This window comes from Triturus cristatus, chromosome 5_2 (genome assembly GCF_964204655.1).
Source record: "Triturus cristatus chromosome 5_2, aTriCri1.1, whole genome shotgun sequence".
Taxonomy (NCBI): domain Eukaryota; kingdom Metazoa; phylum Chordata; class Amphibia; order Caudata; family Salamandridae; genus Triturus; species Triturus cristatus.
Genome location: NC_140588.1, coordinates 999,661,745 through 999,950,102, shown reverse-complemented (window position 1 = coordinate 999,950,102; position 288,358 = coordinate 999,661,745). Strand labels below are relative to the sequence as shown.

Below are 288,358 nucleotides of genomic sequence, written 5' to 3'. Positions count from 1 at the left end.
AAACACTTGCAAACACGCGTACGCAACTTAGTGATCCGAATCATTCCGGGTCAATGCGGATTCACCTACTTAACTTTTAACAAAGGTGAAAAAGTACCAATTGCATACAAATTACACTTGTATACACAAGCAGAAATGAAATTCACTTCTACAGAAAAGATTCTGACAGCAGTTCAAACCGCTGTAGCAAAAGAAAGAGCCCTAGCACAGGGGAAACTAATAATGGTCGTGACTCCTGTACCAGCCTTAGAGGTAGTTACTAAAGCGAGCATTCCGAATGCAAAAGCTTTACATCCAAGATGGATACAATAGGTTAATTCTCTTGCTGCAACTGATGTTGAATATGTTTTTAATCCTTATTTAAAAACACAAGCATTCCTGCAATACAAACACGAATGTCCTCTACCTACTGAAATTCTCCCTCTTGATCAGTACGAATTCATAATTTACACTGACGGATCTGCACAACCCGCTACGGAGAGTAAACAAGCTTACAGTGCAGCATGCGCGATCCTTAAAGGGCGTATGAGCGATGGCAAATTCAGCCAAGTTCACAAAAACGCAATCTCTAGGAGATTGTACAGCTCAGCTAGCTGAACTACAAGCATTCAAGATGGCACTTGAAAACACGGATCGCGAATTCCCCACACTCATAGTGTGCGATTCCTTTTACTGGGTTCAATCTTACAATTAATATTTACAAAGTGGCTTCAAAATGGTTTCAAAGATGCGAAAGGTGGCACAATCAACCATAAGATGCTTTGGGAACAGGTAGTTCAGTTGCGAAACGGACTACAAAACACTAACGTCATCAACATGATGGCGTTCACATTGAAGGGAATTCATTGGCTGATGAAGCCGCGAAAGGGGCTGTGCAAACTGCTTCCGTAGCTGTAATCACTCGTTCAAAAACGAAAATAGACAGTGAAATAATGCTGGCTATGAATGCTTCAAGCAAAGGCAGCGGTGCAGCGTTACCTAAAAACTTTCCACTCAATACTCATATATAATTGATGCGAACAATGTTCCGTTTGCTCGAATCCCTGGAGTGGGGGATAGGCTAATGCCAAACATGGAACACAGATTAGGACTAATCCTAGCAGCACATGAAGGGATCGCCTCTACCCATGCATGTGTTTCCGCCACAGTGTCGTTATTAAAACATAGATTCTGGTGGCCAGGAATTAGGAAACAGACCAGGAATTAAGTTTTGGTATGTGAAATATGCCAGAAGATGAAATCCTCTGTGGAAAAGTAGGTCTGTTATCTTGCCATTCACTCCGCCATTTTGTGCTATACCCTTCATGACTGACCTCTCTCTTTCACAATCACTCTGGAGCTCCACTTTTGACCTCCCACATTCCTGCACGGACGCTCATACCCTGTTCGTGCTTTGACCTGCCACAAACGGACCAGCCCATGCTCAACCAGTCGGACAGGGAGTTTCCCAGATGTTTATCGTCCTCACCCTGCACACTATGCCCTGGAGGCGTCCAACAGCTACCATCTGCAGGCCTATCAGATTGACCTCTGCTTGCTGTGTAATCATTCCTCTCGCCTGTGCCCTGCAGGGGTCCAACAACTACCATCTGCGGACTTATCTGATCGAACTTTACTTGTCGTATAAACATGCTTTTCGCCCACACCCTGCAGGGGCCTCACCGCTACCATCTGTGGACTTATCAGATTAACCTTTGTTTGACATATAATCATGCCGTTTTCACCTATGCCCTGCAGGGGCCAAACAGCCACCACCTGCTGATTGTATCATAACTGACCATTGCTTGTCTGTAAATTATTGGTGTTTGTTATTGTTCACCTAGCACGCACAGGGTGGGGGTGAAGGGTATATAAGGTGCAGAAGCAAAGCAATCAGGAGATTGGCTCCTCAGACAAGCTGCGGGTGTCTGTTGCCGATGCTCTCTCTTCATCTCATGAGATTGTAATAAATATTCTTTCTCTAGGCGCTCCAGTGTTGTTCTCAGTTTGTTTCCCGGACCCGTGGACGAAGGGTGGACCCTGTACCTTTGGGTGGTCCCCCAAATCAACAATTGGCGCCCAAACGTGAGGCCCGATCAGCGACGCGGCTGCCTGGTCGAGGGGTCCCGACAAGGAAGTTGAATGGACGGTGGTGGGGCATGCCTACGCGAAAAAGACCCTCGTCCTCGTAGCGACCACCCGACCTTCACTACATCCAAAAAGACCCCCCCAAATGGCTCCGGTCCTGACTCGGGCCCCCGATAGACTTGGACGATCTTTGAAGTAAAGAGACCGCCTGGAGAACGAGACAAAGGATTCTGGTAGGGTCGCTGGTTTGCGACACCTTTTGGTTATTTGTTTGGTTAGCTGGTTTTCTTCGGTAAGAAGTCACTCTTTCCAAAGAGTGATACTGGACGAGTAATGTGGTGAGGGTGTTGGTAGATAGTCATCCGGCTCCCCCGGAAGGTACCTCAAGTAAGGTTATGTACATAAAATACGGTATTTCTCCCATAATGTATAATTCATTATGGCATAAATACACATCCAAGGATAAAGAGACTCAGTGGCCCATATATGGTTCTTTTGAATCTCACAAAATTGAGGCTGTAGAAATACAGCTCTTTAGACGAAGGTCGCGACAAGCTATGTTTGACGCCCTGGGCCAATGGAAAAAATAGGGAGCCGAAAGAGAGAGAAGGGCTCAGGCGAGGCTACAGAAAGAGGCTCGAAAGAGCGATAAACAGACATTAATAGAATTACAGCAGGAAAAAGTTGCATCCAATCTTGCGTGCACAGACAGAGAACACAGGTTGAATGTGTCTGGTCAGTATCCTGTGCGTCATACACCACTAGCGCATGCAGACCCCCATGAAGAGGAGCTTCTCCTCCATCCATTGCCACCACCGTACCATGTCCCTCCCCATCCTATCCCACAGCCGGCCGATGGAAATGTACCCTCCGAAAATGCACAACCTCTGCCTCCCGATCCCACTGCCCCTCCCGCTCAATCTGACCCCGAGACCACATCTTCTGCTCGATCCCACACACCCCGCATTACATCCGCACAGAAACAGGCCTTGGATGGTCTAATTCGCACCTGCCTGGAGGATCTATTCACCTCTAGCCAAGTCCGTGCTATCTATGAGGCCCATGCACCACCTCAAAAGGGCTACTTCCTACCACAATTTGCTTATGAAGTATTCTCTCTTTATGAGAAACGCCACGAAGTGACACCAGCAGACCATGTTAGAGGATTGTATCGTAAGTTGACAGAGGGGGGAGGAAGTGCTGAGGAAAGCAACAGTTTGTTAGCACTCACGCTACAAATGATGGAGGGTCTAAGGAGAGACCAGGAGGAAGAGGAAAAGCCACTAGTAATGGAGGGTGCGACTGGAGGTCGTATGGCACCAATAAGGGAAGCAGCTCCAGTCTTTGTCCCCGCTCGAGGGGCAGGTACTGCTGAGGGACTGGATAGTCCAGATGCCAAAAGTAGGACGTTATATAATTGGGTGTACACTCCGTGGCTTTGAGCTGACATCTTACCTTTCAAAAAGGACTTGCCTGACCCCCGGAAGAATCCTACGGGATTCTACGAAGGGCTGGACACGGTTATTACCACTTATACGATGACACTGACTAACATAGATCAGTTCTTTGGGTTAATTCTGCCCCCAGATATTTGGAGACCCATAAGGAAAGTTGACGATGAGGCCTTGTTCAAACATAAGTGGGAGGATTTGACGACAATGGATAGGGACAGAAAACCAGGTGAAAGGCCTGCAGAAGCTATTTTAGAGCTGCCAGGTAACATAGTAAAAAAATTGAAGGCCACAATTCCAGCTAGGAAAGTAGATTGGACAGCCATCACTGCTTGTAAACAAAAATCTGAGGAAACTACATCTGACTACTTCTCCCGCCTCAGCCAGGTGTTTATTGACTATAGTGGACAGGACTCGACGACTGAGACAGGTCGACACTTACTAGTTCAGACTTTTGTTAAAGGATTGTCGCCACCCATCTCCACAAAGTTACAGAGTAGCGAAACCACGTGGCCTGCTGCAACACCCACACAGATCTTGACTATGGCCCAATATTATGAACATCTGCAGAATAACATAGAGGAGGAAAAAGATAAAAAAAGAAAAGAACTTAAAGAAAAAGTAATGCTTTCCCAAATAAGCATCAGCGGGGAAGGAAACGGTAGAGGTCCACAGTATAATTATATGCCCGCAACTGCTGGAACACACCCACCCCCACGTCAACTGTCCCAAGACCAATGCGCATATTGTAAGGAAACAGGCCACTAGCGCGTAGATTGTCCTCTTTTACAGCGAAATACAATGGGTCGGGGAAGGGGACTGAGTAGAGGTAGAGGAAGAGTCCCACCCTCCAACGGACAACGCCCCAATGTCTTCGATAACAATAGACAGGCTTTTGCACACAATTTTTCTGGTGACCACTTCCCCGACAATGAATTTGCATGAGACAGCCAGGGACAGGGAAAGGAACCAGTGGAACTTCCAGTTGATCAATCAGGGCCCTATGTCACAGCTTCAGTGGTTGGAACTCAGGGCACACAGGGGCCTCTAGAAGTGCCCTCTCATATAAGCTGATTCCTAGGGCGCCCCTGTCTGGCTTATCGGTCACATCTGTAGGATTTGACGGCACGCCCTCCACCAACCCCCTTTCTACTGAGGTGCCCCTGGACATACAGGGGAACGCAGTGATGGCCTCTTTTCTGCTCTCCCCAAACTGCCCAGACAATTTGATGGGCATTGATCTCTTAAAGCATTTCAGAGCCACCATTTGCTGCTCTCCTCAGAATGTCAGTCATACTGTTTGACAATGATTGCCCCCTTGGTTATGAATCCCGCCTTTATTGTCTCACTGATTCCGAACAGCAGGATTTGTCCCAGTTACCGGACACCCTGTGGGCCATCATGGACACCGACATGGGGGAGATTGTGATGGATCCTGTCCACATAACAGTAAAACAGAATGCACCTCTTCCTCGCCTCCCTCAGTATAAAAGTTCTGCAAACAGCGAAAAGGCTCTCATGACTATGGTACAGGATATGATTGCAGCTGGGGTAGTTGAGGAAGTTCAGTCTAACATTTGCAATAGCCCCATCCTTCCAGTTTTGAAACGTACATCCACTTCTGAGAAAATATACTGTTTTGTCATTGACCTCTGCGCAATTAACAAAATAGTGGTCCCACAATATCCTGTCGTCTCTGACATAACAACTATATTGACAATGATCCCCTCAACTGCTACTACCTTCACAGTAATAGATCTCAAAAATGCCTTTTTCTCCATACCAATACATCCTGAGTCACGCTATCTTTTTGGTTTCACCATAAAAAAACAGATCGTACAGATTCTGTCGGGCTCCTCAAGGGTATACCGAAAGCCCTAGCATCTACAGACAGGCCCTTAAACAACAGCTCGACCAAATACAGTTACCACCCGGTGCTGTTCTCATCCAATATGTCGATGACATTCTGTTGGCTGCAGACACTCCGGCCCTGGCTCGCACTGCCTCTCTTACTACACTGCGCTTTTTGGCATCACAGGGCCATAAGGTATCCAAGAATAAGCTACAGTATTGTAGACAGCAGGTGACCTACCTCGGCCATCTGCTGTCTAAGGAGGGACGTACTCTCACACCTGAACGCATCCAAACAATACTACACCTTTCCTCTCCCACCACCCAAAGAGATGTTCGTGCATTAATTGGTCTCACTTCCTTTTGTCGCCAATGGATACCGAATTTTTCCCTCATAGTTAAGCCACTCCTTGCTTTGCTTACAAAAGACACACCCACACCTCTTCCTTGGACACATGAACACGACCAAGCCTTTCAAGACTTACGCCACGCTCTTTGCTCTGCACCAGTATTGGGCACACCTCATTACTCTAAACCATTCTGCCTCTACACCCATGAGCGCTCAGGATGTGCTCTCTCAGTCCTGACCCCAATTCACGGCACCAAACAATGCCCATGCGCTTACTTTTCGGCCACCCTAGACCCTGTGGCCCGAGGTCTGCCCTCTTGCCTTAGAGCGGTTGCAGCAGCGGCCGTCTCTATCCGACAAAGTGAAGGGATTGTGTTGGGAACTAGATTGACGTTATTAGTTCCACACGCAGTTGACATAATACTGAATCAGACAAAGACACAACACCTCACTAGTGCACGACTAACAGGATACGAACTTACGCTGTTAGCACCCCATATCACGCTAAAGAGATGTGCGACCTTGAATCCTGCCACACTCCTGCCCACACCAGATCCTGACATCCCAGACATTCCACATGACTGCCTCTTTCGAACAGAAGAACAGACTAAGGGACGGGTAGACTTAAAAGACACATCTCTCACAAAACAGGATGGGCAATTGTGGGTGGACGGATCTTGTATTAAACTATCAAACGGTACCACATCTGCTGCCTATGCCGTCACCACTACCAATACCATTGTTGAGACTGCACGCATACCTCAGAAATCGGCCCAGGCCGCAGAACTTATAGCTCTCACCCGCGCTTGTATCCTTAGCCAGGATCTCGCTGTCACCATCTATACCGACAGCCAGTACGCCTTTGGTGTGGCCCACAGTTTTGGTATCCTTTGGAAGGAGAGAGGGTTCTTAACGTCACATGGTACACCCATTCAGCATGGTGACTTAGTCACTGCATTGCTCCAAGCATTGACACTACCCAGAACATTAGCTATTGTTAAATGCAACGCACACAAGAAGGTCACAGACGAAATAGGATTAGGAAATGCCTTTGCTGATGAGACAGCCCGGGCTACAGCACAGGAAAGAATACATACCCCTATGCACATAGTAAAATCCCAAGCAGAGAAGTGGCATGATGTTAGACAACAGATCTGGGACATCCAGTCCACTGCCACCTCTGAAGAACTTCAAAATTGGGAGAAGGAGGGCATGCTTGATGAAGAAATCTGTTGGCGATCCAAAGATGCAAAACTTTGGAAATTGCCAAATACTTATCTCCTCCCATTGTTGAACATGACTCATTTCCCAGCACACACCAATGCTGCCACCATGACTAAAATATTACAGGAAGTGTGGCATAACCACCAACTCCGGTCTACAGCCTCCAGGCTGGTCCAACAGTGTTCGGTTTGTCTCCGCTACAATGTAGGTAAAGGGACTCGGGTACCTCGGGCAGGATATGCCATCCCCACATCACCTTTTGAAGTGCTGCAAATGGATTATATCCAAATGGAACAAGGCAACAACCTTAAATATGTTTTGGTGGTTGTTTGCGCGTTCAGCAAATGGGTGGAGGCTTACCCGGTTAGAGACAACACTGCCCTAACCACCGCCAAGATATTGCTGAAGGAATTCTTTCCCCACTACGGCCTTTGCCGAGTCCTATGGAGTGACAGTGGGAGTCATTTCATTGGAGAAATAGTCAAGCATATACTATCAGGATTAGGGGTTCAACAAAAATTTCATGCAATCTTCCACCCCCAATCAGCAGGCCTAGTGGAAAGATACAATGCCACGATCAAATCCAAACTAGCCAAAATAGTAGAAACTACGGGGCTAAAATGACCAGATGCGCTACCACTGGCCCTTCTATCAATAAGATCTGTCCCGCATTCCCGCACCTCATTGACTCCGTATGAGGTGGTCTTTGGACGCCCAATGAACATCTGGGGCGCACCCCCTGCTACCACATTGTCTGATTCACCTTGTGAATTGTTGAGTGATTATTTGTCCGTACTTACACAAACTTTGTCTTCCATTCATCAGCAGGTCCAGGATGCATTGCCTGATCGATCCACCGGGCCGGGACATGCCATCCGACCGGGCCACTTTGCTATGGTAAAAAACTTTGCTCGAAAGAAGACGCTGCAACCCCGGTGGAAAGGGCCCCTGCTAGTCCTTCTGACCACTAGAACGGCCCTGCGAGTGGAAGGCAAGAAATCCTGGATCCATATTGTGCACTGCCGGAAGACCCACAGCATCACCCAAACTGATCCTACCTTGTCCACCTACAAGGAAGTTCTAACGTGCAACCCCCCTGTGTGTGGTCTCCCAGAACCAGAACTGGAATTATTCAAAGATAACACCGTCACAACTAAAGAAAGATACAACCTACGCCCACACACGGCCTCTGGAGCTCCAGCGACCGGACAGGGGAGGTGAGCCAAAAGTTGCAGGGCGGTAGTATTATTTGGAAGGGTGGATTGGTACTCCAGGTAGCGGGGTACTGAGAAGCCTAGCCAGGAGAAGCAACCACCAGCTACCAGCAACGCGTAGGGCTCACCTTTTCTCTCCAACAGCTGTACAGCCCAAAAGAAGACTGATTATGACAAACAAAGAAACCATGGAACTTTCCAACAAGAAGATAGCACTATGTAACAAACTGCATAATAACAGGTAAATAGCTTTGAGGACAGTTCTCCTCCTCACTATTATCTTTGGCATCCTCTTCTGGATCCTAGAGGAAGGGGCACCAGCCAAGGATACCATATTGCCCACTGAGGCCACGCCTCCTGAACATTCCCATGTCTCCTTGTTCCCTTATCTCCAAAATAGGCGACAAGAGTTTTGGAACAACAACTTCATCCAAATGTTGAATCAACATAATGAGGTATTGAATAAAACAAACTGTTGGGTCTGTGGTCTCCTGCCTCACTCCACGGAGAATAACATTCCCTACCTCCCTTACTCTTACTTGTGCTGCCTGGATGTCGATCATCATGGGAGCCCATCGGTCCAGCGGCCTTGCCGACATCACTCTCCAACAATTGCAAGATGAGTTCTGGCAGAACAAAATGGGCAATGCTGTTTGTCCAAAGAACAATTCTACACGCATGTCTGAGGATGAGAAGGAGGAAATGCTGGTATTCGACTCTACCAGTAGAATACGCTTCTCCAGCTTCAAAGCAACGACACCCGCCAAGCGGACCCCACCGCTAGCTGTTGTTCGCATTCCTGGACTAATGTGTATCAGAGGCTTAGTTATTGAGTACGTTGGGGACAGCTCTTGTGTCGTGACAACAACTCTGAATACGACATCTCCACCGCCCCTTGTTGCCTCCCCAAACACCCACTTCGTGTGTGGAACAAAAACCTACACTTGGCTTCACGAGAACTGGGGAGGCACATGTTACATAGCTTTCCTCCTTCCCCCTGTCTACATTGCTTCTCCTCTTCATCATTGCGCCCGCCGCAGCAACGATATGGGTGAACAAACAGACACAACCTCTCAACAATTCCTGGATGCCATGAAGGGCATCCTTCCCTTCTGGGGACCAATGCCAAACAGCGGAGCCATTCGCCACCTCACCACAGTCATGGAAGCCACCGTCAACATCACAGCTGGTATTTTGGCCAAAAACACTGCGGAGATCCAAGCGGTACGCCTCGTCACTCTACAAAATCGCATGGTCCTTGACGTCATCCTAGCTGACCGCGGAGGAGCATGTCGCATCATCGGCACCAGCTGTTGCGTGTAGGTTCCGGATCATTCATCATCTGTCTACGAGGCTATTTCCGCACTCCATCGAATAGCCTCAGACCTCCATCAAGATACAGACCCATGGTCCCTTGGTTCTTGTATATGGCAACTTCTGCTGACATGGGGATGGAAGGTTCTAATGATCATCCTGATACCTCTTGCCCTGGTTCTCTTTTGTTGTCTTTGCCTTCAATGTGGTCCTCCACTCTGTGGCCTCTGCGCAAATGCTATCAAGTCAGTCCCCGTAAATGCACAGGTCAAGAACGATAAAATAACGACTGAACCTGAGACACAGCTATTGATGAACATTGTAATTGACAAAAAAAAGAAATGGTTTCGCTTATGGCAAAAGGAGGGACTGTGGAAAAGTAGGTCTTTTATCTTGCCATTCACTCCGCCATTTTGTGCTATACTCTTCATGACTGACCTTCTCTCTCTTTCACAATCACTCTGGAGCTCCACTTTTGACCTCCCACATTCCTGCACGGACGCTCACACCCTGTTCGTGCTTTAACCTGCCACAAACTGACCAGCCCGTGCTCAACCAGTCGGCAGTGAGTTTCCCAGATGTTCATCGTCCTCACCCTGCACACTATGCCCTGCAGGCGTCCAACAGCTGCCATCTGCAGGCCAATCAGATTGACCTCTGCTTGCTGTGTAATCATTCCTCACGCCTGTGCCCTGCAGGGGTCCAACAACTACCATCTGCGGACTTATCTGATCGAACTTTACTTGTTGTATAAACATGCTTTTCGCCTACAACCTGCAGGGGCCTCACCGCTACCATCTGTGAACTTATCAGATTAACCTTTGTTTGACATATAATCATGCCTTTTTCACCTATGCCCTGCAGGGGCCGAACAGCCACCACCTGCTGATTGTATCATATCTGACCATTGCTTGTCTGTAAATTATTGGTGTTTGTTATTGTTCATCTAGCACGCACAGGGTGGGGATGAAGGGTATATAAGGTGCAGAAGCAAAGCACTCGGGAGATTGGCTCCTCAGACAAGCTGCGGGTGTCTGTTGCCAATGCTCTCTCTCCATCTCATGAGATTGTAATAAATATAATTTCTCTAGGCGCTCCAGTGTTGGTCTCAGTTTGTTTCCCGGACCCGTGGACGAAGGGTGGACCCTGCACCTTTGGGTGGTCCCCTAAAAGACCCCCAAATCCACAATTGGCGCCCAAACGTGAGGCCCGATCAGCGACGCGGCTGCCCGGTCGAGGGGTCCCGACGAGGAAGTTGAATGGACGGTGGTGAGGCATGCCTACGCGAAAAAGACCCTCGTCCTCGTAGCCACCACCCGACCTTCACTACATCCAAAAAGACCCCCGCAAGTGGCTCCGGTCCTGACTCGGGCCCCCGATAGACTTGGACGATCTTTGCAGTAAAGAGACCGCCTGGAGAACGAGACAAAGGATTCTGGTAGGGTCGCTGGTTTGTGACACCTTTTTGTTATTTGTTTGGTTAGCTGGTTTTCTTCGGTAAGAAGTCACTCTTTCCAAAGAGTGATACTGGACTGGTAATGTGGACTTTTTGTCTGAACTAGAAATTTGTAGAGACGTTTTTTAACATAGAAAAACATGCCCGTGTTTAGTAAATTTGCACGATGGTTTGGTTGTTGTATATCTCGATCGAGGGTGTTGGTAGATAGTCATCCAGCTCCCCCGGAAGGTACCTCAAGTAAGGATATGTACATAAAATACGGTATTTCTCCCATAATGTATAATTCATTATGGCATAAATACACGTCCAAGGACTCAGTGGCCCATATATGGTTCTTTTGAATCTCACAAAATTGAGGCTGTAGAAATACAGCTCTTTAGACGAAGGTCGAGACAAGCTATGTTTGACGTCCTGGGCCAATGGAAAAAAGAGGGAGCCGAAAGAGAGAGAAGGGCTCAGGCGAGGCTACAGAAAGAGGCTCGAAAGAGCGATAAACAGACATTAATAGAATTACAGCAGGAAAAAGTTGCATCCAATCTTGCGTGCACAGACAGAGAACACAGGTTGAATGTGTCTGGTCAGTATCCTGTGCGTCATACACCACTAGCGCATGCAGACCCCCATGAAGAGGAGCTTCTCCTCCATCCATTGCCACCACCGTACCATGTCCCTCCCCATCCTATCCCACGGCCGGCCGATGGAAATGTACCCTCCGAAAATGCACAACCCCTGCCTCCCGATCCCACTGCCCCTCCTCTCAATCTGACCCCGAGACCACATCTTCTGCTCGATCCCACACACCCCGCATTACATCCGCACAGAAACAGGCCTTGGATGGTCTAGTTCGCACCTGCCTGGAGGATCTTTTCACCTCTAGCCAAGTCCGTGCTATCTATGAGGCATATGCACCACCTCAAAAGGGCTACTTCCTACCACAATTTGCTTATGAAGTATTCTCTCTTTATGAGAAACGCCACGAAGTGACACCATCAGACCATGTTAGAGGATTGTATCGTAAGTTGACAGAGGGGGGAGGAAGTGCTGAGGAAAGCAACAGTTGTTTAGCACTCACGCTACAAATGATGGAGGGTCTAAGGAAAGACCAGGAGGAAGAGGAAAAGCCACTAGTAATGGAGGGTGCGACTGGAGGTCGTATGGCACCAATAAGGGAAGCAGCTCCAGTCTTTGTCCCCGCTCGAGGGGCAGGTACTGCTGAGGGACTGGATAGTCCAGATGCCAAAAGTAGGACGTTATATAATTGGGTGTACACTCCGTGGCTTCGAGCTGACATCTTACCTTTCAAAAAGGATTTGCCTGACCCCCGGAAGAATCCTACGGGATTCTACGAAGGGCTGGACACGGTTATTACCACTTATACGATGACACTGACTGACATAGATCAGTTCTTTGGCTTAATACTGCCCCAGATATTTGGAGACCCATAAGGAAATTTGACGATGAGGCCTTGTTCAAACATAAGTGGGAGGATTTGACGACAATGGATAGGGACAGAAAACCAGGTGAAAGGCCTGCAGAAGCTATTTTAGAGCTGCCAGGTAACATAGTAAAAGAATTGAAGGCCACAATTCCAGCTAGGAAAGTAGATTGGACAGCCATCACTGCTTGTAAACAAAAATCTGAGGAAACTACATCTGACTACTTCTCCCGCCTCAGCCAGGTGTTTATTGACTATAGTGGACAGGACTCGACGACTGAGACAGGTCGACACTTACTAGTTCAGACTTTTGTGAAAGGATTGTCGCCACCCATCTCCACAAAGTTACAGAGTAGCGAAAGCATGTGGCCTGCTGCAACACCCACACAGATCTTGACTATGGCCCAATATTATGAACATCTGCAGAATAAGATAGAGGAGGAAAAAGATAAGAAAAGAAAAGAGCTTAAAGAAAAAGTAATGCTTTCCCAAATAAGCATCAGCGGGGGAGGAAACGGTAGAGGTCCACAGTATAATTATATGCCCGCAACTGCTGGAACACACCCACCCCCACGTCAACTGTCCCAGGACCAATGCGCATATTGTAAGGAAACAGGCCACTAGCGCGTAGATTGTCCTCTTTTACAGCGAAATACAATGGGTCGGGGAAGGGGACTGAGTAGAGGTAGAGGAAGAGTCCCACCCTCCAACGGACAACGCCCCAATGTCTTCGATAACAATAGACAGGCTTTTGCACACGATTTTTCTGGTGACCACTTCCCCGACAATAAATTTGCATGAGACAGCCAGGGACAGGGAAAGGAACCAGTGGAACTTCCAAGTTGATCAATCAGGGCCCTATGTCACAGCTTCAGTGGTTGGAACTCAGGGCAAATTCTTGGTCGACACAGGGGCCTCTAGAAGTGTCCTCTCACATAAGCTGATTCCTAGGGCGCCCCTGTCTGGCTTATCGGTCACATCTGTAGGATTTGACGGCACGCCCTCCACCAACCCCCTTTCTACTGAGGTGCCCCTGGACATACAGGGGAACGCAGTGATGGCCTCTTTTCTGCTCTCCCCAAACTGCCCAGACAATTTGATGGGCATTGATCTCTTAAAGCATTTCAGAGCCACCATTTGCTGTTCTCCTCAGAATGTCAGTCATACTGTTTGACAATGATTGCCCCCTTGGTTATGAATCCCGCCTTTATTGTCTCACTGATTCCGAACAGCAGGATTTGTCCCAGTTACCGGACACCCTGTGGGCCATCATGGACACCGACGTGGGGGAGATTGTGATGGTTCCTGTCCACATAACAGTAAAACAGAATGCACCTATTCCTCGCCTCCCTCAGTATAAAAGTTCTGCAGACAGCGAAAAGGCTCTCATGACTATAGTACAGGATATGATTGCAGCTGGGGTAGTTGAGGAAGTTCAGTCTAACATTTGCAATAGCCCCATCCTTCCAGTTTTGAAACGTACATCCACTTCTGAGAAAATATACCGTTTTGTCATTGACCTCCGCGCAATTAACAAAATAGCGGTCCCACAATATCCTGTGGTCTCTGACATAACAACTATATTGACAATGATCCCCTCAACTGCTACTACCTTCACAGTAATAGATCTCAAAAATGCCTTTTTCTCCATACCAATACATCCTGAGTCACGCTATCTTTTTGGTTTCACCATAAAAAACAGATCGTATAGATTCTGTCGGGCTCCTCAAGGGTATACCGAAAGCCCTAGCATCTACAGCCAGGCCCTTAAACAACAGCTCAACCAAATACAGTTACCACCCGGCGCTGTTCTCATCCAATATGTCGATGACATTCTGTTGGCTGCAGACACTCCGGCCCTGGCTCGCACTGCCTCTCTTACTACACTGCGCTTTTTGGCATCACAGGGCCATAAGGTATCCAAGAATAGGCTACAGTATTGTAGACAGCAGGTGACCTACCTCGGCCATCTGCTGTCTAAGGAGGGACGTACTCTCACACCTGAACACATCCAAACAATACTACACCTTTCCTCTCCCACCACCCAAAGAGATGTTCGTGCATTAATTGGTCTCACTTCCTTTTGTCGCCAATGGATACCGAATTTTTCCCTCATAGTTAAGCCACTCCTTGCTTTGCTTACAAAAGACACACCCACACCTCTTCCTTGGACACATGAACACGACCAAGCCTTTCAAGACTTACGCCACGCTCTTTGCTCTGCACCAGTATTGGGCACACCTCATTACTCTAAACCATTCTGCCTCTACACCCATGAGCGCTCAGGATGTGCTCTCTCAGTCCTGACCCAAATTCACGGCACCAAACAATGCCCATGCGCTTACTTTTCGGCCACCCTAGACCCTGTGGCCCGAGGTCTGCCCTCTTGCCTTAGAGCGGTTGCAGCAGCGGCCGTCTCTATCCGACAAAGTGAAGGGATTGTGTTGGGAACTAGATTGACGTTATTAGTTCCACACGCAGTTGACATATTACTGAATCAGACAAAGACACAACACCTCACTAGTGCACGACTAACAGGATACGAACTTACGCTGTTAGCACCCCATATCACGCAAAAGAGATGTGCGACCTTGAATCCTGCCACACTCCTGCCCACACCAGATCCTGACATCCCAGACATTCCACATGACTGCCTCTTTCGAACAGAAGAACAGACTAACGGACGGGTAGACTTAAAAGACACATCTCTCACAAAACAGGATGGGCAATTGTGGGTGGACGGATCTTGTATTAAACTATCAAACGGTACCACATCTCCTGCCTATGCCGTCACCACTACCAATACCATTGTTGAGACTGCACGCATACCTCAGAAATCGGCCCAAGCCGCAGAACTTATAGCTCTCACCCGTGCTTGTATCCTTAGCCAGGATCTCGCTGTCACCATCTATACCGACAGCCAGTACGCCTTTGGTGTGGCCCACAGTTTTGGTATCCTTTGGAAGGAGAGAGGGTTCTTAACGTCACATGGTACACCCATTCAGCATGGTGACTTAGTCACTGCATTGCTCCAAGCATTGACACTACCCAGAACATTAGCTATTGTTAAATGCGACGCACACAAGAAGGTCACAGACGAAATAGGATTAGGAAATGCCTTTGCTGATGAGACGGAAAGAACAGTTCTGGGTTTTGACTTGATGGCAGCAAGGCCAAGTCGACTAATAATAAGTACCAAACAAAGTGCCAATGCTGCACAAGGCTTTTGCCTAAACTTTTTCGTGTGTATTGACTGAAACAATCACATTTTTGACTGCTTTTTCGGTCAGATTTAATCAAACAAAGGTAAATCAATTACATTACATTTTCATTTTTCACAACATCTGATATTTCATAGTCCTAAACTGCACCGTGATTTCCACAATACCCTTTTTTTAATTTATATACAACAGTTATATAAGTCTTTGACACCTTATAAAAATACAAAACTTGGCAAAAAAACATTCAACTCTTTACAGCATTCATACCCACTCACACCCATTCATAGTAATCATTATATACAAAACAAACTAAGTGAAAACGTGTCAATGACACGTGTAGGCCATCCAGAAAAAATTGTACTCTCGTTGTTTAAACTCTTTTTTTCTTTGAAACAAGTCTTTTTTTGAATATTGGTTGGCCTTAACTAGTAAGGTCTACGCGTTTCGGAACCCTTTTCTTGCTGGGATCCTCGTCAGGACCAATGTGTACTGCAATTTAAATGCAGTCTGTACCTCGCAGGGGAAAAGATGAACTAAACGTCTACCTCTGTCTGCCAAGCCAAAAGATTTTGCTTTTAGGTGTGCGTCGAGGTGCAGGGTATCTGAAGTCTCGGTTCCAATTACATCCGGCTCCTCGATGTCAATAATACTGACACAGCCCGTGTGTTGAAATGGCTTCAAAGTTGCCAGTTGTATTCGGCACACTCAATGGAACGAAATTCCCGCGTCTCAGACCCACTGAGACGCGGGAATTTCGTTCCATTGAGTGTGCCGAATACAACTGGCAACTTTGAAGCCATTTCAACACACGGGCTGTGTCAGTATTATTGACGTCGAGGAGCCGGATGTAATTGGAACCGAGACTTCAGATACTCTGCACCTCGACGCACACCTAAAAGCAAAATCTTTTGGCTTGGCAGACAGAGGTAGACGTTTAGTTCATCTTTTCCCCTGCGAGGTACAGACTGCATTTAAATTGCAGTACACATTGGTCCTGACGAGGATCCCAGCAAGAAAAGGGTTCCGAAACGCGTAGACCTTACTAGTTAAGGCCAACCAATATTCAAAAAAAGACTTGTTTCAAAGAAAAAAAGAGTTTAAACAACGAGAGTACAATTTTTTCTGGATGGCCTACACGTGTCATTGACACGTTTTCACTTAGTTTGTTTTGTATATAATGATTAATATGAATGGGTGTGAGTGGGTATGAATGCTGTAAAGAGTTGAATGTTTTTTTGCCAAGTTTTGTATTTTTATAAGGTGTCAAAGACTTATATAACTGTTGTATATAAATTAAAAAAAGGGTATTGTGGAAATCACGGTGCAGTTTAGGACTATGAAATATCAGATGTTGTGAAAAATGAAAATGTAATGTAATTGATTTACCTTTGTTTGATTAAATCTGACCGAAAAAGCAGTCAAAAATGTGATTGTTTCAGTCAATACACACGAAAAAGTTTAGGCAAAAGCCTTGTGCAGCATTTGCTGATGAGACAGCCCGGGCTACAGCACAGGAAAGAATACATACCCCTATGCACATAGTAAAATCCCAAGCAGAGAAGTGGCATGATGTTAGACAACAGATCCGGGACATCCAGACCACTGCCACCTCTGAAGAACTTCAAAATTGGGAGAAGGAGGGCATGCTTGATGAAGAAAATTGTTGGCGATCCAAAGATGCAAAACTTTGGAAATTGCCAAATGCTTATCTCCTCCCATTGTTGAACAGGACTCATTTCCCAGCACACACCAATGCTGCCACCATGACTAAAATATTACAGGAAGTGTGGGATAACCACCAACTCCGGTCTACCACCTCCAGGCTGGTCCAACAGTGTTTGGTTTGTCTCCGCTACAATGTAGGTAAAGGGACTCGGGTACCTCGGGCAGGATATGCCATCCCTACATCACCTTTTGAAGTGCTGCAAATGGATTATATCCAAATGGAACGATGCAACAACCTTAAATATGTTTTGGTGGTTGTTTGCGCGTTCAGCAAATGGGTGGAGGCTTACCCGGTTAGAGACAACACTTCCCTAACCACCGCCAAGATATTGCTGAAGGAATTCTTTCCCCGCTACGGCCTTTGCCGAGTCCTATGGAGTGACAGTGGGAGTCATTTCATTGGAGAAATAGTCAAGCATATACTATCAGGATTAGGGGTTCAACAAAAATTTCATGCAATCTTCCACCCCCAATCAGCAGGCCTAGTGGAAAGATACAATGCCACGATCAAATCCAAACTAGCCAAAATAGTAGAAACTACGGGGCTAAAATGACCAGATGCGCTACCACTGGCCCTTCTATCAATAAGATCTGTCCCGCATTCCCGCACCTCATTGACTCCGTATGAGGTGGTCTTTGGACGCCCAATGAACATCTGGGGCGCACCCCCTGCTACCACATTGTCTGATTCACCTTGTGAATTTTTGAGTGATTATTTGTCCGTACTTACACAAACTTTGTCTTCCATTCATCAGCAGGTCCAGGAAGCATGGCCTGATCGATCCACTGGGCCGGGACATGCCATCCGACCGGGCCACTTTGCTATGGTAAAAAACTTTGCTCGAAAGAAGACGCTGCAACCCCGGTGGAAAGGGCCTCTGCTAGTCCTTCTGACCACTGGAACGGCCCTGCGAGTGGAAAGCAAGAAATCCTGGATCCATGCTGTGCACTGCCGGAAGACCCCCAGCATCACTCAAACTGATCCTACCTTGTCCACCTACAAGGAAGTTCTAACGTGTAACCCCCCTGTGTGTGGTCTCCCAGAACCGGAATTATTCAAAGATAACACCGTGCCAACTAAAGAAAGATACAACCTACGCCCACACACGGCCTCTGGAGCTCTAGCGACCGGACAGGGGAGGTGAGCCAAAAGTCGCAGGGTGGTAGTATTATCTGGAAGGGTGGATTGGTACTCCAGGTAGCGGGGTACTGAGAAGCCTAGCCAGGAGAAGCAACCACCAGCTACCGGCGACGCGTAGGGCTCACCTTTTCTCTCCAACAGCTGTACAGCCCAAAAGAAGACTGATTATGACAAACAAAGAAACCATGGAACTTTCCAACAAGAAGATAGCACTATGTAACAAACTGCATAATAACAGGTAAATAGCTTTGTGGACAGTTCTCCTCCTCACTATTATCTTTGGCATCCTCTTCTGGATCCTAGAGGAAGGGGCACCAGCCAAGAATACCATATTGCCCACTGATGCCACGCCTCCTGAACATTCCCATGTCTCCTTGTCCGCTTATCTCCAAAATAGGCGACAAGAGTTTTGGAACAACACCTTAATCCAAATGTTGAATCAACATAATGAGGTATTGAATAAAACGAACTGTTGGGTCTGTGGTCTCCTGCCTCACTCCACGGAGAATAACATTCCCTTCCTCCTTTACTCTTACTTGTGCTGCCTGGATGTCGCTCATCATGGGCGCCCATCGGTCCAGCGGCCTTGCCGACATCACTCTCCAACAATTGCAAGATGAGTTCTGGCAGAACAAAACGGGCAATGCTGTTTGTCCAAAGAACAATTCTACACGCATGTCTGAGGATGAGAAGGAGGAAATGCTGGTATTCGACTCTACCAGTAGAATACGCTTCTCCAGCTTCAAAGCAAGGACACCCGCCAAGCGGACCCCACCGCTAGCTGTTGTTCGCATTCCTGGACTAATGTGTATCAGAGGCTTAGGTATTGAGTACGTTGGGGACAGCTCTTGTGTCGTGACAACAACTCTGAATACGACATCTCCACCGCCCCTTGTTGCCTCCCCAAACACCCACTTTGTGTGTGGAACAAAGGCCTACACTTGGCTTCACGAGAACTGGGGAGGCACATGTTACATAGCTTTCCTTCTTCCCCCTGTCTACATTGCTTCTCCTCTTCATCATTGCGCCCGCCGCAGCAACGATGTGGGTGAACAAACAGACACAACCTCTCAACAATTCCTGGATGCCATGAAGGGCATCCTTCCTTTCTGGGGACCAATGGCAAACAGCGGAGCCATTCGCCACCTCACCAGAGTCATGGAAGCCACCGTCAACATCACAGCTGGTATTTTGGCCAACAACACTGAGGAGATCCAAGCGGTACACCTTGTCACTCTACAAAATCGCATGGTCCTTGATGTCATCCTAGCTGACCGCGGAGGAGTATGTCGCATCATCGGCACCAGCTGTTGCGTGTATGTTCCGGATCATTCATCATCTGTCTACGAGGCTATTTCCGCACTCCATCGAATAGCCTCTGACCTCCATCAAGATACAGACCCATGGTCCCTTGGTTCTTGGATATGGCAACTTCTGCTGACATGGGGATGGAAGGTTCTAATGATCATCCTGATACCACTTGCCCTGGTTCTCTTTTGTTGTCTTTGCCTTCAATGTGGCCCTCCACTCTGTGGCCTCTGCGCAAATGCTATCAAGTCAGTCCACGTAAATGCACAGGTCAAGAACGATAAAATAAGGACTGAACGTGAGACACAGCTATTGATGAACATTGTAATTGACAAAAAAAAAAAATGGTTTCGCTTATGGCAAAAGGAGGGACTCTGGAAAAGTAGGTGTGTTATCTTGCCATTCACTCCGCCATTTTGTGCTATACCCTTCATGACTGACCTTCTCTCTCTTTCACAATCACTCTGGAGCTCCACTTTTGACCTCCCACATTCCTGCACGGACGCTCACACCCTGTTCGTGCTTTGACCTGCCACAAACTGACCAGCCCATGCTCAACCAGTTGGACAGGGAGTTTCCCAGATGTTTATCGTCCTCACCCTGCACACTATGCCCTGCAGGCGTCCAACAGCTGCCATCTGCAGGCCTATCAGATTGACCTCTGCTTGCTGTGTAATCATTCCTCTCGCCTGTGCCGTGCAGGGGTCCAACAACTACCATCTGCGGACTTATCTGATCGAACTTTACTTGTCGTATAAACATGCTTTTCGCCTACACCCTGCAGGGGCCTCACCGCTACCATCTGTGGACTTATCAGATTAACCTTTGTTTGACATATAATCATGCCTTTTTCACCTGTGCCCTGCAGGGGCCAAACAGCCACCACCTGCTGATTATATCATAACTGACCATTGCTTGTCTGTAAATTATTGGTGTTTGTTATTGTTCACCTAGCACGCACAGGGTGGGGATGAAGGGTATATAAGGTGCAGAAGCAAAGCACTCAGGAGATTGCTTCCTCAGACAAGCTGCGGGTGTCTGTTGCCGATGCTCTCTCTCCATTTCATGAGATTGTAATAAATATCCTTTCTCTCGGCGCTCCAGTGTTGGTCTCAGTTTGTATCCCGGACCCGTGGACGAAGGGTGGACCCTGCACCTTTGGGTGGTCCCCCAAAAGACCCCCAAATCCACACTTCTACTGTGAAACATCCTGCGCAGACACCCCTGTTAATTTCAGATAAACCATTCCCTTTGTAAGGGACCACTGCGGTCCCTTACAAAGGGATGCTAACTATAAATATATCATGGTCGCAGTGGATTCTTGTTCTAGGTTCCTATTGATGTGGCCTCAGCGCTCGGCTGACGCTCGAACTGTTATAAAAGATTTGCAAGTCTTTATCGGCACATACGCAATTGGCACACTACACTCTGACCAGGGCCCTGCGTTTAGTTCTTGAGCTTACAAAGAAGCCATGGCCAGTTTGGGCGTAGCATTGCGGTATTCTTCTCCATTCCATCCTGAGGGAAATTCTGTTGTGGAAATAAAAAACCGGGACATAAAGCAGTCTATAACAGCTAGGGTATTAGGTTCGGGAGATGGGTGGGTCAAACACCTTTATGGGATCCAACGTGCACTTAACAACTTGCCAAAAAGTTCTCTAGGGGGAGTCACTCCATTCAAAGTTCTATTTGGAACTAGAATGTTGGTACCGGACCCTGATATGCAAGGCACAGTGATGGAAAATAAGAAATTTGATATCAAAGATCGTTTGGCTGTTTTACAGGACTTAAATGAACTGAGAACAAAACAGAGAAACGTGCTCCTGAAGCCAACCATCACAGAGGAAAAACCGGCCGTCCCAGCAAGGCCTGTCTGGATCCCAATTGTTGGTGATCTAGTCAGAGAACAGATCGCGGACAAGAAGGAATTTGGGCCTTCTTTCAGACAACCAGTACCTGTCCTAGCAATCCACGGACAAGAACAGTACTCTTGCCGCCCCTTGCTGGTAAAAAGGAGAAAAGATTTGTGTCCATCGACCTGATCAAACCACACTATGTGGCCGATACTAAGCAGTAGGCCAAGTGGACTCCGCCAATGTAGCAGACGCACTCCTCTAGTTACAATCCAAGAGGTTCAAACTGAGAGACTCATCGCCTTTGAAGATTCTACAGTGGGAAATAAAGGACTAAGCAGCAATGCCATGGAACTTATACCTCTTGAAACCCAGATATCAGTTTGTCCTGATACACCTATCTACAACGAAGTAACAAGTGATCAACTTTTTCCTGCAGATTCAACAAATCCTGATGCAATTCCAACCATTGACAGAACTGCCTCTGGCTATTTCATGAACTTTGATACGTTTTCTGAGGATCCCAGCAAACCTGAAACGACGCCAGCACAAAGAACTTTCAAAGACAAGCTACAGACTTTTTTTTTCTTGAAAAAGACTTATCTGGTTTCACCATGGATTGAACGATGGATTGTTTTGGGAATATTCTTCTTTCTACTTTGGTTAGCTCTGGTATTAACTCTGGGTATGCTGATAAATGGAAGATATATTCAAATGGACACAGCAAGTAAAATAGTGAACTTACTTCTCCAGCCACACAAATCATCCCATCGTGAAGCAAGAGACTTGTCAGCAGTGAATATCACAGCCGTTCCTATATTTAAGATTTCATTAAGTGACTTTATTACCTCTCGTACCTTTACTGATGATTGGGACTTCGAGACTGTTAATAACACGATGTCTGATCTAGAGATGTCTACTGTATTCACGAATCATGAATATTTAGAGGGTTCATCGGACGATGAACAAATGAATTGCTATAACCACTATGGTCGTCATTTCCTGCATAAATCTGCAACGCCTAGAGATGTATTTACGTATAACCAATGGGAACATTGTCCTACACCTCCAAAGGGTAGCCCAAAACCTTTTGCAATTAAGTTTCCATATTTTTCAGGCTACAATTTGTCTAATCCGACCACGTTTTACTTTAAAAATGTAAACAAGACAGGAACAAAAAATATGTTAACCAATACAAAACAGATTTATTCTGCAGCCTTTATTGCCCAACTGTCTAGGCAAGGTTTCGAATTTTGGGGGGGCGCTAGGTGGCGCTACACCAAGATGGCCGCACTATAGTGAGGCTCCTGCCCGACCGGGCACTTCATCATCCTTCACTCCATCCTGCCCTCACTATCCTGAAAACAGACCTCACCGGAGTATCCAGGGGAGCCTGCTGGTCACAGCGGTGTGCTTCTCGGCGTGCTCCCGTGCTGGTGGACGGTGCGGTCGGCTGCGTTTTGTCCGGCGGAGGCTGCTCCCTGCGTGCCGCCCGGTGCCTCGCGGCGACGCGGACTGCTGGGTCCCGCGGCTTTGGGGCCTGCCCTGGCCTGGTGACGCGGCGGATGCCTGGGGACTCCAGAGCTCAGGGGTGAGTGGCTCTGCCTTGCGGGCTGTCGGAGGACTGCGGAGGAGGCCTGCCCTGGAGACCCCGACCGATCGCGGCCTGCTGCCTGGTGCTGTCCTGGACTGCGGGCGCTGGGCGAGGTGAGGAGCGCTGCCATCACCGCCGCTCGCTCCCTGTCTGCCACGTGACACCCTTCCGCGCCGGACCGCCCCTGGGCTGTGGGGGGTCCGGTTGCCTGCCCGTTCTGCCGGGATTCAGCTGCTGTACCCTGCCACGTTACGGGGCCCTGAGCTAGGAGGTGCCTGGGGCCCCGGCTGATCACCGCGTGGGGGCTGCCCTCTGGAGCCCTGCTGAAAACTTGTTCTTCCCTGCGCCGCCCTCCACGCCACGAGGTGGCGGGCGCCTGCTTCGGCCCTGAGGGGCGCACGCTGATTCTCCCGGTGGCGAGCTGCGAATGTACCGTAGCCTGAACTCGCTCCTGCTGTGGAGACACCCTGGGGTTGCTCCGCGACGGAGGCCCCCTTGCGCCTGACAACTGGCAGGCCCTCTGGCCTAGACCCTTCTGCCGACTGCGGTCTCCTGCCATCTCCCCCCACCGCTCTTGCTGCCTGCCTTGCTGGGTGCTGCCCCGCTTGCCCTCGCGCCCCCTTCGGGGCCCTGGATACCTTTCCTCCTGCCGGTGGGCTCTCTCTTGCGCTGGTCACTGCTGCCGGAGGCTGTGGCCCGCCTGCTCCCGGGGGGTCCACACTGCTAGTGCCCCCCTCTGGGCTGCGGACCGTTGCCCGTCTCCGGTTGGACTCCTACCGTGTGGTGTTTTGGGACGGCGTTCCCCCCATACCTTAGCCGGTCTTCCCTTCAGGTGCGGGTGCGAGTGGCGGGGAAGGTCCCCCCCCTATCGGGGCGCGCCATGGGACGCACTGCCACCCGCCAGTCCCGGCTGCCTTTTGAGACCAAGAAAGCCCCCCCTCCGCCGGCGCCCGGGGCAGGTGGCGAGCCTTCGTCCGCCGAGGCCCCTGATGAGGACTGGAAGTCTCTACTGCTTGGCATGAAGCAGAGCCTCTCGACTATTGACTCCAAGATTGACACCATCACTACCCGACTGGACGGGGTCGTGGCCAAACTTGATCAACATGACGCCCGCCTTCAGGAGACCGAGGAGCGGATCTCTTCCTTGGAGTATGGCGCCACCTCCGCAGGCAAACAGATATCTCAAATGGACCGTCTTCTTAAACTAATTGCGGACAAGAATGAGGACTTGGAGGCCAGGTCCCGTCGAAATAACGTCCGCCTTTTAGGCCTTGCGGAGACCACCAACACGGGGAAAATGGAGGCCTACATTGAGAACCTCGTGATTGAGTTATTTGGGAAAGACTCCTTCTCCCCACACTTGATCGTTGAGAGAGCGCACAGGTCTCTGGCGGCCCGCCCTCCCCCTGGGGCCCCTCCGCGACCCATTATCGCACGATTCCTGAACTACAGGGATAGAGATGCAGTGCTCCGCCGAGCACGGGAGATAGGTACAGTGCGACACGGCAATGCGACATTATCATTCTTCCCTGACTTCACTGCATCAGTACAAGAATCTCGACGCAAGTTTGCTACCGTCAAAAAGGAATTACAAGCCCGTGAGATCCCCTATGCTATGCTCTACCCTGCGAAATTGAAAATAACTCATCAAGGCAAACAACTCTTTTTTCAGCAGCCACAGCAGGTTGAGGACTTCCTTAAGCGGCATGGGAGAGCAGAGACTCAAGAGAATGAGGCGCCGCACCGCTCCAGGTCGCCCTCACCAATGGGACAGCAGGACTGACCGCACTCGCGGTGGTATCAGGGTAATGTACACATGCAGCTCCAGGACTCTCCTGATCCAACTACCAAACGTACCGGGTGAGGTAACCCTTTATTAATATGCATGTCTGAATGGGTGATTGCTTACTTCAGTGCTCGGTCACCCACCTCCGTCCCACGCTAAGAGCCCTGACTAGCCGTCTGGATTCTTGTGGGTGAAAGTAAGGAGCTGGGTGGCATGTTGGTCGCCCCTAGACACTACCCCCCCTACGGGCGAGCCCCTCTACACCCTCCCCCCTAGCGGGGTAGGGGTTGATGCTTTACTATTTCCTTTTCCTGGGTTGGTTTTTTGGGGGATGGGGAGGGATGGGTGGGACCAAGATTCCCGGCCAGTTGGGGTTGCCGGTGTGGGAGGCACTCAGTTTGGATGTTACTGTTCTCGAGCCACTGAAACACGAGTGATGACTGTGCGGAACGGGGAAAAAGGGAAGGTACCTAGAAGGGTCCTTTTTGATTGTCGTGCTTATTTCATTGTGTTGTACCATGCTGTGAACAACTATAGCACATTACGGGGCCGGGTGCGATGGAGGATGTAGGGGACACGGGGCCTATGCAACAGTTTAAGCTGATCTCCTGGAATGTTCGAGGACTAAATGACCCGAGAAAGAGACGCCAGGTCCTGGGGTACCTAGATAGGCAAGGAGCGTCCATTGCCATGCTTCAGGAGACGCACTTACGGCCCGGGGGGGACCCCTCATTTGCGTCACGCTGGGCTGCATGCAGGGTGTTCTCGTCCTACTCAACTTATGCTAGAGGCGTGACGGTGTTGGTGCGGCGCGGGCTGGCTTTCATACCGGCGGGAACCGAGGTAGGACCCTGTGGCAGATATTGCATGATTTGGGGGAGGCTCCACTCACACTATACTGTTCGCTTGCTATTACGGCCCCAATGTTGACGACCCGGCGACACTTCTGAATATGTGGGGGAAGATACAGACACTAGGCATATCCCATGTAATCCTGGGTGGAGATTTCAATGCCGCACTTCGGCCCGCCATGGACCGCTCACACCCCCAGCCGTCCCACTACTCGCATACCCAGCGCACCCTGGCTAATTTAACTGACGAACATCGGCTGATTGATGCCTGGCGACACCTCCACCCCTCACTTCGGCAGGGCACGCACTACTCTGCTGTACATTCCACTTGGGCCCGCATCGACTATATATTTCTATCTCCCGGCCTTACCCCGTGGTTGGTCAAGGCGAGTCACCTAGCGCGCACATTCTCCAATCACTCCCCGGTGTTGGTCTCCCTGCGCGTTCCCCTTGATGTGTCCCCATACCTCAGCTGGCGCCTCAACCCTGCGCACCTCACAGACTCAGTGTTCCTGGCAGAAATGGAAGATGACATCACAGACTTCTTCACCCGCAACACTGGCTCAGTCACCGAGTTCACTACTGTATGGGAGGCTTTTAAGGTTACTGTGAGGGGGTGGTGCATAGCGAAAGGTGGGGGGATCCTCAAGTGCCTGCGCGGGGATGTGCATAGACTGGAGGCTGAACTGCTGCTACTAGAGCGCGAGCAGGCGCTGAACACACAGGACCAGGGGATCGCAGCGCGCCTCAGAGAAAAACTGAATGAGTATACAGACGCGGCTGCTAAGGAATGCAAATTTCTGGGGAAGCCTTACGTTGCGAGGGTGTACGGAGAGGGCGACCGACCCGGCAGAGCACTGTCTTCGGCGGTGCGGCAGCCCCGCTACCAAAATTACGTGTCCTCTCTGCTGGATAAACATGGGGTCCCGCAGAGGGACACTTCTGCCCAGCTCCGCGTCCTTACGGATCATTACATTGGACTGTACACCTCCGGTAGACAGACCCCGGTTGCACTCCCTGAGTACCTCGATGATACCGCAATAGCCTGGTTAGGTCCATCCCAGCAGAAATTTCTGCACCACGAACTGGAGCTAGACGAGATCAAGGACGCGATAATGTCCATGAAGTCAGGCAGGGCGCCGGGCTCGGACGGCTTGCCGATAGATTTTTACAAAGCCTTTATCCATGTCCTTGCCCCTATTCTAAAGCAACTGTTTTATTCTGCCCTTGAGGCGGGTATCCTACCGGGGACGATGCGGGAGGCCCTCATCACTTCTCTGCTGAAGCCGGGCAAACCCCCGGAGTACTGTGACTCGTATAGACCCCTCTCTTTGTTGAACACAGATAGTAAGATACTCGCGAAGGTCCTCGCAACACGGCTCAATTTGCTGATGGAGCGCCTCGTTCTTCCCGACCAAGCCGGGTTTGTCCCGAATCGGTCGACCTCCCACAATCTTCGTACCCTGTAGGCGGTGATGCAAGACATTGACCCCCACTGCGAGGCGGCGGCGGACTTCCTGGACGCCACCAAGGCGTTCGACTCCCTCGAGTGGGATTACTTACTGGCCTTGTTGGAGCGGATGGGAATTCCCTTCAGCTTCCTGGACTGGATCCGGTTGTTGTACCGCCGCCCTAAGGCGGCGGTCCTGCTCAATGGATCCCGATCTGCCCCATTCCTTATTCACAGAGGAACTCGTCAGGGTTGCCCTCTCTCGCCGGTCCTCTTCGCCCTCGCTATTGAGCCGCTTGCGGCCAAACTTCGCCAGCACCATAAACACCGCTCTCTTATGTACCCGGAGCGACAATTGCTCATTGCATTATATGCGGACGACACGACGCTATACGTACATAAGCCGCGAGACAATCTCAACCCATTGCTGCGGGAGGTGACTAAATTCGGGGCCATATCGGGCATACAAATAAATTGGGCGAAGTCTGCATTATTCCCCCTGACAGACAATACCACGAGTTCCCGCTAGATTACCCCTTGCTGTGGGAGTCGGACGAAATAACTTACTTGGGGGTTAAGGTGACCAGGAACCGGGACGCCCTTCTTAGAGCAAACTATGGTACGGTCATGGACAAACTCTCCGACAAAATCTCGCAATGGATCCATCTTCCGCTGTCCATGGCGGGACGCATCTCCCTGATCAAGATGGTAATACTTCCCAAATTGTTGTACCTTTTCACCAATATACCATATAGCCCAGGGCCAAACTTCTTTCGGACCCTCAATTCCCAGCTGTCCCGCCTGGTTTGGGGCGGGAAACAGGCCAGGATCGGGCTGCGCACACTCATGTTGCCCTACCATCAGCGTGGGCTCGACGTTCCGAACTTCCAACGTTACTATGATTGCGCCCAGGGCCACTTTGCGGTGTACTGGTTTCACCCCCCCCCTTCATGGCACACCTGGCAGTGGAAGACGGGTATATGAGACCCGAGAAACCTGCCGGGTATCTGTACACGGAGACCAGAATAGGGACTCGTGACCCCACCACGGTAGATTGCACCGTACAAGCCTGGAAGCGCATGGCAGATTGTATGGAGGTTAAATTTCTGTACTCTCCACGTATGACTTTGGCCCATGATCCCAGACTCAGTATTACCCGCGAGGAGCTTGGACGTCGGTTGCTCACGCGGCTGACGATCCATACATGGGGCGACCTATACCACCAGGGGACCTTTCGTGCTGCGTCCCACTTCTTCGGAGACAACACCCCGTCGGTGATGGATACATTCCTATACACTCGTCTCCGGCAAAATATTCGGGCGGTCACTCCTAATTTCCCGGATGAGCCGGACGTCGTGGCGCCTTTGCACACCCTGCTCCAGGCGACCACCCCGACACACGTGGTCTCGATGCTATATAAACATGTAAAGGTGGCACCTTCTCTCCCCCCTCTTAGGGCTCGGGCGGACTGGGACAGCGATCTGGGTGCACCAATGACAGACGCCCAGTGGGAGGAAAGCTGCTGTCACACCAACGCTGTGACGGGCAATGCCCGCCTCCGCTTGATACATTTTAAGTACTTACACCGTCTTTACTTCACTCCGGCTAAATTGCACCGCTTCGGACTCCGGGATGATGATCGCTGCCTTCGGTGCCGTCAGCCTGGAGCGGACTTCATACACCTGGCATGGTCATGTCGGCCCGTGGCTGAGTATTGGATCGCGATCTTCGCGGCCCTGTCTATAATGGTTGGGATGGACATATCCCTGTGCCCAATGATTGCCCTTCTGGGCCGCTCCTGCCCCTCGTTAAAGGCACACCGGAAATTTTTCTCGTTGGGACTATTACTGGCTAAGCGTCATGTGGCATGCAGATGGGGACGGGGGCGTGCGCCCAAGTTCAAGACCTGGCTGGCCACAATGTCGACCTGGCAGGAACACCTACACAGCTATGCTGACCTCCTGCCACACCGATCCCGTCCCAAAGACCTATGGGGACCACTCACGACATATCTTCTGCGCTCTCAAGCCTCGACTGACGGAGGGGGGGAGCTTCGGGAGGATTCGGAGGGAGACGTGCCGCCTACCCCGCGCGGGCCAGGGTCTCCCCCCCCGGATGGTCAGGGCTGATGCATCACCTTGCCCCCACTTGCGCCCTCCCCTTGCACCACACTCCGCGCGCAGCGCCCCCGCCCTGCCCTGCCTTGCTGCACGCTTTCGGTTGTGTCTGCACGCTCCGAGTCGGATGCTCGGGATGGATGACCGGAGGCCTTCTTGCTTCCCCTGACACCTAAACAGTGAGATCCTGTTTCTTTAATGGATCGTGCGGCATGGTGTTCTAGATGGCGACACTATTCTCTGGCTCCCCGACTCGCTCATATTACCCCCCCCAGCGCGATTGACCTGGCTATACGGGGCGGCGCTGTGCCGCTATGTGCGCCTACTCCATCCTCCAGTGCGCCTTGCCGTGCAGCGGCCCTGCGCCGCTCAGTCCTTTCCGCCACATGTTGTGTATGGTGGACACACCCTGGGAGGGAATTGAAGTTTGATGTTTTAGTGGCTCCTAAGTTGGTTATTATAGATAAACGAAACCTCAACTACTCACTGTCGACTTTGCACCGCTTTGTCACTACACGTCCTTGCATTTCTGTGCGGTAAATGTTTTAATTCACTGCCGGCCCTTCAGGGTTGTAGGCGTTCAAGCTGTGTTAAATTATTGATCATCGTCATACAATGTTCACTGCTCATTATACTGCACTACCGCTACCGGCCTGCTCATTCAGGTTGTAGGTGACAAGCTGTGTAAGATTTGATTGCGCCCAATAAAGGTTTTTAAAAAAAAAAAAAATGGTTTCGAATTTTTGAAAGACAACATTGAGCCAAAGACTGTCTGGGGTACAAAAGATTGGCAAGAACAGGGGGTAGAAGCTTTATTTAGGGCCTGTATCATCCCTGAGCAAATTATGTTTTTGATTGACACTGTCCAGCAAACGTCTTGCCTTGGATTAGCCAAGATCAAAGGCATGAGCACACCGACCATACCTATACCTGCAAGCAATAGTATAGGGGGGGGGGGGTGGGGGGAGGCCGACGTACATAATATTTTGCATCACAACCGATCAGATCCAGAATGGAAAAAATGGTTGCTCTGGCCCACAAACAACTGTTAAGATCGATTCCTGAATAAAACACAGGGTTTCACTATCAATAGACCAGACCCACGCTATGTTCAAAGACAGCATCCAGGGGTAGTAACAACATACAGTACAGGAAAACTCTGCCTTGACTGGCTACAGAAAGCTACACTGAAGGATGTTAAACAACACTTAACTTTACTTCAAGAAGGCGCAGACCTTAGGGAGTTCTTACTAGGACCAAGAAAACTGTGTCACAAACGTTTCATATATGCCAGTATCTACGCTGCTTATAATGAAGCATGGAAGGTTACCCAAGACTGCAGAACGAATACAAGAAATCGATCGTATTAATTTAGAGAAAACTCTCTCTGTAGTAGACAATGGGTTAATGACTCTGACGTCCAGAATATATTCATTGGACAGCATTGTGTCTTCTGTCATAGACATCATGGAACAAGACTTGGTCATGTTGCAACATGGTCAGTCTCAACCACGTTCTATCATGCTATTAGTCTGGACGCTACGAAACTTGCGTGCAGGCTATGTGCCTTGTCGTTTAATCAACACTACGTCACTGTTTTCAGAATTCAATCACACTGATAAACAGATCAGACTGGCACAAAGGGGAGCAGACTACACTATGCTGAGCATTGAAAAACTGGAAAAGTTACCATTCACAGTGGCAGAAAAACCAGCTACTGAGTGGATCATACATGGTAAAATAACTCTGCCTGTTACAACTCACCATTTTCAATATTGCCTAAAATTTATACCAGTTGGCAAATATGAAAGGTTGGGTAAAGGATACATCAAGACATCCTGGGATTCACCTTACACACATAGATGTTGGAGTGGGGAACGTGAAGTGTTTCTTAGCGGTGAAAACTGTGAAGACACACTAAGCGGTTCTCTCCTTTGTCAGGGTATTAACTTACACGGGCCTGTGATGGTTCCACTACAAACTTATCCTGTCACCTGCAAGGTTCACCGGCTGCAGTGATGAATCCAATTTTTGGCCAACTTTCTAATGGGAGTTACATTATGTTGAATGATCACAGCTGCTGTGGCATGTTGCCAGGTATTCCATATCTAGTTACGGTTACATCCAGGATCACTTGCTGTATTCTTGTATGCCTGTTTCCACAAATAGATACAGTCAGGGAGTCGCCTTTATGGCCTTCACTGAAGATCTCTTCTATACGAATTGATACTCTAAGCAGAATGAAAGCCATTCTTTTACAGAAAACAGTACCACTGACCTCAGCCAGAGAAACCTATGATCTCCAAGTCGCAAGGACTTCTGTGGAGATACATGCCCTTTTGTATACAAACTGCCCTGTACATTTCTCAGAAATGTTAGGTCGTATCTTAAACATGTCTGATACGAGCAGTATTGTACATGTATTTAAGAATGTGTGTGCAGGACTGTTAGCACCTTTTCAAGCAGTCCTCGGAATTTTTCCAAACTTCGTGCACTCTGTGTTTGGCGGACTGCCACTCCTTTTAGCACTCGTAGCAGGGATCCTATTTTTGCTCCTACTGCTACGATATGGCAAGCCAAATCACCAGCATCACTCCCAGCACCATAGAGAGAGCTCTCTTGGAGATGAAGTGTCGTGAGCGCATCGTCCAAATTTTGGGTTTACCTCGTCTACGAGAATTAAATACCACATGGTTTCTGTCATTCAGACCAATCTGGCAAGATTGCATCTTACCTGTTCTACGCTGCCTGCTTTGCGGTGAAGAATGCATGCTAGACATCTGTCTAACACTCCCACCAGTCATGCCTACGGATATCGATACTCTGCTGGACCCAGTAACGGCCCATTCTCTGTGTTGTCCCCAGCGGCTACCAATCCTGATGACGGCATTCATTGAGATCTCACAGACGCAAATTGCTGCTGCTGAGGTACGTGAGGAAACATCAGGCACGCAGGTAACATCCAATTCGAACATTGCTGATGCGACCAATGCTGAAGGCGATAGTTCACATCTATGTGCGGTTAATCTTCTAAACGAGGTATTCCAACTTTCACCTACAACGGTAGATGACTTTTTGTCTACAGGATTAGAAGATTTTATGTTTTCTCCAGGCCCACACAGTGACTTTTGATTCAGGCACACAGTGTTCCGATGAGAATCTGAATTTGGCCTTCGTTCTTTTTTAAACAAGGGACTAACTTTGGAACTTTTTTCCTATGATTAATTTTTTTTCTCCAAATTTGTATTTTTTCATTTTTGGGCGCAAGTAATCTGCTTATACTAGAACTATTTATAGAGAACAGAATTCTTTTAAAAACTTCCAGGGACATTATGCCACCTTGTCATAAACAACAATTGATTTAAGTAACCTGATATGAAATGGTTTCGGCCCTTTTTCTTCTGTATTAACGAGCCATTTCATCAAATGTGTAATTTATGATTAATTCTTGTTGGCGTTTTTCAAATACACACATATGCTTGGAATGAAACATTGCTTTTAATATGTACAGCACCTTATGCATAGCAATGGTTTTGTAATGCATTTTTAGGACATATGTTTTTAGATATGTTTTAGCGTGTTTTCTATAATCATGCGATACTCTCTTTTAGACAGGTTTAGTATGTTTAGGATTTAGTAATGTCGTTCATACGAAACTGGAGTGGGTGTTGTGTGTAGATTTAGATTCCGTATATAGGTTTCCCGATTTAAGCCCTTATATAGGTACAATTCATATTGCCCTTATTTAGGCATAGAAAATCCAGCCCTTATTTAGGCATTGTCCATGCTAACCAAATACAGGCATGGTCTCCTGCATCCGACAATCCACGTCACAACGAGTTCTTGGAAAACCAGACTCTTAAGCCTTTAAGAATTTCCCTTGCTTGGATATTGATTTCTCCAAGAACATCTATTCCTTAGGGGTTCATTCATGACGTTCTGATGCCCGACTTTTACGTCAATACAGGCAGTCCTAAACACCTTCAAGGTATAAATATACCTGCACTTGCCCTGGCCAACCACGGTTACGGCACGATCCAGCTCGACTGCCTACTTGCGGTTCGCCACGGCAAGTTCGGAAGGAAATCGAGTTCCAGCCTGACGCACTGACCAGACGCTGTCATCCTCTTCACAGAGAATCCAGCTCCAGTGTTTCTGACTCCCCTTTCGGGGTGTTAGATATCGAGTCCCGGAAAAGAGATTCCAACCTCGCACATTCTAAGGTATGGAGCAGACTAGAACTTAGAGAAACTTTTGGCAACTCTTGGCAAAACTAAAACAATAGCTATAGCTAGCTACACTTTAGAAAACAGCACCTACTTCCTACCTCGTACTACACTTAGGTTAGGTACACTGGGGTAGAACTATTTCAAAGCATCAGATGAGTATTCACCTTTTTAGCCTGTGTTATTTATGTATGTATTTTAATTAATATATGTCATAGCTACAAACCATGCTATTGCAGTAATATTTTATCTTACTGCTAACTGTACATATTGTACTTTGCAGCCTGTCTTACGATTGTAGCAGTTCATATCTCTTGCATGAGAAATAAGACTGTTCAATAAACCCTTTTTATTGAAACGCCCGTCTCTCTATTTCTGTGCAACTCTGTAGAAACGAAGCATGCACGATTGACTGAGTGAAACTGTTATCTATTGTTTCCACGGTTCTGAGATTGTTCCGACTCCAAGGGAAACAAAGTTGTCATGTTTATGCGGTTGTCAGAAACTAATCCCTTCTTGTGTATTCGAGAAGTTTCTAGTGACCTCTGAGTTAGCTGGCACACACAAGTAATTAAGTTTAATGTACTCGACTCAGTCCTATGTCAAATCTATGGTGTATATTATTCCAATGTACAGAGCCTATCAGGGAAATAGGAACTACACTACAATGGGATGATACTTGCGTAGCATGGGAGTTTTACGATATGTTACACTAATTTGTCTGCTGTTTGGGTTGTCAATGTTGGGAGCTTTTGTGATCCTTCACTGTTAGGCCACTCTGCGGACGAACTGTCTTTGCTGAGGGATCTTTCAGATGAGGCATCAGTGTCCCTGTTGGTCTGGCGCCTCTGCATAGTAGCCGCCACTTGCAAGGCATCTTGCCGTTTCTGTTTGACTTGCTCCAAATTGGGTGCTGCCTTAAGCTGCCCCGGGGCCCTTCCAGGTCATAGTCGGTTTCTTAAACAATTTCTGCGAGTGCCTGAGTCTGCGCAGGTACTGTTGTGTCTCTTGTTAGGTGAGGTATGGTGACCTACAGTTTTGAGCCAGTCCCAAGCTTCCTCCGCTTTGTTGAAAAAATGAGTGGACCCATCCAGGACCAGCCGTAAGCGAGCCGGGAATAGGAGGGAATATTTTATGCTTAACTCCCGCATTCGCTTCTTTACCGCTAGGAATGTGCTCCGCTGTTTTGGTACTCTCAGGGCATAGTCCGGGAAAACGACGACCAGGGAATTGTCCACTCTGACCTCCTTCATCTTCCTTACTTCTCGAAGTACTGCATCTCAATCCTTAAAAGTTCAGTAGGCGGAGCAGTAAGGGCCAGGGCCCGGCAGCGTGTGGCCCAACGGCACCCTGTGCGTTCTTTCCACTGCGAAGAAAGCAGAGTGTGTGTCTACTGGCATCAGGGATTTCAGCCATTTCTCTGTGTATGCCACTGCATCGCGGCCCTCAGTTCCTATAGGCAATCCGACCACTCGGATATTATTTAAGCGGGAGCACACTTCAGCATTGTCCATCCTGCGCTCTAACGAATGCAGCCGCATCGTGAGATCCCGTATTTCATTAGTCGCAGTCTTTGCGGCTGGGATGACTTCAAGTTCCACCTTTAACTCATTGACTGTCCCCACTAATTTACGGTGGTCCACATGTAGCAGTGTAAAATCTGATGTAATCTTATCTATGCGGCCTTCCAGAGACATGTGAGTTTGTTAATGAAACTCCGATTTGCATCACCGCTTGAAGCACTGGATCTATTTTTGATTCCAACGTGGCATCCCTGGGGGTGCCTGGTACTTCAGGAGCTGGGTCAGGTTGCCTCAAGGCTCTCTCAGTGTTGGGCTGCCGCACACACACGTTGTCTGCCCATCTTAGAGATCAGCGGTGCTCAAGCTATACGTGCCTCTGGTGTTAGGGCAGGCAATAGTGCTGCCTTAACTCACTGTCTCTCGAGGCGTCTACCCCTACTGCTCCAACGGACGGGTCTGTGCAGTGTTAGGTACTTCTGCACGCGGCTACTAGATTCAGTGGCCCCGGCAAGGAGTTCCAGTGGAGGTGGTTATCGCATCGCAGATCCTTCCTTCGGTACATACATAAGGCATCTGTGTTTAGGGCCAAGCCCAGTACAGCCCTCAAGTCGACTAGCACAGGGTTCCCGCAGTTTTCAGCCTTCAATGTAATCTCACATTCTACATGTTGTTGTTTAACCTTTCTTTGGGCCTTACCTTGTCTGAACCAGTCGCCAAATCTAGGCTCGGGGGTGAGCCGGACAGTGCTTCTGGATCGGAGTTATCCATCCGGTGCAAAACAGTGCATTGACGATCTATCGGTTTTGACGCCTGTCTGCAGTTATATGTCTGACAATGTCCACTATGGGCGGGTACACGCTCCACATGCAGCCTCTGTACCGCTGTGGTGCGCATCACCAGCTTCTTTCTTCCCCACAATGATGCCGTACTTACCAGATGCAGGTGTCAACAGTATCAAATGACTCGCCGCAGGGAGGGGACCAGTCACCAGTCGGCTGGCTGTTACTTACACCCTCCTTCTCTTCGCCCATTATTAGATTGGGAGGTGGGTGCCTGCGCAAACCTCCTGTGATTATACCTATGAGATCAGCCGCATTAAGGCCTGGACTCCATATATCCCCCGGGTCTAGTTCTATTGGGACCTCATGCGCTACAACTTTCAGTATGCGCCCATGCATTGTGTTCAATGGTGTGGTCTCACCGTGGGACTCACTACCTCTGGGCTTGCTCCCACCTCCGGAATCATGTAGGGTGGGCTAGATGGCGCCTCTGCGCCGGGCCCACCATGCAGAGTTCAGCAACATGGCAGCGGCCCGTGGTGCCCAGTCGTCTGTTTATTACTGCGTAATCACTAGCCCAGGCGGGCCTAGGCTTGACACATAGCCCCTTGGCCCCTACGGTGCGTGCCATTGGTGCTCTTTGGAAGCTTGGCTCACGCAAGGCAGAGAGGTGCAGCCATCGCAGCGTTGGGTGTCTCAGCTTCTAGGGTGGTCCAGGCGCCGATTGGGTGGCCGCACCCAGTTTCATCCCCACTCTTCTCACTGCGTTGATTCCACCGGTCGGCACCCACGTGGTCTGCCCTCGACTGAGCCTAGGCTCGATATAGGCACCAGGCATCCCCACTCCAGAGCGTCTCCGGCTGCGGCCCTGAATGTGTCTCCCAGTCGGTCTTGAGCATATGGCCCTCGCTGCTGTAGGCGCCTTTTACCCCTTCCACCGGAATCCATGCGGCTGGTCCGTTGCTGCACCACCTTCAGGGACGAAGGGCTCTCACTGGGGAGTCCGCACTTCCTCGCCCAAGATGGCTGCGGCTCACCGAATGCGCCGCTGCAAGGCAGAGCCTCCCACGCTGGCCTGCCCGCCCCCTGGTGCTCTGAGATTCTCTACACCGGGGCTCAACGGCGTGTATTATATGGTGAGTCAGGTCAGGTGGCTCAATGTCAATGGCTACATCAGCTGCAGTATATTTACGGATAATCGGGCCATGGCGTTGAGCCTCCTCAGAGTGCGACCGCCATCTTGGCTGGCCGGCCACGCCCCCCACTTTCAAACCACGAAATAAAGAGGTTTGCGCAAGAGGGGGCAGACGTGGAACCCATTCGTTTTCCCCTTCGTCTGTTGATACCAGTCTCTATCACACAAAAAGTAATTTGTCAGAAATCAAGTCTGCCATTTCTAATATCATTCTTGAGTGGTCATACAAACTGGCACTCGTTGACGCAACATATTGATCCATAGCATTTAATTTAAATTATTTGTGTATACAAGTATATAGGCTTACAACATCCAAAGACACAAATAACATGGAATCATCCCACACCACCGCTTCCAGCTTGTTAAGTACATCCATTACATAAGAAGGAAAATTCATCACAAACACTTTCTAATATTGGCCCATGTATTCAAACAGCAGTTCAGTAATAATTCCTATCCCTGAAATGATAAGTCGGCTTTGAGGGAATTTCCCTGGTTTGTGTAGTTTAGGTAATACATAAATTAAAGGAAATCAGGGTTTTGCAATCTAACCTTTTTATATCCTGTCACTAAAGAGCCCTATTTCCCTCCATAAATTCAAATTTACAAATGTCAAAGATTTCACATTAGCCATCAAATTAATCATCACTCATACGACAGTTTGTCAACAAGCTTTCTCCAAATTTCCTTTGAATAGCCTGATCTCTGAATGACGACCAAATTCCCCCCTTTATCAGCCTAATGTATGACGATGGAGGCATCCGAACCAAGATCTTCTGGTGCCCTATACTCACTAGGGGTAAGGTTTCCTTTCCTCCTATACTATAATATATTTTTTTGTACTCAAGTCTTTTATCCTCCATTCTATTATGCTGCGACTTCTAAGCAATTGCTTCACAAACTCCAGATTGTCGAACACTCAGCAGCCAGACAGGAGCTTAAACGTCCCAAACATAGTTCTGCCTGTAAAGAATTCCAATATCTACACAGACTACCAATCCATAAGAGTATTATTTAGGATTCTGCATTCGGTTTTAAGAGCTTTTCACACCACAGATGCTAAATATGTACCCAATTGGTTCTGCCCCTACAAGACTCAGAGGACACTTAGATCGTCCAATGCTAAGCTGTTTCAGACCCCCCTAGTTTAGGCTTAAAACCCGAGAAGGCAAATCATTTATGGCCTTGGGAGTCAAAGCCTTGGGGGGAGGGGGTGGATGCAGATCAGACTCTGCAGCTTGATCTCCCCCTACGCCTGTGATGTGTGCCCTAGGACTGAGACGGCTGGCAGCTGGAGGAGGCTACTTGCAGAGGTGCCCGACATCAAGAAGCCCTGCGGCGGTGAGGAGGAGCACCCTCTTTTACATACCAGGGGCCTCACCCCCCAATTCCATTTCTCTTCAAGGGCACACTTTGCTCGGGGCTGTGCTGCGGCAGCGAGATTGATAAGAAGGAAAAAAAAAACATTAGGCTACCACCCCCTAGGCCCCACTGCGGGACCACCTGCATGCAGGCCCAGTGGAGGCGTATGCAGCCCACGCCCACCCGCAGCCTGGGGGGAGCACCGCAGTTCCTGCACGACAGAGCACAGGTACCGGCACAGTTACAGGGCCCACGCTGGGAGGCGGACGGTGGTCTGTTAGGCGAGTACTGGAACTTGTGGCATTGCATTGACGGACAAACCCACCTAACCGCCCCACCCACTTGAGGTCTGAGCTGAGGGGGCCACCGAGTGTCACTAGCAAGAATCCTTCGGCCAGACGACCGGGGCAGGGCCTAATTTGCTCAGTCAGCGACACTGAATGGTGGAGACCAAACAGCTTTTGGGGCGTCGTGCACGACCTACCTTGGGCCAGGATGACAGATGGAAGGTCCTGGGCCTCAGGGGAGATCTTGCTACAAACCCTCTGAGGTGAGGTCTCCCTGGTGTTGTCCTGCCCAGTCACCTACTTTGTGTGGAGCGCTGGCCCAACCAAACAATCCTTTCCCACTGGCTCAGTGAGCCTCCAACTGGCAGGGAAAGTTACAGCGTGAGTGGATGTGCCCTGAGTGCTGCCTGGCCCCTCAGCTGGGATCGTAGGTGGACCTCCTTGCTCCCCATGCTGGCCGCTGGCTCAGTGGACCTTCAGGGGTAAGGGGCAAGGGAAGGTGCCACCACAGACCAAGATAGACCAGTACATGGTTCCACCACCTGGCCCCAAGTAAGATGCAGAGGAGCAGGCAGCGTGCATCCGGGCCGCCGCTGCAAGGGTCGACAGACCTGGGGGTGATCCTCCAAGCCATTCAGGACTCGAGTGAGGCCACTGAAACTAAGGTCTACGGTCTGCGGGTGAATTTTTCCCTGCTGCACCAAGATCTGCGCAACTTAGTGGACAGATGGCTGCATCCCTATCAGCGCTCACTGACTGTGCAGAGGATGCTGAGAATAGATCACGGCGCAACAATCTCAGACTTGTTGGCCTTCCAGAGCAGTAAGGCAACAGGGGCTAGCCGGGATCCTGGAGGACTAGTTTAAATCAAGGGTCCCCGCAGACAAGTTGCCCGCCTTTTTTGTGACAGAAAGAGCGCATCAGTCCCTGGTGCTCAGGCCCCTCTTGGTCCTTCTATGACCTGTTATCCTACGGCTCTTGAACTTAAGGACATCATCCTACAGGAAGCTTGTGTTCACTCGAATCTACAGTTCTCCAACTCCAGAGTCCCCTTTTTCCCGGATTACACCAAGTGCACAAACGCCGAAAATCATTTGCCGAAGTAAAGAAAAAACTCTGGGCGCTTAATCTACGTTACACGCTTCTCTTCCCGGCACGCCTCTGCGTCTTTTTTCATTCAGCTACCCTTTCTTTGACACACCAGATCAGGCCTGGGAGTGGGCGACGGAGGGCGGCTGCTACGGCGGGCCTCCCACAGACGACTTATCTCTGGTGATCCAGCGGAACACGCCCCGGCTCATCCTCATTGTCGGCGTAAGGGGAATCAGTCCCGCTCCCGAAGGACCCGGGCCGATCGGAACATGGCCCGGGGCAGGGGTTGAGCTGGCTTTGGGGGAGGCCCCCCACTCTCACCATCAACCAGCAGCTTGTAGGACACTCCTGCGATCTTCCAGTCCACAGACACTGGCTTGGATATACCCTCCCAGCAGGGTACGCCATCTTAACTGAGAGATGTTTCTTTCTCCAATTGTATCTATCCCTTTGCTTTAAGGGTTGTCTGGTGGAGACCAAGTGGGGTTGTTGATAGTTCTATGTTCCCAAGGTGGGCCTCAGGCGGTTGAACCTCTCAGATGGACCCAGCTGGGGCCCCTCCACATACCCTCGTGCCTGGGCTTTGACAAACACCTACAATGTTCAATGTTGTCATGCTTGACATCCTTCTGTAGGGGCCCATCTTGGCTACAGATGCTCTCTTGAGTTAACTTGTTGTGGGTAGTTTTTCAAGGGCAACAGATGCTTCCTGGGAAGAAGTGTGGGGTGGGTGGTTAAGACTATTTCCATTGTGTTTTTCTTTCATTACAGGTTGTCCACGAAAAACACAACTACCATTAGTTTCAATTTAGCTTGACTTTGAGTTGCTGGTCCCTGGGTTGGGTTATTGTAATCAGCCCTCACCCCCCCACCGGCAAGATTCACCCACAGTCCCCCGCGCAGGTTATGGCCCGCTAGAGTAACGGTTCTCTCATGGAACGGTAATGGTCTGCTGGACCGGATCAAGCGCTCTGCAGTCCTGCGCTATATTAGACACCATAGACCAGCGGTCATTCCCCTCTAGGAAACTCACCTATTGGGCACATGCTGCGCTTTCCTAGGCCACTTCGGTTACGACATAGTGTACCATTCTGGCTTCACTCGAGGCTTGAGAGGATCACCATTCTGATTCACAAGTCCCTTCCCTTGGCGGTCACTGGACAGCATATGGACTCTCAGGGGTGCTACGTGGGTGTTGAGGGGCGAATGGACACCAGGCATTATAATTTTGTGTCATGCTACAGCCCCTCTCCCCTCTTACAACCCTCTCTCAGGTGATGTGGTCCTTTCTGCTGACCCTTGCTCAGGGGGTGACAGTGGTTGAAGGCATCTCATACTCCAGCAGGCACACCCGATCGGCTTGTCTCGCTTCTGGAGCGTGAGCTGGATCAGGACCTGCAGCTTGAGGCGGTACAGGCGGTAGTGACAGCGCTACAATCCAGTAAGACAGCCAGTCCGGACGGGTATCCTGTTGAGTATTATAAGTATTTCCAAGACACCCCATGTCCACATTTCCTGAATTTCTATCCTGCAGCAGTAGGGTGTGGGTCCTTTCCTCCCAAGTTGAACTGTGCCACAATTGTAGTCCTTCCCAAGGAAGTCCTTCCCTGGGATCAGTGTTTGGCCTACCGATCGATCTCCCTCATGAACATAACCATCAAGATCTACACAAAACATTTGGCTGTGCGGCTAGTACACACCATACCACATCTAATCCACTCAGATCAATGCGGATTCATATTGAACTGCAGCACACGCCACTGTATTAGAAGAGTGCACGCAGTGCTTTCCCAGTTACAGGATGCCGAAGGTTCTCAGGCGCTCCTGCTGTTTGACTTTACTAAGGCCTTTGATACAGTATCAAGGGACTTTCAGGATAGGGTCCTCCTGCAGGCTGGACTTGGGAAGGGGTTTTGCCACATGGTGCGTCTTCTTTACAGCAACTCGACTGCCCGGATCCGGGTAAACGGGGTCCTCTCTTCCCATTGAACGCAGATCACGCCAGGGGTGTCCGCTTTCCCCATTGCTATTTGCACTGGCGATAGAACACTTGGCACAGCTCATCCGCTATGACACCCAGATCTGGGGCTGGCAGTGGGGGAGCGGATTTGAGGACCACATGCGGATGACATTCTTGTATTCTTCCAGAAACCGCTATGCTCTGGGGCCCGTTGCCTGACCCTTTTGCGGCTGTATGGTGAGGCATCTGGCCGTCAGATTAAGGGCAAATCCTGCCTGGTAGAGGTGAAGGGAGATGATCAATGGCAGGACTGGTGCCCCAACATCCCTATCCTACGCAAATCCTTTGAATATCTAGAGATTCACATTTCCCCCTTCCCAGACCTGGCGTGGAAACTTACTTTCCAGGGGATGACCCGAACACTGGACCGTGACCTTGGCCTTTGGGCGAATCTTTCACTGAACCGAATGGGGGTACCATGCTACTTAATTATCCCCACCCTATCCCATGCAAATCGTTTGACTCACTAAACGCCAAAATTACAAATTTTGTGTGGGCATGCACAAAGTGGCGTTTACACTGCACAATTCTCCTTTTGATTAAGGCCTTGGCTTATGGGACATCTATCTTTATAATCCCGCAGCCCACTTTGTACCGATAAATGAGTGATTCACCGGGGGTGGGACGACACGGCCTACTGCCTAGAGATTTATTTCCTGAGTTTGAATGGTCTAATGGACCTTCTGTTCGGGGGGCCTACCCGCTACACTACCTGCATGTACAAGAGTGTCCCTTACCTACTGGAGGTAGCTCTTAGACTTATTACCTGGGACCGTCACCTCACCGAGCCAACTTCCTTGTGGAAGGGCATGTGGCTGGGCCAGCTATCTGCACTGAATGGCTTTGCCTCCTAGCACAAGACTGGCATCTTGTACTTGGGAGACGTCTTTAGAGTGGGCCGCCTCGAGACGTTCCAGGATTTGAGGTCCCGATATTCCCTTACCAACACTCAGTTCTTTCGATATCTCCAATTACGCCATGCTCTACATGTACACATTCTCCTAGACGAGGCGCTCCCCGAAAATAGTCCACAGGAGGCAAAGATTTTCTTTGGGCAAAGGACCTATCTCTAGGATCTATTGCTCACTGGTCATTCATGCTCCAGATGGTCTTGAATGCACCACGCGACGATGGGAGGTGTGGGTTGGGGATCTGGAAGAAGACTAATGGAGGAAGGCTTGCATGATGCCCCCGAAGTTGGCAACCCCAGTGTGTATACGAATGGTCCAATTCAACTATCTACACGCCACGTATCTCACCCCCGACGCCTGCAGCACCTCGCCCGATGCCTCAACATGAGCATGGTGCGCATAGCCAGCAGCTGACTTTTTCCATATAGCATGGGGTTGCCCAGCGCTGAGGTCCTATTGGGAGGGAGTGGGGAGTAGGCTCGCCTCTGTTCTAGATCACCCAGTGGATCCCCCACCCCCCGTAACGTACCACAGGCGCTGGTGGAGGGCGCCACCGACCATGAGATGTTGGTGTAAAGGCGCAGATTGGTGTGCACAGCAGGAAAAACTGGCCGCATTTGGGGGAAATGGTGCAATTATTATGGACTGTCTCTCTATAACTCTATGGATCTTGGTTATATGAATGTCAACCCATGCAACCGTTACTATATGTATGTGATTTTTGTCTTTGAATGCTATGTGTCTTGCCGTACAATTTCAATAAAAATGGTTATCAATAAAAAAACTCATATCGTGTTCATCTTTACTGAGAGGACGGAGTGAGTATCTTGTGCATCAACTATTGTCAACTTTTCAATTTTAGTTTTCTGGCAAATTTAAATACAGTAATCTTTAATTCTATACAGTTACGTATAGCAAATAGACAAAATCCCAATCCCCTTTGGCGTACACCATTTTCAATTTCATTCAACATTCTTTGGGAAAGATTAATGCTTTGAGGTGCACTTAGGCTCTCATCCTGCCCTTCTATATCAATTCCTCTAACATTTCCTAACTCCGATTCTCCAACTGATTTTGAGCCTGGACCCCTATTTATTTTCCTTTTCCCCTCTCCATCTACTTGTTTCGCCTCTTTGCATACGCATCTTAAATCTGTTTACCTCCTCAGACAAAGAAAAGCTATATGGGTTAGATATATAAAGGGACTAATAATACTGCTCAGCACCAGACACTTCCAATTTTGTATGCTGGGTCATTTCTTTTGAGAAATTAATAAATTTGAATTCTTGAGTGCTTCCCTTTTGTGAGATTTTTCTATATGTGAATAATGGGGTTGTAAGGAAGTTAATCCCTGGGGTTAAAGCCCTGAGTTGATTGAACACAGATTATATACCAGTAAAGTGGAAATTCAGCCATTTCTGCCAGGTAATATTGGGGTTTTCATTTGCCTAGTACTTACCATGAGATTATGAATTGTTCTAATAGTGAAATAGATCTATATGTGCGCATCTACCAACTTTTATATGGTTTCACAAGCAGCATCCTTTGTCATTTCGGTTATCATTTTCTATTTATTTTAGCATAATAATGAATCAGGACTTTTGGTTTTTAGAAGAATATGAAGTAGAGCATGTTTCTATAGATAATATGCCTTGAATTGTATGATTAGATTCCTCTTTTAAAAATCATAGTTCCATTACGTTTTATAATTCAAATACTAACGGATCGTATGAGAAGAATGTATGTAAGCCAATTTCATTAGATTATAATGGAGAAAAAAAAGAGTACAATTTAGTGAGTGGCATTGAAGGAATGGAATTTCATTTAAAAGATGGGACTAAGAATTTGCAGATAATTCCTAGATTTAGGATTTCGAAAGAAAAGAAAGGAGTTCTGTGTATCATGCAAACTAGGCGTGATATATAGGCTACAGCTTTGATTGGAATAAGCATGTATAGTTATAATTATATAGTTGATATAAATGTTATGTATGGTCTAGATCCTATATTGAGAGGTATTTATCACATCCATAATAAAACAGTTTATTTTAAAATTCCAAGTAATCGGGTAGGTTTTGTTATTTAGCTTTGGTATTCCCTAACATATACTATGTATATGGGTTGAATGGAATCAGTGAAAAAAGTGTGAAACATTGATTGTGTAAGGTTATTTTGGATGAGTTTTTGTTATTGATTCCCCCGTTGGGTTGGCTTAGAATTATGTCAACATCAGAAAATCGTCTACTTTGGTAGAATATTTGGCTACTAATACTGCAGGACCATTTGCAAGTCGTGCAATGAGGATTCACAATATACTTGCTTTAGATATGCTTTTGGCAAAAGAAGGTGCTGTGCGTCATGTAATTAAGGTTAAGTAATATCGTTTGTGCCAGCAACAGCATGAGCATTAAAAGGTATATTGAAAATATAACTACAATTTCTAATCAAGTTCATTTTTTGGGAGGAGCCATAATGTTTGGGAAACAATTGGTGAATGGTTTAGTGAAATTAGTAAAGGATTTAGTAAGATGGGTGAATGAATTAGTGAGGCTGGTGGTGGTTTAACAAAAACGAGGCCAACCCTACTAATTCGAATACCTATCACCTTAATGGGCACAGAATTAATATTCAAGTTTTTAGAAGGTATTCGCTTTAAAGGAAGTTTCATATGCGGCTATGACATGAAGAAAATAACCAGCAGAAGGTGATCATCCTTAACAAGCACAAATCCAAAGTGTACAATTATTTGAAGGTCTTACAGAAGAAGAAAACGGAGAAGCTAACAATGATGAACAAGGTACTGTAGTGTGATAGTTTCAGGAATTAGCAGAGAAAGAACGGAACAGTGGTTTTATGAATTAGAAAATAATGCTGAATTCAGATAAACTTAAATTAGCATCACTAGGCCAAAGCCAGCTTAAACTCACATATGTTCCAGTTTGTAGAAAGCAATGTGCACTTTTATTTTAGGTAAGCAAACCTTTCCACGTGCATGTTTTCTTTGTGTGCTTTGTCATTTTCAGAAAATCGGCAAAACAAACTCTAGTCCATCGTCTGTTAATAAATTGTATTAACTTGTGTTTCTTTTCATGAAACCCTGTTCAGGATCTTTCTGTCTTTGTAACTTTAAAGGTCTGTTGATTGAGTCTTTCCAAGAGACTATTCATTAATTGAACTGTCCATTGTCTTTATGTAGTCTATAAATGTCACGTCATATCCTGCATTCACCTCACTCATTACTATGCAGTAGAAGTAGGTGTTTCTAGATGCATCTTGTAAGACATTGGGTTACTGGTTGATGGGGAGTGAAACCCTATTCAAGAAGCAACCACAATTTCTGTCAAGGGGAAGTCACATGCCAAACCCCAAATCAACCTGTGCTTAGCCCTCGGATACCCTGGCACAAAACAGTCAGGTCTAACTCAGAGACAATATATAGCACTTCAAACAGCAATAAAGTGAAAACACCAACTTAGAAAAATCCCACACCAACTTAGAAAAATAGAGTAAATGTAATATATTATTGAAGACCAAAATGTCAAATATCCAATCAGTAGAAACCGAAATATACAATTTAAAAGTTTTCAGTGAAAACAATGCCCAGAAACACAAAGCGCCAACTGTGATTATCTGTATGCGCCAGGTCAAGGTCACACGTTCAGGCTGACCGTGATGGAGCAAGGAACGGATACAGGGACAAAGTTAGGACCGCTTAACAAAGTACTTGTTTTGTGTAATGTGGTTACAATGTCTGCTTTGTTTTCTATGTACGCGCAATAAATATTTTTTTTTTAAAAGGATGTGTCACGCAGCTGCAGTTGCTGAGTCCTGCGTCATCTTCGAGGATGCTGTCAATAATGACCTTGCGATGCGAAGTCCAGCGTCAAGGATGAGTTGCGCAGCGGCGGCTCTGAAGAAGCTGCAGGGCTGCGATGCAAAGTCCTGCATCGTTGTTTAGGATGCGGATCGACGAGGGGCTTGCAATGCAAAAGACTGTGAAAGGAAGTACTGTGCAGGTGCGGTTCCAAGGAGACTTCAGGCTGAGATGTGAGGTTTGCTGTTGGGGATGCGTCGTGCTGTAGGGATTCCGAAGCAAAGCTGCGAGATGTGTCGCACTGCGTTGGTAGTGCCCATCAGACCATGGCTGGGCTGGCAGAGCACCTTCAGTCCCACTTACAAGGGACCAGGACTTCGGCGGTTACTACTTGGAGGATAGGCTCACAGCAGAGTCCAGGTGCTCGGTTCAAGATTGTTGGAGCCTTTTCTGTCCCTGAGACTCTGATCAGGAGGACAGCCAACTAGCCCTTGAAGTACCTTTGGTGGTCTTGGGTTCAAGATACAGGTGCAGTCCTTCGCACTCGGGCAGCAGGGCCACGCAGTAGCAGTCCTTAGAGAGTAGCACAGCAGTCCTTCTGTGTCTTCCACAAGTTTAAAGGTGTACTGAAGAGTTGGGTCTGAAGTCACCTGTTTATACCTGATGTTCACTTTAAAGTTGAAGTAGGTTCTGGAATCTTCCTCCCTCAGAGTTGGTTGGAATTTCCTGCCCTGGCACAAGCTTGTCGGGTGACACGAAAGACGAGCATCAAACCCCTTTGTGAGTGTGCTGGGCAGAGCCTTTGTAATGAGCAAGTGTGGGAGGTGACAGCTCCTCCTCATCAAGTCAGAGATGGCCCAACCTGTCAATACCTATTTCATCTTTGTCTCACTGTTTCAAAGTAATACAGACAAGCCAACTGCTAAATACACCTAGTCATGTACCCTAGGATACATGCTGCAAGCACCAAATGGTGAGGACAAGAAAACCATTAAAGAGGGTTTTAAACTACAATTCTTTAGACACTAAACTTATTAACATTTCTATCTTTCTCCCGCCTGAAAGTTATCACTTATTAATTGTAATAAATTTACTCAATGTTATCCAATAAGAGGTGTAGGCCTTGCAGTAGTGAAAAAAGAATTTAAGAGTTTTTCCACTACCGGGACATGTAAAAGTACATGTCCAACTTTGTAAATACACTGCACTCTGAACTATGGGCTATTTAGGGCTTACCCTACAGGTGACAAAGTTTTAAAACTGCACACATAGACTGCAATTGCAGGCCTAGGTCATGTTTAAAAGTTACTTAAATAGGTGGCAAAGAGTGCTGCAGGCCCAGTGGAAGCATTGAATTTACAGACCCTGGACATAGTACCACTTTATTAGAGACTTCTAACTCAATTAAATATGCCAGTTGGGTGTAAGATGAAACAGCACAAGCACTTTAGCAGGGGTTATGTGTGTAGCGTCCTAAGGCCAACAAAAATTAGATCAGCAAACAGTGGGGAAATAAGGCTAAAGGTTTGGGGGAAGGCCACTCTAAAGCTGGCTGATCTAACATGCATCCCCCCCAGCAAAAGGTGGGGAGGACCACACAAATTCCTGGGAGTTTTCATCACTAAAGCGGTTGACCAGCATTGGCGTGATCTGACCCAGGAAGTTGTCCCACCATAAAATTCATTCTCTGTAGGGAGATTGATCACCTCAACAGTTTGAAATTCTCACCCCTCATTTGCATGAGCCATCTATGGGGCCTGTGGTCTGTCCAGACACCAAGTGAGTTCCAAACAGGTATGGTGTCAGCTTTTTCAGGGTCCAGACAATAGTAAAGGTCTCCCTTTCAATAGCACTCCACCTCTCTTCCTGGAGAAGCAACCTCCTACTAGTGAAGGCTACAAGTTGGACTTGATCCTCCTTATTCAACTGCGCTAAGACAGCCCCTACACCATGCAGGTGCGTCTGCATGCACAATTAACTCCTTAGAGAAGTCAGATGCCTTGAGTACAGGTGCTGTGCACATGGCTTACTTGAGGAAGCAAAGGCTGTCTGACAGGTCTCTGTCCAGATCATCTTTTCGGGCTGCTTCTTTGAAGTCAGCTCAGTTAAGGAGGCAACAATGGTGACTTAACCCTTACCAAACCTCCTGAAAGATCTAGTGAGACCCGGCAAGGCACTCACCTTAGTCTGCGTTTTAGGTGGTTGCCAATCCAGGATAGTCTCTTTCTTGGCCTGGAGAGGCTGCACCTTGCCCCACCCACCATGTGGCCCAGCTACATCACTGTACCCTGGCCTATCTGGCACTTAACGGCCTCGATAGTCAGGCCCACGTGCTGCAGGGCCTGAAGCACCTACTGGAGGTGGTACAGGTATCCTCTCAGCTAGAGCTGAAGACCGCTATGCCATCCAGATAGGCAGCACAAAATTACTCCTTCCCAGCCAGGACCCTGTTCACCAATCACTGAAAGATGGCAGGGACATTATTTAAGCCAAATGGCATTACCCTGAGCTGGCCCTTTGGGGTCGTAACTGTAGACCTGTACCGAACCCCCCCGCCCCCCCCCCCCCATTTAGACAAATCCATCAGCACCCTGATGCGAGATCAAAGGTCACAAGGAACTTGGCAGCACCAAAAATGTTAATGAGCTCATCAGCTCGGGGATGTGGCAAGCACCAGTCTTGGAGACTGAAATGAGTTCCCTGTAATCCACGCAGAACCTAAGTTCAAACAAGATAAAATAACTTAGAGGGAAGTTTTGTTGTGAGTCAACGTTTCGGTCTAAGTCGTTGCATATCGGTGAGACCATCTTCGGAGTCAGATTCACGCTGAACGCTCAGACACTCGGACAGTGATTAACCCGGGTAGAAGACAACTTTGCCCTCTGAATTCGGTGTTTTTTTCCACCAAATGGTCTCCTTTTTTATGAAACCACTCAACAATGCACAATGGATCAGCTTTAAGATTATTGAAATCAAGAGTTTATGTTGTGTCAAACAATGCATTTTTGTTGCACGTATTTACAGTGCCAGTAAACTTTTGAACATCAGGCCTTTGAGTGGTCCTTTATCATCTTAAAATATTCACAGTCCTTAAGATGGTCTCACCGATACACAACAACCAAGACCGAAACGTTGATGCACAATCAAACTTACCTCTTAGTTATTATTGTTAAACAGATTGTCTAGAGCCTATTATCTTTTGCTTGACTGACCTAACTTGTACTTAGAGGAAGTGAATTTGGGATTCATTACCATATGGCATTTGAATCTGTATATAACCAAGCAATGACCGTGGTCAATGAATCATGAGATTTACTAATAAGAACACCAGGTACTGTACAGGTGAAGATTTGTTTTTCTCAATATATAAAGATTATGAATATACACACACCTGTTCAGAATAATTTCTCTTAATTTTTCTTTTTTTCACTTAGATAGAAATCTTTAATTGAGTTGCAGTGTCTATCAAAAACACACTAAATGATTTATGAACTTATAAATAAATATATACATTTAAATAAATACCTTGCTAGCATTCTTACCTGTCAGATCATATTTACCCAAGCTTTCAAGGGAATATTTAGTTGCCCTTTTTGTGTATAAAATCTAGAAGTGGTATTTTAAAAATTATGATTTAAAAATTAAAATCCAACTTTACCATTAAAAGTTTTTAAATTACAATTCTTTAGACACCAAACTCAACATTTCTACTTTTCCCAATCGAAAGTTAACGTGTTGAATGTAACACAATAACCACAAATTTTAGTTTCCCACTACCAGGACAAGTACACGCCTAACTTTTTAAATACACAGCACCCTGCACAATGTGCTGGTTAGGGCCTATCCGATGTATTAAAAAGGAAGGTTTAGGTCTGGAAAAAAGGTTACCTGGTGAGGTCTAAATGGCTTTTTAAAATAGCACACACAGGCTGCAATGGCAGCCTCAGAACATATTTAAAAGACTACTTAAGGGGGTGGCACAATGAGTGCTTCAGGCCCACTAGTAGTATTTCATTTACAGGCCCACGGCACAGGTAGTACCAGTTTACTGGGGACTTGCAAGTAATTTAAATATGCCACTTGGATGTAAGCCAATTCTACCATGTTTAAAGACGACAAGCAGTATAGCATTGGTTTGCAGTGGTAACTGTGCAGTCCTAAGGCCCAAAAAAACGAGATCAGAAAAAAAATTGAGGCGTAAGGTAAAAGGTTTGGGGGAAGACCACCCCTAAGGCAGACGGGTCTGACACATTATTAAATGTATATTATGTATTAGAATATTCATTGGTCCACATCTTGTAATATTGCTAGCCCAACCCTTTCAGACTATTAGACGTACCAAAATGTTTGTGGTCTGTAGCCTGAAACCTTATAAAAACTGCCGTATTTTAGACATAAGCCAGACTTTCCTTGGGCTTTTAAACTGAGCAGATTCTGCATTAGTCTGTTTATTCACTTTCTGGCACATGCATCAAAAATGTAATTTGCGATTCCTTATTAGCGAAAAATAAGGATTCGCTAATAAGGAATCACAAATGCCTATGTATGTAGGAATCCCTACTAAAATAGCGATTCCTAAACATTCCTTAATTGCAACTCGCAAATTGCAAGTCGCAATTAAGGAATTTCTACCTATTCGATACGATACGATACGATATTGAACTTTATTCGATATGTATAAAAACAGTATCAGAAAAGTGCATACATATAAAAAACCAATAAAAACAATAAAAATTACATTCATTTTGTAACATGATTTAAAATCACGGAAAACAGAAAGGCAAATACGATCAAGAGTCAAGGGGTTAGGACGTTTAGGTCTGCATAGATGTCCTAAACCTCATCGTCAGCTTCAGATAGGTTGAAATTGCTGCCAGGGCTAAGGGAGTTTCCAGGGATTTTAATTTTTGATAAGCCAATTTACAAGAACGTAATCCCCATGATTTAAGCAAAGGTTTCAAAAAGAGGGTCCTTGGCAAGTGATAAAATCTACAAAATAAAATGCAATGGATGTTGGATTGAATCGACAGGCCATCGCAAGGGCATTTCTGTAGGTCATTGGACCAGCAGTTTGGATCGGGAAAAGTTAGGAGTCTAAAAAAAGTGTTAGTACGAAAGCGGGTCAGGAGCATACGAATAAACGGTGATGGTTCTAAAAGTAAGTATTGCTGTATACTACCTGCCGTAATCGTATTTTGGTAATCTACAATTGTGCTCTTCTGTTTTTCTAAAGACCATCGTTTGGAGCACAGGTGATTTAACACAAGTCGCTTTAACTCGGGTTTGGCTGTGTTAGATAGGGTTGAAGGGTCAGCAAAAAATTCAGGGTGCCCCATTTCAGTGCACAATTTTTTTATGTAATTCAACCATTTAATGTTCCTGACCTCTTTCAGTTTTAGACAATCTCTAATAATTTCCCTATTAAATGGAGTTTCTTCGTTGGTCCAGACTTTATGCCATAAAAGAAGAGGGGAGGAATTAATCGTGTCCGCAATGTAAGTGAGAGCCAGTTCAGTGTGCACCATATAGGTAGAAGTACCTGGAGGGACCGCCAAAAGGTAGCGTAGGAAGGCGTTCTCATGTCGCTGGATTTGTTCTACGGGGTCAATCCCCCATATCCCAGATCCATAGGTACCAGTTGAAATGCACTTCGCCCGATAGATCTGAACTAATGGGCCTATTGGGCGACCCCCTAATTTTTTAGAGAAGTTGGTCAGTGCACCTATAGCTTTGGACAGTGCTAGGCCTCTAGCTTGGGCGGCTGTTCGCCAAGTGCCTCTCTTGTTGAAAGTAATGCCCAAATAAGGAAAACTATCAATATTGGTTAGTTTTTTGCCGTTCAGGAAAATGGTACATGGTTTTTTTCCAATCCCGAGGCCACAGGACATGGTGTATGTTTTAGAGGTATTAACTTTTAAGCCTCTCTTTGACATGAAGTCAGTAAATTCAGTAACTGCCCTTTGTAGGCCAATGCGAGTCTGGGACATAATTGCCGCATCGTCTGCGTAGAGCAAAATGGGAATAGGCTTACCATTGATCGTAGGGTAGTCGTGGAAAGTTCTAGTCAGATGGTGGCTGACAGAGTTGATATAAAGAGTAAAAAGTAAAGGAGCTAAAATACAACCCTGTCTGACACCTCGTCTGATAAAGAACCTGTCAGAACATTCTCCATTTTTGCCGTATCTCACGCGGGCCGATGCATCCCTGTATAGCTCTTTAATAAATGATAGAATGAAAGGGTCTAAGCCAATCTCTGTGAGGGATTCCCATAACTGCCAGTGATCAACGCAGTCAAATGCGGAGCTAAGGTCTACAAAGGTTATAAAGAGGTTACCTTTTTTTGCCTGAGTGTATTTGGCTATTATTAAAGTCAAATTAAGGCCCTGTTCAATGGTACCCTTGCCTTTTCTGAAGCCGTATTGCATGTCAGAAATAATATCCTGAGTGCTTAGCCAATCATGTATTCTGTTTAAAATGATTCGCCCGGCTACCTTCATAAGGGAATCTAAAAGTGAGATTGGGCGATAATTGGCGGGATTATCTCTTGCGCCTTTTTTAAAAATCGGGACAACAATTGCCTCTGGCCAGGTGGAGATAAAGCCAGTGGTGTTCAAGGAATTCAACACATTGGTTAGCAGTGGGGCCCATAGGTCAAGCTGAGACTTAAAAACATCTATTGGGACGCAATCTGGGCCTGGGGCCTTCCCGGAGGGGCTGTCTTTTAAGGCCATCAGTACTTCAGTGTGATCAAAACAGATGTTTAGGGGAAAAGAAGTAGAAATAGATTGGTCAGTAGAGGAGTTAGAATCTGCTTCCCGCTCCAGTGGGCGATTGTCCATATCAGTAAGGTTATACAAGGTACTGAAATGTTTGACCCATGTTTCAGGGGTGATAGCTGAATCCAAAATCGGGGGCTGGGGAGATCGAAAGAAGGGGGCATTAACTGCCCTCCAAAAGGCAGTATTATCCCGCTTCTCAGAGGCTTCCACCAGGGCTGACCATGCCAGCAACTTCAGCTGGTTTTTCCTTGCTTTACGCTTGACACGGTAATTATGCCTGGCTTGCTGGACCTCTAAGCGATTTCTAGGGTTAGACTTCAAAGCTAGTTTCAGAAGTCGCAGGGCTTTGGAACAATCCTTGTCAAACCAGCCGTGAGCTAGTGGGGCTGGTTTCTTTGGGGCTCGAGCAAGGAGAGATTTGATTTCCAATAGGATAGCCGAGAAGGAGTTAGTAATTACCTGCGGGTTTTCTGTAGGTGACAGACAGGTTTGGATATGATCGTAAGCGTTGGTTACCAGAGTTTTAAGGAAAGTAGAGGGGACCACTTTGTCCCATTTAAGAAAAAGGCCCATGGTGGTTCCCAGCTGCAGGGGGGGGGAGTGAGGGGAATTCTGCCTGACCATATCAATAGAATGCGAGGTTAACTTTAGAGTTACCTCGATGGGATAGTGGTCACTAATAACAGTGTCAAGGGTCTCCCAGTTAAGTATCACCCCTGAGTACCTAGAAGATATAAGTGAGTAATCAATCGTGGTATGGCAGCCTCTCCCATTGTAAGTGGGTTTGAAGCACTTAGGTGGAAGGCATAGGTCATTGACATAGGATAAGTTAAAATGGGATATTAATCCATTAAAGAGATCTCCCAATTTTGTGTGGCAAAAGTGGTTGGGAGAATCGTCCATATCAGTTGTCAGGCCACAAATGCCCTTAAGGCTCTGAGGACATAAAGGACAATTAAAGTCGCCTACCAGGATGATTAAGGTGTCAGAATTGTTTTGGGATACTTTTTTAGTTAGATCGGATTTTAATCCATTGAGCACCGAGACAACATGTGAATTTGGAATGTTATTATAAAAATTGACCAGGACAACGTTTTTAACGAAACCACCAGTCAAACTGATTAACTGATAGTATGAAAACCCTGTGATATAAGTTGGTTTTGGTTGAAATTCTACGGAGATATAGGTCGTAAGACCTCCCTTGTTTCTGCCGTGAACACTGGGAGAAGCTGGAGTATGAAAAGTCTGGTACCCTAAAAGATGAAGCTCTGTAGTGGTCCAGGTTTCCTGCAGGCATATGATACTGTGTCGTGAAACGGTTTGGATCCAAGCGGCATCAGACAATTTGTCGCGGAGACCTGCCACGTTCCAAGACAAAAGGCTATCGCCCTGGGGGGACTCATCCGTGCCAGTAATTCCAGTTATGGAATCTAATGCAGGCTCAGCAGTTTCAGAAAGACGCGGGGAGTTTTTAGGGGGAGGAATATCTGTGTGCGCCGAATGGGTGAGAGAAAGATTAGTAATCGGGCCAACGGACAAAGGCACTGACTCAAAAAGTGAAAAGTAGGGAGCAATGACAGGGGTTAGCGACCGCCCCATGTTGTTGATGTGCAAGGTGTTATTCAGAGGCCCATAGGAATCAATGTAAATTGCATGGGCAATTTGCGAGTACCAAATAGGTACTCGCAAATTGCGCATGCAATTTCAAGGGTGCCAAAAAGACACCCTGTTGCACCCCTGAAATTGATATGTGAACACATGCTGCGCACATACATGCCCCAAGGGCATGTGTGTGTGTGTAACCTGGAACTTTGAGAAATGCACTTTAGTGCATTTTTCAAAGTTTTCGCTAATTTCCATCAGGTATAATTTTCCCGTAATTAGCTGACCCTAATAGCGAAATCACTATTTAAATGGCATCTTGGGAGGAGCTTAGCGCGCATCCAAGATGGTCGCGTGAGCACAGGGCTCCCCGGACCCTCACCGCTCCTCGCAGCTTATCCTGAAGATATCCTGATTTCTTGGACAGACTTTTGAAGGCGAACCTCGACTGAGTCCATAACTCTTTCCAGAATTTGAATCTGACTTGGGCGACCGAAATTACGGCACTTTGAACTTTTGAGGCCCACCTTGAGGCCGTGCCGGGGACTTGGTGATCTGTGGAGCCGGGGCGTAGTTGAACAACAACGGCATTGGGACCTCCTCAGTGGCAGTGTTCCCGCTTTCGGATTCTGGCGTGGTCTGATCGAGGGCCTGTTTCGCTCGGCCGGGGACCAATCCAGCCTCCTTCTGTTGTCATCGCTGCCGTCTCATCACAGCGTACTGGGTCAAGTTGCGCCTCTCTCCGGACCCCACGAGCCAGCTCCTTGGCCGGCTGGTGCCCGACCTGCCGGCAGCCATTTTCACTCTGTCTTGTGGGCCCCTCCGGGGTGCATCTTCCACCATGGCGGGCAGGGGTGAACCCGAAAAGCGGAAGGCCACGACGTCTCTTCGTGGGGGACAGTTCCAGACAAATGTTATGGACCACTATACTCAAGCCAAAGGATCCCCCGGGCCTTCCAGCAGTACCCCGGAAGACGCCAGAGAAGACCTATCTGCCCCTGTTGACTTGTCCCTGCAGGATATTATGGGCGCCATCACCGGCATGAAGGAGACCATCGGCCAGCAGTATGAGGCCCTGGCTCGTAAAATTGACACGGTCGCCATTGACGTCACTCTAATCAGGGCTGACCTGTCCAAAACTAATGAGAAGGTGAAGTCATTGGATTTGAAGACCTCCAGCCTCACGGCCGATGTGTCGGGACTTTTAACAGACCTTGGCGCTCTGAAATCGGCCAACGACTTGATGTCTCATCGGCTGGAGGATTTTGAGAACCGGGCAAGACGCAACAACATCCGTGTCATAGGTGTTCCGGAGAATCCAGAGACTCGTTCTGTTGACCTCCTGGTAGAGGATCTTATCCTCACTCATCTTGCCCCTTCTGGACTCAGCAAGTTCTTCGCTGTGGAGCGTGAACATCGTGTTCCGGGCGGCAAGCCCAAGCCTGGCGCTCCCCCGAGGCCTATCATTGCTAAACTCTTTCATTTCAGGGACCGTGATGCGATCTTGCAGGCCTCGAGGGTGAACGGCCCGGTGAAATTTGAAAACTCCTCTGTCAATTTTTTCCCGGACTTCACTCAACTTGTGCAGAGACAGAGGATGGGCTTTCAGGGGGTTAAGCGACGTCTTCGGGACCTGGGCTTGAAGTATGCTATGCTTTTCCCTACCAGGCTTCGAGTGGAACATGAGGAACGGACCTTCTTTTTTGAACGACCGGACAATGTGAGTGACTGGTTGGATTCCCTGCCTGGCCGGGGCGATCGAGCGGGGCATCCTGGCGGTGCCGAAGGTGGTGAGCCTCCACAGAAGTGATCTTTCGGTCCCTAACCTTGATAATCGGACATTGCTCAGTCGGGGTTCAAACCTTTTTTGTATATTTTGTCTTATAGTAGTTCGTGTCTGGGTGGCGGGTGGAGACGGGCCTCTCTCCTCCTCCGGGGTCTTTTTGTAGAATGGGATTGTTAGGGCGACAGGCACACTGCATTTTGGGGTGGTTTTGTTGTTTGCAGGGGTGCAGGGAGGGGGGAGTTGTCATGGGTTTTGGTTGGGGGGTTTGTGTTTTTCTTTCTCAAGGCGGCATATTGGCTCTTTCTTTGCTTCTGGTGTCCTGCTCTCTGTGGGGAGACTCCTGCTACTTTTGTGGGGATGGGGGGTAGTGGGTTGAGGTTGATATCTTGGAACGTCAATGGATTGGGGGATCGTATTAAACGGGGGGTTGTATTGCAATATTTGCGTCGTTTGACTCCTGATGTCGTACTCCTGCAGGAGACGCATTTGGTTGGCAATGTGTGTCATGCTATGAACAGGTGGGGATACCGATTGGTTGCACACTCTGGGTTCACCACTGGTTCCAGAGGAGTTGGTATTCTTGTCCGGTCTTCCCTCCCACTAGAGATTGATAAGGTCATCCTTGACGACAGAGGGCGTTATGCTGCCCTAACTGGGAGGTGGGAGGGCAAGACCCTTTCCTTGGTCACGATATATGTTCCCCCAGGCTTCCAGACCTCTACTTTTTCGGATGTTGGCCGGCTGTTGTTGGAACTCCCCGATAGTCTTCTCCTCATGGGTGGGGACTTTAACTCAGTGCTATCTGGCGATCTGGATCGTCACCCCACCAGGGCCCTTCCCGTTTCCCAATCGTAGCTCGGTGGGTTCTTGGACACCTTCGGTCTGGGGGATTGCTGAAGGTTAATGCACCCGACGCAATGTCAATACACCTTCCACTCCGGGGCTCATGGGAGCCTCTCTAGGCTTGATTACTTCCTCATGCCCGCGGCCCAGTCCACCCATGTGGGGGAGGTTCGACACTTGGCCCGGGGCATTTCAGACCACTCCCCTGTGTGGCTGCTTTTTGCACGGGGACGCAAGCCGCGGGGCGGATCGCCCCTATTAACCCTTGGCATCTGCGCAACCCCAGGACTCGCGACAGCCTCATTAAGTCGCTCGACCACTACTTCCTGGAGAACGAGGGGGTCCTGTCCTCCGTGTCCCTGTGGGAAGCTTTCAAAACTGTTATTCGTGGACAGGCCCTCTCTTTAATAGCGGAGACCAAGAAAGCTAGGAATGGGGAGGTTGTGAGGCTGGAGGCTGAAATACTTGAGTTGGAGGCTGAGCTAGACTCGGGTGTCACCCAGGATGGGCTCCACGCCCTTGGCTTGAAGCAGTTCGAATACAAATACCTTGTTACTGACGCGGCCAAGACATTGTACAGGGAACAGCAAGGTAGACTGTATGATGTTGGGGATAAGGCGGGTAAAATGATTGCGTGGCTCGATAAGAAGGAGAGAGTGAACCGCGTGGTCCCTGTGCTTCAGGATTCCGGTGGTGTGTGTGTGACTGACCCTGGCGAGATTGTGGAGTGTTTTGCTGATTATTTTCGTGTGGTTTACTCCCCGGTGTCCGACAGAGATGAGGTTGACTCTCGTTCCTTGTTGAGGGACATTGCGCTGCCTTGCCTGTCTGAAGAGGATTGAGAGTGCATGGAGGCATCGTTGTCAGCCGACGAGATTGCTATCGCGATTCGTTCCCTTCGTACTGGTACAAATTGTGTCCGGATAAAGTCACGCCTTTTCTCCGTGATATGTTTTTGGAGTCGCGTGAGCTTGGTTCCCTCCCTGGTGACCAGCGGCTGGCCACCATAGTTGTTATTCCCAAGGAGGGCAAGCCTCGTGATCGGTGTGCCTCATACAGGCCCATTTCCCTACTGAATGCTGAACCAAAGATCCTCGCCAAGGTCCTCGCTAATCGCCTACTCGCTGTTATCTGTGACCTGATTCATCCGGATCAATCTGGTTTCATCCCGCACCGGAACACCGCTCTCAACCTGCGGCGTTTGCATGGCGTTCTCGCCAGGGCAGAGTTTCTTTCCGAGCCGGCCATCTTGGCTTCCTTGGACGCCACGATGGCCTTTGATACGATAGAATGGTCATACCTTTGGGCCACTCTGGCGAAGTTCGGCTTCGGGCCGGGATTTATTAGTTGGGTCAGACTTTTATATACGGATCCGCTGGCTCAGGTTGTTGTCAATGGGAGGGTACTAGGCAGGGGTGTCCGCTGTCCCCCCTGCTCTTTGCTCTTGCTCTAGAACCGCTCGCAGCCTGGCTCCGATGGGAACCGTCGATAAAGGGCATTCAGTGGGCCCCTGGCTTTGAGGATCGAGTCTCGTTGTACGCCGACGATATTCTTTTGTACCTCACCTCCCCGCGTGAATCCCTTAATGTCCTTTTTGACGTCCTCACTTCTTTCGGGAAAAACTCCGGGCTGATCATCAACTGGTCCAAATCCTGTGTGTATGTTATTTCCGGTGACCTTCCCCCCTTGCCGAATAGGTTTCCCATTCAAATTTCCCAATCCGGTTTCAAGTACTTGGGGATCTACGTATCGCTGGACCCGGCGGTCCGCCATGAGCATAATCTCCTTCCTCCTCTCCGGCGACTAAAGTTGGACGTGGCTCGTTGGCGTAGGTTGCCGTTGTCGCCACTCGGTCGAGCGGCACTTTTTAAAATGATGTCCCTGCCCCGAATTCTTTACGCACTCCAGAACTCCTTTGATATTATTCCGGCGGCCTACTTCCGGGGGGTGGAGGGTCTACAGAGGAGACTTATTTGGGACGGTCGCGCTCGTATCGCTCTTGCAAAACTGACTCTGCCCTGGTATGACGGGGGCATTGCGCTCCCGGACATCAGGAGGTACTATTGGGCCTCCCAGCTGTCCGCTGTCAACCATGCTACATATGCCCCCGGCCCAAATCCGGCTTTCGAGATGGATAAATATCAGTTGCCTGGTGGCAACTTCAATAGAGCTCTCTATTCTCGGACGGCGGGGAGGAACCTAACGGGACCCACTAAGACTGCAGTGCGTGCGTGGAGGGATGCCAATGTGGCCATGTGTTGGAATGATCGCCTGACACGAGCGACCCCTCTGTTTGCGTCGGATGGATTGGGTTGTCTCTGGACGACTAAAGGTTTTGAGAACTGGGATATGATTGGCATTAGTAGAGTGGGTGATCTCTGGGTGAAAGGTTCTGTCAAGTCCTTTTCGGCGCTTCAGAGTGAGTATGAGCTGAGTGAGAGGGAGTTCTTCAGGTACGCACAGGTTCGCCACGCTTTGCTGTCGGTTTTCAAGGCCGGTACCACGATCCCCGTAGCTTCACCACTCGAGGACCGTATACTTGATGGTCATCTGCCCGATAGTACGGTTTCTTTGATTTATAAGAAGTTAATCAACAGTCGGGCGGACCTCCTGGGGCATCTTCGGGAGGCCTGGACCGGAGACGGGTTGGAGTTGGATGACGAGGACTGGCAGTCTGCATTGTCTTCCCCGAGGGAGGTCGCCATTCCTGCCCGTCTCCGTCTTGTCCAGCTTACAATTCTTCACCGTGTGTATGTGACGGGTCCTCGTTTGGTTGCGATGGGTTTTTCTTTGGATGGGTTGTGTAAGCGCGGCTGTGGTATGAGTGCCACCTTCCTTCATATCCTTTGGGAGTGTCGCGAGGTTGCGGCTTATTGGCGCCGTGTGCATGCGGTAATGGATTGTGTTACCGGGGTAGCTCTGTTGCCTGAGGCTCGTCGATGTTTGCTGAATGTATGGGAGCCGAATGATTATAACTTTGCCCAGGCCCGGTGGGCGGCACTTGGGAACATGATTGCCAAGAGGGATATCGCGCAGCTTTGGGGTTCCCGACGGCCTCCCACCGTGTCAGTGTGGAAGGAGAACATGGACTGGTGTATGTTCAAGGAGAGGACGGTATATCTGGTGCGGGGCAAGCCTGGGGCGTGGGGTAGAATTTGGGGTCAGTGGAACGCCTACCGAGGTAACATTTGTACGCCCCCTTTCGAAGATACTTCTGATATTTCCCTGTCCCCCTGATCCTGGGGTTCCCTGAGTACTGTACTCTTTACGCTGATTATTCTGGCCTCCCCGCTGCCTCCCCCCCCCCCCGGTCATCTTTATTGACCTCCTGATTCTTTACCTGGTAGGGTGGGGTCCCCCCGTCGGCGCTTGACACTGTCTAGACTGCTTCTCGCCTTGAGTTTTGTTTTTCTTCTTTGTTCGTTTTCTCTCTTCAAAATTTTAAATGTCAGTATTCTGCCTAACTTCTGCGTTGCCGAGCATAACTTTGTAATCCTGCTGCGCCTCTGGGGATCAGTCGCTGCTTTGTGACGTCTCGTAATTGGCATGCAGGTGCTAGCGGCCGGCCCTGGTGGTTGTAGGCCCACGTTTGTACTATTGCTTTCTGCACAATAAAGTTTTTCACAACAAAAAAAAAATGGCATCTTGCATTGCATTCAAGGCATCGCAATTTGCGATGCCTTAAATGCAATTTGCGATTTTTGCATTTGGGATGATGGATCCCAAATGGAAAAATACCAGTCACCAAGGGGCAGATTCTGAGAATCTGCCCCTTTGTGTGTGACCGTTTTTTTCCTTGATGCATGTGGCCCTTTATACTTAACCCCTTCAGTGCCACGCCCTTTCCCCCTCCTGTGCCGTGCGTTACATTAGTGGGTGGGGTTCATGACGAGATAGTCTCGTCATGGGCACAGCGCAACCGTGCTCCATGACGAGACTATCTCGTCATGGGCACAGAAGAGGTTAAGACTTTCTAAGCCTTTCTTTCTGAGCAGACTGTATCAGTTTGAATATGTGCTTTACATTAGTTTCTGGCTATTGGGCTTGCTTCAGAGAACAACCTTATGCAAGTCCTCTCATAGATTAAGATTTTGACGATTTTATTTGCACTAAGTCAAATTTGGCAGGCTAATAATTTTTTACATATTGTAATCATCTTGAATAAACATACGGTTTGACTTGGAATTCTGTTTTGTGTACATTTATTTTAAATGAGTTGTACAAGTATTATGAAGTCTTGTTCCTAACCCTATACATCAATCCTCTCAACTATTTTATTTACAGCATCGCCAATACAAATTGCTAATTCTGTAACTCCAAAAACTCAGCCTCTTTTTGGGTAACAAAAAGTTAGTAAATACATAACGGTCCAGTTTCCCATGTGTGAAGTGCTGCTCCAGTTCGAGTGTTTTTCTTTTGAATTTGTAAAATCCAAAAATGAAACCAACAGGTGTATCTTGAGTGAAAATGTATTTCCTTGCAGCACAGTACCATGGTACAGCACCAACCACCTAGGTAGAAATGAATCCTAGCATTCCCACATTCCATAAGTGAATTACATTACATCACACAATAAATGACATAGGTCATGACGCACGAAGCTGTAGCTCTAACACACCTATTCTCTATAAAGAAAAACAAATAAAAGATATATAAAAACAATGTACAAAGGTGTATTAGACCCACAGCTTTGTGCTGTCATGACCTATGCCCTTGCAATAATTAGCTTCTACGTTATTGTTTAGCTAATAAAAAACTTTTTTTTAAGTTGACACTGCTCTCAGAATGACTGAGACAACATTGGCGACAGCATGTAACCCAAAACTGATGGAAAAATATAATTCCTACAATATATTACACATAACAAAGTTCTAGCTGACCAACAGTGAGGCACTTGTCTCTCCAGACGGAGTAGGAGGCAGAGTCTATCTTTAGGAATCTTACCCCTCATTTCAAGTTCGTGCCTGTTAGCTACTGGGTGGACCCAGCGCACTACTCTCCTCACACACACTGAGCACGCGCCTTCCCCTCCCAAGGAGCTCTAATCGCCGCCCTCGCCAGCTCGTCATAACGCCTCGCGCATACACGACGCCTCGCGGTGGCAGCCGACGTCATGAGCGTCCTGCTGCCCAACATGGCGGACTTCGACACCATCTACGAGCTGGATGAGGACGAAGAGGAGACGGCTGCGACGGGAGAGAGGGGAAATCGAGTGGTTAGCGACGAGCATCTACTAAGATACGCACCGGATCCCGTTATCGTCAGGGGCGCTGGACATATCACGGTGTAAGAACGAGAACGGGAGACTGAGGGGGTGGGGAGTAATGGACAGAAAGGAAAGACTGCCATAGCAGTTGCCTCGTCTAAACCGTTATGTACAGCTGTCGGCCATCTTGAAGAGGGGCATTTGATTGTGTAGTCCAACGAAATGCCCATAGAAATCTTTGCACATTTATTATGACTTTTTTTAAAATCTTCGGTAAGCTCATATTTAAAACGGATACAGGACAAGTATGAACACACAGTACTCGAACTGTTGTGTGCCAGTAAGTACTATACGTATTTGAAATTTGTGGAATGTAGATAATTTTATCCATCCAATTTTTCCGCCACTGTAAGTTAATTTGAGACTCCCTTTGGTTTGTTTAGCAAAAGTGCGCGGTACAACATGACCGCCTGGTTTGTCGGACAACTCCCGCGTGGGCTGTAGTTCTATAGTCCCCCTTTTGTGTCAATGATACCTAAGCTCCCTTCTGTGTGTGCATTGCTGCTAAGGGGCTGGTGTAGTCTAGCGAATTTGTTTGTAGTGAGAGCAGTTGGTTGTGTTTACAGTTGGTCACTGCTGCTAAGCACCAGTCCTGTAGGGCGTGTGATAATTTGGTTGTATGAAGAGTGGTATGTTGCAGCCACTCTTCCATATGTTAAACTTCTTCTCACTATAACTTCACTTAGCATTATCCCCGCGTTTTATCTTTGGGCTTCTCTTTGTAAATACACGAATCATAGGTTAAAAAGTGCCACGCCCTTTTTTGGTTATTTGGGGTAGTGCGTGCTGAGGCCCCTGTAACTTTTTGACCACATAAGGTATCCACGCCAAATTTGCGTCCCTTTCTTCCAACATCATGGGTATTCTGAAGGTACTCAGGGTTTGTGGATTCCCCTGGAGGGAAAAACGGGCTGCAAATGAAAGCATCTTCCCTGCAAATGTAATCAAAAAACGGTTTGTGGGGCTGAAATCACCATTTCCCCAGCTTTTAGGGGATACCAGACTTTTGTCAGAAACCCAACATTTTTTTACACAGTTTTGGCCTTTTTTCTGGGACATAGCCTATTTTTGCTATTTTTTTGTGCTTTCAACCTCCTTCCAGTTAATGGTAGAAATGGGTACAAAAGCAATAATGGATCCTGGAAAGCTATACATTTTAGAGAAGTAGACAAAATTCTGAATTCAGCAAGGGGTCATTTGTGTAGATCCATCAAGGTTTCTTTATAGAAACTAACAGTTAAATATAGGATAAATTGAAAATTTGTTGAGAAAAAAGCCTTTTGTGTCAACGTTTTCACCTGTAACTTCTTCTAATTATGACAGCTCTTTGAAAGCAATATACAGTTACATCCGCTGGACATTACTGGTTGTGGGGATATATAGGACTTGTAGGTTCACCAAGAACCCACCGAACCCAGAGCCAAAAACTGAGCAGCAACTTGCAATGGTTTTTTATTATGTACCGGGTATATAGTAATTATGCTGTAAAAATGTGTACATGGAAAAATCGGTATGAAAGACACCTATGTATTTCTGAAATGGGAACAAAATATAGAGTTTAGAAACAGTAGATATTTGCACATTTCCGAAATTGGGAATACTCGTACTAGCATGAGAATTATCAGTCATTTTTTAGAATGACTTATTTTTTACACAATGTCTTTCATTTGGAAGGCAGAAATGCATCGAAAGTCAAAAGGTAATAACAGTTCCTTTACAAATCTGAATTACCCTAAGTCTCCCGATAAAAATGGTACCTCACTTGTAGGGGTAGGCATAGTGCCCACGACAGGAAATGGCTCAAAACCCAACGTGAACACACCACATTTTCACAATGCAAAATTACCCTTTCACAATGCAAAATTACCCTTTTTTAGCAAAGTGCCTAGCTGTAGTTTTTTTAACCCTAGCTCTGCCGGCACCTAGGGAAACCTAGCAAACCTATACATTTTTGAAAACTAGACACCCAGGGGAATCCAGGATGGGGTGACTTGACTGCCTCCCACCAGGTTCTGTTACCCAGAATCCCTTGCAAACCTAAAAAATTGCCAAAAAAAACACATTTTCCCCACATTTCTGTGGTGGAACGGTCTTGAATCTGTGTGGATCCACAAATTTCCACCCACCCCGTGTTCCCCAAAGTTTTCCGAAAAAAATGGTACCTCACTTGTGTGGGTCGGCCTAGTGCCCGCGACAGGAAACGGCGCAAAACGCATCGTGGACACACCTCAATTTCGCAGTGAAAAATGAACCTTTATTGTCAAAGTGCCTAGCTGTAGTTTTTGAACCCTAGCTCTGCCGGCACCTAGGGAAACCTACCAAACCCACACATTTCTGGTGGCGGGTGGGTGGGGGCATTGGCGTGCCCGTTTCGGGCAGCCCCCACCCTAAATAAAAAAACTGAAAACAAATCACTGGTGTATAGTGGGCTTTCTGCTCCCCCGAAGGGGCAGATTAGGGGCCAATGCCCCATCTGCCCCCCGGGGGGGCAGAAATACTGTGATAATTGGGGGGTGGGGGCATGGGCCTGCCCGTTTTGGGCAGCCCCCACCCCTATTTTTATTTGTAAAAAAATTCCCTGGTGTCTAGTGGGTTTTTTGCCCCCCCGGGGGGGCAGATTGGGGGCTACTGCCCCCCAGGGGGGACAACAAGACTCCATGGTGCCAACATAATTAGGGGGGAGCAAAGGCCCTTGCCCAAGGGGCCGCTCCCCCCCCCCTCCCTGGTGTCTAGTGGGTAGATCCCTGCTTGGGGATCGCCCTCCTGTGGCGATCCCCAAGCAGGGATCCACTGGGGAGGGGTACCATTGGAAAGGGGAGATTCTCCCCTTTCCAACGATACCTCTCCCGTCTTTCTACGTGCTCAGGGAGCTGAGATAGCCCCTGAGCACGTAGAAAGTGAAACTGAAATGAGCCTCTTGGCTCATTTCAGTTTCAGTCTAATGACATTGGCGCGACGTGCGCGCCGATCGTCATTACACTGAAAGCAGGGGGGGGGGGGAGGGCCTCTGGAGCTGGGGAAGCTCTTCCCAAGCTCCCGAGGCTATTTTGAGTGAAAGGGAATCCCTCTGGTGCCCGCACCAGAGGGATTCCCCAGGGAATGCCTCATGACGAGCTGGACTCGTCATGGGCACAGCGCGACTGTCCTCCATGACGAGTCCAGCTCGTCATGGGCACAGAAGGGGTTAAAATCTCTACTCGTGTGTTTTTACAACGCAGAGGAACGTTCCATGAATTGTTTTCTAGAGGCACACCACCCATTCTCCAATTTGTGCTTTCAAATGTTTATACCTATTTACCAGGTTCTGAAAAAATTGCAATATAGTCCCGTGAAAAGTATGTAGTTTTGTGAAATATCTTTTCACGGTTGACATTATTTATGTTATGTTATGTTAATTTGGATTTGTTAAGCGCTTAATACCAAAAGGTCTCCAAGCGCTGTAAGAAGAGTAGCGTTGAGTCTCTGCAGTGCACTGACGATTAGGCCCAGGCTTCTATGAACAAGATGGTTTTTAATTGTTTTCTGAAAGGGAGAAGGCGGTTTTCCGCACGGAGTTGGCTAGGTAGCTTGTTCCAAAGAGTGGGGATGTGGGAGGAGAAGGCCCTCCCTCCTTTGGAGACGTAGTTGAAGCTTGGGCAGTGTAGCAGACTCCCAGTGGAGGACCTGAGTAAGCGCCTTGGCACGTATTTTGTGAGTCTTTGTTTGATGTATGTGGGGGCTTGGCCATAAATGGCTTTATGGGCGATACACAGGCCCTTAAATTTAGCCCTTTGGTTTACAGGAAGCCAGTGAAGGCGTTGGAGAAGAGCCGAGGGTCGCGTATGTCTTGGTAATTTAAAAATGAGCCTAGCAGCGTCATTCATAACTATCTGGAGTCTTCTAACTAAGAAGTCAGGAAGTCCAATGTACAGGGAGTTGGCATAGTCAAGACGAGCCAAGATGATGGCAGATACGATAATTCTCATGGTGGAGAATGGAGGTTAGACTATATTGAATAGTGTCAATGATGAGTGCTGTAGAGCACGGTAGTCGTGGATCTAAGAAGCCGCCAATTAAAGAGATTTGTATAATTCACCAGACAATATCTAAATTTGTCTCCATGTTATAGCAGGTTTAGCTTTCTAACCACTCAGAATAACCCATTGAATCAGTTCGAGTGTTGGAGCTATTCAGGACACCATTGCACTATTACTCTTCCCAGTCTTACTAAAAATTGTATATTGATCAAATTTACCTTAATCATTTTGATTTGCACCTACAAGCTCTGTGCTCTCAAAATGAGCAAACTACAAAACGGTTGCCTTAACCATTATTCTCTTTGAAATATATTTGAATGGCAAGGCTGGTGGAGGTGTGAAAAGCAGGAATATGACAGATCTAACATGAGTGGACAAGAGAGGAAATCTGAAAGATTTTTAATCATGGTTCATCTTTTTACTTTGAACAATAATGGACTAAATAAAGGTCTAAAAGATGTCTGGTGGCACGCTGTGCTTCATGTCTTACACTGGGCAAAATTTCCTTCCATTAGATTATATTTGGGGTAGCTTCTTCTGTTTTACTCAGCAGTTGCATCTTATTCTGCCTGTATAAGAAGGGTCACTGTACATGGCCGGTCTGGGAACCAAAAGCAGCCCTAATAAAAATGTTTATACCAGCTTGTCCCCTTCCTCCTCTCTCATCAGTCCCTCACCACCTTCATCAGTCCCTCACCACCTTTCTCCTCTCTGTTTTTACTCTTTCCTCTCTCTCCCTCCCCTAAAGTTCCCGCTGTGCCTGATGTAATTAATCTGGGAAAGCGGGAGTGAGTAGCAAAGGCGCCAGCATTGACCCTGGACCTTCAAAAACTAGCATCCATTGACTCCCGCCTACCAGGGAAATGCCCAATGCAATAAATGGGCAGTCTGGTCCTGTCACTATACCCTTTTCTACTTTACAATGGCTCGAGCACCACAGTAGTCCAGAAACTAGGGAGTGCTGAGTCATTACCCCAAGTTTGTTTGTTTTATGGTCCCAACGTGGACAACTTAAACTATTTAAGGTGTTCTTGTTGTGTGTGGCTAGGGTGAAGAGTTCTTTCATTTGTGGCAATTTTAATATACTTCCTGGACACCGAATTATTGGTACCAATAGGCACCCCACATTACAAAAGGTTGTCGCAGAAAATAGCCAATCACTTATTGGGGCTTTTTGGGTTGGCTGATTCTTGGAGGCATCTTCATTGTCAAATGATGGGATCACTCTATTTTCCATCAGTCTGTTTTATCATATTTAAGGGCATGGTTTCTGGTTGTTCTTTCCAAGTACACCCCATGGTTATATCCGACCATATACGATCGGCACAGGATTTTAGTTCTGCATGGATATTTTCAAATACAAATCTCTTCACCAACTGAAAACGCAGCTACAGGGACTTATAATGGACAGAACCAGGGTACACAGCTATAGCTTTCTGGCTAAGAGGTATGATACTATTGAACAGATTACCCATTTGCACTTCCTTCTGTCTTCAAGATTTGTGACGTTCATGGTTTGATCCAATCCCAATAACATTGAAAGTATTTTTTTCTCTTTTACTTATAGCTACACAAGGCCCAGCTTCAAACTATCCAGTTAAATATTCCGAATGATTGGGACCTTAAAGGCTACAAAGTGTCCCAAAAGCTTTGGCACAGGAAATTATTAACATGTTTGCTTTCATGGAGTTCCTCAATATTCTTAAGAACCTGTCGAATGGTAAAGTAGCTGGTTAGGGATGCAGTTGCAGAACACTTTTTAGGACCATTGCCAAGACACTTAAACCAGTAGTGTTGGACCACTTCATAGGTATCCTTTCTGGCTACCCCACTCCCCTCCCACCCCAATAACGGAGATAAGCCTAGTCTTGCTAAAAGGGAAGACTGTTCCTCCTATCACCCCATTTAATTATTTAATATTGACACAAAGATTTTGTTTATCTCTTAGTCAGCTAGCTCAATTAGTATGATTAATTCCTTCTGGCAGCGCAGGTGTGTCCTGGGCAGGTGTCCTGGGCAGGTGCCCTACTTTTCTGGTCAGTGCTGCTGTGGCTGCACTGGGGTGAGCAGAGTTTAAAAGTAAGCCATTTTCTGTGATATTCTTTGATGCTTTGAAGGCATCTAATTGGGTGGCATGGCCAATATTTAGATCAGGTTGAGTAAACCAGCAGTTTTTATTCAGTCGATGCAAACTCCTCATCTGTCATTTTTCTGCTTAATGTGTTCTACACTCCTCTCATTCTATTAAACATGACAGATGACAGGGCCTCTTCCACCAACCCTTGATGCCACCATTGAGGAAGAATGTTGATATGAAAGTTGTCCAAATGAGAATATTAAATTAACATGCAGTTTGCCCCTGTTGCAGCCATCCTGATGTTGATATTTTGCATATGTTATGGTCATGTCCTTCATTACGGCAATATTGGGAGGGGATCACAAACCATTTGTTTGCCTGCACTGAACGACACCATCTGTGCACATGGGAAGTTTGTATATTGGGTATAATCCAGAGAGATAAAAAGCCCAGGGCCACTACGTGTTTTCTGGACCTCAGCTTTATAGTAGCCAAACGTCTCCTTACGAAGTACTAGAAATCACGTGAACCACCATTTATAACGGCCTGGTTATATTCCATCCTCAACTGGGCTAGAGCGGAAAGAGTATCTCTCCGGAGGGAGGACACACTAGGACTGAGTAAATACCCCATTTCATCCAACTGGGATGTGATCTTGAATACCCTCCAAACTGCATTATATCCTGAGATGGACCCTAGTGACACTACTGAACTAAAAACCATGCATGACCTTGCATGCCTTCTCAAGTCACATTATTCGTATCTGTACTATTCAATTGTGTCTATATTGAGATGTGTACTAAATGACGCTTGATATTAATTGTGAAGATGGTAACTCGCCCAAGGTGAAATGTAATGGTATTGAAAGAAGCAAACCCTCCTTGTTTCCCCCTTACGCTCACCCCACATTGTCCTACCCCATCCCATAATGTTTACTCTTGTTCCCTCTGAGCTACCTGGTTGCTCATAGTAAATTAGCTTATACATGTTTGATGTCACTGCCATGAAGTGTTAGGTCATTACAGATGTACACTGACTGTTATACCTATTGTGTTTCGGGAGCTTTGGAATTTTGCTAAATGGAGAAAGCTGAATATTGTTTTCTAGAAGCATTTGCTCAAGATAAGTAATTGCAGAGATTCTGTGGTGCTACTGCCCAAAAAGTCCAGTCTAGAAATGCAGCCTGGTAGTATTTCTTAAAGTGAGGCGGAGCAAGACCCCCATCTTAAATAAGCAATTGCGAGGTTTCTTATTGCACCACACAAATTGTCGCAGCATCTGGTCAATTTCACCCCCAAAATTTTTGGGGAACCTTAATAATTATGTTGGAAAATAAAAAAGTAATGCTATTCCCCCTTAAATGAAATGGGAAAGGACTCCCATTGACATAGTAAGTTCTGAGCTTTAAAAAGAGTTGGCAAATAGATTAGTTTATATAGTTGCACAAAGTCATGAGATGCATAAACACCCAGATATCTGATGGAGCCTAAATTACGTAATTGTGGTCCCATATTGATGGATAGTAAAAGGTCAGAGCACTTGAACAAGAGGGCTTCGGATTTCGTATGGTTAATTCTATAACCCCCTAGATCCGAGAATGTTTTAATTTTAGTGAATGTTCTCGCAACATGTTGCTTTTCCGTGTCCAGACACAAAATCAAGCCATCAGAAAACAACTTAAGTTTAGGTGCTCCCTGCAAAGGTGCCCGAATTTGAGAATCTTGCCGCAAGACTGAGGCCAAAGGTTCAATAAAAAGTGCAAACAGCACCGGGAACATGGGACAACCCTGACGAGTGCTGCAACTAATTACCAGTGGCCCTGCCGTGTTAGAGTTTACAATGACTTTTGCTTCTGCCTTGTGGTATAGATTTTGCAGAAGTCTTACCAGCTTAGGGGGAATATTAAACCAATGTAAATTGGCAAATAGAATCTCCAATTGAACTAAATCGAACGCTTTGTCTGCGTCTATGATGATAATAGCCGCTTTAACTTTAATATTCACAAAATAATCAATAGATTGTAGTAGGAAGTTAGTGTTGTTCGAAATTGATCTCCCTGGTAGACAGCCACACTGATCGCTATGGGCGATCTCTTGCGCAAAAGGGATTATTCGTGGAGCAATGATCTTTGTATGTGACTTTAGAATCATTGTTCAACAGTCTAATGGGGCGGTATGAATCTGGCTTATTGGACGGTTTATCCTTTTTCAAAAAGCTAAAAATTACGGGCTCTGTGAAGGAACTAGGCACCTGGCAACCCTTGAGTATTTAGTTGAACAGTTTGACCAAGATTTCCGCAATCTGGGCCATGAAAGTTTTATACATCTTAGCAAGCAATCCATCGCTTCCACAGGCTTTCCCATTGGGAGAGGTCTTAATAGCCCCCTGAACTTCAGTAAGCGTTATAGGAGCCACCGCCTGAGTCTGCAGTTCTTTAATGAGAATAGGCAAATTAATTGCCCCAAGATGTTCTCTAATTATTTCTGGGTGGACAGTGGATGAAGAAGCGTATAGCTTAGTAGGAAGACCCTATCTATACCCTCAGCCTAGTCTACCGTCTGCCTCCTGGCCACGTCATATATCAATTTAGCGGATGCTTTGTGTCTTTCTGTCACTGACCAAGCCAAAAACCCTACAGCATGCTCGCTCTCCTTATATTATTTTTGAAAGCATGTATTCTGGTTAACTGTTTCCTGGGACACATAATGTTCCTTTAAACGCCGCCGGGCTTCACTTAGTCACCTGGGAAACACATGCCAAGTGTGCCCGTGTTGCTTTATCTAGAACTTGTTGCAGTGCAAGTGATATTTTTCCTTCTTTAGCTTAGATATGTTAGCTTTATAAGAGATTGCTTCTCCCCTGATGAAGGCTTTACATGCCTCCCAGACGGAAAATGACGATGCAGAGCCTATATTCCTCTCTAAGAAATCAGCAAGATTGAATTGCATGACTGCTACCCACCCGTTCTTAGTTAGCAATGGTTTATCTAGCACTCACTGTGGTCTATCAGCTTATGTAATATTCACACTTCTGTTTGCACAGGGACTTAATGGTCTGAAAAGGGATTTGTGAGTATGTGGAAATTGCCTCTTGCCCATTAATGTGAAATTAAGAAAAAAAATCGATCCTTGAGTCTGAATTAAACCTTTTGGAGAAGCAACTGAATTCCTGAGTTAGTGAATACTGTAATAGCCAGGAGTCAACCAGGGCCAGATTCCTACCCGTTTTGACTGGAAACCTGGAAGCTTTAGGTTAATTCTGCGATTTTGTTTTTACAGAATGAATCCAGCCTTAGGTCTTGTGGGATATTCCCTTCCATCACCAAAAGACCTGAAAGTGGAAGAAGAGTGCAATATATAGTTCTTTAAGAGCGGTTATATAGTTCTCCGTTGGGCCATAAAAGCTAACTAAATGAAAGGTAGGGCTTTCTATTTTCATACTCACTATAATCCACCTTGCTTTGGGGTTCCTAATAACATGGTGCACTTCCCCTGTACAATTCCATGTAATCAGGACTGCCAGCCCACTAACTGCTGCACTAGCAGATGGAGAAAAAGCTTGAGAAATGAAACTCAGCATTTTAGGGTGTTTGGATTGCGTCTTAAGGTGGGTTTCTAGGAATAAAATTATTTGCACTTGAGCTGTTGTGAGCCACTCAAGTGTGGATTTAAGCTTAACTTGGTAACTGAGCACTTTAATAATGCACTAAGCTATTCTTATAGATTTCCTATTTGCCATAAAAGATTTGTAGTGATTTGGCCCAATTGATTGCCCTGTTTCTAGTAGCTTGTCTGCCTATCCCCTTTATTGGGCTCTGCCTACTAAGATTCTTCATATTAGTGGACCTGCGTAATCGAAGTACTGCCTCATCCCGTCTGTTCTACCTGAATTCCCCCACCCCCTCCCACGCCCCAAGTGAACCACCTCCTCCTCCTGGAACCCTACCCGTCAAGGGTCCCCTCCGAGTGATAGCTCATCCCTCCTTCCTCCCCACCCTTTCGCCTCCCCCTATATTAGTGCCTTGACATGGCACTTGCTACCTGTGGGAGAGCAACACGAGCCTACTCATGAGAGTTACCAAATGCTTTTTCCATTCTAAAGCCTAGCTCTGTGAAACACACTAGGAGAAATACAGACTAAAGCATTAAAAGCGTTTGCAATGCAATCGGTCTCGCCAATGGGACCTTATATGTATTTAGCTATGCAGCACATTAGCCTCGGTGCTGTAACATCTACTGTTCTTTAACATGGAGCGCAAGTATGCACCAAACTGCGTGACACGCCAGGTATGGGAACACATGGAGAGGAATATTGCCTTTTAGTGGGAAATTATATATTCCAAAGCTCTGTTTTTAATACAAAATCAGGGACTTCGGTGGTCATATCACTGAAAATACAAGATTTGAAAAAAATATTATTGTCTACGGGTGCTCATGGAAGACCATTTCTATGTACTGGAATCTAGAGAATGCTACAGTGATTCTGGTACTTTATTGACTTCTGCAGGTCGTTTTCTATCAAGAAAGTTAAATAGAGGAAGTTGCCGGAAAAATAAAAATAAAAGTCCCTCAGCAGTAAGCAATTCTGGTATTTTACTGACCTCTACTGGTCGTTTTCTATCAAGACAGTTAAATAGAGGCAGTTGAACAGAAAAAAAGTCCCTAAGCGGAAGCAGACAAGTCCTAGGGCTGATCTCCAGAGCCCACAAAGTACATACACATATAAGTATATGCTTAAGTATATACAAGAGGTCTCGAATGCTCAACCTAAAAAACAATCTCATGTCACAGACAGTCCATAATCCTTCAGAGGGTGATGCTTCTACATCCTCCTTTTCCTCCTTCGTCTTTGATCGAATGCAGAATGTTCTTTGCCTGGTCGACAGAATGGAATATGTATACCTGACTCTTCACGAGAACTTTGAGTTTAGATTACTGAATAATACCATCCAGAACTCGTTCGTGCTTGACAATCCCACACCATATGTGCAAATCTTACATTCAGTGTTCCACATCTTGGGCACTGTGATTTTCTCAGATATTTGTTTTGTCTCACAACACAATAAGACATTCATAATGTCTAACCACAATGCATAAACAGACCTAAACCAGTCTTTCCACTAGAACAAATGTTTACTTCAGACAAGACCGATATAATTCCTGAGCCCCATTTGTGGTCTAACCTATCTTATTCTTTTGAAATCCCTGATCTCACATTCAAACCAATCGCCTGGATATCACGAGCTTAAGAAATAAAAATCTGCCTGGTAACACAAGAAGGCAAATGATCACTTCCAAGTTTAAATCAATATTCTGTTATGTTATCAACATCTGTTATAGAGCACACAACTCACTCCAACAGCAGTCTCTGGCGCTATAACCCAATACAGAGAAAGGCAAGTAGTAGGCAAATAAAAAAAAAAAAACAGGACAGATGGCAGATGTAGGCAAGTTTTTAGCAACTTTCAAAGTGTAAATGCTGAGGGAAAAAAACGTTCCTAGAGACAAATGTACAATTCTATTTGGGTTATCTTTGCTCCAAAATAAGGTATGATGTGCATCAGCATTTGCTAGAAATGGTGATTTAAAAGCCTAAATTTTAAAACCTACATGCATAATCTAAAATAATACCCAAGCGTGTTTTGTGGAGGAGTAGTCAATGAATATGCTGGGATCCCCCAGTAATATTTTTCTGCTTCTATTTCATCATTCAATATCGGCATTTAAGGATACGTTTAAATGCCAGTGGCTATTGGCCCAAAGATGTCAGTTACACGCTTGTGGATAAATTTACAGACAGCACACCTCTTGGTTTAAGAGCTAGTGTTAAAATATTTATGAATTACAAATAACAGGGATGAAGAATTCCAGTCACCTGATGCACAGGAGAAATGGTTTGCGTTAAGGGCAACACGTTTTAGTCTTTATTTCATCTTCTGGACAAGTATACCTACCCCTCTTCAGCACAAACCCTTTGGCTGGCTGCCAGTCTATAGTACCAGAGAGGGGATTTTCTGCCATCAAGGTATCATTTGTATTCATATGTTTGTTGTACGAACGTATACCTGTGATTAGTTATTACAAATACCTTACTGTTAGAGCAAGTGCTCTTAGGAATTGTGGTGAGCTGTGATCTTAGCTTGCATTACTAATTGTGGTTCCAGTACAGAAATGCATACATATGTTTGCAAAATATAACTGTTCGACGCTACTTCTAATGCTTTCAGCATGCTCTCTGATTATTTGCAAATGCAACCAATTGCCTGAAAGTAAGATTGGTGACGGTTTGCACACACAAAAAATGCACACAAACAATTTGCAGCATGGAAAAATGTGTTTTGCTAACCCATCTTTCAACTTTAGCTTTCATTTCTCGGAAGCATCATTTTGCTAAATGTGCTTGATACTTGCCAATATTTAGAAAAGATTAATAATGGAGACTCAGTGTAAAACCAATATGGACAACATGAAAATAAATTAATGGACCAATTCATAAAGAAAGTCACAAAAGTGCAACCACAGCTATTTAACTTTATATTACTGCAAGTTTACGACTTTTGGGAATTCACAAGAATGGCCCTAGAAACAGTACTCTGGTTTTCATGGGGCAAACATATATACACACACATATTTTCTCATGTGAGAGCTGTTGCAAATTCACTTCGCACTACAATTTTTTGGCATTTAAAGTTATGGAAGTGAATAGACTCACAAAACCCTGAATCTATTGCTTCCCACCTTCTTCCAGTTCTGTCATGTATATTTATAGAACGGTGGCAAAATCGGAGCCTAGAATTCAAAACCGGATATATTAGCAATGGTGTAAGTTACTATCGGTACCCCCACCCTTGATTCACCCTTCCCCCATTACCGAGGTTAATTTTTGTCAGCTATGGCGATAGTATTAGCTAATGTTTGTAAAAACTCCCACCTGCATATCTATGTTTAACGGGGCCAACTTAATGTGCTGCCTATGGACTTAAAGGTGAAATATACATTTTAGATAACCAAGGCCATTAAACGTATCTTCAATTCGGGATGCGAGTTTTAAATTACCTTTTATAGGATCAGAATTTGACTTTCAGATCATTAACCACTTCTGCTCTCATGGCGTAGCCAATAAGCCTCCTCGAATGGGTTCAGATTTAACTTTGTTGATGCCCACTACAATTTTTTTGTGCCTGCGGCACTGTCGGGGAGGGTTGAGAGTTTAACAGTCCTTAATTAACCTTGTGCATGAGGCAGTGCTAGCTGGATATTAAAAGCAGTTATACACCGGACTACTGGCACTTGCGGCTTAGCTATAAATGTCCGGGTCTGCATATAAGGAATTCATTTTTTTGATTTTTTTTTTTCCCAGTTTGCCTAAGTGACTTGACTTTGATCTAATACCAGCACACATTAGTAAATGTATATTATAACAAGCATTTGCAATGCAATAGGTCTCGCATTATTAAAGTTTGAGCTATTGGTTTTGCATTATTTAGCAATGTCAATAGCTCAAACTTTAATAATGTGAGACCTATTGCATTGCAAATGCTTGTTTCTGTTGGTGTTGTAGGCCGACTTGGCAGTCCAATGCAGTGCTGTGGTTGCCCAACTTTTAGATGTGGTTGGCTCTATTGTTTGCCTGTAGCTGGGTACAGAGGTGTGTACTTGACAAATGTTTCCTATTCTCACGGACTTCTCTTCAGTGTAAGATTTATTAACAAGTCTTTAGAAGTACCGCTCTCACTCAAGGACACCAACGGCCTACAGTACAAATCTACCCTGCAGCCAACACCGCTCAATACAACCCATATACACCCAGAGTCCCAAACGTGACTCATTTGCATATAAAATGAAACACAGCCAAACCAGGATTTCTACTGCAATGAAGATGCCGGTGTGACCTTTGAAAATTACAAAAACAAGGTCATCGCATACATAAATGTGCCACATTCGGTTCTGGAGAGCAGGGGATTCAATTGGATGCCCCTTACCCAGCTTCCACTCGCTGCAATTGGGGAGCCCTATCAGAGTTTCTAGGTACTACTACTAGACAATAAATTCAAGGGTGCATGTTAAGACAATACCAGCTAAAAGATTTTTCATTAAAACAAAAAACGGGGCTTGATTAACACAAACCTTTTCAGTGAGTAGTTGTGCCTCTGTCCTGTCTAAGATGCGAGTTACAGTCTGATTCACAAAGCTTTTTCTGACTAGTTGCATCTTACTCCATACCCAGGTCTGACTAACTCGTGAATTTACAAGGGTAAGGCGTAGTTATTCACAGAAAAACGTTTTGTGAATCACAGTTTTTATCTGGGATTCAGCATGTCCTACCCCTAGAAAATCATAAATAAACCACACCTAAGCCCGGAGTAAGGCACAACTACTCACAGAGTATGTTTCCTAAAATAGGTGCAAACATTCAGAAGTAATTTACACTGAAGAACAGGTTTAGGACAAAACTACCCACAGAAAAATATTTGTCGATTCCATCCACGCCATGAACAGTGTCAACAATGTATGACTTGAATTAAAGCACTAATAGTGCTATTTCACTAACGGAAATAATAAAGCAGTCGTATTGTCTTCTGACACGCGCCCCAAGTCATCAAGCAGATCTTAATCTAGCGACGTACCTCGCTCTAACCACGCTTCCAACTGCCCCTCCCCCCAAGCACTGCTGACCAAATTTGGATAACACTAATTCATGGCTCTGGGTGCCGTGCAATCCTGCAAAGTACAATGAAGGCATTTTAATGCTCGAGCCTGGCAAAGCGATTTACGGCTGCAGAGGGCTCCAGGCCACGGGCAGTGGAAAAGTCCCTGGCAGCGTGCTCCCTTCTCCCCCTCTGAGGAGAGTGCTCCAGACACGCACTTCCGGAGAGTGGCGTACTGTTGACTAAATAAACGAGACATCGGGTATCAGATCGCTTTACGTGAGCACCAATAAGCATTAAAAACATTAACTCACGTTTGTGAATAAATACGGTGTGGGAGGTTATTGTCCTTTAAAGAGGAAATGAGGTATGTCATCGAAGTTCTTGGCCGCAGTGCGTATTACAACATATTAGTCAGCTGCGCAGCACTATTCACATTGTTAAAGGTGTTCTCTCCGATTTATAGGCTCGCCCCAGCAGAGAAGTGCTTATAGTAAGGGAGATAGTATTTACCGACCAGTGTAGCCGAAGCCAGAAGCCTATCAAGCTATTAGAATATCTCAACCAGACAGGGTGCGGAACACCAGGCACTGGACTGAGAGCACAACGGAACCAGGAAGGTTCGTAAGAGATGGCAGGGTTTCGGGACACCAATGCGATTTCCCAATCGCTATTGTAAAAAAAAAAAAAGACGCCCGCGAGTGGTGCGCACGCCACAGTGAACATGTGGTTTCAATTATCGCGCCCGTGTCTGGGCACGATAATTGAAACCACATGGCCTTTGGTGCGTGTAATAGACACCAATAGGCCATGGCCGGAGCAATGTGTCCGCCTTTGGCCTATTTCGTGCCGGTTCGGAAAAACATGGATGCAAAGGCCAATCGCGGAAGCCAAAAGGAAAAGCACAGGCACGAGCGTGTGCGATTCAAGGCTCTGTTTTCAAACCCCGGACAAAAGGGCTCTCGCCTGCGTGAGCAGTGCTGCGCACTGCAACGCTAGGGCGTGAGCCCTAAAAAGTATCAAACGGGGCTCTAAGCCTAGCAAGTCTGTTCAATCGCAGGATCTCCGCTCCCAGCCTGACAGCCAAATGGATGGCAAGAAGACTGTGCACAGCTTGTGCAGTCGCACCACTCCAGCATAGGCTGTGTTTTTTGCAGCCCGGGACACCAATCAGACTGCTGCTGGTACCTTGGCACCTCCTTTTTTTGTGATTCTTTACCACCACACTGGTATAGAGCGGAGCCAGGTGACGCACTTGCAAAGGATGGGAGAGCTAAACTAAAAGATTAAAAGGCCCACTTGTGAAAAACTGCAGAAAACCAAAGTGCACACTGCTCACTCTAATTGGCATAGAGTTTGTGATTTTGTAGTCCTGACTACCAATTACAGGGTTGACTCTGAATTGACTCCTTTCTTTCACTGATCTTCACTGTCCTGCTGAAACATGGTGGAGTAGGGTGACGGACCCCCTTGAGGTGGATAGAGCTAAATTGAAAGATTAAAATGCCTATGGGTAAAAAAATTGCAGGAAACATTTTCAAAGTACTCAGTGCTTTACTACAGCTGTCCAAATAAGACATGACCGGGCTATTTCAAAGTATGATGCCTTTTGTTTTCGCCCTACCAACAACCATTTCATATGTAAAAGAATCACAGAGTATCTTTCCAATCTGAAATGCAGTTTGCCGACTGAGTATTGTAGTTTGTCATTCTCTTGCATGATTTTTTAACTTCTTTTGATAGATTCATGGGAATAAGTCGGTTGCTTTTATTTATTCCCTGTTCATAGATTTGGCTTGAGCAACAAGTTCGATGCAGAATTTCCATCAGTGTTGACTGGAAAGGTAAGGATATTTTAATTGCGTTGTAAGTCATTTATTGAAGGCTTGTAGTACTGGTCAAATATTTTATATCTTCTTAGGATGTGATATCAATTCCAAATACTCATATTCAAAGCTAAGAGACAATCCTGGCAGAAACTGCCATTTTATATCAAGTTCAGATACACCAGAAAATATTTTAAGGAAATATTTTAGACCATCTTGTCTGGTAAGTTTTATAATGGAGAATCGGGTCCCGCTGCAGACATTTGGAGGAGCCTTTGGGTGGTGTCTGTCTTTTTAGTCAGTGTGCAGTAAAAACTCTGATGCATCTGGTTTCAACCAAGCTTTATTGGAACTTGCCCTTTCTCCTTGCATATAGGCCGCCTCTGGTGGCGCTTTTCGCTAAGCATGTTTTTCCGTGGGCTTTCTGGTGGGATCCTCATCCTCCTCACTCATCCTCGTATTCTTTCTACTCGCTGTTGATTTGTTGACTGACAGGAACTCTTAGATAAGGCATAACTACCAGAATTACAGCCAGGTTTAAAGGAAGACAAAGGTGGGCCTCAGAATCAAAGGAGTTTGCAGACGAAGAAGCCAAATTATCATTTATTTATACAGGGAATAACAATATGGGTGCAAAAACAGGCTCACGCTCTAGGGCCACCAAGTACAAATGATTGGGAAAAAACAATAATATTCAAAGGTATGTTAGCCAGTGTCTCCTGAGTACAACACTGGGAAAATATCTGCTTGAGTTTGATTTTACTGCCGTTCTGAATTTATTTAGTTATAAAAGTGGGAAAGCAAATTTCATGAATTGCACTAGAAATAGCCGGCATGCTCCATGTCAAAGTTTTTTGTTGGCAAGATTGTTGAAATGCATAAATGAAACCTTTATAAAAAAAAAACAGCTATGTGTTTCGTCCTTTAGACTTTCTCAGGGCTGTAAACCGAGTACAGAGTTTAAGAGACTTGTTTAGAAGCAGTATATCGTAACTGTAATTGGTACCTTACATCATATGCATATACACATATATACACTGTTTACACATATATCTGGCATAATAATGGCCAGTATGAGGACCTAATAGTACTATCCCTGTTGGGAAGACCTAGCACAGAAAGAACAAGAGGTGACATTTTTATGAACAATCTCCCAGTTTTTATAAAGTTATAGCCCATAGACCATAGAAGTAAAAAACCTTATGTGACCCATTGAAAAGTAGAACTTCCAAAGCCACCTAAAAGTAATTCAAGTGGGTAAGTGTGGAACAGCTTAGAAGTGAAACAAAGAATAATGAAAATTCTTGAGAAATTGCTTCTACAGTGGGTTCTCTCTGTAATAAAAGTAGAAGACAAGTAGCAGCTAAGAAATATGGGGTATTGTCTGCATTCACAACAATGTACCTTGGGGCATTTCTGCTTCTTTCTAGTGGTTTAGTTGCCAACTAGTTATGCAGCTGGTAAAAGATGCCAGAGATGTAACCATGGTCTGTCTTGCAAGTGCATTTACACATTTCCAGAAAGGGTAATTTGTTAGAATAAAATGACTAGACATCGGTTTGTGTGGCATTGATGACCAATACTATCTGGTAAGGTGTTTTTAATTCTTGAGTGCCATTTTCTATAGCATGTTAGTTTTTGTTTATTACTCATTCAAAACATTGATCCACAGCCCTGTAAGGCACATCTTATTGTTTAATGCTCAGTTCTTGGGCCAGGTTATTGGGTGTTCTTAATTTTAGCTTTTTTGTAACCTGTAGTGTGACCAAAAATATGTTCCCATGAGTATTAAACTATAAAGATATTCCTTCGTACACAATGGGGGGGGGGGTGGGGGGGGCGGGCGGGTGTCCTTTAGGCATAGCTCCAGGGAGGCCAGACTCGAGCCTTGTGATATATGGCCCCAGAGGACTCCCTGCTCCAGGTGACAAGAAAATGACAGGCTTGTGTGAAGCCAGCACGACTTCCTGCTCTGTGCTGGTACAACCAGGAGCGTAATGGAGAGAGGGAAGCGCGGCCATAAAATGGATCCGAGGAGTTGTGCCCAGCAGGGCAGGTGATCGGAATGATTGATGGGGGCTGTGGCAGCCAGCCGGGTCTGCCCGGGTCACCTCTAATGTTTGCTGCACTCTGGCGTCCGGTTGTAAAATCTTATTGCCCTCCTTAGCGATGCCGAGGGGGAGAGCAGGGCGCGCAGACCCATTGACTGGGCAGACAAACACTCCCCCAGTATCCTTGCAGCTCCTTTCAAAGCCTCTAGTCAATGAGTAGACATGCTCTGTGTCCTCCTATAAGCCCGAGATACTGCAGGCTTACAGGCCAACCAGTCAACAGTGCGTGTCTGCCTGAACAAGCACACAGAGCGTGTGGGGCTGCCTGCAGGGAAACAAAGCTGGTACAGCAGGCAAACCCGTCCAGAAGCACGTAGCAGTTTCTAATGTATGCATGTAAAGGAATAGATGGGAAACAGAGGCGAGGAACCGCACCTTCACCTGCCCTGCTTTCTTTAAATTGCATTAATATAGCGATTCCTACCCCTGACGAGGCGCCGAGCAGTGAAGGTTGGCTCTTGAGAAGGTTGGCTCTTGAACAAGGGGCTCTGGGCAGCAGTCCTACTTCTCCCTCCCATTCTTCCATTGCTATACCCTGTCACACATCAGAGGGCGGTATTTTAAAGAACTTGTGCTGAATTATTTGGTATTGACACAGAGGGAGTGCAGCAATGTGCTACACATCAACAGGTGGCTGAATGCATACATAAGTGGGCATGTAGGTATTTGCGTTACATATTTATTTATTTTTATTTATTTATTTAAAAAGTTTTCATAGCGCTAGCTTGACCCGTAGGTATCAGAGCGCTGTACATACATACTGTAAAGAAAAACAGACGGAAATTGCATTACATAGTAGGCAGGCAGTAAGGAAGCAAAACCAGGGATACAAAAAATACAGCATGGAAGAAAAGGTGGTCCGGTCGCCAACTATCCTTGAATGTCAAGAGAGAGGAGTAAACTCGGATATTAAAGTCTAGGTTAGTTGACGTTGGTCAGGAAAGTATTTGTTAAGGAGATGGATTTTCAGGTCCCTTTTGAAACGGGAGAAGGAGGGGTTGCATCTGAGGACTCTAGGGAGAGCATTCCACATCCTGGGAGCGTTGCCAGAGAGCGATCGGTATTGTGTGGTTTTCTTTTTCAGTTTCGGAGGAATAAGAAGGAGTGAGTTGGAGCTTCTCAGCGATCTGGATTGACCTGCTCTTACCAGTTTGTTGTTCAGGTAGTTAGGGGCCGGAGAGTGAAGGGTTTTGTGTGTGATGCAGGCCAGTTTGTAAATACACCTCCCTTCCATGGGAAGCCAGTTGATGGAGTTGAGAGCTGGAGTGATGTGATCAAATCTTTTTACTCCAGATACGAGTCGAGCGGCCATGTTCAACACTGCCTTTAGAGGGGCTAGGTGAGCTTTTGGAGTCCCTGTTAGGATGGCGTTCCCGTAGTCGATTTTAGAGAGAACTAGGGATTGGGCTACTGTCTTGAGGTCATCATGGGGAAGAAAAGGTTTCAATTTCTTGAGGTGTTTTAGAGAGAAAAGAGCACTTTTTGCAGAGTTTTTGATGTGGGCCTCCAAAGATAAGTTCTTGTCAAGGGTGATGCGTTGAGTCGGATAGGACGATGGGGCAGTTTAGGGCGACCAGATTCTTGAGCCACTCTTGGATTGGACGATCGTTGCTTTTTGGAGAGAATAGGATTAGTTCTGTTTTATCTGGATTGAGTTTTAAGTGGTTAGCGTTGAACCAAGTTTGGATCTCGGTTAGAGTGGCATTGAGGTGTTGGATGTCGCTGGGAGACTTGATTTTGAAATAGATTTGGGTGTCATCAGCGTAAAGGTGGTAATTCACTCCAGCTTTTTTCAAGATGATTGTGAGGGGCTCCATGAAAAGATTGAAGAGGGCCGGGGAGAGGAACGAGCCTTGCGGGCCCCAAGTGTGACTTTTGTTGGCTTCGAGAGACAGGAGTTGATTTTAATTTGTTGCGAGCGGTGTTGAAGGCAGGAGGTGAACCATTTTAGTACTGTGCCATTGATGCCGGAGCGCTTCGACATGGTCTCCAGAAGCGCTGGATGATTTACTGTGTTGAATGCCGCAGATAGGTCAATAAGGATGAGTAGGCAGGCATCGCCTTCATCTAAAGCCTTGTGAATATCGTCAGAGACGTTGAGCATAGCTGTTTCCGTGCTACAACCATTCCTGAATCCTGATGGAAAGGTGTCAAGGAGATTGAACTCATCAATGTGTTTGTTGAGTTGGTGGAGAACGCATTTTTCCAATGTTTTTGCAAGGAATGGGAGGTTGGAGATAGGTCTGAGGTTGTTAAGATCATTAGGGTCGGCCCCTGGTTTTTTGAGAATGGGTGTGATTTGTCCAAGTTGAAGGGAGTCTGGGACACAGCCTGAGGTGAGAGAGGCGTTGATGATTTTTGTCCAGAAAGGGGAAATAGGGTGGTTAAGTTCTTTTATGATTGTGGATGGGATGGGGTCCATAGTGTGGGAGGAAGGTTTTAGGTTAGAAATTATACTGAAAAACCTCATTATCCGACATTAGCTCAAAATCGGTCCAATGCGCTTTGTTTTTTAGCTGGAGGCAGACCTGATTGTCCTTGGTAAGAACTCTTTAAGAATGATCAGGGGTGGTTAGAGTGGGGCAGGTTAAGAGGGAAGGAGGGTTAGAGGTTTGGATGAAGGATTGATCAATTTTCGATTAGTGAAGAAGGTGGCAATTTCTTCACAACGCTCATTGGTGGCTTTGATTTCTTGAGAGGGAGTGTAGTTAGTTTGGCTTTTTACAATGTTGAAGAGTTCTCTCGGTCTGTTTTTTGCCAGATCTAGTTGGCTGCGGAAGAAAGACGCCTTTTCACTGAAAATGTGTTTTGTGTATGCTTGCCGAGCAGATCTAAGTTGCGCTAGGTGTAAGGTCGAGGGGTTTAGTCTCCAAGATCTTTCCGTTTGTCTGAGTTGACGCCTTTCCTCATTCAGAACCACGTTAAACCAGCGTTTATATTTGGTTCGCCTCAATTGTTTGAGTTTGAGAGGAGCTACTTGGTCTAGAACCTCTGTCATTTTTGAGTTGAAGTGTGTAGTGAGGTCATCGGCCGTCGATGATGAGGGTTGGAGTTGAAGATGGGCATGAATCTTGGATTCAAATTCGGATAAAGGGATTGCTTTGATATTTCTGGTCCAGTGTTTAGGTTTGTCATCACGAATAGGTTGGTTGAAGACAAGTGCATCAATCTTGAACAGAATGAGGTGGTGGTCGTACCAGTCAATGGGAGAAATCGCTGTCAGAGAGACCAGATCGTTGTTGGTAATGATCGCATCCAGTGTTGCACCTTTGATGTGAGTTGGTTTATTGCAGAGTTGTTTGAGGTTATATATTTCAAGCAGGTTGGATAGGTTCTGGGCAGTGGAGTCTTCTGGGTCGTTCCAGTGGATATTGAGGACACCCAGGAACACGTCTTTAGTGTCTGTCCTGGAGAACCGTGACATTAGGTCTGTTAGTTCTTCGGGGAAAAGGGTACGCTCTCCATGAGGATGGTAGATGGTGTGGAATTTGATGGGTGAGGTGCCCTTGGCACTGAGTTCGACACCCAGGTATTCAAACGATAGGTATTCTGCAGGTTTAAGTTTGGTAATCTGTATTCCTGCCTTGTGGATGATGGCTAGTACCCCCCTGTTTTGATCGGTCTGTCTTGTCTGATGATGGTGTACCCTGGAGGGGTGAGAATGTCAAGAATGGGTGTGGAGTGGACATTGAGCCAGGATTCAGTGAGGAAAGCGATGTCACTTTCTTCAGCGAGTAGAGCTTCAGCAATGTCTGTGGCGTGTTGTACTGCTGATCTGCAGTTGAGGAGCATGCAAGAGAGAGGACGGGGAGCCTCAATGATGGGGGGAGTAAGGTGGATAGGAGTATTGAGCAGGAGGTCTAGGCGTGTGGACATTTTTAGGGATTCTGTTAGTGCCGATAATAACAGGGAGGGGGAAAGGGGCTGACTTCTAGCTCAAAGTGAGGTAAAAGTCGTTGATCTCATCAGGTTTCGGTATCGAAAAGGGTTGGCGATCCCGGTTGGGTCGAAGTGCCTGACTCGCTGACGGACTGGAGGGACGAGGGGTTCACTGAGGGGCCAAGGGAGCGGTATTGAGTGGGGTGGGAGGAAATCTACCCGGGGAGAGGGAGCACGGCGGCTTGGTCCTGTTGAGAAGATCTTGTTGTAAGTATAGGAAATCAGCAACAAGGGAGTTAATTTTCAGCTCCATTCTGTTCAGTTGCTGTGCTATTGAGCTGAAAAAGTTTAAGGTTTTAGGCAGGGGCCGAGAATGACTTGGGTCTTTGGAGGTAGAGTGAACAGGGGTCGGGGATTGGACAGAGTCAGTGGGGTTAGGAGAGGGGAGAGGGGAGAGGTTGGACACGGGGAGCCGGATTAGTAATGCTCCCATTCAAGGGGTTCAAAGGAGGAGTAGAGGGTCTACTGTCCAAGTGAGGAGGGAGAGAAATTCTAGGTAAGAAGTCAGATTTCCGGGGAATGTCAATGAGATTATATTTCTTACGGTAGCCGTTTAAAGCTTGAAGCACGTACGGAGTAAGCGGATTTCCAAGAATTACTCGTATCTGGTCAAGGGCTAACACCAAAAGCAGAAACCAGGACCACAGATTCCAAGGTCACCCAGTCCGGCATGACACAGCAGTTTCTCCCCACAACACTGGTCCAGGTCGGAGCTGCTCCCCGTGCAGCAATATCTTCCTCACTTCCTGGCTTAGATTTCTTTAACATCTTCTTATGCACATGGCAGGCCATCCATACTGTTTACTGGTAATGAGGCCCCAGCATAAGCTGGTCGCATCATTCTTGGGATCTGTACTTGGCATTCAAGTACCAGTGAGAGGAAGGACATTAGTGTGCTTCAGTGCAGCGGTGTCCTAATAGTGGACCTGTTTCAAAGCCTGCTAGACATGAGTCGAGCCTATAGAGTGCACACTGTACGATTGTATCTAAATAGTTTATAGTGGGTACTTTTATGCCCTGCAGAGACTGTACGATTGTGCTTAAATAGTTTATAGTGGGTAGTTTTATACGATGCAGACTGTATCTAAATAGTTTATAGTAAGTTGTTGTTTGTAATGCACACGGTGTTCTTGTATCTAAATAGTTTATAGTGGGTAGAATTAGGCGCTGCAGACCGTATGCCTGTACCTAAATTGTTTATAATGGGTAGTTTCATGCACTGCAGACTGTATGACTGTAACTAAATAGTTTATAGTGGGTAGTTTAATGCACTGCAGACCGTATGACTGTACCTAAATAGTTTATAGTGGGTAGTTTTATGCACTGCAGACCGTATGCCTGTACCTAAATTGTTTATAATGGGTAGTTTCATGCACTGCAGACTGTATGACTGTACCTAAATAGTTTATAGTGGGTAGTTTAATGCACTGCAGACCGTATGACTGAACCTAAATAGTTTATAGTGGGTAGTTTTATGCACTGCAGACTGTATGACTGTACCTAAATAGTTTAAGTGGGTAGTTTTATACGATGCAGACAGTATGACTGTACTTAAATAGTTTATATTTGGTCGTTTTCTATACTGCAGACTGTATCCTCCTCCAATGCCCTGGCTCGAGCTGTCCGTACTACAGTGTACAGAAATGGCCTGGAGCTGGAGCAGTGTTTTTGGAGCTATTCCATCATCCCTACCTTTGATGTTTGTTTATGATCAGATTATGGTTTTCTATAGATGTATATATGTACGTAATGATCTTTCTTTAGCTTGAAGCTAGCTCGCGAGCAGCAGAACCCTGAACATGGAGATTCAAACCAGTGTTACGGTTCTTGATTATTTACAGTGGGTCCTTTTGGTGAAGGCAACTTTCTTTAGGAATGTGCATAATTGCGTATTCATTACACAATTAGAACTTTTACGCTTTAAGAGCAAAATGTGATTTGCTGACTTATTTCTTTGTGTTTTTCATGCAAGCAAACACTTCTTTAAGACTTTTTTTATTAAAAAAAAAAAAAGACACCTGCAGGAGAGTGTTTCGACCAAACCATATCTCTTGGCAAGACATTTTCTGTATGATTGCCTCTGCGGCGTGAAAAAATTACTTGTAACTCAAAATTCGGGAACTTCACCAGAATAATGCAGGCCTAGTTTTATTTGAAAGCGGAGTATCACCGCTCTTTTTTTCTTTTCAACACCAACCCCGTTTAGCTGTTTAAAAGTAACAAATAACAGTCCGAGCAGTGGGATACCACAAGTAAAGAGATACTGCCGTTTGTCTTCAGAGTTTAAAGCCAGTAGCAGCTTTCAGAGCTGGCACCAGTTTGCATGAAAGCACCTGAACAATGCTGGAATAGATAGATCAGGAGAGTATGTGGCTTAATGGTTGGAGCGGCCGGCTTTGAAGCTGGGGAGCCAGGTTCGAGTCTGTTGGGAGGCTCAAACATCCTGTGATTCTGAGCAAATCACTTCATCACCCCGTACGTAATGGTGCTCATGTAAAGCACTCTGATACCTTCGGGTCGAGCACGCGCTATATAAAACTGCAACAAAAAAAAGTACAACTCTTGAGGTATCGCATTTGCACACATGCGCCTGTGCCACACCAGCCCAACCAATGAATGGGACAAGCATCCATTTTAAAATCATATAATTGCTTTGTACAATGACTGAGATCAAAGGCCAGGTGTCCGCTCATGGTGCCTTATAATGTGAATGTTTTATAAAGGCACTGCTACTGCTGGCACAACCATGTGCCAGTCTTTCTTTAGTCGTGCTGTCGAAATAGCCTGCTCACACATCGAAAGCACCTTACACATTGTCATACCAACTCCACTTGGACAGCGTCCAAGCTTTGATATTAGAGCTAAGCTTTAAGACCTGGCTACTAGATGACAGAATAGTGCACAGCATGTGATTGTAAAACAGTTTCAAGCAGTAAAAGTATTGTTACAGATAAGTAACTCATGTAATTTCCATGTGTACAGTGACTGCCCTCCAATTGCGCATAAGGATTGTCGGCTTAGTGAACCAATCTCTGGACTACGTATAAACTTGAATCTTTACATTTAAGGTGGTTTATTTTTTCTTCTTTTTTTTTTAACTCCACATGAAAACTATTTTAATACAGAGAAATCACTTGCCTCACACCTTATGAAAATACCGGAGTGTTAAGGGTTTTTTCCACACTCAAACTGCACAATTCAATATTTTTCCCACTTACTGGAGGTGTGCGAGTTGGGTATGAAACCCAGTGAAAGGGGTGAGGCACAGCGACCAGGGCGGCTGATTCTGGAGCGCGGGGGCTCGCGGTTTGATCCCCAGCGCAGAGGCAGGTCAGTTCAGCATTATGTGACTCTGGGGAATAGCTCACTTTATCTCCCCGACAGCCCTCAGCGCCATGAGACCCTTACGGGTGATTGGTTTGCGCTTTACACATGCTTGTTCATGTTCAGTGGGATGCTGGCGAGTATTACCAGTTCTGCTTGTTGTCGCCTCCACTACCACTCCCGTTGAGCAGTAGACGCAAACGCACACAGAACCTGATTCCGTGTCATTTGCACCCACAGTTGACACTTTATGCGCACCTCAGTAAGGTGTAAAACCAGTCCTTACATTATCTACTTATGTAGAGATGTTACAGATAAGAAACACAGAAACAAACAGTTGTAATACTGAATGGACTACAGTGGCCTGTAGACAAAAGGTCCTGGAGTGAAGTAGTCATGGTAACTCTACATCATGTCTCACAAGTTGGGTCCCTTCTCCTCACGCATATAATTAGATTTCATTATCATATGTAAACAGTTTGCACCTTCACATATAGCAATAGTTGACTCGGATAAACTGTACAGGATGTTGATATACTTGCGTGCTGAAGCCCCGAACAGATCAGATCCTGTTCATGAGTGGCTCAGTGATCCCACCATGTACGTCACGCAACCATGGACTCTAATGATTAACTCGGGCTATTGTGCTATTACAATCCTCCAAAAACGTGACATGCTGGTGTAAGAACGATCCACACCTATATCAATTAATGTAGGCACATGTCTTAAAATTATATTACCCATAATATCAATATAATATGATTAGGGCTCCCTGTTTTTCGTTTTTATAGATTTTTACAGATCAATACAGACAGAAAGCATTGTCTTTCCTGTCTACTTATTTTTAGAAGCAGAAAAATACAGCTAATTTGGCTTCTTTTGAGTGACTCACCATGCTCAGATTAATCACTTTCAGACCAATAACAGTACATATTGGCTGCATGGGGAGTTACAAATCTCAACAAGATGTGCTTAAATTACTGCTTAGCTCAACACGTATATGCACTATTGTACTATTTCTTTTAACGTGGTTTTATTATTTTAATATTGTTGGCTGTGTAATGTGCTAAAACCTGACAGGCCTCAAAGTATGAGTCCACGTTTAGCCATTAAATAAATGTAGAAATATACAAGTTATCACCTCATCTGTTCACAAAACACGAAATAAATATGGATAAATACAGACGGAAAATTTGAACAACAAAAAAAATACTATAATCCCAGTAGCCCTAAACATGATGCATACGTTAAAAGAACAAAATAAACAAGCATTTGCAATGCAATAGGTCTCGCATTTACGCGAGTTTGAGCTATTGACATTGCAAATGACTGCCTTTTATTTAAGTTTTAAAAACAGATAAATGCATTGTCATTTGCAATGTCAATAGCTCAAACTCGTGTAAATGCGAGACCTATTGCATTGCAAATGCTTGTTTGGTAATAGTGCTTATGTTAAAATTATCCCAGATAACACCTAAATGAAACCTGATAAAAGGCCAAAAAGTTATGATGAGCCACTAACACGGTATTTACACAGATCATGAATGTTCACTCTGTTGGTTGCTGATAGCTAGAATAATAACAATCTGCAATGAGTGTTAAACAGTCTTTAACAATCAATTACAGATAAATTATAAGTAAAAAAGTATGCGTGTTTTGACAGGTTTCAAAAATCTGTTTGAAGCGACACTATAACTGCTGCAGAAAAACACTTTACACGTATGCTCTTGCATTCTTGGCTTGCTTAAGAATTTAAATTTAAAGATATATGGGTTACCTTGAAATGCTATTTGTTTGTTGGTGAGGACGAACCAAGAGGCAAAGTCAGAGGAGTAAGCAACTATACAAAGCAAAGCTTTAGTTTACGTAGCCTATACTGCATGACGCCGCATTTCTCCACCAGAACACAAACACCGGGAAATGCAGTTACATTAGCATTTGTATAGCTACCTGGCAGCAGCTTCCATCCCCCAAAGACCCTCACACCCTCGGAGCGTCGACGCATCTCAGACAGGAAAGCAGACAGTTTAGGAGCAGCTATAAGTTTCTTTGAAATGCTTGTTCATGTTACATTCTCACACACTTCTTACTCATGTTCTTTTCAGCGTGGATCTCACATTTACTAGATAGATTGCCTCCTTAATAAGGACGTGGTGAACAAAGTAGGGGAAGGGGTGGTCTGTTGGTAGGTTTTTCTATTTTTAAGGGTGTCAGGTTTCCAGGGTTTAGTCTTCATTCGTTTTTAAGGCGACAATCCCCTCTGCGGACGTTGAAATCAGTAAACTGTCTTGAAAGGTGTACTTCGGGCTGCTGAACTTCATCGCCCATGTCATTAATTGTAAAGCACACGTTAAACTCCCGGGTCTTTTGGGACTCTTCAGCGTGTTTTTTGGTTGCCGAAGCAAATGGTACTGATTAGTCGACCTTGCAAGGATGAAACTTAGAGTGGGCCCGTTGGGATTGAACCTGCGGTCGTGCAGGCAGGCACGGATCCCCGATGTATGGCACTGGCGCCGAAAGGCCCTGCCGTAATTCAGCCATCTCTGCATTACTTCTGTTGCTAACTCAGACCCCGGGGCAGACACAGCAGTATTTGACCAACGGCCAAAGGGCACATATAGCCTGCCTTGTCAACAGAGGGGAGGAGACGCCGTGGCGGAACGACTGGACAGTACTCGCTGGTCAGGACAAGCAGTATCATGTGGACAGGGCAGTCGATGCACTTTCACTTTCCAGTCTGTGGTCAAGTGCTCTTGTGACCTGAACAACAAGACAAGCCCGGCGGAGCGTGGCGCGCGCGCTGGGGGAGGGGGAAGGGGGGGGGGGTGGCCGCGGACCCTTTGAAGTGCGATTATTATAGCATTAAGCATTATACAGCTCAAAATGGTAGAAGACGTAAATACCCATGAGGTACTTGGACGGCAACTGAAGGAAACGCCAGAAGAAGAAGTGTCATAAAATAATAAAACAGAAACAATGGCATGTCCCTGAAAGTCACAGGAGGGAATTAGAGTAACATGAGGTAAAGTGGACAACAACAGTTCAATTGACGGGAGAACTAGGAAAATAAATGTTTAATATTATAAACGAGGACAAAGATGTCCGGAAAAGCACAAGTGTTTTACAGCATTATACAGCTCAAAATGGTAGAAGACGTAATTACCCATGAGGCGCTTGGAGGCGATGAACGCAGCGCGTCTGCAATTATAAAATAAACAATACTCGGAAGATGCACTTAGGAGAAGAAAACCCATGACCCAAGGCTAATGGAAACAAGAGCACATTTCAACAAGCCCGGCGGAGGTGGCTCGCGCGCGCTTGGGGGCGGGGGAGCGCATTCCCGGCGGGGAGCGAACCCTTTGAAGTGCTCCCATAAAGCGGTGTGCATGGCGGCACCAAGTGCGTGATTGTGCGCGTGCTAGCAATGCAATCCGCTTTTTGGGAGCACTTTGAAATGCCCTTTTACAATAGTCTCGCTTTGCGATCGCTTACGCGATAGCAAGGTCGAGACCTAAAAATACTGGAATCACCCTGACCAGCATGTACTGGAGAGAACATCAATCTATAAAGCCCCAGTGGGCGTGTTTCCGGCAGGCACCTGGTAACATCTTAAACATAGTGTAATCATGGTATACAGTAATACATATAACATGAGTAACAGGATCTATAAATGCTCAGTCCTGTCAAACAATAAAACAAATTCAGAAAAAAAGAAACCTCTTATCTGTGACTTGCTGTGCAAACACTCGGATGCAAGTCAGAAGAAAAAGGTAGGGGGATTCTTGTCTCAGCGATCCATGATGAGATTTTGAGACCCCCTTCCTTTCCTCTCAAAATAAAATCAGACATAAATGCACATAAAACAAAATGTTAAAGAAACTGTTATGTTATATTCTGTCTTTTACTTGTGTCATGCATACTGGTATTGTATGTTGTGCATTCTGATTCCACTCAGAATCCTTGCTTAGAACTGCTGGTATCTGAAAGGTCAGTTGCACTGAGCCTTAATGATGATCTGACTGCTCTATGTTGCTGTGCTGCAATTGATAATAAAACTTTAAATATTTATCCTGGATTGTATGCTTTCTACAATTGGCGACAAGCTGAGGAACACTTCACGCACCTAGGAGCAGTAGCACAGAAGCGCGGTGTTCCTGAACCCAAAACATTTGAATTTAAAGCTTTTTCAAGTTATTTTCAACAAAGGAAGGAAGGAGAATAGTTTTATTGCACAAGGAAGAAGACCGGATCAACGTATGCCCAACCGTGTGGTACCGCAAAATGCCACTGAGTCTATTCTTTCTCACAATGACTCGGTTGCTTATAGAGTTAAGAATTCTAGTTGCCCAAGATTGTTTCCAGGGAAATTTTTAGATTTTGTAAGATAGAGTTGTTTGTTCTTCTTCCTTTTTGTATATTTCATTTTATGTTCTTTTTCATATACGGGAGATATGTTATATTCTATCTTTTTACTTGTGGTATGCATACTGTTATTGTATGTTCTGCATTCTGATTCCACTCAGAATCCTTGCTTAGAACTGCTGGTGTCTGAAAGGTCAGTTGCACTGAGCCTGAATGATGATCTGACTGCTCTATGTTGCTGTGCTGCAATTGATAATAAAACTTTAAATATTTATCCTAGATTGTATGCTTCCTACACATTGCTAGAGGATGGAGAAGACATCATTAGCAGTAGCATCAGAGCTAGGCATTATCCACATGTCCCTTTAATTCTTCAGCAATATTCAGACCCCATGGACTTTTGGTTTCTAGGTCCACAAATTATCTAGACTCTTTCCTTCTAAGTAGCCATGTTGTGTTGCCTCCTCTGATGTTGTATAGTATTTGTTCAATCGCAAAATATGTCAACATGGATCTGTTCCTTAAATGCACCTCATTAAAATGTCTTGCTACTCGATAGTGGAGATCGTTGTTGTCAATACCCTTCATGTGCTTCAAAATGTGTTTCTTAACCGCATGTATAGTGCTCCCCATGTATCTTCTGTTGCCACCCTTCAGCTCCTGAGAGGATGTGCGACCTATTTGGGGTTGGAGCTTTGCACTGAAGGAGCACACCAGTAGTCTAAATTGTGATCAACAGGGCCTTGTGTGTTTTAAAGGAGAGGAGGGGCACTCCCGCCCCCCCCTTCCCTTGCCTTATTAGGCCTTGGGAACTCTATCCACAGGGCCTTTTTTTAAGGGGGCACATGGCCCTCTTCCCTGAACCTCAGTAGGCCCTAGGGTCCCCACCCCATAGGGCCTTATACTTTTTTAAAGGGGAGGGGAGCACATTGCCCTCTTCCCCGAGTCTCATTAGGCCCTGGGGACCCCATCCTGCAGGTTTTTTTAAAGGGAGGGGTACAAAGTGGCTCCCCCTTCCGCAACTATATTAGGCCCTGGGTACCCCATCCCCTATGGCCATTTTGTTTTTTAGGCGAGGTAGGCTGTGCAGCCCCCATCTCTAGCCTTTAAAAGGCTCTTGGGACCCCCTCCCCTAGGCCTTGTTTACTTTAAGAGCAGGTGGGCCGCGCGCCCCTCCCTCCCTGAGCCTTTAAAAGGAACTGGGGAAGGCATCCCCCAGGGCCCAATATATTTTCAAGAGGAAGGGGGCTAAGTGGCCCCCTCCCTAAGTCTTATTAGGTCCCGGGGACCCCTTCCGCAGGGCTTTTTTTAAGGGAGGGGGCTGCTTGCCCCCCCCCTTCGTGGGTGTCTTTTAGCTATGGCTACTCCATCCCCCCAGGTCCTTTTGTTTATGAAAGGGGAAGAACGCCGCATCGCTTACCCCCGCTAAGCCTTATCAGGTTCATAGCTACCCCCAACCTGAGGGCCTTTTTTCCCAATTAAATGTAGCTGGCTCCTCACATGCAGGCAATGCTCCCGCCCGCAGGGGGCAGTATTTTGATCTGTTTCCCTGCCCGCTTCAGTGCGGGCAGGGAAACTGATCAAAAGTCTGCTCCCCGACGGAGCAAGCATCTTTAAAGCTCCCGCCCGCTGGTAACAGACTTTGTGTTGGGTCCCGTTTGGCTGGAGATCCTACCAAGCGAGAGCAAACACAGGTTTCTCTGCCCACGCTGGGGCGGGCAGGGAAACCACTATGTCCCTGTGGGCTTTCCGGGACACAGCTAGTGAGCTGGCCATTTTTAGATCTCACCTGGGCAGCACATGTGTGCTGTTTCTTTGAGACATGCTGTATCTACAATAGGGGCTTCAAGCACCACCCATCTTTTTTATTTTTTCCTCTTACTGTCCTTTGTAAATGCCAGCTTTTGTTTGGTGAAGACGCTTAGTAGTCCCTCCTTTTGGACTTTAGTATCCTCCCATAAGGACTGCCCCTGTTACCGGTGCTCTTACTCTCTTTAGGTTATTTAGGAAACTTTGAGAGGACGCTTTTTTTTTTGTTAGCCTGCCTCTGCTCATGTTAAGTGTCGTGTTTTGTTACTTGGTGCGCCGGCTTGATGAAAGGTTTGCTGCAGCTTCATTTGCCATGCTTGACCTTTCTTCACGGCCGCTGCGCTCTCTTGTTTTTTTTATTTACTTCAGGAGCCGTGTTTGTGTTTTGATTACTTTGGTCTCCATGTTCAGAAAAGAAAGGCGTGCGGCCATTTTTTTTGCCGCGCCCCCACCGGGCTTGTTTAGTACTTGTTTGGAGCAGGTATGGGGTATTTTACAGAAAGTCTTATGCAAATACTAGGAAGGTAGTAATCCAAAGCTACTAAGGAAAGCAGCAGAAACAAAACCCATTTCCTTCTCAAATTCATATTGCTACAGAGGAAAGTGAACAATGTTAAATCAGTTTTATGAAGCTGCGTGACGCAACTGCAGAAACATTGTAAAAAGCAAGTCAGCACTCTAGGTCGTTCATTATTAGAACTCGGAGTATCATCATGAAAACCCCATCAGCTCTGGGGGGGGGGGGGGGTAGGGGGGAGGGATGACCACGACAGGGCCCCATGCTCTGTTAAAACTGTAAGAAGTTGTAGGAACTGGTACAGTGGCAGACTTTTTAAACGCCACTAAAGGACTGTAATTTGATTATTTTGGTGTATATATTTTCAAACACCTTGTATTCAACTTGTTTAACTCAAAGTGTAATTAACTTTGTGTACTTAATGTATTTATTGGTGTGCCAAAGATAGTCATATAAAATAAATCTACACTATTCAGGGCGTACTTTCTTGGAATTGTGATATTTCTTTCACCGTTGCTCCGAAGGTGAAAGCGAAAAGTAGATGCGTCCCAAGGTGGGGCCATCTGTACTAAGATTCAAACTCTTGTCCGTCTTCTTTGTCTACTGCACTCAGCATGTCTGTCTGTGACCAGGCTTGGCAAGGCGGTGATACACGGGGAAAGCAGAATTAGTCTGGGTTGAGGGTATTTCCGCTAACAGGAGCGCACAGAACCCTGTACTCATGGCACAGAAAATGCATTGGATCCCCACAGGACTATCTGCAATTATTATCTTATCCTTTCCTGGGCTCAATCTGCACACCCTTGCTTACTAGTTTTTAGTTTACAGATAGTGTGTTGTTGTTTCCTTGCTCAACACACTTAACCTTCAGCCAGCCCTGATTTTTTTACTCAACAGCACTAAGCAGTGTTTACTACTATACTTTGGACATGCAGGCGAGCACCAGCTCGGCACCACCTGAGCACCGGCGTAGCACCCCCACCTCAAAAGAACTCCGCACCATCTCAGCATTACTCACCACCACCACCAACTCAACTTCACTCGGAACCACCAAAGTATCATTCAGCATCACCTACGCATCCCATACGCACCAGCACATCACCACCTTAGCACCACCTCAACATCAATAAGCACCACCTCAACGCACCCACGGAATATGCCATCTATTCATTGTCCCCCAGTTTCTGTCTGCTGCTCACATTTTTATATGGGAACTATTTGCCCAAACTCCATTATCCCATTATTTATGCCCTCCCACCCATAACCAAAAAAAACTATAACAAGCAAGCATTACAACAGGCAGAAAGAAGTTGCCACTATTGCAAGGACAAAAAATATAGATTTTCTTTTTGTAAAAAATCTTTTTTAATAAGGTTGTTCAGTTGTACACAATGACTTTTTGGTGATATAAAAAAGTAACAAAAATGCTTAACACTTTATTTTATTATAACCTATAAACATTCTGCACAGCAGCCACAATACTCTACAACATAGCTTACAAACATTAGCAAAACCAATAGCTCTAGCTAAACACTTATATGGTCCAGAAGGCAAGACCTATTGGCTATGCCAATGCTTGTTCTGATATTGCTGGCAACCAGTCAGAGCGCTCACTCCCACAGGAGTCTCATTCCAGCGGGAGAGAATTGGCCCAAAGGAAAAAAGCTCCCTGTGCCTATCGGAACTCTCCATTTTTAAACTAGCGTTCATTTTTTTTTTTTTTTTTTTTTAAATATCTTAAGTTTTTTCGTCAGTATCTTGATACAAACCAATCAAGCATAATCTTATATTGCACTTACACACAAAGTTAATATCACTGTGACCGCACATATATTATTTCAAATAGTATCACTTGATAAGTACAGCGTAATTTTCGGGCTATTTCACATAAGGTAGCGTGCAGTAGCAGCTTGGTATGGGTATATAATACCCACATATACCGTCACCTCTGATTGAGGGGCAGGTCATGTCAATCATATGTATCTTCTACTTACAGCGGTTGGTACAATGCAAGCATGTCTGTCAACACAGTTACATATAGCGTGTGCGTAATACAATTGCTAAGGAACAATAGACAATAAGGCATGGGTGATGGAAGTGAACAATATCGCTAATTTACAAGACATCTTCATATTCCAACGTTTGAATCATAACTAATAATCTTAAAATAAATGCAACAAAACTGTGAGATGTCAAGTACACAAGGCATCATGCATCTAATATAGTATGTGCCTTTCGAGTAAAGTCACGTCGGGGGTTGCGCGCGGTTTAGCAAGCATGGGTTGATGTTCCTAGTCAGTATGTATTTGTGTGGATCCCAAGGTATCCTGCACCTAGGGTTGTATCCATTTAGTGCTATGAAGGAATGTGGGGTCGTTGCCCAACCTAATAGTCCTGTCCAAGGGTGTCTTGTGTGCACGGCCTATCTGCTTTAAACTGGCGTTCATGCGAGAGTCTTTTGAGCGTCGCAGACCCAACCGTCCAGATATCTATATTTTCACAAAAAGTACAATCTGTGTACCAAGATCTAGCCTCCTGCCAAATTTGGTGTAATTCCATTCAGCAGGTTTTTTACAGTAGCCTTGTCTAAAGAAGTCTATGGAAAATGCATGGAGATTTTGCATTTTTAAAGACCCCCTTTTTAGGTCTCGCCTGAGACAGCGCATGCTGTCTCCTCGAGACATTTAGTAAGTGGCTTTTTAAAGTGCCACCAGAGGCTTTTGGTGGCCTAAAGCTTGAGTGCACGTGAGCGTGCACGCCCGCAGCCGCCATCTGCCTTTCTGTCATGGCTCATTAAGCCTCCTCCATCCCCTTGCTGTCTGCTCTCACTACCCCCCTCCCTTCTCCCCCCTCCCTTCTCACCCTCCCTCCTCGTTAGTTTGTTATGCTTAACTTCGCAACCCTGCCGTCATAGCGCTTTTCCCATAACTTTTAGCTGTGTTGTATGGCTGAAAGTTATGATGAAATAGGGCTGAGATGCATTTGAGCGCTTTGAAAAAAGCGTTATAACATGTTAGTTGGAATGAATGGAGCCACAACAAACACATCTTTGGCTGCACCAGGCTGGGCCCGAGCACAGAGCTAATTGGTGCTATAAGGTATGTTTGCAGTATGTCAAGGACAAGATACTCCAGATTGTAGCCCAGCTGAGGAGCCTTAGAAAACATGGCTTGTATTCAACCTATCAATAGTAGTACACTATACTGCTAGGTGAAATGATCCGCATTCACGGGTGACTGTTTGTGGAGGGGGTTGGTCTGAAAGGGAATAGATGATGATTTATGGATGGAGCTTAGAAAAGCAGAGCCCAGACGTCCATTAAATGAGCCCCGTGCTAATAATTCCAAACGGAAAGAGGCCAGCGCACGGACTTTACCACTCATCAGCTGACCCCCGGATTCTATGAGTAGCTCATATTGCAAAGCATGGCAAGTGTGTGTGTGTATGTGTGTGTGTGTATATATATATATATAATATATATATACACACATATTCTCTTCTGTCCACTGAGTGCATGTGTTGATCGTGTGCACCAGAAGGCAAAGCAAGGCAGGCACATTTCACTGTCACGATATGGAAAACCAATATACATGTACACGTGTTTCAAACCTTTGCTCTAATAACATAATAAACCGTGCCCGCCGTCCTAGGACTTTTCCCATAACTATTAGCCATGTTGCATGGCTGAAACTTATTTAAAAAATAGCTCAGTGCTGCTTTGTAGTGCTTTGACAAAAGTTATTACACAGCCAGCACTGCCCGCATTATACCACTTAAGTTCTTTCTTTCAGTGATACTACACGGCAGCCGTGCTGCTGTACAACATGGGTAAAAGACAATGACAAAGCTAATATCTTTTCATCAATCCACGACCCATTTATCCACTATTTCACCTTTCCATCCACCCACACATTTTTCTATCAATCACCTTCTCTACTATTATACTTTCACCTAATATCCATCTATTCACTCATTCATCCTTTCACCCTTCCCTCCTTCCTGTCCTCTATTGATCCTCCCAGTCATCCTTTCACTGTTCATCCATTCACCCATCCTTTCTTTCTTCCATTCTCAACTCATCCAGCCACCCAACTCCCTTCCATGCACTCTTCCATCTTTCCGCCCTTCCTTTCATCCTTTTGTTCCAGCAGTCTTCCAGTCCTCTTTTCATTCATCCATCCTTTCACTCGTCCTTTCATCTTTCCAAACCTTCTTTCACCCTTCTTTGTTTTCCTCTTTTCCTCCAACCCCCTTTCCTTCTGTCCCTATTTTAATTCTTCCTTCCACACTTCCTTCTTTGCACCCTTTTGTTTCACACTTCCTTCCACTCTCCCCTTCACATTTCTTTGTTTTATCCTTCCATTCATACTTGTATCCTTCCTTTTTTTCCTTCCTCATTTCACCATTTATATTTAGCAATCTATTTCTTTTGTTCCCTCTTTGATTTTTTACTTATCTTTCTATGTACCTCTATCTGTTTGATGCCTCTACTTTTCTGGTTTTCCACATTTTATTCATTCAATCCTCTGTCTCCTTCACGCACTTGGCTCAGTTGTCAGCCGTAGGCCTACACGCCTCAGCTCTTTCTGTTCTGCAAACCTGAAGACAGACGAAGCCCTCAAAAGAGTCAACATTTTAGTGCCTTATCAGCCAAGTGGCTCATGTCAACACCCACAACACCTCTAGCTGCTATAGTAGAGGGTTTAGGCTTAGAAAATAGGTCTCGCCTTTTGGGACCTTAAGTGTTTAGTTATCCAGCACAATATCTTTGGTGCAACAACATCAACTTTTGCATGGCTAAACACTTATAAGGTCCCAAAGGCGAGACCTATTGGCTATGCCAATGCTTGTTTCTCTACAGCCGATTGTCTTTTCACCCTGAACCTTTCCATGCAAAAACACCACAAAAAGTAGCACCTTTTTGGAAAGTTTCGAGGAGATTTGTCGAATGCGACCAACGTTATTAACAAAAAAAAAATGCTTTTTCTATGGAACAGCTGACCTAACTAGAACTACCCAGTGGCGACTGTATATACTGCGTATATAAAATGAATATATACATGTATACAGGAATACACACATATATGTACACATATATCCAGATGCACATATTCACATTATACTTAATTATATATCTATCCAAGGCATAAACCTACATATACATATATATATAATATTGACATGATCAGACCTGCTCATTTATGTTTTTATTTATTACAGTTTGTCTTTCCACAATGTTTGGATTATTTTACCATACTAGCTGTCTTTCACTGTCTATGTATGTTTTAAAAACCTAACAAGGGGAGGGGTGACTATGATGGCGGCGTAGTAGCAGCCTTCCTTTGGAGCTCCGCTCGCCCTGGCCGGTAAATCAGCTTCTAACTGCGATCCTGGACAACCCACGTAGCTGAAAGTGCCCTGTTTGCTGAGGGAAAGACAACATCTAACACTGAGACCGACTGGCAGCGGCTGAGTCAGCTCCGCGCCGGAGACGCACTAGGCCTTTGCTCCGGCAGACGAGACGTGGCGCGAGGTGAGGCAGATACGTCGGACTAAGAGGGCTTTGAGTGCGGCTGCGAGTGCTCGGTGGTACCCGGGCTGGACGGTGAAGGAAGTGGCCTACTGACCCATGGCTGGTCGGGGAAGGACTACGCAAGCTGAGGCCCGGGGAATAAGCCGCGCTGCAGCCCGGCCGGCCGGCAAGCAGAAAACTGGCCCGAGCTATGAGGGAACAATGTAGTGGAAGGCCACCAAACCTGAAAGCGGCGTAGCTAAGGTGAGAGCCGCAAGGCAGACGCTGCTGCAGTGAGAAGCCTGAGATGGCGGCGGGCCCATCTGGGCCCGATGTGATTGAAATGTGGCAGCTGAGGACAGGGGAAAGGAGAGGGCCCTGGGGACGCCCTAATTGTCACCAAGAACCAGATACTAGCAGCACTAGGCCCATCCCCAACCAGGGAATATCTGCAGCAAGCTAGGAAGAAGAGTGGGCAGTGGAGACCCCCCTCCCCCCAGCAACCCCGTCTTGTGGGGACGAGCAACTGTCTCTGGGCCCTGAGAGCACCCCCAGTTGGAGGAAGTGAGGCCCTGAAGTTGAGCAGCTGGCCCGGAGTTGGCTTAATGAAGATCACTAGCGCGGATCGAGTCACTCGCTGGCCCCGACTATGTGAATACCACACTCTCTCTAACCAGATCAGAACACTGCAAGCCAACTCAGAACGGGGGGGCAAGGTCCGGGGTCAAGGCGACATCGCACCGTTGATCGAACACCCTGAGAGACTGAAGGCGAAGTGGGCATCTGCAATAAGATAGCACAAGGATTCACTCTGCCTGCAGATTCTCCAGAGGGCCCGCGTAGCCAGAGAAGGCTGGATTGAGCAGCGGACTGCATATAGAAGAGCGCCATGACCCTATTGCGATCACCACGCACCGTACAAAAAAAAAATCCAACAATCAAGATCCTCCTGTAGAAACCAGGCACCAAAAAAGCGGAACACCAAGGGGCCCCACCACAGGAGAGAGATATGGATCCCTCTGGAGAACAGTTGGAGGAGCCAATTACCCGTGGCTTTTTGGAGCAGCTGTTCGTAACACTTAGAGAAGACTTTGCCGGCCTGAGACAAGATGTCGCCTCCGAAATCAAGCAGATCAGAGCTGAGATACAGGAACTTGGGGACCGAGTGGACTCCCTGGAAAGGAATGGAGACTGAAGAGAATAGGAGATCAATGAACAAATCCATGTGTTGCTTGAGCTCAGAGACCGGAATGAGGAGCTGTACCATCGCCTCGAGGACCTTGAGAACTGCTCTCGGAGATCCAACATATGCATTAAGGGAGCACCTCTTCTCGCGGATGGGGGTAAGCAGGAGGAATGGGTGCTTTTTCCGGCATGTGGCGCCAGCACTTGGAGATAAAGAAATCGTCCTAGATCGCACACACCGCACAGCACGACCGGCCAGGGACCCGGGTAAACATCAAGATATTCTTACAAGCCTCCACTGTTTCCAGCAGAAGGAGACCATTATGGCTGCCACTAGAGATAAAGCGACCATTACCTTTTAGGGTCTCCAGGTTGGAATATACCAGGATTTATCCCTGCTCACTCTTCAGAGATGTAAAGCCCTGAAGCCAGCCACAACGTACCTGCGAGATAGAGGAATCCGCTACCACTGGGGTCACCCTTTCAGGCTCTCATTTGTTTAGGATAAAGAAATACACTCCGTTCGGTCGCTGAAGGTGCTTGGTATCGAGCTGGGTGAGGGAGAAGCCCCAGGCTCCTCCTCAGATGACTCTGCTACACGCGGCTTGCAAAACCCTGGAGGATGATGAGGGAAAAGACGCTGAAAACCTTCCAAACCTACCGTTACGGAGAGCCAGAAAGAAAGAGGCGTTGCTCCCACAGATATAGAACCGGGACGGGGCTGGGGACAATCCTAATGTTTGAGCGCAGTGTCTACAGTTCCCCTCTATCATTGGGATGCAAAATCCACTAGAGGTGTCCAGTGACAAAGAAACTCGGCCTCAACGGGGTGGGCTCACCTTCGTCGACGAGATGACCAACCACCTGACACATGGACAATAGTGCATTCTATGCCGATTAGACGGCATTCTCCAGTTATTTGTTCATCTATCCAGCCTTTGTATCTTTCTTCTCCCTTTCTTTGTATTTCTCTAGACACAGGGCCTACCACCGACAATGCCACATGTGGGTAGGACTAGCAATACAAAGATCGGAGGATACAGGGAAACAGGGTAGGAGTTAACACGCGTATGGGGGAAGTCGGAGCCAGGGGGAGGGGAGGCCCCTGGCTCCAAGGGGTATACAGCTCAAACAGAAAAGTCACTGAGACATGCACTACACCTACGCTATGACCGGGAGGGAGACGCCGACACGGAAACCACTACAGCTGAGGAGATGGAATGGAAGAGGAGATAAGGAGGGTAGACTCTGTCAGTGCGCCATATCAACACAAGAGATCCCAGATGGGCCGGGGACAAAGGGGACTCACCCCGGTTTTTACGCTACCCAGAAGGCGTTCCCCACTCCTCCTGTTAAACATTCGTATGTCCACTATTGAGGTCAGGATAATGAGCTTCAATGTCCTGGGACTCAACACACCCGTGAAGAGACAGGCACTCCTCACAATGCTTAGGGAGGCCTGTTGCGATATATGTTTAGTGCAAGAAACCCACTTGCTGTGCGCACACTGTAAATGCCTTCCGTCTAAATGGTATGATCGACAATATTTTTTTTTTCCTCGACCTTAGGGAAGATGGCCGGAGTGGCTATTCTAATAGCTTCACACTTCCCAGGAATTGTAATTGGAGTACACTTAGAAATACCGGGCAGGGTGTTGGCAGTGCGAGTCAAAGTAGGATCCCCCACGTACACCATAGCCTATATATACAGCCCTAATGAACACCAGGAGGCCTCTCTTCGGGATTCACTGAATGTCATCCTGGAATCCCAAGATGAGGATTCTGTGATGGGGGGGATTTTAACATATTACCAAACTCACAGCTTGATAGGTCTGTAGCGCGGGTGGGTAACTTGGGCTCCCTTTGCAGAATCCATGCTACAGAGGCTTGAGGAGGTGGGGCTGACGGACGCTTGGAGGCACTGCAACCCTTCTGCTTGAGAATACACGTTTTTTCAGCAGCTCACCAAACATACGCACCAATAGATTTATTCTGGACCTCTCCCCGCATCACGGGCTATATCAAAGATTTAATGATCGGAACGGGGGCGCTGACTGATCACTCCCCTGTTACACTGATCCTGCGATTGCCTGGGGGCCTCCTCATCAGAAATCATGGAGGCTCAATCGTAAATTACTCGCATATGATTCCAATATGGCCGTTGTACGGGCCGCGATCCCTGATTACTTGGAAATCAATGATGATGGATCAGTTTAGCTCTCCCTGCTGTGGGACGCCCTGAAGGCAGTCATGCGGGGCAGGTTTATATCTATCGCGGCGGGACTGGACAAAGATAGAAGGGACAAGCGGGAGCTACTTGAGTCGCAGGTCAAGGAGCTAGAAGGGGTCCACCGCCGCACAGGAGCGATGCAGACAAGGAGACAACTTACTAGCGCGCGGAAGCAGTTGAGGGCCTTGTACTGTGCAGAGTATGCGCTCCTACCTACTGAGCAGCGCTATTATAAAGGGGGTAACAAAGCTGGGAAACTCCTAGCACACCTGCTGAGTTCCCAGACGAATTCACGCCGCATTGCAGGAATAAGGGCTCCCCGAGGAGAGAACCTCCAGAGCCATACAGACATCGCGGCTGCGTTTGAAACTGTTTCCAGTAGACTTTTACAAATCGTTTGCCCCTAAATTGATACCGCTTCTTGTTCGTCTTTTTAATGAATTCAGTGAGACTGGAACCTTAACCCCCACAATGTCTATGGCGGAGGTGGTGGTAATACCGAAACCAGGGAAGGCCCCACTAGAGTCCCTATTAAATGTTGATCTAAAGATCTTCACTAGCATGCTGGCAGCTCACCTGGCACCGCACATGCGTGAACTGGTGGATCCAGATCAATCCGGCTTAATCCCCGAACGTAACTGTAGCGATGGGACGAGACGCATTTGCCACTTACGAGACAAAACTCAGCGTACCCAACAGCTTGCGCTGCCGAGAAGGCATTTGAGCGGGTACATTTGCTGTACTTGAGACACGCTATGTGTAGATTTGGGCTTAGGGATCGCTATCGTAGATGGGTCAATTGCATATACAGAACACCGGAAGCCCGCATCATGGTGAAAGGCTTATCTTCCCGCCCGATTAGGATCAGGAGGGGGACTCGCCAGGGGTGCCCGCTCTCCCCTTTGCTTTTTGTCCTCTATATGTAACTATTTGCAGAAAGAGTCAGACGCCTAACCCTGCCCAGAGCTGAGCAGGATCAACTGGGTCAGGAATTCCCGTTCGCGTAGGCCCAAGGGGGTGTCTCCTACTTAGGGCAGTAGATATATCCCACGACGGAAAGGACGGTTATGGCTAACTATTCAGCGTTGCTGGATGAGACCAAGCGCAAACTTCTTACTGGAAGAAACACACCATGTCATGGCTAGGCAGATTGGCGGCCGTCAAAATGACTCTCCTGCTCCGCATCCTATGCGTGATGCAGACGTTGCCACTATTCCCCCCCCTCCCCCCCCCCCCCACCCCCCCCAACCTGAATACTGCCGCAATTACAACACCTTATCGGGAATTTTATATGGGATAGGAAAAGAGCCCGCGTGGCACGATATCAACATTCCTGAAACAAGCGGACGGGGTCTTAGGGTCCCGCACTTAGAGAAATACTTTGAAGCAGCCCAACTAAGATATATGATCGAGTGGTACAAATTAGAGTCTGAAAAACATTGGTGTTTTATCAATTGCAGGAATGCACATATGGAAAGCTCCCTGGCTCGCTAAACGGCATAGACCGCTTGCGCTTACATCTCGCCGGTACTGAGGGCGACCATTGGGGTGTGGGACAGAGTACAGGAACCCTTTGGCCTTTCAACCCCGTTTCTCCACTTACACCTTTCATAGGCAACCCAGATTTTTCCCCTGTGAGGGAAGGATCCGGGTACCTGACATGGCAAGAAGCTAACTGTAAGAGGATAGGTGACTTATTCGACGAGAAGGGAATTATGGACTTCCCCTGATTGGTCTCAGGCTTTGGGATTCCCCAAGACCCCTATTGGCAATATCTGGCGATCTGACACTGGGTAACACAACCTCTGGTGCAACCACATGCTGGCCGCCCCAGCCCCCCCCCCCCCCCCACCCCCTCACTAAATTTGAGATATGGTACATCGCACGCACGTCAGACAGGCGCTTGCTGTCAGATATTTACTCCTTTTTGAATAAGCCCCAACACATCGTTAAGACCCCTGCGCAGCGTAGATGGAAATCAGAGATGGAACGGGAATTTTCCCCTAAAGAGTGGCAGGACATAATTTACAGGGACAGAGTCTCCACCTGTTGTACCACAGGGAAAGAAATGTTTTTAAAGATCGCACATTATTGCTACTATAAACCAGTTAGAACTGCAAAATGGAAACCCAGGGGAGGCGATTTGTGTTAGCGCAACTGTGGGAAACCAGGCACCCTTACCCATATTCTCTGGCATTGCTCGAAAATACAGGCCTATTGGAACGCAGTCTTGCAAGAGGTAGACTCCATTCACCGCACCAAGATACCCAGATTTCCCAGCTACACCCTGCTGGGGCTGCCAACCCCCCTTACATACCCTCTTAAGTCAAGTCGGGGACGGGTCATCACTCTAACACTAGGAGCCACCAAGCAAGCGCTCCTGGCCTGTTGGGGAATGGAAGAGGTTCCGACTAAGATGGACTGGCTATACAAGTATGGGAGTGTCACGCTACCAGCGAAGGCGGGGCAGCCTTACATGACAGAAAGACACTATGTGGGATTGCGTAAAGTGGTTTTATTTTTCGACAGCTTATAATGTCCCTCTGCTCAAAAGAAAAAATGTCCAATGTATGTGCCTGCATGGGGAGACTTCGTTACTTCCCATAGATTCCAGTGTCTTTATATAGGTACTCTTACGTCAGAGTTCTCATCGAGGATCTGGACGGACGTCTCAGTTGCAGGGGGGAAGGGGGGGGGGGGCGGGTGGAGCCGTAGAAAATAAGGGGAAAAACCCCCCAAAAAAACAAGCATCAGGATTGTGGTTTTCCTCAGTGAGACAGAGCGTGAGGGATACAACACCGCGACTATAGAGGGTGTTTCCCAAGTAGAGCCTAGTAGCAGTGACCGCCCTCGTTTATGTTTGCCCTCCCGGTGTGTTCAAAATTCCCCGGAGTCGTCCCGGTACCTGTTCGAGCCAGCCTCCTCCTGGGGGGTGGCGGGCGATGGCGCGGTGTCGGTCGTGGCCGACGTCTTCTCCAGCAAGCAGGACAGCTGCTTCTCTTCCCGGTCTCTCTCTCACTGCAGGGGTCTTGGCGCCGTCAGCGTTCTCCCTTCTCGCGCCACTTCCCGGGACTTCTCCGCACCTTCTTCCTCGTTACTTCCGTCTCTCCGCCCCTCTTCCTCTCCTGATAGGTCCTTGAGGCGCGGCGTCACCGGTGTCAGTCCCGCTTCCTCCTGATGTCGGACTGTTTTAAAGGGACCGTCTTCATCCCGTACCTGCATGGCCATGGCATGGGGGTCAGAGGGGAAGTCTGCATCCGGTATCCCTAGCTCCTCCCGACAGGGAGATATTGAGCATGGAAAAGATCACAGCCGGCTTCTACCGTACTCTACCCAGATTCGACAAAACATGGGGTACCACAGTCTAATTCCTCTCCTCCGAATTTATGGAACTTACCTGCCCAAGGTACCTCAGAGTGCTCCGACTCCCCAACACAACCTCCCACTTAGGCGACCACTCCCAAAGCGAAGAATAATCCCACCTGTGCCTACCTACTAGCCATGTGTACGCAGAAATCCCCCCCAGGCACTAGAATTCTCATCCTTCTTCTTTTATACTTATACTTTTGCTTCCTGCTCTTTTCTTGTCATTCTATCTCACATAATTCTTTCTCTATTGTTCCCCACTGGCCATGGGATGTAGGTGGCGGCTAATGTTAACCTATGCATCTTTAAAATCAATAAAAAAAGATTTAAACCATAAAAATCTAACAATCCACCCACCAAGGAGCATATGATTATGGCTCAGTTAGTTGAGACATGTGATGCTATTGTGCTGGCTGCAGTTCCATTAATAAAGAACTGTTACCAAAGGATTGGCTAGTGGGCCTGTTTTCACATTGCCAAAGTTGATGGATGTGTTTTTCATTTAGAATATTGTGGGATTGGCTCTCCCAACAGGTCCAACCCGATTGGAAGGGCGTTCCGGTGCTTTTGGAATAAATATATATTCAGTGAAAAAAACAAAGGTTAAATCTTAGTAATAGTTAGGGAATCTTTATTCTTTCTATACAAACCTAACTTAAACTTCACAAATATTAGACATTCTAAACTCATACTTATAATTTATAATTTATGCACTACCTTCACATTACAGTAACTCGCACACCTCCCTACCCACTATTGTCAGCTCGCTAAGCACACTAAATTAACTAGAACTTGTTCCTTCCCAGGCACTGCTGATACCCTTTAATATTACCTCACTTATAGCATGGTAATTCATAGCATTCATAACAGTGCTCATGATATCTCAAATTACATCATTTATGAGAACACTGTGCATGCTAAATGGCCGAGTTATAGTTCATATCCTGTGGTTCACAAGATAACATTACTGTGTATGGAAGTGTGCTAGTTATTGTTATTTAAAGTTGGTGCAAAAATTATAAATTTAAGTTACAACTAGAACTTTAGAATTTCTAAAGTTTATGTAATTTAAGCTGTTTGTATATTAAAAAAAATAATTAAACTTAACTGCAACTAAGCTTCAACCATTGGTTTTTTTCATTGAATTTCAATGTTTTTAATAAAAATTTGTGGTTCAAATTGTCTAGTTGAGTGTCGTTGAGGGTGTGGCTAGACATAAATTCCTGGTTAGAGGACAGTTAGCAGGGGAGCCAATAGGGCAACCAATAAATAGCTTGGTTGCATCTCTGATGTCATTGCTTCAAAGTGTAATTACTGCTCTTTTCCTGACCAGATGATTAGGAATCAGATTGTACAAAAATGAACAATGGCAAGGTACACAAGAAATTGTTACTCTGAAAGAACTTCACACTATCCAAGGCAAGTGCTCTAACTCGGCGGTTTGAAAATACCAGCCATGTGATAAGAGAATTGGCAAAGGATGCACGGGAATAGCTAAATTAAACAAAGTTAAACGTGGAGGAGGAGATATTGATGAGAAAGAAAGAAATCTGTCAGGAAGAACGAACATCTCAACAGAAAGCCTAAAAATGTGTCGTAAATGTAAGTCAAGTTTATTTATGCATAGTTATTTAAAACCGTAGCATTTACATTACATTTAGTAAAACATTCTTATCATAAAATAATTCTAAATATTGGCTTTAAAACAAGGAAATATAAATCACTGTCCGTGCAAATCACCATATCTTGCTTTGCGCAAGGTTAAAAAAGACATTATTGTAAAAACAATAAACTATTAGTAAAATGTAAGCCTCTGTTCCGTAAATAAAAGATGGGCCCATTGTGGCTGTTTCAAGATCCTACTGTCCTTTGTTTCTCTAAAGTGCATGCATACCATGCTATATATGAAGTGCGACAAATGTAGCCGTATTAATGTGCAAATAAAGCAGAGGGTTATATCCGACAAAATGCGTCTTGTAGATGTTGTGTGAGGGGGCATTCTGCTAAAGAGCAATGAGCCAGGTTTGCAGGCAGTTAAGGAATAAGGGGCATTACACAAGAATGTGTAAACTAAGAGATGGAGAGCTCCAATGTCAAGAAGGAGGAGTACCACGAGGGTTAATGGAATGTGTGTGGATGCTTTGAGTGTAATCAAACAAGAATAGTTTCAGCTTCAAGGGTTGTGGCCGTAAATTTGTCCAAAGAAATCCCATTGTGAATTGTAAATGTAGACGACATAGATGTCAAAATATTAGCGACCTCAGGATCCTTATATCCTCTAACTGGTGAGGGAAAGAATTGGCAGACACAAGACATGAAGCTAATGGCCTCGGGCAATAAACTAGTGGCCCTCATAGAGAACTTGCATTTAAAAATACAGGCAGAGTGTAGGGTGCAAAACAGGGTTAATGTTTAGATCTTACCTATCATTCAGCTTTAGCTTGTCTGTTTGTGAAAGGCCTACTTCCATTGGCTGTCTTTGTCACTCTTATTTCCTTGCTTCTTGTCCAAAGGCTTTCTTTCCTTACTTTTCTTGTGTTGTCCCTTCCAGGTTTTTTAATACCAGTAGTTCCCTAAAAGGGAGCCTTCCACTGCTCCCTTTTAGGGAACCACTGTTTTCTTATTCATTAAGTGCTCTATAGGAGTTTTCAGTATCTGTTCCGCGTGTGCAGCTTCCTCTCCACCAGATACCCACCCCTTTCCCCTCCCCAATCACCCAGTATATACTTCCTCCTCCCACCACTCATCTTCCTTGCATGCTGCGTTTTATACCACTTGACCCCACTCCATACACTGTGTTGCTCCGCCCTCACCCTCCCCATCCATTGCTTCCTCTTCATTGGTCTGTATTATAATAAATTATGCTTTCCCCAGCCCGTTGCTCCCCCCACCTGCTCTCCATTCCTTACCTCCTGCCCACTGCTCACGGTCATGAAAAATATGTATATACATTTTTTTCTAAGGGTCTGGCACCTACCATTTGCTGCTGGGCTGTTCCGCTTTAAAAAAATACATTTGCATGGATACAAATTAACGTTTTATTTGACTGATCCAAGTCTCTTCAGCCATATTTAATCGGAACATTAATAAAAATAAAGTATATGGCAGCAGTACCAATTAGGGGGCTTGATGGGTCATCCATGGACATAGTGAATAACATGGCGCAAAGTCTTTTTTTTTTTTTGTTTTTTTGGTTAATGCTGCACAGCATCACCAAACATATTCTTGCTTTTTACCAATGCAGTACAGTATTGCCAAAAAGCACTGGCAAAGCCAGTAGGTCTCAAAGGTGACACCTGTTGGCTTTACCAATGCTTTTTTTTTATACACCATTATACCAGTAGTCAATAATACCCTATTAGCATAAGTTGAAGAGAAGAAAAGGTGCAGCCTCGCTGCATTCAAGCAAAAGCCTGAGGTAGTGCTTATGGCTGATGGAGGCTCAGAGGTGCATGCGACTGCCATTAGATAGACTGTTCAGAGCTGGAGAAGACCCACCCCTGGCCTTAGGGATCTGAAACACCTCAGGGCACCCCATGTGTGACATGCTGACGCCTCATGATACATCTATGCCCACGTGTTAGGTTTTGTCCCTGCAGTGTGTGTTTGTGTTACTGATTGAGTGACAGGAAAAGTAAGTTAAACTGGGTCACAACGAGTGAGTGAGATTATGTAAAAGTGAAAGAGAGACTGAGAGGGAGTGAGAGTAACTGTAAGTTATTGAGTCTGAATAATTGTGTTGGCATATTGCGTGCACATGTCAAATTGCAGGAGCTGATATATTGGAGGTAATTTCCCGCATGCTGGTGCTGGCACACTAGGTATTCTTGACATATGGGACACCCATGGCAAATTGCTGGCGCTGATATACTGAACATTAGTTTTGGTAAATGGACCACCATTGGAAAAAGTGTCATGTATGATATTTGTATGGCATCAATGCAGAATTCTAGAACTGGCATATTGTATGCAATTCTTGGTATCTGGGACTCCCATGACATATGGGGACCCTTATGACCAAATGTAATGGAGGTAATTATTGACATACAAGGGTGGGGGGGACAACTGCATATTTTGAAAAAAAAATAGGGCCAACTCCTTGTGAGCATCAGGCATTATTTGCTTTGCACAACATGGAAGTACTGAATATAAAACACCAATGGCTTTTGACCAAATTTATGAGAAAAATGTACTTCCAATGTATTATTGACCTTTTTTTCTCAAAGATTTCTTGGGACTGAGACCACAACTCCCCCACCAGCACTACCCAGTAAACTGATCGTTGGAAATGGGATTATGCCACACCACTTTCACAGATAACTGGCTGCCACTGTGAATACAGTATGCAGTACTTATCCAGTATTGGGGTATCTTTCATAGATTCACATGCCTGAATCATTCCCCGTCGCCGAGGCGGGAGTCTCGGTAGATAAAAAAGTAGTGCCAAAAAATAATTAGTAGTAGTAGTAGTAGTAGGCCCAAAGAAAAAAGGCCCTAAGGCCTATATCTTAGAAGCCTATCTACTTCGTTATATAAAATAACCCAAGAATTGGTAACAACCAATCAGACATCAGCACCCTTCTAGAACCCTCTCAGCAGAGCCAGCTCTCCTTAGATTTTCACCGCACGTCGTGTGGAAGGGAGTCTCCCTGAGTGCCTACTCAGTTTCTTCTTTTCTTCAGTAATGTCTGACAAAAAAGCTTTGTTTAGACCCTGCAGGACCTGTGATAAGAAGAGGGTCCATGTAGACGACCAGCATGAGGAGTGTATTTACTGTCTACATCCTAAGCATGTTGCTAAGGACTGTAGAATTTGCCGGACTTTCCCTCCTAAGAACTTAAGGGACAGAGAGGCAAGAGTATTGTTATGGTTGAAATCTTCCTCGGCTGAGGAGGATGACAGGGCCTCGACATCTAGCAAGAGAGCTAGATCAATTGATAGTTCTTCCAGTGAAGGGAGAAAACATCATAAGGCCTCTCATGTAACCTCTGACCATTCACAGAAGTCACAAGACTCTGACAGATCCAAGAAGTCTTCAACTACTAAAACCGTGAGTAAATCTCAGGTTAAGACTTTGTCAGTGGGATCATCTTATACTATCTCTGTGACTTCTGCTGCTCCTCTGTCGACGGCTACAGTCTCCACTACTTCGATATCGTCACCTATCATGTCTCCTAGGACGTCTGACTCCTTCGACAATTGCGTCGACGTCGAGCTTAAAGGAAGTTCTGTCAACGGCATCGTCTATGAGAACATCGACGGCGAAGACCCCGTCGACGACGGCGAAGACCCCGTCGACGACGGCGAAGACCCCGTCGACGACGGCGAAGACCCCGTCGACGACGGCGAAGACCCCGTCGACGACGGCGAAGACCCCGTCGACGACGGCGAAGACCCCGTCGTCGACGGCGAAGACCCCGTCGTCGACGGCGAAGACCCCGTCGTCGACGGCGAAGACCCCGTCGACGACGACTATTCCGTCGACGGCGAAGACCTCGTCGACGATGACGATCCCGTCGATGGCGAAGACCTCGTCGACGATGACGCTCCCATCGACGTCGATGACAATCCCGTCGACGATGACAATCCCGTCGACGATGACAATCCCGTCGACGCCTCAGAAGGCAGCAAGTCCGTCGACAAGGGGAAGCCCGTCGACGAGAGGTTTCCTTAAAGTGATTCCACCAACTACTCATGTTACGCCTATTGCGTACACGCATATTCAGTTAAAAACTTTTCACAAACAGGATTACAGTAATATTTCTCCTTTGCTGCCTTCGCATATCTTGGACTCTTATGCAGAAGGGGATGATTTTGAAGAGGAGGATGATGAGGGTCCTTTCGGAATAGCTAGGCACCCCTCGGAGTTACATATAAAGTGTCAAGAGGTGGGTGAGGAAGAAGACTATCATGAGCATGCTTACCAGGAAGGCCTTGCTACACCAGTTTACAGGCATCCCTCCAGGGATTGGGATCGTAGAGAAACGAGTCATCTCCCGCCTACACTGATTCAAGATCTTCAGGCCATGCTGGCGGATTACCGCCAACGCTTTCCTCCACAACAACCTCTTCCTAATTTACAACCGACGGAAGAGTCACATACGGACATTCCAAATTCGCCGCTTCACCCTGCTGGTTCGGGGACACAATCGCACCATGATACCATTTCCTCTGATGAGGAAGATATCGAAGAAGGTGAAGTACCAGATAAAGACACCACTCTGGATCCTTGGGATGATTACATTATTCCCATGCCTTCTCCACCTATTCCGCAGCCATCGGATTCTCCTCAAGAGGATACAGGTGGCTTTCACAATTTAATGCAACGTGCAGCAGTCAGGTTTCAACTACTAGTCACTGTGGAGCATACGGATTGTTTCCTCCATGATTTTAAAGAGGAGCAAAGGAAAATTACAAGAGCAATTCCCATCATCGATTTTATTTGGAATGAGGGGTTAAAAATTATGAAGACACCTGCTTCCGTACCTGCGGTCCTCCCTCGTATTGATGAGAAATATCGTGCTCCTCCAGAAACGCCCTCTTGTCTAATCGGTCATCCCCGACCAGATTCCGTTATATCACAGGCTGCTCAACAAAAGTCCAAAAATCCGGCTATGCCGATATCAACGCCGCCGGATAGGGAAGGGTGAAGATTGGATCTGATCGGTAAGAAGTTCTCTACTATGGCGGCAACTTCTATCAAAGCTGCAAACTCCTTGGCCATACTTGGTCGCTATGACCGCCAGATGTGGTCAGAATTCTCTGAATTTATAGACCTCATTCCTGAAGATCGTCAACAAGAGGCAAGGAAGATACTTCAAGAGGGAGAACGAGCCGCATCAGAGATTATAGACTGTGCTCTGGATATTGCAAATACCAACTTTAGGCAACTTGCAGGGGCTGCAGTCCTTAGGCGTCAAGGATGGCTTAAGGCAACATCTTTTAGGCCAGAGGTTCAAGCCAAAATCATTGATATGGCCTATGATGGAGAATCCTTGTTTGGGAAGAATATAGACGAGGCCCTCCTAGCGATCAAGACTGATACGGATACAGCTAAGTTACTAGCTGCTCTCCAATACAAACGGGGATCTTTCCGTGGTGCAAGAGGTCGAGGCTTTGTATCAAGGGGAAATTATCAAAGTCAGCAAAACAGACAATATCAGTCTCAATATAGACAGCCTTATGGACGATCATCATACAGGCAATCTTCCTCGAATAGTTTCTCTCGTCAGGGAGGAAGAAGGCGATCGAACAATCAGGGTCGCGACGCCAACAAGAAGCAATGATTTACGCTGGACGCCAGTCATCCCTCCTTCCCTCCCAGTGGGAGCAAAGATAACAACTTTTGCACACAATTGGGAGGAGATCACCTCGGATTGTTGGGTCATCGACCTAGTCAGAAACGGTCACACCCTGGAGTTCTTAAAACAACCTCCTACTGCCCCGCCCAGGGGTCCCCCTCCCCCTCGTCTTCACTTATTGTTCAAAGAAGCTTTAATAATGCTCCGCAAGAACGCAATAGAGAAGGTTCCTTCGCCCCAGAAGGGAACCGGGTTCTATTCTCGATTTTTCCTCATAAAGAAAAAGTCAGGAGAGTGGCGCCCGATTCTGGATCTCCGCAAGCTCAACAAATTTCTAAAGAAGCAGAGTTTTTCGGATGGTTACACTGGCCGAAGTTTTGAGCTGCCTGAACAAAGGGGATTTTATGGCTTCTCTGGACCTGGAGGACGCGTACTTCCACATTCCTATCTTTCCCAAGCATCGCAAGTACCTGCGATTTGTAGTGGCTGGCGTCCACTATCAGTTCAAAGTCCTTCCGTTTGGGCTGAAATGTGCTCCAAGAATTTTTACAAAGTGTCTTGCACCAGTAGCAGCGACTCGAAGGTCACAGGGAATACAGGTATTCTCGTACCTGGACAACTGGCTGCTCAAAGGCCCTTCGAAGCAGACTACCGTAGAGGCAGTTTCAGCATGCCTAAGTCTATTCTCAAACTTAGGCCTCACTCTCAACAAAAGCAAATCTCAACTGCTCCCTCGTCAAAGGATTCAGTTTCTGGGAGCAATGCTGGACACCAAACAATGCAAGGCATTCTTGTCAGAGGAACGTCAGCTTCGTTTACAAAAGCTAGCACTTTCAATCGCAAGAAGAATGTCAGTTTCTGTCCGGAGGTTTGCGTCTCTTCTGGGGATGTGTTCATCAACTATAAATCTTGTACCTTTAGCACGGCTCCGAAGGAGACCTCTGCAGGAACAGTTACATCTACAATGGAAACAGGCCGTGGGGTCGTTCAACGACTCCATCATGATAACACCTCACATGATGGTCTCTCTGCATTGGTGGTCACAGATGGGAAAACCTGGCTCCGGGCCTTTCTTTTCTAACATCTCCTCCAGAATTCGTGGTAACAGACGCCTCCATGGAGGGGTGGGGAGGACATCGCCAAGATTTACAAATTCAGGGACGATGGTCCCAGGAATACCGCCAACAGCATATCAACAGACTGGAGCTTCGCGCCATTTTTCTCACCCTGCAGGCGTTCCTCCCGAGGATTGCAGGGGCCTCAGTGCTGGTCCGGACGGACAACACGACCAACATGTATTACGTCAACAAACAGGGAGGAACGAGGTCACTGTCCCTTTCGCAGGAAGCTCAGGAGCTATGGGAATGGCTTACAACACACAAGATAACCTTACGAGCGGAGCACGTCAGGGGCCTTCACAACACATTGGCCGACAACCTAAGCAGATCTCTGGCAGGCTGTCACGAATGGGAGATAGAGCAGAAGCAACTAGACGAAATTTTTCAATCATGGGGCAAGCCGGCACTGGATTTGTTTGCTACAAAGGAAAACAAGAAATGCCGCTATTACGCAAGCAGATTCCCTCAACAGGGATCAAGAGGAAATGCCCTGTCCATGAGATGGTCCGGGCTTTGTGCGTACGCTTTTCCCCCGATACCACTAATTGCGAAAGTGATCCGCAAAGTGAAGATGGAACATTGCCGCCTCATCCTGATTGCACCCCGTTGGCCAAGGCAATATTGGTTCCAGGAGCTGCTTCTTCTAGCTCACAGCTCCATCCGTCTAATACCAACAATGACGATGTTGACAAGGGAAAGGGGTCAAATACTCCATCCAGATCCACAGTCGCTGCACTTGCACGCATGGCTCCTGATTTCCTAGAATACAAAGATCTAACCATTTCACAGGAATGCCGTGAGATTCTATCTAAATCACGCGCGCAAAGTACTTTAAAAACTTATCGTTTGAAGTGGAAACGATTTTGTCATTGGTGCGAGGGGAAGGATGTCCATCCTTTACAAGCTCCAGTAGAGCAAATCCTTCCTTATTTGTTATCCCTAGCCAAATCTGGGCTTGCATTCTCATCAATTAAAGTTCATCTTGCGGCTCTATCAAGATTCAGGAAGAGTACTTCTAAGCCTTTGCTCTGTTCCTCTTCATTAATAAAACAATTTATGAAGGGGCTATTCCGTGTTTTTCCACCAATTCGTGCACCTCCTCCAGAGTGGGAGTTGAACACAGTTCTAGCTCAATTGATGAAAAGACCGTTTGAACCTATCCACAAGGCTGAGCTAAAAATTTTAACATGGAAGGTGGCTATTCTTTTGGCTCTTACATCGGCTCGAAGAGTCAGTGAGATTCAAGCGTTCACCATCTCAGAGCCCTTTTTGCAGTTCTCTAAAGACTTTGTTACTCTCAGAACAAATCCACGATTCATCCCTAAAGTTCCGACTCAGTTCCACTTAAATGAGCCAGTGAAACTAAAAGTTTTCTTCCCAAATCCAGCCACTCCATCTGAGCGAGCGTTGCATTCACTGGATGTAAAACGCTGTCTGAAATTTTACTTGCAAAGGATTAACCCCTTCAGCGCGGCGCGGATTCCCGCGCCACGCTGAAGGTTCGTTGCGCGGGCGGGCTCATGACGGAACGGTTCCGTCATGAGCACAGCCCAACCGACGCTCATGACGGAACCGTTCCGTCATGAGCGTCGAAGGGGTTAAGGACATCAGGCGGTCCAATCAATTGCTCATAGCTTATGGTCAAGCTACACTTGGGTCTGCTGTGACTAAAGCGACTATAGCCAGATGGTTGGCTTCTACAATTCATTTTTGTCATGATAAAGCCAATAAACCGTTACAAAGGAAGGTCAAGGCGCATTCTACTAGAACTATGGTAGCATCTACTGCATTGTTCGCAGGAGTATCCTTGGAAAATATTTGTCGTGCTGCAACGTGGAGGAATGTTCACACATTCACAAAGCACTACTGTCTGCAATCTACTCTGCAGGAAGATACAGCGGTAGGACAAGCCGTCCTTCAACATCTTTTAAACTAAGGTCAGATATATGTTTTTCAATTTACTGTTTATAATTGCTATATTTTAAGCTACATTGTCTTTTCTTTGTGTAAGATACATGTTTGGATTTTAAGAGAGGACATCTTATGCCTTCTACTTATCAAATTGCGGGCGTAATTGGGAGTGTATCAGCAATAGTCTCCCACCATCCGCAAACGACTGTATGCTTGGCATACTGCTTGCTACTCTGATTCAGGCATGTGAATCTATGAAAGATACCCCAATACTGGATAAGAAAACAAGTTACTTACCTGTAACTACAGTTATCCAGTATTGGTATCTTTCATAGATTCACATGCACCCACCCTCCTCCCCGCAGAGTCAGTTCTCTATGTTTGGGATATAAGCTTCCCACTCGTGCTAGGAAAATTTGAGGAGAGCTGGCTCTGCTGAGAGGGTTCTAGAAGGGTGCTGATGTCTGATTGGTTGTTACCAATTCTTGGGTTATTTTACATAACGAAGTAGATAGGCTTCTAAGATATAGGCCTTAGGGCCTTTTTTCTTTGGGCCTACTACTACTACTACTACTACTACTACTACTACTACTACTAATTATTTTTTGGCACTACTTTTTTATCTACCGAGACTCCCGCCTCGGCGACGGGGAATGATTCAGGCATGTGAATCTATGAAAGATACCAATACTGGATAACTGTAGTTACAGGTAAGTAACTTGTTTTCATATCCCATCTACATCACAATACGTAACATACTATTTTATTATCCAAATTGGGGATGGATGGCATTGTAGATGTAGCTTAGTTTGATATTAAGTTTTGGCTATGAACAATCTCTGAGGATTCGTTAGTTTTTCAGCATGTATTGAATGTGACCTAACGGCTAGAGCAGTTGACCTCGGAGCTTGGGAACCAGGTTCGAGTCTCAGCAGGGAGGCTCAAAATCCTGTGATTCTGGGCAAATCACTTAATCTCCCCATGCCTATGTCAGTCTCTAACCATACAGGGCTTTGAGCATCTTTGATCAAACCTCACCTCCATCGCTTTAACTAAGAGTGTTCTTTCCCAAATAAAAAAAACTTTCTCTACATGGGGTTAGACAATTGCAAGTTCTGCCCGAAAACATGGGAATCTGTGGTAAGAGCATTGCATGCAGTGACTGCATACACACTGGCTGGGAAGAGGGTTCTAACTGGAAAAAGCCATTGTTGAGTAGTAGATGTCCACAAGGAAGTTTCACACCTGCCAGGCTTTGTGTCATGGACACGTTTGTTATGTCCTTACTAGGTGGTTTCTGTGGTATAACTGGATAAAAAGGATTAGCAAAGTGAATATGAACTTGCCAATTATTATCAGCAACTCCAAAACGCACTAGTGAACCACATCTCCTGAGGCACCAACCCAAGACTCCTCCCTACTTGTCAGGGAGCGAAGGCCTGGCAGAGTGACACCACAGATAACACTTATAAAAGAGACCAGGCAAGGTAATTCCAGGCTTCTCAAAGTATAACTGAGGGCACTACAAACACTGGACAGGAGATACACAAAAACAAAGCATGACCAAAGTAACTTGTGTGCTGGTATATGAACAAGAGGTCTCTTGGTAGCTTAGGGTCAATCCTTTTGGACTGACACCAGCAGATTGCTGTTAACAAGTCATACAACAAAAACATATTGGTGCGTGCAGTATAGAAACTGTTGTACTCAGTGCAAAGTGGACCGAGACTGACAACAACACTGAGACAGGTAAGCCACCAAAGGACCTGGGCGCAACAACAGAAGTCTTTCCCTTACGTGATTGGAACGGAAACGAAGCCAGAGATCACACTGTATATGGAAATACTGCAACAGACAGTTGACCGAATTTGGAATGGAGCAGAAAACCAGAGTGAAAAGAATATCCAGAATGCAGGACAGACAAGACAGCATTCAGACCAGAAAAAATATAAGGAAATGAAATTATGAACGGGGTTTCAGAAATCAAGAAGAGGAATACAGGAAGCAATGGAGGCTGTTTCAAAGAAGCACTGGAACCGTTGGTTCAGAGAAACTGGAACTAAGATGCTGAGCAAAGTACTCAAGGCTGTACCCAACAGGCACTGGAACAAGTTATGACCCATTTGTACAGAGAAACTGTACCTAGGATTCAGAGCAACAAACTCAAGGATGTACCCAACAGGCTCTGGAACAAGTAATGCCCAGCTGGTACAAGTAAACTGTAACTAGGATTCAGAACAAGGAATTCAAGGATGTACCCAACAGGCACTGGAACAAGTAATGCCCTGCGGTACAAGGAAACTGGAACTAGGATTCAGAGCAAGGAACTCAAGGATGTACACAACAGGCACTGGAACAAGCAATGCCCTTCTGGTAAAAGGAAACAAACTAGAATTCTGAGCAAGGAATTCAAGAATGTACCCAACAGGCACTGAAGCAAGTAATTCCCCATAGGTACAGGGAAACTGGAACTAAGATTCAGAGCAAGGGCGTGGCCAAGAGCGTCAAGATGGCGGTCGCACCTAAGGAGTGCTCCGTCATCCGCTCCTCATCCGCCACCATCTTCTCTCACCTGCAATCATAGTCTGGCAGCCCCCTTGCCCTGGACTCCGACCTTGTGCCCGGCTGCGACGGAGGTGCAGTCTTAACGCAGCACATAGCCAGAGACGCGATCCCACCTCGCGGCACCCACAAGATGGCGGCCGCCTCAGACCGGTGACATGGCCTCCATCAGAAGATCTGATGACCAGCGCTGCATGAGACTGACTTGCATTGACCTCTCCCGCCGCGTAGAAGGGTTACTGGCGCATCCCGCGGTAGCTACCGCTCCTGCACCCTGAAGTGCCGCGGCACTGCCGCTGTCCGGCGGCCTGAGCCCGGAGGGTCGGGGACGTGCGCGGCACCTGAGACACGGCCCTGCAACATCGGCGGGCGTGGAGTGGCACCCGTCCGGTGTGGCGAGAATTAGGAGGCCAGTGCATAGGAGCCCAGCAGACCTGAAGTGAAGCTGTGCATCGGTCTCGCCCGCAGTGGAGGAGGCTTGTGAGAGTGCCCTGCGGCGGCTGCCGCTCACGCGCGCAGGGAGGCTGCGGAGCCTCTGAGTCCTGCTGGTCAGCGCCCTCGGAGGTGGGGGTGCGGGCGGCGCCCTCGACGTGGACCTGCTACCTCTGGCCCCAGTTTGCGGCACTAGGGATATCCAGCCTGTGTGGCGTCCCACCGCGCCGGATCCTCCCTGATCCCTCTTGCACTGCGCACCGGGGGTGCAGCCCCCGGCTCCAGAAACTTGACAGCACGCCCACCACTGGTGAGAGGCTTGTATGTGTGGCCTGATCGGGGCGCTGGAGGCCTGGTAGGGGTATCGGCCGTCTGTTGGACAGTGGGGGGGCAGCGCGGGTGTAGCCCCCTCCCGCACCGGTGGGTGCATGCAGCTACCACCTCTTCCTGAGGCTGGAGCGGTTCCCCAGCTGGTGCTTGGGCCATGTTGGTGGTGTTTGCTTCCCCCCTTGAACACACCGCATTGTAAGGCAGTGACGACCGTGGCCCTCTTCATATCTGCCTGGGTCCTGCTCCTGGCGGACCGCCCGCACTGACGGGGTTGCGGACCCGGGTCCCGGTGGGGCCTCCTTTGGCTTGGGCCTGTGGGGCGGTACGAGGTGGACGGCGGAGCTCGGCCATCGAATTGGACGGCACAGATGCAGCAAAGGCAGCGGAGGCCACGAGGGCTGGCGCTCTTCCCCCGGGGAGGTATTGGGGGCTCCCAAGGGGCACCTCCACGATCCAGACCGGACCTGACGCCAGAGTGTGGGGGTGTCTTGGCTGTTGACTCGGACAGCGGGGTGGGGTCCGCGGGCCTTCTCCCCTCCGATCTTCACTCCTCTCTGTGCGGAGACTGGCCACCTGCTGCGGCCGGTTGCGGGCCCTGCGCGGTCTGGGTCTGACCACGGCATCGGCAGCAGAAAGGCTACTTTTGTGAGGGGGTTCGGCCGTCGGTCGGACGGTGGAGTGCAGAGTGGGTGGCGCCCCCCCTTCCTCCCTCCATTCTTCTCTTCTTCCTCTCCGCTGTGTCCCGTCCCGGTGAGTCTCCGACCGGACACCATTGTCCATATCCGCCCCAACCTGTGCGCAGGGAGCAGACGTGGACCCTTGACCTGGTGGGGTGGCAACCATGGGAAGGGACCGGGGGCCGAAAGCCCCCGCTACACAAACCAAGATCGACCAATTCACAGTTACGGACACTGGAGCGACAGGGTGCTCTACGGGGAATGACGTCCCCTCCCAGGCAGACTAATCAACCATCCTTCAGGCCATCTGAACTTCCCAAAGCTCGGTGGAGGGTAGAATTGAGGAAGTCCACATCAACATGAACCTCATCCGTCAAGATCTCCGCAGAGATGTAGACCGGATCAAGGAGACGGAGTCTCGTGTGTCCACGGTGGAAGATGACGTTCACCAACTCAAAGAACAAGTTGCACGTCTCCAGACACATACTCAAGAGCTCCACAGACGGGCAGAGGATGCCGAAAACCGGTTCTGGCGTAACAACCTCCGCCTGGTGGGGTTCCGGGAGGGAGTGGAGCAGGGCCAGCCGTCTGACTTCATTGAGTGGTGGCTACGGTCATGGATGCCTGAGGGCTCCCTCTCCCCATGGTTTGCTATTGAGAGGGCTTACCGATCTCTCGTACCCAAGCCGCCACCGGATCCTTTATTACAAGGACCGAGACTCCATCTTGGCGGAGGCGCAAAAGCAGCAGCGCCTCGGGTACCAGGGCCAGGGGATTATGGTCTTCCCAGACTACACCCGTGAGGTTCAGAGCCAGCGGCGCTCGTTCGGTGAGGTGAAGCAGAAGTTACGTGCCCTGCACATCCCATACCAGCTACTCTTCCCTGCCCTCCTGCGAGTGGTCTTCCAGGACAAATCCCTCTTCTTTGATACTCCTGAGGAGGCCGGGACCTGGGCAACAGAGGAGAGGTCCCTCCGGCTCCCGGCCCGTAACGACTCTCAACGGAGTAACAGGGATGGCCCCAACTTGGATCGTCCTGACCCGCAACGCAGGCGCTCACGCAGGAGGTGGGGTCCACAACAGGCCCGGTCGGCCTCGCCAACGGGCCTCTCCCATCTTTCAGCAGCAGGGGCCCCTCTGGACGACCTCCCAGCGCTGCGACGCTCCTGCTCTTCCCACCGCTCTGAGCCTGGCAGTTCGTCACCTTGACCATCCCTGTCAGTGCACGCAGACACAGACCTTTCCCGAAGCCCGGTCCTCCCTGTCGAGACACTCTGAACTTGTTGTGTTCCCCAGCACTGCAGAGCTTGCGGCTGTTTGAGTTACACTTGACTTATCGTTAAAGTGCTTTGAGATGGTCACTTCTATAAAACATCCTGCTAAGAGGAGGGGTCCTCCACGTCCCCTAGTTCCAAGCGTTCTAGTTTGGGTTTTTTCTCCTCAGGTTTCTCAGTTAGGGTCGACAGATGCTTCTGTTCCTGAAGTATAGGGAGGGGGGAGCGGGATGGATTGGGAGGGGGAACCCTTGTCCCAGTTTTTGTTTGAGCTAGACTGTGCGTGTAGAGAAAGGAACAATCACACCACCTCTGCGTACTCAGTAGAGTCCGCAGGCCTGGTTCCTCACAGCTATATGCTCCTTGCCACACCCACGTCTCTGACCACCACCAGCCTCCGGGCGGTTCCCCGCACGGCCTGTGCGGATCGGCCATTCCGCTTGCACCCGCTGCACGTGTGGGACGTCTCCTTTTGCACTTATACCCCCACGACTGACACGCACAGCGAAATAGGGTCGCTCCACATAATGTCCTGGAATGTTAACGGGCTCCTAGATCGGGTCAAGCGCACAGCGGTCGTGCGATATGCCCAACGCCACGGAGTTGACATACTGCTCCTTCACGAAACCCATTTCGTAGGCAACAACTGCCCCTTCCTGGTGCAGTATGGTTATGGTGGGGTTTGGCACTCCGGCTTCACACGAGGGTCCAGGGGTGTAGCCATTCTCGTGCGCCGCTCCCTTTGTCCTGCACAAGGTCGTGACTGACCCTACAGGTTCCTTCGTGGTCGACCGAGCACGCACTCAACCTGCTGTCGATTTATTCCCCACCATCTCTGATGGGCCCCACACTCCGGCAGCTCGAGGAATTAATTGCTGCCCTGCCTCCGGGGATGACCATTGTAGGGGGTGACTTCAACGCGTCAATGGATCCCACCTGCGACGTAACAGGCGACCCCTCTACCTCTAGGATCTCCCAGGCCAAGCACTTATCTAGTTGGGCGGCTGCTCTGGGGCTCTGCGACGCCTGGAGACTCTGGCACCCCACAACCAGTCAGTATACTCAAACCTCGGCATCCCACTACACTCACGCCCGGATCGACTACGTCTTCCTCCCGGCTCCTGGTGATAATTATATTCCCTCTGGGTATTTCTGACCACTCCCCGGTGGCGCTGCAGGTTGGGGATCTGCCGAGCACCCTGCGACCGATATGGCGGCTGAGTGCCTGGTTTCTCCAGGACAAAGGCTTCAGAGAATCGATGGGAAATGAGCTCCGACACTTCTTTGCCGCTAACCAGGGATCCGTTTCTTCCCCTGCTACCCTGTGGGAGGCGGGCAAAGCCACCATTCGTGGGTTCACCAAGAGCCAACTCAAACTCCACCGCGCCGAGCAGGAAACCCGGATTACCCTCCTGGAGGCTCAGGCCACTCTCATAGAGGGGCATCCGCCCGAGGAGAGGACTGAGGCTCTGGATAGGAGACTGGCATTTTTACGGGATGAGGTCTTCGGTGAGGCGCGTGTACGGGTGGGGGGGACAAAAATGGCAAGCTTCTCCATCGACTGGCCACCTATCCATTGACGAATCGTATTATCCCTGAGCTGCAGGACTCGAGCGGCGAGCCCCAGCGGTCTCCAGCGGCTGTAGCTCAATGCTTCGCCACTTACTATGCCGCCCTTTACACCACACAACCTCCGCGGCGGTCACTCCCCGATTTGCTCAGCCGTGAGAAAATCTCTCTCCCACGCCTTAGCGAGACTGAGGCCGAGGTGCTGGATCTTCCATTTACTCCTGAGGAGGTCAATGAAGCAATCACCCACATGGCGTCTGGCAAGACTCCAGGTCCGGGCGGCTTTCCTCAAGAATTCTACGCTGCTACCGTGATGCGCTGGTGCCCCATCTGATGGAGTTGTACGCGGAGGCGACTGACAAGGGCCGATTTTGTTTTGAAACCAATATAGCCACCATTGTGGTGATCCCTAAGTCTCAGCCTCCCTCGAAGCACTGTGCCGATTATCGGCCTATCTCTCTTATTAATATGGAACTTAAGATCTTTGTTACCATCCTGGCTAACCGCGTGCGGCCACATCTGGCCAACCTGGTTCACCCTGACCAGTGCGGCTTCATGCCCTCGCGGGGTACCAGTCACTGCCTCGGGCGTCTCCACCTCGCTCTAGCGAATCGCCAGTGCCCCACTCCGTACTTGTCCCTCCTTCTTGTAGACTTCGAAAAAGCCTTTGATTCGGTGGACTGGCGATATTTGGAGGCGGTCTTGGTAGAAATGGGCTTTAGGGAGTGCTTCTGCCGGTTTGTGAGCACGTTATACTGCCGCCCGAGTGCTGGTCAACGGGTCCATGTCCCCACCCTTTCCTATCCGCAGGGGAACCAGGCAGGGGTGCCCCCTGTCGCCCCTTCTCTTTGCCCTCGCGATGGAACCTCTGGCGTGTCTGGTGCGCTCGGATGAACTCATCCAGGGGTGGAGATGGCCCGGACTCGAAGAGGACAAAATTGCCCTTTATGCCGATGACGTCCTTCTGTACCTGGCTGAGCCGGCGCGGTCGAGACCCCGGTGCCTCAGAGCACTGACCCTTTTTGAGCAAATCTCTGGCCTCCGACTGAACTCTGTCAAATCCGTCCTGGTCCCCCTTCGCCTTTCACGGGAGTGCTTCGACTGGCAGTCCACGATACCCCTCCGGCGGCAATCCTTCAAGTACCTTGGGATCTGGGTGGCCCTCCGCTCTGATCTAGCCAGGGTGCTTATCGTAACCCCAATAGTGAAGAAGGCCCAGGCCGATCTCCTCCGGTGGCAGTTGTTGCCCCTAAACCCTATGGGCAAAATAGCCTTATTTAAGATGATGCTATTGCCCAGGTTCCTATATATGCTCCAGAATACGCCCCTTCTCTTCTCCTGTGCATGGTTCAGAGAAATGGATAGCCTGGCTGTCAAATTTATCTGGGGGGAGTCGGTGGCCCCGTCTGGCCCTTGCGCAGTTTCGGATCCCGCCTTATGATGGCGGTCTGGGGATGACGAACCTGTATCTTTATTATTTGGCGACCCGCCTTCTTGTAGTGCACGACTGGTTCAACGGGGGATGGTCGGACCCGGCCTACCGGCTGGAGCTTCACACCCTGGGCCTGCCCAGTATTCAGGGGATGCTGTATGGTAACACGATCTCCAGAGCACTACCAGAGATCACGCGTGGGGCCCTCCTGGCCTGGCGGGCCTCTCTACGCCACACTCACTGGACCGGGCAGCTGACCCAATGCACTCCGCTCTGGCAGGGCACCCAGCTCCGAGAGGTAGCGGGGTTATCCGGCTTCAGGGCATGGGACCTGGTCGGGATCTCGCAGTTGGGGGATGTTTGGAAGGGGGCACACATCCGCACTTTTCAAGACCTAAAACATAGGTTTTCTCTACACTCTTCGCAGTTCTATCGATATCTACAGCTGCGTCATGCCGTCCAATTGCACGTCCCGGAGGGCACGGCCCTGCCTGATTACAGCCCGCCTGAGGCTCAGGTTCTGACTGGGGACTTGGGGAGAGGGGGGATCTCCCGAATTCATCGCTCCCTCACAAACCATACTCTCACAGCTCAGTCAGGTGGGAGGGCTGGATCGAGTCCCTAGATGACTCTTACTGGCGCGACGCCCTAATGGCCCCTAAGTTAATTACTGTCTCAGCGCTCCTCCGATTGGTACAGCTCTACTATTTACACGCTGCCTGTCTCACGCCGCAGCGCCTCCACCGAGCGTGCCTTCGCCCGGAAGCATCCTGTCCGCGATGTTCACACCCTCACGCAGACTAATTTCACATGGTATGGTCATGCTCACCCATTTTTGGGAATCTGTACTGGGGGACCATAATGAGATCTTGGGATGGGAGGTGCCTCTTAACCCCTCCAATATACTCCTGGGCATTACGGAGGGACTGGGCGGCTCTCGTGCAGATAGACTCTTCCTCAACACAGCCCTAGTGGTGGCAAAGAGAGACAATGCACAGTGCTGACTGAATCCAATGGCCCCTTCTCTGTCACATTGGCGCAGAGGGGTGGACTGGTGCGCCGCACAGGAACGTTCGGTATATGACTCATGGGGTTGTCCCAAGAAGTACCGCAAGGTGTGGGGTAAATTGGTGGGGGCGATCGATGATTAACCATCTGTTTGGACAATTGCGGGTTGTGGTGGACATCTTGCTTAACCGTTTACTTAATACACGCTGTTGCGCAGCCTACTGTGGTGTAATGTTCCCAGATGCATAGCATATTGCACTTACTGTATTTTTCATTTGTACTGTATGCTTGCTTCGGAAAATCAATAAAATGGTTATAAAAAAAAAAGATTCAGAGCAAACTCCATGCTATACCCAACTGGCACTGAAACAAGTAATGCCCCGTTGGTACAGGGAAACTGGATCTAGGATTCAGAGAACGGAGCTCGGGCTGTACCCAACATGCATTCAGAGCGATGTGTCCTTGTTGCTACAGCTTCCAAGCATGCAACAGTGGAAAGCAGTTTTGAATCCTGGCAAATCTCTTTGTGCTGAAAAATCTATCAAAGTTTGTGAAGCGCCTTTATGTCCTTGAGCAAAGTTCACTGTGTGTAAAACTGCCAAAAATAAAAAGTGGATTCTTCCTTTCACCAATGCTCTAATTTTATCATCCAAGCATTAAGGACAAAGCACTAATATTTGATGTCAGAAAGGGACATGTGTCACAGAGAATTTACAAATCAGTGAGACTGCGGGATAAATATTTCAATGGATTGTAACGGAGCAGCGAACCAAGTGCCAATAAGAATAAAACTTTTGTTTTGAAAAAAGACAGTTTAGTTCAAATTGTACTAAACTTTGCAGCTTTCCAAGCACATCCCTCATAAATGTGCTTTACTGTTTTTCAAATGAAGGCTTAGAAAAATAAATTATGAAATCGTAAAATATGTATACTTTTTATTTAGCAGGTGTTATTTAACAACGACGGTCACGTTTATGAGAAGTATTTTAGGAAAGGCACATTCTAGAAAAAAATGTGTTTCATTGGGAACTTTGGGATCGATCAGATAAACAGCTTTTTTGCTTTTGCTCGGATGGCAGGCACTTCTTGGCAATTCTATTGACCGCCTGCGCCGAGGTTGCTGAACAGATGTTTAATCACTGGATTTCTAATCAGTAAAGGCATACAGGGGGGAAATGGCCACTGAAAGAATGAGTCAGGTTAGGTTAAAACCCGTGACAAGTTCATGTCTCGCCACAATCTTGCTTGTTCTCAGAGCTGCTCGATGCCCAAGACACTGACTTAAATGTGTACTGTTTTTCTCAGAAAGTTACTGTTTGGTTGTTTTTTAACAATCTTCTTTGGTGATAAAATTATGTACGATCTCACGCATCCAAACACTCATACACACTCACATACAATGGCGCACCCTTTTAGACCCCTACATAAACAACTTGAACATGCTGTCACTTAAACATACGAGCTGGAACCTTACCTTAAGCATTCCTAGACACCACTTTACGATATCCAACTTCCCAGATCCAACGAACGAAGCCACAGCAAGGCTCACAGTTCTTTCCAATCAGAAGTACAGATAGGATCGTAGGCTGTCCCTTTTCCATTATTATAGCTTCTGATGGGCCATAAGGGCGCATGACTGACATGCCCCAAAACACCATTATCTGACAGGCTGCACAGCATGACGCTAGTGCAGCATGTCAGATATGTATTGGGTTTGTGAAGGACGGTCTGTAGCAACCCATGCCTCACACATGCGCAATAAAGCCCAGGGAGCCCTCTTCTGGTGCAAGGCTATATTACAGTTTTTACATGTAAACAAATGATCAGTAGATCGGTTGTTTTTATGCGAAACCTGAAATGTGTTGTCAGTAAAATGCAGAGTGATGCGTGATGTTTGGAAGGTCGCCGCCCTTGTGCCCCCTATGGAGAAACCACCACTGCTTGAGGATGTACCCAAAAGACCCTGGAACAAGTAATGCCCTACTGGTACAAGGAAACCGTAACTAGGATTCAGAGCAAGGAACTCTGGCTATACCCAGTAAACACTGGAATAAGTAATGCCCCATTGGCACAGGGAAATTGGAATTAGGATTCAGAGCACGGAGCTCGAGGCTATACCCAACTGGCACTGGAACAAATTTTGCTCTACTGTTATAGAGAAACTGGAACTAGACTTCAATCAATCAGTCATTTGTAAAGCGCACTACATACCCGTGAGGGTCTCAAGACGCTGGGGGGTGGTGGTATGGGCGCTACTGATCGAACAGCCAGGTCTTGAGTGTTCTCCTGAAGGTCAGCAGGTCTTGGGTCTGCCGTAGGCTCAGTGGGAGGGTGTTCCATGTTTTGGCGGTGAGGTGGGAGAAGGATCTCCCGCCGGTGGTAGTTCTTGGGATGCGCGGGACGGTGGCTAGTGAGAGGTCGGCGGAGCGTAGCTGGCGGTTGGGGATGTAGAAGGAGAGACGTCTGTTGAGGTAGGGAGGACCGGTCTTGTGGAGTGCCTTGTATGCGTGGATGAGGTGCTTGAAGGATATCCTCTTGTTGACGGGGAGCCAGTGCAGGTTTCTCAGGTGGGGAGTGTTGTGGCTGTGGCGTGGTATGTCGAGAATCAGTCGTGCCGAGGCGTTTTGGATGCGTGGTAGTCGTTTGATGAGCTTGGTCGGGGCTCCCGCGTAGAGAGCGTTTCCGTAGTAGAGTCTGCTGCTGACAAGGGCCTGGGTGACTGTCTTTCTTGTATCTGTTGGGATCCATTTGTACATCTTGCGGAGCATGCGGAGGGTGTTGAAGCAGCAGGAGGAGGAGACGGCGTTGACTTGCTTGGTCATTGAGAGCATTGAGTCGAGGATGATTCCCAGGTTGCGTGCGTGGTCTGTGGGTTTCGGGGCTGTCCCCAGTGCCGTCGGCCACCAGGAGTCGTCCCAGGCTGAAGGGTTGGAGCCGAGGATGAGTACCTCCATCTTGTCCGACTTCAGTTTCAGGCGGCTGATCTTCATCCAGTTGGCGACGGCCTTCATTCCTTCGTGGAGGTTGGCTTTGGCAGTGATGGGGTCCTTGGTGAGGGAGAGGATCAGTTGAGTGTCGTCGGCGTAGGAGATTATGCTGAGGTCGTGCTGTCGGGCGACGTGTGCAAGTGGGGTCATGTAGATGTTGAACAGTGTTGGGCTGAGGGAGGATCCCTGGGGTACTCCGCAGATGATCTCGGAGGCTTCGGATCGGAATGGGGGGAGGCGGACGCTCTGGGTTCTGCCTGAGAGGAAGGATGTGGTCCATTCCAGAGCCTTGTCTCGGATCCCTGCGGCGTGGAGGCGTGCTCATAGTGTGCAGTGGCAGACGGTGTCGAAGGCGGCAAACAGTCTAGGAGGATGAGTGCTGCGGTCTCACCGTTGTGCATCAGGGTCCTGATGTCGTCGGTGGTGGCGATGAGGGCGGTCTTGGTGCTGTGGTTGCTGCGGAACCCTGACTGGGAAGGGACCAGGATTCTGTTTTCTTCGAGGTATCGGGTTAGCTGTCTGTTGACGATCTTCTTGATGACCTTGGCCGGGAACGGGAGCAGAGAGATGGGCCGGAAGTTCTTGAGGTCTCTTGGGTCTGCCTTGGGTTTTTTGAGTAGGGCGTTGATCTCTGCGTGTTTCCAGCTCTCTGGGAAGGTCGCGGTCTCGAGGGAGAGGTTGATGATGTTGCGCAGGTGGGGTGCGATGGAGCTGCTTGCTTTGTTGAAAACGTGGTGTGGGAATGGGTCTGACGGAAAGCCGGAGTGGATTGTGCTCATGGTCTTGATGGTGTCATCGATGCTCACGTTGGCCCAGGCTAGCAGGGGGTCGTGGTCGATGATGTGAGGAGAGTCTGTTGTGTTGCTGTCTGTTGGGGCTGTCTGGGTGTTGAAGCTGTCATGGATGTCTGCTATCTTGCAGTGGAAGAAAGTGGCGAGGGAGTCGCACAGGGCTTGCGACGGCAAGATGTTGTTGGTGTTGGAGCTGGGGTTGGAGAGTTCCTTCACAATGTTGAAGAGCTCCTTGCTGTCGTGTGCATTGTTGTCGAGGCGGTCTTTGAAGGAGGTCTTCTTGGCAGCTGTGATGAGGTGGTGGTGGTTGCGGATGGCGTCCTTGTGTGCTGCGTGGCTGTCCGGGGTCTGTTCACTGTGCTGTTTCTTCTCTAGCTTCCGGTAAGCTTGCTTGGAGGCTAGGAGTTCTGGGGTGAACCAGCTGGCCCTCTTGCTGGTGTCTCTGTAGGGGGGTTTCTTCAGCGGAGCAAGGGTGTTGGCGCAGTCCTCGATCCAACGTCGTCGGTGTTGGAGGGTACGGTGGGTGGGCTGAGAGCGAGGTTTGCATTTAGTTGATCTTCGGTGATTTTGCTCCAGCTGCGGCGGGGGATCTGTTGGGTGCGGTGGTGTGTGGTGGGGTTCTGGAAGGTGAAGTGGAACAGTGGTGTGGTTGAAGGAGAAGTGCGGGCTTGAGGAGAAGACTGGGTCGAGCGTGTGGCCGACGGAGTGGGTGGGCGAAGTGACGAGTTGCCTCAGTCCGAGGTTGGCGAGGTTATCGATCAGGGTTGTGGTGTTGCTGTCGTTGTTCTCAAGGTGAAAGTTCAGGTCTCCGAGGAGGATGTAGTCAGTGGAGGTCAGGGCGTGTGTGCTGATGGTGTCGGCGATGGAGTCGCTGAACTGGGGGCAGGGTCCGGGGGTCGGTAGACGAGGGTGCCTCTGAGGGTGGAGTTGGGGTCTTTGTGGATCTGGAAATGCATGTGTTTGGCGGTGCTGAGAGTGTCGTTGGTGCTAGTCGAGACCCTGATGCTGTTCTTGTGGACGATGACGATTCCTCCTCCGACTCCGATGGTGCGGTCTCTGCAGGTGATCTTCTAGCCGTCTGGGATGGCTATGGCTATGTCGGGTGTGGAGGAGTCGTTCATCCACGTCTCTGTCAGGAAGGCGACGTCCGGGGATGTTGTGTCGAGCAGGTCCCAGAGCTCGATGACGTGTTTGCGTGCGGAGCGGGTGTTCATTAGTATGCATCGGAGGTGGTTGAGGTCTTTTTTGGTGAGAGATTCGTCGGCTCTGAGGCTGGTGTAGCTGCAGATCCGGCAGGTGAAGGGACCGTGTGTGCATTTCGGGGCGGCCTTGAAGCAGGTGTGGGTCCATCCGGAGTTGAGAGCAGGCAGAGTGCTGGCATCGTAGTGGCGGCGATCCTTGTGGCGGATGCGGGGACCAGGGGTTCTGGTGCTGGCCACGGTCCAGGCTCAGACAGCGACGCGGTGGTGGGGGCAGCGTATGGGTAGTCAGGGGGGCGGGGACGCAGCGGCGGGAGCGATGCGGGACGACGAAGGGCACAGAAGGCAAAAAGGCACAAAATTAGAGGGGCAACGAGTGTTACAGAAGGCAAAAAGGCACACAATTAGGGGGGCAACAAGTGTTACAGATGTACAAAGTTACAGAAATACGGGGGCAGCGAATGGAACAGAAGTCAAAACGGGCACAGGGTTACCGGGGCAACGAGGGAACGAGGGAACAGAAAGCAAAACGGGCAGAGAGACACGGGTGCAGCGAGGGGAACAGAGGGAAAACCGGGCAGAGAGACACGGGGGCAGCGAGGGGAACAGAGGGGAAAAAACGGGCACAGAGCAAGTACAGGCAGCGGGGGAGGACAGAGAACAGCAGTTACAGACACAACAATGACGGAAAAGGCAGTACAGGCAATACAGTGAGAACAAACCTACCTATGGCCTACCACTGGCCACCAGGGATGAGGCGCAGGTGGTAGCCTGCAGGTGGTGGAGGGCCTCGAACTTCCTCAGCAGTGGCAGCTGGGGCAGACACACAGGTGGTGCTGTGCAGAGGGGGAGCGACCTACCAGGTAGGATCAAGGCTTCAGAGTAAGGAACTCTAGGAAGTACCCAACAGGCGCTGGAACAAGTAATGACCTATTGGTATATGGAAACAAGGAACTAGGATTCAGAGAAAGGAACTCAAGGCTATACCAAACAGGTACTGGAATGAGTAAAGCCCTGGTGCTATGGAAACTGGAACAAGGAATTCAAAAATTTACTCACCAGGCACTGGAACAAGTATTGCCCTGCTGGTACATGGGATAAACATAGGAATTCAGAACAAGGAAATAAAGGGACCACTGCCAACTCAGCGAACCCGTGATCAGAAGCCCAAAAGGGAAAATACAGATATCGGGCTAGAAGGGAAGTTGAGATTTGAGAAACACATAAGCACTGCCCAGGGGAGTCACAGGAGATTAGGAAAGTAGTAGCAGGAATCGGGAACCCAGCTCAAGGTTTCAAGGGTTCAGCAGTGCAGGCAACTGAAGCTCTCTGTCTGAATGATGGCAGGAAGCAACCAGTAGGCAGAACGAAAATCCAGAGTGGAAAATGGATCTGATTTAGTTCCGTAATATGACCAGAATTCATGCAATGGAGCACATGGACATGATGGAAGAGGTAAAACAGAGTTCTGTGTATAAAATGATTCACCACAGTCTCCTCTCCAGATCTTATGGTAAGGTAAGGCGTACAAGTACCATAATGGATTACTGGTTGATAAGTAAACGCTGTCATGGAATTTGGAGTGGATATGATTTCCAAGATGATTTGAATACTTAAGTTCAGCACAGGTTTCAAACCAGCATTCATGATGACAACAGGCTCACAGAAGGCCCTCATGCAGCGCCACCCGATGGTAGGATCCTGACACAACTTGAAAGTATTATCCAAGTCACTGACTTATGAAAGCCATTTCTCTGATTTTTAAGACACTTATTAACATCTCACCAGATAAGTTAAAACTACTTAAAATGAGGTTGAAAATTGATGTGAGAATAATTGAAGAAGCTGAGTGGGATCAAGCTGTGCTACATCTGAGAGAAGTTTTTCAGTCAGGCTTGGCTTTAGAATATTCAAATTTTTGGGGCGCTAGATAGCCCGCACTGATATGGCCACACCTTGATGCAGCTCCGCTGACCGTGAGTAAAAATCCTCACAATATCCTGCGTTTTGGTAGACACTGAGAACTACCATGCACAAATTGAATGAAGTAATAGACCATATTAACCTCCGTCTAGACCACATTGCCACCAATTTAGATAATCATGCGACACACCTAACAAAAGCTAAACAAAGAATATCGACTACGGAAGACACCATGCAATCTATAAGCACTAAGTGCCTCAACATGTAAAAAGTGCTTGCGGTGATACAAGCGAAGAATGCGTACTTGGAAGCGCACTCCAGACGAAGTAGCCTGCGCATTACAGGGATTCCATAATCGATAAACACAGGCAAAATGGAGGAATATGTAGAGCATATGTTGAAAGAAGTGTTCGGCTCAGATAATCTCTCACACATACTGGTGGTGGATAGCGCCCACTGAACCCTACTGGCGCAACCAGGTCCAGCCATCACTGAGACGCCGATAATTGCAGAATATTAAACTACAGGGACAGAGACCATCTAGCACGAAAATGCCAAAACATCACATACTAAGGTAATACTGTGTCATTCTATCAGGACTTTACGACTAATGTTCAAGCTGCCCGAAAGTAATATCTACCAGTGAAAAAGAAATTGCATGCAGCCGAAATTCCATATGCAATGTTCTACCCGGCCCGACTGTGCATTGACTACCAAGGTAAAATGAAAATCTTCACAATGTCAAGAATCACGTACCTGTGCCAAGACTTCCACGGGAGCAGAAGGTAGTTCCCAATTCCCTAACCACTCTGTTAGCAACAATCACATTGATCTGTTACCAAACACCATAGAGGGAGAAAGGGTGATGAGGGAATAGAGAGACTGCCGCAGAAGGAGCTTGCTGTCTTGCTATGTTTCTTACTGGTACCTCCTCACTTCACTTTTGGACTGGTAGTGTTTATCACATCAGCACCTGTTAACAAATAGGCATACAACAACTGTCACTTTTCTGTACTGACGTTTACCTTGAATTTCTGCTCTTTTCTAGCCCACTCCCAATTAAGTATATCCCTGTTTACCTTCCTCTCTCTGTGAACTAGCTGCTCTCTTCATGCTAATATGTAGGATATTAAATTGTCGAAGTTGCAGTAATTATTAGTGGAGCACCGGGTATCTGCTAAGATATACTTTCTTTTATATTGTCCTTCACTGCTTCTCTCATCGTTATATTAACACTAATGCCTTATTTTATGTTCCATCTTTTACTTAGTAATGCAAATTTCTTCAGAATGACTTGCAATAGAAGGAAGTCTTTAGTACTTTCGAGCAAGTCTTTTTCCAATTGACAGTTAAGTGTAGGCAAAACTAGGAAATTCCAGCGAGAGAATTATTGCATACTCTCTGTTCAGTAGTCCAAGGGACATTTATGAAAATGTTCAAGATCTGGAACAAGGCTCAGTATTCCCTTATCTCCAAAACTCAACTCAGAAATGAAGTGTGTCTCTGTCACTTCAAAGAGACACTATCAAAAGCTTGACTCATTTTAATTAGAAGGGTCGTCATGCGCATGACCATACAAATATTTGCGCTACTCTAATCTTCCAGTTATTCAATTGATCGTGCCCGCTGAAAAGACAAAGTACTCAAGGAGAAAGTTTTCCCTCATGAACGTGCGCGCGATAACTGCTGACTCCGCTCTGCGACAGAAAAGACTAGACTGTCAACCGCAGACAGATCTGCACCTGCGGCTGCCATCTTTATGCTACTGCACCAATTGAATCCCGATCTCAAGGTGGCTGCGGTACTTATAGATGCCGCCAAAACCTTCAACTCTATAGAATGGCCCTATATCTTCCCAATTTTAGCACGCATGGAAATTCTGGAGGCCTGGGTGCTTTTATTGTACACCGCCACGGTTGCTCCGGTACGGATCAATGGACACACACCAGGCCCACTGTACATGTATCGTGGTACAAGACAGGATGTCCGCTGTCCCCAATCCTATTTTACCTGGCCCTAGAACCACTTGCCAGTAAAATTCGGCAACAATATAAAAGCGCAGCGCTGAGATTCCAACAGAGAACGATTGGCATCTCTCTAAATATGGGCAACATGGCCCTATATGTCCGGAACCCTATGCAAAACCTAGCACCTCTGCTTAGAGAATACATGAAATTCGAGGGATACTCGGGACTTGGCATTAACTGGTCCAAAATCTGTAATATTGCCTCAACATGGTCCACAGCGCCACATGCTTTGAATTGCCGGTTAGTGGAGCACAGACTTAGTGAAATATCTAGGGGTGTGGATATACAGAGACCCTCAATACTGATTAGTGAGAACTATGGGAGAGCACTGGACAATCTTGAAAATCTCCCTAGCTGACAGAGTGGCTCTCATGAAAATGGTTATAGTGCCCCGCTTCCTATATCTTTTCAGTAACATACCCATAGTCCTGCCCAATCCTGTGTTTCAAAACGCTGCGGACACATCTGATCACACTAGCCTGGGCGGGCAAACTTCCATGTATTAAGTGGGACACTATGACACTCCCATTTGAGCAGGGTGGATTTGAAGCGCCTGTTATGCACTTATATTATCTCTGCGCCCAAGCACAGTATGCACACTACTGGCACCACCCACAAACATACTTGCCTCACTTGGCTGTTAAGGAGGAGGCTGCACACACAATACCACTCTGATACATATTGATACACAAGCGTGCGACTGTAAACTGCCCTGAAATCAACACGATTCACTGCACAATAGCTGCCTGGGGGAGAACTAGGAGTGAGTCAAAGCAGAGGGTGTCTGGTGGCTGAGGGACACAATGTAAAGTGTGGTGTACTTGTATGCTCCACGGTTAAAAGTAATGTATTTAACAACAACAAAAAGGAATAACTGTCTACCACTCCTGACCTTTGGACACGTCCTGTGACATTTTACCACAAAGTGCTTGTTCCTTGGCACTTTACAGTACCTTGATAAAGAAGAATTACAGCACAGAGCAGTAGTTACATTACATTGCATCACAAACATGTTTGGTTTTGCTTATTAACTTCTAAGTGGATACCTTTCCTTTGGCTAATTTCACTGTAAGATGGAATGACTGTGACATGCCCTCTCCTTATTGTGCCTTTTGTGGGTGTGTGATGGTGAGTCTGAGGCCTATTTCCTCCTGCTCTGTCCAATTTACACCACGTTTAAACATGGCTACTGCCTTCTCTGCATCAGTTGGTCATCAGAACTGTTAATTTGGCAGTGCTTACAGACGACACATTGGGACTCATCTTACTCAGTACCTAAATATATCCCTTCTGTAGTTTTGAATGACATGAAAGAAAATATATTGCAAATGAACCACCTGAACTCTTTAAAGAACTGGAAAATTATGTGCCGTTTGAGATTGACATCATATTGATTTAATGACAATCTCCTTGTTACTGAACTAGTTTCATTAAATATGTTGTTATAATGAATACTGAATGATTTCGTGATTGCATACTTTTTTTAATTATTATTTTAACATTCTTCTAAATAAAAATATTTTTAAGGGTAATGGTTTCTATATCAAGGTTGTACTTTATCAATCAAAGCTGTTAAAATCGTGTGTGGATTTTTTTTTGTAAATATGCCCTCTAATATACTATCTTGCACATGTTCACTAGTGACTAACACTCTATATACTCTTGTTATTGCAGGTTGCACCAGAAGAATTTAAGACCAGTATTGGCAGAGTAAATGCATGTTTAAAAAAAAACCTGCCTGTCAATGTAAAATGGCTGCTGTGCGGCTGTCTGTGCTGCTGTTGCACATTGGGGTGCAGCCTGTGGCCTGTTATTTGTCTTAACAAAAGAGTAAGTATCTGGTGAACCTATGATGATTATTGATTTATGGCACTTCTTTTTTAATATATGTGGAGATCTATAGAAAGTGAAGCAATGCAGCCTTTATTTGATTTTATACCGCTTTCAGATTTTTTTTCTGTAGATACACCCACATAGTAATGAAATCAGTAGCATTTCACATTTTGAGTCACTAGTATATGGACTCTAAATATTTGGATATATATATATTTAGACATATATATAATTTGTACATTCAAAATGTATATCATCCTTTCGCCTTTCAAGTATGTGATGTTTAAAGATTTTCTGAATCTAGAGTTACTGCAGATTCTGAAAATATTTAAATGACACGTGCTCTATTGAAGACTGATTACGCCGGCTGTGGTTTGTATAAAGTACCTTGGGGCTCAACGGTAAAGCCTTCTTTCCCCCAGTACAACAGTGTGCACTAAAAATACATACATGACTTGCACAGGACATTGTGGCAGTCACTTCTGTTAATATATATATATATATATGGGTAAAATACACCCTGCCATACATTATAAGTCACCAAGGAGTTCCATGACCATATGGCAGAATGAGGCGGAAGGCTGAGTTCCCTTATAAGGTTAGGAAACTCCGAGGTGACTTGCGGTATCCTTCTAATGTATGGCAGGGAATACTTTATTCCTTATAATCAGGACCACTGGAATGATGCGATTGTTCGGGTCGCATGATTGTAGATTTGCCACATTTGCCATATAATCCATCATGTGCCGCATAATCTGCAGTTTTTAACAAAAGAATTCCTAGCTCAAAAGGTTCAAAAGTTACAAAAAATGCAGCTACACATATTGCCTTGCTATGGAAGCCCTTTGCAAAGTTTAACTGGTCATCATTTTATTTTGCTTATTACTATATATGGGTGTTAAAACGGGTGCTAATGAGGTATAACCAGTGCCCAGACAGTGTAAATAAGTTTCAAAATCACTAAATAATGAATTAATACTATCACAAAAAGTGCCGCATAATTTCCCTTTTCTTGCCGCATGATTTACTCAACCCTGCCACATACTTTGACCGTTCCGTGCTGCATAATTCCAGTGGCCCTGTTTATAATACATGGTCATACCATCACCTTTCCCACAAACCACTTAAATCATCGGTCTGTAGCTCCTTCGTATAAGAGAGAGCATGTATGCAACCACGAACAATAAAAATAGAATCACAGAAAGTGTATTTCAATATCAAACACAAAAAAAAGCTGTGAGATCATCGTTGCAAAAAGATATTAGAGTCAGTTTCATACACGTCATTACAAAACACGAAGTAGAAACATACAGAAATATTCTAACTTTCCTATAATTACGTTAAGAGTGTTACCATGAGTCTCCCAATTCAAATTGTCATTGTACAACTCGAAAAACAGAGCAGAAGAAAGAAAAAAAAGTTTTGTTTTCCCAGTTTAAACAACTGCTATATTTATGCTCTCTGGTCTGACCTGCCTCTCCCCTCGGCTGCTGGCAGCAGGCATTGTGACGTTGTAACTTCACTGTAAATAAGTTATTACAGTTGACTTATGACATAATTTCTTTATAATTGATGACCTAGTGTGTCACAAGTCACTGATTATAAAGGAATTAGAGACAGGCTTTAACTACAGGGATTGCAGTATCCCATTTATTATAGAGTTATAGTGATTTGCAGTTGATTACCCAGGTCACAGATTTCCACCCCTAAACCCTTTGTGCCTCTTTTTAGAACATTGTTCTGCATCCCTGTTTCTTACATCACATTCTCTGAGTTAACTGTCAGCTGGCCAGATCTCTAGGTCATGCTGAGTTATAAACAGCCTAATAAGATGCCTTTCCAGATTTGCTTACTATAAAGTCATAAATAAGTTAATCTTACTTTTCTATATTTTTGATGAAGGGCGTCCGTTTATGTGAGCCAAGATTAAGATGTTTCTTTCTAAGTCATAACTAGGTGACAAAGAAAAAGTCTGAGATTGAATGTTTTCTATGGTTCATAACAACAGAATAATTGAGCAAAGTGTGTCACTGGCTGTGCATGGGCTGAGAAGATAATTGTTGTAATCTCTAATCTATATGTTCGTAATGGTACAGTCCACCCCCCTCTCTGCCAGCCTCTGTTGGTACGGCTGTAAAGAGAGGTTACAGTAGAATGTTGATAACAAAGTATTCTATGTTCAGGAGAGCGGATGACTAGAATAAACTGAGTCTCTCTTACCTCGTGTCTGGTGGCTCATTCTTCATTATAATACTGGCGACGTACTGCGGAGGGGGCAGCTGGTCATCTCCCCTTTGGTTTCATCTCTCCTGTATTTGGATCAAGTGTGGAACGGACTTTGTCCTGATCATTTTGCTTCATGGGGTGTTGAAGCTTATAGTCTGTTGAACTCTGCAGTGCTGTGCGGACTTTTCCTCATTGTATCGCACAGCCTTCACGGAGCTTGTCAAGTTAGAGGAGGTGTATTCCGGAACAGCCGATCAGCCTGATTCCTTCCACGGGAGTCTTCCCTCAGTCCTGAGGCTGCTGTACATTTTTCGTCACCCTATATGCTGTATGCTGGGCTGGTGGTTACCGCGGTGCTGTGGTGTCTTCGGCGGAGTGCAGGCGCCTCCGGGAGTCGCTGGTTGCTGTGTGTCAAGATTTCTGTCAGCTCAGGCGGTTTCCAGTCAGCTGGTATCGGGGAGGCGTCGTCTTCCTGAAGTTGCTCGGCCCCGCCTCCGGCATCGTATTGCCGGCGCACCAGTCCTTCGAGAGCCGGTCGGCAGCCTCCAGATCCTGCTACGAATTCCCCGCCTCTGGCATCGTTTTTGCCGGCGCATCAGTCTTCAGAGAGCCGGTCGACAACCTCCAGATTCTGCTACGATCCTTGTGACAAGTAAGATCTATCCTTGTCTGCCCTCAGCGAGAGCTATTTCTGTCACTGTGATAGGCACACATGGTGCGTGCCTTCCATTAAAGTTTCATCCGTTTTTCCACACTCTACACTGTGATACGCACACATGGGGCGCGCATCACTACTTTCTAGAGTTAAACTGTGATCCTATGCACACGGAAACGCACTCACCTCCGGGGATGCTATACTCATCCCGGTGTTGTTAAAGTCTACACTGTGATACGCACACACTGTGCGTGTTTACCTTACCCGCATTCTAGGGTGTTCTTCGTTCTGTGGTGCGCTCACATTGGGTGTGCAGGTTACCACCTTTACGTGTGGTGCTTTGGAAGTGTGGTGCTCATCCAATCTCTCCACTTACTCCGCCTTGTGTCAACTTGGTCGTGTATATCTGCTCCTTTCTCTAAAGGTCTGGGTAGTGTTCAGGTGCCCCCTAACCAAGATAAATCATACAAGTTACAAGATGGGTACACCTGGCATGAGTCAACCACCATCATTTTTAAATGACTGTGGCGATCCAGAAATCCATTGGAAAGATTGGACAAAGCTGTTTGAATCTTATTTAATTGCTATGGGGGGAGAAAGGTTCTCTCCGTTGCGCAAACAGCATATTCTCTTACATAATTTGGGTGTTCAAGGACGCAAAGTCTATGAAACTTTACCTGAGCCTGAGTTGGATGAGGAGGATGACGCTGATGTGTACGACATCACTCTGATGAAGTTGGAGCTTCACTATGGTGACAAGGTCAATGTGGTGCTTGAACGCCACAAATTCTTTAGCCGTGTGCAAGGGAAGGGTGAATCGATTAATAATTACATAGCTGCCCTTAGAGGACTAACACAATTGTGTGACTTTGGTGACCTCAACGATTCCTTGATTAGAGATCAACTTGTTAGGTGTACAAACAGTGGGAAGGTTCAAGAAAAGTTGCTCGCAAAAAACCCATCCTTGAAGGATGCCATTTCTATTGCGCAACCCATTGAGCATACCGCTAAATGTGTAAGAGAGATGAAAGTTAAAGAGGAGGTAGTGGCGCCCATTCAGTGTGAAGGGTTTGAAGGTGAGGTATTTAAAGTGAACAATAGAGAAGGCGTTAAAAGTATACCCACCAGCAAGGAGGGCCAGAATTTGAAATGCTTCAGGTGTGGCAGCAATAACCACTTGGATAACAGTCCATTTTGTTCGGCACGTGGGGTTTTGTGTAAGAAATGCAATAGAAGAGGACATTTGGCCAGAATATGTAGGGACGGGTTAAGTAACTCTTCTAGGGTTGTTAATCCTAGTGGGAAACCACAGGCAAGATTCATTTTTCAAGTTAAGGACAGCCAAGAAACATCTAAGCCCAACTATGCCAAATGCGTCATACACATTGACAATAAACCCATTGAGGTGTATGCGGACTCGTGTTCACCTTTTACGTTAATAAACCTTACAGACTTTGAGAAATTCCTGGGGTGCAATAAGAGTATGCTTGTTTCTCCCGATATATCTCCTGAGGGGTACACCAGAGACCCCATTCCCCTGGTGGGGATGTTGAGTAGCCACATTGAATTTAAAGGTAGATCCATGGTTGGCAGAGTGTATGTGGTTGAGAGGGGCGAGAACCTTTTGGGATGGCAACACCAGAAGGAACTGGGTATCATCTTAAACCCAAATGACAAGGACCAAGTCATTTTGGTGGACATTCCCACCAGCAACAATCTCCTACAAGACACCTTTCCTGACCTTTTTACAGAGAGGTTGGGAAAATTAAAAGATTTTCAACATAAAATTAAAGTGAGGAAAGGCGCCAAACCTGTGGTTCACAGAGCGCGCCCTGTGCCGTTGCGTCTGAGGTAAGTTCTAAAAAATGAGCTGGATAAGTTGTGTGACATGGGCGTCATCCAACCCATAGACGCATCTGAATGGTTGGCCCCCCCTTGTTCTAGCTTCAAAAGCCAATGGTAAGGGTATCCGCGTCTGCGTGGACTTGCGCAGCCTCAACGACAACATCTGGGTGGAGAGGTTTCCCCTGCCTAATATAAACGAAATGTTGAGCACTATGGGTGTTTTTTCTCGGTCATTGATTTGTCGATGGCCTACCACCAGGTCGAGTTACACCCTGATTCGAGACCTCTGACGGCATTTTCTTCACCGTTTGGGGCCTACATGTTCGTTAGGATGCCGTTCGGCCTTGCATCTGCGGCCTCTATTTTTCAAAAAGTTATGCAACAAGTGTTGGAAGGCATCAAAAACAGCCTCTGTTTTCAGGACGATATACTGATGTACGGGGCAACGGAGGAAGAACATGATGTCATTCTCAACACAGTGTGCCAAAGGTTGTCCAGAGCAGGATTAACTGTGAAACTCGACAAATGCAAAATCAAAGTGACCTCGGTTGATTACTTGGGTCACACAATATCGAAAGATGGTTTCAAACCAAAGTATAGCCTGATTCAAGCCGTCAAGGATGCTCAGAACCCCTCAAACAAAGAGGAGCTGAAATCATTTCTAGGACTAGTCGAGTACATGTCCAAGTATGTAAAAAAAAAATTGCAGACCTGTGTGATGATTTGCGTGAGCTTTTAAAAAAAGACAAAGAATTTGTGTGGGAGGAGAGACACAGCATGGCGGTAAAGTCCATAAAGGAGCGCATCCTAGATTCATCTGCGTTAGGATCGTTCGACCCACGGAAGAAAACCATCCTGACTACGGATGCATCCAACAAAAGTTTGGGTGCGATGCTTTCCCAAAAAGACCAGGGGCGAGATACAATTATAGCTTTTGCGTCACGGTCCCTCAACTCGGCGGAAAAGAACTATTCGGTCATTGAGAGGGAGGCGTTGGCGTGCTTCTGGGCTGTGAACCATTTAAAATTTTTCTTGTGGGGGATACAATTTGTCATACATACTGACCACAAGCCTTTGACTTTTATGTTCTCGTCAAAAAGTGTACATAATAATTTTCCACGCATTTCCAAATGGGTTCTGGGCCTAGAAAACTATTGCTTCAAAGTGGAGTACCTGCCAGGTCCTGAGAATGTAATTGCTGATTATCTGTCTAGGTCTCCACTCTTGGAGTATTCGAGAGAGGAGCAGCTAGATGCTCCCATTTTATCCTTGCATCTCCCTTCATTAACGAAGGAAGAATGGGACACGGGTGTGAAGGAAGACAAAGAGATGGGCATCCTCAAACAGTTCATCCTCAATGGCTGGCCTGAGAACAGTTCACAAGTTCCTGATGTGGTTAAAGACTTTTGGGAGGTGAGGTACGAACTGTCGTTAATGTCAGATGTGATACATCGAGGGATCAGAGCAGTTCCCCCCCCCCCCCCCCCCCCAAAGAATTTGAGGAACAAAATAATCGACTTGGCCCATGAGGGACACTTGGGTAGGAGCCTCACGAAAAACAAGGTCAGGAACTGTTTCTGGTTCCCAAGGATGGACTCCATGATTGAACTCAAAGTCAAGGAATGCATTAGCTGTGCTAATAGTGACAAAAGCAAAATTACACGCAATGCTCCCTTATCCCCTGTTGAGGTTCCGGAGGTTCCATGGACCAAATTAGCAGTTGACATTATTGGTCCTATGGATGTCCTAGGTACTCAAAAGAGGTTTATGTTCGTTCTAGTAGATTACACCTCCCATTGGGTAAATTTTAAATTCACTTCTCATACTACTACGAGCAACCTAATCTCATTTTTGAAGAATGTTTTTGTGTATGAAGGTATTCCAGCAACATTGGTTACAGACAATGGGGTGCAGTTTACCTCCGAGACGATGAATACATTCTTGGGGGATCTAAACATAAAGCACGAAAAAACTGCACTCTATTGCCCAAGAGCTAATGGGCTGGTAGAAAGGGCAAATCTGTTAATTAAAGAACACATTCAATTGGCCATCACCAGTGGGTTCAATGTTGAAGATTCGTTGAGAGAGTGCATCTGGGCATACCGTACCACTCCCAATCTCATCACAGGAGTGTCTCCCTTTGTTTGCTTGAGAGGGAGGGAACCCTGTACCAAAAGGAACCCACACTGGTTGGGAGGGGGAAAAAAGTGGTTCCGGATCTAGTGAAGAGCAAAGAGTTGATATCTCAACATCAACGGAAATACAAAGGTTGGTATGACCAGAGACATGGGGTCAAAGCACAGGAGTACAAGGTCGGTACCACAGTGGCGGTTAAGAAGCCCACACATGTGCAACCGGGTTTAAGCAAGTACCATGCACACCAACGGGTGGTAAAGTATGGAAGGAATGTGGTTCGCCTAGATAATGGTCAGACTTGGAGTAAGGACAGAGTAGTGGCCTCATCTCAATCTTAATGAACTGCTTTCTTAGAGTAGTGATCTCTTCTCAATCGTTATGAGCTGTTTCCTGTTGTTCCCCATATAAGGAGATGTGTTGTAATCTCTAATCTATATGTTCGTAATGGTACAGTCCACCCCCCTCTCTGCCAGCCTCTGTTGGTACGGCTGTAAAGAGAGGTTTCAGTAGAATGTTGATAACGAAGTATTCTATGTTCAGGAGAGCGGATGACTAGAATAAACTGAGTCTCTCTTACCTCGTGTCTGGTGGCTCATTCTTCATTATAACAATAATCCTTGCCGATACTGGGTAAATAGAGGTCTCCTTGAAAAGCCAACTTTGCTTTATGGTGAAAGAAGTAATAAGTACTGGCTGCACAGACGTAGATGTTGTGTGCTAAAAGCTTCAGGTGTTAGATATTCCCTGAGTGGTGAACGGTATCACAGAACTGAGAATGTCTTGTGAACTAAGTCTGGTCCTAGAAAAGAAAATCTACAGTTGGACCAGTAAACACAGGATTGCATTAACCCCTTCAGTGCCCATGACGAGCTGGACTCGTCATGGGCTGCGGTGGCGCTGTGCCCATGACGAGTCCAGCTCGTCATGAACTCCGCCCGCTAATACAAAGCGCGGCACTGGGCGGGGAAAGGGGCGGGCATGCAAGGGGTTAATAGGGCTTGCGGTTGCCCTGTCTGCATTACCACTCCAAAGAGCATCAGAGGATGACGCCGAAATTATCTTCTTTCCTCTTCAGTCTCTGTTTCTCTCCAAGATAGAATTTCTAAATCGCATTCTGCTGTTGAGACATGGATGTTGTCTCCTTTCCTTAAACTTGATCCTTAAAAGATGAACACTTTTCCCCTTCTTTATCATTCATTCATTCCTCCGGTCTTCCTCTGCCAACTCAGTCAACTCTTTTTTACCTCTGCTTGCAACCTTGCTTTGTATTTTATTCTACATTTTCCACATCTGACCTCTTCTGGCTCTAAATTCTCCTGTGTTACACGGAAAATCAGATAGTCTTCACTTTTCTTCTCTGAAAACTTCTCACTTGTCTCTTACTTTCTTCCATTTCTTGTTGGTCATCCTAAGTTCATCACTGCTCCACATAAAATCATTCAATACTCGAGTATCCTTCAGTCTCCTACTTATCACTCACACATATCTATCCATCTTACGCAGCTTAACTGTCTTTTCTCTTTTTCAATTTAGATTTACTTTTTTTGTCTTGGCCTCTTATGTGCTCACCCTTTGAGCCCCTTTTCCGTGCCGGAGGATTTCTCCATAGACTCCTTTTCAAACATTTAGTTTTCGTTCCTTGTCTCTCTTGTCTGTGTCTTGCATCTTAACTATAAGACATATACTGGATATTAGATATGCATCAGCCTCACATAGATATAAAAAATGTTGTAAGAACCTCTCCTAGTTATTATCTAACCAGCCCTAATTATGTGTTCTATTATTTTCATCCAACATTTTTGTACTACAGTTCTTTCTGTCTTGTTCTGAACTTTGAATATGAGCGCTATAGTAAGTGCAACAAATACGAATGAATAGAAATGTATATTTTTCCTATGAGGCAATCCATTTTTATTATTCAGCTGTGTCTACAAGACCTATACCGACCTCTCATCCATTGAGAAGATATACTGATCGGTATGGCAATGAATGACTAACAGTTCTCACCTCTCTTGTCACTTGTGTAGGACGAGAACACTATCTTGGCATGATAGCACATTAACACCATGGTCTCACTTAAGTAATTTCGGTGAAGGTGATGCTAAAGCTATATTTGCATTTTTCCAAGAGTATCAGATGCAAATGGTGAATAAATCCGTCTTGTATGTCATAGGAATACAAAAATGCACCACATTTATCAAGCTTCTGTGATCATGTCCTCATCCTGTGCTATTAACAATTGAACAGGTTATTAAAGTGTCCTTTGGTCGCCAGCAACAACATCGCTTTCATCAGTTCTTTCCTCTAGCATCAGAAGTCTCAGTGAAATCTTGTTTCACTGCCTTGTTAAACTTTTTTAATTTACATTATAGGGAGAGTGTCTCAAATTTTGCAATTATTTGCAATCCTGCTAGAATGCACCTTATTCTTGATGCATCACTGTTCTCGAATTATCAAGTGTACATTTTCCCTTTGCTGTTTTTTATTTTTTTTCTGTCACTGCACAGTGATATCACACTTTTCCAGTCACACATTCAGCAGTGAAGCCCTTAAAACTTGCAACAGCAGTGATCATAGCCATTTGCAGCTCGGGGTGTTTCATAATTCTAATGTTTTAGTTATTTCTGCCTGATCTAAAATTTATTTTTGCCAACAGTCACACTGTACTCTGCTTTTTCATCTGGAGTTCAGCAGGACATTTTGTACATTATTACATGTTTAGTTCATGAAATTTTCATACATCTGTTTCTTTTGCAAATATGCCAGAAGGTTGCAATGTGAAGACAGGTTCAATGATTACCAAGATTACAGCATCCTGGCATTGAGCAGGAAATGTGTAGTTTTCACCTTTTAGAGACTTTTCTATGCAGGCAGAACCGAAGTAAATAAATTAAACTGTTCTCTACCTGCTTATAATAGGCACCCCTTCTGAAAAGTGAGGTCGCCACACTCAACCAGGGTGGCCCACACCGAAAGATGAATACCGAAAGCTCTTATCTAGGAACAGTTGTGATCTGTTATAGAGGGACCAGGTCAACCTAGCCTACAGTAAGGCAAAACTGGTTTCCTGCAACCATTGGAACATGATTGGCAGGCAAACAATGTCTCCTGTCTTTCATACACTCCCGGAAAAAAATGATATTATGCCCGCTGCCGAGGGCTATACCATTTAGGTGAGGGCCTTTAACAACAGATATTAGCAGACGCTATAAGACAATTAAAACGCTTTACCTACTGAGGATAGAATGTTCTGAATGAAAAAGGCAGGACGAGAAAGACTCACATGTTGGAGCAGAAGGCCTATGCTAGCCATCATTATCCATGAGACACTCCATAGTCTCACATGAAGTTCTTAACATTCCAGTGTTCTAACCTAGCCGTATAGCTTGCTGTTGAGGGCTATACCTGTTGTTAAAAACCCTGAACCTGCTGTGAGGGCCTATAACAATGTAGAGGGCCTTTTACCATATAGCCTGAGGCAGAAGGGCTATAAGGCTATTAGGAAATTCCACCCTCTGAGGGTAGAATGTTCTAAATTAAAGAGGAACAACACAAAGACAAACATTGGAATGTTGGAGCAGGAGGTCTATACCAGCTATTATTGCCCTGATCCACTCCAATGGAGCTCCCAACATTCCAGTGTTCTAATAATGTCTTTTACAGGAGTACATTTATGGATGTTGTTCAGGTCAACATTTATTTGAATAATCGTAGACCTTAAATCTATGTCTGTTATGTTCCCAACTAAAGGGAACGTCACAACCTAGTGGCGTAGCTTAAACCCATTAAACCTTTAACAGAAATGACACAACTAGCATACCACACAATTGCTTTTGTGTGTGCATGTATTTAGACTCATCTGTGCACAACTTAGTTTAAATACAAAACCACTAACCTGCTTTGCTCTTACATTTGCCACTCTTTGTGTGCCTGCCTAAGAGACTTTTCATGCTATTCAAAACATGTGGGTCATTGACTTTACATTCTTATTTTGTGTTCTGTTTCATTAGTTCTCGTTTGCTTTGTTATTGCATCAGCTCATATAACTCCAGGCAGGAATTAACACATCTATCCTTTGTGCGTGTGTTTGACATCTAGTCCTTTTTGACCTGTGTTCACTCTTTTTAACAAAGAGATGGTGAGAATATGCCCCAACTGTTCAATAATTACACGAGGGCCTTAAGAGAATCCTTGAGGAATAGTCTGCTGAAAATATAGGTCAATAATACTTGAACTATATTCTAGGAGACCAATGACTTTATCCTAATATTCAGAAAAAAAGAATTGGGTAAGTGAGGCTTTTTGATACTGAACTGTACTCCTGGGCTTTTTACTTGCTATTCATAGGGATCATCCTTCGTTCCAATGTGGGTTTGTCTAGCATTGTTGAGCTGGAAAACATATGGAGGAATGACTTTTGTCACCCCATTTCTCCCATTCTTTAATTTTGAATAGCTTGTTCCCATTTGATCGATTCACTTTCAGGGACTAAGGGTGTAGATTTGCTTCCTTGTACACAAGCTGCAATCTTGTTTTTTTGGAAAATAGTTTGGCCAGTAAAAGGGGTAATGTTCACATCTAATCCATGAGATGAATGGGGACATGTTCACATCAAAGCAGCTATTGCAAAAGGGAAAGTCTCTGGTATTACACGTTGCTACAAAGTTTCAAGAGGCTGCACCTTCTGATGATCAGTGAATATCAAGGCTTCATTTGGTGTTTTTTTTTGTCTAATCAATCAATCAATCATGTACGTTTATAGCACAGCTTATCACCCAAGAGGATATCCAGGCACTGGGGCACTGACGGCCTCTAGTCAAAGAGCCAGGTCTTGACTCCTTTCCTGAAGTTGGAGAGGGTGGGCGCGGTTTGCAGGTGAAGGGGGAGATCGTTCAAGGACTTGGCGAGTAAGGAGAAGGAACGACCTCCACAACGGCTACGACAATTGTGTGGGACGTGTGTGAGGTTAGGTAAAGTTAAACACAGTTCTCGGCCGGGTTAGTAAAAAGTCATCCGGTGATTACTATGAACTGGCGTATCTTCTGCACAGAGAGCCAGTGGAGGCTTCTGGGGTAAGGGGAGATGCTGGTCTGTTTGAGAAAGTCTAGGATGAGTCTGCCTGTGGTGCACTGTATAGTTTGTAGGCAATTGGGGAGCTGTGTGGTGGCTCTGGTGCAGAGTGTGTTTCTGTAGTCAAGTCGGCTGGAGGCGAGGGCTTGGGTTACCTTTCTTCTGGTGTTGACGGGGATCCATCTGAAACTCTTTCGTAGCATGTGAAGGATGTGGAAACAAGAGGAGGACACTGCGTTGGTCTGTCGCTTGAGGGTGAGTTGGCTGTCGATGATGATGGCGAGGTTGCGGGCGTGGTCTGTCTGGGTTGGAGTAGGTCCGAGTGCAGTAGGCCACCGGGTGTCGTCCCAAGGTGGGGAATCTTTTCTGAAAATGAGCACTTCTGCCTTGTCAGTGTTCAGCTGCAGGCAGTTGGAACTCATCCAATCGGTGACGCCGGTCATGGTGTTTCTGAAGTTGGATTTAATGGTGGCGTAGTCATCAGTGTTTAAACTGTGGGCAAGGGCGATGTCAGCAAGCAGTGTTATGTAGGTGTTGAAGAGGGTGGGGCTGAGAGAGGACCCCTGGGGACACCGCTAATGATATTCTTGGGTTCAGATGTAAAAGGTGGTAGGGGGATTCTCTGGGTGCATCCTGTGAGGAAGGAGTTGATCCACTTTAGGGCATTGACCCGGATACCGATGTGGTGGAGTCTGGTGATGAGGGTGTAATGGGACTCTGTGTCGAACGCCGCTGAGGGGTCGAAGAGGATAAGGGCTGTCTTCTCTCTTCTGTCGAGGAGGGATCTGATGTCATCCATTGCGGCAATCAGTGCAGTCTCGGTGCTGTGGTTGGTGCGAAAATTGGAGCGTCAAGCAGGTTGTGTTTTTTTCAGGTGTTCGGAGAGCTGTCGGTTGATGGCTTTTTCCAGAACTTTGGCGGGGAATGGTAGCAGCAAGATCAGGCGATAATGTTTTAGTTTGCTGGGGTCGGCAGATGGTTTCTTCAGGAGCGGTTTGACCTGTGCATGCTTCCATGTGTTGGGAACGATGGCCCGTGGTGATAAAAGCATTGAAAAATGCGAATGAGTGCGCTGCTGATTTCCTTCTATCCTAAGTGGAAGGCGGGGAGGGGCAGGGGTCGGTAGATGCTCCAGAGTCGATCGTGTTCATGATGGCTGTGTTAGAGGATTCCAGTAGGTGAGCAGGTGGCTGCGGGTGGCGTCGGCCGGCATCAGGAGGTGGTTGAGGTTGGTGGGTTGAAGTTTGAAATTGCAGTAAATGGAAGTTAAGGTCTCCCAGGAAGATGTAGTGTTTGGAGTAGAAGGCCGGGGGTGGGGGAGATAGAGTGAGAGATGGCGTTGCAGAACCCGGGGCAGTTGCTTGGGGGTCTGAAGGCAAGGGTTCCTCTGATGGTAGATTTGGCATCATTTGGAAATTGAGGTGTTCCATGATGGGTGATGTGTTGTCTTCGGAGGTGGTGCATGCTTGCAGGTTTCCTTGTTGAGGATGGCAATGCCTCCTTCGTGCTTGTTGGGGGCGGTCTGTGTGAATCCTCTTGTAGCCTTGAGGGGTTGCACTCGTGTTGTCGGGAGCTGGCGCGGGGTGAACCAGATCTCGGTTATGAACATCAGTTGAGGGTGGTTAGTGTCCCAGATTTCTGTGCCGTGTTTGCTGAGGGATCAGACATCGAGTATATTCTTGTTAAAAAAAATAAAGTCCTGTGAAAAAATGAAAGAGTTATAAAGCCAATCCCTGACCTCACCTCTTTTGACTCATTCTACCTCATCCACCCCCACATCTGCCAAGTTTTAGTAACTTCCACTGGTCCAAGCCTTTTTTAATATACATTTTTGAGCTCCTGGGGAGCAAATGGCATCAAACACTAGCTAAAGTTGCCTTTAGGTAAGTTGGAACTTCACTATGGTGTCTGCTGCCACCTCGGACATATTTTCCCTGCCTAGGCCATGCTATGCCAATTTTCATTTTCAATCTTCTTGCTTGATCGAAGAAACCTGCCCTCTGTAGTGTCCTGACTTTGACTTTCCACTGGGTATTTCTTCTGTCTCAGTAAAAGAGGTAACTTTTCATTTGGAATAACAAACTGTGGATGGATATATGGAAACATGTTATAATTATAAGAACAGCTAAATCTAGAAATAGCTATGGAGCTCTTCAAGGGTCTACACTTATCCGATTACGGTCATGATCTGTCCTGCTCATATGTCCTCTGTTCCTTTTTTTGTGGGTTTTTTTTTTGTCCTCTCTTCCTGTTGGTACCTCTCTGCCTACTTCTCCTTTAGATGCCCTACCAGTAATTCACTGCATTTGAGTCTTGCTCCTCACTATTGTGGCATCTAACATCACCCGCCCCCATTTATTCTGCAGCAAAGCATGAGATTGGATTTGTTGTTGCTAAGTGCATTTTAAGAAGCTAAAGTTAGGAGTATTTTGTTATTTTTTCTTTCTAAACACTACAAGAGCAACTTCAAAAGGCATTTTTATTTATAAATGTATGTTTTAGTCCAAATACACCTATGTTTGCACCTTCCCTTGGTTCCCAAAATGATTTGTGACTGGTGTATAAGGGTATATGTAATTTATGCTGCTGTAGATCACATGCTGTGCACACTCCTGCAATCCAGTGTTGGGCTTGGCCATTGCAAGTTGTTTTTCTTCAAAGAATAGATTTTGGGTTTGAGGTGATTCTTGATGTCGCTACTGATTTACCCTCTTTATTCTCTTATCCACCATTAGTTGAAGAGCAGGCCTTACGCACACTAGATGTTAAAAGCCCTTCGATATTACACTTACCGAACAAAACTCTTCAGGAAAACCAAGTAGTTTTTGGCAACCTCACTTAAGGAACGCCACTTCTAAAGCAGACGTCCCAGATGGATTGTCAAATGCATTCAGATTTAGTATGTGGAAAACAAACACGCTATTTTCTGTGTCTAGGACAACATCATTCAGAACAAAGAAGGGGAGCCCGTATGGCCTTCATAGACAACATCCCACTCGCAGACATATGTACATCATCAACATGATCTGTTAGACACACAAAGCAAACGTAAAGAGATGATGGACGGAGCGCTGAAACTTTTCAGACACTCACCCCCAGTCACAGATCTGGGTTGAATCCATGATCATTCTTTAGCCCACTTTGCCACCTCAGTTCAGACCCAGCTATATGCAAATCAATCTTAACCCTGTGCCTGATGGAAACAGTCCAGCCGGCACTGCAAGCCAGGTCTTCCCTGAACCGGAAACCAGCATCCTGGGACCATTTTCTGGGTAACACCCTTCATCAGCCAGGCTAGCTTGAATCCAGTGGCAAAGTGAGCAAGGGACCCACGTCTGGGCATACCCTGCCAACTTAAGGCAAACAAAGCAAACACAAAGAGATGATGGACGGAGCGCTGAAACTTTTCAGACACCCACCCCAGTCACAGATCAGGGTTGAATCCATCATCGTTCATTAGCTCACTTCGCCACCTCAGTTCAGACCCAGCTATATGCAAATATGCTTGTTTCCGGTCCAGGGAAGACCTGGCTTGGCAGTTCGGTCTGGACTGTTCCCATGAGGCACAGGGTCAAGACTGATTTGCATATAGCTGTCTGAACTGGGGTGGCGAAGTGAGCTAAAGAACGATGACGGATTCAACCCAGATCTGTGACTGGGAGGGAGTGTTGGAAAAGTTTCAGTGCTTCGTCCATCATCTCCTTGTGTTTGCTCTATTAGAAACATACTCGCAAACTCTGTGTGGATGTTCTTCCCCACCAAGAGACCCAATTTAGAAAAATGGGACTAGAAACTAAAATAGTCCTGCCATAATTGTAACTGCATTTATATAGCGCTTACCACCCCGATTAGGTGCTCTGGAACCCAAGGTTAGTGATTATTCCAGTGTTTGTTGCTGTTTGTTTGGGATTTGTTTTTGAGGTTTTTGTGTGCCATTGTGCAAAGACGTAAAATAGCTCCGTGAGTTGAGCATTTTGTAAATCCATATTCATCATCCAATACTCTTAGGACCTCCTTACTAGTGGCCAAGATTTTCCCTACCCACGTAGTTACCGAAACAGGGAATATCCGGGCCGTTGCGACTTGAAGCCTGAAGGCCCCCTTTAGAAATTAGGAATTCCTATTCCATAAGTAATTCCTCCTTTCCCCAGGCTTTTTCACATGAAGAAACAGCTGAAATCTCAGCGTGAAAAACAGATCACTGGGAACACCACAGACCTCATAATTCTGATGGGGCAATAACTTGTGTTATTGGCCCCATTGGAATTAAGAGGCCACTCATAATGAGGGTTCTGGACTGCAAACCTTTGTCCTAACACCTGCTTACTCTCATCCATAAGAAACCAGCATTTGCAATGCAATAGGTCTCGCATTTGCGAGAGTTTAAGCTATTGGCATTGTAAATGACAATGCCTTTTATTTATCTGTTTTGCTAATTAACACATAAATAAAAGGCATTGTAATTTACAATGCCAACAGCTCAAACTCTTGTAAATGCAAGACCTATTCAAAGAAGCGGCCGCCGTTGTCCCGGCTGGTCGGAAAGTGTAAGCATGTATGGCGAGCTGAATGTTGCAGGAAAGCATGTCGCCCCTGCAGTAGGAGAAACTCATTAAAGAAAATAGTGCTTACTGACTAAAAAATGACGTACAGTGTAACAACTGAAGTAAAAAGGCCAGTCCTCATGGAAGGTTATAAATGAAGACAAGGCGGTACTAAGGCGGGTCTAACAAGCCTATTAACAATCATAAGGCTGCATTTACGAAGGACAATGACAAAAATGGGTGGAGAGTGGGCGGGGCTTCTATACCATACTCTAATACAGCATGCCGCAGAGCAGCGCATGTGCTGCCCAGACTCGACCTAAAAACCTGGAGCAGTGGTAAGTGCAAGGGTTTTTCTTTACTCTGTGGTACGTATGTGGCAAGAGTGCCTCTTGTGCACTGGAATTCACTGCAGGGGCTCTCTGTCTGACTCTATGCTACACTCGTGTTTCCGGGGCACGATTTAGTGAACAACTTTATGACCTCTGCCTATCTCATGGTTATATGGGTTTGGACCTTAGCAGGGTCTGTGGCGCACTGGAGAAGTATGCAGTAGCGGCTCCTGGAGGGAGTGCTGCGGGGCAGTGGGGCGGGGAAGGAGCAAGGTGGATGGTAGTAAACTACGGCATACGGCTGAACAGAGGTAATTAAACAAAGAAATAAATAAAACCAATTTTTATTGCACGCGCTGCATCGCCAAGATGCAGCATGCGCAATGAAATTCCTTTTATTTATTTCTTTGTTTACTTACCTCTGTTCGGCCGTATGCCGTAGTTTACTACCCAAAAATAACAATTGATGGACAGAATGCAGAACAGTGTTATCCATTATTATTATTATTATTATTATTATTATTATTATTATTATTATTATTATTATTTTCATCAGATTTGTAATGCGCATGGCTGACCCCGCAATGGGGCGTCCCAGCGCAACCAGAGACTTGAGACTAAGCAAGGAGGGAAAGAGTTACACTGGGAAGAGTCAGGTCTTTATGGCTTTACGAAATGCAGTATGATTCTGGAACCCTCTAATAGAGACTGGGCGCGAGTTCCAAAGTTTAGCCGCAAGAGTACAAAAGAAGACAGTTCTGTCTCTTAAGACTCGAGGAATACAAACCAGACTTTGATCGGTTGATCTTAAAGTATGCCGAGGCGCATAGAAAGCTAGCAGATTGGTCAGCCCTAATGGTGCTTGTTCACCCCAGTACAGAGATCTGGGCCTAAATCCATGGTTTTTTCGCTCACCATACCATTCCAGGTAGGACCCAGCCATATGCAAATCAGTCTTCACCCTGCGCCCCAATGGGAACAGTCCAGCCTGAACTGCCAGACCAGGTCCTCCCTGGACTAGAAACAAGCATCCTAGGACCGGTTTCGGGCTTTCAGCCCTCATCAGCCAGAATAGCTTGACTCTTGTGGCATGGAGAGTACGGGATCCACGTCTAGGCATACCCGTCCCGCTCAGGGAGACAAATGCAAAAATAACAATTGATGGACAGAATGCAGAACAATGTTATACAGTCACCCCAGTACAGAGATCTGGGCCTAAATCCATCGTATTTTTTACTCCCCATGCCATTGCAGTTTGGACCCAGCCATAAGCAAATCAGTCTTGACTCTACGCCACAATGGGAACAGTCCAGCCCGAACTGCCAGCCCAGGTCCTCCCTGGACTGGAAATGAGCATCCAGTTCGGGCTGAACTGTTCACATGGGGGCGCAGGTTCAAGACAGATTTGCATATGGCTGAGGTGAGATTCACGCACTCTCCGTTACATTGTGTAATCAGTTTAAACCTTATTTATGATGCAGGATGGTAAATCCTCCTGAGTATGAGGTATGTATCAATGATAATTGTACCGTTCCCAGAACCTAAGGAGCGTCTCCAAACCGCACTCGAGAAATGAATGAATGAATGAATGAAGCGAATTTGTATAGCGCAACTAAGCCCAATGGGCGTCAAGGCGCCTAACCAAACAGTACTGACTCAGAAAATATGCGGAACTTACTGGTAGGCCTTCACAAAATACCAGGTTTTAAGTGCTTTCCTAAAAAGGACCAGAGAGGGTTGGGACTTAATCTGTAAAGGGAGAGAGTTCCAAAGTCGTGGAGCAACGATGGAAAACGCTCTACTACCCCATCTCACCTTCTTACTTCGGGGGATTACCAATTGATTAGCCTCTGAAGAGCGGAGACATCTGCTGGGAATATAACGTATCAAAAGGGACCCCAGAGCATCAGAAGGGCCAGCGGAAAGGGCTCTGTATGTGAGACAGAGAAGTTTAAAAGAAATCCTGAAATGGATGGGGAGCCAATGTAAGTGCTTCCTAGCAGCTGTAGCAGAGGAATCTTTCGGAAGAGCCAGAACGAATTTAGCAGCAGCATTCTGCACAACCTGAAGGCGCTGGATGAGATGTTTATTGGTATCCGCATAGAGTGCGTTACAATAATCCAACCTCGAGCCAACAAGAGCAGTCACAGTTTGCTTGCGTGCCAGTGGTGAGAGATAATGAAGAATTTTTCTTAGGGTCATAATGACACCCCAACATGTAGAAACCGTCCTGCTGACCTGGAGATTCATAGTCAATGAAGTGTCAAAAATGACTCCAAGGTTCCTAGCAGACTTAACAGGGGAAGGGCAGGTTCCTAAAGATGTAGGCCACCAATCACTAGACCAGATATCTTGGTCTTTACCAAAGACAAGGACCTCAGTTTTGTCGGCATTCAGTTTTAAGGAGTTTAACACCATCCAATCCGCGACCAACTGCATACAGGACCTAAAACTGGACGCCGAAACACTGACAAGGTGGGCTAGGGACACCATGATTTGTGTGTCGTCAGCATAGGAGACTACCTCCATCCCCTGAGATCTTACTAACCTAGCAAGGGGGGCAACATAAAAGTTGAATAAAGTTGGGCTTAGAGCAGACCCTTGAGGCACCCCACATTGCAAAGATTTAACAGGGGAGAGGAAGTCTCCAAGCATGACTCTTTGCTCTCTCAGATGTAAAAAAGAGTCAAGAAGGCCTAAAGCCGGCCCAGCCACCCCTGCCTCCCTTAACCGAGATGTTAAAATGGAGGGAGACAAGGTATCAAACGCTGCGGTAAGGTCCACGAGAACTAAAATAGTTGTCTGACCCCCATCAACCTTGCAGCGAATGTTATTTACCACCATCGTCAGAGCAGATTCAGTGCTGTGGAATTTCCTGAATCCATGCTGTGAACTGTCAAGAAACTCAGAGGAGTCAAGAAAGGTGGATAGATGGAAATTGAGATGAGCTTCAAGCATCTTGGCAGGAGCAGGTAACAAAGAGATTGGTCTAAAATTCTTCAATACTCCCGGATCAAGGGAAGGCTTTTTAAGGAGAGGTCTGACTATAGCCTTTTTCCAAGTCACAGGAAAAATACCCTGGGCTATGGCCTCATTCATCACTTCCAGCAATGGAGGCTGAAGGATCGTCCTGCAATCCTTTAAGACTCTTAAGGGACAGGGATCAGCAGGAGAAGCAGACTTAGTCCTATCAAGAAGGGCATTGAGACTCTCAAGAGAGAGCGGCGGAAAAAGAGTAAGGAGCTTATTGGGTCCCTTCCTCCAGGACTCTGCGGTCTTAACCGCAAGGAGGGAACCATCATCTGATAGAATCCTCGGAGTTGCCAAGTCCTGATGAATATCCGAAATTTTCTTGTAAAAGAAATCGGAAATATTGTTGCATAACTCCTGCGAGTCCACAACTGGATCCGGTGACTGAGAAGAACACAGAGAGTCAACTATTTTAAACAATTCTTTGGACGAAGAGAGGGAAGCCGTCAAATTAGAAAAACAGTCTTGTTTTTCCTTGATCACATTAAATGTATAAGTTCGTAAAGACAGCTTGTGATCATCTCTATCAGAAGGATCCCAAGACTTACGCCATTTCCTCTCCTTGGCTCTACAAGTTTGTCTGAGGAGTCTTAAGGACTCTGTGAACCAGGGCGCTGAGGGTTTACGACGAGCCACATATCGCAAAGAAGCGGGGGCAAGCACATCAACCGCTCTGCTAATGGAATCAGCCAACTCCTGGGCCGCCACGTTAACATCTCGTGAGGACAGGACCCCAGAACCTTTTATCAGAGGAGCGAGGGCTTGAGTGGTTCCGGTCTTTAGGTTGTGTTGGGTAATCAAATTTCGTGCTGCTCCCTTCATCAGGGGCTTGCTCACGTCAAACTTGTATCTTGTGGGAATTTACAGAAATGTCATAACCTATCCTTCGGTGGTGCTGTAGCGGTCGAGTAATGTCTACCCGCGTCTCCCGAAATCGAATGGGAGGGTAAACACTTGCATTCGATTTCGGGAGATGCTGGTTATGACATTTCCGTAATTTCCCGCAAGACACAAGTTTGCCTTGAGCAAACCCCTGATGAAGGACGCAGCCTGAAATGCATTGGGCACATTTATGTTCCTGGATGCAAATGTTTAAGACAAATAACTAAAATGGATAAATCAGAATATAATTCATGGAATGAATAATCAAATAAATGTTAATTTGATTACCCAACACAACCTAAAGAAGTCATTTCTCGAGTGCGGTTTGGGGCACTCCCCAGGTTCTGGGAACGGCGCAGTTATCATCACCACCACCACCTTTTGACATCAGCCAGCACCCATTTCTCCCATGCCCCTTCTTCCAGACACTGATGCTCCAGTTGGCAGCCAGCTCTCCTGTGTGAAGGCATTCCATGTTGTCTCATCTCATAGCCCCTCGATTAGTCCGAATGCTTTCTTCAAGCCTCCTCTGCTTAGTTGATATGCAGAATTCAAATCCTCAGCCAGCCCCCAATCAATCAATCAATCAATCAATCAATCAATCAGAGGTTTATATAGCGCGCTACTCACCCGAGAGGGTCTCAAGGCGCTGGGGGGAAGCGGGGGGGGGGGGGCAGCTCCAGAACAGTCGAAGAGCCAGGTCTTGAGGTCCTTCCTGAACATGTGCAGGGTCGGGGAGTGTCTGATGTTCACGGGGAGCTCGTTCCAGGTTTTGGCTGCGATGTAGGAGAAAGCTCTCCCGCCGGTTCGGTTTCTGCGGATGCGGGGGACCTCTGCCAGGGCGGCGGAGCAGAGGTTCCTCTTGGGTACGTGGAAGGATACTCCCTCGTTGAGGTATTTGGGTCCGATGTTGTTGAGGGATTTGTAGGTGTGGGTGAGGAGTTTGAAAGTGACCCTCTTCTCGATGGGGAGCCAATGGAGGCCTCTTAAGGTGTTGGGGCACGTGCTTGTGACGCGGTGTCCCTAGGACGAGTCTGGCTGCGGTGTTCTGGATGGTTTGGAGTTTGTGTAGAAGAGTTTTGTTGATTCCGGCGTAGAGGGCGTTGCCGTAGTCCAGTCTGCTGGTTGAGTGGGTGGGTGACGGTCCTTCTGCAGTCGAGGGGGATCCATTTGAAGGTCTTACGGAGCATGCGAAGGCAGTTGAAACTAGTGGAGGCGACGACATTGATCTGGTGGTTCATGGAAAAGGAGGAGTCGAGGATGATGCCGAGGTTCCGAGCATGGTCAGTAGGGGTGGGTGGGCTCCCGAAGGGCCATCAGGTGTTGTCCCAGGCTGAGGTGCAGGGTCCGAGGATGAGGACCTCAGTCTTCTCGGAGTTTAGCTTCAGGCAGCTGTTTTTCATCCAGGCCGCTGTGTTCTTCATTCCTTCCTGGAAGCAGAGTCTGGTGTCTTCTGGGTTCTTCGTGAGTGAGAGGATGAGCTGGGTGTCGTCGGCATAGGATACGATACTGAGCCCATGCTGTCTGACCATGGTGGAGAGGGGGGCCATGTAGATGTTGAAGAGCGTGGGGCTGAGTGATGAACCCTTGGGTACTCCGCAGTTCATTTCCGTGGGTTTCGAAAGGAAGGGAGGGAGTCGAATCCTCTGGCCCTCTGACTCCTTAAGGTCCTCCTCTAGCTTTAACTGACAAATGAAACGCTGCTCCTTAGTCTTCTTCCCCACGTCTCAACCTTCTAGGTGAATAAAATGGTTCTGTAGCCTGATGCAAGGACAGATTTACATGCTTCCCTGGCCTTATGCAAGGACAGATTTACCTGCTTCTCTGGCCTGATGCAAGGACAGATTTACATGATTTACTAAACCCAACCCTTCTCTCCCCCACCAACAAAAAAAACAATGCCTCCTGGCATAATTTTCACCCTGTCACCGAACACGAAGTCTACAACATCATCGCTAAGCTTAAACCATCCTCCCACACCAACGACCCTCTGCCCCCTAACCTTGTCCAAGACCTAAAACATATCATTGCCCCTTTCTAGACCACCATTATTAACTCCTCCCTGGCCACAGGGTGTGTTCCCGCCTCCCTCCAACTGTGTCAAATCACACCCATCCCCAAAAATCCTAACGCAGATCCAAACGACCCAAATAACCTCCGACCCATCTCTAACCTCTCTCTTCTCTCCAAAGCCCTAGAAAAATGTGCCCTGCTCCAACTAGATAATCACATCAACAGTTTTGACCTCTTTGACTCACTACAATCTGGCTTTAGAAAAGGATGCAGCACAGAATCTGCCATGCTCAATATAGTGGATGACCTACATCATTCACTCGACAAAGGTGAATCATGCCTTCTCATTCTCCTCGACCTGTCCGCTGCCTTTGATACTGTTAACCACACTGCCTTACTAAACACTATTAAAGTCCGCTTTGGCCTCAATGGCCATGTCCTCAACTGGTTCACCTCCTTTCTCCAACACAGAACCCAATAAATCAAAATTGAGAACTGCCTCTCCAACCCCACTCCGATCTCTCTTGGTGTCCCCCAAGGATCCATTCTCTCTCCTGCTCTCTTCAACCTCTTCATGGAACCACTCACCCTCATCCTCAAACAAGCAGGAATAAATCACCACCTTTATGCCGACGACACGCAACTTTATAAGATTAAATCCCACTCCGATATCCTTCACCTAAATGACACCATGACCAAGATCCAATCTTGGTTCCACCATAATCATCTCAGACTCAACCCTAAAACAAATTAAATCATTCTCTTGCGCCTAAAAACAACCCACTTCCCATACAAGACTGGATCTTTAACCTTAATGCTCTCAACTGTTCTCTCACCACTTCTAATTTAGTTAAGTCTCTAGGCATCACCATTGATAATAGCCTTACCCTCACCTCCCACATAAAAACCTCAGCCAAAAAAGCACTCTTCACTCTCCGTCATCTCAAGAAAATTAAGCCCTTCATCCCGGCTGATGACTTTAAAACTGTTGTCCAATCTCTGGTCCTGTCGAGAATCGACTATGGCAACGCTATCCTCTCTGGAACGCCTAAAGTCCACCTTGCACCACTCCAATCTGTGCTCAACCTAGCTGCTAGACTTCTCTCTGACTACAAATGTTTTGACCACATCTCACCCGCCCTGAAAACCCTAAAATGGTTACACATTGAAGGCAGATCCACCTATAAGATTGCATTCATCACGCACAAAGCCCTTCGCCAAAACACCCCACGTTACCTCTCGGATAAACTCCACAAAGCTGGCTGCGCACGACTAACTAGGAACACTAACGCCCTCTTTCTTATCCCCCCCTGTTTAAGAAGAAAGGCACCCAAGCTCGCTCTTTCTCCGGTAACGCTCCCTCCATCTGGAACTCCCTGCCTAAAGACCTACGCTGTAACGCCTCCTACTTCACCTTCAAAAAATGACTCAAATTGTTCCTCCTCAACAAATACTGGGGTCCTTAATTCCTACCTATGACACTGTTCTCACGTGCTGCGACCCCGTCATGTCCCCCTCTACTGCCCTCCAATTCTATCCCCTCCACTTTCTCCCACCAAACGCCCCTCCCTCACGCTACTCTTCCCCTCTATCCTCCCACCCTGCTCTCTATATCTACATATGACTCCTAGCCCTATGCACGACCTCCCACTGATTTACTATTTACTACTCCTGCTACTCCCCTTACTCCTACACTCTTCTTCCCCCTCCTTTTTCTCTTCTCTCTCACCCACCCTCCCTAACCTTAGTTCTCACTACCCACGTTAGCTTAATATAGTTATTCTGTAAATAGCTTTCGTATTTTATCTGCTTTCTTTGTTATATTGGCTCTTGTTTTGTTCAAATGTTTTTTAATACTGTACCTCCTCACATTCCTGTAAAGCGCTCTGATACCCCTGGGTCTAGCCAGCGCTATAGAAAACCTTTAAAATAAATAAAAATAAATATATGCTTCCCTAGCCTGATGCAGGGAGAGATTTACATGCTTCCCTAGGCTGATGCAAGGAGAGATTTACATGCATCCCTAGCCTCATTAAAGGAGCTTTACATGATTATCTACCCTTATACAATGAGAGCGTTACACGCCTCTCTAGCCTTGTGCAAAGAGATTTACTGGTTTCCTAAACCAGATGCAACACAAGATGTGCATGCTTCTCTAGCCTGATGCAAGGAGATATATATGTTTCCCTAACCTGATGTACGGATAGATTTATATGTTTCCCTAGCCTAATGCAAAGAGAGATGTACTGGTTTTCTAAGCCTGATGCAACAAAAGATTTACATGCTTCTCTAGCCTGATGCAAGGAGAGATTTAATTGTGTCCATGGCCCGATGCAAGGAAATATTATGTTCTCAATGGACTAAAGTCCCTATAAACTGTTGTTTGTTTGTCTCTCGTGAATTACATTCAAATAAATATGTTGTACCTAAGCAATTAGCAATAGTAAACTTTGTGGTGCATTTTCTGTTTTTGTTTTTTTGTTTGTGTTTTTTGATCCATCGCAGGTTAATTCCACATTAGCAAAACAATCATTTCTACTTTTCTGAGAGCGGTGCCCATGATTGAAATGTGCAAGGCTCTCATTTTGCCTTCTGTGCATCTAACACAGCAATTATGCAGCAGGATTTTACTCTGCAATCTTTGCACCTGGCTGTCTCCCATTTTGTACTACTATGGGAGTGGAATCAAAGAGTGAGCAGTACCTACTCCGTACTATGACTTAACACGAAGAAACCACATACCTGTGGCTATTGAGGCCCGGTAGCCTACCTCGCTAACCTTTGTGTGATGCAGTTCACCTCGCTAACCTTTCTCTGCTGGCTGGGTGCACAAAAAGGGCGGCACTAGTATTTGCACAGTGCGTAGCACTTTTAAAATCTTTTATCTGCTTTAATTTTAATTTGGTAAATCTAACCTCGGTGGCTGCTCTCGTTCTGAGGCTCTGGAGGTTCCCTCCCCCGCTCCACCACGGGATCCTTTCCCGATTGCCGTGGAAAGAGCGTCGGGAGAGGAAGTGAGGCCTGACCACTCCCGGTACACCACAGGGTGACGGTCTAGTGGTTCAGGCTACTGGCTGTACTTAAACATGGTGGCACCGCGGACACGCACCGGTTCACCTCGCTAACCTTTCTCTGCTGGCTGGGTGCACAAAAAGGGTGGCACTACTATTTGCACAGCGTGTAGCACTTTTTCAATCTTTTATCTGTTTTAATTTTAATTTGGTAAATCTAACCTCAGTGACTGCTCTCGTTCTGAGGCTCTCTGGAGGTTCCCTCCTCCGCTCTCCGGTCCATCACGGGATTCTTTCCCGATTACCGTGGAGAGAGCGTCGGGAGAGGTAATGAGGCCTGACCACCTCCGGTACACCACAGGGTGACTGTCTAGTTGTTTAGGCTACTGGCTGTACTTAAACATGGTGGCACCGTGGATGCGCAGCGGGCGCGCCTTAAGACAAGCCCGGCTGCGCACGTCCGCGCTCGGACCTCGCTCAGCGCCAGCCATTCTGGCGAATTTTGTTTTAAGCCACTACATTTCTCACGAGGGGAACTGCTCCAGATTCGAGACACAGGCTCCTATTGTCCTGGCTCCACTTTCGAACCAGGGATATATCTAGGCCTGAGATCCTGCCCTCTCTGTCAACTCTCTCTAACTAACCATAAAACTAAGGGCACACCCCTCCCCCCTCAAAGCATCGCACACTCCACGTGGCTTAAATCCCACAACCCTTGAGCCCACCCCGCTTGAGAATGACACATTTAAAGCTGTACTTACCAAGGCATGGTCACTGATTAAAAAAAAAATCAGAGAAGGCCAGGGCATTTTTTAGATTCCCAGGGTCTGAGCCTAGCGTTTGTTACTGAAACTGACCCAGATCTCGTCTTGGCTATACCTCCGGACTTTGCTATCTCTAGACTAGACCGGCCTCATAAAAGGTGTGGGGGGCTTGCTAGTATCTTTCAGGATCAGCTGAAAGTCTCCTTTGAACCCATCCAAATCACCACAAACTGTGAAGCACTGATTTTTAGGTCTCGGCTAGCGAAGGCTGCGCTTGCGCAGTCTCGCTCGCGAGATTTAATGACTTGGAGAAGAGGGGCTTGCACCCGCCCCTCTTCTCCCCTGTTCTCCATTGGCTGGCCTCTTGAATGCTGGCCAGCCACTGGAGAAGAGGTCAGTCACTCCGATTAGGCCCCGTCCTTTTCGGATCGGGGGGCGTGTTTTTTGCAGAAAGTCTAATTATCTCCTCCAGCCAATGGCTGGAGGAGATAACAGCAAAACACGCCCCTGAATCCGAAAAGGACGCTGCGTTTCTCCGAGGCATTTCTGCTCTGCCTCGGAGAAAGGCAGTGGTGTTCCTTTTGCTCTGCCTTGTTATGTATTTAGCATAACATGGTGAGATAACGTTATCTCACCAGCCACACATTGTCACAAGGGAACACACCTAACTTTCCTGAACGTTATGCAATATTGGGTCGCGTCTTGGAAGGCCACGGTTACAATACGAGGGGCCGTATCCGATGAACTACTGAACGCTGGGACATGCCACCCGAGAGATTGGAGGGATCATTTTTCCAGGTACGAAGGGGAGACACCCAAAGGCTGAGGCAGGAGGCACTCCCACGATGCTGCCCGCCACGCACTGCCACGGCTGAGCGCCAGGTGCAGGGGCCTCGCCCGCCTCCCATGGCGGCCGCCCCGGGCCTGCAGCAGCGCCCTGGCCCCGCTCTCCTCACCCAGCGGCCGCTGGGCTTCCTCCCGTCCTCCGCCGCCGCTCGCTGCATCGTTGCCTTGGGAGCGATTTGCATTTCTGTCAATGGAAAAACACGGCCCCCATCTCGCGCACAATCTGTATTATTTCTGCATTCGCAGCTGCATCGGACACAGCCTGCATCTGTGTTCGTTTTTAATGGCTATAACAAGAGGTTTCGGTCCTTCTCTGAAAGGGCCGTAAGGGGTTACGAGGACGAGCCATTTTACATTAGAAAAAAGGTCTCATTTTTGCCACCGACAGTTTTATACCCTAGTTCCTCGATTAGGTGGTGATTTCTGTACATTAGTATAGCCTTCCTATGGAAATGGCTGTCGCAGTTTGGACTAGAGGCCTTGCATTTTTCGGGTTAGTCGTTGAAAAATATCTGCATAGAAATCGGCGAACCGCAGAGAACCGTGACACAAACACTAGAATGTGCATATGCATTTTTATGAAAGCCCATCGTCTTCCTTTTGACGCCATGACATGATTTCTGATACATGACGCGCGGTAAACGTTGGGGCCTGACCCTTTCTGTTTTTATGTTTTACTCGTTCTGTTTTCAAGGGTTGGTTATCTCCCCACAATGACAGATCGACAGTGCGCGTTGAAGGCCTCTATTATCCACTGCCTGAAGAGAGGTCGTCTTTTAGAATAACTCAGGGACGTTTCTTGAAAAACTGGCCAGTTGTGTTTTCCCCCAATGTGCTGTCTTCGCGTAAGATTACCTGACCTTACTCATAGGAAGTGACGTTAAAATAAGATAATTAAAGCCTGCATTGGTTGACAAATACAGCTAAACGTAAACAGCATATATTCCAATGTGTACCCTCTTACTGTTACACCTCATTGTCATGGCTCTGAAGAGACCTGCAAAAAGTGGTACAGCACGCTTCTACCCCCTCGCAGTTATGGCAAAGTCTAAAGTGGAAGAAGATAACGTAGTTAGAGAGTTGGGTATAAAGGGGGTGTCACGATCAGAATGTTGGATTTTATGCTCCCGGGTACCAGGCTTGAGGACTTTCCATGCACACGATTCATGCTTCAGCATACGGCACATTATGTATTTTAATCGTACAGATAGCCATCATCCGAATTGATCCGCCAATCGATGGCGGGGTCACTGTGCGCTCACCGGATGCAGGGGGGGTTTAATGCATTTCCAGGCAGAGCCGCTGAATATAGAATGGACTCCACGCCCCCTTCTTTCCACCCACCTCTCTTAATGTCACAGCGGTAAGGAAGTACACCAGGTAGATTGAAAAACCATTAGCAGGCCCGGAGATGGGGGGAGCGGAGGCCCGGGAGCAAGGCCCGAGGATTGCAAAGACAGACGGCGAGAAGGCATGCGCCCTCCGTGGAGGCGGAGAGAAAGATTGCATGTTCTGTTTGGGTGAACCGGCCCTCCGCGTCTACGTGTCTGCTGTGGAGATCTGAGTGCTGTGCAGCCTGCGGGTCGGAGTCTAAAAGGGCCAACTCGGCATCTCATTCTTCTGAGGTCGATAACATTGGTACTGTGCACACCCCCTCTTCTGTTTGGGGTGCTGACGCCGGAGCAGGCTCATAAACAGAGCTGGAACAGGGGTGAGAATATGGTAAGACATGGGGGAGGAGGGGAGGGAGGTCCGGGGAGAGGGGCGCTCACTTTAGGGCCAGTGCTCCGTGGAGTGTGAAATTGCAGCCCGTGGTGCTCCATATTGTACCAGAAGCTCTTCCAACAAGCATTTACAATGCAACGGTCTCTGCATTGTTAAAGTTAGAGCTATTGGCTTTGCTCATGACAATGCCGTTTCTTTAAATGTTTAAAAAAAAAAAAATAATAATGTCATGAGCAATGCCAATAGCTCTAACTTTACCAATGCCGAGACCATTGCATTGTAAATGCTTGTTAAGATTACCTTGACCAGCCGGCATTCCTTTAACGGGTTGCTTCTCTACGGGGTGCGACCTTCAGGAATCCAAGCGGGCTTGCCGAAGATTCGAGACAAGGTGGCGCCAAGAACAGACACTGGACAACCACGCAGCCCTCAAGAACGCTAGCCGCGAGCACCACCAACTCATTCGAGCCACCAAAAGGACGTCCTTCAAGAAACGCATCGATAACAATGCACACAACAGCAAAGAGCTCTTCAACATCGTGAAGGAACTCTACAAACCCAGCTCCTGCTCCAACGACATCCCACCATCGCAAGACCTCTGCGACTCCCTAGCCACCTTATTTCACCGCAAGATCTCAGACCTCCACGACCGCTTCAACACCCAGAACCTTCTGACAGCCACCGCCACCGCAGACCCTCCATCCCCCCCAATATCACTAACCTCCTGGTCTTCTGGATCCACGACGACAATACCATCAAAACCATGAACACCATTCACTCCGGCTCACCTTCCGACCCTGGCCCTCACCACATCTTCAACAAAGCAAATCGCATTATCGCACCCCAACTCTGGAAGATCATCAACCGTTCCTTCGAGACCGCCACCTTCCCGGAAAGCTGGAAGCACGCTGAGATCAACGCCCTTCTCAAGAAACCCACAGCGGACCCAAAGGACCTAAAGAACTTCCGGCTCATCTCATTGCTCCCGTTGTCGGCGAAAGTAATTGAGAAGATCGTCAACAGGCAACTGACCCACTACCTCGAGGAGAACAACATCCTGGACCCGTCCCAATCCGGATTCCGCAGCAATCACAGCACCGAAACCGCCCTCATCGCTGCCACCGATGACATCAGGACCCTATTGGACAACGGCGAAACCGCGGCCCTCATCCTCCTGGACCTCTCGGCTGCCTTCGACACAGTCTGCCACCACACCCTACGCACACGCCTCCACGACGCAGGGATCCGCGATAAAGCCCTGGACTGGATCATCTCCTTCCTCAATGACAAAACCCAGAGGGTCCGCCTCCCCCCATTCCGATCTGAAGCCACCAAGATCACCTGCGGCGTGCCCCAAGGATCATCCCTCAGCCCAACCCTTTTCAACGTCTACATGGCACCGCTCGCCAACATCGTCCGCTCACACAACCTCAACATCATCTTCTACGCAGACGACACCCAGCTGATCCTCTTACTCACCAAGGACCCCGCCACCGCCAAAACCAACTTCCACGAAGGAATGAAGGCCGCCGCAGATTGGATGAAGAACAGTCGCCTGAAACTTCACTCAGACAAGACCGAGGTCCTCATCCTCGGCTGCACCCCCTCCGCCTGGGATGACTCACCTCAACCCACCGACCACGCCCGCAACCTGGGGTTTATCCTGGACTCATCGCTCTCAATGTCCCAGCAAGTCAACGTCTTCTCCACCTCCTGCTTCTTCAACACCCTCCACCTGCTTCACAAGATCTACAGATGGATCCCCACCAAAACCAGAAAGACGGTCAACCAGGCCCTCGTCAGCAGCAGACTGAACTACGGCAATGCCCTCTACGCAGGAACCACGGCCAAACTCCAGAAAAGACTACACCGCATATAGAATGCCTCCGCGCGCTTCATCCTCGTCATCCCCCGCCACACACCACATCACAACCCACCTGAGAAAACTGCACTGGCTCCCAGTCAACAAGAGGATCACCTTCAAGCTCCTCACCCACGCTCACAAGCATTCCATAACGCCGGTCGAGCATACCTCAACAAACGACTCACCTTCTACACCCCGAACCGCCAGCTTTGCTCCGCTGACCTCGCCTTCGCCACCGTTCCACGCATCCACAGGACAACCACCGGAGACATGGAACACTCTCCCCTCCCCACCCACCTGCGACAGACCCACGACCTGCTGACCTTCAGGAGACTTCACAAGTCCTGGCTGTTCGAGCAGTAGCTGCACCCCCAACCCCCCTCAGCGCCTTGAGACCCTCATGGGTGATTAGTGTGCTGTACAAATGTTTGATTGATATAGACCCCCAGGTCAGAGTGCTAATTTTTTAAGACAACAGCAGTCAACTGCTATATATTAAAGTCCTTTTTCCTGACTTTACCATCTTAAGGGATTTCAATCTGCATCTCAAACGCAGCATCTAAAGACGTGGCTGCCCTCGTGGACATGAGGGAAGTGTCTGCCTCACGCTATTAGTATATAGTTCTACCCACAAGGCAGGTCATACTTTAGATTGCATTTTCACAGACAACCCCTATCTTAAAATTCTCTTGCTTATTCCTCCAACCTGGTCAGACCATTCAGCCGTGATGTTCAGTATCTGTCCAGAGATGACAACTGAACCAGGGCCGTCCCTCCCATCCATTCTTAGCCCCTGGCATAAGGTTACCAAAGAAAGTTTCACTAGCCACCTGCACCTCTCTAAACCGAGGCTTCCAGTGGACCTGAATGAGTCCACAAATATCTACCATAACTGGATCACCGACTCTCCCGATACCATTGCGCTCCTAAAAAATATAACTAACATAAGGACCTGCCCATCTGAGCCATGGTTCAACGAAAGCCTGAGATTACTTAAGCAAGTATGTCGTAGGCTGGAAACAAAATGGTGCTTGCACTATGTCCATGACGATAAAATCACCTATAAAAAAAGCTATTGCAGAGCACCAAGAAAAAATCCTAACAAAAAAAAAACAGTACTACTCTGCCAAAATTAGCGCATCCCGTAACTCTACCAAAGAACTCTTTTCTACAGTGCAGAAACTGAGTAAACTCCCTGGTCATAAAAATACTGTAGTAGACCAAGACTTCTGCAACCGGCTAGCAGACTCTTTTCAAGCAAAAGTCAAAACAGTCTCTGACTTATTTCTATCTACCCATCCGGGGATGAGAGGGCATTTAAATGGCATCCCCTCCACCATGATAGAGGGTCTGAGTGGTGTAGGTATGCTAGCAGCTTCTAGCTCTTGTCTCTATGCTTTCAACACTCTCTCTGGAACACAGGTCATGACAGTTCTTGGCCAGTCGAGATCAGGCTCCCCCTGGGACCCTTTCCCCCCTAACATCCTTCATCTGGCCCTGGGGGTTACTGCTAGCTACCTTACAGACCTCTATTAACTGTATTTTCTCCAATGGGTATTTTCCGATACCATGGAAGAAGGCATCTATCCTCCCACTCCTGAAAAAAACGAACTTGGATAACACTGATCCAAGCAACCACAGGCCTATTTCCCCCGACTACCCCTTCCAGCTAAAGTCACAGAGAAGGCCATGAACACAGAACTGAAGCAGTTCATAAAGGACAATAATCTCCTAGCCAGTGCCCAATATGGTTTTAGAAGCCAGCACAGCACCGAGCTGGCCTTGATTAATGTGTCAGAGGAAATAAGAGAGATCTTCGATAAGGGTGGGAAGACTGCCCTGATCTGCCACAGCCACATCACTTCCCACCTGAGAGACCTGCACTGGCTCCTCGTCAACAAGAGGATCACCTTCAAGCTCCTCACCCACGCTCACAAAGCACTCCACAACGTCGGACCAGCATACCTCAACAAACTAATCACCTTCTACACCCCGAACCACCAGCTTCGCACCGCTGACCTCGCCACTGTTCCACGCATCCACCAAACGACGATTGGCGGCAGATCATTCTCCCACCTCGCCGCCAAGCCATGGAACACCCTCCCCATCCACCTGCGATAGACCCAGGACCTGCTGATCTTCAGGAGACTTCTCAAGACCTGGCTGATCGAGCAGTAGCAGCACTCCCCCCCCCCCCCCCCCCCTCCACCCCCCCCCCTACTTAGCACCTTGCGAACCTCACGGGTGAGTAGTGCGCTCTACAAATACACGGATTGACTTATTGATCCTCTTGGACCTCTCGGCGGCTTTCGACACGGTGGATCATGATTTCCTAATAAACTGATAGTTTTCTGTAAGAATCAGGGGCAAGGCTTTGGCCCTTCTGAACTCCTTTCTCTGTGAGGGAGCAAAGAATGGAGCTTGGCGGACAAACCTCGTCCTGGTTCACCTTTCCATGTGGGGTGCCACAGGGCTCCTCGTTGAGCCTGACCCTTTTCAATCTATATGTTGCCCGCCTCTGCTCTCTTATTAGGTCTTTCGGTTTTAAGACAGTGTCGTATGCCGACGACACGCAAATTATAGCGTCTTTATCAGGGGACTCAACGAACACTGCTCGGAGATTTCAGGATTGTATGGGGAAAGTTGGGCACTGGATGTCTCAAAACTGCTTGAGACTGAACATGGGGAAAACCGAGGTACTCTGTTTGGGCGAGATACCTCCTTTTGGCAACCCAACTGGTGGCCTCAGGAAATGGGAGAGATCCCTACTCTCACCTTCAAGGTGAAAATTCTAGGAGTCGTTTTTGACACCAAGTTGTCCTTCAAGGGGCAAATAAACGCACTTACCTCTGCATGTTTTTACTGGATAAAAATTATCAGAGAAATTCGCCCCTACATCTCGTCAGAACTCCAGAAATCAGCGATTACAGTCTTGATCCTGACCAAAATATATTACTGTAGTAAGCTGTTTTTTGAATATGCAGTCACGCCTCCTCAACAAAATGCAAGTTCTCCAAAACGCAGCAGCTTGCCTTCTACTCAACATTCCGAAACGTCAATCAGTGGCCCATGCCCTTCCATTTCTGCATTGGCTTCCAGTTAAAAGAAGGATTGAATGCATGGCCCTCTGTATCGCCTTCAAAGCACTACATGGCCTGGGCCCGGAATTTATCGCAGACCAGTTCAAGTGGTATATTCCAGAGAGGCAGGTGCGCTCTGTGACCTCTGCAAATCTGATGATACTGAGGGCCAAAATGGCCTCCTGTGGGGGGAAGAAGCTTTATTCTAGGTACAGCCAGATTGTGGAACCCCATCCCACTGTCACTAAAGACAGAAAACAATCTACTGGGATTTCGTAAACTTTTAAAAACTCAGCTTTTTAAAAACGAGCCCGTCACAGCCTGTTAATTTTCCACTGTGGTGAATATAAGGGGGGGGGGGGGGCGGGGGAGCCGCTGCGCCTAGACACCTCCCGGTATTAGCGAGCGTTATACATTTAATTTTCATTTCATGTTTTGTATGGCGGCAGGTGGGTTATTTGGCCACTGAAGGATACCCGCCTTGTAGTGGATTTCTGGACACATTGTGAAAGTAGAGTTCATCTCTGCTAAGTGAGTGGTCTAGCCTGCCACTGTCACAAGAGTAAATTGTGCCATAAATACTGGCACATACTTCTGACCAGGGGCGGAGTGAATGAGGATTTGTACTCACAGGACTGCTCAGACATCCACAATTACAGGTACCTATCACGAACTGTGCGCTGTAAGTGACTTTCCGTTCATACCGGGTTTTTATGTTTTTTTACAAAGCCACCGAGGATTTTTTCTCTCACTTGATGATTAATATTTTAGAAACAATTGTTTAAGCCGCGCCTCCCCAGGTGTGGTTCGAGGTGATGTCATACTTGATGTTTGTGGCCAAATGTAGTCGCGGGCTTTCTGAGAGCAAGTGTTAAAACAGCGTTTCATGTTTTCTAGATTCCTTTAAGTAAGAACCAATAGAGAAGGAAACTTTCGAAGCCTCAATCGCTGGTTGCCTTTCCTGGATTTTGCCCCATTTCCAGCAACCCTGGTGTTAGCGGCAACGCTTCCTTTCGGCGGGAACCGCAGGGCTGAAGCTAGTGCCGGCTGCAGTCAGAGCGGCTCTACATCTATTGAAGAGGCGTGAGCGTGCACCAGTCCTTCCGGTCGGAGGGAAGGGGAGCGCCTCCCCGATTGTTCCCCGTTTTATTGACGTAATTGACAAAAGAAGCTCATGGCAGTAAAAAGCCCGACCAGGCTTCTTTCTGTTGATTGTATGAATGCTCTGTGGCATTTCCTTGAAGCACACTGCTGGTAGCGCGTCCGCGCGCGTCGTTTCCGGTCACAACTTTAATGCGGTTCTTTTCTGTTTTTATTGTTGCCAGGAATGACAATAAAGTCATTATTTCAGGCTGAAGCCTTGAACACAATGACGCGCCGATCGTTTTCTTTGAAAAGTTAAACATCCATGAAAACAAGGTCATTAATTCACTGGTTTAGGTCATTAATGACCCCAAAAACCACGTTTACAACAGGTTTGCATGCGGAGGCAAGGTTATCGCATTGAGGAATCGATTAATGCTTTATTTGAAATCGTCACCTACTTTAACATTGAAAATCTGTGTATGGCTTTATGTTGGCGTGGTGTCCATCAACACAGGGCCAACTTTGTGGCCAACAGCGCTTTCCGAATTAGTGTAAGTGTGTACATTGGCGGTGTGAGTGAACATATCCCAACATGCCAAGTGTTGGCGTTTAAAAAGTCGGGACTGTCTTGCATGTCACAATCCATATGAGCTGGTTTGATCGCTGCGACAACATGGCGTTTCTGCTTTTTTGTTTAGGGCATAGTTGCACCTGTTACAGGAAATAAAGACAATCCGTGGCACAGTCCCACCTCTGTAAAACGCCATAAAAGATTACTTCAGACACATTTACCAACTTGCCCCATGTCATGAGGGTTACTTTCTGCCAGTCGTGGTTTTCAGCAAGCAGCTCAAAGCATGCTGGGGCTTGTAATTTTCTTTTTCCACAATAAAGTATCTTCTGCCAAATCACAGAATGCTCTAGATCTGGTATTAAAAAGCCCTCCTTATGTCATGTGGTGACTTCGTATCTAAGTAGAAGTTGTTGACCAGGATTCCCCAGTGGTTTTCAGAAGAAAAATCCAGTATAACACCAATAAAAATCGCGTCTCAATTTGTACTTACCAAGTATGTGTGCAATTCATAAAATAACTAGATGAAGCGCACACACCAACTTATTTGTAAACAAAGTTCATAGTTTTTCATCTGAGTATCAGTTTGTTTACAGGTGCTCCCTTGTAAAACCTTTTGTCCACAAGCCCTTTACAGTATTCCAAGCTAGGGTTTAATTCCCCTCCCCTCTCCCCCAATTATAGGGGGAATAAAGTTTTGAAAAAATCTGTATATTAATATGGCATATTGGTGTATTATATTCCAATAGTTGCTATATTCTTTTGTAGTTTATGGTTTGTACTAAAACAATTACATTCCTGTTTTCAACTGTGTATTTCGGTTGCTGAGCATCTTTCGCCATGAGCATTACATCTAAACCCAGCACAAAACATAATTAATGATTTTTTGTTTTAGTGTAGAAGTTACTTAAAAAATAATCTGTAGTCCAAACATCCACTCAAGCCTTTTTAGAGGGTCATCCTACTTTGCTGCCCCCTTTAAAAGTTGTCTGTCCACTTCAGAATCCGTACGTTCATTAAGGAGTACTTCAGTAGTTTCTAATGTCATCAGGCATGGATTATGTTTTTTCCACGTAGAATTCAGGTAAGCAGTTCTTATATTAATTCGATGTTCTCTCCACCCTTTCTTAACTTTACTCAAAGTTTTTAAAATGCGAAAATATTCAAATGGACATTTTATGGAGTAAATACAATGTTTGGTTTCACAATTTGCATATTATTTCACCTTAAAGGATCCCCCTGGATATGGATGCTAGAGTCTTCTGATTTTACTGTGTTTGTAAGATGTGTGCAAGAAATTCCCCATGAGTCTTAGTTTTTAGAAATCTGTGTTGTATTTGTTAGGGAGTTCTGTTGCTTGTGATTAGGTTATTCATGTTAATCTATCTCTTGTGTGCAAACAGTGTAAGATTTGGAAATATTCACCATAATTCTTCATCTCACTGAAAAATCTTCTAGTGTGCTTAATTTCATTGGACTCTGTTACATAAGTAAATATGAAAAGAAGGCTGCTCTGAGATTTTAAAAAATGTATTGGCATTTTCACTGCGCTTTACAACTCAATGTTTCTGGCTCCTTTCGCCACTCTATTGACTTCACCATTGATCCGAAACTCAATCTGAATGAACATGACAAACTGATCAAAACTACATCCTTGCAACTCCACTTGCTAAGAAAGTTTAAATCTACCATCCCTCCCTCAGTCTCCAGGTCAGAAGCCCAAGCCCTAGCGCTGGTAATCTAAGTGGAAGTAACATAGATGTTTCTTTTGAGGTGACTTACATCACCTCCCCGACACTCTCAATGAACCAGGGCACAGACTCCACCGTAGAGGTTTTTTTTTTCCCTCCATCAGGCTTGGACTGCTTCTAGTACCCAGTCACGGGTGTGAAAACAGAAATATTTTGATGCCATACTAAGTAAGAAGAACACTACGTCAAAGAAAAGTTAAATGACACCGACTGTGTCAACACTATCTGCCCCCAGTGGGTCAGTAGGTAAACACACTATTCAGAAATGTAGTACTAGAACTCTATTTATTTATTTATCTCATTTATAAAGCGCTCTATCACCTAACAGGCATCCTGGCGCTGACCTCAAAAGTGCACGTTGAGAGTAATGCTACACGGGAAACTTGTAACAGGTTATGCATTGGGGAAGAGCCAAGTTTTTAGTCTCTTCCTGAAAGGGAGGAGATCCCTCAGTTCTCTCCGCTCTAATGGGAGTTTATTCCATAGTCGGGCGGCCGAGACACTGAAGGCTCTGCCACCAGATTGCGTTTTTTTAAATCTTGTTAGCTTAACCAATCTGGCCGAGGAGGAGCGAAGGCTTCTCTCCGTACATACCAAGCAAACTTCCTCTGCATAGGTACTGGTCCAAACCCATGCAGGGCCTTGAAGACTATGCAGAGGGATTTGAACTGATTTCTTTGCATTATCGGGAGCCAATGCAGCTCCGCCAAAGCCGACAAAGCGGAGGAACGTCTCGACCTCCCCAAGGCCAGCTTGGCTGCTGTTGACTGAATCCTCTTCAGCCTATCTATTAGATATCTCGGGGACTCCAGCAACAGCGCGTTACAGTAATCCAATCTGCTTAATATAGTACTTTGTACTACTAGCGCTTTCGCGTGAATAGGCAGCAGAGGAAAAATCTTCTGCAAAACTCTAATAATAGCGAAACAGCTTCCCACAGTTTTGTTAACCTGTGACTCCAATGTCAGTTTGTTATTGAACATGATGCCCAGATTTCGTACCTTCTCAACAGGCCTCAGTGCAGTGGATGTAACTAGAGGCCAAAAGTTTACGGGCAACGCTGGTGGGGCCTTCCCCCCTGAGCAGTAGAGAACCTCGGTTTTATCAGCATTAAATTGCAATGAGTTCTCCCTCAGCCACTGAGCTGTGGCTCATAGGCAATCTTGAAACACTTCCAGAGATGTAGACAGTTCTCCCTCTAAGGAGAGAATCAGTTGTGTCATCCGCATAATTTACGATGTTAATGTTATGCGCCCTTATGACCGCAATCAGAGGTTTCATGTAGATATTAAATAAAATCGGGCTAATTGCAGAGCCCTGAGGCACGCCACGCGCGATGTTAAGAAAGTCAGACTGGTGGGGGGGAGGGCCATGGTGGGGAGGGCCACCGCTTGTCTCCTCTCTGACAGGAAGGATTGAAACCAGCTCAAGGCCATGCCTGCTATTCCCACCTCCCTGAGCCCCCTCAACAGGATAGCATGGTTGACCGTGTCTAATGTGGCAGACAGCTCAAGCAGAATATGGACTTCTGCTTGACCTCTGTCTGCACGCATCCGAAGCTCATCCATCACGGTCACCAAAGCAGTCTCAGTGCCATGAGCAGGACGAAATCCAAATTGCACATCCTCTAAGATCTTATTGGTTTCCAAATATTTTGAGAGGGATCTGCTAACCACACTTTCTACGATCTTTGCTGGGTAAGGAAACAGGGAGATCGGCCTATAATTTTTTGTGCAGGCTGGGTCCAATGTAGACTTTTTTAAAAGAGGTGTCACCAGTGCCTGTTTCCAACAGGTCGGTATCACTCCACTAAGAAGAGACTGATTGCAAATAAGCCGGAGTGTAGGGAACAGCTCTGCTCCAAACTCCTTCCAAATTTTCTGTGGCGGAGGGTCCAAAGGTGACCCAGAAGAGATACCTAAGGCCGCTTTACCAAAATCCTCCACTGACAGTATCTCAAAATCAGTTAAGGTATTGTTAAGCTGGGTCTCTTTTCCTCTAGTTATTTTATATATGCCAATCGATTCGCTGCTACTAAAACCACTGACCTCTAGGTCTTCTAACTCATCTTGCTGGAAGTCCCCACAAGGTAATCGATGATCGTTTTAATTTCGTCACTGAAAAACATCGCAAGACTATCGCAGAGGTCTTGTGTGGGAGGCGTCTGATTCTTGGCACAGTCAGGACTGATCAAATTATTCATTATTTTAAAAATGCTTCTGGTTTTATTAGGAACTGTACAGAGTCCCCGCCCCATTTGGAACAGTAGCCGAGGATATAGAGGGCTTAGAGTCTGACAACGAGAGAGTAGGACCATTTGGTACATCTTAGGAACAATGGGAGCAGAGTCTTATTTCTGTATCACTAATCACTTAAACTCTGGAAAAGCTGAATCTTGAAGACCCGCCTCAAAACACAAACAGGACAAAGACCACACCTTTCATCTCAAAGATTGACACTAGGGATCAGGAGCAACACCCTGGCATTGAAAAGATACATATCACACCAAGGATCCTCCTCAAGGTATCAATCTCTAAAGCAATCTCAACTTCATGAAATAGAATGGCACCATGCAGTGCCTGAAGAACCAGCAATGAAAAAGTCTCAAGACTTGACAGCACACACTGTTCTTAGATTATACAGCCTCAAAAGGCATTCTTAATGCCGGAGGAAGTTTGAGCTCATGGAAAGGAATCTCAAACCTGGGAATATTCTCAAGGCTGAGATGATGCTGGTACGTCCTTAGCGCTGAGCCCACAGGAACAACATAAAAACGTACAAATGCCAAATGTGAGGTAGAGATCCATTTACTTTGGTTCTGACACAGGACATAATATTGCAGAGCCAACACAAGACACACTAACTCTTCCAAAACAGCAAAGGTTCACATCTGAAGAGACCATTTCAGAAGATAACAGACATTTCCTGTTTCCAAAGTAAGGCAGACGCTGCATCTTAACCACCACTGGTATTACCACATTCCATCTGATTATGAGCCTTGCTATCAGCTGTCACCCATTTACCGAGAACCAGGGCCAACTAATCAGCAAGACGATGCATAGAATGACTGCTGGGTAGACGCTCAAGATGACACAGCAAGGCAAGATGACACTGCTGCATGTCGTGCATTTACTTTGAGAATGGCATCACACCACAGAAGGAAGAATATGACTTCCCCATAGTAACTCTGTCTAAGACTGAAAACCGCTCAGTTTTTACATATACTATAGACTATGGTAAAGAGTTTCATTGACAACTTTAAAGAGTTTGTAAAGTCTAGTGTGGTAATTCTGAGGATCCAGAAAAATGTAAGCCAGTACCACAAGAGATGCTCTATATCTGCGGATACCCAGACAATGCTCGGAAATGTGCACTTTTGTAGGGAACAGACGATGCACTACCCACTGATAAGGAAAGTAAAAAAAAGTTTTTGCGGAAAAATGAGTAGCTGTTGTATTTACTACAAGGTGGTGTTCTAGTTAACTCGTTGTGGTTGTTGGCTAAGAATGACAGGAGTCAGTGAGAGGAAAGGACCTAATGCAGCATCTTTGCAAACATACAAGAAGCAGATGAAAGAGGTCGTAGAAGACAGTGCGAGCATTAGGTGTGGCTTAGATGCAGAAGAAAGAGCCTTAAGGCAGGTTAATATTGGTAGCCTGCTACATAGACAATTTCACCCAGAATTTCAGCAGCACTTAATTGGTCTGCCATTTGATGGACAACCCCTCTTTGACCCTCAAGCCAACAGAGAATTTTTTTTTGCCAAAACAGCAAAAGCTATGGGTATCCTTCAGCAGCAGTGGGCAGGTTCCAGCAAACGCAAACACCTACTGAGGCCAGGGGGAAGTACTGTAATCAGACCAGCTTACTACCCACAGCAGTCCTTTCTGGAAAAACCACAGCAAATTAGTCAAGGAGAGAATGGCAAGGGTACATTTTATGACAACTGGAGGGCCAAGGAACGAATGAATAAGGAATTGACACCTATGGCAAAACAAGCAATGACCTTATTCGCATTCCTGGGTTGTCCACGACTTGTTGGGGGAGGTCAGTGTTATACATCCAACCAGGAAGACTATAACCTCAGATAAATGTGGGGTGTTTACCGTCACCGTATAGTTCCTGCTAGGAATTTGATACTCCCCTTCCAAATTTGCCACCACACAGACACAATCAAACTAGTACTGAAAAAAGTGCAGACGCTTCTACAAACCAAATGTTAGAGCGATTGGCTTTGTCAATGTTTTTTAGCCATGCCCGGGTGCTGTGCAGCATGACTAAAAGTTATTTTTTTAAAAAGCAGTCAAAATAAATAAAGTGCTAAAATGTAGGAAGCTAAAAAAAAAAAGGGATATTACGCCGAATGTGATGGCCAAGTCATAGCGTTGTTTTTTTTACTTATGGCGGGTGGGGGGTAAACCAGACAGGTGGGTTGGGTTGGGAAAAATGAGACAACAAAGACAACTGGAGAGGAGGGGCAAAAGGGAGGGGTAACACCAACATTGTCACCAGGGGGATGAGAGGAAAGAGGCAACTAGCAGCAGCATGGGCAATGTGAGGGTGTGGCTGGGAGGGAAGAAGCAACATGGACAATAGGAGGGTGGGGGTGAGTGAAAAGAAGCAACATGACAGGGAGAAAGAAAAAAAAAAGGAACATGACAGGAAGAAGACAAAAACACAAATAGTACCTCAATTACAGCAGCAGAAGGACCCTAGTCAAGCTGAAGCAATCAGCACTTTGTCCATGCTCCAGACGAAAGAAGAGAATGTGAAGCCAGCACGCACTGCCCAATTTGAAAGCAGCAAATGGGAGCAAAAATGAACGCCACAAATGGTAAGCAGTGGGCAGGCTCAAAGCCCCTCGCAGAAAACAATATGTTGGGCAAGCTAGAGGGAATGCACTATTGCTGCTGAGATCTAAAAAGGGCAATCTAAATAGGGTCGTATCATCTATGAGGAGGAGTGTATTCTCTCTACTTTCTAGTCCCCAAAAAGTACAAGACATTGCGCCAAATATTGGATTTGAGAGCGCTAAACCACTACACATCCCTGAACATGTCAGGCAGGTGACCTGCAAGATGTCATCTCATTTCTAATTAGAGCAGACTATATGACCACCCTTGATATAAAAAGTGCATAGTTCCACATCCCTACACATCAGGTCAGTTCTGTGAGTGGAAGCTTAACCTAGCAACAGAGTAATAGCATTTCAAATGCTGCTTTTAGTAGAAATCGCCGCCTCTAATAATGACAATGAAACTGCTGGGAATGATGATGTGCATTGCTTCAGTACCTAGTGTAAAGCCACACATTTGGCCTTTACAAGAATGTGTAGCCAAACAATGGTTACTAGTGACTGTGAATTATGAAGATCTAGTGTTGGTTGAGCCCATTGTTCAGCACAAGCTGCACTGGTGAACAATAAGAATTTATTAAAGGGCAGTTTGTTTCTAAACCGGCCCCCTCTCCCTTCTCCAGGCACAGGTGACCGTCAACACAGTTGCCTGCCTCACACTTTGGGGATCCCAAACAGGCAGTCTGACTATGAGCCTTTGTCTTCTCAAGTGCAGACTGCATACATCAGTGTGTTGTAGCTCAGGGCAGTAGAACTGGCTCTTCCAGCTTTTCCTGAATTGATTCAAGGAAAATTGTCCTACTAATGTGTTATGTATAGAAACTGGTGATAACGCTCTCCCCAACTTTCAAAGATGGCTGCAGAAATTTGCCATTGGGCATTGCGTCATCAGTATTCCTATTAGCAGAACCCCTACCAGGGGTGGACAACAACTTTGCCGCTCTTAGCAGAAACATCAAGAAACTCATTTCCACATCCTCAAGAGATACTTTCCATGATGTGGGGCCAGAGTAGTAGACCTGTATGCCACACACAAGAAAGCAAATAGCCTACATTTCACCTCCAGGTAACCACATCTTCAATACTTAGAGAATGCATTTCTGAATCGTCTGGTTAGGAATATTTGCTTACGCACCCCCTCCCCCCACTACCACTCATTCCTTTCGGAGGATGAAAACAAAATCACGCTCCAGTGATGCTGATCTAACATAGGAAATGCAGCTTTGGTGCCCTTTGCTACTAGAGATGTACATTTATTATTATTATTATTATTATTATTATGCAACTTGTAGAGCGCATCTGTTCCCTGAAAAGGTGTCCTTGCGAGGATCACTGAAATACACTAACAGAAGCTGTGCAGTCACCTAGAAAATAGACATAAAAGGGATGTCTTAAGAGATTAAAGCCACGTTTTAGGCACTTTACTGAAAGTCAGGATTTTGCTGATAGAACACAAAGAGAGAGGCAGGTTGTTTGTGAGCTGGTAAGCTTGTGCAATGAAGGCCCACTCTCCAGTTCGTTTATTTTTTAATTTGGGACTGTCTAGGAGGTTGGTGTAGCAGAGCAAAGAGTTTTTCAAGGGATAGCATTTAAACGTCTGCTGAAGAAAAAGAGGATCGACATGGTTTGTGGCCTTGTGAGTTATTCAAGGGGACTTAGAAAGTATTCTCTCAGTTATAGGCAACCAATACAAGGAGTTGTGACTAGCTGCAGACTAGGAATGACTTGGAAGAGACCGTGCTAGTTTAGCAGATGGTGACTGAATACGAAAAAGGTGGTTTTGTAAACTGTATTGAGCCCCCAGAAACCGCACGTTCCAGTAGTCCAATCTGCTAAGAACGGCAGACTGAACTACCAGAGGGCCATGTTGTCTTTGTAGCAAGAGTATAATTTTCACAAGAATCTTCATAGGAAAGACGCAGGATGCTGACAGTTTGACATGATTGGAACGTGTAAGATTGTTATACATAAGAACTCCCGGATTGCGTACCGCAAAGAGTCGGTATTGTCTTCAGATGGCCAAAAGTCTTCTGGTAAGGGACATATGGGATGGGGTTGTCTTTCACCGCCACAGTATTTTAGTCTTATCATAGTTGAATTTGAAAGAGTTTTGGCCAAGCCATGTAGATATTATGCACATGCAATCATAAAAAGGCTCTATTAGTTGATGAACTGGATTAAGAGACTGAAATAATTAGCTGGGTCTCACCAGCGTTAAAATAGAACTATATGCTATGTGACCTGATCAGAAGAGTCCGGTTTTAAGTGCATGTTGAACAGAGTTGTACTAATGCAAGAACTTTGGTCAACTCCCCGTCCAACTGCTCTAAATTCTAATTGAAAGGCTGGGAGAAAGATGGACTGGGACCTATAGTTAAGGTAAGATTTGCACCATTTGCACCTCTGATCGTCTCCAGATGCAAAATGAAGAGGTTATGGTTAATCGTGTGGAAAGCAGCTGAAGGGTCAAGCAGGACAAGAACCACTGTGTGACCTTTGTTGACCATCATCCTAAGGTCATCAAGAACTGAGACCAGAGCAGATTCACTACCATGAGCCAATCAGAACCCTGATTGAGCCAAGTCCAGCAATGTATGGTGTTCTAGAAAGTCAGATAGTAATTTATTGATGCATTTTTCCTTAATTGTAACCAGGACTAACAGAAGAGAAATCGGACAAATATTGCTCAAAATAGAAGGGTGGGCCGTTGTTTTTTTTTTTTTTTAAATAACGGAATTACCCATGTTTTCTTCCACTCTGTTTGGACACAGCGTGTGGCTAAGGAGCGATTACACATGACTTGTAATGGTTTGGCCAGACAAGCCAGACAGCTAATTCTTGGTGGTAAAGGATTGAGAGTCGAGCCTGATTCTATTGAATTAGCCAATTTATCAAAGGTCACCGGATTTATTTGGCCAAAAGTCGATTTGGTGTCAAAGTTGTAAGTACAAATCGCAATCTTAGATGGAACGAGGACATTGCATCTATTAGCAGCGCCATAGGTGCCTGCTGATCAAGAAACTAAATGATTTTCTTATTTTTTGCCTCAAAATAGCCAGTCAACCTCTCACAGAGTGAAACATAGTTTGAGATGTGCAAGAAGAATTGATCAGCATCTGGGCAATGAAGAAAATCTTTTTTGTAACATCAGGCACTGCAGGAATTTGTCTAGTAAAATGGTCTGTTTTAGCCGAGATAATGAGTTTTCTGTATCTTTCTAAGGCTTGCTTCAATTTCTTTCAGCTCTGAGGATTCGCTGGCTCACCAAAGCATTTTTTTTTTTTTTGCTTTCGAGTTTGAAAGACTTAAGTATATCATTATACCGCAGTGATAAGGACGTGTCTGTGCCAATGTTTATTTTAAAGGGAGCATCGGATAGAGAGCCTGATTAATCCAGTTCTGGTGCGCATCTTTCAATGAAACTGCCTCCATAAACAGGAGCGCTGGTGAGAATATCAATCAGTGCCTTATTCATCCACAAGAAAAGTAATGCTTTCCTTACTTAACACACATTTACACAAATGCCCATCTGATGCTATACCCAAAAGAGCTCTCCATTACAAGCTGACCTCATATGCCTATCAAAGAGGAGTTGTAGAGGCCATGTACATACAAGAAGAGGTTCTTAATGGAGCTACCAAGTCTCCAGGTTGAAACTCCACTTCTAAACATGTAAGCTTTCTATTACCACTCCTACAGACATTTTTGATATCTCCTTTGTATAGTTTTCCCTACCCTTATGTTCAAACATACAAGAAATTATATTGTGATCTGACAATGTAACCATTGAAGTGTAATGTTTATACAAGTTCCACTCGATTCCCATCAAAATGAAAACAAGTATAAGAAAGAAAGATGAGTCCATGACAGCAGAGTATACATTGATGTAGAACACTCTAATAGAATTGCTACCCTATCTCCTTTTGCCAAGTAGTCCTCACACTGGTTGAGCTTTGATTCCTTTTATTTGCTGATATATATAGTTATACACCAATTAAACATTTAGGGGTTTTTGTCAAGCAAGTCCATTACTCCCTCTGAGTCTTGGGATGTAAGCCTGCGAGTGGTATAGAACATAAGGTCAAGTCCTGATGCTATTGTAGACATATCAAGAAAGCATCAACATCACAAACTCGGTGTAAACATAGCCTGGGGGAGTATGATTGACCTACATCTCACTTGTCAACTAGAAAGTTAAGCGTCAAGAATAGTGTCAGTTTTATCAAGTTGTGTCTATCCATTTATTTTAAAGGCATGTCACTAGGGAATATAGAAAATGCTAGTTTGCCCCACAGCAACAACCAAACTGGAGGATACTGTGTGGATGGTTGGGAAGAATCCCAGATTGACTAGAATAAAGACGAAAATTTCCATTGCACTTTTGATACTACCATGATGATTTAGATGGTTCGGCCTAAGACAGAGTTTTCCTTGCCCTTCCTATTTGCGTGGGAAAGAGAGTCGCACTCGCAAGAGTGGGATGGTTGCTGGGGCTGGATAGAGGGAAGTGAGGAGGGAGGCCTCTAATTCAGCACTTACTTGTACAATGTTCCTCAGTGGGTACACATACCTGGCATTTATATACTAACGCTTAGGACTGGCTTACATATTTTGTATTAACCATGTACTTCATTGAATTGTTAAATTTCATGAATGAGTAACGCAAATACAGACACATTTCTTTTCAAAATAAAGTAGGGTTTTTTTAAAAGGGAAAGGCTAAATTTCCATGATTCATCTCTTGTAGAGCTTAGCCTTGCAGTTATATGAACCAGTGTACATGTCTGGTTTTCTACTTGAGAACATACCACACTTACTTCTATGCTTCATTCTCACTGGTCTAGACGTATTGCACATTGCTTTAAGACAGATTTATTTGTTGTGCATTATGCAACCATAAAGCACAGAAAACAACAGCTGTTGATGTATTGGATATGACCTTAAGACGGATTTATTTACTGTGCATTGTGCAACCATCGGTTACTTCAAACCACAGGGAACAGCAGATCTCGGGATATGTTCCAATCTGACAGGACACCCACCCATAATCTTTGTGCAGTAGAGTGTTATGGTAAGAATACATTGTATATAATTTAGACCTGTTAGGTTAAGAGGTTGATGAGATGCAACATCCCCAGAATGGAAACTAAGGACATTTTTCTGCCTTAGGTCAACTGCAGTACAATAGAGAACTGAAAAAAAGCTGTAGTTCTACGACCCTGGCAATAAACGTTCCCATAGATTTTGTTGTTTCATATATTTTTTTGTAAATCCTTTTAAACGGGAGAAATATTAATGGATATTTGAATATGTTATAATAAAGATCTATTCTACCCTCGTTTTTTTTGTTTTTTTTATAGTGGTGTGCATATAGTCACAAGCTGTTCTCACGTTGACCGCAATCAAGAACACAACAGACAAATTATGCTATTTTCACTTCTATTTGTGAAATACACATTTACATTTATATTGTTACAAAATATAGCTTGCAATATCAATGTAGTTAAAAGTATTATGCAAGTTTCGTTAGACATGTATTGGCATCAGTTATGTTGCTGTGAATATAACAGCCTTCATGACATAACGGACAAAACATAATTTGCGGTGTTGAATTATCGCCTCCTCTGTCTACATGGATGACTTAGCAGCAAGTATCAATTTGATCATTAGTGATCATCATGAAGAAACAACACATAATATTACAAACACAGCACAAAGATGAGATACAAATAACAAAATATTACTGGGTAAGTATGCATTATAATTCACATTACTCTGCAATATACATACTTACATGACTAAAAGATGAATACACAATATAGTACATACATCTATATATCATGCGAAGACACTATTAGCTGGATATTAAGATTTAAGAGCAGTTTACACAACTTCTGAAATCAAAAAGATCCTAAAATTCTCATATTAGTGGCTAAATAACAGATGTTATTAATTTAGCAAAAGATCATAACAGCTTCACACAACCAAGCCAAGCCCTCTTTAAATATAACAATAACTCACATTTGCTTCGTGAACAAACTCTACATGTAGTCACTGCACATTTAAATGAAGCACAGCGTAATCCAACTTCGAGTACATTTCTGAGTACAGTATGCCCTTCACTTGCAAACGACACAATGTGTCCTTCAATGAGGTCTTCTAGTTGATATCTCCATAAGCTTCCTTCTAAATCTCCAAAGGAGATTGTTCAGTATGGTTACTCTTTAACATGACGGAAGTAAATAAAATCCATTAAGTTGCCGTATATTAATCTGTAATTCAACATGCGCCTGTCCTCTTAAAATATACTACCTTTCAGCAATGAAGAAGTTTAACACTTTCTGAATAATTTTAATGCATTGAAAGTATTCGCATAGCAACACCCATTATTAATGTTTCAGCTTCCTAAATGTACTTTAAAGCATTTTAGCCTGCGATAGGGCCAGCTTAGAAATAACTGTACAAAGTAATTGTGTCTAAATATCTATAGAGAACTACTGTTAAAACAATCATTGAAACGTTAGAGTTGATTGGGTTATGACCTCAGTGGGTCTAGCTTAGACAGATCTACTGAATAAAAGTCTTCTCACTTTTTACCTTTCATCCTCACAAAAACCCATTTTGTGTGTAGTTATAATAATAACAATAATAACTTGCTTTCTATATTGAGCTTCATATATGCCTTGGCTAACTAGGCCGTAATTTGCACTTTTAACCTACGACTCACTGCATATGCCAGCAAGAATACTTTTAACTCGCTGAGCTCTGATGCTGACTCGCTGAACTATCGATATGTGTATCTATATATCCATCTGTTACATAAGTAACTCATCGCAGATGCTTTAAATAAACTTTGAATATTTTTTTTCTTTTTTTCAGACTAGAAAATCAATTCAAAAGTTATTAGAATGGGAAAATCACAGATTGTACCACAAGGTAAGTTTGTGTTAAAGATAAGGTGAGGGGATGGAAAAATGTAAGAGACAGATCACACTTGATCACTGTTCACATATGTTCTATGTTGGATGCAATGAATAGTTGAACCATTTTAATTGGTATTAGTGTCAAATATTTTGGTATAACAATTGACATCTCTATTAAGAGTTTAATTAGTATTACAATGCACCGTTTGATTATGGATCCTATGCCCATCAGGTCTCGCTCTACAGCCCTGAGACAAACCATTGGTGTTAGTTGTGGGCAAGCAGAAAAAATACATTTGCAAGGTTGTGCAAAATCAGAATCTTTTCATCCGTGAAACCAGCCAAAGTGTTCTAACTTTGCACAAAAGGAAGTAACTCTGCCCCATTGGTCCGTTTTGAGGCAAATTACCTCCTAGCCAGGAAATCTGTGGTTGGCATTTCAACAAATGTTCCCATTGAGGTGTAAGGTGTGTTCAGGAGAGGAGAGGTACCGGTGTGAGTTATGCATAGACTGTGTAGGTTGTGGGATAGCCAAGGACTGCTCGGGTTTGGAGAGGGGTAAGATGAGGGTAGCTCAGTTCTTAGGAGGGTTGTAGAAGGGGGTCAGCAGCTTGGGTGACGGGCTGTAGTTACCAAGCATGAGCCACTCTGTGGGTAGGCCAAGGTGCCACAGAAACCTGATATGCAGGAAGCACAGCTCTGTGGTTCAATGGGAATGGTTTTGCAGCATGAATGTTTTCTGGATTCACATGCTTTGCATTATTGCAGTGGTTACCCCTTTTTAGGTCTCGCCTAGCGCAGCGCGCATGCACTGCTCTAAGCAGAGGGCCTCTTGTAATCACTACAGACTTCTCCAGACTTACTAAACTCATGCGTGTGGCTTTTTATTAACCACACTTTCTATTGGCCTTTGCGTGTGGCTGTCAGCACGCAATTGGCCAAACGCAGGTGCATGTCCCACCTTCTCTGTAAATGTTCACTCCCGTTGCCTACAGCTGTCGGGAGCAAGCATTGGCGCCATCTGTTGTGGATCAGGTTACTACTTTGTCTGGGGAAGCCTCACAGTACCCGCCCATTCATTACACTAAAACCAGCATGCGCTGCCTGCCTGCCCCTGCTGTCTCGTTCACCCTCGCAGCAGGCATCCGCAGACCCTGAGACCTCCCCCCCCCCCCCCCCCTCTCTCTCATTCACCAGCCCTCCTCGCCCCCTCATCCCTGGCCCCTCACTCGGCGCGCACCACTCCTGGGCTTGTTACTGTTTGCGTTTCTTCTTCCCCAGCCCCCACCCGTGAACAGAAAATGGGAAGCACTTTTGGGCCCAAGTGTGGGCATGGGGGGTCAATCCTGTGATGTCATTGGTGGTGAAAGTGTTTTTGATGCCCCTCCTGAAACCCTGGGTGTCTCAGTGAATGGACTGCACAGACTTCTTGCAGAGGAAGTGCATCTCTGAGGCGGTGCAGTAGTGAGCCCGGGCTGCGAGCTGCACGTAGGGATGGAATGTTCTGAGTGTCGGAGCACCCCTGTGTGGGGTGCAAGCACTTCCTGCTAATTGCAGTGTCTGCCTTCTGCCCTCTTTTGTGGTGTATGTATTCTGGGGGGGGGGTACGACACCTGTGGGACAGGGACCTCGGTGCTAACATGGCAACGGGTCTACGCAGCCCCTGCAGCCTCTCTGCAGAGGATGTGCGGATCTTACTTACGCCTCTACCCACCTGCCAGCTCACCCTCCGTGCTGAGAACAGGTGCAGCTGCTGGGTCCCACCCAGCCTCCCTCCCTGCCCCTCAGCATGACTGGGCTCATTACTGTACTCTTTGTTTGCGCTGTGTCACACATGTTCCCTCTCATACCTGTTTTCCCCTTCAACCGCAGCTTAACAATTGTCCCAGAAGTGAGCCTCTGTAGAGAGGTCAAAGCTTGAATGGGCGTGTCATCTGTAGTCGTGCGTATGCTTGAAGCATGAGGCTAGTGGGGGCTGCTGTTATCCCTGACTTTGCCTGTGTACCTTCCCTAGGTGAGCCCTAATGGAAGTCCTTGAACAGAAGATGTGTGTCCATGCGCTACCTCCATTACTGCATTGAGGGATTAAGCAAGTGATGTGCAGAGTGTGGATATTGTACTGAGGGATGCTGTGTTATAGGACCATGCTGGCTGTGACCTGCTCTTACTCTGTCTCCGGGCGTTGTCCGCATTATAGAACCCCCTGTAATAAGTAAATAGAAGTGTGTGCCTCACAGTGCCAGGTGTTCCTGCAGGTCCGGCCTGGTCCCGTCTTCCGCTAAACTCCATCCCATAAAACAGCCCGTACCTGCTGCACCCTGGTACCTGTGCCCGCCAAGAGGGCAGGTAGTTTATTTAGCACTCACCTTGTTGCAGACTCCAGTCCTGCGTGGGACGGGTGGTGTCATGATCCACACCCGGGGCGCTGGGAATAGGTCCTTTGTTGTGCCAGCTGCAGCGGGCCCTAAAAAATGACTGATCGGGGTATCAGAAATAAGAGCTGAGAGCCTAGAATGGCGGGCTTTACTGGTTTCACCGCAAAAAAAAGGGCCTGGTATGGGTTTTGTATGGAACTCTGAGGCTCTTGAATGAATATTGGTCTCCGTTTGGTCTGAAGTTATGGTTTTGGTAATACTGTCCATTTATGTAGCACACAATCCAAACTGCATTTACTGTGGGTTCTCTAATAACATTATTTCAGCCTCGAGAGAATGAACGCATGACTCTTCCCTGCGGGGATTTGGATCTGTAACCAGCAAGTAACATACATATTTCTGCAGCAGGCGCTCACCCACTGAACCATACAAGGGTTCTATGTGTGACCCGCACCTTAAGCCGCAATGCGCAGAGGTGCCCTGGACATGTATTTGTTATTACGAATCGCATTAGATATCCTTTGAACTCTTTTGAGTCACAAAGAAAGGGGCGTGTGGAAGGGGCTTTCCTTCTCCCTCGCAGCTCGCCATGGAAGGCGCAAACGCTTGTTATAGGGTTGCAAAGCTTGCTGGGGTTCCCGGCTTCCGGGCTGGCAGTCCCTGTTCTCAGAGTGTCAGCTGTCCGCATCTGACATCATGGAGAGCATAGAGCGCCACCTGGGCTGGCGACCTTCGAATGTGAGTGCTGGCATGTGTCTCAGCATTACCCACTGTTCACTCTCCGCTGTAAAGGGGGGTCACGTGTCTTTCATAGTAAGGAGGCAAGAGGTTCGGGCCTAACTGCGAACACTGCTGTGAAGGATTAGAAAACCCCTCCTAGCACCAAGAGTAGGGTGCACGCCTCCAAAAAGCGAGCATTGTGCTGTCCACAACCTCTTTGTGCGTCAGGCCTGTGCGTGTCTAGTGGGAATCGGGGCGTGTGGTTTTTGTGTATTATTTATTTCTAGGATAAAAACTTGACGAAGCTCCTAGGTTTGCAAACGTCTTCGCTTTGGCTCATCTGTGTCAGAATTATGAATGTATCACTAACAACATGGTTTTGCCTTACTTATACTTTGTAGAGAACACTTCGCGCTCTTCTCCTGTGCATGGAAAAGCTCTGCTCGAGGCAGTCTCGCGCCGACAAAAAGTCTTCACAGTTTCTAACTTACCAGGTTTCGATTAGAGTGGAAAATGATCTCACTGTGCCTTGAAATTATTTTGTTACATAAAAAAAACCTTCACATGGCGTTTAACTGAGAACGCTTTGCAAGTTTCACAAAGAGCAGGAAAAATGAACTTCCCCAGCAGTTATAAAAGAAAAACCGACGCCTGTTTACGTGAGACGTGATCTCGCTATCGGCTCTCCAGTGTATGTCAACACTGTTCGTGGGATCTGCGCAGAGACACTGTTGTCTTCAGTCAGGTCTTTATTGACGCTCTTGTTAGGCTTCCATCCGTGAGACCTCACGCCTCTGCGGTCCGTTGTCCGGCCTAAATTTTGCTCCTGCAAATTGGCGAGATGACCTCTTCAAAGGAGGGGAACAATCACAGGAGTTGTGCTTTCAGGCCGCATTTGTGCCACTGTGACCGAATCTGGTGGCAGCAGCTGTGAAAGGATCCAAAGAGGGGACTGCGTGGTGTCGACAACATTCCTGTAGGGACAGAAATGTAAACAATGCGTAAGCTGAACGTCCTGTTCCGCAAATTTGGTATCAAACTTCTCAGCACATTAAACCCACACTGATGCCAGTGTGGGATTTAATGAACAATGCACACAGAGGGCATCTCAGAGATGCCCCCTGAAAACAAACCCACCTCTAGTGTCCCGACAACAGACGTGTTTCTGGACCCCTGAGTAGAGAGCCTGCTGCTCTCGAGGGCCTGAAACAATGCAAGTGCTGGGACGAGGTGCCAAGTCTCCTCCCCCAGGATGGGCAGGGTTCACGACGGGGAAGCTTCAAAGGCATGCCGCCTTTGTGAGCTTCCCCAGGCCACTTGCTCCTCTCAGCAACTGGTCCCCACTGGTTCTGCCCCCCACTTTGAGCGGGAGAACCGGCGGGGAAAAACAAGTAAGGGAGAGAGGTGTGCCCACCTCTGCCAACTCCACCCCTCAGGTGGGGGAGGCGATGTGAAGCACAACTCCGAGTCCCCGCTATCTTGAAGATAGGGGGACCCAAGCAACCAGGGACAGGCACGTGACCCCTCCCACTGGATGGTGGCACAATAGGGGGTGTACCCACCCCAGGAAAGGGACCCATTAGTCCTTGCCCTCTACCTACCTGTAACGACCCTAAATCTAGTATTTAGGGGCACGCTGAACCTTGCTTCCTTAGATCCAGAAACAAGAAGGACCGAACAGCCGTGCAGCCAGCTAACAAGAGGAAGACGCCCGCTGACTTGGCTCCAGACCTACAGGCCTGTCTTCCCTCGAACCTGCTCCCTGCGAAATCCCGGCGTGTCCTGCAGCCAGCAACCTCAAAAACCCCGGAGGACCTGCCTACCTTCACTTCCAAAGACTGCTTCTCCCGTGAACACCGGATTTGTTCATCTGCAACCTCTGGCAGCAGCCGGAGACCGCAAATCCAGCCCACTCTGTACCCGCCGAACCCGGCCCGAGCTTGAGTGGAAAAACACCACGAGGAGGTCACCCCAGCGATCCTGACCTGAGATCCAGCGACCCCTGACCTGCCTCCAGCCTAAATCCAGAAGGCCCCCCTAACTGCGACCCGGAGCTGGTAAGAAGACCGGACCCCAAAAGGCACCCCTGCACCCAACGCCCCACGGCCTTGTGTGCCTAAACCAACGGTGCCTAACCAACCCTAACTTCCCAACTTACCTCTTGAAGTGGTGGTTGCACCCAGAAGTCCTTCTTTTCCGTACCTGCAGTGCTTTTGCAAACCGGAGGTTCTCCATTGAAAACAGGGCACCCAACCTCAAAACAGCACCCTGCACCCGGCTGCCCCAGTGCCGCTGAGGGTGCACCTTTGGTGCTACTTTGTTTCCCCATTTGCCTTGACCTAAACCCTAGGAGCTTTGCTCCCACAACCCAGTGGCCTGCTTGCCAGGAGCCACCAACCGGAGGCCCCTTATCCCCCATTGGATAACATTGGGCCTCAACACTCTGCACCCTGCCGCCCTTGTGCCGCTGAGGGTTTAACAAGAGTGCATCACTGACCCTGGGGAACCCCTGAGTCTAACCCCAGAACCTTAACTCCCACAGTCGATAACTTACCTGTGAACCGATAACCTGTTTTTCCTTCGTAGGATAACATTGACAATTTTGTTCCAAAAAGTTTCTAAGTGTGGAGTATTGAAATCTAAAAATATTCTTTAAAAATCGCACGAATATCCAAAACGTATTTGCTTACCTGTTTGCAGGAAATGTCCCAGTGCTGAATCTAGGTATCCAGCACTGAGTTAGAAAAGTAACGTAAAAAGTAACTTACCTGTAATTTACTGAAAAAGCCTATTAATTTCAATGTACTGTATTTGCTAAATATTGCAACCTGCTTCATCCCCTGTAAATTAAACAAAGTACAATTCCTATTGCATTTTCAAACTGTTCTACAATCAGCAACTTATTACTATAAAATATTTAATGCTTACCTGTGCCAGGCTTGCTTGGTTCTAAAAGTTCAGTCATTGAGTGTGTGAATTCATTTACTGACTGTGTGTGTACATCAAAATGCTTAAAACTGGGAGGAGCCTAGCGCTTGACCAAGATGGCCGCGTGAGCTTTGAGCTCCCGAGACCCACGCGCCCTCCGTCGACTATCCTGTCTTAAATCCTGTTTTATATGCACGGCATCTTGCAGATGACTCGTTATGGAGGCGATTGATGCTGCCCGAGTTCGGATCGCCCACCGGGAACCGGAGTTGTGCACGGCGGAAGATTGAGGCCTATCTCCGAGGGATGCCAGGGGCTGGCGTTGGCAGGATGCCCGGCCTCTAATTGAACAACAGCGGCCAGGTGAGGTGTGAACTGGCGGACGGAGAACGCCGTACTTTCACTTTCACTTTCTCGCCCTTTGTTTGCCTTGGCCCGGGAGTGCCTTCGGATGCTTTACTATCCTCTGGACGCCCTGCGCCCTACTCTGACTGTTTATTGCAGATCTGGCTTCTCCTGTTCCCTCTGACTGAGAGAGGGTCGTCTTTTTGCACCGGACTGCTTGGTGCCAGACATGTCGGGTAAAGCAGAGGTGGATAGGCTGAAACCCAAGGCTACCAGGCGGGGAGCCTATACTCAATCCAATAATATGGATCGCTATGCCCAGCAGAAGGGGTCGCCTGGTGGATCGAGCCAGTCGCTGGATGTACAGAAGACTGCCTCACCCCCGGCCTCGGAGCTCTCGTTGCAGGATGTCATGGGCGCGCTCGAAGGGATGCAGGCTTCGATTGGGAGACAGTTCGATGCCCTGGCGCACAAAGTGGATACCATCTTGGTGGACGTTAACCTGATCCGCGCGGATTTGGGCAAAACTAATGAACGGGTTAAAACCCTTGATCTCAAGACCACGGGCCTCGCTGATGATGTCTCGGAACTTCAGACCGAGGTTCGTAAGCTGCGGGCCGAGAGTGACCTCTCCGCCCGTAGGCTTGAGGACTTTGAGGGCCGGGCCAGGCGCAACAACGTGCGCATTATCGGGGTCCCGGAGTCCTCGGACGAGATTTCCGCAGACCTGCTCGTGGAGGACTTGGTGCTTAACCATCTGAAGCCTAAGGGCCTTGGGAAGTTTTTTGCAGTTGAGCGGGCTCACAGAGTACCGGGCGGGAGCCCCAGGAGCCCCTCCGAGACCGATTGTCGCCCGGCTCTTTCACTTCCGAGATCGGGACGCTATCCTGCAAGCATCGCGGGTGACGGGCCCGGTCCCTTTTCAGAACGCGTCAGTGAGTTTCTATCCTGACTTCACCCAGCTGGTGCAAAAGCAAAGGCAGAGTTTCCTGGGGGTGAAGAGACGGCTTCGGGAGAGGGACCTGAAGTATGCCATGCTTTTCCCTGCCAGATTACGTGTGGTGTATGAGGACCGAACTTTCTTCTTTGAGTCGCCTGCTATGGCCGGAGAATGGCTGGACGCTTTGCCCCGACGACGGACTGGCGAGGATGCTGCCGCAGACGGGGAGTGTGGCCGGGATGGGCAGGGTTGATGCCTTTGGAGCCGGACTGACTTGATTTGGTTCCAGACAATGACTTGAGCTGATTGCAGTAAATACGGAGGGTTGTGGGAGGACGATGGGAGCTCTTTCCTCCCTCAGGGTACTTTTTGTAGTTTTGGGTTCTGGTAGGGCGACAGGCACACTGCAAGTTGGGGGGGCTTTGTAAGCTGCAGCAGGGGTGCAGGGTGGGGGGGAAGAGTTGGGATTTTGGGATCGTTGTTGGGGGGTTTGTTTTTGCAAGGCGTAGTAATCATTGTCAGGGTTGTTCCATGGTGGCTCTTCGGGTGTGGGGTGGGCCTCTTTGTGTGTGGGGATGGGGGGTAGGGGCTTAAATGTTCTTAGCTGGAATGTTAATGGTTTGGGAGATCGTATTAAGCGGGGGATAGTCTTGCAGTTCTTGAAACGGTCTTTGCCGGATGTGGCCCTACTGCAGGAGACATACCTTATAGGTAATACTTGCTATGCTCTTAATAGGAAAGGTTACAAATTCATAGCTCACTCGGGATTCTCCTCCGGTTCCAGGGGTGTGGGCATCCTAGTTAGAGCTTCACTACCTTTCGAGGTGGACTCCACCATTGTTGATGATAGGGGGAGGTTTGTGGCGGTGGCGGGGAGGTGGGAAGGAAGAACGTTGGTTTTGGTTTCGGTCTATGTCCCTCCTGCAGGCCTCCACATTTGCAGATCTGGGTAGGGCCTTGTTGGACCTCCCGGAGGGTATGCTAGTGGTGGGGGGTGATTTTAATGCTGTCGGCTCTGGGTTGCTGGATAGGTACCCGCCCAGGGACACCGGGGGGGCACAGAAGTGGCTTCCAGACTTTATAGACACACTCGGCTTGGTAGACTGCTGGAGGCTCCGGCACCCCACACAAAGCCAATATACCTTCCACTCCGGGGCGCATGGTAGTCTCTCTCGGATTGATTACCTGCTCACTCTGGCTGCGCACGCCTCATTAGTATCTGAGGCCAGGCATATGGCGCGGGGCATATCGGATCATTCGCCAGTGTGGGTCCGGCTGGATGTCGGCCGCGAGGGAGGGGGCAGGGTTGCTCCTATTAACCCCTGGTACTTTCGTGATCCCAAGATGCGCAGTGCGCTGTTGAAGACAGTTGATCACTTTTTTAAGGACAACCAGGGGTCCGTTGACTCGGCCGTGTCGTTGTGGGAAGCATTTAAGACCGTGCTGAGAGGAGAGGCCCTCTCCTTGGTAGTGGCAGCCAAGCGACGGAGAGATGGCGAGGTTATGCAGGTTGAGGAGGAGATCGCGGCTTTAGAGGTGGCCCTGGAGGGGGAGGTTACAGCGGCCTCACTGCATGATCTGAGCTTGAAGCAAGCCGAATATAAGGACCTGGTGACGAATGCCGCCAAGACCCTCAGTAGGGAACAGCAGGGTCGCTTGTACGATGTTGGCGATAAGGCCGGGAAACTCCTAGCTTGGCTGGACAAAAAAGAACGTGTTAATAGAGTGGTGCCGGAGCTGACGAGAGAGGGGGGAGAGGTGGTTGTTGATCCCGAGGGTATAGTACAGTGTTTTTCGGATTATTTCCGTATGGTTTATGCCTCAGTTTCGGATAGGCCGACCGAGGATTCGCTTGACCTCCTGCGTGACATCGCTCTGCCCTGCCTTTCTGACGTAGATAGAGATGACCTCGATGGAGACATAACGGTTGATGAGGTGGCGGGTGCCATCCGCGCGCTGAACTCGGGCAAGGCCTCAGGCCCTAATGGTTTACCGATTGACTTGTATAAGCTGTTCCCGGATAGGGTTGCCCCTCACCTGCGCGCCATGTTCGTGGAGGCGCGGGGGGGTGGGTCCCTTCCGTTGGACCAGCGACTGGCGACGATTGTTGTAATACACAAGGATGGTAAACCCCGAGATAAGTGTGCCTCCTATCGGCCAATATCACTCCTTAATGCTGAGCCGAAAATTCTGGCTAAAATTCTGGCGGGCCGCTTGGTCAGGGTGCTTGGAGACTTGATCCACCTGGATCAATCCGGCTTTATCCCGCACCGTAACACTGCGTTAAACCTTCGGCGTCTTCATGGAGTAATTGCCAGGGCGAGCACGCTGCGAGAACCAGCTATTGTGGCGTCTCTTGATGCCACGATGGCTTTTGATACGGTGGAATGGGCATATCTGTGGGCTGTGCTTGCCAAGTTCGGCTTTGGCCCTGGTTTTGTGAGCTGGGTGAGGTTGCTTTATGAGGGCCCCCTTGCGAGTGTTGTGGTAAACGGGCAGGCGTCGACTCCGTTCCAGCTTGGGAGGGGCACCCGGCAGGGTTGCCCCCTGTCGCCTTTGTTGTTCGCCCTTGCCCTCGAGCCGCTGGCGGCGTGGATACGCTGGCACCCGGATATACGTGGACTTAGATGGTCGCCCGAGCACGAGGACCGTATTTCGCTCTATGCCGATGACATCCTGTTATATCTCGCCTCGCCCAAGAACTCGCTTATAGTGGTTTGTGACGTTCTGACGTCCTTTGGCAGGAACTCGGGTCTCGTCATCAATTGGAGTAAATCATATTTGTATGTTCTGAGCGGCGATGTTCCGCCTGTCCCGCGAACTTGTTCGATCCGGATCGTCCAGCAGAGCTTCGTGTACCTGGGGATTTTTATCTCCACTGATTCCACTCTGCGGTATGAGAGGAACCTGCTCCCCCCACTGGCGCGTTTGCGGCGGGATGTTGCGGGCTGGCGGAGGCTGCCGCTCTCCCTCGTTGGGCGCGCCGCCTTGTTTAAAATGATGTCTCTCCCCCGGTTCCTCTACGCCTTGCAGAATACCCTTGATTGGGTACCGGCCAGTTACTTTCGGGAGGTGGAAAGCCTCCAACGATCGTTGTTGTGGGATGGACGGCCGCGCATAGCGATTGCTAAGTTGCCGCTTCCGTGGTACGACGGGGGTATTGCGCTTCCGGACATTCGACGCTATTATTGGGCCACCCAGTTGAGCGCGATTAATCATGGTTTCTATGGTCCGGCTCTAAGCCCCGGCTACGCCATGGACCGATGGTTGCTGCGCGGCGGTAATTATCATAGAGCGTTGTACTCGCGGGCGCTGGACTCGTCCCTCACGGGGCCCACTGGGGTGGCGGTGCGCGTGTGGAAGTTGGCTACTGACTCGCTGGGCTGGAAGGATAGGCTCACCCTTGCTACCCCGTTGTTTGAATCTGAAAAATTGGGGAGGCTTTGGCATACGAAAGGTTTTGATAAATGGGACTTGATCGGTATCTCCAGGGTTGGAGATTTGCTGATTAAGGGGAGGGTGAAGTCCTTTGAAGAGCTGCAGCAGGAGTATGAGTTGGGGAAATCCGAGTTCTTCCGCTATGTTCAGGTGCGTCATGCCCTGCGGTCAGTCCTCGTAGAAGGTGAGAAGGTGCCTGAGTCCTCTCCATTGGAGGACCGGATCCTCGATGGCCATATGCCAGAGAGTACGATTTCTCTCATATATAAGAAATTGATTAATGTTCGGGCGGACCTGCTATTGGGGCTGAGGGACCAGTGGACTAGGGACGGACTTGAACTGGATGACGAGGACTGGCAGTCTGCGGTCTCCTCTCCTAAGGAGGTCGCGATCCCATCACGTCTGAGGCTGGTGCAGCTCAAAATACTCCACAGAGTCTATGTTACGGGGCCAAGGCTGGTTCATATGGGATTTTCTGAGGAGGGCTTATGTAGGAGGGGCTGTGGTATGGTGGGTACCTTTATGCATATCATTTGGGAATGTGGCGTCATCCTGGAATTTTGGAGGAGAGTCCATGCGGTGATGGGGGAGGTGACTGGCATTGTTATGCAGCCGGAGGCGCGGTGTTGTCTCCTGAATGTTTGGGGACCTACCGATCACGATGAGGCACAGACCCTGTGGGTGACTCTGGGTAACATGGTGGCTAAGCGAGACATCGCGCGCCTGTGGGGCTCTGCGGGACCCCCCACATTGACTGCGTGGAAAGAAAATATGGACTGGAGTATGCTAAGGGAAAAGACAGTATATTGCGCTAGAGGGCGCCCCCGGAAGTGGCATGCCATTTGGGGGCGGTGGAACCAGTATAGGGGGGGCATATGTCTTGCCCCTGATTTGGATCCCCCTGATGAACAGCTCTCTCCTTAACATTCTTTCCAGCTTTGTATATATATCTGATTGTTAGTTGACTTCTTGGGCCTCTGCTTTTCCCCCTTTTTCCTCTTATCACAGTACTGTGACTGTTAGACGAGGGGGGTCCGGTCTCCCCTGAGGGGCAATCACCAGTGGTATTCAGTGTTCTTCGCCTTGCTGGGGTTTTGTGTGAGTTTGTGTTTATTTAAAACAGAACCTTTCCTGCTTCTCCTTTTATGCACTGTGGACGTTTCTTTGTTCTGCTCTCTTAAAGCTGCCGAACCTCCGGGTTGTCGGCTGAATAGCTGTGTCCATGTTCTTGAAGAATAAAGGTTTAAAAAAAAAAAAATGCTTAAAACTGTCCTCTGATACTGCCTTACTGCTCGACCACTCTATGACAAATAAAGAGTAAGGTTCTATCTAACTTTAACCTCTGCCTACCTCTGGGGTCACCTGGACACTATACACACTATACCTCATTTTGGTGTAGTGTATATAGAGCCAGTTTCCTACACCCACCCACCTTCCCGGGTACCTGTGGCTGCTGTAATTCTCTTGTTACTATTCATACATACACATGGACATCTCTATTCTTTACTACTACTCTATTCTCTCACTCTCTGCGGGAAAACAATCTGAAGATGGAGTTGGTGACCATGCGCACTATCACCTAAAGGAGGAGTTACCTAATTAGAGACTGGGAAGACTTCTTCGAAGAAAAATAAAGCGCAAATATCCGGGCCCAACAGTAGATGGTGATCTATGCATAAGCATGAGATTCTACAGCTCTACATGCCAAGAACAGATGCATACTAGGTAAGTAGCATTTTCCTTCCCCTCAACTTCAAGTTGATGGTAATTGCAATTCCTTAGAAAAATGCACAAAATTGCATTTTTTAAGTGCTATGTGGAGCGCACACATGCCCTGCATGTGTGTGTCACGTGTGCGCACCTACCAATTTTGGGGGTGCATCAGGGTGGCCTTTTGGCCCCCTAGCACCCTTGAAATTGCATTCGCAATTTGCGATTACCTATTTGGTAATCACAAATTGCAAATGGGTTCCTATTCATTCCTACAGACCTCTAGGCCCAAAGGAATGAATGGGAAAGCATTCCCTAATAACAAATCGCAATTTGTGAATCGCTATTAAGGAATGTGTAGGAATCGCAAATATTTTAGCAAAATCTATATGCATTAGCAATTGTGATTCCTTTAATAGCGATTCCCTAATAATTGCTATTAAGGAATCGCATTTGCTTGGCTTGATGCATGTGCCCCTAAATATTTAAAATCAATTCTAAAATCCAAATACATAAAATAGACTGACAATAAAAGGGGCTCGTTAGGTGGCTGGGGCGAAGGGGGGATCCTATCCTATCCTATCATATCATATAAGAGGGTCACATGCCAATGAGTAAAGTGCAGACTGCAATCAGATTGAATTAAATAAAGTAATTATTGCAATGTAATGTGGTCTATTGGTGTTGGCTTTATCTGGTCCTATCTGTCCTGGAACAACCAGTTCATAGGTCAATTGTTAATGTGTCGCGGCCCAGGATCACAGGCCAATGAATAAAGTGCATACTGCAATAAGATTGAATTAAAAAAAATGCAAAATGCAATGTCATGTGGCCTATTGGTTTTGGCTCACTCTGGTCGTTGCTGTCATGGACCAGCCAGTTGTTATCGAGTGTGAATCAATTTCATTTGGCTTCACAAGTCAGGATGATTCCTATTTGATTAGCAAGTTCCTTTTATGATGGAAGAGTGCCAGCCGTACCTGGACCCTGTTGGTCTTGGCCGGCGACGGCCAGAGGGGTTGGAGGGGAATCTGCTTGCCGCAAGTGGGGGTGCATAATAGTATTGCCTTAGGCGATGAAGCTTCGAATGAATGTAAAGTAGGTCAACTGCCTTTTTTAGCTGCCCACTGGGCACAAGTTCAATAGCTTGAGCACTTCCCGTAGGAACTTCACACATCTGCCTAAAAGCTGTGCGTCAACTGCACTCAAACATGCAGTAATGGCATTCTTGCATTGTGTTGTACACAAGCACCGAAATATCTGTTTTAACCAGAAGCACATTAAACTTTTTAAATGGGGGCAAATACAGACCACATGCATCAATGATTCCTTCCTAAAATTACACAAATGGCAGTTATGTTCTGGAGAAACCTTTTAAATGCCCACATTTTTTTTTTCCTTTAGGGGAATTAGTCTGCATCTCAGCCTCATAAGTTTTTTTGACAACCAGCTTTTCCCTGTTCTTGGTAAAAAACACACACACAGTTCAGCATGGGCCTTTCGTGATGGGTCTTTCCTTTCTTTGTCTTCAGATTTTATTTTTGAAATTTCGGCTGGCTTTTTGGAGGCAGGTGTTGGTCAATGATGCTTAGTGCTCCCAGGAGTTTGACTAAATTCCTTACATAGGGTTCCCAAAGAAGTTTCTTGTCTTGGATGCCGTGCCATGCCAGTTCTTTGAGGGATCCTATGGGGGCATTAAGCTTTGCATAGTAGCCCAGAAACTGAGCTTTCTGCATATATGATTCTTTGCAGAGTCTTAATTATTTGGTACAATGGCAAAGCATCAGGCAGATTTTACAGACTTCTATAGAATAGAGTTTGGGCTTTATCCAGCCATGAGGTGATGTAGTCTTTAAATATCAGTGAGATGTAAGTGAGAGATGTATGAACTTGGCATCAATTACTTTGTAGATGCCAGTAAGATCAGGTCCACGCATCCTATTTGCCAGTTTCAGCAGGAGGTCCTGGCCTTGCTTCAGAAAGGTACGTTAGAGGTGGTTCCGGAGCAGGAAAGGGGCCAGGGGTGTTACACTCGATATTTCCTGATCCCCAAAAAAGACGGGCGGTTGAGACCGATCCTGAACCTCAGTATCTTGAATTTTTACCTCAAGCAGAAGTTCAAGATGTTGACCCTAGTTCAGGTTCTTCTTGCGCTGCAACAGGAAGACTGGATGGTGTCGAATGATTTGCAGGAAGCTTATATCCACATTCCCATCCTGAAGTCCCATTGGAAGTATCTCAGTTTTACGGTGGGATCTCAACACTATCAGTTTGCTGTCCTTCATGTTCAGTTTTACCTCTGCACCTCGGGTCTTTACAAAGGTGATGGCAGTGGTTGCAGCTCATCTCAGAAGATCGGGGATTCCGATTGGCTGCTCAAAGCGAAATCTCCAGAGTTGGTGTTGCATCATCTGCAAATAACAGCCCAGCTATTGTTCGACTTAGATTTTTCGATAAATGTACCCAAATCTGGTGCTCTCTCAGTGCAACCAGTTCATAGGGGCAGTACTGGACACTACTGTGAATCGTGCCTTCCCGCCTCCTCAGAGGATTCAGGACATCCAGGCTATGATTCTGTTTCAAGAAGGAGCGGAGTTCCAGTCCTGAAGGTCTCGCACCTGCTTGGTTTGTTTGCTTCCTGCATACTGTTGGTCAACCATGCACACTGGCACATGAGGGCACTCCAGTGGTGTCTCCGCAGACAGTGGTTTCAACACAACGGAGATCTCAGGGAGATGGTCAGGATCCACAGAGACAATGCGGTGGATCTGTTGTGGTTGAGTTTTTCAGGCAACCTGTCGCAAGGGAAGCCATTTCAACCTCCTTCTTTGGTGACCACCGTGATAACGGAGGCCTCCACTCTGGGGTGGAGTGCTCATCTGGGGGATCTGGAGATCAAGGGTCTTTGGTCTCCAGAAGAAAGATTGCAATCTCCTAGAATTGTGGGCGGTACGTTTGGCTCTCAAAGCCTTTCTTCCCTCCCTTCGTAGTCAGTCAGCTGTGGTCCTCACGGACAACACTACCGCGAATTGGTACATCAACAAACAGGAGGAGTAGGGTTGTTTCGTCTCTGCAGAGAAGCTCTTCGGCTCTTGTCCTGGGCTCAGGTCCATCAGATTTGTGTGATTGCAAATCATCTGGCCGGAGTGTTGAATGTACATGTGGACAGTCTCAGTCGGCAATTCTCAGCCGATCACAAGTGGCAGCTTCATCCGGAGGTTGTCCATCACATCTCCAGGATGTGGGGGTTTCTTCAGGTGGACCTTTTTGCCACTCACGGGAACGTGCACTGCCCGTCGTTATGCAGTCTCCAGTATCCGATTCCAGGAGCATTGGGGACGCGTTTCAGTTGGATTGGGGGCTCGCAACTCCTCTACACGTTTCCTACCATACACTTGATTCCTCGGGTTCTGAGGAAGATTCGCCAAGACCGAGCCCAAGTCACATTGATCAATCCAGATTGGCCAAGAAGGGTGTGGTACACAGACCTTCACCTCTCATCGCACCCTCTGCTCCATCTCCTTCTCAGGGCAGACCTCCTCTCACAGTAGCAGGTTCTACACCCCCCATCTCCAGAACCTGCACCTTAATGCCTGGAGATTGAACAGGGCAACCTGAATTCTTTTTCTCTCCCACCGCATGTGGTGGATGTTATATTATGGGCCAGAAGACACTCCACCAAATCAGTTTATTCCTGTAGATGGGCCAGATTTGTGAAGTGGTGTGGAGAGAGGTCCATTGGTCCTTTTGAAGGCCAATTTATCTGATGTACCTAGCTTTTCTCTTTCCTTGGCCCAGAAAGGTTGTGCTGTGGCTTCTGTTAAGGGTTACTTGTCGGCCTTATCAGCCTTCCTTTATTTGCCAGACCAGCCTTCGTTGTTCAAGTCTCCCATAGTTATGAGGTTTATTAAGGGCCTCATTAATATATTTCCTCCCACTCCCTTCATTATGCCTCAGTGGGACTTAAATTTGGTTTAGACTTTCCTGATGAGTTCTCTTTTTGCGGCCTCTTCATAGTTGCCCGTTGAGGCTTCTCACTTTCAAGACTGTTTTTCTAATTGCTATTACCTTGGTTAGGAGGGTAAGTGAGCCTCAGGCTCTTAGTTTTAAGCCTCCTTTTACAACCATATATGCTGAGAAGGTGGTTCTTAGGACCAGAGCTGCTTTCCTGCCTAAGGTGGTTACGCCTTTTCATCTAGGGCAGTGCATCACTTTACCCACTTTCTGTCCTCCCCCTCACCCTTCCAAGGAGGAAGAGAGACTTCATCGCCTGGACACTGGAAGGGCGGTCAGCCTATATCTGGACAGAACCAAGGAGTTGAGGCTGAACGACGAGCTCTTCATTGGTTATGTGGGACGAATGAAGGGCAAAGCTGGTCACAAGAGAACACTTTTCAGGTGGAACGTCTTGTGCATCAAGATATGCTACGCCTTGGCCAAGAAGGAGCCGCCTGAAAGTATTAGAACTTGTTCTACTAGAGCAACGTCTTCTACTTCAGCTTTGGCTACAGGTGTCCCTGTGGTAGACCTCTGTAAGGCGGCAACATGGCCTCCCTCCACACTTTTGCAAAGCATTATTACTTGGATTCAGAGGTGAGGAGGGACGGATATTTTGCACCTTCTGTGCTGCAGGCCTTTTTGGTATGAGTAGGTGGACACCCTCCGCCGGGAGAGGGACTGCTTGAGGATTCAATTCAAAAGGTGAAGAATCCACAGGCAGGTGTATCCATCAGAAAAACAAGTTACTTACCTTCGGTAACGCTATTTCTGGTGGATACATTATCTGCCTGTGGATTCCTCACTGACCCATCCTCCTGCCCGTTGTCTACCTGCATATACCAAAAAGGTGTTTGTGCTTGACATTCTTGTATTTCTATACCATTTGCTTTGCTATGATTCTTGTTGATAGGAAATGTCTTGACTTTGGCTTTTCCTGTTGATCCATTTTCTTTCATTTATATACTGTGTATATTTTTGTATATATTGTATACTGTGTATACTTGCAATATGTTGTCGGTCCACCTGTTCGCCTCGAGGCACGAAAAAAATGGGCGGAACTGACGTCAGCATGCTGACGAGGTATTCTTATGGCTCCGGTGATGTCATATGGAGTCGCGAGCGGAGCCGTGCTATTGGAACGTTGACGTTGGAGAGCTATGAAAAAGTTTCCATGGAATGCTGGCGCAGGGGGTAAATCAAAAGGTGAGGATACTGTATCCACCAGAAAAAGCGTTACCGAAGGTAAGTAACTTTTTCATTAAGACACGATACAAAGCCTCAGGGTTAGCGCAGGGGGGAAAAGGAAATAGGGAACACTAATGTTTCACTGAATGTCATCTGCATGGTAGCCACATGGCCTTTCATACACAAGTTCACAAGACATAACTTTGTGGCCATTTTAGCTTACAAAGAAGCGCAAGTGGGGGGGACACATAAGCATACTCATTTTAACCTAGCCTCCCAAGGGAAGTGAATACCACTGCAAAATCTATGTACAGCATGTGAATCCAGAAAATGATTACTTACAAATTGGAGTAGTTATGATTCAAATACAACCTTCCCACCTCCCCCGAAATTAGTTTAATTGCAATGGAAAAATGGAGGAACTATGTTCAAGATTTAAAAAAAATAAAAAGCCCGAAGTACTATATATTGTCTGTGCTCCAGCAAGGAGGCTGATGTTTGGATTTTTGCTTAGGTGGAGAAAAAAAATGCTCTCTGGCTTCTTACATGGCAGAAATAGACAATTCTGTTAATCAGCAAGGAGGCAGATGCTATCTAAATTGTTTTTACGCTAAGAAAAGATCCACGTGGTGTGTGGCTCTATTCACATACAGTGCCCCAGCAAGGAGCCAGGTGCCATTTGAATTTTTATTTCGGTTAAGAAAATATCTGTGTCAACATGTGAAATATCTGTTTTCTTCGTTAAGCCAAAATCTAGTCTTCATATGGTCAAACGGGTAGCGGTCCTCCGACACGCAAAAAAGTTGGGGGCTGACATCCAGTTACTAAAAGAAACACATTTGCTGGGGACTAAAACCCCATGCTTGGCTCATTTTGGATTCATTCACACATTTCACTCCGGCTTTACGAGGGGCTCTAGAGGAGTAGCCATCCTAATGCACCGTAGAGTACCGTTCACACACATTTGCACTTGGGCTAACACGCAGGGCAGATATCTTTTCGTTCGTGGCACAATTTGCAGGGAGGCCGTTGTACTGGGAAGTGTATATGCCCCTCCACCGCTCAGTTGCACACTTACCGAACGCATAATCGACACCTGGGGGTCCTTTTCTGACTGGGGGGGTTGGAATTACGTCATACATCCCGACCTTGATAGATGCCACCCTACTACTACACAGCATACACAAAGAGAGTCCCTCTTGGGGCTGCTGGAAGAGGCGCTGGGATGGTCTGACACCTGGAGGTGGCTCCACCCCACAGAGGCAGGCTTTATGTATTTTCGAACAGTGCATGGATCATTTTCTAGACTGGATTACATTTTCATCACCAGGGAACATGCACTGCATTTGATCAAGGCAGCTATCCTACCCAGGGGTTTATCGGAGCATTCTCCGTTCAACTGTGATTAACGCTGAGTCCCCAGCGGATGCGGTTTCATTGGTGGATGTCGTCATGGCATCTACACAATGCGAGCTATCAAACTCACTAACACAAAGCCCTAACAGACTACTTCATTATGAATGAGGGGACGGTGGACTCTGCCACTACCTTGTGGGAGGCCATGAAACCCACTATTCGCGGCTTTGACATCAGTTACTGTTCTGCTGCCAAACGCCAGAAGAAGCAAGCTTTGATACAGTTAGAAGCACAGATAATACAAACGGAATTACAAGCACTTGACAGAGACAGACGGGAGCTTGCCGACAGCTAGGCATACTGCAGAGAAATCAAAGTATCCAACTAGATGAAGCCAAACACATCTGGGGGGCTACACAAAGCATAATTTACCAATGTGGGGTACAAATCAGGAAACTGTTACACCCACTAAGCCAATACTCCATTAATCTGATACAACTCCTGACCATTAAGTCACATACCAGGGATTTGATCATCACTCCGGTGCAGGTTGCTCTTTACTTCGCCGACTACTACCAAACACTCTATACGAAGCGCAAAACCATATCTGAAGTGCAGATCGAGGACTTTTTGGGAATCTGAAACCTAAGACACTTTCCACCACTGCACGAGACTCTCTATCGAGGCTCCGGTCTCACTAGAGGAGCTCCTCTCAGCAGCCTCAGATATAGCACCTGCAAATCGCTAGGCTCCTTTGGTTTCCATAGCGAATTCTTTAAACTGAACATGACAACACTGGGACCGCAGTACCTTTGCAACCCTTAATGAAGCCCTTTTCAATAAGTGTCTACCCCTTGATTGGAGACACGTTGAGATAGTGGTTTTTCCCAAGCCAGGATATCCACCCGAACTCTGCGCATCTTACAAGCCAATATCTCTCCTTCACATTAAAGCTATGATACTTGCCAAGATACTGGCGAACAGATTGCTCCCTCATCTCCTAGCCCTGATCAGGCAGGCTTTATGCCCCACCCGATACAATATACGCAGAGCGCTTAACGCTATAGCTGCCGTTGACAGACTAGACCAGCTGCCCTATTACTCGTTGATATGGACAATGCGTTCGATTCAGTCAGCTGGACCTATATGTTCGCCTTATTACAACACCTAAATATGGACCCCCGATTTATAGCTCTGATTTGACTATTATACACTGCGCTAACGGCCTCAGTCCGGGTAGCCAGGGTCACATCTCCACATTTCTGATACAGTGAGGAACCAGACATGGATGACCCCTCTCCCCTCTTCTCTTTGCCCTTGCCAAAGAATCCCTGGCGGGTTGGGTATGTATAGAGGCACTAAATCGAGGTTTTGAATGGACCCCATAATTTTTGGTCGTATTGCGCTCTATGCAGACGATCTGTTATTCTTCCTGACTGTCCCCCATAGATAAGGCCCCATAATACTACAGATCATGCGTATCTTTGTCGAGACCTCCAGTCTCTATATGAACTCTTCTAAATCGCTGCTTTGGCCACTGCAGGGCTCATTGGGGAATGGCTGATGGGCTGAGGGACTCACTATAGTATCAAAGGGGTTCACATATTTGGGAGTCTACATATCGGACACCCAAAGTCTGGAAACGCAACTTAGAAGAAACAACAGAAAAGGATAAAGCAGAGATTAAAAATTGATCTGCACTCCCCCTATCCCTATTCAAGATGGTCTCCCTACCCTAATTATTATAGCACTTACAATCCCATCCCTATCTTGTACCTATGGTATGGTTCCACCTAATCATCGCAGTGCAGGGATACTTTCTCTGTGGCAGGTAGTGCCGCCAGAGTGGCCCTACGTACATGTACACAGTCCACTCACTGTCGGGGCATTATCGCTGCTGACATAAAAGCTTATCACACCGCAGCACACCTGCAGGTTCTGAATGAATGGCGGTATGGATCTAGGGATGTCCCTGCCTATCGACTTGAGCAGTGGATAATGGGAGACCCCACCGTTCTCTCGCTCCTATACAAATAAGACACCTCAAAGATCTCCCCACCCCCTACAGGCGTGGTGATCCTAACATGGCAACAAACATCTAGTAAAATCGGATGGTGGGGAAATCTAACATAAATGACCCCTCTCTGGCGGAATCTCCTGCTTCCACAACGAGCTGATTTACAGGGCTTTAGCGGTTGAGACTGCATTGGCGTCTCAACATTAGGGGATATCATGAAAGGCATGGTCCTCAAATCATTTGGAGACCTCCAAAAAGAATTCCATATGCCCCACACCCAATACTATCAGTTTCTGCAACTACGACACGCTCTTCATTCATATATTAAAAATTTGATTACCCTCCCAGAATTCAACCCTCATGTAGGCAAGCTCCTCATGGGGGATCTTGAGGAACATAAGATATCCAAGATCTATCAAACCCTAGTTTCTAATAGCCCAACAACCTTAGATGCTCTGTCGCTTGGGATACCGATATTGGACCACTAGATGAAGACAACTGGGCTGAAGCCCTACGATCACCATGTGAGGCCGCAATTTCCTCTCGACTTCGTCTTATTCAACTTAAATACCTACACAGAGCATATCATAGACACAGACTATGGACCCCGGGGTTGATTGCTTCTCCAATATGCCTCCAATGCCAATCGGACGAAGGCACTTTCATACACACAACCTAGTCCTGCTTGGCCCTAGACTCGTCCTGGAGAAGGGTTCTCACTTGCTTAACGGGCATGGGCATACTGAGGTCTCCATAATTAAGTCTTACATAGTATAGAAGGCATAGGTGGTAACAGATACAAAAGACACTTACTGTTTTTAGGTCCTACAGTAGCTAAGAGGGATATAGCCAGGCTGTATAAGGCTGAGACCCCCTCCCCCTGGGTCTCACCATGGATGACAGGATTAGACTTCATTATGGAGTTGGAGCTCCCAGATTTTATCGCCCGTGGATGTCCACACAAACATACCAAAATATAGGCAAGGTGGGCCACCTATAGGAACATTCCCCTGCAAATACGTGAAGGTGCAGAGAGTCAATTGGATGCAGAGATTAAAACATTCATGTAGAAATGGTAGCTATGCAACATCACCTATTGATATAACTGTGTTGTGTGGAATTACTCCTTATGTTTATCTGAGATGGGACAATCTTAGAAATGGACAGCTATAATGTTTTCTTTAGTAACTAAGTGTTTATGGAAGACAGAAGAATAATATGTGTACCTCGATAATCCTTATTTAAGCTATATTGCTTCATGTCACATGGGCCTATTGTAAGGTTAAACAAATAATAATAAAATATTATTTAAAAACAACAAATCTAGACCGCATCTGGTCTCCTTGCTGGTGCACGAACTTACAGCTGCTCTCTCTCACAATGCAAGCAGCAGTAGTGCATCAATATCCCGGCAATAAGCCATACGCTGTTTAGATTTTTTTTGCAGCCTAAAAAAATAAAATTCTAATTTTTGTGATTCATACCTGTCGGAGACGTGTAAAAAACACCATTATTAAAGCCAACCCTTACCACTGGGTTACAGTCTGAATCCTGAGTTTGTGCTTCCTCAGACCAAGGACTCAAAAAAATGTCTACCAGTATGAATTGCATGCGAATCATACAGCTTGTTCCCTTTGCCTTATGTAACATTTTCACTAGTTTGTATTTGTATTTGTGGGGGTATTTGTAAAGCGCGGCGTTCGCTCCGGAGGGAGCATCTTGGCGCTAAGTGTTCTTGATGGCCGGTCTGGGAACAGAGCGGGATTAGATGGCTGCTTTAGTGAGATCGTCGGGAAGGCTGAAGATCCAGGTCTTCAGAGCCTTTCTAAATGGTCTTTCTTGTGTTATTTGCCTGAGGTGTTTGGGCAAATTGTTCCATGCCTTGGTGGCTAGGTGGCTAACGGTTTTTCCTCCTTTCGTCTTCAGATTGTATTTTGCAGGCAGGATGAGGTTGTCCTGTGCCGAGCGGAGAGATCGCCTGGGGATGTAGTGGGGAAAACGTTTGTGGAGGTATTTTGGCCCGGATTTGTTGAAGGATCTGAAGGCGATGATTAGAATCTTAAATAGAATTCTCTTGTGGAGAGGTAGCCAGTGTAAGGAAAGAAGGGCTGCGGAGGTGGAAGCTCTCCGGGGCAGTTTGAGTACAAGTCGAGCAGCTGTATTTAGCACGCTCTGGAGTTTAGCGAGAGTGCTCTTTTTTGTCCCTGCCAGTAGGCCGTTGCAATAATCTAATCGGGAGATTATAAGGGCCACTGTTACGCTCTTTCTGGCGTCGAGAGGGAGGAAGTTAAAGAACTTTCTTAGGGATCTTATTGTCCCGAAGCATTTGCCGGCTACAGTCTTAGCATGGTGGTCGAATGAGAGATCTGAGTCAAAGATGACGCCTAAATTTCTGGCAGTAGTTACAGTTTGGGGGGGGGCGATTGAGTCGTCAGGCCACCAGAGGGCTGGGCAGAAGGGGGAACTCTTGCCAATTGGGAGAATCTCCGTTTTATTTGAGTTACACTTCAAATGATTTGCATTCATCCAATGGAAGACTTTCGTTTACTTATGTATGATTCATTCTACCAGTATGTGTGTGTGTGATGATTTTTTTAAATTTTTTAATTTTATTTTTTTACTGATAACTCAGTGATTTACATTGCGTCGCGCCTACAACCCGGAGGCCGGCAGACAAAACTTTTATGAGATATATTGTAGCACCACTCATACCACCTCCCGGCAATCCTGATAGCTCAGTTGTCAAATATACAATGTGTTATGAGCGGCCGATAGGTCAGCACAGTACATCCTTTCGATAGTGGTATTCTCTACCAGAGATCAGTTTTTTCAGTCAATATAACTATGCAAAACACCCAACTCCCTCCCCTCGCTCACCCGAGCCTGTAGCATCATCTAGTCAGCGATCCACCCGTAATTCCCACTGCTATACACCATCCAGAATTGCAGCCCCCTACATAAAGCCGCCCCCCACTGCAAAACACTTTACACTCAGCAGCATGTCAGCAATGACCGTAGTGAAATCCCGAGTCTTTACGCCCCATCTGCGCCGATGGTACATCCGTTCCCCAATACCAATGTTACCTCACATTTATGACCGTTATCGTAAGAGCTAGCTAGACAACAGCTCCCCCAGCATCACCCTTGTTTTCCACCCCCAGCTCCCTATCCGCTGTCCTGCGGTCCCTCCTAAGGTACTCCACATATAGGCCCCAAAAATGTTTCGGCCTGCTTCGCGGCGACAGTAGTTCGCTAAAAGTATCTGATTGCGTGCAACAGTACATCTCGCTCCCACTGTGCCACTGTTGGGAGGGGGCGCCGCATCCAACACATCACAACCCTGCGCTTTGCCACTAGGAGTCCCATGTCCACAAGCCTCCGCGCCGCCTTAGGTAGTCCCCTAGAGTAGCCCAAAAGTGTAACAGCAGGGTCTGGGGCAAGCTCCAGCGTTGCTATTCTACCTATCTCCCGAAAGATAGCTTCCCAGAATTTGTAGATGCCTGGGCAAACCCACGCTAAATGATAGAAGTCTGCTACTAGTCACATGACGCCTCCTCTCTCAGGGCATACCGATGCAGCCTCTCCGGCGTGTAATAGATTCTATTTATGTATTTGAAGTGTATCAACCTATGCTTGCCGTGAAGCGAGATCCTACGAGTGCCAACACAGCAGTATGACCACATGGCGTCATCTATGACAGTATCCAAGTCTCTTTGCCACGCCAATCTAGCCTTGGTGTATTGCCTGGACCTCTGTGACATCGCAATACTGTATAGTTGAGATATCAACCTGCGTGGGCTTTTGTGCTTAATGAGGTAAGTTAGTTCCGGGACCTCAGGGGGTTCAGCCATATCATCTCCCAATTGCTGTCTCAGTGCCCCCCTCACCCTATGGAATTGGAAGCATTGCAATTGAGTAGGGGCCTCCGCCGCTGCCGCCACCTCGTCCCAAGTCTTAGCCGTGCCATCTACAAACAGCTCACCCACCGTATGGACTCCAAGCTCTCGAAGGGCTCGTGTCACTCCCGTATCCCTGCAAGGAGGAAGCCACATCGCCCATTCCAAGGACATCAATGGTGAATATAATAATGCCCCAGCCGTCTGCTGTAATATACAGTGGCAAGCATGCCTAGTAGAGTTGAGTGAGTCCAGGAAACCAACCCTGCGGTCCAACGGCTCGCATATTATCGCCCGAAGGGGTAGCGGGTCCGCGAACAATCTCTCCAGCTTGAGATAAGGGACCGACTCCTCCCCATGTATCCAGCTATGCGCCTGCGCACCCGGCGCTACTCTGTAGTACAGCTCCACGTCTGGCGCACCCAGACCCCCCATACAATAAGCCAATGTCAGCACGCGCCAACTGACCCGCGCCTGCTTACCCGCCCACGCTAATCGCAGCAAGAACTTATTAAGCCTAGCGAAAAAGGAGCGCGGCAGCACAATAGGGATATTAGCAAACAAAAATAGGAAGCGGGGCAATATCACCATCTTCATGATTGATATTCTACCTACCAATGACAAAGGCAGCCCGATCCAATTCTCAACGTCATCTTCCAGCTTATCAATTGCCCTACCGTAATTTTACCGCAGTACTATTCCCACTCTATTTCGCCCACCGGTGTAGCCGATCTCTGGTGCTGTCGCCGGCACGTAGAGGACAGCCGCCTCGATCTTAGGGGAAGGCAGGGTAGCGGTCCAGATCTTGGACGCCTCCCACCCTCCTCCTTATGTATAAAAATAGAGGGATTTCCCGTCCGCGCAGCGAGCGGGCGCAGCGGGCGCGCCGAAGGCGCCCGTCCGCGCCTGGCCCGTGCCCAGGCCCAGCTCCCCTGCCTGTCGCTCTGACGTTAACACTCTCTGCTGGTCCAGAGAGCAGCTCCTTCAGATAAGAGCAGGTATGTGTACTCCGTCCGACCGTTGTGCTCCTGACAAGCTGGAGGGGCGTCCATTTTCATGTCCTCATTGTGATCAGGTACTCTCCCCTTTTCGTAAACGCGCCCTCCCTCTTCCCAACTCAATCAAGCGTCCTACTCACTCCCCGACATTGAAGGCGGGCTTGGTCAACTGCCGTTCTCTTCCTCATCATGCTAGTGAGATATGGACTTCGCTTTGATACACATGCTTGGGATATCCTATTTCTCACTGAGTCCTGGTTAAAAGACTCTTCCAATCCTGATATTCACTTAGCTATTCCCCCTGGCTATCTTTTAATGGGCATTAATCGAGAGGGTGGAAAAACTGGAGGTGGTCTTGCTATTATATTGAAATCTCATCTCCACCTGACTATTAGTAAACTTACTAATATCGGACTGATTGAAGCCATGTACTTTACCATTTCAGACTCGGCTGCTGTGATTTTGGCTGGTATTTTAGTGTATAACCCCCCCCAACGCCTCAGCCCTCTCCCTTAAGCCATTGATACATCAGATAGCGGATCTTTCCCTTAAACATTTGCATTTTACAGTGCTTGGGGACTTCAACCTTCATGTTGACAATCCTACCTGTTCCCAGGCCACCCAGCTATTAGACACGCTACAGGGCTTAAACTTGACCCTATTAGTACAGGGCCCGACGCACGTTGCAGGCCATACCCTTGACTTAATCTTTTCTAACCATCCTGGAATTACTATTCATCCTTCCCTCCCCCTCACCTGGTCTGACCACTACTTTCTTCCTTTTGATCTCACTCTTCCTTCTGCACCTGGTTTGGTGGCGCTTGGTAGGGAGTATGGGAGAAAATGGCATAAAGTCACTCGTACTGCCTTAGATCCCTTTTTCTCATATCTACCAGACCCTCTGTCTAAAGATGTTGATGCTAACGTGGCGCAGTTCAATTCTGCTCTATTGCTTGCCATCGATGCCATAGCACCTATTCAACTTATTACTTCGGCTAGATCTCGACCTTCTGCTCCATGGTTCTCCCTTGCCCTACGTGTGGAAAGGAGTCTCCTCAAAAAATTAGAACGTAAATGGCGGCTAACGTATGATTTAGAGGCTAAAGCTATCTACAAGTCTGCCTTAAGAAACTTTTCTAAACTAAAAAAATCTACGATGAGAGAGTTCTTTGCTCTACAAATTAAGAATGCAGATAATCTTTCTAATCTAAAACTATCTTTAAGATTGTCAAGGACTTCGTTAAACCCCCTGCTATGGTGCCTCAGAGCTCCTCTAGTCAGGCTTTATGTAATGGTCTGTCGGCTTTCTTTCATGACAAAATTGACAACATTACGTCTTCCTTTCCTACGGTACTGCCCTCCCATATCTCCTCCTCCAGTGATTCTACCAGTTCATCACTAATGGCTTTTAAAGAGCTTACTACTGAGGCCGCACTTAGTCTGCTCACCCAGTGCAAGTCTGGCTCCCCCCTAGACCCGGTCCCTGCTAGAGTCATGGGCAACCTGGCTCCCTTGTTAGTCAGACCCCTGCTCTCTATTTGGAACACTTCATTGTGTACGGGCCAGTTCCCCTCTATTTTTTAACGTGTATCTTGCCCCGTTGGCTGAGGTCGTGGAATCCTGGGGGATCAGAGTGATCTCCTATGCTGATGATACTCAGCTTATGTTTTCCTTTAGAGATCACTCTGACTCCAGTTTCACCAGCTTTCGTGACTGTCTTGGCAATATATGCTCCTGGATGACTTCTAATCATCTCAGACTCAATACTGATAAGACGGAGGTCCTATTTTTTAATCAGAAAACCTTCCCCTCTACCACGTTGTGGTGGCCGAGTGTGCTTAATCCTCCTCCTATCCCTGTCCAAACTGCGCGTAACCTGGGCTTTCAATTTGACAACGCTCTTTCCTGTAAAGCTCAAATTAATAAGGTTACGGCAGCTTGCTTCGGGAAACTGCGTATGATTAGGAAGATCTTCCCTTATCTTCCTCTAGATGCCCGTAGAACTGTCATCCATGCCCTGAATACGTCACATTTGGATTATGCTAACAGTCTCTATGCCGGTGCCCCCTTGTACCAAATTGAACGTCTTCAGATCATTCAGAATGCGGCGGCGAGACTGATAGGCAACATCCCCTATCGCCAGTCGGTCGCATCCTACCGTAGGAAGTTACACTGGCTTCCCATTGCCCGCCGCATTCAGTTTAAGATGCTGACGCTTGCTTTTCGGGCCCTCAATGGGCTAGGCCCAGGTTACTTGAGAAAGAGATTGGTGCTTTCCCAATCGGCCAGATCCTTGCGGTCGAACAACCTAAGACTTCTTATTGTTCCTCGATTCCGCTGCTCCAGAATGGGCGGTAGAGCCTTTACCGTTATGACGGCCAAACTCTGGAACAGCCTGCCACTTGATCTGAGATTTCTTCCTTCAGAATTTATTTTCCGTAACAAACTGAAAACCTGGCTGTTCTCCACCCTTTAATTGCCTCTCTCTCACAGTATGCAGTCTGCAGCGCCGGGACACCCCCTTTGGGGGTAGCCGTGCGCTTTATAAGCTTCTTAAATAATAATAATATACTATTTCAGAGTCTGCATGCAACTGTATACCCAGGTATCTGACCGGGTCGTCAGACCACTGGAGCGGATAGTCCATGTCAAAAACTGTGGTAGACGGAGTCCATGGGAAAGCTATAGACTTGGACCAATTAACACGCAAGCCAGACAGTGCTCCATAGTGTACAACCTCACGCAGCACCGATGACCGATTATTCTCCGGGTCTCGGACATACAGCAGGGTATCGTCTGCGTACGTCGAGACCACAATCTTGTAGGTAGCGAAACTCACTCCCCTCAGGGTGTGATACTCCTGTAAAGCGCACGCCAAAGGCTCCGCAACTATAGCATATAGGATGGGCGATAGGGGACACCCCTGTCGTGTCCCTCTGGTAATCGAAATCATATCAGAGACCCTATCGCCGAGTCATATTCTTGCAGTAGGGCTCCTGTAGAGCGCCCCAATCATCTGCAAGAAGACCGGCCCCAACCCCATTCTGGTCAAAACCTGGCTCATGAAGGCCCACTCAACAGAATCGAACGCCTTCTCCATATCCAGGAAGACCGCGAGCGCCTTAGAGTCCGGCCGTACATGTTGAATAGTACCAAACACTGTGCGCAAATTATAAGTAAGGTTCCTGCCCGGTACAAACCCCGCCTGTTCCGGGGCTACCAGCTCTGGAGTGAGCAACGCCAGACGTGTGGCCAAGACCTTTGCAAACAGCTTGGCATCTACATTAAGCAGGGAGAGCGGCCGATATGAGCTGCACTCCTCAGGAGGCTTCCCCGGTTTGGGGATAGCCACAAGGATAGCCTCGCACATAGAGCGCGGCATCTGGCCCTTGACGCATATATCATCTAACAGAGTCGAAATATGCGGGAGCAACAAGTCTATAAAAGTTTTGTAGAACGTGACCGTAAGGCCATCCGCTCCCGGCGCGCTGTTCGCTTTCATGCCCGCTAGAGCTTCTAATATTTCATCCTTCTCTATGGGGAGGGCCAGAAATTCCCTGTGCGAGTTGGTCAGGAAGGGCAATTGTATATGATCTAGGTAGTCTCGTATACTATCATCCATGTCAGTCTGTCGTGAGGCATAAAGCGTAGCGTAGTACGACTTAAAGCGCTCAACTATATCCATTTCATCAGTTAGCAATTCCCCTCCTTCCGATCTGATCTTAGTGATGTTGGCCTTACCTCTCCGAACCCTCAACATGTTAGCGAGAACGGAACTGGGTCTCTCTCCCTCCCCATACACCCTGGCGGTAGCATACTTCCCCAAATGCTTCACCTCCGCATCTGCTACCTCATGATAATCTGCCAGCACTTTCTTCAACTCCTCTGCAATATCACCCCCTGCCTCTCTTTGCTGCCGAACCTCCAATTCCCCCAGTCTACACTCTAGGGCCGCCAACCGTCGTCGGATGTCACGTAGCACCCCGGAGTGCTTTGCCATGGCCACCCCTCTGATGCAAACCTTAAAGGCTTCCCAGACGGTTTGGAAACTATCCACTGTACCAGCGTTGATGTCAAAATACCCTGTTATTGCTTCCGCTATTTCCTCCCTAAAGAGGGGGTCAAGCAGCGAATACGGGGGGAACCGCCACGTAAAGGGCGGAATAGTCTTCTTCGGTATAGAGAGGGTCAGCAGTATAGGGGAGTGGTCCGACAGTGTACGCGGCAGAACCTGGCAGGCATGTATCTGCGGCAGAAGAGACACAGACACCAGCCAGTAGTCAATCCGCGTGTGAAGGTCATGATATGCCGAATAATGTGTATAGCCCCCCTCCGTCGGGTTTAGCGTTCTCCAGACATCAGCTAATGCGAAACTTATCAGAGCTCTGTCAACTACCTTGACTGCAGCGGCCGGCCCTCTGCACTGCCCCCCCGATCTATCTAGACCCGGATGTCTGACCATGTTGAAGTCACCTCCCCACAAAATATGAGGCACTCCGCAGCCCCTAATGACGTTGACTAGGGACTCATAAAATTCCGGGCAGTCATAGTTTGGTCCATAAACATTGACTAACAATAGATCCAGGCCTCTGCCCTGACAGCGCGTTATAACGAACCTGCCCCCCCTATCCGCTGACACCAACTGCAGCGTTTAAGCCGATCTAGGGTTTGTCCAAGTCATGACACCTCTAGCATGCGTTGTGAAGCCAGCCGCTAACGCATTCCCCAGCAGCCCTTTCGCGCGCAGCATGGGACTCTGGTTAGGTAGATGCGTCTCCTGCAGGAAGGCCGCGTCTATATTATGCCTATTAAGGTAGTGCAGCACCTTGCGCAGCTTCCGGTGATCATTAAGGCCCCTGACGTTCCAAGTCACTACTCTGAAGGAGCCCAACGGACCCCCACTCGTGGCGTCACTCGTCATGACTCTCCTGTCTGTACATCTTTACATCGCTCGTATCTTGCTTCACATCGTGTCTAGAGCGGGCAAGGGACAAAAACGGACCTCTCAGGACTACATTCGGCTCAAAAACAAAACAACACCCCTCCCAAACGCCCCACCCACAGCAGACCACCCCCAACTCGGCCATGCCGCTCCCTATCTAGGGACTACCCACTCCTCCCCCTACCCTCCCTCAACCAAATAGCTCCTGGATACTGTGTTATACACTCGCGGGCGGAGGTCGCTCAGTGCACAGTATATAAAGGGAATTCACCCTACACCATGTCCGAGCCTCTGAGCGCCAATATCCAGCCCTCTCTCCATCGTCGGGACAAAAGCTAACTCCACATATAGTTACGCCGGGCCCAAGCTCCGCCGCCAGGCGCACCTTTAGCAAACCAGCCATGCTCCATGTGCCGTAGTCCCCCCACCAATGTCCCGCAAGCTAGCCCACTCCCCCACCTCGCACCCATGCAATCCTAGCAGGCCGTCGGCCGCTGCCCATACCTCAGGGCTTCCCAATAACGTACACCCCACAAAGCAACACAAAAAATCACATAATCTCCTACAGCCATCACCCCATCAATGGAACCTGGCAGCACAAGGGAACAACCACATAGTGCTCTCAGTTGCAGACATTAGTCCTGGTGATAAAGTGAGCTCTCCGCCTCATCCCCCTGCGGCTGCTTCTCTGGAATTCGTCGCCTCTCCTTGCTCCAGTCATTTAGCGCCTTTTGCAGTGTCCTGGGATCGAGGAAAATATGAGTTTTCCCCTGCCGATTAACTCTCAGCTTGGCAGGGTAAAGCATTGCATAGTCCAGTCCCATATCTCGCATTTGCTTTTTAGTCGGGATGAACTGCCTCCTAGCCTCCTGGACACGAGCCGTAAAATCCGGGTAGAGTGCAATGGTCGACCCCTCGTAAGACAGCGTCTTCTTTTCCCTTGCCGCGCGAAGGGCCGCGTCTCTGTCACGGTAGTTCAGTAATTTCACTATAATCGGTCGCGGTGGTGCACCCGGTGGAGGCCTAGGCCCCAGGGACCTGTGCGCTCGTTCCACCACAAACATGGTAGAGAATATTCCCTGACCCAACAGCTCGACCAGCAACTTCTCCACGTAGCACTCCATCTGTCCGGTAGGCGTCGTCTCTGGCAGGCCCGTGATGCGCAGGTTGCAGCGCCGCGAGCGGGCCTCAACATCCTCCATTTTATCCTGCAGCACCTGCATGAGTCGCCCCATCTTCACGCGGTCTGCCTCCGACGCAGTCTGCACTTCCTCCACGTCCACCAAACGCTGCTCCGTTTGGTCCAGTCGCTCCGCGTGCTTGTCCAAACGCTCCGCCATGCGGTCCATACGGTACGAAAGGGCATCCATCTTGGCCCCCAAGGAGTTTAAGCCAGTCTGCAGCCCCTTCTCCACAGAGAGCAACAAGCTCCGGATGTCCTGTTCTTCCTCCGGCGCATTGCAGGTCGCCCCCTCAGTAGCAGCCTGGGTCTTGGGGCGCTTCTGCTCAAAAGTCAGTTTTGACTGCGTCTTGTCGGTCTTGCCCATCATGCGCTACGCCGCGACCCGGTTCCTCTGATCGTAGCTGCCGCGTTACAACCAAGGATTTATGCGTCGCAGCAGATTGGCAGCGGTAGACAGATCTCCACTACTTAATGGCCAGGTCCTCTCTTCCGTGACCCAACCTGACACCAATGGCAGTTCGTAGAGCAGCACCGAACTCTCCCCTGCGGGTTCGTCAGCCAGCTTCACCTTGGCATGTGCTAAAATGGCTCCCGCGAGGCCTTCCTTTTCCCCCCCCCCCCGGACCCTGTCCGCGTCAACCGTGGTGTGCTCCGTGCCGACCCCCAGGCGCCCCGCCCGTTATGTGGATGGCGTCGCCCGGGCCCGCCGCGTATCCGTACTTGTCTGCACCGGGGGTGGGGGGGGCCTTCCACTGCTCAGCTCGTTAGAGCTACGACGAGGTCACCAATCCACTGTGGCAGCGAACGCAGCTTCGTATCTCGCCAGCGCGGCGTGGTCCTTAGCACCCCTCCATCGCTGCATTGCATTGGTGGGCCCACACTCGGACTGGTAGCTGCCCGAATCGCCGCTCAAGCGCTCCTCATCCGCTACTTACAATAGCGTCGCCGCAGCCCTCACAATGTCTTCGCTGTGTCACAGCTGATAGGCTCCCTTCTGCAAGTCCTTTTTTTTTTTTTTTTTGTTTTTTGGGAGGGCGATGCGGGGGGCCGGGAATTCGCCCACAGTCAAGCCGCACGCACAGCTACGTCGCCCGGCAGTCTCCGTCACCAGAGCCCGGAGAGCGGCGGCCCGCTTCAGCCCTCCGCTCTGTCAGCCGGCGAGCAGCGGTCACAGCGTCCCCCGGGGTCCCGATTTTCGCCTCGTTGCTCGTGCTGGCATCCGCTCTCGGGCCTCAGCGTTTAAATCAGAATCCCGACGGCAGAGGGGCAGGATTGTTGCCGGATAGTGGCGCTGCGCAACGGAGCTCTAGGCTCAGGCAGCCATTCTCTTTGCGAGCCAAGCGCCGCCCCCGTGTGTGATGAAAAATGCTACATTGGTTTGAGAGATACTATAAAACAAATCAAACACATATGGGAGAGGGGTTATGGAGAGAGGAGAGGCACTGTTGGAGGGTGATAATGAGGAAATCATTGAAGACCCCCATAAAGATTGCCGTATTGTGCTGTACTGTAAGATCATCATCTACTATGCTTTAAAAACTAATACAATTGAATATATAATAAAAAATGTGTTGTCGAATGTCCAATTGTTCCCCAGATGTTTTCGTGGGGGTAGGGCTGAACCTTCAGTTTTTCTCCTTTCTTGACTCAATTACTTCATGCATCTCCCTGACCTGGGATGCAAAGTGGCGCACAAGATGCCTACAGAAATAAGGAACAATGGTGCCAGTTCAGCAAACTGGATTGGCAGGATAAAACTGTTGCCACTTGTCTTGCAGTTCTTTCGCTGGTGGCGCAAGAAGTATAATTTTCTGTCTAATGTACTCCATCCTCTTCTGCCTTTTCACATGGTTATAACAGATGCCTCTCTAGTGGACTCAGGCACTCACATGGACAGACTTACTAGGCGGTAATCTGCGGAGAACAAATAGCTAATCAACATGTTGAATTTGTGGTTCCCTGGCACTGAAGTCTTTTTTTGCGCCTGATCAAGCCAGGACCCCTTTCTGGCTATCAAATGTAAAAACAATAAGGTGATGGATACAGTGCTTGAATTACTCTCAGCCACTGTCAGTTGCAGTGACCACATTTCAATTCATCATTTTTAGCCCACTACGCCACCTCAGTTTGGACCCAACCACATACAAATCAGTCTTACCCTGCTCCTCATGGGAACAGTGCAGCCAGAACTGCCAGGCCGGGTCCTCTCTAAACCCCATTTCTGGTTAAGGTGGACAATTTGCCAACTATGTACTATCTAACAAGCAAGAGGGCATAGAGTCCATGGCTAGGGGCAGTCAGCTAATGATTTGTAGGTATGTAGGACTAGGTCACTCCCCCTCCGCACAGCTCCGCCTGTGTGTCCCTGCCCCAGCTGCCGCTGCTGAGGAAGTTCGAGGCCCTCCTCGGCTACCACCTGCGCCTCATCCCTGGTGGCCAGTGGTAGGCCGTAAGTTTGTTCATCTTCGGCCTTATTGTTTTACTGTATTGCCTGTATTTTCTTTGTTGTGTCTGTGACTGCTGCGGTCTGTCTTCCCCCGCTGCCTGTACGTGGTCCTTGCCCGTTTTCTTTCCTTCTGTACCCCTCGCTGCCCCCGTGTCCCTCTGCCCGTTTTTCCCTTCTGTTCCTCTCGCTGCCCCCGTGTCTCTCTGCCTGTTTTTCCCTTCTGTTCCCCTCGCTGCCCCCGTGCCTTTCTGCCCGGTTTTTGCCTTCTGATTCTTAGCTGCCCCAGTATTTCTGTGCCGTTTTGCCTTCTGTGCCACTTGTTTTTTCACTGATTTTGTGCCCTTTTTGCTTTCTGTGCCACTCGTTTTCCCACTGATTTTGTGCCCTTTTTGCCTTCTGTGCCACTCGTTTCCTCCTCGTTTTCGTGCACTTATTGCATTCTGTTCCACTCGTCTTTCTCTCGTTTTTTTTTGCCTTTTTCCTTCTGTTCCCTCCGTTGTCCCTCACCGCCCCCGCCGCTGTGTCCCCTGCGACCCCGCCCCCTGACTGCACACTGCCCATTCGCTCCTCCTGTCTCCCAGCTGCTACTCCCTCCCACCTCCCCATATATGCCGGCCGGTGCGCGGTGAGGAGAGCGACCCTTGACCCTCCAGGTAGGTCGCTCCTCCGCCGCTCAGCTCCGCCTATGTGTCCCTGCTCCAGCTGCCGCTGCTGAGGAAGTTCAAGGCCCTCCTCCACCACTAGGCTACCTCGCCTGCAGGCACTGACAACAAAGTCCGGTATAAAGAAATTAAACGAACAATGATCGCTGAAACTTGGATGTTCCAGGATGCTTGTTTCTGGTCCAGGGAAGACATGGCTTGGCAGTTCGGGCTAGACTGTTCACTTGAGGCACCGGGTAAAGACTGATTTGCATACAGCTGTGTCTGAACTGGGGTGGCGAAGTGAGCTAAAGAACGATGATAGATTAAACCCAGACCTGTGACTGGGGGTGAGTGTCTCCTTGTGTTCGTTTTTAAATAGAGGCATGAAAAAGCAGGAGCATGTCTGTTTTAGGAGGAATTTTCTCCTTCAGTGCATAATGTAGAGAAAGCCGGTATGTATATGTGTTAACGCTCGTAAAAGCCAAATGTTCATTGTTTGTCAAGTTGTGCATGCATTCCTGTTTGTCACCATATTGCACCTGGTAGCCTGACTGGGGCATTTTTACAAATACTAGAGTGAATATTAAAAAATGCACACATGAATGAGAATAACAAAGTGAATATACTGACTTTGAATTGCCAGAAGCATCTAAAAATCAGTTGCAGCCGGCATGGCTCGCGGGTTGCAGAATGGGGGGGGGTGGGTGGGGGAGGGGGGGGGTCAGAATGATTCAAATACATTTTTTTAAAACTTAACTCAAAGGCGGGTCCAGCGTCTTCTCCGCTCCTTCTCTCCTTCCTCCGATGGGAACAGGAAGCAGGCAGCCAGGCTCCATCCCGTAAGCAGCGTTGTGATTGGTCTGAGCTCCGTGACACGGCGCTCAGCCAGGGGCTGGAGGGGTGGCCATGTTCTCCATGCAGGCAGTAATGCAGCCTGCATGGAGGGACGTGCGCAAGACTGGTTTGGGCGGTCTAAGAGGGCCGACCAAACAGTCATTGCGTACTTTGGAGTGGGCAAACCACTCCTCCCTTTTTCACCTTAGCAGTTATGAATAATGATGATCCCGTGATGTAGAGGAAATCAGATATCCAGTCATAACCAACCATATCCAACCAAAATCCCTTCTGTTGGAGAATCGGCTTCTATTCTGCACAGAGTTCCATTATGCCCTATGGCACTTGTAACTAAGACGGATAGGGTATTCTTTACATTTGTGACTGAGTACCCAACCGCCAAACTCTAAATCAGGTCATCGTTTTTAATCTACAAACCAATTATATTTGTTATGCATGGTATATTAGTGGAAGTTACGAGGATACCAAATGTGTCTTCTTTTTCAGCTTGGTTTGCACTGGAAGCTGAGTAGAAGGAAATGTGAAACTAGCAATATGATGGAATATGTAAGTACCCGAATGAATATTTTGTTCGCTCTTGACCACTAGTCGTGCTCTTGTGATACCTTTTCCAAAGCTGTTGTGGAAATGTGAAATGTTAGATTTCTTGGCCTCTTTTTACTCTATAATCAAGGGAGGAAGCTGTCATACCCTTTTGACCTTCACATGCTGATGTTTCTCATCCACACTAGGTCATGAATTTACATGTTCTGTGGCTTATTTCTAGCTTGAAGCCACCCACTAACGCCTAGAATCGCTGTCCTACTGTTGGTTTAATTTTGCATTACTGTTTGAAATTGGTAGTTCTAAATTACAGTAATCATAAAACTCCTCTGAAAGTATTGGACCAATAGTGTGAGGTGACCTTCTGTTTAAACATATTGGAGAGGAAATGTAAAGGTTACAGCAGGAAGAACCGAAACAGTTCCTCGGAGTGTGACCTTGCCATGTGTAAAATTTGAATGACAAAATAACAAAAATTGTTCTAATAATGAGCGGCTTTTGTACTTCATATTTTCACATAGAATATTACTTTATAAGGCATTTTCATATCGAGACCGTTTATTCCATTACTGAATGCATTCTATGCTTGGACACGTCTTTTCATTAAGTAAAAGATTTGCAATATGTAGAAAATGTTTTCCTCGGACGAAGGTCACCAGTAAGTTTTACGATTTAGGACTGATCATGGCCAAGAGGGAACTGACTCTGCATTGGAAATCCCGGGCGGGGCCTAGCTTCTTGCGGTGGAGGGCGGCGTTTACGAGATGGGCAGGTGCGGAGGGTACGCTCCGGGTGCAATTAGCCCTTCGGAGGGACGATGAGAAGGCACTAGCGACGGCCCGGGCATGGGAGGCGTTGGTGGTGGAACTTCAGGGGTTGATGTCTGATGCAGGGGAAGTGGAGAGCACATCTGATAGGCAGGAGGTAGCGGGGAGTAGGAGGGGAATAGTGGTAAGCCCTGGACGCATAAACCCTAGCTCGGCGTGAGGGAAGGCCTTGTTTCCTTAAGGAGAGCTTGAGCACCCGTACATACTTCATTGTGGAGGAGGGGTACATCAGAACAGGGGTAGGTAAAGGGGGCACACTGACATGGGGTGGGGGAGGGGAGGGGAAGGGGACTGTGTGGGAAGGATGTTTCTTCTCCTGGATAATTGGTAGCGACGATAAATGTACAGTACTCCTTTGAAGGGTGGGGGTAGTGGAACGTGTGTTGAGTTGTTGCTTTGAAAAAAATGCTTCAACAAAAAAAAAATGTAGAAAATGTTTTCCATGTACCGGATGTTTTTATTTTATTTGTTTTACCTTTCTCTCATACAGTTTTACTTTTGCTCCTATAATAGTCTCTCAGTTTCTCTTTCCAGCGGGTGAGAGGGCAAGGAGAAAATGTTAACATTTCCGTGCTCTTTCTCGCTGTTAGTGGATTTATTTTTGAGTGCAAATGTCCTTTTAATGATGTGCAAGCGAAGGGGGTCAGGGACAACTGTTGGTAGAATGTGAAACATTTGTATCAATTGCAGGGATTTTGATTTTCCAGACCTTCTTGCAGGCGTATATGGTTCTCACACAGTGCAATAGGGGAATAGTCAATCATTTTGGAGCCTTCTCAGCCCCCCCCCCCCCCCCCCCCCCCCCCCCCCCAGACGCGCTCGGCCAATACTTGTTGGTTTTCTATGCGTGGCTCGCCTAACTTTTGTAAGCAAACTGGCACACCTCATTTGATCTTGAGCAATGGCGTCCATGCGCCTTTCTTAAAGTGCGGCTTGTCCAAATCCTTTTTTTTTATTATATTGTTTAATGGAGCGCTGGAAGCTGCTCTTGAACTTCATGGCGACAGCCCGCATTTCTTTTATTTTGGCCGGCTCGCCGCACTGTGTTTTTTAATAATATCTTTTGGAAACAAGCGCGGCATGCTGCGCTTGTTTCATTGTGTGCTTTGGCTTAAGTATCAGCACAGCGCCTGCTTCAGATATGCCATGCTTTCTATTACAGTATTTTATTACAATGCAAAACAAAGTTACGTGAGTTTCGCCAAGTCTTCAAAACAAACAAGTAAAACTTGCTATTAAAGAATTTTCCTGTGCCGCCTTTCCCGCACATTGCTTGCTGCCTATTATTTTCAGTGTCTACATATCTCTTGTCGTCAGCTTTCCCCCATTAACACCTCTCCCACAACAATTCCCTTGTGCAGCCCATGCTTAGTTATCCGCTTAAATATGGCTCGCCCAAATCCTTTTTTTATTTTGAATTATATATTTTATGAAGCGCAGAACGCTGCACTCGATTTTTATGGTGGCTGCCTGCCTTTCTTTTATTTTGGCCAACTCGTCGAACAGTTTTTTCCAATATATATATTTCTTAAACAAGCAGAACACTGCGCCTGTTTTGTTGTGTGCCTCGATATCAGTATCAGCACGGCCCTGCTTCAGGGACGGCATGCTTCATATTTCTATCTTTTATTGCAATGCAAAACAAAGCTGCGTGAGTCAATAAAAATTACTATTAAGGAAGTTCCCTGTGCCGCCCCCGCACGTCACTGTCTGTAATTTTCAGTGATTTCATGTGTCGTGGTGTCAGCTCTCCCCCTGTTAACTTCTCTTCCACAAAATTCCCTCGTGCAGCCCATGCTTAGTAATTCGCATTAACATGAAAGAAGTTACCAGTTTTCGTTTTATACCTTAGATTGAGACAAATGAGATTCCTGAAAGTGAAAACACTGGTAACCCCCAGCTTTAGAATGATACCCTGTTTCTTTGGTAGGCATCGAATGATTTAGTTTTGGGATGCCTCGGATGGTGTGCCCAAGCTCATAAGTCACACAAAGTGTGTCTGTTTGCACAGTTTCTGCTGTCACTGTCCAAAATAACGGAGGACACCCAAATTAAAAACAAGCTTTTGCAATGCAATAGGTCTCGCATTAGTAAAAGTTTGAGCGTTTGGCGTTGCAAATAATAATGCAACCCCAATAGCTCTAATTTTTAGTAATGCGAGGCCTATTGCCAACAGACAGCTACACAAAAATAACGATGAACACAAAAATCACTCTCAATAGAAAGCAACAAGCTATAGACTCCAATGCCAAACAATTGCTTAACCTCAGGGTGACGGGGTGCCAGGTCGAACATTCGCAAAATGTTTCAGTTACTCTCTCCATCTCGACGGCAGGATACAGTATTGTTGCATAATAACAAAATAATTAATCATAAATAATTTGTAAAACGTGAAAACCTGTGCCGTGGTTGCGTTGAAAGGTGGGCCAGGCGTTCCTCCAGTGATTGCGGCCTTCAAATGCACAGGATGTCTTTTTAATTCAACTGCTGATTAATATATTTAAATTCAATTAAAGAAACGAAACAAAAAGCTGAATGCTGGCAGTACTGACCCAGCCTGAATCGCCCGGGGACGCGTGTAGGTTTCCAAGAAATTTTTGTTCCATTTACTGCTGCGCTGTGAAAGGCGTTAACGAAGGGGTTGTGTGGTACCCGAGGTGGATTCTTAGATCTTAATCATAAAAGCCTTACGCACGCACACCCAGATTGACCTAGATAGAGTGGCACAGACATCCATGCCCATGCACTTTTAAAGAAATACACAAACCCGCACACTCAGCTAGAAGGGAATTCACACACAAAGGCGGCCAAAAAGATTACATTATGGACTTGGCCCATTTAGAGGTGCTGGCAATGGTAAAATCGACCGAAAATTATGTTTTTACTAAATGTAAATGCAGGTACGTAGCTTCAGATGGGCTGTTTGGGCGGGACACCCCCTTATGATTTCTCAGTCCGGTCATGCTGCGAATTGCCATGCCAGGGTGCAAGGCGGGCGATCAATGGGCAGGTACCGCCGCCATGACACCTCATTTACGAAGAGTCAAGAGAACAGTTAATGCTATTTACAACCAGCTCTGATAATATGAAAAGACAAGCGTGACCAAGGCGGACCGCACTGAAAGCGGACCACGCTGAAAATAAAGATACACAATACCATCACAAAACACATGCCAGCAGGGGGAGGAGAGGCTGTCAGGCCGGGGGCACCCACCTTCCTGCACAGCCGCAGCTGGCCGGTAAGGATCGCCAGCAGGGTGGGGTCAGGCTCCTTCACACTCACGCACACATGCCAGCACGGGGTGTCAGGCCGATCACATGCCAGCAGGGGGTGTCAGGCTTGTCCACACTCACTCACACATGCCAGCAGGGGGGGTGTCAGGCTCGTTCCAACTCACTCACACATGCCAGCAGGGGGGTGCCAGGCTCGTTCACACTCACTCACTCACACATGCCAGCAGGGGTGTGCCAGGCTCGTTCACACTCACTCACACATGCCAGCAGGGGTGTGCCAGGCTCGTTCACACTCACACATGCCAGCAGGGGTTGTCCGGCCGATCACTCTCACATGCCAGGAGGGGGTGGGGAGGGTGTCTGCCGGGGGCACCCACCTTCCTGCGCAGCCTCAGCTGGCCGGTAAGGATCGCCAGCAGGAGCATCTTGAGCAGCAGTGTGTTCTCCATCCTCGCGGCCGTGCGAGGGCTGCTCTCTGCCGAGGGTCACCGAGCAGTGCCTGGCTGCGCTGGGAAGAGGCACTAGGTAGTCAAAGGGGGGAGGAAGGTGACTCAAAGGGCAGGGAGTAAGACAAAAGGGGGTCGAAGAGGAGGCAGGGAGAGGAGGGGAGAGAGTTGCGAGGGAGGAAGAGAGGGGGCCTCAACGGGCGGGAGAACCTGAGCGTGGGCTGAAACGCCGGAGGGAGGGAAAGCGAAAGCACGCCATGCGCGCGTTGAGGGATACGCATGCACTGGCTGAGGGCGGCTGGTGCGTGTGTGTTTGTTGGCGCAGGGGGCGTAGAACTCGGCGAAGCAGGCGCTGCAGGAGTTCAGCAGGTGAGAGCAGGCCAAGTCGGAGTACAAGATGACCAGCGGGTCTTCCCGGGAGTACATGCCGGCCCAGCGACTGCGAAATATTCGTTGTTGCTTTGAATTGCGCTTGCATTAGTGGTTTGCCTACCAGGCACTAGGACCGGGGGCTCATGCCGATATGTTTAGCTGCCCGGGGACTGCCCCAGGGTAGCCAGCGATGGGGGTGGCTGGCCCGCTTTGGATTACACTCGGGCAAGACTGCCCGCGAGTTCTCTCCTCGCTTCCCCCTTCAGCCAGACCGGGTTTCCTGACAGCCGGGATCACAGATCCTTTATCCTGTCCCTAGGGGGGGTGATAGCGCGACGGCCTAGGGGTGCAAGGCACACTACACGCGTTGTGTAGAGCAACACAACATAATGGCTAGAGCGTGGGACTTTGAAGCTGGGGAATCCAGTTCGAGTCTCGGCACCGACCCTCAAACATCCGGTGATTCTGGGCAAATCGCCTAGCTCCCAGCGCTAAAAAGGAATGGGCCCGCTTGTTTACGCTTGAATGAAGAAGGCAGTATAGGGCGCCCTGAGCACCAACCCTCCCGTTCGCTATTAGCGGATGTAGCGCGGCATGTAGTATGACGGAGCGCGCATAAGGCTCGAACCTGTTAATATGTACACATTGAAATGGCGCAAGGGGCGCGAGCACTGGAGTTCGAGGGCTAGGTAATTACCGCAGCATGTGGGTACCAAGGTACAGGTGGCGCAGGTCCATCGTACCTCTCTGGTGTGGTTCTTGTATTTTTACCGCTGCGCCATAGCCATAGTTCAGGAATTGAGAGGGGCCCGAGTCTTTATGAGTGCGTTCACAAAGAAACTACTGCCTCGAGCCTAATTAACACGGCACCAAGCACCAGCTGTACACGTTACATACAAGCGCCAAAAGCCCTGCGGATGCCCAAGTGCTGCGTTTTTAACAAGTGAATGTTCACGAAAGTGAAACTGCATGCTGACTTGCGAGGGAAGGGGGACAGGAGATGTGCACGCCGCGTGGCTGTAAGCGCGTACACCAACTCAAATCCGCCAAGAGCCTGCGCGTGCCCATCTCCTGTCCCACTTCCGAGGCAAGTCAGCAACAATAGATCTCGCTGGCGACAGCGCTTCGCGCTGCGTTCGCCAGGCGAGACCTAAAAATCTTAACTCTGCAGCAGTACCACCTTTGACTGCCATTCAACTTCAAAGATACCAGTTACAGTTCTTTCAATCTCATCATTTCAGAACTGAAGCATTTTCAATATTATTTACAGTGAAGCCATAGTTGTTACTTATTTATCTGGTACAACTAACAACCATTGACAAAGCCAATAGTCCTGGCTTGTGGTAGGTATAATGTTAGTTGCGGTATTATATATCAGAATGATTGATAGAAAAAGCAAAATACCAGTCAGGAGGCACACTATGCTAAGCACAAATTTTTAGCTTAGGTGTTTTTAAGACACAACCTTAATTACATAGGCCATACTACTTTGAGAGACCCCCCCATTGTTTTCATCTGACTTAAAGCCCTGAATTAATGTATCTATGCACTGTTATTGTAGTGAAACCTAGAACAAGACTGCAAGACCCAGTATGTAGTATTTGTATAGCTATTCAATCCCTGGTGGCACAGCACCCAGGATAATGTGCTGTATGGTAAACACTTATAAGGTCCCAAAGGCGAGACCTATTGGCTATGCCAATGCTTGTTATTTTGTGCGACTGCTTAACTTTCTTTTCTTGTTTTTCCCTAAACTGTCAAAAGGTTACTAAAGCCCAAGCCTACCACCCCCTCCCCTACTCCACCCAACTCTAAAAGAACTAACAAAAAGGCTAAAAAACTAAATCCAAACCCTAGCTTGAGCCTATAGCGAATGCCTAATCTGTTGTTTGTGATTTAAATTCTGTGTTGGGAGTGGATTTAGCACTCGTTGTTCGAGGTGGTTAGATAAGGTTTTTAAGTGTGTGAAAAGCATTATGTAGTGGCCTTAAATTGGGCCTTAATTGTAGGGTTAAACAGGAAGTATTATTGGGCCAGTCTGTAGCAAAGGATATTGTGAGGTGAGCACCAGCTCCTTTCTCTTCCCCGCTCTACATACATGTTTAAGGCCATGTGATTGGGCCTGAGGAGCTTCTGTGAGCACTGAGCAGCCCAGAGAGCAAGACCCAAGCAAAGGTGGAATGAACAGGTAGTTTCTGCGGTGCAACTTCACATTAAATCTGCAGTTTTTGTGTGCGCACGACTGCTTAACTTTCTTTCCTTGTTTTCCTTAAACCGCCCTATGGTTACTGAGGTCTCTACCCTCCCCAAAAAACGCAATAAAAAAGGCTAAAAAACAAAACCCAAACCCTAGCTTTAGTGTATAGAGACTGCGTAATTTGATTTTTGTGGTTTAAATTGTGTTTGGGGGTGTATTTAGCACTTTTCTTTGGGGTAGTAAGAGCAAAGCGTGAAATGCATTATTTAATGGTGCCTTACCTGCAGGGTTGAACAGGAATTGCAAAATGTGTTTTTAGCCAGTCTGCAACCAAGGAGATTGTGAGCGGAGCACCAGCTTACTTTCCTCCTCTGCACACCAGTTTCAGGTTAAGTGATTGGGCATGGGTCCAAGGTCAACTGAGTAGGTTTCCTCCTCCTCTCACACCTTGCACAGCCTCTTAAGTTTAGATCTATGTGGCCTCAGAGCAAGGATTTTACTGTCTTATGCATCTGCGTTCTGATTAGCCATCAGTCCTAGTGTTACAATTGAATCTAGTGATTAGCGCTAGGGTGCTGATTATCTCGTGGGACTAGGGTTTCAATTGGAGCTAGGACTTGGGTTCTGTTTGATTGAAAGATCTTTGGTTCTGATTGGTTGATAGGGCTAGGGTTACTTGTGGACCTACGGCTTATGGTATAGTTTCTGTTTGCTTGCTGTTGCTAGGATTCCGATTGACTCCCAGGTCTAGAGTTTCTATTGGAGATAGGGGTTAAGGCTTGGGTTCTCAGTGGTTCCTTGGTCTAAGGCTCTGATTGGTCTCTAGGGCTAGGGCTTCCATTGGCTCTAGGTTCTCGGGCTAGAGTTTGGATTGGTTAGGGCTAGTGTTACTATTTACCCAAGGTCACTCAGACTTTTTAAACTTAGGGCTAAGGTGGTCCAGGAAAATGTCTGCAGGTTGATGGTGTTGCCTGTTTGGGCCTTTAATGGCCTAGGGCCAGAAACTATGCATCTCTACCATAAGATTTTCTGGTAAGTAATTACTCACTCTAAAATCTTTATCTCTAGTACTCCCTAAACTCCATCTGTGCTAAAAGCACACCCCTCACATACATTCAGTGAGTGACTTCAATAATAACTTCCCCCATCAACCATCAAACCTTTTCATCAACTAAAAACAGCCACAACACCAACACCATACAACATATCACAAACAATACAACAATTCAAAAACCAAAGTGCTTACAAGCACAATGTTACTTGCCGGAAGTAAATTAAAAATCAGGGGAAGGCGTGAACATATGATCACAAGGTTCCCTAATCGTACCTACCCACCACAATTCCTCACACTCTACTCAAATCACCAGACAACATACCAGTTGCAACACCACTGCCCACCATGGAAAGACTCCCACACATACAAACGTATCTCAGACTTTTAATTTCTCTAACCAAACAGCCTCTCTTCCACCTCCACCAAATGTCGCAACCACAATACCTCCAAATCAGCCACGCCGCAATGCCCTATGCCCCTGCATCTCCAGCCATACTGCACTATACTTCCGCATTAAAGCACCTTGGTATGAAGGAGAAAGAAACACAAAATCTAAAATGTCTAAAGTGCAAGATCCATGAACAAAATTCAGTTTAACATCTTTGACCAACTTAGTGGCACATCTATGAGTTTCACAGGGGCACCTGCATACGCAAGCATGTTCATGGCCAAGCTTGAACACAAGCACATATTGACTAATCCTTCGTGGACAGGGAATTTGGTAATTTATTGTCGGTACATTGACAATATTTTTCTTATTTGTAAAAATACAAAGCGAAGTTTAAAAGCTCATATCCGAACTCTTAACACCAGGAATCCAAGAATCCTATTTACAAACACTAACTGTGAGACTAATCTTGCATTCCTTGATGTCTGGGTGGAGATTACATATACAGGCATCAGTACCAGCATGTACAAAAAACCTACCTACTGTAATAACGCCTTTCTTTTTCACAGCTTCCATCCAACCAGCCTAATGCATAACCTACCTTACTCTCAGCTTTTGAGAACCAGGAGAATTTCATCAGATCCTCCATCCTGTAAGGTCATGTTAGATGAACAAAAAAAGAAATATGTTGACAGAGGATATCCATTACAACTTTTAGAAAATCTTAAATCTCGAGCACTTGCTGTGGACTGCAAAACACTTCTTCAAACGAAATCAACAGCAAAATCTCAACGAATGGTTTTCGTGTCAAAATTTTCCACTAAGTCCACTGTCATCAGAAATATAATTAATAAACGTTGAGAACTGTTGCAGCATTAACCTGATTTTCATGGCCTTTTTGAACACAGATCTTAGAATTTAAAGGAGATACTGTCCACGCAAAAACACGAGAACATTAAACAGGCTGAAGGCACTAAAAAGTATTTCAACTGTGTACATAGCAATAATTTCACAACAGGCAACATCATCATTCATCCCAGAACAGGTGAAAAGATTAATCTTATACATTCAGCAGACTGTAATTCTAGCAACTTGATTTATTGTATCAAATGTTCATGTGGTCTGATGTATGTAGGTAAGACAAAGAGGAAGATTAAAATCAGAGTAACTGAACACAAGAGAAAAACCCACAATAAAAACACGAATTCTAATCTGGCCGTACATTGGACAGAGTATAAACACACCATAGCTCAACTACGGTTTCAGATTATAGAAGTTCTCAACGTTAGCCCTGGAAGTAACAATGCTAAACTATTCCTACAAAGAGAAGCATATTGGATTAGAAGGTTAGATACCATGAACCCAAGAGGGCTCATTGACAAAATGGACATGAGATGTTTTCTGTAAATATACCATGTTTATACTCCACTTTAGGCTCAGGCATAGAATTATTTTATTTCTTAAACACTCATGTAGGTGCTGTCACATCTGATATAAAGAGGCTTTTTTGTCATATCATAGGATTGTTCATATGCTAACTGTGCATAAAAATTCCTAATAATGTTTTGCATATACTCATATATATATATATATTGACAGAATTATGCACAAGCTTTATCTTCTTACATGTAATGCTTTTGGGTTACCTCCATGGTCCTTGGCGCATTTACATGGGTTCCCTCCATGGTTCTGTGCACATTTATCTTATTTTTTTTCTTTCATACACTTTATCGCGTTATACGGGTTTTATGGCGTACCAGTGGTGACCGTCACCCGAGTGCGGTGATGTTCTTTCTTAGAATGTACGACTTGTTTATTATGTCCAACATGGCACGCCCTACTTTCTGTGGACTAGTACAAATCACACACGAACAGTCCATTGTCAGTTTTGGTTCCTGCTGGTGAAACAGTATCCGGGTTCATGGGATTGAAATTCAGGCATGTAGTGCCGGTTAAAGGCACGTTCCATTCAATACATTTTGTCGCTTTGGGAAGACGAATCTATCCATTAACAGGTACGTTTGTTGGTGGGTGTAACTTTTTTTGATTTCGGAATAGCAAGGAGACTGGTGGTGTTTTTGTGCATTGTTTCACAGCAGGCTCGCTGCTAAAAATGGAGTACTGGGGTTCTTCTCTGTTGCTAATGTTGATTGAATTAGCCGTTGGCTCTGTTCGCGGTATGGTTTACATCCGCAGGTATGTTTTATTCCTAAGTGCCTTTCATTGTGGCATCAAATCTCATGAAGTCAGAGAACATGGGCGAGCTTATTTTTGTTTATTCTTCACAGATTTTAGTAACTTTTTGCTCACCAGTTGTCCTGCTTAATTGTTTATATTATTAAGTATTTAATCTATAAACTCTTAAGAGTATTGTTTGGTGCACTTTCCACTTTGTTCCATACACCTTTGTGGTGTTCAGGTAGTACTCTTATAGAATATTGGGTCTATACTTGTCTACTAGACCACTCTTTGGGCACATAGTTTTTTTTTTTTTTTTTTTTTTTTAGCTGTTTATCAAGTGATGATCTAGTTCACTACTGACTATATCATAATATAGTTTGGTTTGCTCACTAACCTAATAGTAATATAAAATCATTATTGAATTGTATATATAACTGCAGTTGTGTCACTACCATACCTGTACTATTGTTCTTTCTGTTTTTTAGATTGGCCCCTGACTAAGGGACTTTTGTCCAGAAATGCAATGGGCATTCATTTTCAATTGATCATTAAACTGTACATGGAAGCATTAGTGGTCCCTAGAAAGAGGAAATCACTGAGCTCGGGAGTGGTCTCTAGGAAGTGCACATCAGTTATTGTTACCCCTTGCTAAATAAGCCCTCCCTAGACCCCAACACTAATCCTAGTTACTGTCCTACCTCTCTTTCTCACCTCTCTATGCCAAGTTAACTGAGACTTTTGTCAATAAGCAACTTGCACATTTTGTTGAATCCAACCAGCTAATGCATAAAGCACAGTCTGGCTTCCATAAAGGCCTCGGCACGGAAAATGTTCTGACCAAAGTGACCAAAGACATCAGACACATCAGAGATGAAGGTGGAGTCGCACCCCTGATTTTATCAGATCTATCTTCGGCCTTTGATGCGTTTCCCACTCTGCCCTTCTAAAACAGTTAATAAAAGATGGGATTTTAAATAATGTGTATGGTTCTTCTCATTTCTGGTAGACCGAACCCAAAAGGTGGCTTATGCAAAATAAAGATCCTCACCTAAGCTGATCCACTCAGGAGTTCCTCACAGCTCTGTTCTGAGCTCGAGTCTTTTCAATGTGCAAGTAGGCCCTCACGCCTCACTAATTGAATCTGTTGGCATCTCATTTTTCACCTATGCTAATGAAACTCGGATGATTATCAAACTGGATGGTAATTCAGCTGATGCGGCTCGAAATTTAGGACACTGTCCCAGGAAGTTTCTTAATGGATCCCTGAATAGGGAAAAAACTGAAATCGATATATTTGGAGCAAAGTTAGGCTGGACCACAGTTTGGCAGCCAGAAACATTGGGAACTTTGTCACTTCCATCATCCCATGCTTGTAACCTGTGGTGATGGATAACATACTGATGTTTACTGAATACGTTTAAATCATATGTACTACTGAAACCGCTTTCCCTCTTCTATCCCTCTGCTACCCTTCAATCCAAATAACCGACTAACATATCATCCACCACTCCAATTACTTTCATATTTCACTATACTAATTCAACACAAATCCTTTAATGGGTTCTGGAGTAGGGTGCTACTCAACAAGAAAGTGCTACAACACCCCATTGGGGGTAACAAGCGCCATATAAATTCAAACCTTTTTTCCCTCTTCTATCCCTCCACTATCCTTCTCAATCCAAATAACTGACTAATATCCACCACTCAAATTACTTTCATATTTCACTATACTAATTCAACAGTAATCCTTTATGGGTTTCGGAGTAGCATGCTACTCGTCAATAAAAATAAAAGGGTTTCAACGCCCCATCAGGGGTAACAAGTGCTATTTAAATGCAAATCTTTTTCCCTCTTCTATCCCTCCACTATCCTTCTGAATCCAAATAACTGACTAACCTATCCACCACTCAAATTACTTTCATATTTCACTATACTAATTCAACAGTAATCCTTCTTGGGTTCCGGAGTAGCGTGCTACTCGCTGAAAAAGCGCTTTGACGCCTCGTCAGGGGTAGTAAGCGATATATAAATGCAATTACAATACAATACAATACTGGTCTCTAACTCCTATACATAATTAGGAAAATTCTCCCTTGTATTCCATTGACCACCAGGAAGGATTTCGTACAACCACTCATATCAAGAATGGATTATTGTAACTGCTTACTGGTCGATTGACCCAAGTATCTAATCCAACACTTGCAATTCCTTCAAAACACTGCTGCTATGGTAATTCTGGGATTAAGTAGAGACTCATCCATCCCCCAGCTCTCAAAAATGGTTGCATTTGTTACCAGTTCAGAAGAGATTTTACTTCAGGACCTTATATCTGTCTCTTAAGACCATCTATAACATGAAACAGGCAACTTGTATGACATCTCTTTTTTTCCCAGTATAAACCACCCCAGATTTAAGATCTAAATACAGATTTCTGATTAAAACTCCTAGAGTTAGGAATTCTAGACAAGCTGGCTGGTGGCAGTTACATTGAGAGCATGTAATCCCTTACCATTGGACCTTTGCTCACAACCAAATTGGCTGAGGTTTACAACTTAAAACTTTCTTGTTCATTTATAATCTTTAGTGAGATTAGATTCATTGTGGATATTCTTTTTCTGTTTCATTTCACATTTTTGTCCCTTTTTTTCATTTGTTATTTTTGTCTAAGGTCTCAGACCAGCAGGACTCTCCAGTATGTTTTCCTCTAAAGCGCAAGGAGACTTCTTTCAAAGTAGCTGTTTGCATCCTACAAATCATTTCAAGCATTCAGATGATGCAAACTCTTCCCTATGAGACAGTTGGCCACTAGACTGTCCTAGCAGTCCCTTTGACCTGCATTCCATCCATGCTCGATACTATGAATCCTGTCCCAGTTAAAAGATCCCACATCCTCACCATGTTGCACTTCCCTTTGTTAACAGGGAAATAACATTTGCCTCTGGTCAAAGGATTACATTGTGTGCTCAGCAACCAAGTGTTGCAACCTCCTGGATAGATATTGGGGTGTTTTTCCCCTCTTATAAAGCATCTTAACACAGACTTGCAGGCATTGCAGTCAATGTAAAGGAGGGTTTACAGAGTCAGTAGAACCCATGCTTCCAAATTATGGATCAGTCTGAGGTTGACTGCAGAAGTCTTGGACAATTTCAAATGTAGAGAGGGCATATAATTGTGGAGCCAATGAGAGTCATAATGACTAAAGCACATCAAGGGGTTCAGCTGTGTGACAAGGAGCTGTGAGGCAAGCCAAATGGTCCCTCTACTATTTGGCTTTGCCTGCGTCCTGGCTTCTGAATTCAACACAGAGGTAGGTGGCACCAGTGAGTGGTAGAGAACTTTAGACTAAACCTTGGCTAAGCACTGGTCTCACCTGGACATAGAGAAGGACAACCAAACCTGATGTGTCAAACCGGCAGGTAGACTGAAAGACAAAGAATTACAGTAATCGTTACTTGATAAGATTAAACACTAAATCACAGTTTTGCAGGTACTAAAGATAAATCTTGCACAGAATATGCCATTAGTAATGACAGAAGGCAGTTACCTTAGTGAGCTGTCCAGAATAAGAACGATAATAATCGAAATCCTCACCAAAATTACAAGCAGATGGCACAGGGAGTGGAGGCATGCCCCAATAACCATATGCCACCAAATAGATGGATGGCCTCCAAAGATAAGCACTGCTGATTTATCATGGATGAGGTTCAAACATTTAAACCTAATCAAAGCAGTGACAGCTGTCATTAAGGCTATGAATCTAGATTGATCACAGCACAAGTTACCATTTAAATAATAACTTGGGTGTCAGTGATGTTAGGCATTAAATCAGAAAGCCAAGGGCTTATTAAGAAAAGCTAAAGATGTGATATAACGATTGAACAAAGTAGAGCTAAGTGAAGAACCTTGCTGTACACCATATGATAAAGTGTTTAAGGAAGAATGAAAAAGAGGAAGATGAACATCCTGAACCCTATTTGAAAGAAAAGATTTCACCCATACAGTTGCAGCATCCCAAATGCCACCTTGGACAAGAGGATGAATCAGTGCATGGCTAAGTCTGATGCAGTGCTCAAATGAAGGTTGCCCCCCATCCTGGCAATGTTGATTGGCTCTTCTTATATGGCATCTATGTGGTATTGGTCATAGGTATAATGGCGCCTCGTTAGATTAGCACTTGTGTTCTGTACGCTATTCTATGACGGTGCTAATGGGTGTAGAGAAACCACAAACTCTACAATGAGAAAACAGTAACAATTCTTTTGAATCCCCAGCACACGTAAATGAGTATTTACAACATTTTTTTAAATTCTGGAAATACACACATTAAACAAGTGATTGAAAAGGACATGAGTCTGATCTTCTTTTTTTCTTAATTTTAGAAGTATTCCTTAGAAACTCCACAGCCAACACGTGTTTCGTCGTATTGGGAAGGCTGGTCCCACGACTTTCTCAAGGCTGTACAAGTAAAGAAACATCAATGAAGACCAATATAATCATTCATATAGTCCCAAAAGAGGGGTTTCTAATTGTGTAAAACAAAGTTGTAATGTTATAGAAATTAAACACCATATGTACATCAGCTCCAACTTGAAATCAGAAAATGAAAAAAGGAAAAAACACACGTGAGTTTACATCAGAAATATGATCCCAAAGGAAGGAGAGAGAAAAGGAAATGATAAACTATAAGTGAAACGATTCTGTAGTACGGGTTCGAAGTCGTGATCCGTGTCATACGGGTGAGATAGTCGAGTGAGTCAGGTGAAGACCGAGCAAAGGAGCAGAACAAAAGCGAGTGGAAAGCCCATGATTGGCGCACTTCCAGTAAGCCCTTCAAAACATGCAAGACCGTGAAAAACTCCTGTGATACCACCCTAAGCAAAATTGTGCTGAAATACCTATTCCTTCTCGTATCTTGTATCTAAAATATGCAGAAATATAAACAAAAGCACATCAGAGGAAAATCACATGTGGTATGTCTATGCTCAAAACCCATTATGTTCCTCTAAGTACATACTTGAAGCGTGGTACAAATTCCGGACCACACAGGGTTCTGTTCGTGGACGGTAACGTCCTGGATAGATATTGGGGTGTTTTTCCCCTCTTATAAAGCATCTTAACACAGACTTGCAGGCATTGCAGTCAATGTAAAGGAGGGTTTACAGAGTCAGTAGAACCCATGCTTCCAAATTATGGATCAGTCTGAGGTTGACTGCAGAAGTCTTGGACAATTTCAAATGTAGAGAGGGCATATAATTGTGGAGCCAATGAGAGTCATAATGACTAAAGCACATCAAGGGGTTCAGCTGTGTGACAAGGAGCTGTGAGGCAAGCCAAATGGTCCCTCTACTATTTGGCTTTGCCTGCGTCCTGGCTTCTGAATTCAACACAGAGGTAGGTGGCACCAGTGAGTGGTAGAGAACTTTAGACTAAATTCCGGACCACACAGGGTTCTGTTCGTGGACGGTAACGTCCACGAACAGAACCCTGTGTGGTCCGGAATTTGTACCACGCTTCAAGTATGTACTTAGAGGAACATAATGGGTTTTGAGCATAGACATACCACATGTGATTTTCCTCTGATGTGCTTTTGTTTATATTTCTGCATATTTTAGATACAAGATACGAGAAGGAATAGGTATTTCAGCACAATTTTGCTTAGGGTGGTATCACAGGAGTTTTTCACGGTCTTGCATGTTTTGAAGGGCTTACTGGAAGTGCGCCAATCATGGGCTTTCCACTCGCTTTTGTTCTGCTCCTTTGCTCGGTCTTCACCTGACTCACTCGGCTATCTCACCCGTATGACACGGATCACGACTTCGAACCCGTACTACAGAATCGTTTCACTTATAGTTTATCATTTCCTTTTCTCTCTCCTTCCTTTGGGATCATATTTCTGATGTAAACTCACGTGTGTTTTTTCCTTTTTTCATTTTCTGATTTCAAGTTGGAGCTGATGTACATATGGTGTTTAATTTCTATAACATTACAACTTTGTTTTACACAATTAGAAACCCCTCTTTTGGGACTATATGAATGATTATATTGGTCTTCATTGATCTTTCTTTACTTGTACAGCCTTGAGAAAGTCGTGGGACCAGCCTTCCCAATACGACGAAACACGTGTTGGCTGTGGAGTTTCTAAGGAATACTTCTAAAATAAAGAAAGAAAGAAGATCAGACTCATGTCCTTTTCAATCACTTGTTTAATGTGTCTATTTCCAGAATTTAAAACAATGTTGTAAATACTCATTTACGTGTGCTGGGGATTCAAAAGACTTCTTATATGGCACACCAGTCCATTCTGGATCTGCACTCATCAGTGCCGGGGAATGTTGAGATTTCCACTTGCGTGCTATGGCTCTCTTGGCAACCATAGTCGCTAGACCCACAAGTGTTCGGTCACCCCCTACACCCTCAAACTCATCCAGGAGGCCAAACAGTGACTGCAGGCTGTCGAGTGGCCCAGTTTGGGAAGGGCCACAATGTTTGCCAGGTCAAGATCGGGTGGGGAGGAGCCTTTGTCCACCTCCTTCTTGTATTGTTGAAGTAAGTGTAGGGCAGCAATGTCCCGGAGTTTACAGTAATACTCGAAAGGGAACCCATCTGGACATGGTGTTTTCCGTGGATTCAGAACATGCAATTTTTTTTTCCGTAAGAGGGGAGTCAAGATCCGCAAGTTAGGACTGTTTAAGGTGTAGGAGGGGAACGTTGGCCCAAAAAGAGTGGGCGAGTTCCTGCGCAGGTCTAGGCCTGTGCGCATACAGCCATTTGTAATAGACTGCGAAGTCTCCCGCTATCACATTTGGGGTGTGCAACGGGCAACTGGATAAGCCTAGGATCGAAGAGACTAGCTTAGAACTAGCGTCTCTGGTGTCAATCCAATAAAGTAGCTCACCACGTTTGTCACCATGCTCATACACCCACCGGATAGATTTTTGCCTGCACTGGCGAGCCTCATAAAACTCAAGATGCCGCAGTGAAGCCCTGTCGAGCTCTGGTTGTCAACCAATGGATTCAGTCACATCCTTGGTGTTGGAAACAGCCCACTCCCACTCCGCAGGGTGGTGATGGACTCCCCGAACACACTGTGGTAGCTTGGCTCGAGTGGTCAGGAAACAGGCACCGTGCTAAGCATACAATATACCCATACAATAACCATGCGTGCATCCGTTCCAAAAACGACTCTACACCGTAAAAATTATGAAAATATTCTTCTTTATCTTTTTCTCTTAGTTGCTGATTGGAAAAATAAATAAGACAATCACAATATACAAATTTAAATAGTGCAGGTCAAATAAATACTGTCTGGAGATTCAATAAATAGGGATGATCATAAATACAAGGGACATAAATATAAGTGCAGGTAATACAGGCAATTAAATATTCTGAGGCAATAAATACTGAACCAATAAATATTGTACACCAACAAGTCCTGTGGACCAATAAATATAGTGAAGCAATAAATAGGTTAAACACAATGAATACAGTGCCCCCAATAAATAATTAAAAGTATACAGCAGCACTCATGTAATCAGATCACTTTTCAATTCCTAGGGGCTGATTTGGCCCAGGCACAGCTTGTAGGGTTGTGGAAGGCTTGGGGGGTTCTATTCCCTGGCTGGGACAAGGCTGAGGCCTAAACTGAGGTAGATCAAGGGGGGAATTCCAGTGCCCTGGCTTTCTCTCTCCACACAACCTCTCTAGGTTAGTCCCAATTCACCCCTGGCACAGTCAGGTTGGTTCCAGCACCTCCCTAGCCCCTTAGAGCAGTCTCTCAGGTCTCCACAGGGCCTTAGGCGCCCTCTACTCCACTTACTGCCCTTTTTCTGATGTTCCGACGCCGCTGGAGTCGTGTCGATGCCGTGAGGCGGTTCCGGTTCGGTCTCGGCGGCCTCGGCACAATGTCAGTTCTAGACGACGCCGGTAGGCGGTTCCGGTCCGATGTCGGCGGCCTCGGTTCGATCTCGACCTCCGATTCGACGGCGTCGGGCAGTCTCTACTCGATGTCGACTTCGGGCGGCTCCGGTCCGATGGCGCTCTCGGCTTCGATGACGTCGGCCGGCCTGGCCTCGATGTCGACTTCCGGCGACTCCGGGGTGCGATCCTCACCCCCGACCTCCGGTGCTCCTCCTCTCAGGTTCCGGGCGACTCCGGAGTGCGATCCTCACTCCCGACCTCCGGTACACTTCACCTCGGTCTCCGACGACGCCGGAGGGCGGACTTCACTCCTCCGATGACGCCGCTCACTCGACCTCGGTTAACTTCCTCCTCGACCTTTGGTATTCCTCACGACCTCCGTCGGCGCCCTCTCACAACCTCAGGCGGCTCCGGGTACGACGTCTGCTTCTTCAGTCAGCGCCGCTTCTCCACCTCGGGCTCCAGGTCTTAGGCTACTCGACGCCGGACTCCAGGGAAACCAGTTTTTGCAGCGTGAATCTTTCTGGATTCACTATGCTGTGCATTATTCCGCGATCTTGTGGTTGGGTCCGGATTCGTAGTCTTTCCTTTGTTTTTTTTTTTTGTTTTTTTTTTTGTAGCCCAGGTGGGCGTCGACGTCCACCATTTGGTGCACCTCCCGTGACGTCGTCGTGCTTCCTGCGGAAGTCCCACCTCTGGGGCGCCATCTTCAGATTCTTTTTTCCGCCGTTGGGTCTGGATCGTCATCGGGAAGCTCCAGAAGTTCACTCGGAGGAAGAAGGAAGAAAAGCGAGTTTCATCGATAGAATCAAGAGAAGACATCAGGAAAGAACAGATTTCGACAGGAACGCGAAGAAAGAAGACCAGCGAGCCTTTTTCTTCGACGACCTTGGAGAATGCACGCTCAGAGACCCTGAGCGAAATGGACAAGACGCCATTCAAGTTCTGCCCAAACTGCCACCACAAGTTCGCGCAGAAAGACCGGCATCCGGTCTGCAACCTCTGCCTACCGGTGGATCATCAGAGTATCGACTGCAACGCCTGCTCAGTCTTCGCGCCGAAGACACTCAGGGTGAGAGAGAGGCAGAGGAGAGCCAACGCCAACATGGAGGGCCAAGGAAAACCCCCGACACTCTACGCGCTGGGCCTCGACACGGACGACGAGGACAACGTCGCCGAGACAGCCGAAAACTTCACGGTCGTAGAGACCGACAAGAAAAAAGAAGACGAGGTAAGAGAATCGTCGAGCGCAAATCAAAAAACACCTCGAAAACACGAGGGTGACTCGAGAAAAACTGAGTCAAGGTCCACGAAGGGAGCCCCGGCGCCGAAAACTTCGACGTCCAAAGGGGGAACTTCGGACAAAAGGCCCAGCGGATCCTTACAAAAGGACTCCCTGGCGCAGAAAGACGCCGAAAGGCAAGGGTCGTCGAAATCATCCCATGAAACGGGCCGATCGACGCAGAAAGAACGTTCGACGTCGACGCAAGTTTCATCGAAAAGACCCGCGGTCGACGCCGAAAGCATCTCCGAAATGGAGAAAAAGAAGAGGCGGCTCGAGGCCGAAATGGAGAACATCCTTCAAAGGAAGAAGGAGTTCGACGCCAGGATGAAGGAATTCAAGATTCCAACGGTTTCATCGGCGGACGTCGGCGAAGTCGAGGATGAGTTCGACGCCGAAGGGCTGACAAGGGACCTCGAAGAGGAGCCCTATTATGAGGAAGAAGCCGAGGAAGAAGACCAACAATCGTTCTTCGAATCGGCGACATCTACCGGCAACGACGTCGAATGGCAAGATCTCGACACCGAAAACCCGGAGGAGGCCGTGGACACGTACCCCTCGAGGCCTTCGCCACCCGACGACATCGGGGTGTACAATATGGTGGTGAAGAGCGCAGCAATGGCCTTCGGCGTCAAGCTCGACGAGGAGAGGCCGAAAGCAGATTTTCTCGTCGAAACACTGCTCCCCATCCAGACTAGGAGCCAGTTCCTCCCCATGCTACAAAGCGTGATGAACCAGGGGAGAGAAGCATTCAAGGAGCCTGCCACCTGTCGGTCGATCACGCCCAGGACAGAGAAAAAGTATAAACACTCCTCCCTGGACCCACCTTACATCAAGGGTAGCGTCACCGCAGACTCCATCATTGCCTCCACGGCCAGGAGAAGGGCCAACGTGCCAGCAACCTCGGGCCCACCTCCAGATAAAGAGAGCAGGAGAATCGACCTCACAGGCAGAAAGGTCGAGAGGAACGCCGCAATGCACTGGCGCATGGCGAATTCAAATGCACTCCTAAATAGACACCAGTACCAACACTGGGATGAAATGGGGGAGCTAGTAAAGCACCTCCCCGAAGAATACCGCCAGAGAGCCTCTCACCTGGTAGATGAAGGCAAGAACATCGCCAACTCCTGTATAAAGACGGCGTTGGATGGGGCAGAGACTTCAGCAAGACTCATGGCCATAGGGGTCACAGAAAGGAGGCATGCATGGCTACGAATCTCGGGATTCAAACCGGAAGTGCAGAACAACATCCTTGGCACCCCCTTCAACGGAGAGACACTGTTCGGAGCAACGGTGGACGAGAAGCTCACCCAGCTCAAGAAGGAGAACGAGACAGCGAGGTCCATGGGGGCCCTGCAGCTGAGGGGAATGAGACGAGGAAATCCCTCGAGGAGACCCTACGGTAGGGGTGGAAGCCAACAGGGGACGTCGCACCAGGCGTTCCAACAAGGTCAGCAGGGCGAAGGTCACGGACAAAGTCAGCAGAAGCAAAGCTGGCAATATCAACCTCGGGGCCAGTCCTTTCGAGGGAGAGGGAACGGACGTGGCCAAAGGAGGAGAGGGGGCGATCAGCCCTCCTCGAAGTGACTCAGCACGCAAGAAGACGCCCACCCTCGTCAGGCCCCCAAGGGTGAGGCGCAAAAAGGTGTCATCAGGGGGAAGAGAAGATTCAAGAGCCTACGAGCATACGTCACCGGTAGGCGGAAGGCTGAGGTTCTACCTTCAGGAGTGGCGGCGCATAACCACAGACAAGTGGATACGGAACATCGTGCAGTACGGATACTGCGTAGACTTGGAGAAAAGACCTCCAAACAGAAAGCCGAAGGGAAGACAGAGATCGGCCCAAGAACTGGCAATACTCAGAGAAGAAACACGGAAACTCCTGCAAAAGGGAGCCATAGAGACAGTGCCGTTCAGGGAACGCAACAAAGGGGTCTACTCAAACTACTTCGTGGTTCCGAAGGTAGACGGAGACCTCAGACCCATACTGGACCTCCGGTACCTAAACAAGTTCGTCAAAACACAAAGGTTCAAAATGACTTCACTGCAGGAGGTACTGCCACAGATAAGAGAAGGGGACTTCATGGTCACCGTGGACCTCAAAGATGCCTACCTTCACATCCCAATAAACAGAAGGCACAAGGGCCTTCTAAGATTCAACATCGAACAGGAACACTACCAGTTCACAACCCTGGCCTTCGGATTAAAATCAGCACCAAGGGTCTTTACAAAATGCCTGTCGGCGGTAGCGGCACACCTACGAAAGCAGGGAATACACGTATACCCCTACTTGGACGACTGGCTGGTCAAGGCAAACTCACGCGAGAAGTGCGAGAGGCACGCAAAACGCGTAACAGACACCCTCACAAATCTGGGGTTTTCCATCCACTGGGGAAAATCGTCGCTGGAACCGGAGCAGGTAAAGATTTTCCTGGGGGCAAAGATCAACTCCCTACACAATACGGTAGTGCCCAGCGACAGGAGGACAGATGCTCTACTGAAGGAGACGCAGCTCTACCAGAAGGGGCGAGCTCTGACAGTGAGGGCGGTGAGCAAGATGATGGGAATGATGGCGTCCTGTATCCAGCTGGTGCCGAATGTACGCCTGCACATGAGACCATTCCAGGAATGGCTGCAACAGCAATGGTCACAAGCAAACGGAAGTTGGGAGGATCTAGTGGTTGTTACGCACGCAGTGCAGGAGGAGATAACTTGGTGGAACAGAGACAACATAACAACGGGGAGAGGCCTGACACCACCAAGCCCAACAGTGACCATTACCACGGACGCATCACAGAAGGGATGGGGAGCGCACATGGACAACCTCAGGGTGAGGGGTCTATGGGCTCCAGCGGACGCGGTCCGCCACATCAACTACCTCGAGTTGAAAACGATACTGCTAGCCCTGAAGGCATTCCAGAAACACCTGTTCGGCCAGAGAGTGTTGATACAGACAGACAACACCACGGCGATGTTCTACATCAACAAACAAGGGGGGACACAGTCGTTCCCCCTCTCATCCCTAGCTCAGGAGATTTGGAGATGGGCCATACCTCTCAAGATAGATCTACTGGCAATTCACCTGCCAGGAAAGGACAATGTGGAGGCAGACTGGCTGAGCAGGCAGACCTCAGCATCGCACGAGTGGGAGCGCTCAATGGCCAGGAAACGGAGAAAATCTTCCAGAAATGGGGGACTCCCACAATAGACCTGTTTGCAACACGCCACAATGCAAAATGCCGAAGCTTCGCGTCCAGGCAACCAGATCAGCAATCCAGGGGAAATGCCCTATGGATAAGCTGGTGGAAGACATTTGCCTACGCCTTTCCACCGATACCCCTGTTGCACAGAGTGCTAGAGAAGTGCAGAACCAGCAACATGACTCTGATCCTGGTGGCCCCACAGTGGGCGAGGCAGACATGGTTCTCACAGATTCAAGAAATGGCGCAAGGCAATCCGTACAGGTTCGAGAGGAAAAAGGACCTGCTCTCAATGCAAAACGGAGAGGTACTGCACCCAGAGCCAGAGAGCCTCAACCTGGCAGCATGGCTCCTGAAGACCTAGAGTTCGCACACCTAAAGTTGCCTCAGAGCACCATGCGAGTGCTACGGGAGGCAAGGAAACCTACTACAAGAAAGTGCTACAGCGCAAAGTGGAAGAGATTCACGGTGTGGTGCAGGAAAAAGGGACTGCAAAACAGGATGACAAGAGACTCAACTGTGCTGAGGTACCTCACACACCTTCTAAAGAGTAACCTCTGCTCGAGCTCCCTAAGGGTACACCTAGCAGCGATCGTTGCCTACACCAGAGGTGAGAAAGGTGGAAGTTTCTTCACCTCGCAGGTGGTGAAGAGATTCATGGAGGGAGCCAAAAGAATGGCACCCCCGAAAAGGTTGCCGCCGCCGGCATGGAATTTAAACGTGGTTCTGACGGAGCTCATGAAGGCGCCGTTTGAACCCATTCACAAAGCCACTCTACAAATGTTGACGATGAAAACTGCCTTTCTAGTGGCCATTACCTCACTACGCAGGGTGAGCGAGCTTCAAGCACTAACGCTACAGGAGCCCTACATTCAAATTCACAAAGACAGGGTGGTCCTCAGGACGGACCCCCACTTCATGCCCAAGGTAGTGTCGGCGTTCCACATGAACCAGACTATCCAGATACCGAGTTTCTTCCAGAACCCGACTACAAACGCAGAGAAGGCCCTGCACACCCTCGACGCCAGAAGAGCGGTGATGCACTACATTGAAAGAACCAAGGAACTCAGGAAGTCGAAGCAGCTGTTTGTGTCCTTTGCTACCAGCTTCATGGGTAGACCAGTGACCAAGGGCACCATCGCTAGGTGGATTGCCCTCACTATTCAATTCTGTCACAAACAGGCTGGACAGGAGCTAACGGAGGGGGCCCAAGCCCACTCCACAAGGAAGAAGGGGGCCACAGTTGCCTTCCTGGCAAACACGCCCATCCAAGACATTTGTCTCGCAGCAACTTGGGCATCCGTGCACACGTTCACGAAGCACTACTGCGTGGACATTCAAATGAATAAGGAAGCACAGGTCGGACAGAAGGTGCTACAACACATTTTCAACGACCAGCGATCATCTTCCACCCAGCCACCACAGAAATAGGAAAACCGCTACAAAATCTATGCACAGCATAGTGAATCCAGAAAGATTCACGCTGCAAAACGAAAAGTTTCTTACCTGTCGGTGTAGTTTTGCAGCTTGAAGATCTTTCTGGATTCACTAGCGAACCCACCCACCTCCGCCAGGAAGATGAGGCTGGAGGAAGAGGGGGTGAAATGGATAGGATCAAAGAAGTGGAAACGTACAGAAATATGGACAAAAGGATTAATCAATCACCTAGGGTAAAAAAAAAAAAAAAAAAAGGAAAAAACAGGGAAAAAAGAACCCGAAGATGGCGCCCCAGAGGTGGGACTTCCGCAGGAAGCACGACGACGTCACGGGAGGTGCACCAAATGGTGGACGTCGACGCCCACCTGGGCTACAAAAAAAAAAAAAAAAAAAAAAAAAACAAAGGAAAGACTACGAATCCGGACCCAACCACAAGATCGCGGAATAATGCACAGCATAGTGAATCCAGAAAGATCTTCAAGCTGCAAAACTACACCGACAGGTAAGAAACTTTTCGTTCCAGGTCAGGATCTTGCTGCTTTCTGCTTCTAAGGCCTGTTCCTGCTGTCCAGGTCCTTAGGATGAGTTCTTCTGGCTTCTTCCCACACAGGGCTACAGGCTGGGATCCATCAGTAGGGACTAGTATCAAGGGTGGGTTTATGGACCCCACTCCAGGCACAAGTTTCCACCCCTGCTGCTTCACTCCTTCCTCCTTCACTGTCGTGCTGCTCTCTCTTCACCAGTCAGGTGCCAACTGCCAGCTCCAACTGCCAACACTCTGTCTTAACTCCCCAACATTCTAAACCGCCTCCAACTGTCACAGAGTTCTGGAATGTTCTGGAAGGTGCTGGTAGGTTCCAGTGGATGCTGGTGATGTCACAGGTGGCCACCATTTTGTGCTTCAGGCCCTCAGACAGAAGTTTCAGGGGTAGCTAAAATGGCTCCCTGAATCTGCAGCAACACGAAAAAGTCTGGTGGTTCCCAAAAAGGAAAAATTCAAACAGGGTTTGAGGCAAAAGTGGGACAAAATAAATAATGATGAGGAGGGACCACCCAAAGGGCTGACAGGTCTAACACGCGTCCCCCCCCAGCTGAAAGTGGGGAGAGCTACCCAACCCCTTGGGAGTTCTCATCACTAAGGCGGAAATACCTTGAGAGACCGTCTGCATTGGCGTGGTCCACTCCAGGCCGATGTTCCACCTGAAAGTCCATCCCCTGTAGGGAAATAGACCACCTCAACAACTTGGGATTCTCCCCCTTCATTTGCATCAGCCAACGAAGGGGTCTGTGGTCGGTCTGAACTAGGAAGTGCGATCCAAACAGGTATGGCCGCAACTTCTTCAGAGCCCATACCACTGCAAAGGCTTCACGCTCTATTGCACTCCACTTCTGTTCCCTGGGAAGTAGTCTCCGGGATAGGAAGACCACGGGTTGATCCAGACCCTCTTCGTTGAGTTGCGATAACACTGCCCCAATGCCATGTTCTGATGCATCTGTCTGGACAATGAACTCCTTGGAAAAGTCTGGGGCCCTTAAGACCGGGGCCTCGCACATGGCTTTCTTCAATCTCACAAAGGCCTGCTGACAGGCCTCCGTCCAGACTACCCGTCGAGGTTGTTTCTTGGACGTGAGCTCCGTGAGGGGGGCTACGATGGTACCGTACCCCTTCACGAAGCGGCGGTAGTATCCCGTGAGGCCCAAAAATGCTCGGACCTCAGTCTGTGTCTTGGGGGGTTCCCAGGCCATGATGGCCTCGATCTTCGCCTGGAGGGGTTGCACCGCTCCCCTACCCACCAAGTGTCCAAGGTACACTACCGACCCCTGCCCGATCTGGCACTTGCTGGCCTTGATCGTCAATCCAGCTTGTCTCAGGGCCTGGAGAACAGCTTGCAGGTGACGCAAGTGATCCTCCCAGCTGTTACTGAAGACGGCTATGTCATCCAGATAAGCAGCAGAGAAACTTTCCATTCCGGTGAGGATCTGGTTTACCAGGCGCTGAAACGTGGCAGGTGCGTTCTTGAGCCCAAAGGGCATCACACAGAACTGGTAGTGGCCATTGGGCGTGGAGAAGGCTGACCTTTCCCTTGCTCCATCAGTCAACGAGATCTGCCAGTACCCTGAAGTAAGGTCAAAGGTACTTAGATATTGGGCAGCTCCCAGCCGGTCAATCAATTCATCCGCCCTAGGGATCGGATGAGCATCAGTTTTTGTCACTGAATTCAGTCCCCGATAGTCCACACAGAACCTCAGTTCTGGTTGGGCACCCGGTGGTGCAGCTTTCGGTACTAACACCACCGGACTAGACCAGGGGCTGCTAGAAGGTTCAATCACTCCTAGCTCCAGCATCTTAGTGACTTCACTATGAATGCTGGCCTTCACCTTGTCTGACATCCGGTAGATCTTGGACTTCACAGGTGGGCTGTCTCCTGTGTCCACGTCATGGACGCACAGGTGAGTCCTACCCGGGACAAGGGAGAACAACGAAGAGTACTGCCCCAGGACCTGGCGACAGTCCTCCTGCTGTTCAGGAGTTAGAGATGGGGAGAGAATCACTCCCTCCACCGACCCATCCTTTTCTTGAGACGCAAACAGATCAGGGAGAGGCTCGCTTTCCACGTCCTCTCCTCCGTCAGTCACCATCATCAAGATGACTTCGGGCCTCTCGTGGTGGGGTTTGAGGCGGTTGGCATGCAGCACCCGCAGGGGCTGACGAGGGGTCTTCAGGTCCACCAAGTAGGTAGCCTTACCCTTCTTCTCCAACACCTCAAAGGGTCCTGACCAGCGATCCTGGAGGGCGCTAAGCTCTCCCGGTTCGATCACCCACACTTTCTGGCCAGGCTCCAACTCCACCGGGTGAGCATCGTGGTCATACCACGCCTTCATTACTGCTTGGCTGGCTTCCAAGTTGTCAGAAGCTTGCTTCCACAACTTAGCCATTTGGCTCCGGAAGGCCAGCATGTAGCTCACCACATCCTGGGGGAGCTTTCTGGGAGTTCTTTCCCATCCGTCTCTCACCAGGTTGAGAGGTCCACGTACAGGGTGCCCATACAGAAGCTCGAAGGGGCTGAAGCCCACTCCCTTCTGTGGCACTTCCCTGTAGGAAAAAAGTAAACAGGGTAGGAGGACGTCCCATTTCCTCCGCAGGCTTTCAGGCAGACTTCTGATCATGCCCTTCAAGGTTTTATTAAACCTCTCCACCAGACCATTTGTCTGGGGGTGGTAAGGAGTGGTGAACCGGTATGTCACTCCACACTCCTTCCACATCGCCCGCATATACGCTGACATGAAGTTGGTCCCCCTGTCGGACACAACTTCCTTGGGAAAACCCACTCGGGTAAAGATTCCCATCAGGGCCCTAGCCACAACAGGTGCTGTTATGGTCCTCAGAGGTATTGCCTCTGGGTACCGTGTGGCATGATCCACCAGAACCAGGATAAACCTGTGACCAGCTGTTGTTGGCGGATCTAACGGACCCACAATGTCGATGCCCACCCTTTCAAAGGGGGTGCTAACGACAGGAAGTGGTTCCAGGGGAGCTTTCAGCTTCACCCCTGTTTTCCCACTGGCTTGGCAAGACACACATGTCCGGCAGTAGGTATCGGACGACACTTTCATCTGAGGCCAATAAAAGTGTGGGACAAGACGGGCGAAGGTCTTGTCTTGCCCCAGGTGTCCTGCCAATGGTATCTCGTGAGCCAACTCCAGAAGGAAGGCTCGATAACGTTGAGGAACTACCAAGGCTCGTGACGATCCGTGTAGGGGTGCCTTGGGTTCACTGTAGAGGAGGCCATCCTCCCAGTAAACACTGTAGTTCCCTTCAACGTTCCCTGCTGCCTGGGCTTCGGCCTGTCGCCTCAGCCCCTCAAGGGTAGGGCACTCCCTCTGGCCCTGGCAGAATTCCTCCCTGGACGGGCCTCCCTCCACGTGCCACTCGGCCGGGATGGGTAGGTCCTCCAGGTTGGTAACGTCCCCCACCGCAGACTCCTGGTCCACCACCTCCGGTGGCCTATCCGTCCTACGGGGTGGGGACGCCGAGGCAGGCTCCTCCCGTCCTCGGTTCTTCCCTTGACTGGCAGCTGGCTGGGCCTTTGTTCCAGGCTCCAGCCGAAACGAACTCCCTCTTCGGGTAGTCGCGGACCTTGTGCTAACACAGGCCCAATCAGGTGTACCCAGCATCTCGGTGTGAGTCCGGTATTCCACCTCCTTCCAAGCGTTGTGCTCCATGTCATTCCCCAGCAGACAATCGACTGGCACGGCAGGGCTTACGGCAACTCGAAGTGAACCTGCAACCCCCCCCATTCAAAGGGAACCTCGGCCACGGGATAGTGGCCTGTTCTGCCGTCAGCCATCGCGGCTGGGTGGAGTACATCGGGAATCACCTGCTCTGGAGACACCAGTTGGCTACGCACCATAGTCATACTGGCTCCTGTGTCTCTCAGAGCCTCCCCTCTTTGGCCGTTGATGGTGACCCATTGCCCATACTTTGCGGTATTTGCGGGCACCTGGATCTTAGGAACCATCTCCCGTTCTCCCAGGGACACTAAAGTGACACCCGCCCACTCCCTTCCCTTAGTTAAGGGCATCTCCTCCCCGAGCACTGCACTAGCTACTCCGGGGGTCTTTCCTCCAGTGGGAGGGGGTGGTCGTTTCTGGCACTTCGGATCTCCTTTATAGTGTCCAACGCCACCGCACTCGTAGCAATGGACAACCCTTGGCTGCTGACTCTGGCCAGGATTAGGGTTTCTGGGTGGGTTAGCCTTAGAGGTGAATCCTGTTCCCTTCCCTTGGAAGTTATTTTGGGGGCCTTTGGAGAACTCCTTTTTCTTTTCCCCTCCCTCTTTCTTCTGGGGGGCGCCCTGTCCGGCCTTTTGAGTATCCCCTCCAGTCCCCCTTGTGGACACCCGGGTACTAGCCCAAATGTCCGCCTCCTCAGCAAGCTTCCGGGGACTGGTCAGCTTGCTATCCACCAGGTGTTGCCGCAGTTCAGGGAAACATTTCTCGAGCAGGTGTTCCTTCAGTACTAGGTCAAACAACCCCTCGTAGTTCCTCACTTCACTGCCCTGAATCCAACCTTCCAGTGCCTTCTTTGCATAGTCCAGGAAGTCCACCCAATTCTGCGTGCCCAGCTTGTGACTACCCCTGAACTTCTGTCTGTACTTTTCAGGTGTTAGTCCAAACTTTCTGATGAGCGCCAGTTTCATGGTGGGGTAGTGGGTCTGCTCATCCTCCTCGAGGGCCAATAAAGCATCCCTACCAGCTGGAGGCATGTACTTGTACAATCCCCCTCCCCAGTACTTCTCTGGAACCCCATGGGCCCTCAACGAGACCTCATAGGCCGCTAGCCACTTGGCGATATCGTCGCCCACTCCATAGCTAGCTACTATGTCCTTTGGCAGGTATGGTTTAGGTTCCCTGGTGATCTCTTGGGTTTGGCTGCCACCATTAGGAACAGGTTGTGCCCCGATTCTCAAGATCTGAAGATCTATTTCTTTCAGTCGTAATTCATGGGCCATCCTCTGCTCCTCCTTCTCCTTCTCCAGCCTTGCTAAGTCCCATGTGAGCTGTCTTTTCTCCCTCCGGTCTGTTAACTCCACTTCAGACAAGCCACCGCTCGAGGCACTGCTGCCCTTCCTAGAAATGGTTCTGGGCCCTGCTGACAGGTTCCCCACCTCAGGTTGGTACATCTCAGCCCCCTCGGTGTCAGGCTCTCCATCCCTGTCTTCCTCCTCAGCCTTGCTTTCCCGTCGTGCCTCCCCCCAAGCCCTTAAGCTGGTTTGGAGTGCACCCTTCTTTGCTCCTAGGGGACAGTACACCCCCTCCCGCTGGCAAAACTCCCTGAGTTGGGCCACAGTGTACGTTTCTAGATTTTCTAGTACAAACTCCATCTTGCCCACTCAGGTTAGAGGACAGGTTTTGTGCAGTAACAATGCAGGGGGGTACCTTTAATAATACCTCCTCCCACCACCAGAGTAAATTTGGAAAAAACAAAAACCCACAATTAGGAAGGCCGCTTTGAGAAAACTCCCGGTGTAGGCCTATGGACTACCCACAGTTATTGTTGAGTATACGTAGGCACAGCTCAATCCCACCACTGAACACCAATTTATGTTGGAAACAGCCCACTCCCACTCCGCAGGGTGGTGATGGACTCCCCGAACACACTGTGGTAGCTTGGCTCGAGTGGTCAGGAAACAGGCACCGTGCTAAGCATACAATATACCCATACAATAACCATGCGTGCATCCGTTCCAAAAACGACTCTACACCGTAAAAATTATGAAAATATTCTTCTTTATCTTTTTCTCTTAGTTGCTGATTGGAAAAATAAATAAGACAATCACAATATACAAATTTAAATAGTGCAGGTCAAATAAATACTGTCTGGAGATTCAATAAATAGGGATGATCATAAATACAAGGGACATAAATATAAGTGCAGGTAATACAGGCAATTAAATATTCTGAGGCAATAAATACTGAACCAATAAATATTGTACACCAACAAGTCCTGTGGACCAATAAATATAGTGAAGCAATAAATAGGTTAAACACAATGAATACAGTGCCCCCAATAAATAATTAAAAGTATACAGCAGCACTCATGTAATCAGATCACTTTTCAATTCCTAGGGGCTGATTTGGCCCAGGCACAGCTTGTAGGGTTGTGGAAGGCTTGGGGGGTTCTATTCCCTGGCTGGGACAAGGCTGAGGCCTAAACTGAGGTAGATCAAGGGGGGAATTCCAGTGCCCTGGCTTTCTCTCTCCACACAACCTCTCTAGGTTAGTCCCAATTCACCCCTGGCACAGTCAGGTTGGTTCCAGCACCTCCCTAGCCCCTTAGAGCAGTCTCTCAGGTCTCCACAGGGCCTTAGGCGCCCTCTACTCCACTTACTGCCCTTTTTCTGATGTTCCGACGCCGCTGGAGTCGTGTCGATGCCGTGAGGCGGTTCCGGTTCGGTCTCGGCGGCCTCGGCACAATGTCAGTTCTAGACGACGCCGGTAGGCGGTTCCGGTCCGATGTCGGCGGCCTCGGTTCGATCTCGACCTCCGATTCGACGGCGTCGGGCAGTCTCTACTCGATGTCGACTTCGGGCGGCTCCGGTCCGATGGCGCTCTCGGCTTCGATGACGTCGGCCGGCCTGGCCTCGATGTCGACTTCCGGCGACTCCGGGGTGCGATCCTCACCCCCGACCTCCGGTGCTCCTCCTCTCAGGTTCCGGGCGACTCCGGAGTGCGATCCTCACTCCCGACCTCCGGTACACTTCACCTCGGTCTCCGACGACTCCGGAGGGCGGACTTCACTCCTCCGATGACGCCGCTCACTCGACCTCGGTTAACTTCCTCCTCGACCTTTGGTATTCCTCACGACCTCCGTCGGCGCCCTCTCACAACCTCAGGCGGCTCCGGGTACGACGTCTGCTTCTTCAGTCAGCGCCGCTTCTCCACCTCGGGCTCCAGGTCTTAGGCTACTCGACGCCGGACTCCAGGGAAACCAGTTTCCAGGTCAGGATCTTGCTGCTTTCTGCTTCTAAGGCCTGTTCCTGCTGTCCAGGTCCTTAGGATGAGTTCTTCTGGCTTCTTCCCACACAGGGCTACAGGCTGGGATCCATCAGTAGGGACTAGTATCAAGGGTGGGTTTATGGACCCCACTCCAGGCACAAGTTTCCACCCCTGCTGCTTCACTCCTTCCTCCTTCACTGTCGTGCTGCTCTCTCTTCACCAGTCAGGTGCCAACTGCCAGCTCCAACTGCCAACACTCTGTCTTAACTCCCCAACATTCTAAACCGCCTCCAACTGTCACAGAGTTCTGGAATGTTCTGGAAGGTGCTGGTAGGTTCCAGTGGATGCTGGTGATGTCACAGGTGGCCACCATTTTGTGCTTCAGGCCCTCAGACAGAAGTTTCAGGGGTAGCTAAAATGGCTCCCTGAATCTGCAGCAACACGAAAAAGTCTGGTGGTTCCCAAAAAGGAAAAATTCAAACAGGGTTTGAGGCAAAAGTGGGACAAAATAAATAATGATGAGGAGGGACCACCCAAAGGGCTGACAGGTCTAACACTTGGCTACCCTAGTTTTCAAATGAAGTATATGGGATTCGAACTCTGCTATATAGCTGAACATGTCTCTCTCAATATACTTGAAATAAGTTCTAGCCACCAACCTGCTTGCCGCAACCAACGTATCTGCACAAGTAGGTGTGGAGCCCAGCAGGCAAGTGGTCTAGAAACCAATCATCCATAAGGAACCAGGCATTAAGTTGTGAAATGGGTTGTCTATGTGTACGGGGGTCAACCAAACAGAGCACAAGCAGAGAGTAGTCGGATATTCCATGGGAAAGGATGGTGGTGACCGTCGTACTTGCAACGTCTGTGGCCGGGAGGAATAGGAAGTCAATGCTCGATGGGATTTTCATAGATGCATATGTATGGGTATCTACCCTCTCCCTTGGATGCAACACCTGCCAAATATCACACAGCCCCAGGGAATCCACCCAGGAAATGAGGGTCTTGGACACCTCCCTGTCACGTGGCGTGCCCGAGATGTTCACATCTGGGTTCAGGATGGCTTTGATTCTCCCCCAAAGAGCATTGTCCCAAGTGGCAGGTCAGCTTTAATGTCTGTTAGCACACCAAGGGTTTGTTTACGCAGCTGAGGGGGAATATAGACACTGAGCATATTGTATGTTTTCCCTGTCTGCGTCCCTACCACCCCAACATAGGTGCCCTGTGGGTCATGGACAATCTGTGTCATTACCAGTGAAAGGTGCTTGTGGATTAAAATAGCCACCAATGCGGATTCCTTACCAAAGCCTGATTTGAATACATGGTCTAAGCCGAATCTACGCAAGAAGGGGAAAATAGAGCCTAATAAGTAAGTCTCCTGCAGCATTGCAATGCCCAGCTGGTGGGGTTTAAGAATTCCGAGAACCACAGTGCGTTGGATATGAACTAATTGACATTCTAGTAGACCAGGCTGAATTCAGCCAAGGTGCCAACAGGGAGGGCTAGTTAATAGTACACACTGGGGATTGTGTTGAATTGCTCCGTGTGTGTGAGAGTAACTCCACCTCACAAAAACTAGGAACAACATAAAACAGTGCATAACCCCCCCCCAACAACAACAAACCCCCACCCCACACTTCCACCCCAGAAGTATCTGTCGCCCAACATCCCACAACAAAGAAAACACAATGGGGGCGTGGCCGGGCAAGATGGCCGAACGGTCATGATCCGTCTCGGCTCCCGGTCCGCTCGCAGTACAGGAGCCGACAGCGGCGGCCTCCCGGGGGCTGAAATTGGCAGTATCCAGCGGCGGATCATGTAGCGCATAAGCAGGAAGCGCTTACCGGGTCTCAAGCCCATGGGAACGTCCTCTGCCCGGCCTCGGAAGAATCCCGAGGCTGCAAGCTAAAATGGCGGCCTGGGGTCCAGTCCCTGCGGATGCCCGCGGAAGTCGATGCCACCGGACCGGAGTCCTCTCTTCTCCGCCTCCACGTCTGCTGTGAGTCAGACCCCGGCTGAGAATCACTACAACCAATCCCTTTTTATAACTCCTATCATGAGAAATACAACATGAAAGGAGGGCTTTATGAATTTCCTTTTGCTTAGAAGAACATTTATTGTTTATTTCTCATTTTATCTCTTTTTGTGCGTTCAACAATTGTTCATTGCACATTCACATTTTACAAAAAATATCATGGGATATATACAAATGTATTAAACAACACTACACGATAGTCTTGATCCCCTGTGTAGAGGTTTCAAACTACATTCATTCATCAAACATTCATGGCCGATTCATTCATACACACACTCGACATACACTGAACAAAGCGGTCCTAATGACACCTCTCCTTTTGGAAAAATTCACTAACATACTCTATATATGTCATAATACTTTTTCTTTTTTTATACAATGAAAATCCAAAAGAACGTTTTTAGTAGGAGCCTCTCAAATGGGTGCAAAAAGGACCAATCTGGTCGACGCGTTTCGAACCTCTATCTTTTGAGGTTCTCTTCAGGACCAACCAATTTCTGTAACAAAAAAACAACAAACCCTCTTTAAATAATTAGAACAACTCAGGACCTCTAGAGAACCATCAACGACTGAGCTCACCCACCTTAGAAAAGTGCGTAAATGAGGAACCTTAACTATCCGTGACTCATCCAGCTCGCCCTGGGGCTGTGAAAAACAAATAGAACCCACTTATATCATCATTCTTTCTGTTAAAAACGTTTACAGGACAAACATAGAAACAACTGTAAGCGTCCATTTGGCTCACCCTTTGAAGTGAATCTGTTATCGTGATGGGACAGCCGAGTCCTACAAGAGATTATAGACTTGTGTCAGCCGGAGTATAACTAGGTCCCCCCGATCTCTTACTCTTGTAATGAATACAATATTGGCTTACCCAATTGTGAGACGGCTGTCTCCTTAGCCGGCTACCTTGGAGGACGAACTTCTTTTCTACCTAAGTGCGAAATGAACACTATTTGGTATCCTCTTTACAATCTAAACGGACTGCGCAAAAATAACACCAAGTCAAACCAGAAGCGGCTGCTTACCTATGTAAGTTTGCGTAATCGTGTCACGTTGAAATCCCGTGCCGGCATCTAAAACAAAAAGGCGTAAGATATCGCCATTAGTTGTGCTCGGCTACTAATATCCATGGTGTCTACGGAGCTGTCAAAAGAATGTAAAACCCGCTCACCGAGATAACTTCACTCCTCCAGCGTTTCGCGGCTCCGTTAGTCTGTCAGTGATGCTTCAAGAAGCACTGAGGCGTGTAACGGCTGATTCCTCCCGGGTCATAAACTGCCGATGGCTCATGGGAATTGTAGTCTAATATGCCGATAGTTCAGAGCGGGGTGGGATATCGGGTTTCTTGATGGAAGGCTGATTTGCCAACTTTCTTAAACAGTACCTCTATGGCATGACACCATCATTAGTTCGGAAAAAGGAAAAAGGCACGCATGATGCGGAAGAGCCTGGGACCACCAGGTTTAAGCAACTTCTGTTGTTAAATACATGTGCTGTGCGTGTACCGGACGGTTGTGTGAAATTGTCTTGTCATTTTTTGTCTAACACGTCATTGTTTATTTTAGTTATTGTTATCCTCAGTATTAGTGTGCGATGGCAGAAAAAGATGCCTTTGCTTACAGTGAAGAACATATTCAGAATTTAATGCGAGAACCACCAGTCTTTGCATCAGCCACCTTAAGTGTCACTGCAAAAACTCAGAATGAATCAGACAAACTAACTAGACTACGCAAAAAACAAATTAGGACGGACCTTCATGGGCACTTCTTACTGCAACATTTAAGGGAAGGGACAATCCCATCGGGATTACAGATACGTAATATCCCGTCCGTGTTCATTGATGATCCGGTTTATAAGAAAGGATACAGCTGCATCGAGACGAAATGTAGCCGGGATCTAATGGTGCTAACTGTTGAGACAGCACACAGGCTGTCACTGGTACAATTACAAGAGATTGCGGACTTGGAGGCAGAAATTAAAAACAATCCACATCTAACTGACGCAAAAGCTCTACTGGAAAAGGTTGAAAAGGAGATATCGGAGTTCAAAGACTACACAGTCATTCAAAAAAGCAATAAGTTTGAGTCGGACAAAAAGAATTTTTCGTTGGAATCAACTTATCCTTATCTAAATAAAGATTTCTACACCAAAAACGATTCAAGAAACTATCTTCAGAATTATCGAGGCCGGTCGCGAAATAAATTAATCACCTTCTCGGAATCATCATCGTCCTCTGGTGAGGAAACGGACGCCAACACCAGGGCAAATCAAAATCCAAGGCTAAATCAACAAAATCAGGATCCACAAATATCAAACCAAGGGGTACATTTTTTAGCCCGAGGCCAACGGCAAGGCAGAGGACGCTTACGATATTCCCAACCATGGGAAATGAGGACACGTCGACAGTACTACAGGAGCTAGTTTCCTCGCCGATATTCAACCTGTCTGATAAAATTCTAACAGAAGCTGAAATGTCAATACTAGAGAAAGGATTAAGCTTTGTTCCATCTAGACCAACAGACTTTGTGAAAATGAAGTTGGAAACAATGGAGTTTTGCCGCAAAATTCGTCTTAAAACGTTTTTTTCGGACTCCACTGAAGTTGCCACAACAGAGGTAACAGGACTGAGGAGAAAATCTTCTTTCTGCCCTTCAGGCCCCAAAATACCTAAAGAAATCAGTACCTTTGAAAAAACCGTTCTATCTGGGATACAGGCAATGGAAGGCAAAAGAGGCTACGTTAAGTACAACTTAGCCAAACAAGAGAAAGATGCTTTGATGGACCTCAAGAATGACAGATCGGTAGTGGTCAAACAGGCGGATAAAGGGGGTGCAATTGTGATTTGGGATGTGAATAAATACAAGAAAGAGGTGTTACGCCAGTTAGAGGATGTTGATTGCTATCGAAAAATTCCCAAGGACCCAACAAAGGAATTACAAAACCAACTATTCCAAATCATCGAAGAAGGGTTCACACAAGGTTTTATTGGTCCAAAAGAACGAATTTGTTTACAGATTAAGAACCCTAGAACACCTGTTTTCTATGTTCTGCCCAAATTACATAAAAGCGAACTTGACCCCCCCAGGCCGACCGATTGTGTCAGGTTGTGAGTCACTTATTGAGCCAGTGGCTCAATATATTGACTTCTTCCTGAAACCTTTCATTGGTGAAATTCCGGCCCACCTTAAAGATACCACAGCCTTCCTAAACAGAATAGCACCCGTCCGATTTGACAACACAAGACAATTGATGGTCACACTGGACGTAGTATCACTTTATACCCAAATTCCCCAGGACCAAGCATTAGAGACCTTAGAGTGGTTCTTGGGCAAAAGAGAACAGCCGGTCCAAGTACCCATGGAATTCATCTTGGCACTTGCCAAATTTTCATTGTCCAAGAACTATTTTACATTCGACTCACAGTTCTTCTTCCAAACAAAAGGCGTGGCTATGGGGTGTCTCTTCGCCCCGGAACTAGCGGTGTTATATATGGGCCTATATGAAAACAATTTCATATATAACAACAACCCGTACTCGGCAAACATTTCTAGTTACATGCGATACATTAATGACATCTTTTTAATCTGGTCAGGCACACAACAATCACTGGATGAGTTTGTAGGATGGCTTAACGGACGATCTAATGACATTAAGTTCAGTTGTTCGTCATCAAACGAATCAATCACATTTTTGAATGTAAAAGTGGAGGCATCGGATGGACATCTAGAGACCACACTTTTTAGAAAATCGACTGATAGGAACAAGGCGCTCCATTACACCAGCAACCATCCTCGAAGTCTGAGACAGAATTTGCCGTACGGCCAGTTCCTGCGGATTCGCAGGAACTGTTCAAATAAAGAGGAATACTTTGCTCATGCGAACAAACTGAAAGATCGCTTATTGGTGAGGGGATATCCGAAAAAGTTACTGAAACATTCCCTTAAGAGAGCATGGTGGACACCAAGGGAAACACTGTTGGAGCAAAAAACAAAGAAAATGGCCAATAGACCAGTTTGTGTCACCACGTTTTGCCCTAACACACATCAACTTCGAAAACTGATCCTCACTAATTGGCATTTGATCAAAGATCTCCATGAGGAATTTTCTATTCCTCCTCTTTTTGCATATAAAAAAGAGAAAAGTATAGCCAATTATATTGTGAGAGCGGCTTTACCGAAACAGCAGACCCCGACTCTGAGAAGTATGCTAGATTTACCACCAATTGTTGGGCACCACAAATGTGGTACCTGTACATGCTGTGATCAAACCATTGAAGGAGATGCCTTCATGTTCAACAATATCCATTGGAAGCATAAGGCATTTACAAACTGTAAAACTAGGAATGTTGTTTATGCAGTAACTTGCCCATGTCCAAAGCTTTACATCGGAAAGACCACCCAGGAGGTACGGCAGCGCATCACCCAGCACAAGTCGAGGATTCGACGACGAGTGGAAAATGCTCCACTAGTTAGCCACTGGGTTACAAAAATACACAGGGAGGAAGACTTTAAATGGACAGTGCTGTCTAAAATTGAGAGAGACCCCCGTGGGGGGGATTTGGAGGGCCATTTGAGTCAGCGCGAAGCATTACTCATTATGAAATTCAATACGGCAACCAATGGTTTAAATGAGATAGCGGAGATATTTAGACCAATGTTATAGACCGTGTAATTCACAACATTATGATGCCCTTATTTGAGGTCTTCCTTTTATGCCATGTGACCACTTGTTCAACTGTACTACCGAAGTCTAACAGGCTCTTCCGCATCACGCGTGCCTTTTTCCTTTTTCCGAACTAATGATGGTGTCATGCCATAGAGGTACTGTTTAAGAAAGTTGGCAAATCAGCCTTCCATCAAGAAACCCGATATCCCACTCCGCTCTATCGGCATATTAGACTACAATTCCCATGAGCCATCGGCAGTTTATGACCCGGGAGGAATCAGCCGTTACACGCCTCAGTGCTTCTTGAAGCATCACTGACAGACTAACGGAGCCGCGAAACGCTGGAGGAGTGAAGTTATCTCGGTGAGCGGTTTTTACATTCTTTTGACAGCTCCGTAGACACCATGGATATTACTAGCCGAGCACAACTAATGGCGATATCTTACGCCTTTTTGTTTTAGATGCCGGCACGGGATTTCAACGTGACACGATTACGCAAACTTACATAGGTAAGCGGCCGCTTCTGGTTTGACTTGGTGTTATTTTTGCGCAGTCCGTTTACATCGTAAAGAGGATACCAAATAGTGTTCATTTCGCACTTGGGTAGAAAAGAAGTTCGTCCTCCAAGGTAGCCGGCTAAGGAGACAGCCGTCTCACAATTGGGTAAGCCAATATTGTATTCATTACAAGAGTAAGAGATCGGGGGGACCTAGTTATACTCCGGCTGACACAAGTCTATAATCTCTTGCAGGACTCGGCTGTCCCATCACGATAACAGATTCACTTCAAAGGGTGAGCCAAATGGACGCTTACAGTTGTTTCTATGTTTGTCCTGTAAACGTTTTTAACAGAAAGAATGATGATATAAGTGGGTTCTATTTGTTTTTCACAGCCCCAGGGCGAGCTGGATGAGTCACGGATAGTTAAGGTTCCTCATTTACGCACTTTTCTAAGGTGGGTGAGCTCAGTCGTTGATGGTTCTCTAGAGGTCCTGAGTTGTTCTAATTATTTAAAGAGGGTTTGTTGTTTTTTTGTTACAGAAATTGGTTGGTCCTGAAGAGAACCTCAAAAGATAGAGGTTCGAAACGCGTCGACCAGATTGGTCCTTTTTGCACCCATTTGAGAGGCTCCTACTAAAAATGTTCTTTTGGATTTTCATTGTATAAAAACAGAAAAAGTATTATGACATATATAGAGTATGTTAGTGAATTTTTCCAAAAGGAGAGGTGTCATTAGGACCGCTTTGTTCAGTGTATGTCGAGTGTGTGTATGAATGAATCGGCCATGAATGTTTGATGAATGAATGTAGTTTGAAACCTCTACACAGGGGATCAAGACTATCGTGTAGTGTTGTTTAATACATTTGTATATATACCATGATGTTTTTTGTAAAATGTGAATGTGCAATGAACAATTGTTGAACGCACAAAAAGAGATAAAATGAGAAATATACAATAAATGTTCTTCTAAGCAAAAGGAAATTCATAAAGCCCTCCTTTCATGTTTTATTTCTCATGATAGGAGTTTTAAAAAGGGATTGGTTGTAGTGATTCTCAGCCTGGACAGTATGTTCTGTTTTTTCTGTTAATTGGGCTCAGTCCAGCTGAGCTTTTTGAGCCAGGACCCAGTTTTGGTTTGTAGTGAGTCAGACCCCAGAGCAACAGCTGGTAAACGCTCCCTGCTTCTCTACGAGAATGCACCGGCTTACATTGCCTCGAGCCTGACCTCAAGATGGCGGCGTCGTGAAGACAAAACAGCCCGAGACTCCTGTTTGCTGCTCTGCACTCAGCTGCGGCCACGCGCTGGCTGGGGGCCCCTGTCCTAGCAACATCCATCCAAGGCAGAAGCTGCTGATTCTGCCCTCACCACTCTTCTACGCCGTATGGTGGACCGCCTCCCCGATCATGGCGCTTTGCTGAAGGGGTTGCTCCGGTGCCTGCACATCACCATTGGGGCCTACACAGAGTAAGGTTGGTGGCTGCCCTCGCCTGTATGACTGCCGTGTTCTCCTCAGTCAACCCCCGGGTTAATGCTTGACCTGCTTTGGCCTCTCCAGTGACATTCCACTTTACCCACGCTCCCTCTGCCACCCCTCAGGGTCCCCCACCTCCAAACCATCGCTTCGGGCCTCACGACCATCGCCACATGCGCTACTCCTTGGCTGCCCCGGCCCCACTCCCTCCTATGCAACTTCCAAGACCGCAGTGATCACAAATAAGGAGGGCCCCGGGGGCCGGCCCGCATGCCGCCCAAGCAGGGAACGCTCAGACCAGTTACTAAGGGCTCTGATTTCTTATCCGCCTCGGACAGGCGCCCGGTCCTGCGCGCGGGCTACGACGTCACCGCTGTGGCTATAACAAAGGCGGACCTCCTTACCATGTTTAAAGACTTCAAATCGGAGTTGCGTAACGTGCTCGGACAGGACATTAAATCATCCATGGAACAGTTGAGGACCGACCTTACTGAAAGGCTAGCTTCCCTCCAACAAGATGTGGACTCAGTGGGCACCCGGGTGGTGGACCTAGAGGCGCACTCTCAAGATCAAGATAAACTCACGTCAGAACTCCGAGACGAGGTGCGGTCCCTCCGTGACCAAGTATTCCAGTCACAACTCAAGACAAAGGATCTTGAGAAGAGGGCCCGGAGGGAGAACATACGGATTAGGGACCTGGAGGAGGGGGCGGAGGGGCCCGACTTGGGGGCCTTCCTGGAAGGGCTCTTCACGGAAATCTTGAGTCCTCAATCCCTCAAGATAAAACTCAAACGAGTTCACAGAGTGGGGGCATTGCAGCATGGCGAAAAGAGGAGACCTCGAGACGTCTTAGCCAGATTCCACTCCTTTAAAGTTAAGGAGGCAGTCCTTGCAGCGGCTAGGGCGAAGGGTTCCATTTCGTTTCAGAACTACTCCTGTACGATCTACCAAGATCTGGCGCCCGCTACTCTGGCGCAGAGACAGCAGTTCAGACCAATTACCTCTAAACTGCGAGACGATCAGATCCGATATCGATGGACCTTCCCATTTGGTCTCAGTTTTGAATTCCATAATAGGCAGCGCCACATTTCCAATCTGCAGGAAGGCTTGAATCTTTTGGGCCTCTCCACTGAAGGCGACGACTCTACTCAGGTTAAAAACGGCGATCTTTGCAAAGAGGCTCCATACGCCAGGGCGTGGTCGGGGGGTACACGTAGGGGCCACCGGTGAATCCCTGCTGAGTGCCTCGTGGACCGGCTTCTTTTCTCTGGAGGGAGAGCCTTGCATCTCCAATCGCCATATCTCCTGAAGGCTGCTTTGGTTACTCCCTCGATACGATGGGGAGGATGGCGCTGCTTCACTCCAGCTGGTTGCCTTGCCTCTCGTGAACTTGTGTCAACAGTGCTACTCAGACTAACCGGCACCCAACCCCATGATTGGAACTGGGCGGTGTGGACTTCCCCCTTTGTGATGTCAATACTGTGCTGTGCTTAGTCTCATTTGTATCTTTCTCCTACTTGTTCTTCCTCCAGGTCAGTGTTCACAGTATCGATGCGGATACAGGGGACCAGGTCATACATAATGCAGGTAGAGGTTCGCCTCAGCGACAACTCGGTGGTGCCTCAGTCACGTTGCTGCTGATTCCCTTTGCATTGCTCCTGAATGCATTGCTCCTGAATGGGCTCGGTCCTGTCGCCTCCTCGTACTCCTGTGGGGTTTTATTGCCCCTGAAGGAACACTGTTGATGCATTTTGTGTTGTGTATGTAGGGAGGGGATGGGTGGGACATGGTGACGGCTTTTTCATATTTGGTAAAGATTGGCTTGAAGATTGCACTGTAATTCTTTATCACACCAGAGGGGGGTGGACTTCTTCTCAGGGACGATACGGGCCCTAACAGGCCTGGCGGAGCTTTCACTGTGATGTTGCTTCACCTACTAACACTATGGCACTTACCATAGGTACATGGAACGTTAAGGGTCTTAACTCAACTCAGAAGCATCAGAAAGTATGGAAGTACATCACTGATCACCGATGTGGTGGCCCTTCAGGAAACACACCTCGCAAGATCCGAGGACACACGGCTTCGCCACAAACACTACCCAATGATTTACAGATCCTCAGCATTAACGAAACAGAGGGGTCGCACTCCTATTCCGTTCCTCCACCAAAATTCCATCCTATAGATGTACAACACGATAAGGATGGTCGCTGGATCATGGTAAAGGGCCGTATGATGGGGAAACTCAGCACTTTGGTAGCGGTGTACGCCCCCAACACTGGCCAGACAGCCTTCCTACACACCTTTCTAGGGAATATCTTCGATTTTGTAGAAGGGCCGTTAGTACTCATGGGCAACTTCAACTTAACGTGGCAGAAGGACCTAGACAGCACCCACCCACAACGCTCAGACATGGGTTCCTTCGCCGCCGACTTCCGACAACGATTTCACGACATGGGACTCCTCGATTCATGGCGTACCCTCTACCCTACCATTCGAGACTACACATTTTATTCACACGTGCACCGCACATACTCACGCCTTGATTATATCTTTATTAGCCAATCCCTTTTAGGTGACTTGCTAGAAGCCAAAATATTCCCTCTTTCAATCTCTGACCACAGCCTACTTTCGCTCTCTATGTCTTGGTGGGCCAATGCTTCTGCCTCTCCCAGGTGGAACTTCCCGATTGCTCTCACGCGGGATAAGGACTCCTGCACTAAACTAAGGGAGGCTATCGCCGAATTCTTTAACATTAATAAACCAGACGACACATCGGAGTTTACCACCTGGGACGCCTTTAAGTCGGTCTTTCGGGGAAAATGTATTTCCCTTAACTCCGCATTAAATTCACACCGCACCAAAGAAAGGGAACAGTAAGAGTCGGAACTGGCCTCCACGGAACGGGCTCACAAATTAAACCCCACGAGGCAAACCCTCCGTAGTTTGACAGCGCTTCGGGGTAATCTCCGAGCTATTTACGATAACAGGGCAGAATTTACGCTATTGAAATTACGTCATCTATCTTATTCCCAAGGTAACAAGGTGGGCAAACATCTTGCTAGGCAACTCAAGGACAAACGGATACGGGAATACATTGACGGTATTCGGGGACCACAGGGAGAACTCACCCATAGTGACGAGGCAAAAGCGGACATCTTCGGGTCCTTTTACAAAACCCTCTACACCGGCGACCACTTGGATCCAGACGCCCAGCGAGACTACCTCCTTACCCTTCAACTCCCACAGGTCTCCTCAGAATGGAATGAGCTACTTAACGCCCCTATCTCCACCGAAGACGTTACTGCTGCTATTAAGGCTCTCAAACCACATAAAGCACCCGGGTCCAGATGGGTATACCGCTCTATTCTATAAAACCTTTGCCCCCGACATCGCCCCACATCTTACCCGGGTCTTTAATAAGATGGCAGAGGAAGGCTTCACCTCTGACTCTCTATCGGAAGCTGTGATTACTGTTATTCCTAAGCCAGGGAAAGATCCTGAGGCTTGCGCTTCCTACAGGCCTATCACTCTGCTCAACCTCGATGCAAAACTATACTCCACCATCTTGGCTTCACGGTTGATCGATCTTATGCCTGATCTTATACACCCGGATCAGTCTGGATTTATTAAGGGGCTCCAAACGCATGACAACACCCGTCGCATTGTACACCTAATTGAGAAGGCCACCAGACGTTGGATTCCTGCAGTCCTTGTCGGGTTGGACGCGGAAAAAGCCTTTGACCGGGTGGACTGGGAGTTCATGTTCCATACCCTTACGGCTTTCGGCTTTCGGCTTTGCACCCAAATTTCTCACTATGATTCGGGCTAATTATCTTCAACCCCAATCTAAGGTGATGGTTAACGGTGCGCAATCATCTTCCTTCTCTCATTCCAGAGGTACAAGACAGGGGTGCCCCCTTACTCTTCGCCCTTAGTATCGAACCCCTTGCAGCGGCAATTAGAGCGAACCCTATAATACAGGGGACCCCCTTCACAGGGAAGCAACACAAAATTTCCCTTTTTGCTGATGACGTCCTGTTATCTCTCACAGACCCAGCCGTGTCCCTCCCGCCCATGCAGTCGGAATTAGCCCGATTTGAATCAATAGCAGGCTTCAAAGTTAATCTCGGTAAGTCATTCATCCTCAACCTCACTCTCCCGCCAGCGGAATAACATAGACTCCAACCTCCCACACCCTTCCAAAGGTGCCACCGCCTCTATACAGATCACACCAAAAGTGGACAGACTCTATGCTGCTAATTTCCCTCCTTTTCTCGCACGTCTCCAAGCAGAGCTCAATAAATGGAAGCCCCTCTTCCTCACCTGGTTGGGTCGAATTCATGCCATAAAGATGACTCTTCTCCCCAAGCTTCTGTATCTGTTCCAAGCTCTACCCATTGAATTGGAGAGAGACTTCTTTTGGCGCGTTAAAACTATGATCTTGAATTTCATATGGCAAGGGAGGCTGACGCGCTTCTCTTTTACGATACTTCGTCGCTCCAGAAGTGAGGGTGGAGTCGGACTTCCAGATATACACCTATATTATAAGGCCGCCCAATTACGAGTCCTGATTGTATGGTCACAACACGAATCAGACAAACACTGGTTGCACATGGATCGCAGTGTGACGGGTCGGACCATATGGGATCTGATCTGGCGTCTCAAACGTGATAGGCCTAAGAACACCTATATCAGCACCCCTACATGCACACCACTTCAGGTATGGGACTCTGTATCGGGTGACGAGAGGTGGACCTCCTTTCTCTCCCCTTTTACACCATTGTATTTTAACCCAGCATTTCCCCCAGGCTTACAGGCAGGCCCATTCGACGCTTGGCGAGAGGGGGGATGCTTGGCCCTAACACACCTTTTCCATAACTTTGGCCCCCTTACCTTTGATAATTGCAAAAGGGACTACAACCTACAAAACACAGATAGATACCGTTATAACCAATTAAAGCACTGGGCCCTTACTCCACAAGTCCGGGAGGCGGCTACTCGTCCCCTGACGAAATTTGAATCCTTTCTCACTAAAGCGAAATCCATGAAGGGTGCGATTTCCTTCATATATCCGTTTCTCCTCACCACTACACACTCTCCACGTCCACGGTATATGTCAATGTGGGAGGGTGTCCTACAACGAGATATCACAGAAGAGGAATGGCACCATTTATGGTCTGACATCACGAAGTTCAACCACTCGGTTGACCTCAGGGAGGCACACCTTAAGACCATGATGAACTGGTACCTTCACCCCTCCAAGCTCGGACAGATCTTTCCCGATTCCTCTGACAGATGCTGGAGGGGGGTGCGGTCTGCTGGGGGACTTCCAGCACATCTGGTGGGACTGCCCGCACATACAGCCTTTCTGGGAAGAAATCCTTGCCCATATCAAGGATATACTGGGATATCCCATTCCAACCTACATGGCGGAGGTCCTTCTGGGACTTCGAGACCCATGCTTGGAACACCAGACCCGGGCTGATAAAAAGATTATGTGGCTCTGTATAGGGGCAGCGAAGATTACACTAGCTGCTGCCTGGAAGAGGAGAGAAGCTCCGGCAATTTCCCTTTGGCATTCTAGATTATGGAAGCTCCTTAGCTTGGAACGGATGTCGGACGTTTTCAGGGATAATTTTAAGAACTTTGAATTCAAATGGGGTCCCCTGGTCACCTTTCTCTCCCGTGGCCTGCCATCCGCTGTTTGTCCCTCCTCTATCAGGGCGCTCCACCTTTCAGATATGAAGTGCAAATTGTCAAACCACCTGCAGCATACGTTTTTCTTTTCTATGTGCCGTCACCATGTTCGGGGGTGGGGGGGGTGTACGGGGCTGTTAATTGTCTTGTGTTCACCGCTCCATAGTTAGGAGCTGTTTTAATACTACTGTAGTACTTTTTGTATAATACCCTCGGACTACATGGAATTTAAAGTGAGCTACAAAGGGCGATGGAAATTATTTTGGCTTTAGTTGCCGCACTGTATAAGACGCGGAGACCTGCCCTGAGCCCAGTTCTATTAGCATCTGTACCCCTTAATTGTGCATTTCACTTTGTTTGGGTTGTGGACTAGCCCTGGCGCCGTGTATGACTCTTCACAGTTTAAATTCTGTAAACATTCTTTAACAATGTGCATGGGAATCTATGCTGGTAATATTATACGATGTACTATGTCAAAACTTCAATAAAAATATGTTTGACGAAAACACAACACATTTTGGGATATTCAAGGTGGACCTCCAATGCAAGATTGCTTGTCAATGGTCATGAAACGCTCTGAACCCAGGGTCAGTAGCCAGAGACCAAGCGGAAACCATGGTCCCCCTAGTCATTACAGCTGATCCAGCAGGGAATCCTCCCATTCCAAGGCTCCGCCCACGAGGCATCTGGGGCCCCACAGAGCACCGACGAGGCATGGGAGAGCCCCTTCACTGCCTGAGAACAGCCAGGGGCCGTCCATATCTGAGGACTCCGGAGAGCACCTTTGCCACCTGCCTCCCCCTCTGGATTTGGGTCTACGGTGGTTCCAAGACTGCGCAGAGGCTGTAAGAGATGCCACTGGGACAGCAGTTCTGAGACTGTGCAGAGGCTATAAGAGATGTCGCTAGGCCCTCTGGAAGCCAGGGTCTGGCGGCGAAGGGTAGGTCATCCATCCAGGAAACACTGAACTTACTATTGTGTGTAGATAGATGTTCATAAGGTCCTAATGAATTGCCGCTTGATCCTCCAGACTGTAAGGGAAGAAACATGCCGACCATTTTAAAGTAGAACGCAGCTATTCTGAACCAATAATTCAGTTAGTCGCCACTACTTACCTATATTTTAACCAGGTGGGGATCCAACCAGAATGAATTCGCTCACCCTGTTTTATCCTTCACTTTCACTACACTACATCTACACCTTCTAGGCCCTTCACCTCCACTGCACCATACGTCAAAGGACAAAAGATATCCACCAAAGAGCCCCGCATTGGGTGCCCGTCTGGTATTGCAGCGCCGACCCGACGAGGAGCAGACCCAATGATGACGCATGACACCTAACTGGCTGGGTGTGTGGGCCCTAGTCCCGAAGGGAGGAATCCTCCTCCCGCCTATCACTGTAGGACTGCCTCTAGCCCTTTGTGACACCCCCCTACAACTCTCTCCAACTCTACTGACCCGTCAAGGAACTGCATAAGTTTTTTTGTTTTTCTCTCTATTAATAGGGGGAGTGTCATAGCGGCTGAAGAACAGCTTCTCCACAGCCCATTCCTAGGCCTCCTCTGGGGTTTAAAAAAAGTAAGGGCATGAGTCATTAATCAGCTTCGCAAGGAAAAGTAACATACATTGTAGGGATATTGCTTTCAATTTGAGCTTTACAACATCAAAGGATCTGCACTGTTTCTGAATGGATTTTGTGTAATCCGGAAAAATCATGATATGGGTCTATTGAAAGTGGAGTTTTTCATGAGTACGTGCCTGTCGCAGAAGTTCTGAATTTTGTCGATTACAGGGCGTGGAGAGGCCACAGCGCAAGGGCCCAGTGCGCCAACTCCACTACGAACCATGGTGACAGAGCACCTTCCAAATTCTTAATGAAGGTCTCTGAACGTAGGGTCTCTACCCCCTCTAGGAACACCACAAAACGCAGATTACTGCGCCTAGAGCAGTTTTCTGCATCCTCCACTCTGGCCGCCAGGGTGCTGGTAGTAGAGATCACCGCTGTTACCTTCGCCTTAAGGTCCAGACTACCTTGCACCTCGGTGACCCTCCTAGCCACATCACAGTGGTCCCGTCGAAGGAGGCCAACTCCATCCCCCACTTAACTGATTTTTATTTCAAGTGCCTTACGAGATGTTTGAATGGCTTGCAGGATCTGAGCAACTTCTGTGGCGGCAGGAGATTTGGGCGCCAGTTGGCCAACCGCCGGCTGGCTGGTGCAGTCTGAAGAGCAGGTGGTAAACGTATCCATCTTTGACTGAGCACCCGTCTATGAGGACCTGTCCTTCCCATTTTTCCTTAAATCAAAGTAGGGCCAGGCCTGTGTTTAGCTGTAAGGGCCAAAGGGGGAGCAGTCAAACACAAGCGCCGAATCCTGGAGCGAACAAAACTACACGCAGCGCCCACCACCCCACGGCTGTCGTGACCCCCAGAATCTAGGAGGGGGCTTCCCGTGCTAGCGTCCAACCTACTTTCCTCGAGGACTCTGTAGAAGCAGCATGAGCAGCCTGTGGGCCACCCTCCAAGACAGGCGGGCGGAGAAAATCGGCCCTGCACAGGATCATTCCAAATGGTGCTCTGGACACATCGCCCAGGGAAATGACAGACTTAAGTGTGGCTCACCCCACACTGGCAAGACCTCACCTCTGAATTGCCAAGGAACCAGAGCAAGGGCTTCCCCTAGCCCACCCAGCATTCTTTGACTCCACGGGGCCCAATCAGGCAGTCCTATGCATCTTTGAGCCCCCACGGCAGCCCCAGGCGAGGCTTGTCGGCACTAGAGAGTCACCCTCAGTTGAGGACCTCATTTGGAGGACAAGGCAGCAAGCCGGCATAGGGCCTGCGAGCAGGTTTCCCTGCTCCACCTCTGGAGTGGCAAGCAGTGCCCCGCACTCCAGGGCTTTTCCGCCCAGCTCTGGATGCAAGGGACCACTGAAGAAAACAGTGTTCACGGTGCCTTGGGCACGGTTTCATCTGAGGCTTCTTTGGTCGCACATGTTGTCTCGTTGGTATTCTTTGGTTCGCAATTTGTCCCTCTTGATTCCGGTGCTTTGTCAGTCCTCCCTGCCCTGCACCGATGGACGGTGTCAGGCAATCTCGCCAGGGGTCTGCCTCTGCAACCCTCTACTCTGGTTGTCCTCGCAGCGAATGCCAGTGCATTGGGGTGGGGGGCTATGTTGGGGTCAGCATCCCTTCAGGGTCGTTGGTCCCTTCTGGAAGGGAGGAGGTCTTCGAATTGGTGAGAGTTGTCTGCCATGTTCCAGGCTGTCATGGGGTTCCGCGATCAGTAGTTGGCTCACAATGTGGTGGTTCATTTGGACAACATGGTGACGGTGGCCTACCTGAATCATAAGGGGGGTCTACGGTCCAAGTCCCTGAATGAGGTGGTGATCCAGTTGTTTTGTTGGGCAAAAGGACACATGTCTCTGTCGGCTGTTCATATCCGTGAGGGTGGACAATGGGGTGGTGGATGTGCTCAGTCGTTATTTACCCGCCTCCCAGGAGTTGTCTCTGACTCCAGTGGCCTTTCGTCTGGTGTGCAAGAGGTTTGGTCTTCCTTTTCTCGACCTCTTTGCTTCCCAGCACAATGCTCAGCTTCCCCGCTTCTGCTCCTGGGCCTATCAGGAGGGGGCTTGAAGGGTGGATGCCTTGGCCGCCTCGCCTGCTGTATGCCTGTCCACCTCTTGCGCTAATCGCCAGATTTCAGTCTCGTCTGATGCTGGAGGATCCGGAGGTGGTGGTGGTGCCCTTCTGGCCCCAGAGATCTTTGTTTCCCACTCTTCGGTTATTGGCTGGTCAGGGTCCTTGGTTATTCCCGTCCCTCCCGTCTCCCATGTGGTCTTCACCAATGTTGTCCCTCCAGCGGCTTCGTCTGTCAGTCTGGAAGTTGAGAGGCAGGGGTGGAAGAGTCAAGGTCTCACCGAGAAATTAACTGTGGCCATTCAACCGTCCAGGAAGCCTTCTACTCTCAAATCCTGTGGTCGCCATTGGGGTAATTTCCATCATTGGTGTCAGGCTCTGGTGTTGTCTCCTCTGGTTTGTTCCCTGCCTGATGTCCTTCAGTTTCTCTGGGAGGGGTTTGAGAAAGGTTTATCTGTCTCCACTGTACGTGCTCAGTGGGCTGCTATCAGGGCTTCCCATTCCCCTTGGGGAAATTTGTCTGATGTGGACGACTTGGTTTCTTGGTTACTGCGCCGTTTTTCCTTGTCCTGTCCTGTGGTGAGGCCTTCTTTTTCTCTTTGGGGCCTCCCTTTGGTGTCACGTGCTTTGGTGGCTACTATCTTTTGAGCCTTTATCGGACGTTTATATGAAATTTGTGGCTCAAGGTTCTCTTTTTGGTGGCCATTACTTCGGCCAGGCGCCTTGGGAAACTGGGGGCATTGATGGCGTGTGAGCCTTTTTTGTCCTTTTCTGCAGATGGTGTGGTCTTGCGGTTGGATATTTTCTTTGTTCCCATAGTTCCATCTCGATTCCATCGCTCCCAGGAGCTGGTGCAGACTGCTTTGTGCTCGGGCAGGTGGTGGATGGTGATCTCCCTTGGGCTTTGCTGGATGTTTGCCGGACGTTGCTGATCTATTTGGACCGCAGTTGTCCTTCTCGGAAGTCGGACTCCCTTTTTATGTCTTCTGAGTTTCCTCTTGTGGGTGCTGGGCTTCTTTTTCGAGTGGTTGCTGGTTGAAGCAGGTTATCATGTTGGCGTGCTCCCTTTCTGGCTCCCCTCCTCGGCTGGGGTTCAGGGGCGTTCTACTCTTGGGATGGCGGCCTCTTGGGCTGAGGTCCATGGGGTGTCCCTGTCTGAGATCTGTAGCGCGGCTACCTGGGCTTCATCTAATATTTTTGTGAGGTATTATCGCATTCAGAATGTTCTGGGGGATGATGCTAATGTTGGTTTGGGGGCTGTGTGCTCCTGCCTCCTTTTTTATTTACTGTTTTCAATAAATCACTGGGTTTGCTGTTGGGATGATGGCCAGTTGCTGCTTGGGTATTCTCACTTGTTATATTGTCCTCATCGCCTTCATTGCATCCCTCCCTCCCGAACTTACCAGCCTTTATCTGGGGCTTGGTGGTTCAGGAGAAATGCTGGGTAGGGTACGGTTATGCACTCCCAGAGGGAGGGGTAGTGGTAGTACCAGCATTTCTTGTTTTTTTTTTTCTGTTGGTGAGATAGGATTATCTCACATGTTATAATGAAGGGGACGAGGACAATGGGACCAGGAGTAATGAAGGTTACCGCTAAGTAATAGGACATTCCTAATACTGAATCTGAATGGTATGCTCAAATGTTTTGCGACCGAAATGCAGTTTCAAAACATTCATACTTTACTACCAACTCAAAGTTGGTGGTAACCCATTCGCAAATGGGAAGGGGCCCCTAAGGGGCTCCTTCCCCTTTGAGAATGACTGATCTGTTTTTTAAGAGCAGGTTGTTGGTCCGCAGAACACTGCCTACTCTTAATCTTTTTTTTAAATGATTGCTTCACAATCACAGACATGGTGGTCTGTAACCATCTGTGTGATTTTTGATATTCCCAATGGGTCGCAAACTGAAACCTACCTTATTAATATTTATGACCCACTGGGAATAGCAAAAAGTGTCAAACATACTTTATTACATCAGTGTTTGTTATTACCAAATTGCAGTTCGCAAAAATTCGCTACTTGGTAATCGCAAATACTAATGTTAGCACATCTGGCCCTAAATCTTTACCCACAGCACAGTTTGTCTGTCATTGTGGTTCTGCAGTATGCCAAGAAATGAAAGTTAACAAACTACATGTATAATATTGATAAGCAGTGAGCCAAGCTGTCAATTTCCAATCACTGCCCTTGAGGGTGCACTGCAGAAGGGCTGCAATGGGCCTGATGATGCAATGGAGCACAAAGTGTATTTTTGCCTGCAGATTTAAACATTTTATTTGCAGAGGAAACAGAAGGCATTGAAAACATTGTGTCAAAACTGGAAGCACCAGAATGCAAGGTGGAACATTCTTAGACCCGATGTAACAAACCAGGGGGGCTGATGGATCGGGTTTCAAAAAAGGTATCCTCTCTGTGGGATGATGGTGTGGTGCTGTAGTGTACAGGATGTAATCTGCCATTCAAACAAAGGTGGAGGATTTGGATGGCTCACAAAGGAATAACGAAAGATTCTTGGGAATAACCAAAATGGGCCACTCAAGCAATAAACAAGACCTTGTGAAGTGGCTCTTAAAAGAACTGCTAGGGAACAATAATTTCCTGAGTCATAGGACTTCTGTTTATCTATAGACACTCTGAACTGTAGTTCCAATAACAAAACTGCTCTGGAAAGTAAAGACTTTGCTTCAGGCCCATCAGCTATACCCAGCAAGCTCAGTGTAGAGTTCACAGGCCACAGAAGATGCTTTTTGTGGGCAGACATTATTTCACAAAATGAAGGCCAGGTAACAGAGAAAGGACAAAGGAGGAAATGAACACCAAGCATGGTGCCTCTGGCTCGGACATTAGAGAATGTGGGTGATGGGCCTCTGAGGTCTGTGGGAACTAGGGCTTGTAAACCCCAAAAAGGATGGAACATGGTTTGTTGTACAGTATGTGTTACAATTGCATGTCAATTAGAAACTCGAAGATATGATTATTTTTTTTTTTTTTGCTTTCGGTTTTTGTACCTTAAGCAATTACTCCTGAAATCTTACGTATGACAAGTCACAGGGGAGTTTAATTAACTGTGGCAGTATCCTAGAAAATCCCAGTTGGAAGAAGTTGCACAAGCTCAATTGAAATGTGCAATTTGGATTGAAGACAGTGGGTTGTCACAAGCCATACAACATGATTAGGCAAAGAGCGACACTAGTAACTGAGCAAGCCAGGCAAATTAATTTTTTCTCGTGTAGTATGCATGGCCTGAATAATTGCAACAACTCACAGAAAGTCCCTAGATCTGTAATGGCATGAGGGTAGTGTTGTGGTGATCCTGGAAAGTTGTCTCTTGAGTTATGGAAATGTATTGGTGAGAAAATGGGAATGTAACAGATAGTTCTGTTCCTACATCACTGATTCAAGAGCAGTAGTTATAAATATTAGACTATAGATAGGTAGCAGTGAATAATTGGGATGTTTTTAACTGAGGAAATCTAAGTGACATCAAGCAGACAACAAGAGAAAAGCTCGAGTTGTCTACAACATCACTCAGAACCCCGAAACAAAAACAGCCCTGTGATTCGCATGCTACCCATCTATAATGTTCTACATGGTTATTTCACATATGCACTATTTTCAACATTTACATAGGGTGAAGAGGAGTAACGGGAGAGCCATATATAACAGTTAAACATTTTTTTAAAAAACCTAGCTTTCTGCCACCTACCCACACCTCCCATCTTGCAAATTAAAAAAATATATGTATCTGGGCTTCTGTCTCCTGCTCTGCTACCCTTTAAAAAGACCCTCCAACCCACTCCACCCTCTATATCTATGTACATATTCTCGCCACCCCTCCTTTGCCCAAACTAGAAAGACATTTCTTGGACGCCTGCTACATACTCCCACCACCTCTGCAAAACCGTCCACTGTCCAAACTGAAAAATAAGTATCTGGCCTCCGCTATCACTCCCACTAACCTCTATAGCATCCCACACTCTCCCAGCAGAAAGTCACACTCTCACATTGTCATTACAATGTGAGAGTGTGCCAGCACAGCTCTGACAAGGGGCTCTGTGAGAGCTGCTTGGTTGCATGTGTTAATTCCTCCTCTTAGTGCAGGCCTTCAGAGACCTGTGCTGACAGGAAAGGCGATGTTTGGTGCAGGCACATTACCAACTGTATTCTCTCCCGAGTATACCAGCACCCTGGAGAGGCAGAAGAAGATGGGTGGGACCGTCCTCCACTATTCCACTGCCACACTCTGGTTTCAGGAGACCTGGGCGAGGTGGCAGAACAAAGGCGAAGGAAGTGATTCCCCTAGTGAGGTTACAACATGGGTTAGCCATTTGGTTAACCAGTGTTATGATGTCACTGCAGGAGATAACCAGTTTTCACGTTGTTTGTTAAAGATTAAAGGCTTCTGTGGAAACGTTATACAAAACAACAGTAATCAGCGAGGCTCTTACTGAGTAAGGTAGTTAGTAGTTCAAAGAAGCAGGTATGTTATGGGGCATGCTTACATATTTTATAGTTATCAAAGTTGTCTTCTCCAAGCAGGTTGAGGGTGTTTTTCACTAAAGAAAATGCAAGTTTTTAAAGATAAGTCCATTTAGAAGACCTTGAAATGCTCCCGAGACTATCTCTGAAAAGTTGCAGTAGTAGTTAACCAATGTGGGAAAAGTATGTATCATAGGACAGTATGTATGTAAATCCCAACTGTACATACCAGAAAGTCTGGCCCAATGATTCCCATTCCAAGCTAGTAGTAATCTGAGAGAATCAATGGTACAAAAGTACACACTGGTAACGTATTCCTATTATGAAGTAATTAATTAATAATTTGTGGCAAAAAATCAACTGAAAATGCAGCTGCACCTGTGGCTAATGAGTGTCCTTATGTTTCCTTTCACAGGTAATTTTAATAGAATTCTTACCAAAATATCCTATCTTCCGGCCAGACTGAAGAAAAGCATTCAATGTCTCTTACTGTAATCTGTCATTCCTACCCTTAGTGCCTTGTAGATGATTTTGGAAGAAGATGGATCTACTTTGCTGTGTTTCAAAACATGTTCTTTATATAAAATGTTAGATTATCCTCCTTGCTACATTATTTTCTTTTGTGTAAAAAGAGAACAATTTGCACATTTATTTTGTATGTTAAGTGAGGCTTCTGTGTTGCACTCTGACTTCTAACATAAATATAAATAGTTGCCACTAAGGATCTCTTATCAGTGCTGCTTGACACTCGTTCTGAGCTTGCTGCCTTATTAATTTCCATACCAACCATATATTCTGGAATGTATGATCCCTTTAACTTCAGTCTCGCACTCCTAAGAAGGCACCAGAATAGAAATATCTGAGGAAAGTGTTCTGATCACCCAACAGACCTGATATGCTTGCGTGGGACTTGACATCGGCAGCACTGATTGGTCCTGCACTTTTCAAAAACCATTATGTGTATTACGAAGGTTGCTTATTTTATGTACAAATGATTTGTAAATACTGCTTCTCTGCATTCTCTGTGATATGCCAATGTTTACAGAATGTGATATTTAGCTCTGTTTTGCCAACACATCTGCTTAGTTTGCTGTAATTGAAGTATCCAAGGATGCTTCACCAGGCCATTGTTTGTAAAGCCATAGGGAGTTTGTACTGCACATAGGGCCAGATGCAGGGCAAAGTTGCACTTTGTAGTTAACATAGATAATTCAACCCATTTCTGTTTTGTTTTTAAGGTATGTACAGTACTGTATGCTCGCCACCAGCAGTGTGTCTTTCCTCCTTTGTAACTGGAACATACTGCTCAAATGACACTTCTGTTAAAAGTCACAAAAGGCCTGTTAGAAGAAAACAAAGGACTGGCCCTAAGGAGCTAAATTACAAAGCATTTGTATTGGGTCCACTTTTGTAGCAAGTAAAGGTATATATCTGTCATAGGAGTACTTCAGAGTCACCCAAGAAGACATTAGTGTTTCTGACAAAGCTCCTATAATTATAGTACATACAACACAATGTACATATAAAGTCAAAGTATTTACAGTATAAACTGTAATGGCCGAGAAGGCCTGGCATATGTAATGTTAGAGTATTGTAGCACGGGTAGGATAAAGAGAAACAACTTTTTCTATATGTATGTTATAGCTTTCCTCTCAAATGTAGACTTTGGAGAATTAAGAGCTAGTTGCCCAGGAAGGACTTGCATATTTAACCCATTTACTTAATTTGCAGCGTGTGAAAAGAAAAATGGTTTTTGTTTTTTTTTGTAGTCGTGAAACTCTTGTATCTTGTTTGCTTTCCTAGTAAACTGATTTTAGGGTCTGGCTGAGACAAAGGGAAACTTCTTTAATTGACTTATACTGCCTCAGGTGAACGGCAACTGTTAAATGTTTGTCTTTGTATTGTGTGAAGTTGGGTAGGTTAGCCCTTAACAGAATGTCACGATAACTTGCTGAACATACTGTCCAGTTCCAACTCATCGTGTTCATAAGATTGAAAACTTTTAAAGTTATTCTGAAGATTTGAAATGGAGACTAGTTGGTGTAGACATCAAAATATTTTGTCTAATCGGGATGGCCATTGCCAAGGAGACTTAGAAGTCTAAGGAGTTAACTGGAATTTGTCGTGCTTCCTGTTTGATTCGGAGGTAGTGCGTGTTGTTTTCCAAATGTTTTGACTGATCAAATATTGAATATTAATGCTGATGTCCTTCAACATATAGTTGTGGTTGTTCATGGGGGTTGTAGAAGTAACTACTCCACAGCCATTAATTTTCCACCTGATGAGTGACATTGGTGAAGAGTTTAGGGGGACTGGGTTGTAGCCTTGTTACAGCCAATTAAAAAGCAGTTAATACACTATTATTACATACGGAAACCTGAATATTAATTTTGGTATGACTAGCCATACAACATACTTTGACAGGAAGGGGCAAACATTTCCTTAAAAAAAGAAATAAAATTGAACTCACGTCACTCACTATTTAGGCGTTTCAAACATTATTTTTATATCTATTATCCAAATAAGCATAGCAGTTATAAACTATTATTATAGCTAAAACTGTACTTGTATCAGACCTTATGCCAAGTACTTTTCTTACTTTGTTGGTTGATGACAGGTTTCCCGTCTATTCTTATTACGGGTGACTGGTTCCAGCTTTAGTTCTTGGAAGAGTGTTTGAAATGAAGTATTGAAGATCTGGTCTTTTTTTTTGTACTGGCCTCTCTACTTCCTTTTTGTGTGTCGTCTTTTAGTGCCATTCAGCATATAGATTTGGGAATCCAGTGCGACTGCCCTGATGTTTATGAAGTACTATTGTGAAAACATTGTTAGGACTTGAATTGGATGAAAGACACAGTGTAAGTGGTTTTATAGAGTAATTATGCCCGAAACCAAAGGAAATTTGAAAACAGCGGAGTTTAGAACCTTCTAGGTCAAGACAAAGAAATTAACTACTCGCCCTTTTCTGCGCAAAAGGTAAATGACAGAGTAACCTGCCTTTGCAGTATTGAAGCATTGGAATTGCACAAATAATTATAATTTAGAAGAAGATGGAAATGTCATTTGATGCATTACCATAGATTGACCTGTTCTTGACCATAGTAAGCAGCTAGCAGTGGATGAGTCGCAACAACTGTCGCTGTCTTTATAGGGTTGTGTAATTGTTTTGTCAAACTTGTCTATATTTTCTTGACCATGCGACTTCTTAGCGTACAGATGGTCTTTCAACCAGAGCATTTCACATTTCTACCTCATTTTCCCCCGTATCGTCTCCTTTCATCTTCTCAAAGTTAATATCTTTCTCACATTGTACAGTTTTGTTGTTGTTTACGGTTTGAATAAGGCACCTGATGGTAGTTAAGTTAACAAAGTATGCCAAATTGGTTTGGATGTGCAAATAATGTTGTGCCTCCTAATACAGTAGGAATGGTTCCCCCTTTAGCAATTTAAAATGATTCAGTGTCCTACTGTTGTACTATTTGTCCTGTTGACAATCTTGGTTCGTCTACTTAAGATTCCTTATCAGTTTAACACATTGAAAGTGGACTACAAAGAAAATATCAATTTGACGAACTCCTAAATTGTCCAACATTTTGTCTGCTCTCCCTCAAGGCTTCAATTACTGTTGTAATTTTTCATTCTTTCTGATACAACATAAACCGTTGTGGACAAGCCTGTAGTAAAAATTACCACTTTGTCCATCAGTGAAGAGACTTACCATACCAGGCTTTCACCAAGTTATTGTTTAGTAGTCAAGGATACAAAGCACACAGAACCATAGCCCTTCCGCTGCGTGGAAAACTGTCTTGGAAACATAACTGAGATCGAAACAATCTCTTGATACTCAATTATTTTACGGTGGGGATTTTGTTGTTGAAATTTTGTGTTGCTATTAGTCTTTTTTAATGACAGTGTCTTGGAGGAGTCCCATCACCAAGAAGCATGAAAGTGAACATAAAAAACCACCATGAGTAACTGCCCTGAACTGCTCAGGAGCAACAAAAATATTGTAATTGGAACAATCATGGTCCTCAGAATACATAATTAGCACCTGAATATACTTTACAACAATGTATTGTTTTTGTTGTGCCTTGTCTGGTTTGTTCCATTAATGAGTTACACATCATAAGTGTCTGTACAACTGATTATCATATGTCCTTCATTTCCAATATTTTGTAGGTTATTCCCCTCGACTTGTAAGAAAGCAATCTAATGACTCTCATTGGAATTTGAGAGGGATATATATTTGTCATGGAAAATTGTTCTGTGTAACATTTGTTACATGATTACCAAAGTCACAATATTCTGCAATTTGATATCTTCTCATATGTTCCTCCCTTGTATGTAAATAAGTAAAGGTTAACTGGCAAATTGTCCATAGGCATTGAATAGAACATAAATGTTTTGTAACTGGAAAAAGGAAGTGCCTTGCTTGTTTCTAATAATCGTAGATTAAGTACTGAAAATGTAAAGAGAGGAAACCTGAATGTTTAGTTTTTCCTAATATCTACCCAGAAAAATTCGGGTGTGAAACATATCTTAAAACGTGTTGACCAGTCCCTTTTTGTTATTTTTGTAATTAATAATATTGTTGCTTCAATTATGTTTTTTACTGTGTTTTTGTATTTGCTGAATGTTGTAGTTACAAAGTATTATTAGGACAGAAATACATATCGCAGATTTTCTGTTATTTTTTGAAAAACTGTTAATTGAGCATTAGGGAAGCAAGCAAAAACAGCAGCTTTCTAGCATATTAGGCTGTCTCATTAGATTCTTGTTACACGCTTGTACTTCTTCCTCTTGACTGTTCGCCAGGTCTCAGATAAAATCATCATTTATTATTTTAATTTTCTTAACGTTCAAGTGAAAATCCTTTATTATTAACAGAGAGACACCCTGTCATTTATCAGATTGTTTTCAACTAATTGAGGTTTGCTAAATGAAATCTGTGGTTTCTGCTGGAAATATTAGTTCCACAGTCAAATTAGCCATACAAAATCCCACACTCTCCTCGGGATAACATTTTCGTATGTATGTGTATTAGGGTCAATGGAAGCGTGTCAAAGAGGGCAAAGCTTATGCCAACTTGATAACACTAACATTTTAAGCAATAAGAAAGCTAAAACTGTGCAGATATTCAATGTATACTTTTTGACCATGATAATGTGCTTGTGGACGTTTGCTCTTATTTTGCAAAAATAATTTTGTTTTCATATTGAATTTTGTTTCTATATAATATTTACTTGTTACTCAAATGTTGGAAAAACTTTACGACTTTTTCTTTGTTTTGTTTTTTAAACAATAGTCCTTACCATGTTTGGAATGTGTTTACAATTAAAGAAAGCCACTTTTCATTATTTTTTAAGAGGACCTCACGCATTGAACTATCAAAATAATGTTCTGTATGTGCTTTGTCTCAAGAGTTTGCCGCATCCACTAATGGTGGTAAAGTTGGAGACTTAAATACAGTTAGACTTGTTTAATATGAATTGAATTGCAAGCTGTTTCATTTTTATTCTTCGTGACAATAAAAGGGCAGTGGGAAGTGCACAGTCTTTAAGTTGTACCCAGGCAGAATGATCACATTTGCTTTTACGTTTGGGGCAAATACATGTGTTGCTGTCAAAAGTCCCAATGTTGTATTGTGCAATGCATTGGAACAAAAGTCTATAATAGATAACCAAGAGTAACAATACTACATACATCAAATCAGTGATCATTTTGTATTTTTTGTTTATATGCGCTGTTCTAGATGTAAAAGTGACAAACGTTGAGTGTTGGAATTACACTATGCAGTCCAAATTATTAAAGGCATGAATGTGAGGGCAAGATATGTAGGTAGCCAATATGAGTCTTCACATTTCCTGTTTGATTTGTCATTTAGTTCTATCCAAGTACACAAATAAAAATATTTTTTTAAATATATCAGATTTTACACTTTATGGTAGTTGGAGGACCATTTGACCTCAGTGGACAGTGGATCTCCAGTCCTGGAATATGTTTCACTAGCATTGTGTTAAAATATTTTGGGTTATAACCATTGTAGTTCAATGGACATTATCTTTTTGCTGATTACACTATTTAAACTGTGTGTTACTACTTAGTAAAACCATCTCTCACAAGTTATTTTGTATATTTGTGGATGCAATAGAAAACTATGCATTCCCTGCTAGCGCACTCAATTTTCACATTTACACACCAATAATCTTTAACCCTAATTTTACTGCTCCCTTTTAATTCCACCTCTTGCATCATTAAATAGCTAGGTTCTCCATCACAGGATACTTTGTTGAATTCACAAACACTGGATATATCTGCACTTTGTAATTTGAACTATAGCTATCTTCAATACCCAGACAAAACTAAAAAATACCCCTAGGGTTTTTTTATTACATAGTTGCAATCAATCAATCCGGCGTTTATAAAGCGTGGGTACTCACCTGTGAGGGTCTTAAATCGCTGGGGGAGGGAGGCTGCTGATCCATCTGGACGCTGGGATTCAGTCGAAGAGCCAGGTCTTGAGATCCTTCCTCAACTGGGACAGCAAAGTTTCTATTTTGATATGAGTGATTCAAACACTACAAGTGACTTTGAGCATATATAATTTATAATTGAGAAGGGGATGGTAAAGTTGGAAAATTTGGTTGAAAATGTATTGCATTATTGTTTGCAAAACATGTTTCAAACACAAAGAATACTTTTCATGATAGTGTCAATAATATGCATAATTGATCTTGTCACAAAAGAGCTTGTTGAGACAACAGCTCAGTACATCCTTTAGAATATATATTAACATACCTGGCACATTAAAAAACACTTTTGGACCAATTGAGTACCTCCTCATGAAGACAAAGGTAAAAGGTGCTGTGAGAATGTCATACAGGTAAGTCCAATCGATTGTTAGAATGATGATGTTTCTTAATAAGTTGGAAGAACCATCCCCAAGACTAGTGTGTTAGCACTCAAACAAAAATTGTGCTGATAAAGAATCCCCCAAAAATAATCAAACTAATCCGCCTAATTGAGCAATCTCTGAGGTATCAATACACAGTATACGTTTGTTTGAAAAAGTATTTGCAAAACTATCACTTAATATATTTTGCAACAGATAACCTAACTTTACCATCCCCTTCCTCTATTATTAATCTTGTATGCTCAAAGTCACTTGGGGTGTTTGACTCGATCATATCAAAATAGAAAAGTTTTTGTCTTTGTATTAATTCCAACCCCTCTTGATCATTTTAGTTACCCCTTGTTGTGATAATAGCTTAATTACCCAGGTAATTTCCTTTATTTTACTGCTTCAGAGCAGTGATTTGAAAATGGAAATTCTGCACCCTACAAATGACAAATTGCTTAAACAAATATGACCTTTTCTCTTTTTAAAGTAAGGAAAATTGAATTTAAAATGGCCAGACTGGCATAACTAGACTCCGGGCTAAAAAAAACGAAAAATAGCACTGATCTACTTATGCCCTGTTCCACAGCCCAGTGAACTGAATCCAGTTTCCATACTCCATTCTGAGGTTCATTAAACTGTGGGCTCAGCCTATATCTTTTGCATTGGATTCTTCATCAAGCAGTGTATTATCAAAATAGCAGATTAATCAATTTTTGCGATTTTAGCTGAGTTTTCCATATTTTCAGTTGGAAGCTGTTTTACTTCTAAATGTTAAATATTTGTGATATAACGACAATGCAGTTTGAAAATTACAGAAAAAAGACTCCCACAGCCTCTGCATACTTTGCCTATATGACAGCCACAATGTTAAGGAGTGTCCCTACCATTAGAAAATGTAGAGGACACTTAAGGTCCTTGAAGGAATAAAACTGAGAGAGGGAGTGTTCATGATCACTTTCAGAAAGTATTGTTGGGGCTCCAGAGAAGGTGATTAGCATTCGGGAGAATCTGCTCCACCTCAGGGCTCTCCTTGTATGATATTGTATAAAATCTAGAAGCACTCTGACTCAAGACAAATAAAGGTGTCTCCTTTAGAGGAGTGACTGTTCTCAATAAAACAGAAATGTTCCAAGATAACTGGAACCACATTTCTTACAGCAAGACAGCTATGGTTCATCCTGGATTTTATGACCTCCTACATAATGATAGAACCAAATATAGATCTACACTTGAGGCTTCTGCAGGGAGTCAGAGCTCAGGGAATTTGGATGACAGATTCACTCTTTCAGTGGCAGCATTGCAATGTTTACGATGGTGGACAAAAGGCAAGAACTTGATTAGAGGAGTGCAATTACACAAATCAGTGCGGTCTTGATTTGGTAGACGTTACAATAATGTAATATCACCACAAGCAGGGCTAGACCATGTCAAGGATTCTCAATCGGTATGTCAATCCATATGGCATTGTCAGCTAGAAACATCAACTTGACATCCTCCACCTCTGCAGGAAGTGATCACTGCATTCCCCAGTACCTGCCTCTTCAGGATGACGATTCGCTGGTTTCCTACCAAAACCACATGTAAGAAAAGCCAGACCAGCACACTTCATTCTCCACTATCCGTCTCCACAGTAAGTGACATTACTGCATTTCCCAGCATACACCTCCTCACAAAAGTGACATAATTAGTTCTGAAAGCATCTTTAAAAGAATTCAGACAAGTTGTCTATATTCTCCATCCATCATCCATCTTCATAGAAAGTGACACCACTGCATTATACAGCTCTAGAGGACAGCAAATCATTGATTTACTCCCAAAAATATTTTTAAAGAAGCAGCCAGGCAACCGACTCCCATCATTGGTCTCTACAAAAAACGGTAGTGTATTACTCAGCATCCACTTACAAATACAAGACATGACAGCACTGCACTTCCCGGAATGCAACTTTTAAGTAATTGACATCACGTTCTACCTTCTCCCTACTTCTGTAATTGTTTTCTCTGCATCCTACCACCTGGCCAAAAAGTGGCACAGACAAGGGTGCTGTTTAAGAGCCTCTAAGGACTTTGGGCCAGAACCTCTCTTCTACAACCTACAGGGTAATATGTAATCATGTGCTTCACTCAGCACCCCACTATGCCCATCCCCAGTATCAACCTAGACCCAACATACCATCCTCAGCCCTTGATCCCGGTCTCGTGCACTGCTCCCCTTGATCTCTCGATAGTGCTATGACACAGAACCTCTCCTCAGCCCCAGCCCTTCAAGGCCTCTAAGGTCAGGTCTCCGCCTGCCATACCCCTTCTTTTGCCATTGCTTTGTAATCCCTTCTGTTCACTTCTCACCCCTGCTGCCACTGTTGTAATCCATCTTATTTTGCCATTGTTGTAACTATTATAATTTTATTTCTCCCTGCTGCCACTGTTGTAATTGTTCTATATTTTGCTGCTCCTGGTGTTTCCTGCTCCTGCACACTGCTGATTCCGCCATCCTGCCTCCCAGCAAACTCCTCCCACCTCCCAGGACTATTTATGGAGGCCGCTGCATGGACATGCGGCTGGCATGCCGAAGGCAAGCCTGTATGCTCTTGGATAGCTCCCAGCGCCAGGAACCCTGGCTCTCCTGCCATCCATTGCTACACCACCTCAGAGGTCCTACCTCTGCACCTGTAGGCCCGACAAAAACTGCTGCATCTCATTCTCGAGACGCACAGAAGGACCCGTTTGCATGCTACCGCTGCCAGTTTACTAACAACACCAAAACCCTCGCCATGCCTACACAACCAACCTCCTACCCCCCGAACAGCTCCAATGCATGCAGCTAAATGTCTGATCCCAAGCACACCACGAAATCTAGGGCACCAACACTACCTCCAGCCCGACATGATGTTCATTACGGAGACCTGGCTCACACCATCCTCCGCAACCGACATTGCAACTGCAACGCCCCTCAGCTGCAAGATGATACACAGAGACCGGATCAACAACATGAAGGAGGCATCGCCATCGTTCAC

General features: G+C 46.9%; 1 protein-coding gene across 1 annotated transcript; it reads left to right on the top strand.

The window, feature by feature from the left end:
* Window positions 1–62,670: 62,670 nt before the first annotated feature.
* On the top strand, window positions 62,671–284,365 carry LOC146829567 (cysteine-rich hydrophobic domain-containing protein 2-like). The gene is made up of 6 exons (XM_085608271.1): window positions 62,671–62,914; window positions 79,424–79,478; window positions 138,030–138,185; window positions 187,354–187,410; window positions 223,861–223,920; window positions 278,860–284,365. Exons 1-6 carry the CDS (start codon window positions 62,742–62,744, stop codon window positions 278,908–278,910), a joined length of 552 nt encoding a protein of 183 aa, XP_085464397.1. The 5' UTR covers window positions 62,671–62,741; the 3' UTR covers window positions 278,911–284,365.
* The last annotated feature ends 3,993 nt before the right edge of the window (window positions 284,366–288,358 follow it).

What these genes read in the sequence shown, in the direction of transcription:
- LOC146829567 (XM_085608271.1), top strand. Translation starts at nt 62,742, where the DNA reads ATGAGCGTCCTGCTGCCCAACATGGCGGACTTCGACACCATCTACGAG. An exon ending in ATCACAGATTGTACCACAAG is followed by an intron (nt 187,411 to 223,860) that starts GTAAGTTTGTGT and finishes CTTCTTTTTCAG; the next exon opens with CTTGGTTTGCACTGGAAGCT. An exon ending in CTAGCAATATGATGGAATAT is followed by an intron (nt 223,921 to 278,859) that starts GTAAGTACCCGA and finishes TTCCTTTCACAG; the next exon opens with GTAATTTTAATAGAATTCTT.